This window comes from Eleutherodactylus coqui, chromosome 2 (assembly GCF_035609145.1).
Source record: "Eleutherodactylus coqui strain aEleCoq1 chromosome 2, aEleCoq1.hap1, whole genome shotgun sequence".
Classification (NCBI taxonomy): Eukaryota; Metazoa; Chordata; class Amphibia; order Anura; family Eleutherodactylidae; genus Eleutherodactylus; species Eleutherodactylus coqui.
Window position 1 is genome coordinate 136518811 of NC_089838.1, and position 215770 is coordinate 136734580.

General features: G+C 43.4%; 1 protein-coding gene across 2 annotated transcripts; it reads right to left on the reverse strand.

The window, feature by feature from the left end:
* Positions 1 to 54876: 54876 nt before the first annotated feature.
* Positions 54877 to 214445, reverse strand: PTPRB (protein tyrosine phosphatase receptor type B). 2 transcript variants are annotated; one of them, XM_066591635.1, is made up of 34 exons: positions 214391 to 214445; positions 206234 to 206629; positions 182491 to 182723; positions 156025 to 156295; positions 141721 to 141999; positions 130409 to 130666; positions 127698 to 127961; positions 126399 to 126665; positions 125920 to 126180; positions 118759 to 119025; positions 117057 to 117320; positions 115688 to 115951; positions 115343 to 115606; positions 114184 to 114456; positions 113825 to 114094; positions 112435 to 112698; positions 111579 to 111842; positions 110921 to 111202; positions 110398 to 110676; positions 107985 to 108134; positions 106295 to 106538; positions 96703 to 96809; positions 94852 to 94957; positions 92803 to 92880; positions 92705 to 92722; positions 92529 to 92610; positions 90768 to 90858; positions 89217 to 89293; positions 86104 to 86238; positions 78782 to 78904; positions 71250 to 71413; positions 70416 to 70551; positions 56673 to 56793; positions 54877 to 56587 (listed from the first exon to the last, which is right to left on the reverse strand). In XM_066591635.1, the coding sequence occupies exons 1-34, from the start codon at positions 214443 to 214445 to the stop codon at positions 56565 to 56567; spliced, it is 6630 nt and encodes a 2209-aa protein (XP_066447732.1). In that variant the 3' UTR covers positions 54877 to 56564. The 2 variants fall into 2 exon arrangements, with proteins under 2 accessions (XP_066447732.1, XP_066447733.1); XM_066591636.1 differs by lacking the exons at positions 182491 to 182723; positions 206234 to 206629; positions 214391 to 214445 and adding an exon at positions 156871 to 157413.
* Between the last annotated feature and the right edge of the window lie 1325 nt (positions 214446 to 215770).

The following is a 215770-nucleotide window of genomic DNA, read 5'->3' on the forward strand; positions in this document are numbered from 1 at the left end:
TATACCTGAGACATGCTGCGACGAAGACAAGAACATTAACATCATCACTTTTCTTCCCAGAGATGACCCTTTACTGACAGTAATTTCCTAAGTGGCACGTCAGACAAGCATTGAGTATCCATTTGTAGCTAACCATGGTAAACAAATAGCTGCTTTCAGAGTGCTTTCCCTCCTCGGATCATTCTGTGTCCTTACATATGTCAATTGACCCTGGAGCAACTGTTATGTGATCACAGCGTCATATTTCTTGAAGCCAATATTAGGACGTTGCTGCATCATAACCGCCTGTATCCTAGCAACTACATGAAAAAAGACACATTTGGCACGCTTACACCAGTGCTTAAGAAAATCACAGGAAACAATGGAAAAATTTTAAAGAACATTGTTTATTAATTTACTTACATGAATGGGGACCCAATTGTAGCAACGGTATATTTTGAATATAAAGTAGTTCAGTAAGAAAAGAAAAACCCAAAGGGGCTTTTATTCTTGTGTAACAAGTGAATGTGAGGGTGGATGCACAATAGGTCCATTATGCAGAATAATAGCAGAGAGAAGAGAGGCTGCAGGCAATATTCTCAACAACTACTTGCATCTGTTCTAGATAGAATCACATAAAGGAAAAGGGAAGGGGAGGATTCAGGAATCACATTTGTCTGTGCTGTAATTTAATACAAGGAGGTACAAAGGTATGGAGATATCTGAGTAAATGGAAAACAGTGGTTGGGAACGCCATCCCGTGTATGGCATGTTGCTATGGGGAAGGCGGCAAATCTAAGAGGGTCGGTGTCCAACATTGTGGTCATTTTGAAAGCCGCTATCTTGGAACCAAGTCGATATTTTCATATGGGAAGAGGTGCATGTGATATATGTATCTGATAGAGAATTTGACCAGAAATCTAAATATGAGCATGATTCTAATGTAGCTTTATTCCTAACAAATGTATTAACAATTTTCCTGTGAATGATTATCCACTGTAGGATATGCTCAATGCACTGGCGTAACTATAGGGGATGCGGTTGCACCTGGGCCCAGGAGCTTTAGGAAGCCCATAAGCCTTCTCTTCTCCATATAGGGAGCCTAGTACTATGAATAAAGCATCATAGTTGGGGGCTCTGTTACAGATTTTGCATTGGGGGCCACGAGCTTCAAGTTACGCCTCTGCTTTAAGGGATTAAGATAAGTTGGGGGGCTCCAAGATAAAGTTTTGCACCCAGGCCCATGAGCCTTTAGGTATGCTCCTGGCCTAGCTAGTATCTGCCCAATGGTAGTTTAACTTACCCTGCACTCCTGTGACAGATGCCGGGTGCTACAATGTGGGCTCTTGCAGGATGTCAGGACAGCCATTGTTCTTGCATCATCTTTGGCAGTTTTGTTACGTCCACTTTTGGCAAGCAATTTGCAAACTGCACTGTGGCGGATAGGTGGTCTGGAGTTGAGTGCGGACAGTTGAAATCTACTGCACGACTCAGAAACTGCGCTCCCCAGAGATCAGCGCAATCTCTGTCACCTCCTCTTGTGTTAATCTTGCAGCCAAATCTATGAGCTATCAAGAGAAAATTCATAATAAGGGTGCCCACCCACTAGCGTTTTTTTACTGCGAAATTCGCAGCGTTTTTTTTTTTCTGCAGGGGTCTTTGGGCTATGGGACATGCAAAGCTAAAATCGCGATCGCGCAAAATCGCGATATCGCGGTAAATCGCGATTTTTACATTACAAGTCCCATAGACCCCCTGCAGAAAAAAAAAACCTGCGAATTTCGCAGTGAAAAAAAACGCCAGTGGGTGGGCACCCTAACTTTGGCACGAGTTCAAGCATTTAGATTCCTTATCAAATTCTCTATCACATATATATGTCACATACACCTCTTCCCATTTGAAAATATAGACATGGTTCCAAGATGGCAGCTTTCAATATGTCCACTGTATTGAACACTGCGGCTCACATATTTGCCCCCTTCCCCTTTGCGACATGCCACACACAGGATAGTGTTCCAAGCCACCGTTTTCTATTTATTGAGGTGTCTCCATACCTTAGGACCACCTGTATATTAATACAGAGCCCCATAAGGGTATATTCACACAGTGTGGTTGCGTCATGGTTTTCGCCATGCAGCCAAAAATAGGTCCAAGCTGTGGAACTGTGGCAATTAGTGGTAAAACAGCACGTGTTTTTGCTGTGTGGTTGTTAGTCACAGGCATGGGCATACGTATAGGGGGTGCAGTCGCACCTGGGCCCAGGAGCCCTAGGGGCCCATAAAGTCTCTCTTCCCCATATTGCAAACCAATACTATCGATGAAGCTTTTGTAGTTGGGATATCTGTAACCTGTTCTAAGAAAGAAACCTTTGCTTAGAATAAGCAGCCATGTAAAAGACCGAACCTGTAAAGTTCTGTTTACATGGATTTAGCAAAAGGATCAGTGGCAATAAAACAAGGCTGACACTTGCTGTATCTGCAAGAAGAATAGCACTACTGTTATTCAATCTATCAATACAGTTCCACAATATCCACGCCGGATGCAGTTATTGGCTTCCTGTTGAGTTTCACTTCTATTTATTTTATCAGTTTGCTGGCCTACACAACCAACAACATTTTTTCAGGTTACGGAATCTTAACGATGTGAAAACTGGGGCTGAGGGTGGCCTTTCTTACACTTTGATGCAATTGTACCCTCATGTGATGGACACTGTGAAACATATACACTGAACAATCATTGCATTAGGAACAGCTGGCGTGACATCTTTTGATCAGTAATGTGCTACTATATAATGGCCATATCACATTTTGCTCTCAGATAATGCGCTGACCTCTCCTCTGCAGAGCAGAAGGCAACATTTGGCAGTCATGGGTAAACATAGTGACTTGAGTGACTTTGACTGCAGACAGAGTGTTGGTGCCCGGAGGTGTGGTGCCAGTGTTTCTGAAATAGTCGCATTTGTTGGCTGTTCCTGAACGACAGCATCAAGTGTGTACCAAGACTGGTGAAACCATGGACAGAAATCTGACAGAAGATCTCACAGTGGCATGCCACATGTGGTGGCTCCTAAAGTCACGGGTCGGTTGGCATGTATGGTGTCTGAGCAACAATGAGTCATAGCAGACCAACTGACCGAGCAGTACAACAGCAGGGAAGTTATACAAATTTCCACACTGACCATGTGGTGTACCTTATGTCAACTGGGGTCCAATAGCTGAAGACTGACAAGAGTGCCCTTAATGACCCTGCATCATAGTCAACAATGCCTTGCATAGGCCCAGGAAGAACATCACTGGACCTTGGACTAATGCATGAACAGCATAAAGCCATAATCCCATGGTTGCACTGTTGGGGTTCAACAGTCTGGTGGTGGTAGTGTCATGGTCTGGGCAGTATTCTCCTGGCATAGCCTAGGACTGTATGTCATCGTACCACAATCCTTGAATGGTGAACACTACAGGGATCTGTTAGCTGGACATCTGCACCCATATCTTTAGGGAGTGTTCCCCGACCACAGTGCCATCTCTCAACATGGCAATGCTCTGTATCATCAAGCTCGGGTCCCTTTGGAGTGGTTTCAGGAACACAACAGTTTAAGCCCCAAACTCACCGGACTGTAAGCTCATTGAACACGATGTTGAAAAGGCTGTGAAATCTCCACAAAATGTGCACCAACTGCAATAGCTGCTGTAGTGGGCATGGGTCAAGTTGAGTATGGAGGAGGTTTCCTACCCTGTGGAATCTGTTCCCTGTCATCTGAAAGCCATGATTGCCCAAAAAGGTGGACCAACCGTTTATTGAGCAGGTGTTCATAGTACAGTGATCGTTTAGTGTATACTATACTGTCTTATGTCATCATCTTAACTGCGTGAGGCATTCCTTTACCTTTGAAACAGCATTCTACTCACTGACTAAGGGCCCTATTGAGTGCCAGTCCATAAGATTGGCACTCATTTAAATAACCTTTACATAGGCTGATTGTTCATCTCCAGTATAGTATCATCATGGTCAGCAGCACATCTCCCATTCCCGAAGGGAGATGTGCTGCCAATAACAATTATTTTTTTCTGAGACAATCAGACGACAAAGGAATGTTTGCTCGCTCATTAGCTGATCATTGGTACAATTACATGTCCCGATGATTGGGCAAATGAACATTTGATCGAATATTTATGCCCAATCATTAGGATCGCAGATTCACCCTTTGCAATCCAATTTTGGATTCAGGGTTTCCTAGGGGGCTTTCTTTTTCTGCCATTATACAATAGCTTCATATTCTGGCTAGAGCCAGCACTGCGGTATGGGACATGCTGGAGAGGCGTCCGACAACAGAGCGGCCAGTAATATACAGTAAGAATACCCTGCCGGACGTCTTCCAACATCGGAGCTGTACAGCCTTCAATCAGAATGTCTTAAGATGTCAAACAGTGGATTGGAAAGGGTTAAAGTGTAGTTACAGTTAAGAGAGTGGCTGCGTCACTTTCTGGGTTTATAAGTTATGGGAGAGTGGATGATCCAGTCGCCAAGTCCAGTCATAAGGACTCAGAATCCTCTTTGCTTGCTTATGAAGCTTTCTTAGCAGCTTCACTTACAGCAGAGGCATAACTTGAAGCTGCTGGGCCCTAGTGCAAAATATGGAACTGGGGCCCCCAACTATAAAGTTTCATTGATGGTATTGGTTTGCAATATGGAAAAGAGAGACTTTATGGGCCCAGGTGCGAATGCAGCCCCTGCACCCCCTGTACTTAAGCCACTGAGTTACAGGGTACAAAGGTAACAGAGATTAAAAAGAAAACCTTTTTCCAGGGTAAACATTTCTTTTCTTTATCCTTTTTCAACTAGATACTGCTTGCAAGTACATTATATAATAGGCACCCACTGTACATAACCAGAGAAGAGCAAAGAATCACAGCCGTATAAGGTAGTATTATATATCTAAGAGAGTGTTCTCGGGGTATGGTGAGAGTTGAGCCACTTGCTTCACATTTAATAAGCTTACTCAGGCTTACTCATAGATGGCTCTCTTATATGATAGGGGAACATTAACTGTGTTATGATATCAGCGGGTCATGGCTGGAATTCAGTTTCCTAGAGAAGGTGAGCTGAGCACAGTTTAGATTATTGATAGGGATCTTCAGAGAGACAGCTTCAGAGGATCTCAAAGTGGTAGGTAATCCCTGAGAATATGAGAACAGTCTGGTGAAGAGAGTTCCCTGGAGCACGAGAAACGAGTTAAAGGAGATGTCCCGAGGCAGCAAGTGGGGTTATACACTTCTGTATGGCCATAATAATGCACTTTGTAATATACATTGTGCATTAATTATGAGCCATACAGAAGTTATAAAAAGTTTTTTACTTACCTGCTCCGTTGCTAGCGTCCTGGTCTCCATGGTGCCGACTAATTTTTGGCCTCCGATGGCCAAATTAGCCGCGCTTGCGCAGTCCGGGTCTTCTCCTCTTCTCTATGGGGCTCCGTGTAGCTCCGTGTAGCTCCGCCCCGTCACGTGCCGATTCCAGCCAATCAGGAGGCTGGAATCGGCAGTGGACCGCACAGAAGAGCTGCGGTCCACGAAGATAGAGGATCCCGGCGGCCATCTTCAGCGGTAAGTATTGAAGTCACCGGACCGCCGGGATTCAGGTAAGCGCTGTGCGGGTGGTTTTTTTAACCCCTGCATCGGGGTTGTCTCGCGCCGAACGGGGGGGGGGTTTAAAAAAAAAAAAACCCGTTTCGGCGCGGGACATCTCCTTTAAGCACAACAGCTTAGTCACACGATACTCAAGCAAGGTTTAGGCTTTCTATGAAAACTGAAGTAGGCCCAAATAAGAAGCAAGATGGCTTATCATTGTTTACATTGGCCGTCATGTTTAAAGGGGTTGTCTGACTTTTTTTTTTCTCGCATCTATAAGCCACTTCTGCTCCAACTTGTAATCTAGTAATACGCTCACTGTTTTGGCACTCTGGAGCCACAGCATTTTAGCCGCGGGTTTTGAAGCAGCCTGGCTGCTTGCTTTTCTGCTGCAGCCGGCACTCCCATAGAGGAGAGCACGGCCACAGCGGAATGAAACAAAAAATGGACATGCTGCGGCCGGCGAATCCGCACAGCAGCGCCCGCTTTGCCGCAACGGATTCGCCCGTCCCGTGTGGACGTGATTTCTGAGAAATCTCGTCCACATGGCTGGCTAATCCCGGGATTAGCGGCTGCAGGCGGATTTGCCGCAGCGAAATTCCGGACGGAATTTCCGCAGGAAATCCGCCCTATGTAAACCCAGCCTTACCGTGATTAAAGCAGCGTTTTGAACGCTGCATTAATTGCGGTATAACACTCCCATTGAAATCAATGGGGCCCCGCAGACATGTGTTCGATCGCGGTGCTGGACGGAGCTTTCCAACGCTGCAATTTTTAAGCGCTGTTTGCTTTATCTTTGTCCAGTTAACGCACCTCATCACCCATCACAAAGCGAAAGTACATTGCAGCAAATCACTGCATTTGAAATCATGACGCTTTGCCGCGTTTATATGTGATAGTGGCCTTAGACTACTGATATATACTATGCACACTGTGTATCATGTAGTCAGAGGAGCAGTTCAGCCATCTTTGTTTGTCCAGACCCAGAAGGATGCTTTAAGGGCAAGTTTAGGGAAAAACAGCAGCCTCCAGTGGCAAGGAGTAAAAGTGCAGTATTACACTTAAAACTGTGAAACAGTGGCCACTAGTGGTAAATTCTTGGAAAGACAACAAACCCTTGACGAACTGCGATTTTCCAATCCTGGAAATTAACTGCTCACACCTCCATTCAGAATTTGTCAACATATTTCCTGGCTTTAAACCAAGTTTCCAGAAGGAAGCTTCTGTTTTAGGTAGTGAAGTAGACTTTAGGGTCTGGAAAAAGGAGGCAGTTTTTGGAGTCTTCATGCAAAATTTAGAACAGAGGTCCAGAGTATATGGCTAAAACTTGTGCAATCTGGCTGTAGTGTAATAGACTTGGAGCAGTTTATAGAGTTACAACCTGTGCTGAGAGGGAACATAAATCGCAAGGGTTTAAGAGACGTTGGGGGCCCCCAAGATAAACTTTTGCACCTGGCCCATGAGCCTTCAGCTACGGCCCCTGCATAGAGCCATAATTCTTATTGCCTGACCGGCTATCCTTGCATAGTGGTAGTAGAAATGCCTTATAAGAACCGGCCACAGCAGACATACTGGCTGCATAATAATTTTAGATGGGAAGTTACCTTGTCCATATTCATATACTGCTCTGTTCTTCTTTAGCAGGAAAGTGCAAGGAGGTTGTCTAGCAGCAGTCATTTACATTGACACCCTCCTTATGTGCCAACATATAAAAAATGGAAACGAACTCAAAGGTGAAACGATCTCTAATAGATTGAACAGTATCGCCCAGGTCGCACCGTAAGCACATTAGCTGCTGCTTGGGCTCGATTGGTTTTATGGTAATACATAGCTTAATATAATGATAACACCAATAGCAAAACAGTCTACGTAACCCTATGTGTCTCTAAGTTACAACTTGTTAAATGTGACCTTGGTGACTAATGCTTCTTCCCACTTGCATGGATACTTGCAATGATCAGGCCATTTTCAGGAGATTCTTAATAATTCTGTTTTGCGTTACACTATGTACCAAGCAGTCTTCTAAAAATAAGATCTTTAAATTATCATAACTACTGAGTCAGTGCCAAAAATGATCGTTTGAACTTGAGAACAAATTGTATCAATGCCAGTATTACATATTTGCATGATAATTATCCCAGCCATATCAGTGAGCAATAATGGCCACAATTAACAAATTAACCCTGTGTCAGGGGCCTAATCTAAAAACGCATTCCAATTTCTGATCCCTGACTTTGCGTGAGAGTTTTGTTCTACATAAAGCCAGTATTTGAAATTTCAGATTTGGTATTAACCTTTCTAAAATTAAAGATTGCTAAATGTGACAGTGGGGCGAATACTATCCGTTATAAAGGTCAGTGTTCAACTATGTGACATAATCAGTGTCACAGTAACAAAAGGGTTGTCACATGCTGATGTAATAACATATATTAGTCATTTACATTGGAAATGCATAAAGCATACATACTAAAGAATGCATAATACCTTCAATACCTCGAATTCCGTCAAAGTGTGTTGATACAAATTTAGATTTTCCATTTGTACTGTAAACCAGGGGTACCCAACCGCCGGGCCGTTGGGTGTTTAGCGCCGGTCCGCGGCACCGCCGGGAACTTTTACTCTAAACACAAGGCCCGCGGGCCGAATCCGGCCCGCTGCCTTGTGCTATGTGGCCCGATTACCAGCGAGGGCGCCGCAGCTCCCCGCTGGTAATCGCGCTGATGCCGGCGCACACTGACGTCCGTGCAGCCAGGATACTCTTCCCCGAGTCCCCTGCTCATTAGTTCCGCAGGAGAGGACTCGGGGAGGAAGCGTTCCGGGCTGACGTCAGGGCAAGCAGACAGAGAGCGACAGCAGGGAGGAGGTAAGTATATGGGTTGGGGGGCTGCCTATTATGGGGGGGGTACTTATTACAGGGGAAGGGGCTGCCTATTACTGGGGGGCTGGTTATTACTGGGGGCTACTTATTACAGGGGAAGGGGCTGGTTATTACTGGGGGCTACTTATTACAGGGGAAGGGGCTGCCTATTACTGGGGGGCTGGTTATTACTGGGGGGTGGGGGCTACTTATTACAGGGGAAGGGGCTACCTATTACTGGGGGGGGCTACTTACTACTGGGGGACCTGCTTATTACAGGGGGGACCTGCTTATTACTGGGGGGTTGCTTACTGGGGGGGTGCTTATTACTGGGGGGGAGGGCTACTTATTACAGGGGAAGGGGCTGCTTATTACTGGGGGGGGGCTGGTTATTACTGGGGGGGTTACTTATTACAGGGGAAGGGGCTGCCTATTACTGGGGGGGGGGCTGCCTATTACGGGGGGGCTGCCTATTACTGGGGGGGAGACCTGCTTATTACTGGAGGGGTTGCTTACTGGGGGGGCTGCTTATTACTGGGGGGGGCTACTTATTACAGGGGAAGGGGCTGCCTATTACTGGGGGGGTGCCTATTACTGGCTGGGGGGACCTGCTTATTACTGGGGGGAACCTGCTTATTACTGGGGGGGGGGTCTGCTTATTACTGGGGGGAGGGGTGTTCTTATTACAGGGGAATGGGGTTGCTTATTACTGGGGGGGCTGGTTATTACTGGGGGGGACCTGGTTATTACTGGGGGGGGGGACCTGGTTATTACTGGGGGGGGGATTGCTTACTGGGGGGGATTGCTTACTGGGGGGGCTGCTTATTACTGGGGTGGGCTGGGAGCTACTTATTACAGGGGAAGGGGCTGCTTATTACTGGGGAGGCTGCCTATTACTGGGGAGGCTGCCTATTACTGGGGGGGGCTGCCGCCTAGTACTTGGGGGAGGGGCTGCCTATTACTTGGGGGGGGGGCGCTGCCTATTACTGGGGGGGGGCGCTGCCTATTACTGGGGGGGGACCTGCTTATTACTCGGGGGGACCTGCTTATTACTGGGGGGGGGGGGGACCTGCTTATTACTGGAGGGGGGACCTGCTTATTACTGGAGGGGGGACCTGCTTATTACAGGGGGAGGGGCTGCTAATTACTGAGAGGTGGGGGCTGTCTATTACTGAGGGATGGGGGCTGTCTATTACTGGGGGGGGGAGATAAATTATATGCTGCCCTATGTGTGTGCTGGGGGGGGGAAGATTATACACTGCCCTATGTGTGTACTGCCAGGACATTCTAATGTCATAACTAAATAAGAATGCACTAGACTCCAACCCCCTTCATAACCCCGCCCCCTATAACCAAAACCCCGCCCATGTCCCGCCCAACCATGCCGGGCCTTGTAAAAATGGTCTTGCTTGAAGCCGGTCCCTGGTGCCAAAAAGGTTGGGGACCACTGCTGTAAACTGTACAGTTATTTACTATATTTTTTAACTGTAAGGCACACTTTTAGGACTTTCAAAGGGATATTAGCATCAGAAAGGAACCACTTTTACATTTTGGTGTCATATAGGCTAGCCAGATAAAAATAAATGATGAAGAATTGCATTTTTCACCACCATTAAAACAGACTATTTAGTCAAAACTGATAGAGAAAAGCAGCTAGCTTTTCAGAATGATGAGTCTATTATGCTGTGCGAACCAAGATAAACATCTTTTACATAGACAACAGAAAAGGCAGGACTGTATATGTTTGGCAGGAGTGAGAGAGCAGTATTAGGCTGCCTGTCCACGGGCGGGTTTGAATTGCTTTCCCCACAGCGATAATCTGGCCGCAGGGAACGCAGTGAAAGCTCTCCATAGTGCTGCTATGGAGAGTGCTTCCCCCCTGTCCACTAGTGGAGAATCATCGCGATTCTCCGCTCGCGGACGGCAAATTGCAGCATGCTGCGATTTGCCGCGATTCTCCACAGTCAGCCTATCTGTCAGATAGGCTGACTGCAGAAATCCATCTGCTGGCTTCTGCTCCCGGTCGGCAGCTCCCGCGGCGGAGATCCACCGCAGGATACAGCAATGCCCGTGGACAGGCAGCCTTATTAGGAAACTTAACGATTAATACTGTTGCATTGCAAGGACAAAAGGACAAAATCGGGCAAACTGGGGAGACATATAATGCAAACAATATAAATATAAGTGCACACAGCAGGATAGGTAAATATAAGATCAGGATAGATAGGGATTGTGTACGCACTGACTGCAGATCTGAGAGCTGTGTGAGTGCAGGGAAGCTCATCCTGTGAAGACCGCCCTTCCACCACTGCTAAGAAAACATCCAAACTTCCTAGTTGCTAGTGAAGCTGAATATCTAACAACAAGCAGTGGATTGTAGAAGGGCTACACTACAGCCTTTATTTACAGTGGTACAACAAAAACATTTTCAATTAAAGTATAGTATAAAATAATGAGAAACACATAGACTATTAGATAAGCATAAGTTGTCAGAAAAGTTATGTATGCTTTAACCCTTTCCAATCCAACTTGTATCCTTGTTTTCCTAGGGGGGGAGGGGGTTACTCTTTTTCTGCCGTTATACAATGGCGCTATCTGCTGGCTGAAGCCAGTACTACATGAGATGACACGTTGGAGAGGCTGGCAATATATGGTAAGAGAACCCCGACGGACGTCTTCCAACATTGGAGATGTACAGCCTTAAATCATAATGTCTTTAGAGTTTAGGGTTAAAGGGGTTCTGTCATTAAAAACAAAAAATTTTATACTTACCTATTGCTCCCCAGGCAGCTTGCTTACCTCTTCTTCTTATCCCAAATCTTCTCCTGGAGCCGCTTGTCAATTCGGTCACGTGACCTCCAGCACCCGATTTTCTTCCATCCGGTCAAAAAGCGTACACTGCCTACCTTCCGCTTCCTTCAGGTCAATGTACGCATACGTCACTAGTGACGTGTGCATACATTGTCTTGTGAGGAAGCGCGGAATGAAGGTAGCCGCGCGAGACAACGGCACGACTGCGCACGCGCGAGACAGCGGCACACGACTGCGCATGCGCGAGTCTGCGGCGCGCTCGCGCTCGCCTGGGAGCACGTTACACGTGCACACTCTCTGCCAATAGAAATGTATCCCTGACACTGTTGTCAGGCAGAATACATTTCTATTAGCCAATGGAAATGCAAGCTTCTGCTGCCTCTCGGCCAATAGAAATGTATCCCTGACACTGTTGTCAGGCAGAATATATTTCTATTAGCCAATGGAAATGCAAGCTTCTGCATATAAGCATATATATATTTTATTTATATAAATATATATATATATAAATAAAAGTATATACATAAAAAAGCATATATGTGTGTGCATATATAAATATATGCATATATATGTGTGTGTGCATATATAAATATATGCATATATATGTGTGTGTGCGCATATATAAATATATGCATATATATATATATGCATAAATATATATATTTACGCATATACATATATATATATGCGCATATACATATATATATATATGCATATATACATATATATATATATATGCATATATACATATATATATATATGCATATATACACATATATATATATATGCATATATACATATATATATATGCATATATGCATATATACATATATATATATATATATATATGCATATATACATATATATATATGCATATATATATATATATATGCATATATACATATATATATACGCATATATACATATATATATATATACATATATATATATATATATATATGCATATATACATTATATATATTTATGCATATATATATATATATATATATGCATATATATATGCATATATACATGCATATATATATATATATACATATATATTTATGCATATATACATATATATATATATATATATTTATGCATATATATATATATATATATATATGCATATATATATGCATATATATATATATATGCACACACATATATGCTTTTATATATATATATATATATATATATATATATATATTTATATGCATATATATGCTATCTGTATCCGTCTATCCGTCTGTATTTATCCGTCTACATTTATCTCTCTATGCATCTGTATTTATCCATCTATCCGTCTGTAATTATCCGTCTGCGTCTGCCCGTCTATCCATCCGCGTCTATTCATCTATATGTTTATGTGTATATACACACATATATCTATCTAGCTTTATTTGTCTGTGTGTGTGTATATGGCGGTTTCAGGCAAATGTAATTTTCTTCCCTTATGCGGCCATGATTGTCACGGCCGTATATTGGGACAAAACTAAGCCTATGATTACTGTGGTTTCTCTCTCGTTAATACTTGACCGAGAAAATATAGGACCTCCCCTATGAATACTATGTGCGTGAAAGATCAGGCGGCCGCCGTATTCCCACCATTTATTTTGTTTCTTACAGTTGCTCCTACAGCGGTGTGTGTGTGTTTGTTTGTTTGTATGTATGTATGTATGTATGTATGTATGTATGTGTATATATATGATACACACATACGCACATCACAAGGCATTGTTCTTACAAGGCGCACTGCACTGGCAGACACACTCGCATATTTGCCATGCGAGATATTGGTCTGAGTTTCTCGGGCTGATATAGTGCTCACTTGTGTAAAATCAGCCACAGAGAATGAATGTTACATCACCAAAGACATAAAGCTATACATTGCCCTCTATTGTCAGCATGCTGTTATCCTGACCCCCAAGTGTCAATGCATAATGCATCCCAAGTGGCAGCGTGCCCACCCATATCACGTCTTGTATCCAAGCTGGAGGCGATACAACAGGGTCCTAGAATGTCCATGCCCGTCCGTTTCGCATTTTGAATCCAAGCTAGAGGTAGTACAACAGGGTACTAGAATCTCCATGTCCACCCGTATCACATCTTGTATCCAAGCTAGAGGTGGTACAACGGGATACTAGAGCCTTCATGCCTGCCTGTATCACATCTTGTATCCAAGCTAGAGGCGGTACAACAGGACATACATATATACATACAATAAGACCAGCTTTATACAGATGTAAGTGCAGTTGCGCACACTTTTGTGCACTTTTTTGTCTCTCTGAGGGCAGCCGCACATGGGTGTAAGCGTGGAACGTACATGTCCTATGCAGTGTGTAGATATATTACTATACATATTATATGTGTGTGTGTGTATGTATGTGTGTATATATATATATATATATATATATATATATATATATACACACACACACATACATACATATATCTATACACACACATCTTGATACATATACGCATAGATAAATGTATATATACATACACTCATACAATACATTGCATGGGGAATATTCCTGTTTTTACCATGTGGAGTGACTACTGTGAGTGATTTTTATGAGTGACTGCTATGAGTGACTGCTATGAGTGACTGCTTTGAGTGACTACAGTGAGTGGCTACTGTGAGATTGCAGGGAAGATCTGGAGGCCCTTGGGAAACTCTGGGTGTTCAGAGACCCAGGGAGAAACACTAGCAGATTTTGGTAGACTGCAGGCAGGACTATTCACTGCACTGGATGGGCGGAAGTAGCTTTGTGAGGGCGGAAGTGGTCAGCACAGCAAGGGGTGCTGGGAGATGACCTCCTAGCAGGAGGGGCTGAAGATGTAAACAGAGCATGGAGGTGAAAAATGGAGCCTAGGTAAGTACTACTTCTGAAAAAAACGTTTTATATGTGTTATTTACCACAGGTTGTGCCAGCGGGGCAGATTTACTGGAGAAAAAAAATACAGATTGTAATGACAGAACCCCTTTAAGGGTGTTTTCTGATATATTAACATTGGTGACAGTAGGGTGAACCATAAAAAAATAAACAGTGTATTCGCTGCTTTGCTGAGCTACTGCTTTTCTGTTGACACTCCTATCCGATTAGTCTCTGTTTACTTTGGCTGCAGCAGTCACATTTTTTGTTAACCCATGTGACTTCTGCACCCAATGACAGGCCCGGATCAGAAAGTCATCAGTGGCATTCTGTAAAAGTATATTAGAAGCCCATATGACCTGTTTACATGGCATCACGAGAGTCAGAAAACATATCTGACGTCACAGGTCATGTTACATGGTGCCGGAGAATAGAAAAGATTCTTCAATTATCTGTTGGAGATGGGGGGTTTAAATTGAAAAAATTATGCCTTAATGTGCTTTTGTCATGCCTCACCTGCTCCTGAAGCTGGGAGGGGTCGCTGCCGTGCTCCTGTTACTTCCTCTGCTTGTCCCTTGAGATCCGCCCATAGGGTTGTGCATGCTCCCACTTAGCCTCTTGAAGGGCCAGTGGGCAATCCCTTATTCCATCCCCCACCAATCACCAGCTGGCATCTGCTACATTAGGCATCCACACCCTGGAGTGGATGCCTAAGCAAATAGTCTCAAACCGTTGTGACAAAGACCCTTTTTGTGTATTGCTGGTACTGACCCATGCTATTCCTGATGTTCCTGACTTCTGAATTCCCTGACCTTGGCTCTGTTCCTGGACTCTGCCTTGCTTACTGCCTACCCTGACCTATTAGCCTGGATCTCATTTATGCACCTGCGCTTCCAGTCCTGACATGCCTGCTCAGACCTGCAGGTACTGCACATTGGTCCAGTGTAGCATCAGCTGCCACACAACCAAGACTACCTGTGTGTGTAACGGCTTTGTGGTGACCCCACAGCAAAGCCAGTATCCGCCATAGTGGGGTTTAGCGTGAAAACCAGGGTTTCTCAGGTTCTGCAACCTTAGTTAGCCCAAAGCCAATCCAGGGTGTGGCAAGATTCACAACCACCTGTCTGACAAATACATTGATTGGAAAACCCCTTTAAGATTTTAAAAGGAAGATCTAAAGATAGAATGTTGGCTACCTACTGTCATTAGAGGCCGCTTTGATGTACTAGGCGATAAGCCCATAGCATGTAAACAGGTAAAAGCATAATATATTCTATGAAGAAACTTGACTTGTTTTAGTTTGTCTCTAGTACTAATTAAGGGAGGTCCAGATCCGGCCAAGAGGCCACTCCAGTCTTCCGAATCCAGGTCTGGTATATCTGAGCCCCATTTCTCAAGAGTCCTGTCCTTTAGTGAAGCAAGGCTATGTATCAGCTGTCTATAGAAACGGGAGAGCGGCTTCAGAAGGTTAACCATCTGTACTTTCTCTTCCAACCAGGGCAAGGCGCAGGTAAGCATTCTTACTTGATTAAGGGCTGGGGAGAAAGAATCGCAGTTGCAACATGTGCATTCATGTTTGGGCCCCGGGGGTGAAGGGGCCCTGCACAGGATGAATCTGGAGGCAGTGAGGCCGCAGGCAGTGGGCTGCACTTGCAGATTAACTCAGTTACTCCGGGCAGCCTGCGGCAGCAATTCTCCGTCCTGTCCTCCTGAGTCCTGGCAGTGGCAGGTGATTATTTGGAGGATGATGGGGGTTATTTGGGGGCACAGCGGAGGATGGTGGGGGTTGTTTGGAGTACTTCTCAAATACAATGTCAAATACCCCACTATTTCTGTTGCCCTCTTTTCCTTTATAGTAAAAAACATTTTTTTAAAATCAATGAGGTAATAATTTAAATATGTACATTTTCTATATTAGTGATCACAAACTTGGGACCTTCTTGATGATTTAAAAAGACTCTCCGATTGGGCCGCTGCATAATTAGGATTATTATGTGAGAACTTTTCTTGCTTACCTCTGGTGGTGGAGTCACGAAAATCACGCACAGACCTTTTTTTTTTGCTTATCAGCTTCTGTGAGGGTTAAGCCTCATTTACACGCAAAGATGACTGCTCAAAATTCAATGCCTTATTAGCTTCATTTGCATGTAAATGAGCCTTCCTGAGCTGTATGCAGAGAACAGCATGTGGTCTGTTATCTGCATGCAGCCACTTTTTGTTCTGCCACAGGACTGCAGTTGAATGTAATGTTATCAGCGCTTCCCGGGAAGAATCACAGTGTGCTGTCCCCGCTATTAGCTCTCTGGCCAAACAATGGATTTAAAACTCAACTAAAAATCGTCATTCGGGCAAAAAGCAAACGATGGTAGCATTTACATGCAACGATTATTACTCAAAATACATCGTTTGAGTGAATTTTGAGCGATAATCATTGCGTATAAATAGGGCTTTAGTGTATTTAATGTGTGGCTCAAGACAACTGTTTTTCCAATGTGGCCCAGAGACACCAACAGGCTGGAAACCCCTGGTTTAAGCAATGTGTGTAAATACATCCTAATTTAGGAACTCAACTATGATTACATACACCATAGTATGGGGATTCTGAAATACAAGATACTATTCGATCACCCTTGCGTACACTATGTTATTTACTTCTGTGTAGCTAAAGGAAGCAGTGATGTGAATGAAGTAATGAATGCTTCTATTATTTTTAATAGATAACTAAAACTGTTGTTGGACCGAAACATAAAAAAATAATAATGTATTTCTAGCAATCGTAAAGGTCACACACCATAGAATTCCCATCATGGTAAACTATTCTACTTAGACATTTTCCTCCAGTACCCTGTACCTTCCTGATTAGACATGTGCACGCATGGCAACCAAGTCAAGTTCGTAATTCCATTTCTCTTGCAAACTGAGCTTTAAAATGACAAGTTTACATGATCAGAAGAAAAGCACAATATGCAATGCAATCATGTGAGGATAGCAGGACATGGATTTCATAAAGAGAAATTACTAATATATTGCCCAGCATTGAAAGGGAACACTTGTAGTGAAGGATCGCTCCCCAAAGACTTTCAGGGTAATGTAGTGAATTGCATTTCCTACAATTTCATACTTTAATTCATGGGAGTGGGCTCAGATGGCCACACGATTATACTCCTAATAGAATAATATTCTGCTACATTTATTTGTCAGAAGATTGCGATTCATCAAGCAGCAAATTATATTTACCTAGAAACACATGGTGCGGTTGGATTTTATTTTCTCAAATAGAAGAGGAAAGTAAAATTTCTCAATGCATGGAATATGATCTAAATATTCAGTATGAGGTCATGCACAGCTGAGGCAATTGCATGGAATAGCATTAATATTTGGATGCCTTTTACAGGCTCTGAGCTAAGATCAATGGGATTTTATCCGCATAATAAACTGATCAGAGCTGTGATTAAGAACTGCTGTAAGAAGGTTCAGAATGTGGAGGATCTTCCTGGGCCGTGTTTTTACATTTTCATCATGATGGTTGCTGGTTCTAATTTCATATTGCATGTACATGAACACCTTCACTCTGAACCAGAGGAGTAACTTGAAGCTTCTGGGCCCCAATGCAAACCTGTAACAGGGCCCCCAACTATAATGTTTTATTCATAGTACTGGGCTTCCTATATGAAGAGGGGAGGCCTTATGGGCCCGCTAAGGCTCCTTGGCCTGGGTGCAACCGCATTCCCTGCAATCACTATAGTTACACTAGTGCTCCGAACCTAAAAATGTTTAGGAATAATGTGAAATGCACCTACTATGGTATAGAAAATAAAGAGTGACTGGCTTTCAGGGCTTATTCAGACAGCCGTAGGCACAATTCTGCACTCTTCAGCACAACACATTTGCATCATGAATAAGGTAAAAAACACCCTGCCCTGATTTAAAAGGCTATTTAGCCTAATGAAGTGTAGATGACTTCTGTTTTGCACAGACTTGCGTAGCATATGTGGGCACCTCCCATAGACTTCTATGGGGGAGCCTTTGCTGCACAATACACAGAAAGATAGAGCAGGACCTACTTTTTTCAAGCGCATGCAAAAAACATTAATGAGAACGAATCCATTGATATCAGTGAGTTTGAATCTCTGCATTATGCTCACATAAAAACGTGCACATAAAAACGTACGTCTGTCTGAAGAAAGCCTAAGGCAAAAACACATGGGCGTATGCGCATCAACGCTCACCGCCATGGAGTGTAGTTGTACATGAACTTATTTTTTCTTCAGGCCATTAAAACTCCATGCTGTAGCACGTGAATTTAAAAAGAACAAAGGGAAGCTAAGTCCTACCCTATCTTTCCTGCACGTAGTATTAACTACATGCGAGAAAGATAGGGCAAGTCCTATCTTTTCTCGCCCGTACTATTAATGGGCGAGAATACCACTAATGAAAACGAAACCATTGAAATCAATGGTTTTGTTTTGTCCTGTTATGCGGATGTGATTATCATAGACATATAACAGGACTAAATCACACTCATCTGAAGAAGCCCTAATGTTAGGATATCCAGGGGGATACAGGAGGTGCAATGGTAGTAGCTGCATCCAGGCCCACTAGTATTATAAATAACACATGTTGCGTGCATTGGGTCCCAATTGCTTTAAGCCTAAAATATTATCAAGTTACAATATAAAATACATTCGATCACCTTAGGAATTTAGGAAGCAGTGAAAGGTTAGAAAGATGCAAGGCAAAAAGATTCACATAAGGATACTATTTTTTGCCACGCGTTGACCACTGAGATAATTTTTCTGTATTGGCCGATGTTCTAGTGAAAGGGATTTTTAAGTGTGATGCCATGAAGAGGCTTTAATAGAAGCAGTTCCAGGAAATAAATCATACAACTGTTGCTTTAAGTGGTTGTCCAGCCATTTCATTGTTTTTAAAAATGTTTCCGAACAGTATAAAAAATAAGTAGTAATTAGAGATGAGCGAATATACTCGTTTCGAGTAATTACTCGATTGAGCACCGCGATTTTCGAGTACTTCAGTACTCGGGTGAAAAGATTCGGGGGGCACCGGGGGGCGGCGTGCAGCGCGGGGGGTAGCAGCGCCTCTCTCTCTCCCTCTCCCCCCCAGTCCCCGCTGCAACCCCCCACTCACCCACGGCGCTCCCCGAATCTTTTCGCCCGAGTACAGAAGTACTCGAAAATCACGGTACTCGGGCGAAAAAGGGGCGTGGCCAAGTAGGTTCGCTCATCTCTAGTAGTAATACATCACTGATCCTCCATTTATCCTATTCTGAGGCTTCCCCCACGCATATTAACTTTTTCCACAACACTTCTGCCCTATTCAGCCATTCCAGCAACCTGATTGGTTGTTTGGTGAATCAGCCAACCCAAACAACCAATCAGGTTGCTGGAATTATGAATCAGCCAGCTCAAACAACCAATCAGGTTGCTGGAATTGCTGAATAGGGCAGAAGTGTTGTGGAAAAAGTTAATATGCTTCCCCCACAAGTCCCTGTATTTCTAGTTTCCTCAAAGATTGACATTTGACCTCTGCAGGCCATCAAAGGCCACAGAAGTTATGACTATCTTTGATGAAGCAATAGGGGACCCGGGAAGCCATGGCAAAAGACCCTCAGAGGATCGCTGATGTATTACTATTTTTATGTATAATACTATTCTGAACCGTTGTTGAAGAAAATTTAGTTGGTGGACAACCCCTTTAAGAAAGCTATGACCATGATCAAAGAAGCTGATTCTTTTCAAACATTCTATGCAAAATGTTTGCACTAAAAGGGCAAATAGGACAAATCATAGCAGTCATATTGATTCACAGCAAGATTGTCTAATTACTTATACAGCATGCAATGGATGAGCAATAATGAGATGAGAGAAAATGATTCATCCTATGTTGGCAAGACTCAGGTAGAGATTACTGGAGGGTAGCCATAAGAGATACACAGAAAGACAGTGCAATATTAAAATACAATAGAAATAATGATAGATACATTCATTGTATTTAAATATAATGACAATGCATAATATGGACAGTTCTGCTTTTGTTAAAGTGTTGCCTCAAATGCCTCTTGCCCTGAAAACCCAGCCATGGCTGGCTATTCATTTTGATGGACACTATGTTAACTCTCCAGTAGTGTTCTGGCTGACTACTCCAGTCAGATTACCCAGTCTGGCTATTAATCCAGAGCTTGCTCTCCTGTGTAGTTGATTCCTGTGAACTATAGGATTCTGTTATTAGCAAGAACTAATAGATCTTATAGATTTCTGTTTAAAAACAGCAACTCTTTTATTGTCCAGAAAACAAAGCAAATGGACATGTTGAATAAAAAAATTGAATCACAGAGAGTCAGAGATAACTCTGATCCTGTCTGTTTAACCTCTCAGATGCTGCAGTCAATAGTCACTACAGCATCTGAGTGGTTAGACAGAGAAAGGATGCTGTGTCGCCTGATTGCCCCACTCACAACGTGGGCACAATGAAGAAGTATAGTAGTTTACTTGTGATCAAGTGATCAAGCAATCACATATTCAGATCTCCTATTGGGACTAACAATAATCGTAAAAAACTGTTTCAAGTTTTTTTTATAGTAGTTATAAAAATCTTTTTAAACATTGAAAAAAGAAATCTCTTCCCATATATCATAAAAAAGAATATAATCAAAAAGCCATAATTGGTATTGCCACATCCCAAAAAGTCAGAATTATTAAAATATCATGTTATTTAACCCCCATCAAGAATTATGTAAAGAATTGCACAATGCACAATTGTTTTTTTAAGTAGTAAAACATAATAAAACCTATACAAATTTGATATTGCCACAATTTTACTGACCTATAATGAAGATAAAATATAATTTTTTTACCACACAATATGGCCATTTTCACACAGCCAAGAAAATCGTGCGAGACGCACAAATCTTGCGCAAATATGAAGCCCATTCTTTTGAATAGGGTCTTACACATGCGCGATGCGGAAAAAAAATTGCGGCATGTCCTATCTTCAGGCGTGCCCTCATATCATTGTTTTCAAAGAGGCCAGTGGCAGCATCGCACCACATGCTACCGCAGGTTTCCCCATTGAAAAATAAACAGTAAACCAGCACAGGAAACTTATTTTCACCTTTTTTGTAACTTTTCATATGCAATTGTTCAAACCATGCATTAGTGCAGATTTATTAATGTTGACTAAAGGCTCCTTTACACAGGCATTACGTTTTTTGGTCGCATGCATCGTGGCCGCAAATCACATGAACGCGAGACAGCAACGACCATGTCGCAGCTGCATCTCTCGTTTTTCGTCCATTCCGACACCCATAGCTGCGGTACATATACGCCTCAGCCCGGAATACCGTCAGGCGGGGGAGAGAGTTTAGCTCTGCTAAACTCCCTCCCCCTTCACTTCTGCTCTCTACCCCTTGCCAGTTGCCGGCAAAGGGAGGGGCGTGAGCTAGTGTGTTAAACTCCCACCATCTCTCCACCCCTTTCCGGCTGCCGACAAGGGGAGGGTCGGGACGGGGTAGGAGCTAGTGTGCTAATCTCCCGCCCCATCCTGCCCCCTCCCTTTGCTGACAGCCGACAAGGCGACGGAGGGGAGGAGTGAAGGGGGAGGGAGTTTAGCAGAGCCGCTGCTAAACTCCCTCCTACCTCGATTTTCCGGCATCTCCCATAGGAGTCTATGGGACCGGCCACCGTATTCCGGCCACCGTATTCCGGCCAAAGATAGGTCCAGAACTATATTTGCTGGTCAACGTAAAAGCGACCATCGGGAATGCACTATTTTTATGGCTAGACGATTTTACGCCCCCAAAAATGGCCCATCTAAATAAATGCATTGGAATCCAATGCTTCACATGGTTGCGATTTTCAGCCAGCAGAATCAACGCAATAAAACATTGTGTGAATTAAGCCTAATCGTGAAACAGTGCAAATATGCCCGATTTATTACAGCAGCTCTGCAGAATGATAAGTCTGCTAAATCTTTAGACTGCTAGTCTAATTTTATACCACCTGTTAGTTGGCTTAGTTTACATCAAAAATTGTGTCAACTTGAGCGACTTGTAAAAAGTCTCCAAAAGCACCTAAAAACACATGATAAATGTGTGGCAAACCATGTTTTCTGGCCCAATTTGCTGGCATATTTTCAATAGTAGATTTGGCCAAATGTGAGTAATCAATATGATCATAAAGTCATCAATCACAGCGGATTATATAGCTCATGCAAATGAAGTAGTAACAAGTCAATAAACAAATATATAAAGAGATGCTTCAGGATCACGGGGTTGCCTGGGGAAGGAGATGTTCCCTGAAACATTGCATTAATGCGCACCTCGTTGAGATGCTGACTGACATTGTGTTTTTCTCTTCTTACAGATATTCAGCAACTCTGGTATTGCAGGTATTAGGGTGGATTCACGTGCGGCATAAAAATGTTCCACAAATATCTGCTGCAAAATCAGCATGTCTTACATATTGATTTGTGTGCAGATTTTTAGTGGAATTGCTCCAGATTGTGCTCTTTGCATGTGTGGAATCCATTGCATTTTTGCAGCATTTCTTTGGCAAATCTGCATTAAAATCCACATGCTGCAGCCAATTCGTTGCGGCCAAACCGCAGAAATTAAAAAAAAGGCATGTCAATCCTTTTTTTTCCCTTAGCGGCCTCTCTCCTCTCTATGTGGAGAGATGACCAGAGTGGAAATGCAGGTGGTGAAGCCGCTCCAAGACCCCCAGCTACGTTTTTTTCAGGGGAATTCTCGCGGATTTTCAGTGCGGTCAATCTGAAAGAAATCCGTCCCATGTAAACCTGCCTTACAAATCACTCCTTATCGCCACAGGCTGCAGCATAATAGTCAGAATAAACGAGAAAAAAAGAGAACCAGTCCTCAGAGGATTTGCACAGATATAGGCATACATGAAATCGAACCAAAAGCGAACATTAAGTACTTGTAGGAGGAAGTGCAGCGTTCGAGGAGTGGGTCCTCAGCCTAGGAGACAGCGGGGTGGAGTTTGGGTCCTGTCACGGGGCTCTACCATCTCCCACCCTGAGGGTAGCAAGAGGACCTCACCAAGGAACCAAGAGCGAGGCTATTAAATGGGGTAACCCAAGTGAGGTTTACCTTAAGTACTTTGTTTCATGTGAGGCCACCGTTCCATCCGCTGCGGTGAATCCAAACGATGTTGTAAATAAAACAGTTTGCTCACAGGGATAACTTTTAAGGAGCAGAGCCTGGAACGTTTACTGAAGACAACTTGAAAGAAACAGTCCATAAACACTTTACAACCGGCAACAATGGGATAAGCAGTTCGTTGTGCTGTGTGGCAGGGAGGATTCTCGGGTAGGCAGAAGTCCCCCCTGTTATCTGTGGGTCCTGGTCCCCGAACAAATCTCCACTCTCTCTCCCTCTCTCTCTCTAGCTCTCTACAGGCACACCCTCACAGTTCCCAATGCTATGCAAGTTAACTGGCAACTCCTCTAGATCTCTCAAAGGTTGCAAACTCCTGTGGTAGTAGTCCCCAGGCAGCCGTCAGGCCATCCTCTCAGCCTCTTACATCCTGTGCCTCAGCAAGGCAAGACAGAGTTTCTCCTAGGACCGTGATGGCGAACCTATGACATGCGTGTCAGCACTGACACGTGTAGCCATAGTCGCTGACACGCGGTCGCTCCCCCGTTAATGAATACCATCAGGGGCCATGGCTCCCCTGCCGGTATTCATTAACCAGCACTACTAACAGCGCTGATCCCGGCGCACACTATGATGTCAGTGTGCACCAGGATCCTCCTCCCCCCGTCCCCCGACGTCTCCTACCTGTTGGTTCCGCGGGAGCGTCCGTGGGAGAAGGCGTCCTGCAACACACTGATGAGAAGGTGTCCTGCAACACAGTGTGTGCCGGAGGTCATCGCTACTGGAGGGCGCCGGGCAGAGGAGCAGAGCATCCACAAGGTATACATGGGTCTGGGGGGCGGCATCTGTGTGTGGGGCAAGTAATGCTGGGGGCTGCTGTGTGGGGGGCAGGTAATGCTGGGGGCCGCTGTGTAGGGGGCAGGTAATGCTGGGGGCCGCTGTGTGTGGGGGGCAGGTAATGCCTGGGGACCGCTGTGTGTGTGGGGCAGGTAATGCCTGGGGGCCGCTGTGTGTGGGGGGCAGGTAATGCCTGGGAGCCGCTGTGTGGAGGGCAGGTAATGCCTGGGGGCTGCTGTGTGTGTGGGGCAGGTAATGCCTGGGGGCCGCTGTGTGTGGGGGGCAGGTAATGCCTGGGGGCCGCTGTGTGTGGGGGGCAGGTAATGCCTGGGAGCCGCTGTGTGGAGGGCAGGTAATGCTGCTGGGGGCCGCTGTGTGTGGGGGGGCAGGTAATGCCTGGGGGCCGCTGTGTGTGGGGGGCAGGTAATGCCTGGGGGCCGCTGTGTGTGGGGGGCAGGTAATGCCTGGGGGCCGCTGTGTGTGGGGGGCAGGTAATGCCTGGGGGCCACTGTGTGAGGGGCAGGTAATGCTGCTGGGGACCGCTGTGTGGGGGGCAGGTAATGCTGCTGTGGGCCGCTGTGTGGGGGGCAGGTAATGCTGCTGGGGGCCGCTGTGGGGGGGGGGGAAGGTAATGCTACTGGGGGCCGCTGTGTGCGGGGCAGGTAATGCTGCTGGGGGCTGCTGTGTGCGGGGCAGGTAATGCTGCTGGGGGCCGCTGTGTGGGGGCAGGTAATGCTACTGGGGGCCGCTGTGTGCGGGGCAGGTAATGCTGCTGGGGGCTGCTGTGTGCGGGGCAGGTAATGCTGCTGGGGGCCGCTGTGTGGGGGGCAGGTAATGCTGCTGGGGGCCGCTGTGTGCGGGGCAGGTAATGCTACTGGGGGCCGCTGTGTGTGTGGGGGGCAGGTAATGCTGCTGGGGGCCGCTGTGTGCGGGGCAGGTAATGCTGCTGGGGACCGCTGTGTGGGGGGCAGGTAATGCTGCTGGGGGTCGCTGTATGTGGGGCAGGTAATGCTTGGGGACCGCTGTGTGTGGGGGGCAGGTAATGCTGCTGGGGGCCGCTGTGTGTGGGGGGCAGGTAATGCCTGGGGGCCACTGTGTGTGTGGGGCAGGTAAGGCCTGGGGGCCGCTGTGTGTGGGGGACAGGTAATGCCTGGGGGCCGCTGTGTGCGGGGCAGGTAATGCTGCTGGGGACCGCTGTGTGGGGGGCAGGTAATGCTGCTGGGGGCCACTGTGTGGGGGGGCAGGTAATGCTGCTGGGGGTCGCTGTGTGGGGGGCAGGTAATGCTGCTGGGGGCCGCTGTGTGTGGGGCAGGCAATGCTGCTGGGGGCCACTGTGTGGGAGCAGGTAATGCTGCTGGGGGCCGCTGTGTGGGGGGCAGGTAATGCTGCTGGGGGCCGCTGTCACTGCTGGGCGCTCATCATTACTAAGATAAGTGAGGGGGAGGCTGGGAGAGGCGAGGGCCTGTGCTATGGGTGTTTTGGTCCTTGGTCCCCTTCTTTTCTCTATCTATACTGCCCCAAATGGACAAACCATCCACAAATTTGGCCTCCAATACCATCTCTACGCTGATGACACCCAACTATACACCTCTTCTCGTGAGATCTCTGGACCATTCCTCCAAAATATCACCGACTGTCTGTCCGCTGTCTCTAACACTATGTCCTCCCTTTTTCTCAAACTAAACCTCTCTAAAACTGACCTCCTTGTCTTTCCACCTTCTAACCGACCTCACCTCAACATCTCCATTCCAGTGTCTGGCACCATCATAACCCCCAGACGGCATGCCCGATGCCTTGGGGTCACACTGGACTCTGACCTCTCCTTTGCCCCCCATATCCAATCTCTGGCCCAAACATGCCACATGCACCTCAGAAATATTGCTAAAATACGTCCGTTCCTAACCACGGACACGCTAAAGACGCTCGTGGCCGCCTTCATCCACTCCTGGCTTGACTACTGCAACTCGCTACTCATTGGCCTCCCCCGCACTAGAGTCTCTTCGCTCCAATCCATACTAAATGCAGCAGCTAGACTCATTTTTCTATCCAGTCGTTATTCAGACGCCTCTGCATTATGCCAGTCGCTGCATTGGCTGCCCATCCACTGCAGAACTAAATTTAAACTCCTCTACCTCACTCACAAAGCTCTGCATGGCGCGGCGCCACCATACATCACCTCCCTCCTGTCAGTACACCAGCCAGCCCGCTCACTCCGATCGGCTAACACACTCAGACTAAACACCCCTGTAATACGAACCTCACATGCTCACCTACAGGACTTCACCAGAGCAGCACCCATCCTCTGGAATGCACTACCCCAAGGCATCCGGACAATTCCCGATGCACAAAATTTCAGACGTGCCTTAAAAACGCACCTCTTCAGGGAAGCATACCAAATCTCCTGACCTAGTCCCTCGCCCCTCCCTATGGTGCCCCACCCTGTTTGCCTTCTGATAAATGATCTGTACATAAAATTTCCTATTGCCTGTGTTCCCCAACCCCTGCACCTCCTGTACCACCCCCAACCCGTTTGTGTCTAACCCAATGTATCTCACATTGTAATTGTTGCAATTGTTGTATTGCTTTGCATTTATCCATGCCTGAAAGCGCTGCAGAATAAGTTGGCGCTATACAAATAAAGATTATTATTATTATTAATAAATACAGTTATACATTACAATTATACATATTTGTTATTTAAACTATAAATATCATGAATTTATGGGGTTTTTTTCGAAGTGACACACCACCCGAGTCATGCTCGTTTTTTTGGCGAATTTTGACACACCGAGCTCAAAAGGTTACCAATCACTGTCTTAGGACATAGCAGATTCGCTCATGCTCTCCTCTGCAGATCTCCATACAGACTCTTGTGCTGGCTCAGAACAGACTAACTACTTGCACTCACATTCTGCAAACATTAATATAAAGCATGGTCAGGTGACCACAAACTCACAACATAAAACTATACATTTTCAGACAGACAGCTCATTTGCAGACATTAACCCATTCATTCCTGCAAACATCAATACACAGTTTGCTGAATCATACCACATTCGAAGACAATGTACAAGACAATACAGACTACATATAGCATGCATTTCTGAGAGGCCCTGTTGTTCTAGGCCACTACAGAAGCAGTGATGATTTTCCCCTAGCTCCTTCCAAACAGGCTCCAACCAATGCACTTTCACAGTTAACAGGTAGCCAGGTATCTCAGGATATCACAGCCCATTTATTCCAACAGGAACCATATGGACAAAGGACTGCTGCAATACATTTCAGAGATGTACAACTTGAACCTCCAAGCAGAAATATAAATGCAGGTTCCAAATATATACATACCTGCATCGGTGACAGTGAACATGTCTCACAGAATCACCAGTTCTGGGATGGCATGTGTTCCAGGGACTATAAATAAGGCTTGAAGTGTACTCTGTTCCATTCTCCAGATACGCTGTGTGTTCCAAAGGTACTTGGTATTTAGCTATAAAAAATGGCCATGTTTTCCACCACCTATAAAACCATTTCTAGGAAAGCTAAATGTATTCGAAATAGGAACTTTATATTTATACTAATTGTTGGCAATTCAAAGATTACTGGTATGTATTAATAAGGGACACAACTTCATATGTAAAATCAATACAGAATAAAATAAACGCAAATTAAAGTGTACTTACTAGCAAAATCATAAAATCAGTAAGAAAGCATACACAGTATGAAGAAATCTGAAAAATAGGAATATATATATATGTAAATATATAACTTTTAAACAGGAATATATATATATATATATATATATATATATATATAATATATATGACCTCGCCCGAGTTAATTTGATACAGGTGTCTATGTGTTGTTTGACGGAAAATTTTATGAACTCAAGGTTACTTTAGAGTAACCGAGGAATAAAATATGTATACACATAGAGGTGCGTTAGATTCTCCTCAGGCTGTATGTATGGATGTCCCTCTGCAGAATGTGCCACCCCTCCGACTCTCCTCATTTAGGACCTAAAGAATGCTCGCGCCAAATTTCCCGCTCATACGACACCAAGAAGTTACATTACATAGGGGTGCACTTACTTTTGCATTAAGCATTGGATAATCAAGTTGTGACCCCCTTTACTTTACTTATTTAGGACCTAAAGAATAGTAGTGCCAAATTTCATGTTTGCGCGACACCGAAAAGTTAGAGAATTAGATTAGGTACATTACACAGGCGTGCCAATACTTTTGCACTTAGCATTAAATTTTCAAGTTGCGACCCCCTTACTTTTCCTATTTAAAACCTAAAGAATGGTCATGCCAAATTTCATGTTTGTACAACACCGGGAAGTTACATTACAAAGGGGTACCAATACTTTTGCACTTAGCATTGAATAATCGAGTTCTGACCCCTTTACTTTTCCTGTGTGGGATCTAAAGAATGGTCATGCCAAATTTCATGTTTCTATGACATCGGGAATTTAGAGAAATAGTGTTGAGTGCATCAGTTAGTCAGTCAGTGAGGGCTTTCATCTTTATATATATAGATTAGTCTTTTTAAATTCACGTTGTATTCTTTTAATTGATCAGAAAACTATTATTATTTCAATTTTTAAATATTTGAAAGCATTCCTACTTTCAAGCATTTTTACTGTTTAAAAGTTTTAGGCAGTTGAGAGAAAAGAAAAGAGGCTCCAGCTGAACTTCATAATAGTCCTTCTAAGTGTGTGACTTTTATAGGGCTATAGAATTCTTCAGTGACTTAACTTTTCTGGCTTTTACAGTAGCTGGTATATCATATCTTAAGTAAATGATAGGAAATGATTTACCCTATTCAATAACTATGAGAACCATCTAGCCTGAATAGTCTGGTCATAGGTCTGCTTTGGAAAGATAAAACATTCCTTGAATTTTAATCTTAAATCAAGCAATATTATCCAACATGTTCTAAGAAAAGTTCAATTTACTTATAAGGACAACTTCTTATTAGAGCTATAATACTGTCAGCATTTACCCTGGCAATTATTGAATTCCATTTTATTCCTTATGAATTTTTAGTGTGCAATATGATTTATTTATCTGCAAGTTCTAGGCACTCACAGGCAATGATTCTGCTCCAGCCTGAGTCTCTAAGTAAAATGTAGATTTAAATGTTAATTCCAGTACCAACTGAAATTGTGTTCAGTGATGCATACTGAACTATAACCCAAAACCAAACAAGGTCAGAAGCCTTCCTCCAGGCATAAACTGCTAGGCTGAGGCATGCAGGATAACACAATGCAAGTGCTTTCCTGCACCCTTGTAGTATGAGATGAGGAAATTCTGCTGCAGTGGATGGGGAAAAAACGCCAAAGAAGCAATATACATTAGACTAAAAAACACCACCGAAAACACTAGTAAAAAAAAAATTGAAGACATCAGCCAAAAAAGCACTTGTAATTTCTATGGTGGTTTTTTTTCACTCAAAAACCACCCAAAAAGATTCTTTCTGAAGGTAGGCTAATAGAAATAAATATTGCTATGGCAATGACTTTATCTTCTGGGTATCTAAATCAGAAAGCAAAGGTTAATCTGAAAAGGATTGAATTAAGAAAAGTAGCAGGTGACATCATTCTATTATAATTTAATCTGGACTTGCTACTTCGCTATCAAACAATCTATCAAAGCCAGCCAGATATTTACCATATTTCAGTGGGCAAACTTGGTTAAAACTAAACATTTTCTTATATCATCATTGTTATAATAACAAAACAAAATGGATAAATGCATAAATCCATTGGCTGCATTTGAGATATATATATATCTTGCTATTTGGTATAGTCTTTGTATTGGCCCATGTGGTTTATAAAGATGTTAATGTAGATTACTGGTATGACATACAGAAGAGAGGACAGGATGTGATGAACATTTATAATACTATATATTATGGGCAGTAATTCCATGTCAAAGCTCTACACACATAGGAATCCACAGTTAGGATGTAGATCAGAAAGCAAAGTATTGATATACTTTGTATAATCAAACCAAACAGTTCTTGTAACCACTATCCCCAAAGTCAGAGCTTGGGAACCAAATTGGTGCATTAATAGTTTATTTTTTTTTAAAAAAGTGTATCTGTGGCAACCAAAAGTGGGACTGGTGTTAGGCAATCACTTGGCACAGTGCTGGCTGATGTTCCCCTCTACGGTGTATGACTAGTGTGTCATTCTCCAAACCAGGCAGTCATACAATATACAGGTGTGTGTGTGTGTGTGTGTGTGTGTGTGTGTGGGTTGGGGGGCGGGGAAGGATAGTGTTATGCACTGGGGCTAGTTTCTGTTCTCTGGTGTAGATGGGGCTGGTGCAGTACGTTACCCAAGGAGGATGAAGGTACATTCCTTGAAAATCAGCAAATTTATAGTTTTGGTACAGGTGGTGGCTATTCCCTATCAAGCTAAATGTGAACTCTGTACTGCATTACTGTTATGACCTCTTGGCCCTAGAGTCTCCTGGACCGCCTAAGTGTGAACTCTGTACTGCATTACTGTGATGACCTCTTGGCCCTGGAGTCTCCTGGACCTCCGTACTGCACCATTGGGAGGTGTTTACGGCCCTGGAGTCTATAGATTTCCCTAGGGAACATTTCCATCAGTTAAGCCAATCCTGTTGTACCCTTTATCCTATATACAGTGATCCAATTTTCAGATAGCAAGTTGGTTGTCTTTTCAGTAATAGACGCCCATGTCTTCTTTTCCTAGGATGACAAAGTGTTAATGGCCATTAACACTTCATGCAAATAGATCACTAAATCTTTCAATCTTTCAGTTGTTTGAAAGATTTTCTTTGCATGTAAAAGGACCTTAATGTAGGTAGTTTCTTTAGTTGTAAGCCACTAACTAGCAACTAGAACTCTATAAGCTAGGTGCGTCCCTGGTTTATATAAATGTAGCTCATCCCACTGCAAAACTGTAGTGTGGGACTACGAGAAAACTGGGCTGATTAACCCTTTTTGTGTTATATACTATTTAAACCCCGAGCTGTAAAATACAATATACAGTGAGCAAAATACATTCACGGTTCAATAAACATTATTAAGCCACAAGTACACATCATAAAACATCAAGACATATAAACAAACTCCTTTGTGCTACCAGAGTCTGACCCTGGGATACCACATATGCACATCATATAGTTTACTCAACATCCTTTATCTATATAATGGTAGAAGCCCTATTAAGTCAAAACGGATCAGCTGGCTTCTTGCAAAGGTTAAAGACCTAGTATGTACATTTGACTATAATGTAATGTAATACAACATATTTTAACTTGATTTCTGTATTGCTTAAAGTGGATATCTCCAGCATATACCATACTAGCTGGTATACCCGACTTCATCCAAGTTAATTTGGTACAGGTGTTTACCTGTTGTTCACATGGAATATTTTATGAAGTCATGGATACTTCAGTGGAACCGAGAAATAAAATATGTATACACACAGAGGAGCGTTAGATTCTCCTCAGACTGCATGTACCGATGTCCCTCTGCAGAATGTGGCACCCCTCCCACTCTCCTCACTTTTTATCCTTAAAGGTAGCACCCCTTTTTATTCAAATTTACCCACAGACTGGGGTAAATTGGATGCAGGGACTCCCATATTTGCATGATGCCCAGGAACCAAAAATCGTGTATCTCGGATGGCATACACCTGAAGCTGCTCATGTGTGGACTCGGCGCGTAAAGTCGTGCCTAAAAATATGCTGGGCCTATATTACCAATCAGTTAGCCGTGTGTGAAGATATGACTGGAAGTAGGGAATTATGATTTTCAGTGTTCCTACAAATCCAACCCTCCCTGCTCTGTGTAACCACAGAGGGGGCAGGGAGAAGGTATGTACTGAGGGGTCCTTTAAAAGTGCGAGCTCCAGGACCCCAAATTGTCAGCCACTTGGAGGTCACTTACTTAGAATTGAATAATCAAGTTGCGACCTCTTTACTTTTTCTACTTACGACCTAAATTGAATTAGCCAATTACTTTTTTTGATGATTGCACTTAATTTTTGAATGAATGGTCAACTAGTGAATATCACATCCAATATGAGTCCCACTGAAAACAGAGTATCTGATGTTGAGTGATATTTTCAAAAATCAATGGTAAATCATCAAAGCTGGTTTTAGTAAGATCCAGTGACAACTTAGCTAAAGGGATTAGAGTTCATGTTACAATCATAACAATGTTTAAATACCACTGAGCTTCACCTGTCATCTTTTCTAAGGCTTTGGTTTGGAGTTCTTAAGTAGAATTGAAGTTCACCTCATCTGACACTGCAACAATAAGAAAAAAAGGCATTATGTACATTCTCCATACTATTAGGCAGTTGCAAAGCTAAGTTATTAACGAAATGAAATTTACAACATTGAATAGAAAATATAATGGTTTATGTTTAGACTGAAAAATGTAGACTATTAAAAAATTCATAGAATGGTAGAGGTGGGAGGGACCTCTAGGGCAAACCTATGGCACGCATGCCAGAGCGGCACGCAGAGCCCTCCCTGCTGGCACGTGCCACCGATGGCTGCTCACCACATTAGTGAATACCGGCAGGGGTGCCGCGGCTCCCCTGCTGGTATTCGCTCAGCGATGCTGATCCTGGCGCACACTGTGACTTCAGTGGGCACCCAGGATCCTCCTTCCCTGACGTTCCCTACTTGTTCCTGTGAGAGCAGGGGCAGGAGACATCCGGCAGCACACTAACATCACAGTGTGCACCTGGGATCAACGGCAGCGCCGAGCAGAGGAGGAGGGGGTAAGTATATGGGTCTCCGGGGGGCACTATTACTACTAGATCTTCTGTGGGATGTCACTATTACTACTGGGGTCTCTGTAGAATGTCATTATTTTTACTGGGGCCATTGTGGGATGTCACTGTTTTTACTGGGGCTGCTGTAGGATGTCACTATTACTACTGTGGCCACTGAGGGGTGTCACTATTAATAATAATTATCTTTATTTGTATAGTGCCAACATATTCCGCAGCGCTTACAAGGAAAGGGGGAATACAGAAAGACAAAAGTACAAAAATTACAGAACCACAGTTACATCTAGTAATCAGTTGATGTAAACAATAGGGGTGAGGGTCCTGCTCCAATGAGCTTACATACTATAAGTAATGAAGTGATACAGAAGGTAAAGGGGCTGGAGATGTGCACGGTATTGCGAGGTGGAGAGTGAGGGATTACATACGCATAAACAATGGTCAGACATTTAGCCATGTGACGGCACAATCAGTATGACTGCAGAGGCAGTTGATGATGGCTAGCAGGGATTGCAGTCAATAGGTCAGGGAGCAATGTTATCAGGCTACATACTACTACTGGGGCCACTGTAAGATTTCACTATTACTACTGGGGCTGCTGTGGGATGTCACTATTACTACTGGGGCCCGTTGGATGTGACTATTTTTACTGGGGCCACTGTGGGATGTCACTATTACCGCTGGGGCCATTGTGGGATGTCACTATTACTGCTGGGGCCGCCATGAGGGGTCAATATTACCACTGGGGCCACTCTGAGGGTCACTTTTACTGGTGAAGCCACTCTGAGGGGTCACTATTACTGCTGGGGTATGTTTACATGTGGCAGAAATGCTGCAGAATGTCCTCAATGGAAATTTCTTTGGCAAATTCTGAAGCATTTTTGCATCCAAAAAGCAGTCAAAATCTGCACGCAGTCTATTTTGAAACAGCCCTGTCCTTATTAGAACGACGGGGGTAAAATCATATGTCGTCATAACCCCTGCTTCCCGATGTGTTGGCACTTTGCGATAAATAAGTGGGTTTTGGGTTGCAGTTTGGGCACTCGGTCTCTAAAAGGATCACCATCACTGCTCTAGGGTCATTGGGTCCAACCCCTTGCTCAGTGTAGGATTCACTAAATCATCCTAGACAGATATTTGTTGAGCCTTTGTTTGAACACCTCCATTGAAATAGAACTCACCACCTCCCATGGCAACCTGTTCCACTCATTGATCACCCTCACTGTCAGGAAGTTTTCTCTAATATCTAATCTGTGTCTCCTCCCTTTCAGTTAAATCCCATTGCTTCTAGTCTTTCCTTGTGCAAATGAGAATACGGCTGATCCCTCTGCAGTGTGACAGCCCTTCATATATTTGTAGACTGCTATTAAGTCTCCTCTCAGCCTTCTTTTTGCAAGATAAACATTCCCAGATCCTTTAACCGTTCTTCATAGGACATGATTTGCATACCGCTCACCATCTTGGTAACTCTTCTCTAAACTTGCTCCAGTTGTCAGGCTTTTTTAAAGTGGGGTGCCCAGAACTGGACACAGTATTTTAGATATAATATGTCCACCACCTTTCCCTGATGAACACAATCATCGATTTTGTCATATAAGGAAATTAGATTCATCTGGCGTTACTTGTTTGTTACAAGTCCATGTTGGCTCTGGTTAATTGCTCCATTTTTATCCAAGTACTTGCATACATGCTGTTTAATAATTTACTCAAAGATCTTTCCCAGTATAGAAGTCTCAGATTACAGGCCTGTAGTTTCCTGGATCCACTTTCTTCCCTTTTTAGAAAATAGGGACAACATTTGCCCTTTTCCAATATTCTGGGACTTCTCCTGTTCTCCAGGAATTTTCAAAGATTATGGCGAGTGATTCAGCAATTACCTCTGCTGCTTCCTTTAGTATCCAAGGATGTAATTCATCCTGACCTTGAGCCTTGAATTCATTTAAGTTAACTAGGTATTCCCTTACCATCTCTCTGCTTATAGATAGCCTGCATTCTTTCATTTCCCCCAATAGCACAGGGAAGATCAGTCGATATTACATTTACTTTCTGAGAGAAAACAGATACAAAATAGGAATTTAAAAGTTCTGTCTTCTCAACATCATTCTTAACCAAATCACCATTTTTATCCTGTAAGCATCCAATAGCATCTTTGACTTTTTTCTTTTGCTTTTGAAATGCCCCAAATTGAGTTGACTTTTTCACATTTCTCTGCCTATTTCGAATGAATCCTAAGAAAATTGTCCAGAAGGTGTACTCTCTTAGTAGTATGTGTCAAAAATTTCCCCCCCCCCCTTGCAATGTGATTCCTATTTCATTGCAACACACTGAATTGCGTCACATGCTACATACCCTCCCCCTCTACCCAACTATAGAAGATCTTTTTATCCTACAATGAGGAAGTCACTACATCCTACCCCTCTCACCACTCTAGGTTATAATGTCTCCTCAGTCCACTCTTTCTTCCTGCTGTTACTGAGATGGTTCTTCTTAGTCAATGATGTTTGCTGTGTGACATCAGAGAGAGAGAGTGCAGTTCCAGGACCAATGTCTAGAGAGAACAGCCTATGTGCCAGAAGCCTAAAATTCCGTTTACAGTGTCCCATGGACTGACGCCCGACCACAGTAGCAATAGCAGTTCCAGTGAATGGAGGCAGAGTGGGCTTGGATCACCCACCTCCATTCACAGTAAATAGGAGTGGCTCAAACATTCAGCGGCTCCTGTTTAAATGGGCCAATAATCGCTTAGTTTTTATTTGTGCTAGAAACCAAGTGACTCCAACAAGTGAGTGATTTATCACTCACTGCCCTGTTATCAGCCTCATCTATAAGGGACGATTATCGCCTGAATTCGCTATTTGCAATGAGAATTAGGGCAATAATTGCCCTGTATAAAGTACCCTTAACCCTTTCCAATCCACTGTTTGACGTCTAAAGACATTATGATTTAAGGCTGTACAGCTCCAATGTTGCAAGACGCCCGTTGAGGTTCTCTTACTGTATATTGCCAGCCTCTCTGCTGTTGGAGCCTATCCAACGTGTCACCTCATGCAGTACTGGCTTTAGCCAGCATATAGCACCGTTGTATAACAGCAGAAAAAGAGTAAGCCCCCTAGGAAAACCAGGATACAAATTGGATTGGAAAGGGTTAATAGTAGCTTCTACTGATAGAACCTGACTAGGAATAAGCCATTTGTAGTTAGAATCTACTAGTCAACAAAAAAAGGTGACAAATAGGTAATGCAGATTTGGTAACGCAGAAATATCCATGAGATAGCTATCAGCAATTGATGATAAGGCCAACAGCTATCATTTTTAACTGTATCGTTAATATGCATGCTCAACTCAGCCAAGCATGCTTTTTTTTGAGTGCTTAGAGGGGGAATAATCAACTGCCTGTCTCTTCTGGCAGTGACTTAACTACTATCAAAGGCTTTGGCTTCTTAAAAGGCCTGTGCTAGTATATGACGTTATTCCCTATCTTCGCTGGAATCCCCACTGATCCCAAGAACAGGAGTCTGGTCTGTCCCTGAGTTAATGAAGCGGAGGTGGCAAGGATGTGCCGCTGCCCCATTCATTTCAATGATAGCATCAGAAATTGCCGAAGCACTTGTACTCGGTAATCTGTAATGCTGTCATTGTGATTGAAGCAGCAGTGCACTTGTGCCATCTCTGCTCCATTCACAAGGATCGTTGGGTTCCCAGAGGTTGAACCTCCACCAACCATAAAGTTATCCCCTTCCTGTAGATAAGGAATAATTTTATAACTTGGTACAACCCCATAAAGCTTCAACATGCTCAATCGTTTTTTCCTCAAACATCTAAAAACAGTCAGGTGACATTTAAGGTATTTTTCGCTTTATAGGACACACCGGATGATAAAATGCACCCCTGTTTTAGGGCTCAGTCACACGGGCGCATTGGCATCTGTACACCGACAATGAAGCCGGTCACATGTTCTTTCCTCTGGCGCTGCAGAGAGACGGCCATCTTCAGGTACGTCCGTCTCCTTCCTGCAGTCACACGGGTGCAACGGCGCCGGTGTACGGATGCTGATGCGCCCGTGTGACTGAGCCCTTAGAGGGAAAAAATATTTTGAACTCACCCAAGGACAGTGCACACGATAGTGCTGGGTGATGGAGCAGAAGAGGTCTGAAACAGTGGAGCTCTGTGTCAAAGCGATGCTTGTTCGGCAGGAGGGAGTGAAAGTAGCAGCAGTTCCTGCCGGAACTCACTACCAATTAGCGGCACGTATGGGCGGCGGTGGGGAGGAGACAAAACTGGTAAGTTATTGCACATTTGTTTGCACAATCATGATTTAGTTAGCGTGATCGCGCATTTAAGCTCGCGATATCGCGAACAATGGCCAATGTAACGAATTTCAGCATGTTCGCTTTATAAGACGCACCCACTTTTTCCCCTCGCTTTGAGAGGAAGAAAAGTGCATCTTATAAGGCGAAAAATACAGTATCTAATGTGAATGCCTAACTTTATAAAATAAAATCCGAATAAGTTTTCCTGTAAGTAATTTCCAATAAACATTTTCATAGCAGTGGCAACCTTTGGTGTCAGACATTGTTGCAGTTATGTCATAATGTATTTTGTATATGTATAAATGGAATAACTAATCAAGGACTTCCGCCAAAGAAAAGCTAAATTAAGCCAGCCATAACCTTGGCAATATAGTTTAAATATATGTGCAAGTAAAAATAATTGCAAACGATAAAAATGTAATGCATTGAGTAATAAGTTACAAATCAAATATCTGACAAATTCTGTACACCTATATATCACTATCCAAAATGAATGAGGAAATGATCTTCAAAGTGGGAATGTCAACTATATAAAACTTTTGAGGTGAGACATTTACAATTAAATATATGCAGCGCTGGAAACTCATAAAAATTGGCACTGTTCTCAAAGACAAAGCACAAGAGAGGCAAGTATAAAGTATAACATGGTTTTTAAAAAATAATCTAAATACGTAGTATGAAGAATAAATACCTATATGGCTTCCTGCACACGGGCGGAAATTCCGCGGCGGGATTTCATGCAGAATTTCCGCCCGTGCCCGCTGCCATAGGATTGCATTAGATAATGCAATCCTATGCAGACAGCCGTGATTTGACCAAGTGAAAACTCACCCGGTAAACAAATCGCGGCACGTCCTATTTATGTGCAAGCCTCGCAGAGGCCCGCACAGAAACGTCATGGCTGACGAGCAGGCTCTGCTCTGTGCATGTGCCGTCTTGGCAGCAGCTGGCACATAGCAGAGCGGAGGAGACGCCAAGGCAGGTGAGCCGCGGTAGTCACTGTAGGGGCACTGCTCGCATCTCACAGCGGGACCCGACCCAGCCGTGTGCAGGAGGCCTAAGCAAAAGAAACTAACGTGGTATAAAAAAAGCTGAAATAACAAGAAAATGTGTCTTAAGCCTTAAATCTCTTTGGTTGTAGTCTGCTAACCCTATCTCCATTCTGAAATTGCATGCCTGCGTCAGTGTGTGCCTGGGCTCTCCACCCTCATCTACTTATGTTCCCCTGAGTCCTTATGAGTGCCCTGCTATTGTTAGGCTATTCCATTGTCTTTAGGGTGAAGCTAATCATGTACAGCAGAGTATGAAAAGTGCACAAATGGCTAATCAATCACAGTAAAGCCTGACTCACACAGCTGTAAGTAGCCATGTGGCGTGCACATATCTCTTGTGTGCGAGCATTCAGCAAGTACGTGATGACATGCATACGTGCCGTTTGCCGCTAATCCCCATACACTATGTTCGCATGTATGCACGCATAATACATGCCAAGATGGGACATGCCACATTTTTTTCCACACGAGTAATAGACGCACGAAAAAAAATAGCAGGTGTGAGTGGCCCAGTAGAAATCAATGGGCTAATGGCATCGCCTGTAGACCAGCCTAACAAATGCTGAGCGATGTAGCTATTTGATGATGTAATTGAGGAGGAAGATCCTTGAAGGGCGTAACTAGATATTTACTATTACAATGTCTGCAACAGTGAAACCCACAGCCTGGAAGAAAAATACTTAAGGCCTCATTTCCATGGAGCATGCCGTGGGTGTTTTCACGCACACGCAATCCGCGCCTCTGGGGAAAATGACATCCGCAGGTATTTAACTACCTGTGGGTGTACAATGCATCCCTATCGGGCGTGGATCACGCGTGTGGGAGAAACACTGCGGATTTTAAATGTTATTTTGCCGTGGACATGAGGCCTTAAAGGGGTTGTCCCGCGAAAGCAAGTGGGGTTATACACTTCTGTATGGCCATATTAATGCACTTTGTAATATACATCGTGCATTAATTATGAGCCATACAGAAGTTATTCACTTACCTGTTCCGTTGCTAGCGTCCTCGTCTCCATGGAGCCGTCTAATTTCAGCGTCTAATCGCCCGATTAGACGCGCTTGCGCAGTCTGGTCTTCTCCCTTCTGAATGGGGCCGCTCGTGCCGGAGAGCTGCTCCTCGTAGCTCCGCCCCGTCACGTGTGCCGATTCCAGCCAATCAGGAGGCTGGAATCGGCAATGGAACGCACAGAGCCCACGGTGCACCATGGGAGAAGACCTGCGGTCCACCGTGGGTGAAGATCCCGGCGGCCATCTTCGCAAGGTAAGTAAGAAGTCACCGGAGCGCGGGGATTCGGGTAAGTACTATCTGTTTTTTTTTTTAAACCCCTGCATCGGGTTTGTCTCGCGCCGAACGGGGGGGCTATTGAAAAAAAAAAACAAACCCGTTTCGGCCCGGGACAACCCCTTTAAGGTAGAGGTTAGACACGGGATCTTCCATGCACAAATATAGGTCTTTAATTAAATATCCTGTAACATATATAGTGCTATGCAAAAGATTTAGGCAGGTGTGGGAAAATGCTACAAAGTAATTATGATTTAAGAAAAATCTAAGTGTTAATAGTTTATTTTTGTCAATTAACAAAATACAAAGTGAATGAACAAAAGGCAAATCTAAATCAAATTAATAATTGGTGTCACCACTCTGTCTTTAAAACAGTATTAGTTTTTGTAGATACAATCGCACAAAGTCAGGGATTTTGTAGAATTATAGTCAGGTGTATGATTAAGCAATTATAGCAAAGTGATTTCCTGAAACAGAAACCGGTATGAAGGAGGATTAAAACTGGGTGAGGAACAGCCAAACTCTGCTACAAAGGTGAGGTTATGGAAGACAGTTTAATGTAACAGATTAAACACTATGGAAAAACTGAGCACTGCAACAAGATAACATGCTTAAAACTTTTGCACAGTACTGTATATATTTGGTTCCCCACATTCTTGATATATCTGTAGTATTATAACAATATCAGAGCACTGGCTTGACTATTTTCAAAAAAGCAGTCTTCTGTTAAGAAGCATTTTCCAAGAATGACACCTTTGCAGATGAACAAAAAGCTTACATTTAACAGCTACATGACTAGGGTAAGGGGTACTTAACTAGGATCATTGGGCTTCACGGTACTCCTAATATTCCACCAATATCCAAAAAACTCCAGTATCCTCCAATCTCAGCACATTTCATTTCTAAATTACTTTCACAATCCAAGCACATAGGTGATAAACGTTTTTGGTCCTAAGTAGAGATGAGCGAGCACCAAAATGCTCGGGTGCTCATTACTTGGGACGAAATTATCGCGATGCTCGAGGGTTCGTTTCGAGTAACGAACCCCATTGAAGTCAATGGGCGACCCGAGCATTTTTGTATATCGCCGATGCTCGCTAAGGTTTTCATGTGTGAAAATCTGGGCAATTCAAGAAAGTGATGGGAACGACACAGCAACGGATAGGGCAGGCGAGGGGCTACATGTTGGGCTGCATCTCAAGTTCACAGGTCCCACTATTAAGCCACAATACCGGCAAGAGTGGGCCCCCCCCTCCCAACAACTTTTACTTCTGAAAAGCCCTCATTAGCAATGCATACCTTAGCTAAGCACCACACTACCTCCAACAAAGCACAATCACTGCCTGCATGACACTCCGCTGCCACTTCTCCTGGGTTACATGCTGACCAACCCCCCCCCCCCACAGCGCACACCAGTGTCCCTGCGCAGCCTTCAGCTGCCCTCATGCCACACCACCCTCATGTCTATTTATAAGTGCGTCTGCCATGACGAGGAACCGCAGGCACACACTGCAGAGGGTTGGCACGGCTAGGCAGCGACCCTCTTTAAAAGGGGCGGGGCGATAGCCCACAATGCTGTACAGAAGCAATGAGAAATATAATCCTGTGCCACCGCCATCAGGAGCTGCACACGTGGGCATAGCAATGGGGAACCTATGTGCCACACACTATTCATTCTGTCAAGGTGTCTGCATGCCCCAGTCAGACCGCGGTTTTTAATTCATAGACACAGGCAGGTACAACTCCCTATTGTGAAGTCCCTGTGGACTGACAGCATGGGTGGCTCCCTGGAACCCACCGGCGGTACATAAAAATATCCCATTGCATTGCCCAACACAGCTGAGGTAGTAATGTCGTGCTTAAAGGGGTTGTCTCGCGAAATCAAGTGGGGTTATACACTTCTGTATGGCCATATTAATGCACTTTGTAATATACATCGTGCATTAAATATGAGCCATACAGAAGTTATTCACTTACCTGCTCCGTTGCTAGAGTCCCCGTCGCCATGGTTCCGTCTAATTTCGGTGTTTTCTTGCCTTTTTAGACGCGCTTGCGCAGATCCGTCTTCTCCCTTCTTCTCCCTTCGGCTCCGCTCGGCAGCATCGGCATTTTGGCTCCGCCCCCTTGTACGCATCATCGCGTAGCTCCGCCCCCGTCACGTGCCGATTCCAGCCAATCAGGAGGCTGGAACCGGCACACATCATGGGGCGGAGCTACGCGATGATGCGTACTAGGGGGCGGAGCCAAAATGCCGATGCTGCCGAGCGGAGCCGAAGGGAGAAGAAGGGAGAAGACGGATCTGCGCAAGCGCGTCTAAAAAGGCAAGAAGACACCGAAATTAGACGGCACCATGGCGACGGGGACGCTAGCAACGGAGCAGGTAAGTGAATAATTCTGTATGGCTCATATTTAATGCACGATGTATATTACAAAGTGCATTAATATGGCCATACAGAAGTGCTTAACCCCACTTGCTGCCGCGAGACAACCCCTTTAATGCAGGTGGGCTTCGGCCCACACTGCATGCCCCAGTCAGACTGGGGTTCTTTAGAAGTGGAAACAGATGCATTTATAATTCTCTGTGGACCCACAGCATGGGTGGGTGCCAGGAAGCCACCGGCGGTACATAAAAATATCCCATTGCATTGCCCAACACAGCGGATGTAACGTCAGCTGTAATGCAGGTGGGCTAAAAATTAATTTGATTATACTGTAGGCGAGGGCCCCCAAAAATTGCTGTATCAACAGTACTAATGTACATCAGAAAAATTGGCCATGGCCAACCAAGAGGGCAGGTGAAACCCATTAATCGCTTTGGTTAATGTGGCTTAAGTGGTAACTAGGCCTGGAGGCAGCCAAGTTTAACGAAAAATTGGTTCAAGTTAAAGTTTCAACGCTTTTAAGAGCATTGAAACGTATAAAAATTTTTAAGAAAAATTATATGAGTGAGCCTTGTGGCCCTAAGAAAAATTGCCCGTTCGGCGTCATTACGTGAGGTTTCAGGAGGAGGAGCAGGAGGAGGCGGAATCTTATACACAGATTGATGAAGCAGAAATGTCCCCGTTTTGGATGGTGAGAGAGAACGTAGCTTCCATCCGCGGGTGCAGCCTACGTATTGCTTAGGTATCGCTGCTGTCCGCTGGTGGAGAAGAGAAGTCTGGGGAAATCCAGGCTTTGTTCATCTTGATGAGTGTAAGCCTGTCGGCACTGTCGGTTGACAGGTGGGTACGCTTATCCGTGATGATTCCCCCAGCCACACTAAACACACTCTCTGACAAGATGCTAGCCGCAGGACAAGCAAGCACCTCCAGGGCATACAGCGCGAGTTCAGGCCACGTGTCCAGCTTCAACACCCAGTAGTTGTAGGGGGCAGAGGCGTCACCGAGGACGGTGCTGCAATCGGCTACGTACTCCCTCACCATCCTTTTACAGTGCTCCCGCCAACTCAGCCTTGACTGGGGACCGGTGACACAGTCTTGCTGGGGAGCCATAAAGCTGGCAAAGGCCTTGGAGAATGTTCCCCTGCCTGCGCTGTACATGCTGCCTGATCTCTGTGCCTCCCCTGCTACCTGGCCCTCGGAACTGCGCCTTCTGCCACTAGCGCTGTCGGATGGGAAGTTTACCATCAGTTTGTCCACCAGCACCCTGTGGTATAGCATCATTCTCGAACCCCTTTCCTCTTCGGGAATGAGAGTGCAAAGGCTCTCCTTATACCGTGGATCGAGCAGTGTGTACACCCAGTAATCCGTAGTGGCCAGAATGCGTGTAACGCGAGGGTCACGAGAAAGGCATCCTAACATGAAGTCAGCCATGTGTGCCAGGGTACCTGTACACAACACATGGCTGTCTTCACTAGGAAGATCACTTTCAGGATCCTCCTCCTCCTCCTCAGGCCATACACACTGAAAGGATGACAGGCAAGCAGCATGGGTACCGTCAGCAGTGGGCCAAGCTGTCTTTTCCCCCTCCTCCTCATCCTCCTCATGCTCCTCCTCCTCCTCCTGAACGCGCTGAGATATAGACAGGAGGGTGCTCTGACTATCCAGCGACATACTGTCTTCCCCCGACTCTGTTTCCGAGCACAAAGCGTCTGCCTTTTTGCTTTGCAGGGAACTTCTCAAGATGCATAGCAGAGGAATGGTGACGCTAATGATTGCAGCATCGCCGCTCACCATCTGGGTAGACTCCTCAAATTTTCCAAGGACCTGGCAGATGGCTGCCAACCAGGCCCACTCTTCTGTAAATAATTGAGGAGGCTGACTCCCACTGCGCCGCGCAAGTTGGAGTTGGTATTCCACTATAGCTCTACGCTGCTCATAGAGTCTGGCCAACATGTGGAGCGTAGAGTTCCACTGTGTGGGCACGTCGCACAGCAGTCGGTGCACTGGCAGATTAAACCGATGTTGCAGGGTCCGCAGGGTGGCAGCGTGCGTGTGTGATTTGCGAAAATGTGCGCAGAGCTGGCGCACCTTTCCGAGCAGGTATGACAAGTGGGGGTAGCTTTTCAGAAAGCGCTGAACCACCAAATTAAACACATGGGCCAGGCATGGCACGTGCGTGAGGCTGCCGAGCTGCAGAGCTGCCACCAGCTTACGGCCGTTGTCACACATGACCATGCCCGGTTGGAGGCTCAGCGGCGAAAGCCAGCGGTCGGTCTGCTCTGTCAGACCCTGCAGCAGTTCGTGGGCCGTGTGCCTCTTATCTCCTAAGCTGAGTAGTTTCAGCACGGCCTGCTGACGCTTGCCCACCGCTGTGCTGCCACGCCGCGTGACACCGACTGCTGGCGACGTGCTGCTGACACATCTTGATTGCGAGACAGAGGTTGCGTAGGAGGAGGAGGAGGGTGGTTTAGAGGAGGAAGCATACACCCCCGCAGATACCACCACCGAGCTGGGGCACGCAATTCGGGGGGTGGGTAGGACGTGAGCGGTCCCAGGCTCTGACTCTGTCCCAGCCTCCACTAAATTCACCCAATGTGCCGTCAGAGATATAGTGGCCCTGCCCGCCTGTGCTTGTCCACGTGTCTGTTGCTAAGTGGACCTTGGCAGTAACCGCGTTGGTGAGGGCACGTACAATGTTGCGGGAGACGTGGTCGTGCAGGCCTGGGACGGCACATCGGGAAAAGTAGTGGCAACTGGGAACCGAGTTGCACGGGGCCGCCGCCGCCATCATGCTTTTGAAAGCCTCCGTTTCCACAAGCCTATACGGCATCTCTAGGCTGATCAATTTTGCAATGTGCATGTTTAACGCTTGAGCGTGCGGGTGCGTGGCGTCGTACTTGCGCTTGCGCTCAAACTGTGGCGCTAGCGACGTCTGGACGCTACGCTGAGAGACATTGCTGGATGGGGCCGAGGACAGCGGAGGTGAGGGTGTGGGTGCAGGCCAGGAGACGGTAGTGCCTGTGTCCTCAGAGGGGGGTTGGATCTCAGTGGCAGGTTGGGGCACAGGGGGAGAGGCAGTGGTGCAAACCGGAGGCGGTGGACGGGCATCGTCCCACCTTGTGGGGTGCTTGGCCATCATATGCCTGCGCATGCTGTTGGTGGTGCCTCCCCAGCTGATCTTGGCGCGACAAAGGTTGCACACCACTGTTCGTCGGTCGTCAGGCGTCTCTGTGAAAAACTGCCACACCGTAGAGCACCTTGACCTCTGCAGGGTGGCATGGCGCGAGGGGGCGCTTTGGGAAACAGTTGGTGGATTATTCGGTCTGGCCCTGCCTCTACCTCTGGCCACCGCACTGGCTAGGCCTGTGCCCACACCCTGACTTGGGCCTCCGCGTCCTCGCCCGCGTCCACGTCCTATAGGCCTACCCCTACCCCTCAGCCTGGTGTATTACCAGTGATTTGATTTCCCAGGCAGGAAAGAAATTGGCGCAAGCCTGCTGCTAAACGTAGCTGGCTGCGTATGATTTCTGTTTACGTTCTGCACCCACCACACACGTACCCAGAACGCTGAGGACTGTCAGAGGCAGGCCAAATTGAATGTTTCCCTTTTTTTGGTAAAGAAAAGGCCCACTGCGTATATTCAATCAATAATATATGTCTTCTGGCCCTGCAAATGTGTCACAGAACTGCAGGGTTGCAGAGTTATTAACTACAGCAGAGCAAGGAATTTCACAGGCAGGAAAGAAAGTGGCGCAAGCCTGCTGTAAAACGTAGCTGGCTGCGTCTGATTTTATTAAGTTCTCCGCGCAGCACACACGTACCCAGAGCCCTGAGGAGTGTCAGAGGCAGGCCAAATATACTTTTTTCACTTTTTTTTAAAAGGAAAGGCCCACTGCGTCTATTCAATGAATAATAACTGTGTTGTGCCCCTGCAAATGTGTCACAGAACTTTAGTGTTGCAGAGTAATTAACTATGGCAGAGCAGGTATTTCCCAGGCAGGAAAGAAATTGGCGCAAGCCTGCAGTCAACCGTAGCTGGCTGCGTCTGATTATTTTTACGTTCTCCACGCAGCACACACGTACCCAGAGCCCTTAGGACTGACAGAGGCAGGCCAAATATAATTTTTTCATTTTTTTTAAAAGGAAAGGCCCACTGTGTCTATTCAATGAATAATAACGGTGTTGTGCCCCTGCAAATGTTTCACAGAACTTTAGTGTTGCAGAGTTATTAACTAGAGCAGAGCAAGGAATTTCACAGGCAGGAAAGAAAGTGGTGCAAGCCTGCTGTAAAACGTAGCTGGCTGCGTCTGATTTTTTTTACGTTCTCCACGCAGCACACACGTACCCAGAGCCCTGAGGACTGACAGAGGCAGGCCAAATATACTTTTTTCCCTTTTTTTTTTAAAGAAAAGGCCCACTGACTATATTCAATCAATAATATATGCCTTCTGGCCATGCCTACACAATTCTGTCCCTGTAGTATCAATGCAGGGTGCAATGCTCTGCACAGCCGATTTTGAGGAAAAAAAAAATGCAACACAGCTAACAGCAGCCTGCACAGTACTCCACACGGTTAAATGTGGCCCTAGAAAGGACCGTTGGGGTTCTTGAAGCCTACACTCACTACTAACACTCTCCCTGCCTAACCACCACTTCTGTCCCTAATGCAGGGTGCAATGCTCTGCGCAGCCGATTTTGAGAAAAAAATATATCCACTGCTAACAGCAGCCTGCACACAGGTAGATGTGGCCCTAAGAAGGACCGTTGGGGTTCTTGAAGCCTACACTCACTACTAACACTCTCCCTACAGCAGCTCCGGCACCAGCAGCACTGTCCCTCAGCTAACTCACAAGGCATCTGAGGCGAGCCGCGGGAGGGGCCGACTTTTATACTCGGGTGACATCTGATCTCCCCAGCCACTCACAGCAGGGGGGTGGTATAGGTCTTGAACGTCACAGGGGGAAGTTGTAATGCCTTCCCTGTCTTTCAATTGGCCAGAAAAGCGCGCTAACGTCTCAGAGATGAAAGTGAAAGTAACCCGAACATCGCGTGGTACTCGAGTAACGAGCATCCCGAACACCCTAATATTCGCACGAATATCAAGCTCGGACGAGTACGTTCGCTCATCTCTAGTCCTAAGATCTTCATTAGACCTTTAGACTATCCATACCATGCCAGTAGTAAATTACAGCTCTGAAAGTTATATGGCATAATCTTTGACTTCCTATTTTTGCCAATTGTATGCAAATAGGAAGCCAAGAAATGCTCAATATAACTTTCAGTGCAGTTATTCACTATTGACATGAAGTGACATTAGACCAGGCTGATGTTCTCACAAAGTCATTCAGTCCTCTAGTCTCCAGTCTACTGGACAATGATTGTACATGGTATATCATTCTGCGCACTTAAATAGCAGATCCCTCTAGCACCACGCACAGTTATGGCTGCACTTACTATGAAGGACCTTCTGCACGGGCTTGAACCGTTGCCGGACTCATCCTCCTGATGTTTCCTGGTGTGTAGCGATGCTGACGAGGACTGGCAACACCACCATGTACAGGAATCCTGCAATCTGTCATACTGACAGGAACTGGCAGACCAATTATATCCATATGAAGCAAACAGGTATTCAGTGTAACATGGGCAACATACAGGGGCAACAGTGAGCATACATTAATAGAGGCAAAATAAGCAACAGGGATGAATACAAAAATTCCACAATGGGAAAATGAGGGTTACCCCCTTACACTTCTGCCTTTTTACCAGTCAGGGTTTTCCTGTATGAATAAGAACACTAGGATTTGGTGGCGCAAGGTGCAGTGGGGGACAATTTCATGAATAATTGCCCATCTGACAGTTATCATGCTGAACACCAGAAAATACGCTCCTCTGGGCACTAATAGAGCTCACCCCATTTCATCATAATAAATAATGTATTCAATGGATTGTGTAGGTTGGTTTGGTTATAGGGATATCAAACATGTACTGTACATATTGGAAATTGTTATGCATTACATAGATGGTCATACTACAAAATGGACTGAAACTTGTGGTGAAATCTGCTGGTGTTGCAAGTGCTTTGAAGCAAATTTTGCAGCAGATTTTACCCACTAGGTAGCAATGGTTGAAATCTGCAAATTGGGGAAGAATTTGTAATATAACATGCTGTAGATGTGGAAATCAACTGCATGCCATCAGATCTGCACTGATTTTTTCTACTGTAAGGCTGGGTTCACACTAGGCGTATTCCCGTTGGAAATCCCGCGGTTTGACCGCAGCCGAAACCGCAAGATTTCCGACGGGAGAACCGCCGCGGAAAAACCCGCGGCGGCTTTGAAGCGGCCCGGCTACTCGCTTTTCCGCTGCGGACGGCGTTCCCATAGAGGAGAGCGCGGCCGCGTCGGAAGTAAACAATAAATAGACATGCTGCATGTTAAGAGACCGCGGCTGCGGCAGCCGCAGCCGCGGTTTCAGCCGGACTTACCGCAGCGGATTGGCCGTCCCGTGTGGACGAGATTTCTGAGAACTCTCGTCCACATGGCTGGCTGATCCCAAGATTAGAGACCGCGGACGGATTTGCCGCGGTGAAATTCCACGCGGAATTTTCGCGGCAAATCCGCCCTTTGTGAACCCAGCCTAAAAGTCCATTTACATGAGTTGCATGGTTTATTAGTTAAATAATTTGAGGACGGATTCTACCTTGATAATCAACAATTAGTCCAAAGTTTATTGTTTTGGGAGTACATGATATAATGGTGCATTAACATTTTCTAAAACATCTGATATTTTAGGTTTGCTCACTAGCAGCTAAACTACCATTTACTACAATCCAATACAACATGTCGGATCCTTTCTTAAAGGCATACTCCAACATTTTTTGCTTATACAGTGCAGCATAGACTATAATTAAAGAATAATGTTGAGGCTCCTGTATATGTCTTATGTGTTCCTGTTTTAGGACCTATTCAAAAAAGGGAGATGGAGCAATACCTCCGCAGTGCCACCTATTTGATGGCAGCATTCCTTCAAATCAATGCTTGACCCTTTATACAGATCTGTAGAGCAATGATTGGGAATTGAAAACCAAGCCAGAATCCATGCACAAATTGCTCATCGGTGTGCAGTAGGATTCTGGCTTGGCAAGTGAGGGACCAATAGACATGGGTCGGGATGGGTAACATCACTCCTTAGGGAGAGCACCAAGAAGGTGAGTGAGGAGACTTATAATGCCATCCATGCTCCTGTGGGTAATATGCAAATAAAGAGGATGGAATAATACCTCTGCAGTGCCACCTATTGAATGGTAGCATTCCTTCAAATCAGTGCTTGACCCTTTATATCTTTATATAGAGGTTTTTACCCCTCATCAGTGTGCAGTAGGATCCTGACTTGGCTTGTGAGAGGCCTGTGATGTGGGTCGGGAGATAAAACCTCTAGCCACACTGCTACTGGAGACTACGTCCTAGGACAGAGATAGCTCAGAAGGACCTGAGAGGGCTGCAAGCCTGGGGTCCAGTGTGGACCAAACTGTAATGCCACGAGTCTGACAGGGAAGGACGCTCCTAGACTGACACCCTAGTTGGGTATGGTATTATGGACAATTGCTGCATGTTTGATGTAGGTAAGAAACTACTGTCTAGTTAGCGCCTCAATGGGCAAGTATTTATTTTGTTTACTGCATTAAGTGTATGTGCTGCCAGTGTTTCCACTGGGGTTTTCTTGCTGAAAATCATGAAAAATAAACTGGTTGTATTTTTATATGGACTGAGTGAGCAATTCTGTCTACCACGCAGACATCGCACACATATTATGTAGATATTATACTATGGAAACATTGCTTCTATAGGAGATTGCGTATATAAAACAGCACCATATGAATGCATCATAGGAAGGCACATAGAATGTCTGCGGATCAAGCCCTTAAACTGATAACAAGGAGCATCTGTCAAAAACAGATACAAAAAAACGAATATAGACAAAGCCCCTATTTTTGTGTTTGAGTCCTGTAAAAAGACATGATCAACAAAGCTGGTTTACTAATTTGTGCTGATTGACTTAATTTTACAGCAGGCGCCAGTTTCCAATCAGTTTTTTTTGGATCAGGCATAAAATGATTATAAAAAGAAAAACTTGTGTAGCAAAATAAAATAGCTAGTGATAACCCAGCCTGTTTAATGTAAAAGTTTTTTTAAGTATAGTCATCACCTGTAGATGTGGGCGGCTCACGATCATCAGCCTGCTATACCCTATGGACAGCTATCACTTGCTGCTGTTACAAGAATTACACAGACAAGAAGAGGGAAGCTTTTTTGTTTTTATTTGCACTCAATGTGAAATGCGGACAGTCACAGATAGAACAAGCTTTATTACAGGGGGTAATACAAAATCATACTACACTTCTTATTACATTGTAACTGAAATAGCAAAACTGACCAATAACACAGTATTGAACTCCCATGTTATATACACACCAGTAATCCAAGAGTAAACACAACCACTGAAAAAGCTTATAAATGACATTTTAGAAATATTTATCACAGTGTTTCACTCCTTGCAAAATAAGGCTATTGCTACATGTGAATCTGAGGAAAAAAACAGGATTCTGGCAAAATGCCTTCTATAATCCCAAACAGAAAAGTGCGGGGCGAAACTCCTGAAAGCGCATTAGTTGCTACAGGCAACTGCACTACTTTTATTTGCAATAGTTTTTATTTATTACCCCAATGTATTAAGCAAATTCTTCACAAAAATAGAATCAGTAATGTCCTCTACCAGTATAAATATGGCGTATGTATATTCCGAGCCTTCACATGCAGCCAATTGCAGATGTAGCTGTAAACGTCTCATGTGGTTATTGCAGAGAAATCGTTTCACAGCAGCTTTACACTGGTCGGAATTTAATTTTGCAGATTGATTTAAGGTTCTGTTCACATTGAGTTGCTGTTACACGTCAGGTGTACAATATACACCATTAGTATTCCCTGATGTATACTTCTTACCTATTCCACTGTAAAGGCATAAAATGGTATACATCAACCATTGGCTATGGTATAGAGCCAAACATATACGCGGTATATCTTTAGCGCACTCTGGACACTCTTTGGCATCTGTCGGATGAATGGGGCCTATGTTTCTGTTTGGTGTTTGCGCTAGTAGCTTTATTGGCACCCTTGCTAAATACGTTCACTGAACAGAATGTGATCACAGCCTTATGCCAGCTTCACATAGGCCGTAAACAGTGTACATTGTAAATCCGCAGCATGTCTATATATGCTGCAGACGTCTATAGTGGAATTCAGCTCTTGAAATACAAGGGTTAAATTCCACACCATTTAGGTGCAGATTTTTCTTTTGTCGATTTCCAATATAATTCCTGGGAGTTTTCCATTGCAGAATGCCCGCAGCGATTAAGCCACGTGTTTAGGTGACCTCAGTGAGGAATGCTTTACATATACAGCTTTCTATCCAGCTTCTTAATGTACTTGAGGTAATAAATTAATTAATATTGGTGATTTTCATTCATTGCTGATCTTTGGTGCTGCAGCATGTGACTACAGAAATATTATGATGTATACTTGTTGAAGTAGCAGCATTAATATTCCTTCCTAAAATTACATTTTCATTAGTATCCCATACTGTCTAGAATAAACAGTCCTCCTATAAAATCAAGGAAAAGGAGTATGTATGAATAGAGTTATGAGGTCACTTCCTACAGACAATGGGGGTGTTATCTGGAACATGTGAAAGTTTGGAGGACTCTCAATTAAGGGAAAATTTGAGACTAGAGACTGGCAAAAAAGAAAATGTATTACTCTTTAAATGAACATAAATATAGTCATTAAAGACCAATTGCCAATAATGATGCCTTCCATATATTTAAAGGGGTTGTGTCATTAGAAACTTTTTTTATACTTACCTATTCCACCCCGTAAGTCTTCTTACTGCATCTTCCCCTCACCGATCTTCTCCTGGCTCCTCTAGTCCCCTGGGTCACCTCACCTCTAACCGGCCGATTCTTCTATTTCCTGTGATGTAGCATACATTCACAGCATTCTGCTACCCGCTACCTGTTCTTATACTATATGAACACTAGTGGCTAGACACTACGCATGCGCAATAGCCTGCGCCAGCGCGATAGAGCAGGCTGCTGAGGATTCGGCATTTCCTGTTAGGCAGTGAACGCTACGTGCCCTTAAAGAAGTAAACTGTAGTGAATGGACGCTACATAACAGGAAGAAGAGGATCCAGCCAGCTGGAGGTGACATGACACAGGGAAGTGGAGTAGCCAGGAGAAGATCAGGGAGGATGGGGTGGGTGAAGAAGTGGTAAGAAGGCTGCTTGGGGAGGAATAGGTAAGTATTGAATTTTTTTTTCTAATGACAGAACCCCTTTAAAGAGTAACTGCACTTTTTACAAACTTTTGACACATCAGAGCAACATGTAAAAAGTTTTAAAAAACAAGGGAGTGGGGGATAGTTCTCAACTGAGTTCTGTGCCCCTTCAGATGTCTTTGTTACTTGCTGGCTGTTCATGGCAGGCAAAAAAGGATGCATGGAGGTCTATAGACATCTACTAGAGACCTATATACACCTGTCTTCAGCTGCCGAGAGATGCTTACAAGCAGTGAAGATATCTGAAGGGGCACAGCACTCGAGTGAGAACTTCCACCCCCCATATTTCAGTGATAAGTAGGGGTTTCAGCAGCAGGACCCCCACTGATCAAAACTTTTGGCATGTTGCTCTGACATGTTAAAGTTCATAAAAATTGCAGTTACTCTTTAAGGGCTTATTCAGACGACTGTATATCGGCCGGGTATTCTATATATATGGCATCTCTTTCTGCAGGGGGAGGAGGCTGGAAGAGCCAGGAGCAGTGTTTTGAGCTCCCGCCCCCTCTCTGCCTCCTCTCCACCCCTCTGCACTATTTGCAACAAGAGGAGGTAGGACGGGGGCGGAGCTAAGTTGCGGGAATTAGCTCTGCCTCCCCTCATTGCAAATAGTGCAGAGGGGTGGAGAGGGGGTGGAGAGTTGGCAGAGAGGGGGCGGGAGCTTAGAGCATTAAGACGACCGAATACACGGCCGATATACGGTCGTCTGAATAATCCGTAAGGGGTATTAGTAAACATTTAGATTCAAATAAGGCTTCCACTCAATGGAGAGTTCTTTTTTTCATTACAAAAAATAAAACGATGCAAAAATACTTTCCCGCCCCAAAACAACTAATATTTACTGAATACTTAGTTTGTTGTGCTATGATGCTTGGCAGTAAAGTAAGATGTCTGTCCAGCACTGGCAATAAATGTATTTCTTAATACTTAACAACAATACAGGTAATATTTAAATAAATATGATTAAACATAATTTAAAAGCAAATAGTTGCTACAATATTATAGTACAAACTACATATCAAACTCTCTGGAATGAAAGTTTGAGATTCTTTTTAGATACTGAGTAAGGACAGATTTGTGCAGCCATAATACAGCCACAGTTTAGTATCCATATTACAGCCGCGGCACCTGGATACATTGCAATTCTTGCAACCATAAAACCCTATAGTTATGTAAGTTTGGATTAGTAGAGCTGCATGAAGCCACAATACAAAGAATGAAGTGTGGCTGTGTTATAGTCGCATGAAAGCAGCCCTTGGTATACGAATGTCATTCATCCTAGTATTATATAAATGGTCATGCAGACTGAAGCTAGTGAAAGCTGCCACATATCCTCATTAGCTTCCTACAGGCCTAAAGTAACGAACTTTAATGAGTTGTTTAGTGAGTACAATTACATCCACCAGTATAGATAGATTACAGCATTGCAGATGCTGATAGTGTCTGCTGACTGAACCTCTATCATTGACAAATATGCTGAAGTGAGCAAATAACACAATGTATGTGCATTACTTATACACCTGTCCTTCCAAAGAATTGCGTAAGCCATTTCTATATGTCTACCTGCTTCCAGTAAATCTGTCCAGTCTGCTTGAAGATGCATTGAGCTAGAATGCTCATTTACTAATGAATAATGTTCTGACCGTTTAGCGATGAACATTCTAATTACCATGGTAACCTGCATCACGGATAACAAACCTTTACAGATAGTGCTTGGAAATGTGACCCAGATGCAGCGTCTGCATGTCATTTTATGTTCCAGGATGAGTGAATATCAGGTCACAAGATTAAGCCTACGATTATGCATTACTTATCTTGTTTTTTCAGGCTATACTTTGATACAAAATATTTTTTGGTATTAATTTGTATAGCAAACATAAAGCTTATGATAAAACAGCAAACAAATGCATCCGGCCTCTGTGAGAATGAAATAACTAATGCTGAAATGTCCAAGTGCTAATGTTTATATTCTCCATTCAGTAACATTACATTTTCTCAGCATGCTTAGAATGTACATTACATCTGGATATTATATACAGTATTAAGGCCATGCCTTTAATATGTGCTGTCTTATAGAAACACAAGACTCTTCCATATCATAGCTTTACACATCAGTGCTGGAAACCACAGTGCAATGGTTTCACATGTAGCTCAGTTTCTGCTACATGGGGTGCATTCACACAGGCAAGTTTGATGGGCGAATTCCGTCCAATAGCGATATAGATAGAACTCACACATGTTAATAACTAGAGATGAGTGCGTATACTCGCTAAGGCACTACTCGCTCAAGTAATGTGCCTTAGCCGAGTATCTCCCTGCTCGTCCCTAAAGATTCGGGGGCCGCCGCAGCTGACAGGTGAGTTGCGGCGGGGAGCAGGGGAGAGCGGGCAGGAGAGAGGGAGAGAGAGATCTCCCCTCCATTCCTCCCTGCTCTCCCCCGCAGCTCCCCGCCCCGCGGCGGCACCCGAATCTTTCGGGACGAGCGGGGAGATACTCGGCTAAGGCACATTACTTGAGCGAGTAGTGCCTTAGCGAGTATACTCGCTCATCCCTATTAATAACACATTGATTTCAATGTGTATATTCACATGAGCAATTTTTCAATCACAGTGATGCTGGAATATTGAAAAATCCTCATTAAAATCATTGACAGCTGCAGTTACTAACGCCAGCCACTGCACAGGGGTCCAAGTGATCTGCTTCCGCTCCATACACTGTGTGTTGTGGCAATGACAGTAGGCCCCTGAACAGCTGATTAGCCGGGGTCGTGAATGGCAGACCTCAGCCAATCAACTATTAATGACCTTTCCTGAGTATAGTAGTATTTGCTGGGAAAGTTTCTTTAATTGTCACCAGCCTAAAATACAATAGGTGGCACTTAAAGAAGTTGTTCATTTGTAAACTATTGATGGCTTATCCTCAGAACAGGTCATCAATAGTAGATCAGCTGGGGTCCGTTGCCAATCAGCTGTTCACCAAGCCGTCACACTTGTGTACTCAGCTGATTTCTGCAGGAAGCAAATGGCTCCATTCTTAGTGCAGTTTGATATTGCAGGCTAAGTATTAATTCATTTCAATAAGAACCTAGCCTGCAATAACAAGCCTGACCGCTGTATAATAACGGAGCTGTCTGCTTCCTGCAGAAATCAGCTCAATGTATGAGCATGCCAGCCCTGAAAACAGCTGAATCCGAGTAAGGGGCTCTGCTGATCTACTATTGATGACTTGTCTTGAGCATAAGCCACCAATAGTTTACAACTGGACAACACATTTATTCAGTGATGCTCTATTAGCAGAAATCAAACTATATGTTAAAGCACTGCCACTGTGATTTCCAGCATTGATGTACAAAATAAAATAGCTTATATTACAACTAGATCAATCACCTTGATCAAGGCAAACATCATTTAGGCAAGTGCCTATATCAGGGATGTGTGCATTATCAGAATATGTTCAATCACAGTAAATGCACAGAAAAAATTGCAATGGAAGCACCACCAACCTATAAAAAGTAGAGACTGACCCGTGCAAGATATCATTATAAGGGACTAGAACTAGAAGGTCTCCAATATCTTATGAAGATCTGGCTACGATTTGGACCAGATGTCTATAGCTTGTCTACTTTACAGACACAAACCCCTAAACTTTTAGGTAACTTATAAGTGCATAAAAGTTATACTACCGCAATTATTGTAATTATCTAGTAAGAGGGAGTAATGAATAGATAAGCAGTGACACAAGCCACTATTACAAACTAGAAAGTGAGATTAATCTTGTGGTTTTATACACAACACATTTCCATTTCAAGTATAGAACACTGGCCCAATCTCATCATGGTTTATGAGGTAAGCTCCACATATTTCAATGACAGATTGTTCCTGCTTCTTTATTCTACATGAAAATAATGTTCTTAGCCAAATGCAGTTTGACAGAAGACGAAGAAGTCCCTGGCACAGATGTGATTGGATAATATGTCACTGAGATGTCAATGCACTAATGCAAATGCGCTGGATACATTGACACAATGTAAATCGTCAGCTATTGCAGAATTGTCATAGTTTGTCTTCAAACAGTAAACAGTCAGTAAACAAATATGTATTTACATGTATCATGAGACATGATGGGATGTACAAGTTATATTACACATACATTACAAGATGCAGAAGAAATACTGAGAACATACACTACATCTCGTGCGAAACATAGCTTGGTCTTGATTGAAGCAGATGGTATTAGGGGATTTATTGCCTGGGATACACATTTTCTGTAAAAAAAAGAGTGGATTAAGGCTTTAAATCAGGTTATAAGTGAAGGTTAAACGTATTTTCTTAGTTTCCTGATAATCTCACCTCTATGATATTCGGGATTCACATTCTCATAAATTGGAAATACTGGATTATCTTGTTCATTTCGCAGTTTTCTGGCTCTTAAGACATCTCTAACGCATTGATGCAAGTAAACATATTGACACTGGAAAAAAAATATTTGTATGAGTAATGGGGAATTCTCATAAAAATACCATTTGCCATTTATATGAAAAAAGATGCAAAAAAAAAAAGTTAAATGTTGAGTATCAAGAGACGTTCTTATGTTGTAGGCGTTTATAATAACCTGAAAGCAACATCTTATTCTGTGTTAATAGCCAGTAATATTGTATTGGAATTTAAGCTACACTTTTCTACCTACACTTGGAAACAATTTTGTTAAGCTGCTGGTTATTACTGAGATTTCATAAACATCCCAAGCATATTCCAAATTGTATAGACAAGAAGTCACACAGACGTTTGATCATGAGTTCAGGTTCAGAAAATAGGTTGAGAGAAAATACATACAATACATAAAAGATAAGAGTTTGTGGAAAAGGGTATACATGTAACTAAAAATTATCAGTATATTTACATATGTAATTTGAGAAACTGCTGCAAACAATTACACCAAGAGTACTTGAAAGACCCCCAAAAGATATGTGTCAGGTATTCAAATAAGAGAGCACTCTGATAGATCAATAGGGATCTGGGTATAGGGATCCCAGTTGAAATCATGAACAAGTAGGCCCTAGACCCATTTTTCAGGGAAGATATACTCTCAGGAACAAACGTAACTGAGATACAGTGGGATCTCAGTTTGGTGCACGGTTCAGCCCCAGTCAGAGTCCAGCAACTGGAGGGTCCTGTGATCAAAACTTTATGCTTTCAAGCCAAAAATTCCAACATCTGAACAAAAGAGGACAAGCAGGTAATCACCTAACTGTTTCAGACTGTAATAGTCCTTTGTATTCCATGAGTAAGGGCTGTATTATAGTCTGAAATGGAGGCGTAACTTGAGGCTTCTGGGCCCTCATGTAAAATCTGTAAGAGGGCCCCAAACTATAATGCTTTATACATAGTACTGGGCTCCCTATATGGAGAAGAAAGGTCTTATGGGTCCCTAAGACTCCTGGGCCTTCGTGCAACCGCATCCCCTGCATCCTCTATAGTTACTCCCCTGGTCCGAAACACATAGGAGATCATATGCTTGTGCCCCAGTTTGTTCGAATGCTGGATGATTTTACTTCAAAGACTAAGGTTTTGAACACAGGGCCCCCCAGGTACTGGACTCTTTTTCTATACTGTCACAAGCGATGCTCCCACCCATAGGCCTCCACAACTTTCATTGGTTTTAACTGGGAGGTGACTGTATATATGCATCTGTTTATTGTCATGAGGCAATGGGACCTGCTGTTCAAGATATCAATTTGATGTAATATCATAGTTTAAGTGACTTTCTTAGTGACTTTGTTGCATTGAGCAGGACAATTTGAAGATTTATTCTATACTAGTGCTCACATACCCATAAGTAAAATATACTTCAACACTTAATTAAAATATTGTGCTATTAATTGGGAAAATGAAATGTAGTTTTCTATGCAGAACATTTTTATGGTTTTCTGCTTTGAAATATGTGAATATTGTTTGCTAGAACAGTGTGAAATCTTTAGCATCTGGAAAGCTTTACACTTTTCTATTGGTTATATTAGTAATGTACAGACTTCACGGCTCCTCTGGAGATAAGACTTGAGCTGATTAATTATCACTTCGTGTTCAGGAAAGCAGTGATAGATTGAAAGTATGTTCACTACTTAGATGGAATGGTGGCATCCATCCTGGTAAATAAAAAGCTTCGGCTTTCTATCATCTAATTCTATCTCTGGTCGGCGACTGACACCAAGTATTAATAACCACAGACACAAGAACTATAGAGGAAGGTGAACCAGCTTTGAAAAAACTGCATTGTAGAATGTTTTGTACAGTTCCATTAAATAAAGTCAATATTTACTGCACATATATGTCAGGTCAAGGAACATTGTCAAAAATTAGGTCTTTCCAAATCTGTTCTTGTTGTTGGCAAATTATATATGTCGAGAACACAGGGCACAGGAATTTAAAAAGAGGCCAAACACAGATACATAAACAGAGACATGGCACAACTCCAGGACATACCGCAGTGCCCCCAGAGTAGCTCTTCGGTTCTTTACAGTTGGGTAAAACCATCAGCACACAACAGTGCTCATGCTTGACCATATCCTGGGTAGCTACACCATATGATTTTGCTGTTGCCTTGAAGACCCACTTTGGGGACATGAGGGCCACAAAATGTTGGTATTTTGAGGGATTACGATATACATTGAATATACTGTACATTAAATATTATAGATAATGTTAGTACAGGGCTTCCGTTGTAAATAAGAAAAGAAAGGATTCACACTATCGCTAGGAGAGCTTCCAAATAGTAGTGTTTATCTCCAATTTAGATTACAACTAGAGATGAGCGAGCACCAAAATGCTCGGGTGCTCGTTACTCGGGACGAAATTTTCGCGATGCTCGAGGGTTCGTTTCGAGTAACGAACCCCATTGAAGTCAATGGGCGACCCGAGCATTTTTGTATATCGCCGATGCTCGCTAAGGTTTTCGTTTGTGAAAATCGGGGCAATACAAGAAAGTGATGGGAACGACACAGCAACGGATAAGGCAGGCGAGGGGCTACATGTTGGGCTGCATCTCAAGTTCCCAGGTCCCACTATTAAGCCACAATAGCGGCAAGAGTGGCCCCCCCCCCGCACTGTCAGCGTAAAGATCGTTCTCCTCTGCCATAGCTGTAACAGCTGTGGCAGAGAAGAACGATGTTTGCCCATTGAATTCAATGGAGCCAGCAATACAGCAGGTTCCACTGAAAGCAATGGGCTGCCGGCGATCGCAGGATGAATTGTCGGGAAGGGGTTAAATATATAAGCCCTTCCCTGCAATTCATCCAGAAATGTGTTACAATAAAAATATATACCGGCGTATAAGGCGATGGGGCGTATAAGACGACCTCCCAACTGTCACCTTATACGCCGGCAATACAGTGGAGCAAAGAATAAAAATCATTACTCACTTCTTCTGACGTTCTGCGCCGCTCCTGCAGGCTGTCGCTCCCTCCTGGTCCCCGGCAGAGCATTGCTTTCTGGATGCAGGGCTTGAAATCCCCGCCTCCAGAAACACAGCCAATCACAGCCATTCAATGACATCATTGTCATTGGCTGTGATTGGCTGAAGGCACGTGTGTTTCTGGAGGCGGGGATTTAAAGCCCTTCGTAGAGAAATCAATGCTCTTCCGGGAACCAGGAGGGAGCGACAGCCTGCAGCAGTGCCGCAGAATGCCAGGAGAAGTGAGTAATGATTTTTATTCTTTGCTCCACTGTATTGCCGGCGTATAAGGTGACAGTTGGGGGGTCGTCTTATATGCCCCGTCACCTTATACGCCGGTATATATTTTTATTGTAACACATTTCTGGATGAATTGCAGGGAAGGGCTTATATATTTAAGCCCTTCCCGATAATTCATCCCCACGCTCACCGGCAGCCCATTGCTTTCAGTGGAACCTGCTGTATTGCTGGTTCCATTGAATTCAATGGGCAAACATCGTTCTTCTCTGCCACAGCTGTTACAGCTGTGGCAGAGAAGAAGGATTTGTCTTCTATATGTTCTCAATGGGGTCGGCGCTGCTGCCGCCGGCCCCATTGAGCGCATATAGAGAAGATTTATGGCCTTAAGAAGGACCGTTGGGGTTCTTGAAACCTAAAATACTCCTAACACTCTCCCTATAGCAGCTCCACCAAGATACCAGAATGCAGAATGCATCTGTGGCGAGCCGCAGGAGGGGCAGATTTTAATACTCGGGTGACACCTAATCTCGCCAGCCACTCACTGCAGGGGGGTGGTATAGGGCTTGAACGTTGCAGGGCACTGGCGTACATATAGGGGGTGCTGGGGGTGCGGTTGCGACCCGGCCCCAGAGCCCCAGGGGGCCCACGGGGCTTACTTTGCAGTCAGTCAGGCGGCACTGACTGACTGCACTTACTTTCACTATGGTCTCTGCGCAGGCAGGCAGGCTCTCCTGCACATCGGCGCTCCTCCCAGGACCTCCGCTCAGACCCCTCCCCCATCTGGTTCTCCAGCACAGAGATCATCAGAGGGGAGGAGTCTGAGCGGAGGTCCTGGGAGGAAGCACCGATGTGCCCGGATATGTGCACCGATGTGCCTGCCTGCGCAGAGACCATAGTGAAAGTAAGTGCAGTCAGTGAGAGGGAACCTCCTCGGTATGATTAAGAAGGGGGAGGGGGTGAGTGAGGGGTGTTCTGTGTGTGATGGTGAGTGGGGGAAACGAGGGGTGTTCTGTGTGATAGGGAGTGCGGGTGAGTGAGGGGGGTTCTGTGTGATGGGGAGTGGGGGTGAGTGAGGGGGGTTCTGTGTGATGGGGAGTGGGGGTGAGTGAGGGGGGTTCTGTGTGATGGGGAGTGGGGGTGAGTGAGGGGGGTTCTGTGTGATGGGGAGTCGGGGTGAGTGAGGGGGGTTCTGTGTGATGGGGAGTGGGGGTGAGTGAGGGGTGTTCTGTGTGATGGGGAGTGGGGGTGAGTGAGGGGGGTTCTGTGTGATGGGGAGTGGGGGTGAGTGAGGGGGGTTCTGTGTGATGGGGAGTGGGGGTGAGTGAGGGGGGTTCTGTGTGATGGGGAGTGGGGGTGAGTGAGGGGGGTTCTGTGTGATGGGGAGTGGGGGTGAGTGAGGGGGGTTCTGCGAGCCGGCACCTGACTTCACTATTAGAGGTATGCTAGAACCGAGCCGCTGTATTGGTGACTAAGGGCTCAATGCCAATGCCACAGCCGTAAGCCTACAAGACTGTGGGAGACCACCAGCATGTCACACATTTCCCAGCCATGCACGCTGCCGGCAGGGACCACATACGGTTTTGTGTGGCGCTGCACATGCACAGGGGGATTCTTTTTTTAATTCCCCACTCTGTTTAGAGTGACAATGCGTATGGAAACAATGTATTGCGTATGGGCAGCGTATCATACAAGAGTACAGGGCTCACGTTGCGTGGTACGCAGAGAAAGAGAGCATGCTGGGATTACCACGTGTGCATAATACGTGGTGAAAACCTGGTCGTGGACATGAGCCCTAACATGTTATAAAAGTTAGCTCATGCTGTCCCCAATGTATGTGTGCCTGTATTATGTATGTGTATATATAATTATTTTTTTCTGTCTTGGGGAAGCAAAGCGTGCCTTGAGGCTTGTGTTCTGGATGTTTTAAAAATCTAAAACCCCTGATTACTAATGATCCGTGAATGGGTCATTAAAAAAAACAGTAATGTAGCTAAAAGTGATATACAAGGAGTAGCTGTGAAAAGGAGTGGTGGGTGGACGGGTCTGGAAGGGGGCCCCAAGCTAAACTTTTGCACCCGGGCCCATGAGCCTCTAGCTACGCCCCTGTTGCAGGGGGAAGTTGTAATGCCTTCCCTGTCTTTCTATTGGCCAGAAAAGCGCGCAAATTTCTCAGGGAAGAAAATGAAAGTAACCCGAACACCGCGTGGTACTCGTTACGAGTAACGAGCATCTCGAACACCCTAATACTCGAACGAGTATCAAGCTCGGACGAGTACGTTCGCTCATCTCTAATTACAACTTATTGTTGCAATCATAAACTACAGTGTTTGCATTGTTGGATGTTCCCAAACGGTCTTTTATTTCACAGTTTATTGTTTTCTCTTTATTATAACTATGAAACAAATCTGAAAAAGATAACATTTAGATTAATATATTCCAAAGACTCCCAAAAACAAGCTGAATTCCCAGCACATATGTACTCTTTGTGAATAAAAAGGTTTCTACCACTGATCTATAAAAAAGGCTCTCAGAGGCTGCTTGTGTGTAGTGGACTGCTTTTTCCACTTGTGTAGAGCTTGTTCACCACTACAACATAAAGAGATTTTGCCCAGTTAACAGAGAACGCATTATTGGAATGTGAGAAGCTGGATGGTCATATCGTTGATTTGTCATCACCTGGGCCATTCTAACTAGACTGTTAGGAAGTGTTGGGACCCAAGAATGCATGTGGAAATGCACACAAGGTGACTGGGCTCAGGACGCCCTCCATAGACCACCAGTAGAGAGGATTGTCTGATTGTTTGACAAGTATGTGCAGCTCCAACTGTTTCATTGTCTGCCATCCAGAGACAGATGGCACCATTGTTACAGGCCCGTGTCTGTCTGAACCATTTTCAGGTTCTTGACCGAAGAACATTTGGTCTCATGGCGTCCATTAAGTGTACTGCCACCCACCATCACCTCCATTTTCAGTGGTGTTGTGAACAACAAAACTGGACTGCTACAGAGTAGAATCGGATTGTCTTTAGTGATGAATCCAGGTTTAGTTTGGAAACTCATGATAGTTGTATTTGTATCTGGAGACCTAGGGTTGAGTGCCCCACTCCTGCCTTTGCTGTGAAGTGGCACACTGCCACCACTGCTGGTGTGATGGTCTGGAGGGCCAAAACATATGACAGTTGGTCAACCTTAGTAGTGGTATGAGGGACAATGACAGCTCAGTGATATTTTCAGGACATCCTACAGCCACATGTGTTCTTCTCATGGCAGGGCTTCTAAGAAATGATGCATGGCAGCACACAACAAGGGAGTCACAGTAATGCCTTCACAACATTGCCAAACTTCAATGGCCTGCCTGGTCACCAAATTTATTGCCAGTAGTACATGTAGAGTATCTAGGACACCAACTTTGACAGCCTATGATTTTGCATGATCCAGAGGCTCTGTTACAGCAAATGTGGAGCAATACACTGCAGGATTCCATACTGAACCTGTATGCCTCTCTGCCTGCCCGTAACACATCTTGCAGCCAAGCTAGAGGTAGCCCAACATGGTACAAGAGCCTCTATGCCCGCCAATATCACATCTTGCATCCAAGCTAGAGGTGGCCCAACATGGTACAAGAGCCTCTATGCCCGCCAATATCACATCTTGTATCCAGGCAAGATGCAGCCCCAACATGGTACTAGAGCCTCCATGCCCGCCCGTATCACGTCTTGTATCCAAGCTAGAGGCAGTACAACAGGGTACCAGAGCCTCCATGCCCACCTGTATCACATCTTGTATCCAAGTTAGGGGTGGTACAACATGGTACTAGAGCCTCTATGCTTTCCTGTATCACATCTTGCATCCAAGCTAGAGGCGGTACAACAGGATACTACAGCCTCCATTCAAGTGTTGAGTTTTCCACAGTAAATGATCCTATTGCTCTGATATTGTAATCACCTACTTATATCAACATTACAATCACACATAGAAAGTTTCATTCCATTCTGACAACTCTTTCTAGGTGCTTGATATTTTGACAATGAGAGTACATTGCTGTTTGTTCTTGCACTGACATAGGAGCCTCTGATACATTTGCTTTCATGTATACTATGATTTGGATTTACATGCAGTGTTAGGCAAAGCTGTCATATACGGCGGAGCAAGTACCAACATTTCTTCAGGAGCCACTTGGCACAGTACATAGGATGTGATGTTGGCTTAAAAGTTTTAGGGACCTTTCCCATGGGACACAATTGTCCGCAGAACGCAGTGCAGATGCGGATTCTGTTGCATTTTTAACTGCAAAACGTCTTGCGGAATTTATTACATTCATTTCCGCAGACTTTAGGTGCAAAATTACATTTCCTGTATGTTAGATATCCGCAAGAACAATTGCGCAGTATGTCCTTAATTCCCCAGCAGAAAGCTTTTCCGCTGCAGAATTGAAGTCTTGCACTTTTGAAGTAAAGACGCGAGGATTTTAACACATGCGGAATTCGAGCCCCATAGGGAAAACATTATGACGCAGAAATGTCTGCACGGACAAATTCTGTTCGGTGTGAAAGGTCCCTAAAACAACCCGGGGGCAGATGTTCCACTCCTGAAATATATTGTGACACATGGGACTTGCTCTTACAGCATATTCTGGTAAACAGAATGCAAATAGGTGATCATTTTTTCTCTGTTGTTCTAAGCATCTTGGGCTATTTCTGCCAAATCAATATAATTTATTTTACATCATAGAAGATATTTTGTATTTGCTGGAAAATCATAATAATTTGTTCCCAACTTAACAGAGGAAGATTCATTTGGAATAAAATCCACATCAATCCTAATGTCTTAACTGAATGTTTATGTTTTATTCAAAAAACTGGAAAGCAATGTACTGTAAATCCTTCTAAAATGAATCCTCTTCTGTGAAAGTGGCTGCCCTTATTACCATTATATGATAATGCAACAAAGCAGATACAGGACGTAACTTATAGAAATACTTAGCATATATTTGATATATAGAGAGCGATTCCCTGCATGACTTAAGTAGAATGGCTTAGATAAGTAGTTTAGAGAAAAACATTTTTTTTAATGTGAGTTCAGTTCTTTTGGAAGAACAACACTCTGCATTTGCTTTTGTTTTTCATCTATACCTTTTCCTCCCCACTTTCAAAAAATCATACCTGTTTTATATTCCCGTTAACAGAGCTGGTATTTTGCAGGTAAAGTTATATTTTTTTAATGGTTTTATTTATTTCAACACAAAATGTACTGAAAAGCATTAAAACATTTCAAAGTGGAGTGATATTGAAAACAACGTAATTCTGCACAACTCTTGGGCACTACTTGCATCAGACAGCACATGGGCACCTCGTCCATATGCAGTCTGGTGTGCGGGAAACTGTACATTTGAATATCCTAATCTCATGTAAGAACTGGACCAGAATAGGACAAGCAGTGATTTTTCAAACTTGGTCTATGACTCTGAGTGAGAAATGGCAAGTGTTATTGGACTCAGTAGATTGAATTGGTTATTTTTCCGTGTCAGTTCTGTCAATCTTGGACTCGAACAAAACTCACATGAAAAACTCGGCTATGTGAATACAGCCTGAGAGGTAGATGGAGGAAGATGGACAGTGAAGAGGGAGAGAAAAAAGGAAGAAGTCGGGACATCGAGGGAGAGAGGAAGGCTTTGTGAAAAAAAATTCTGTATTACATCCGCAAAGAACGGATGTTTTTTCATCCTCCATGTGGCCTCCTTATTTGGGCCGTATTCGATCTGTGTTTGTCAGTGTTTTTCCCCCATGAGCCACCTGTTTTTCGCGTCCGCAAAAAAACCCTCAGAAACTGAAACAAACCCAATTCTTTTTTTTCTGTATCTTTAGACTGGTCTAGTATTGGGGGAAGACAGGGGCTCATTGATATTGGAAATGCTGCCAGGAACGTGAAAAGACTTGGAGGTGGTTAGACTGTATTGAGATTAGACTGATTGGGGACACCACCAATAAACGGAGTGCAGAACAAACAGAGTGGGAAGTGGATGACGATGGAAAATAGTATACAGGGTGTATCTGGGGTGACAGAAAAGAAAATGAGCAGGAAACCTGTGTAGAGAGGAGCAGTACTGGTCTTTTACCTGTGTAGCCGTGGAGGAGGGTAGTTGATAGAGCAGGGAAACCCACAGAAGGAGTTGGTATTGTGAAAGCTCTACTATGGCATGGTGTTGAATGGGTTAGTGGAGCTCAATGCTGGAGCTGTGAGCAGTGTAAGGGGGATCGTTTGTATTTGAACAATAACCGTTCAGTGTGAACACGGCCGACGACTGAACGATGAAGCACAATTTGTTTGCTTATCTTCACCGTTTATTTTATACAAGCATAAAAATCATAGTTGCCTCGTTCGCTAATTGTTCGCTTTAAACACTGATCATTCTGTCTGTACTTCTCAATCACTGGTACAGCAAACTGAATGACTTAACCCTTTCCAATCCCCTGTCTGATGTCTAAAGACATTCTGATTAAAGGCTGTACAGCTCCGATGTCGGAAAATGTCCGGCAGGGTATTCTTACTGAAGATTTATGGCCGCTCAATTGTCGGGGGCCTCTCCAGCATGTCTTATACCGCAGTACTGGCTCTAACCAGCAGATGGCACCATTGTATAGTAGCAGAAAGAGAAAGCCACCTAGGAAACCCTGAATCCAAAATTGGATTGCAAAGGGTTAATGATCCTGTTTAAAAGAAACAAAAGTTTTAACGGGTGAACGATTTCTTGCTACATGTAGAAGCAACTCACTTGTGAATTGCAAAAAAGGATTGTGTCATGGTGTCTTCTACCTTATGCAGGGAGTAACTGCAGATGAATTGCTTTCTGACATTTGTTTTATTTGATAAATCTGTAACATAATCACTTTAGCCAAACTATTGTGAATTAGGAGCCTAGACTTGCATACTAAAATGGATATATAGTGCTGGAGCTTGGACTCTTGCAATCCTGAACACCAGTTTAAACACTAATTATTCTTTAATATCCTCAGAGAACATTTCAGTTTTACAGATAATTCCTTCATATTAAATATTTTACTATACGACAGTAAAACTAACCTTGTGCACCCAGCATTGTGTAAGAACATTAGATGATTATTCATATTCAGCATATTATACAGCGATCCTCTTGTGATGAGCTATCATTACCTGTTGCCTAGGTTTTATTGACAATACTGATTAGAAGACCAGCCTTTCTACTTGTACCAAGACTAGGAATTATTCTTCATTTAAAGCATTTCCCTTCCGTTGTCATGGAAGCACTAATTCTGTCTATAATGACTCCTGCTTACTAAGACAGAATGCTTCCAATCCGCAGTTTAAAATCAAGCCATATTTAGCCACACCTCTAGACATGTTGGAAAATTTCTCAATGTGCACACCTAATGGATGCCACTGTAGTGGGTTATAGCACTGGATTGGAGCCTCAGGTAGCTGCAGGTCTGGAGAAAAGTCAGAAGGGAAGCCGGGGGTCAGTATCAGAATGTCTCGGTAAAATTATAGAGGAGCAGATAGAACTGTAGCTTGATTAAAGGGGTTGTCTCGTGGCAGCAAGTGGGGTCATACACTTCTGTATGGCCATATTAATGCACTTTGTAATATACATCGTGCATTAAATATGAGCCATACAGAAGTTATTCACTTACCTGCTCCGTTGCTAGCGTCCCCGTCGCCATGGATCCCTCTAAATTCACTGTCTTCTGGCGTTTTTAGACGCGCTTGCGCAGTCCGTACTTCTGCCTGGTGAATGGGGCCGCTCGTGCTGGAGAGCTGGTCCCCCGTCGTCATCGTAGCTCCGCCCTGTCACGTGTGCCGATTCCAGCCAATCAGGAGGCTGGAATCGGCAATGGACCGCACAGAGCCCACGGTGCACCATGGGAGAAGACCCGCGGTGCATCATGGGTGAAGATCCCGGCGACCATCTTAAAGAAGGAAGAAAGAAGTCGTCGCAGAGTGGGGATTCGGGTAAGTAATATATATATATTTTTTTAACCCATCCCTTGGGTTTGTCTCGCGCCGAACGGGGGGCCTATTGAAAAAAAAAAACCCGTTTCGGCGCGAGACAACCCCTTTAAGGCTAGGAGCACAATAATCATGCGCTGGCACAGTAGTAGGGTCAGGCTTTTATAATGAGTCTAATTAGGAACAGAGGCAGGATCAGGACCAGGAGGCAGGAACCAGATAACTGGGTTCAGTTAACAAGGCTGAGAGTCACACTGCTAAACTCCCTCCCATTTCCCTTCTCGGGCTGCTGTCATTGACTCCCATAGGAGCCAATGCAGCGTCCAACGTATTCCGGCCAAAAAGATAGTTCCAGGGTTATCTTTTCGGCCCGGCATGAAAGCGGGAATACGGCCATGTAATCTGATGCATTAGATCCCCCGCCCCTCGCCGCTCCCCCGCATGGTGCTCGGATGGGTAATCAGTTACTCGAAAAGACCGATGCTTGCACGAGCATCAGCCTTAAACGAGCGTGCTCGCTCATCTCTAATGATTAGCCCATTAGTAGCTAATGCAAAATGATCACTCAAAACTGTCAGTTTCTGACGAATTGTGAGCAATCATCTGTTTGTGTAAATGAACTTTAAGTGTATCAGATGTGATCAAGACCGCTTGTCAATAGAAACACATCTTCTGTGCTATGTGATGTCCTGTCTATAAAGGAAATAAAGCATATTTTGTACATAGAGCTGACACTTTATCGTGTTTGATGTTTACAATTGTCATTCAGGACTTACGGCTGTGTCTAATGCTCCGTACATTTATGCACACATGACCCTGGATTTTCCCGTTATAGAGGAGAAATTGATTTTCAGCTTCACTGGGAGATCAGATTACAGCTGCTATGCATAGAAGTCTATAGAGAGTAAAGGGGGAGGAAGAGGAAGCAGCTGCTTTATGGTGAGAGAAAGACACAGACTCACAAACAGTAAAACCACATGTTTATCAGCAGCACACTTCCAACAGGCATAAAATTAGTAGAACAGGTGTGTACTACCTGAATAACATATGAGCATGTCCAGGGGTATTTGGGAAACTGATGTCAACTATATATTAAGCTAAAACCATCCATGTTCTCCTATGTCTCCCTGGTTCAATAGCGTATGCTCCAGGTGTGACTGGAGTAGAAGACACGATGTGATTGCAGCTCTGAATGTAACTGCAGCAGAAAACGTGATGCGACAGGAATAGAAGACGCAATGTGACAGCAGCTCTAGATTAGACTAGAACAGGAGACGTGATGTGACTACAGCATCGGGTGTGACTGGAGTAGAAGACATGATCCTTCTGATCAGTATCTTCTTACACCAGTTTGCACCAGTTTCCCAGATACCCCTGGACATTCTCATATGTTATTGAGGTAGTATACACCTGATCTACTAATTGTATGCCTGTCACACCTGTAGGGGGAGGGCTCCAAAACGGTGTTGACAGAAGGGGATTGGGAAAGTGTTATATACCATTTACTTTTTTAGGGTATCACAGTGTCTGTATTTGTTAAGCTTGAAAAAGACCTACTGAGGTCGAAACATTGCTTTTTAATCTTTGTTATGGAAGAATAAAAAGTTTGGATTTTATTGCACCATGTATGCTGCCACTGGTGTTGGATATATTTTAGACTCACAAACAGTGTCACACAGGGGTTGTTAAGGCACAACAGGAAAATTTATTCTTGGATCCAATGAACAGCTACATGCAAATATTACTTGTCTGGGATTCTGTATGATGCCTATATAGTGCCATGTACCACTTGTGCAAGGGGTGAAGGCCCGCTCCTAGTTCAGGGCCCACTGGGGGGATTCACCTGATCTCCTGTTGGCCATTCTGCTGGCTGTAGTAAGTTTTTTTTAGCTCCCCTCTTTACTAGATTCACAGCTACACTGGTCAGTATTGTTGTATAATGTCCTTCATGCTGTTGCTGCTTCAGAGGATGTGCTACAGAAAGATATGGGAAGGTATGCACAGAAGGTATCATTGAAGCTATTCTCCACCAACCAGCTCAGAGATAAATGACAATTAGAGATGGATAGAAAAACTAATGATAAATGGAGGATGCAAGTCATATAGTGGCCAGATACCGTTTTATTGGTAATGCACACACTGATAGCGGCTGATTCTGCAAAGCCACCTAAAGCAACAGATATGCTTTAATTGCAACAACGAACTGTGACTCTTCAGTGACTCAGTGCCATTGGCTCACTGAGTTATGTTCTTCAGTGGATTTCTAAGGTCATAACTACTTAGGGTCAGTTACACAGCTTACCTCTTATAATGATAGCATTATTACAGAATCAACAGTCATGAAGCAGTGCATCATCTCAGATACAATCAAGAATAAGGATATAATCATTAGGTACAGCTCCCTTTCGGAGTAGCACTCTCACCTCAGTTTGAACCATGTGCACACGATGAAGTCGGAGATCGTATACAGCTCCATAAATATCAACGGAATCTTTTGTATCCACTTGTTGCAGGATTCGGTCCAGAGCAATGAATGTCCCTGTTCTGCCAACCCCAGCACTGAAAACACAGGAGAAGGCAAAGTTTAGTTATTTTGTATTTGGGATAGGAATTTATACATTAAAGATTTTCTATAGTCTGTATTATGTTAGCATGTCAGCAATAGGAGCAAGCAATACTAAAAATGATAATTTTACTGGGTTGGATACATTTCTTTAATAAATGCTGTCTGGATCATGAAGCATGAAGGGACCTCTATCAGAGCACTAAGCAAGGTTGATTCAAGGAAAGGCACTGGCATAGCATATGCCATGAATATCTGAATGGTGGGGGGCTCCAGCTATTGTGCGGAAGGTAGTCCTACAACCTGAACTAATGGCCATAAGGAAATTCAGAAGCGGGGAACAATTGGCTTTAAATGGGCATGACTGTCTCTATATAGTCTATAGGAGGTACATAAACAGCATTACAAGCTGCTTCCATAGAAAATAGTGGAGAGATCCAAACACACACACACAGCCATCTATTTCATCTTTCTCCACCTCTTTTTAGCTACTAGAAGGCTGTCACAAGATTTGACTTTTCCTGAGGATTATGTAAATAAAAGGTATCATATCTACAAGATTACTTGGTTTCTATTGCTGGAAACAAACACATAAATATATAAAATGGTTTTCACATAATTCATAAATGACTATAAAGTAGACAATATTAAGATCAGATGCAGAATCTATATCCAAAAGGCATTTTAGTAGTACCTGCAATGGACCACAGTAGGGCCAGCTCCTGGTGTCCTGTTAATATAATCCCTTACTGTCCGTACAAACTGAATTAGGGATTGAGTGGTCTCCGGGACTCCATGATCAGGCCACACGGTATAGTGGAAATGACGCACCAATCTAGCTGCATCTAGCTGATCTTCCTATAGAGAAAAGTAAACAATCTTCTAAGATACTTTCATTGATATAATGATTAATATGTAAATCTAATTAGGATTTTTCCAATTATCCTCATTCTTTCCATAGCATATAAGGGCCCACCAACACTGGCACGTTCATGTATGTTTTATGCATGTAAGAAATGTACATGAAAAACGTGTAAAACACATGCATTTTGAGCATACATTTAAGTTTTTAACATGTTTTGCATGATATACATTTTGATAGGCTTGGATCCATTTTGATCTGTTTTTGATCAAATGATTTTTTCTTAATAAAGTTTTGTATTTCAACCCTTTTTTTCCTTTAGGGCGTTTGATCAGAAAAATATATGCTTTAGGGTGCCCACCCACTAGCGTTTTTTTACTGCGAAATTCGCAGCGTTTTTTTTTTTTCTGCAGGGGTCTTTGGGCTATGGGACATGCAAAGCTAAAATCGCGATCGCGCAAAATCGCGATATTCCGGTAAATCGCAATTTTGCGCGATCGCGATTTTTACATTACAAGTCCCATAGACCCCCTGCAGAAAAAAAAACCTGCGAATTTCGCAGTGAAAAAAATCGCCAGTGGGTGGGAGCCCTTAGGGTGCATTCACACAAACGTATATCGGCTCGGTTTTCACGCCGAGCCGATATACGTTGTCCTCGTGTGCAGGGGGGGGATGGAAGAGCCAGGAGCAGGAACTGAGGCTCCCGCCCCCTCTCTGCCTCCTCTCCACCCCTCTGCACTATTTGCAATGAGAGGAGGCAAATAGTGCAGAGGGGCGGAGAGGAGGCAGAGAGGGGGCGGGAGCACAGTTCCTGGCCCTTGCTCTTCCATCCTCCCCCCTCTGCACACGAGGACAACGTATATCAGCTCGGCGTGAAAACCGAGCCAATATACGTTCGTGTTAATGCACCCTAAAGTGTATGGAAACGTACAGCTATATGTTACCATATGTTTTGCATTGCCTGCAATGTTAAAAGAAAATATACACTACCGTTCAAAAGTTTGGGGTCACATTGAAATGTCCTTATTTTTGAAGGAAAAGCACTGTACTTTTCAATGAAGATAACTTTAAACTAGTCCTAACTTTAAACAAATGCACTCTATACATTGCTAATGTGGTAAATGACTATTCTAGCTGCAAATGCCTGGTTTTTTGTGCAAAATCTACAAAGGTGAATAGAGGCCCATTTCCAGCAACTATCACTCCAGTGTTCTAATGGTACAATGTGTTTGCTCATTGGCTCAGAAGGCTAATTGATGATTAGAAAACCCTTGTGCAATCATGTTCACACATCTGAAAACAGTCTAGCTCGTTACAGAAGCTACAAAACTGACCTTCCTGTGAGCAGATTGAGTTTCTGGAGCATCACATTTGTGGGGTCAATTAAACGCTCAAAATGGCCAGAAAAAGAGAACTTTCATCTGAAACTCGACAGTCTATTCTTGTTCTTAGAAATGAAGGCTATTCCATGCGAGAAATTGCTAAGAAATTGAAGATTTCCTACAACGGTGTGTACTACTCCCTTCAGAGGACAGCACAAACAGGCTCTAACCAGAGTAGAAAAAGAAGTGGGAGGCCGCGTTGCACAACTAAGCAAGAAGATAAGCACATTAGAGTCTCTAGTATGAGAAACAGACGCCTCACAGGTACCCAACTGGCATCTTCATTAAATAGTACCCGCAAAACACCAGTGTCAACATCTACAGTGAAGAGGCGGCTGCGGGATTTTGGGCTTCAGGGCAGAGTGGCAAAGAAAAAGCCATATCTGAGACTGGCCAATAAAAGAAAAAGATTAAGATGGGCAAAAGAACACAGACATTGGACAGAGGAAGACTGGAAAAAAGTGTTGTGGACGGATGAATCCAAGTTTGAGGTGTTTGGATCACAAAGAAGAACGTTTGTGAGACGCAGAACAAATGAAAAGATGCTGGAAGAATGCCTGAGGCCATCTGTTAAGCATGGTGGAGGTAATGTGATGGTCTGGGGTTGCTTTGGTGCTGGTAAGGTGGGAGATTTGTACAGGGTAAAAGGGATTCTGAATAAGGAAGGCTATCACTCCATTTTGCAACGCCATGCCATACCCAGTGGACAGCGCTTGATTGGAACCAATTTCATCCTACAACAGGACAATGACCCTAAACACACCTCCAAATTGTGCAAGAACTGTTTACAGCAGAAGCAGGGAGCTGGTATTCTATCGGTAATGGAGTGGCCAGCGCAGTCACCAGATCTGAACCCCATTGAGCTGTTGTGGGAGCAGCTTGACCGTATGGTACGCCAGAAGTGCTCATCCAACCAATCCAACTTGTGGGAGATGCTTCTAGAAGCGTGGGGTGCAATTTCACAAGCTTACCTCAACAAATTAACAGCTAGAATGTCAAAGGTGTGCAATGCTGTAATTGCTGCAAAAGGAGGATTCTTTGACGAAAGCAAAGTTTGATGTAAAAACAATGTTATTTCAAATACAAATCATTATTTCTAACCTTGTCAATGTCTTGACTCTATTTTCTATTCATTTCACAACGCATGGTGGTGAATAAGTGTGACTTTTCATGGAAAACACAAAATTGTTTGGGTGACCCCAAACTTTTGAACGGTAGTGTACATTTTCATATTTTTCCTCTGTAGGACAGTAGAAGGCTAAGCCTTTCAATCCCACAAAAAAAAATAAAAAAATACAGGAATGTGTTTGCTATACATAGTCAGGCTTTAATTTAATGGTGTTAAACGCTACATTTTCAACTTTTTTTTGTGTAAAAATGTGTGCGTTTCACAGAAGACCATATAAAAGTGTGGGTGGGGCCTTAGATTGATATCCATGTACAAAAATAGACTAAATGGAACTTTAATATACAACCCCAATTTCAAAATAGTTGAAATGCTGTATAAGGCCTTAGTCAGACGGGCGTTTTTTCGCGCGATTTGCGGATCGCATGACGGATGCGCATCCGCAAATCGCGTGACCGGTGCGCGCAAGTCACCCGCAAATCGCCCGAAAATCTGCTCCTAGCCGCGTTTCATTAGAAACGGGCCGGAGCTGTCCAGCGCATTGCATTCAATGGAGACGGCAATAGAGCCGGCTCCATTTAAAGCAATGCGCTGCGGGCGAGCCCGGGATGAATTGTCGGGAAGGGCTTAAATATATAAGCCCTTCCCGGCAATTCATCCTAAAATGTGTTAAAATAAAAAAAAATTGTATACTCACCTTCTCCCGGCAGCCGGAGCTCCGCACGGCCGTCCTGCAGTGGGTGTGAAGGGGGTGTGAGTCAGACCTGCCCCCTGATTGGCTCAGCGCTGAGCCAATCAGAGGCATGCCTCACTCACACCCATTCATGAATTCATGAATGGATGTGAGTCAGACCTGCTCCTGATTGGCTCAGCGCTGAGAGGCAGCAGTCACTCACCCATTCATGAATTCATGAATGGCTGTGTGAGTGAAACCTGCCTCTGATTGGTCAGGGCTGTGACCAATCAGAGGCAGACCATTCAGCAGGTGGGGATTTTAAAGCCCCGCCGGCTGAATAGTGCCAAGAAGCAGTTCAGGAGAACTGACAGCGGCCGCGGCTGGACTGCGGCTGCAGCGGAAAGGTGAGTATACAATTTTTTTTTATTTTAACACATTTTAGGATGAATTGCAGGGAAGGGTTTATATATTTAACCCCTTCCCGACAATTCACCCCGCGCACGCCGGCAGCCCATTGCTTTCAATGGAGCGGCTGTATTGCCGCTCCATTGAATTCAATGAGCAAACATCGTTCTTCTCTGTCACAGCTGTTACAGCTGTGGCAGAGAAGAATGATTTGTATTCTATATGTTCTCAATGGGGTCGGCGCTGCTGCCGCCGGCCCCATTGAGCACATATACAGAAGAGAACAGGAATCACAGATCGCAGATAGGTGCGATCTGCAATTTTTTGTTCTATAATTTATCGGACGAGCGCATATAAAGCGCTCATGTGTCCGATACCATTGCAAAGCAATGGTTTTATAAAATCGCCGGACGCATGCGCATGCGCAAATCGCGGCTAAAAACGCCCGTCTGACTAAGGCCTTAAATGTAGATAAATGTAAAGAAAAAAAGAATACAATGATTTGGAAATCTGATCTAATCCTATTTTATTTGTAATAGAATATACAACACATATCCAAAGTTTAAAGCAAGAAATTTTTCCATTTCATTTAAAAAAAGTAACTCAACTGGAAATTGATGGCAGCAACACATCTCAAAAAAGTTGGGTAACAAAAGGCTTGAGAGGTAAGTGGGAAAAAACAGCTGGAGGGTCAATGTTCGACTAAATCCCATGACTGTTTATAAAAACAGCATGTTTGAGAGGCAAAGTCCGTCAGAAGCAAAGATGGTCAGACTTTTACCAATCTGTGAAAAGCTGTATCTAAAAATGGTGAAACAATTTCAGAAAAATGTTCTTTGATGTAAAATTGCGAAAACTTTGAACATCCCACTATCACTGCATGCACTCAGCAATACTTCCAAAAATCAATATCTGTACATATAGTATGCCATGCTATTCACAAATGTAAGTAAAAGCTGTATCATGTAAAGAAGAAGCCATATACCAACACAATCCAGAAATGCTGGCATCTTCTCTGGGCCAAACCCCATTTAAAATGGACTAAAACAAAATGGAAAACTATTCTGTGGCCAGATTAATCAAAATTTGAAATTCTTTTTGGAAACTACCTTCCAGATATCTCTTTCAGGCAAGGCCTTGCATATTTCAGCAAGGCAATGCTAAACCACATACTGCATCTATCACAACAGCATAGCTTTGCAGAATAGTCTGAATGCTGATCTGGCGGCCTGCAGTTCAGAAACATTTGGCACATTATGAAATGAAACATCCAGCAAAGAAGACCCGGGACTGCTGAGCAGCTAGAATTCTACATCAGACAAGAATGAGACAACATTCCTCTCCCATAACCAGCAATTGGTCTCCTCACTTCACAGACTTAACAGATTGTTGTGAAAAGAGGAGGGGATGCTACATAATGGCAGATATGGCCCTGTTTCAAGTTTTTTGAGATGTGTTGCTGCCATCAATGTCTAAATTAGTAAATTTTTTAAAAAATGAAATAGAAAAATGTCTCATTTTAACCTTCTTATCTGTGTTCTATGTTCTATAATGAATACAATATGGTTATATGAGATTTCCAAACCATTGCATTCTTTTTTTTATTTACATTTATGGACATTTTACACAGTGTCTCTGTTTTTTTTCGAATTGGGGTTGTAGAAGCAATACTCTTTTACTTTTTATACTGGTAAACCGGAGTACAATATGAGCTGCAGGCTCAACTCAGAACATCTCTCAAGAAAAATGGAATCTTTTACAAATGTTATATTAATGCCTTATGTTATATTAATGCCTCTTACCAAATATGCACTCTGCCCTTCTACCATATAGTTCAATATGCTTCTTAACTTTTAAAGAATTTTTTTGCCATTTTTTTCATTAACCCAATAAAAATCAATGTCAGTATTTGTATCATTGTAAGGTTGTTTGCATTATGATTTATTCTATATCAGACATTCAAGGGGTCAAAAATGCAGCTTAGAAGCATCACGTGACTACACTGACGTCACTAGGAGCAACCCCCACTAATGGCGCCGCGTTACCACGTGACTACACTGACATCACTAGGAGCAACCCCCACTAATGCCGCCGCGTTACCACGCGGACGCCACACGGAGCGATTCCATTTACCATCATAACATCCCCGGAGGCTTGTCGGTGCATTACCCTGTGACGCATGGCCAGCGCCGGCCCCACACGAAAGGATGCTAATACTCTAGGGGTAAGATACTATGAGAGCTGCACATGTGCCTTATTATATGAATGACTGGAAGTTAACGCCCACTAGGAGTGGGACTGAAAGAGATTGCTTGCTCTCATTCATATGCCTACTATAAATAGAGGTAGGTTGTGGTATGTGGTATATGCTTGAGGAAGGCTTAGCACAAGCCGAAACACGTCGCATTGTAAACTTGTTTTAAATATTAAATTTTGATCCATAAAAGAACACGCTTTTCTCCTCTGGGTTTTCTGCCTTCCTGGATGTGAGGGGTGCCAGGAGACCGGGCACCCCAAACAAGTAAGATCCTGATATTTATTGATACAGCTTAACGGAGCGCTGAAGTATTTTTCTTCTGTCCTGATTGCATACATTTTACAAATGTTATATTAATGCCTTATGTTATATTAATGCCTCTTACCAAATATGCACTCTGCCCTTCTACCATATGCCCTTCAGTTCAATATGCTTCTTAACTTTCAAAGAATTTTTTTTCCATTTTTTTCATTAACCCAATAAAAATCAATTGTCAGTATTTGTATCATTGTAAGGTTGTTTGCATTATGATTCATTCTATATCAGACATTCAAGGGGTCAGAAATGCAGCTTAGAAGCAAAATGTCTCTACTGCCTCCCATGGTAGTAAATAGAGATGAGTGAGCACCCAAATGCTTGGGTCTGCGTTATTCGAGTCAAGCTTTTCGTAAAATTCAAGATCTCTACTTGAGTAACAAACCCCATTGACTATAATGGGAGACTCGAGCATTTTTGTATGTGGGACGCCAGGTCCCGAGCTTTTTTTTTTCTTGGTTCTCTCTCTCTCTCTCTGCCCTGCCTGCCAGCCAAAAAATTTGCCATTGACGGGCGCACTGCGTCGGGGAGGGGCTAAAACAGGCACGTCACAGTGGGGAGGAGCCAAAAACTGGGGCGGAGTCGAACACGGCGTGATGCTCGTTTGAGTAATGAGTACCATCGAGTACGCTAATACTCGAACTAGCATCAGGCTCGACAGAGTACGTTCGCTCAACTCTAGTAGTAAACTGTATAGTCTAAAGATTCCAGCAGCAAACAATCCTAAATGAAATGTTTTCCTAACCTTCACCTCTTTTTGGTTGGAAAGAAGTGAGAATGGATGCCTCTGACACAGACATGAATCTCCATAATCCGCATAAAGTCTTCAGCTGCCCTCATTTGTGGAATGCTCACTTAACTTGGTGTGCCAGCTATGATTTTCCTCTAATCACGAATGCGGTGTCAAGGCTAAATGTCACAATGCAAATCGGACTGCCATACCATCAATCAATCTATTTTAACATGTTCTAGAGCTTTTCTGGTTTTGCAAAAGAAGTAGTTTTGACCTTTTAATAAATATAAGGTTTATGTTAGTTACCACAAAGGGCACAAATTGCAGTGATGAATTGCTAAAAAAAGTTTAGCAAAATAAGAATTACATATTGTGTACTCTGCCATCGATTTCATGTACTTGATAAATGAGACTGGGCAGAAGTGGAAACTTTCACACTGTTTAATCTCAATATGAGAAAAAGATCTTACGCTGCAGATTTTGAACTCCCTTATTGTCCATTCGGGAAGCACAGACTCTGATAGCATCTGAACTATGAGGTCCCCATAATACAATGAGTCTTGATCAAAAGGCCAGTAATGATCACATTTTACCTGTAAGGAGAAAATATAATAAGATATTGAGTGACGGGTAATAGCTGTCTCTTATGAGAAATGCTGAGGTGCAGTCAATGGCTGTAAAAGTGCTTTATAACCAGAGCTAGAAATCCTATACTACTGAAATTCACAGTTGACTTGAATTGTAAATCTATAACAATAGTAATTGCAGAGTAATGTATATAACGAGATAAATGTGAGACATTTCCTATAGTAGAATATATGAATGTAGCTCATGACTAGATGCTATAGAAAAAGCTCATCACAAAAATATGCCAGATAGGAAATAAATAATAGATCAAACAAATACATATCTCCAGAGTACAATGAGGACATTAGAAACCCATCAAAATGCTGCAATTCTGTTTAAATAGTTTCCTTTGTTCCTTTATAGCCTATGAAGTGTTCATTTCTATAGACTCTGCATCTAAAAAGTCTACAATTTGCATTTAGGTCATGAAACTTGTATATCTATTCCCACTTCCTGTACATTATATGCCCTATTCATTGCAAGGGTCTAGTTTGTCTCCCCTAAAATACACAACACCTTTGGATCTGAGTCATGATGAAGAGAACTGTTACTTATAGTATTTTCACATTGGGCCAGAAGCATTGTCATTGAGAGACTGTGACATAAAGAGCCCAATCTTTGGCAATTTTTTTAGTTTCCCCAGGTTGTGTATTTTTTGGAGGGGACACTTAGTTCAATATTTAGTTAGGAAATGGTGGGGAATTGAAAGCAAAACCAGAATCCATGCACAGACGGCTGTTTCAGGATGTTTGCCCCTCATCAATGTAGGTTTCTGGCTTTGCTAGAGAGAAGCCCAGAAACAGCTGTCTGTGCATGGTTTCTGGCTTTGCTTTCAATTCCTGTCTATTATTACAAGGCTTGTATAGAGTCTAACATTGACTTGAAGGAATGCTGCTTTCCAATAGTTGGAACTGTGGAAGTATTGCTCCATCTCCCTTATTTGCAGCTGCCTCGAGACGCATCTGTCAATGCTGGTACTATTCAGAAACAAAGAAGTCAAATAATAATTTTGTGGATAAGTGCTTTTTTAATATTAGATCAGGTTGCGCCTTATTCCCAGAATTATTTCTTCAGTTTGCTAACACAACCACCCCTATGAGTGTAGTGTTCATCTGGGTTGGCTACACCTGTAGTACCATAACAAGAACTAGCTATACTATTAGGGAGACCTCTCTTCTTTCTCTCACCTTAAAGGGGTTGTCCCGCGCCGAAACGGGAGCGCTTACCTGAATCCCGGCGGTCCGGCGTCTTCATACTCACCTGCTGAAGATGGCCGCCGGGATCCTCTGTCTCCGTGGACCGCAGGGCTTCTGTGCGGTCCATTGCCGATTCCAGCCTCCTGATTGGCTGGAATCGGCACGTGACGGGGCGGAGCTACACGTAGCCGGCATTCTGCACGAGCGGCCCCATAGAAGACAGCAGAAGACCCGGACTGCGCAAGCGCGGCTAATTTGGCCATCGGAGGCCGAAAATTAGTCCGCACCATGGGAACGAGGACGCTAGCAACGGAGCAGGTAAGTATAAAACTTTTTATAACTTCTGTATGGCTCATAATTAATGCACAATGTACATTACAAAGTGCATTAATATGGCCATACAGAAGTGTATAGACCCACTTGCTGCCGCGGGACAACCCCTTTAAGGAGTCCAAAATTTCATAGTACTCAAAAGTCATCCCCTACCAGAGATTTTCCACTCCTTTTTTTCTATCCGCTACTACCTACCTGAGTTGTAATATGGCCTTCATAGATGTATATGAGCCCTACTTCTAGAGCAGAATATCTCTGTATACACTGAGGCTAATGGAGCCTATATGGCAACATACAGAGGCTGTATGACTGCTGTACTGCTGTGTGTATAAGTCCTTAGATGAAGTTGATATTATATGTGATGTAATTTATAGGCTATAACTTTTATCCGATTTTTGCCATTTGGCTGTAGGAGAGAACATATGAGTCAGATGAGTGAGAAAATGCCTGTCTCTGTCTCCTTGGGACAGACATATGCTTGACCAGGGGAGTCTGATGATTCAAAATAGCTTGAATAACTGGTCCAATATATATTGTGACTTGGTAGTTAGTATTGATTCTACTTAGTCTTGGGATTCTAGGGTGGAGTCTGACCAGGAGTAACATGTGCACACAGTTTGTATATTTTCCCAGGGTTGGCTTCACATATAGGCCAGTTTCAGATGATTGTATTGTGACATGTCTGTAATACGGATCCATAATATGGCTGAGTTATAGATGACATTGCACTACATGTCATCAGTATTTCATTATTGTATGATCTATATTTTCTGTCTTTTTATTTTCTACAGTGCAAATACTGTTCCATATTAGCCAACTAGAAAATAATACCAATAAATGCAAATATGGAGGCAAAAATTGACAAAAGTAGTCTGTTTCTTAAAAACACAGCCCCAAATTGAATAGATACAGTACATAGATTTACATCAGCTTCGTATGATGTTCCACCAAACCGGACCAAATACGGAGTTAAAATACACTTGTCTGAAAGTGGCCATACCATTTTCCTCTTACACTATGAAAACATTCAAGTGGGTTATTTGGTTTCCCATCAAAATGGGAGTTAGTGTATATGTGAGAGATAGGGAAACACTGTGAGCCACATTCGGGGTAGGGACATATCTGAGTGATTATGATCTGTGGACAGAGCTGCAGGATACGTTGGAACTACTCAATGGAAAATACCCAAGTAGGTTTTCGTGCACTTTATTGACTTCATGAAGAGTATGGTATGATTGATTCTAGCAAAATCTAGACAATTGCAAGTGACAGTGAACAGGCAAAGAGGACAAGTACACAAGCCACAAACTTTGTTTTATCATGTTCTATACAGTATATGTGAACATTACACCTATAGTTTATATGTAGGGATGAGCGAGTATACTCGCTAAGGCACTACTCGCTCGAGTAATGTGCCTTAGCCGAGTATCTCCCTGCTCGTCCCTAAAGATTCGGGGGCCGCCGCAGCTGACAGGTGAGTTGTGGCGGGAAGCAGGGGAGAGCGGGCGGGAGAGAGGGAGAGAGAGATCTCCCCTCCGTTCCTCCCCGCTCTCCCCCGCCGCTCCCCACCCCACGCCGGCCCCCGAATCTTCAGGGATGAGCGGGGAGATACTCGTCTAAGGCACATTACTCGAGCGAGTAGTGCCTTAGCGAGTATACTCGCTCATCCCTATTTATATGCAGTATGTAGACTAAGGCTGCCTGTGCATGGGCGTTCTTGCATTGCGTTCCCCGCGGTGATAATCCGGCCACGGGGAACGCAGTGCATGCTTTCCATAGCATTGCTATGGAAAGCGCAGGCTCCCTGTCCACAAGCGGAGAATCATAGCGATTCTCCGCTCACGGCCAGCAAATCGCAGCATGCTGTGAATTGCCGTGATTCTCCATGGTGAGCCTATCTGTCAAATAGGCTCACCGCGGAGCTCCGTTAGCTGGCTCCTGCTCCCCGGCAGCGGCTCCCACGGCAGAGACCCGCTGCGGCATACCGCAATGCCCGTGGACAGGCAGCCCAAATGTGAGACATAAAAAATAAGTCTCGATGCTTCAGAATATTTACGTCCTCTGAGAATAGGAAAACAAAATCATTACTTTTAGATTTTGTGTGTCCCTCCAGATAGAAAAGCTATCTTCAACTTCAAGTAAAAACAGCAGTCTTAAAAAGTACGCGGATATGTAAAGTTCATCCTGTTTTCTTGCATAATCCGCTGTCGATGATTTTGTAAAGGTTACCTTGACCTTTCAAATACGTTTTTTTTATTATGTATTTCCATCTTCCACTTGATGATAAATTATTCCAGACTGAAACATGTTTCTGGCCATTAAAATAAGATGTCATTCTGCCATCCTATAGCGCTATTTTTATCTAGCGAGTTTATATCTCATTAAAATCCAAATTACGTGGAGCGCAGCTTCTCACAATTGCTGATATAATACAGAAATGACAGAAGTATTAGAAGTCGCAGGGGGATATTTTTCTTTCTTTTCTTTTAATGAAAGCATCTTGTTTGTGGAAATTGAATTACTCTTATATCTACTTAGTGGGAATCATTTTCTCCTGCTAAGTTTATTTATTATTTTTCCTCCTAATTCTTATCATACCGACAATACTAATATTTATGTTACTAATTCTTTTCTTTCACTTTTCTTTTATGTTTATGGTTCCTTTCGACAGCACTTAATAAAAGCTTTTCCAGCCTCCAGACCCAAATGGTGAATTATGTTTACAAATGACTGCATTATCAACACATTAAATCTACCTCCGTTTAGTAGCAGTACGACTAATGTGCACCACATATAGACCTACATGGTCAATGTGAACATTATGCTTTGCTTCATATTGGGTATAATTAAATCTAATAATTCAAGCAGATTTTATCTAAATAGGAGACGCTGCTTTTTGTTTTAATCTACAGCAGATATTTAAAACCCCCATACACATTTTACTAAGGCTGAATACACACGGGCAGATTTGAATTGCGGAGTGGACGCCCTCCGGATTCTGCATCAAATACCGCTCATAGCATGCTATGCAAACATGATTCTTCAGCACACGAGTGGAAACTAATTGCGGTTTCCGCACATGAATGAAAAATTGCAGCATGCTCCATTTTCTTGTAGTGTCCGCATAGACGCCTTCCATTGAAGTCAATGGAAGTTGTTCCCCCTGTGGCCCGTCTGCAATTGACATTGCAGATGGGCAGCGGATTCCACAGGAAAAGCATGAGTTTAAAAAAACATCAGTACTGTGCATGTCCGACGGCCAGCCACGCGGTCCATCTGCAGTAGAGATGAAGATGAAAAAATGCAGGTACTTGTGGACCCCGCTGCTGCCAGGGCTGGATTCCACTGCAGGATTCCACATGCGGAATCCGGCTCTGCTGTGTGCATGTGGCTTTAAGCTGTTCGAACCCACCAATTTCGGACAACTGCTGAAGGTGTATAGGGGCCTTTCAACTTTCTCCTATTAGATGATGTTAACCAAAAGAAGGATTGGGCACAGTGAATTTCAGCCCCCACTCCTTTTGTTCTCCCTGGAGATCAGAGGTGTTTGTCTGCGCCATTGTCCACAAAATACTGTACATTAGCACTTATCCAAACCAAAGCACTTGTGTTTGTGGGAGTCAGAAAACAAAGCTGCTGGGCAAATGAACATTCGTTCGGCTGACAGCTACTGAAGGTGTTATGGGGGTCATTACTAGTAAGGGGTTTAGAACACTACTACCTATTGTATCACATTTCTTCAAGTGTCTACGATGATTTAAAGAAGAATTCACCTTTAATTTAATGGACGTTTTATTTGTTATTCGTCTACTCTATGGACTGAATGTATTATCTCTATTTCAGTAAACCAGTTCTATGCCAGTAGTTGAGGCACTCTGTGTACAGATGTAGCAATCATAAACTTGACTCGCGCATTGTGATGGCTCCATTTACAACTTTTTAGTATACTGTATGTAAGCTGTCATAATGTATAAAATGTCAATTTCATGTTTGCTATACCTATACATAGGGAACTAATATAATAATAATGAAGAAAAAATATATACATATGTGTGTCTATACAAGTGTGACTGATCCGAATAGAACATTAGGGACTGTAGCGGTGTGGTGAGTGCTGGTAACCGGCAGAGTGAAATTATACTTTTTGAAAAGTTATATATGATAAATGAACTCTCCTATGAATAACTTTAAGTGATTTAACTGCCATTGGTATAGGCAGTTAAAAATTATTTATGGCCCACAATTGTAATGTGAATCCCCCTATATGGAGATCATAAAATGCAATATTTCTAGTATGTTTACAGGTGTTTCTTGTTATACATTTATCTTATGAAGGACTTTGTTGTGCTCTTTTGTTACTAGGAGCTTTTTACATATATGCATTTATGATCGTGTGCTAGGTACGCTGCAAAGGCTTGTGACAAATTTGGTACATTTATCTGTATATTATTTTTATTTTTTTATTATATTTAATAGTTTTTTTTTTCTTTAATACAATTAATTATATAAGATGGCTTGAGAGCCAATTATATTTATTTTATATTATTTTTCTGAGTGCGAGGATGCCGTATTTAACTGTGCACTCGACGTCTTTATTTCATCTGGAGCATTGGTGAGCTACCAAAAATAGCTTATTTTCTTAATACATCATCTATTTTCTCTCATGTCTTCTCCTATGTAAAGGTGCAGCAAAAACATTACGATAAACAGAATAATTCATCAATCCACAGGGAAGAAATACATCAGAAAAAATAATTTGGCTGAGGTACTGTTAACTGAAAGTCTTAAATGTTCCGAGCTCATAATAATCAATGAGAATATATTGATTATTATGAATTTAAGACATTTAAGACTTTCGGTTAACCGTACCGCAACCAAATAATTTTTTTCTGATGTATTTCTTCCCTGTGGATTGATAAATTATTCTGTTTATCGTAATGTTTTTGCTGCACCTTTACACAGGGGAAGACATGAGAGAAAATAGATGATGGACACAAGCAAAAGTGAAGCTCAAATAATACTGTGTATAGTGAAATATATATTTAATGTATATTAAGTGACTAAGGACAATACATTGCTGCAATAGTTTTATACTAGTAACTTACTATCATCGTCCTTCATACTGCTAGAGCATGAATGCAGTATTGCTGCTACCATTTTCACACTTTTTCTACGACCATTCCATCAGTATCAAATTGGCCACTTCAACTGTATCTACATTATCTTCATGCAATATTAGAGACAAACGTCTTGCAGTACCACACATATATGTAATAAAATACCAGCACCCTCCTTTATGAATATATTTTGCTTTGTGTAAACTAGGATATGCTATGGATCATTAGTTTCAAACAAAGTATATGAAGTATAGATTGCATCTGCCTAATTGCATTTAAAATTAAACTTAATGGATAAATAGCAAAATAGTCATGGGCATATTCAAATTACTAATTTAACTTTACCACACAATGACTTTCCCATAATTCAAGGGACTTTGCAGCATAATAACTTTTGAGAATTAATGTTTCCAATGAATACATTAAATACTACCTTATAATAAATTGGACTTTTTGGTCACATGGTGGGTCATATGACTTCATGTGTTGCCTTAGATTGGCATGCTATCTTTCACTTACCCGTCCTTTTTCCACACACTGAGTCACCATTACAATGTTGTGTACGTTTTGCTCCCACACCATTTTCCAGAAGTCATCTTTGGTACCAGGAAGAGGGCCTTGAGTTGCAATGTATTCTCTTCGGAAGTTGTTTCCCTACAATGTTAAATGATGGGATAGAAGCATAGCATAAGAAAGGAGAGCAAGGGTTCACTGACACAAACCTTTCAGCCAAATGAAAACTTCTCATGGCACAAAATTATACATGGATAATTCTTTGAAATGGTATCAAAGATATGTTTGAAAGGCTATGTCGACTCTTCAGTTCTACAGACTACTACAAATTCCTACTAATACATGTAGGGACAATGATACAACAAAAAAGGACATTGCATTTATCTGTAGAGACTTTGAAGACCTAGGCAGAAAAGTGAAAGAACTGGGGGCACAGTTAGTTTTCCCATCCATCCTCCCAGTGGAATAAGAAGATAGAATAGGATTCTAGAGGTGAACAACTGGCTACGTCAATGGTGCTATCAGCAAGGATTTGGGCTTCTAAACCATGGAGTGAATTACCTATATGATGGACTCCTTGCTAGAGACAGGTTGCACCTTACAGAGACAGGAAAGCATATATTTGGCATGTGCCTTGCTACACTCATCAGGAGAGCTTTAAACTAGAACAATATGGGAAGGGAAGTGAAAGGCCAGGCAAAAATATACAAATAATGAACACAATGGAGAACCTCACTATAAAGGCCCATTTACATGGGACGAATGTCGTGCAAACAATGCCCGACACTCGCCCCTGTGTGTACTCACTGCTATGTGTGTAAATGGGCCTTTAGAAGTGGAAAGAAAGAACAAAGACAAAAGATTATGTAGAAGTGCAAGAGACAAAGATCATAAACTAACGTTTCTACACAAATCCACAGAACATGGGAAACAAAAAAGGAGAACTGGAGCTGCTAACATAGACATCACGGAAACTTGGCAGGATGATACATATGATTGGAATACAAGACTTGAAGGATACAACTTATTTATAAGAAACAGACTTAATATAAGGGGAGGAAGTGTTACATTGTATGTTAGGAAAGCATTCATCTCCACAGAGATTTAGGCTTCAGGGAATGGTAGTTCTGTAGAAACTATTTGGGTAAGAATACAAGGAGAGAACAACAGAAAGGACAACATTGCAGTCTGCCTGCCTCAGCTACAGTGGAAAAAATGTAAAACAAAACAAAAGCATATGAATGTCCCCCAGAGATCTTCTATGACATCATGGGTGACATATATAGTAAAAAGAATAATTACATACATAAGTAAAAAAAATACAGAATAAAACAACAATATATACATAAAAAAGAAAATAACCCAAAGCCCAATAAAACTAAAAAGCGGGAAAAAAATCTGTGAAAAAGATATTTAAGAAATAGCTCTATATGTCACAGAAAACGAAAAAGCTGCAAAAATAATTTTGGTAGCTAAAGGAAAAAAAAATAGGGCAGTAAAACTACCACATGGCTAAAATCCCCCAAAATAACAGCCTGGTCCTTAAGGGGTTAAAGAGACTCTATCACTATCGTTTTGCACCACTATATGAGGGCAGCACAAGGTAGTGACAGGCACACTGCTTACAGTGATATGTCTGCTGTGTGGGTCTGTTCAGTAGTTTTTTGAGAAACTTGCCTTTTATCAGTAGCAGCATATGCATAGAGGACTACTTACAGTATGCGTGGATATTTATGAGCTGCAGGCTAGCTAAACCCACCCTGCCCACCAGTCATTGACTGACTGCTGTCTTCTTTTAGGCTCCCTGTCCATGGCCGTTGCAGGATATCGCCAGCGATATTCCACCATGGGGGAGCAGGGGGGTCGCTGTCAGTTCTCTGCGGTGAGCCTATCTGACAGATAGGCTCACCACAGACAATCGTGGCAAATCGTGACATGCTGTGATTTAGATCCCACGAGCGGAGAATCACTAGGATTCTCCGCTTGTGGATGCCGCGCTATGGAAAATCTTCACTGTGTTACCCGTGGCCGGATTATCGCCACGGGTAATGCAATGAACAATAACCCATGGACAGGCAGTCTTACTGTACACAGTGAGGGTACTGCCAATTGTTGGCTGCAAGGTAGAATGTGTGCGGCTCATGAATATCCAGGACTACTTCTGTATCTGGGTACTACTAATAAAATGCAAGTTTCTCCCAAACTACTGCACAGATATGCACAGCAGACATATCACTGTAATCAGTGTGATAGGCACTGCCTTATAATGCTCTCAGTGAGGGCTGCAAAAATATTGTGACAGATTCCTTTTAATCAGAAATCTTTCATTATATATTCCTAAAAGGATAATCTACTTAACTGTATGCCATTAACACAACTCAACATACATTTTTATTGACAGCTAATATTATGCTAATGTGAATGGAATACGTTAGTTCGGTGATTGGTGTCTTAGCATTTGGTTTTATGTGACTTATCTAAAGCATAACAAACATATTAGTACAATTAATATGTCCATGAAGCATGATAAAGATGATGGGTAATATGTGTGCAGAATGTTTTATCAATGTACATTAACCGCATGTTCTGTTGTAATGCACTCAATTACTGGATGTTAACAGATAGTACAAGTGGGTTAATTATACTACAAAATATGATGGTTCCCAGCAAGAGAAACCAAGTAATGTATATGTGATACCTTTTAATGGCTAACAAAAATACATGATGTATTCAGCAAATTATGGTAATTCCTATTTATTCAGTAAGCTCTATTCTAGGACTGCATATTACATTATAATATTATAACATTAGTGTTAGTAGTAATAGTAACAGCTTGACACAATAAGATGGACACAATGTACTCAATGTACAGGATATTGCTATTCCCGAAAAAAAGAACCGCTTATATTTACTCCTATGGCAGTATGTACATTATGACCATGGACATGGAGTACGTCTTGTAAAGTAACAGAATACAGTACTTTGTAGATATGGGAATAGGAGCCTCATCTGCAATTCTGTAATAAAATCTGGGTCTTATTTCAGGCAAGAGCATATAGTGCAAAGTGACTGTTATGGTTGCAACTTCAACAATGTGCAATGCTGAAAGTGATACCTACCGGGGTATAACTGGCATTGATGTAGTCTGAGCATGGATCATCATCCACATTAGAGAGCTTTACCCGTGTGACATCATCTATAGAAAGACAGCAACTTTGTGACCATTGCAATAATGTAACAGAACACAACACTATAGCATAACTGACTGATAGTGGTAAAACAGTTAGAAAGACCATGGCTCAGGTTTATATAATTGCCCATAAGTCACATGCGTGGGAAGAAATCGCAGCATGTTCCATTTTCCTGCGGATCCCGCAGGGACGGCTTCCATTGAAGTCATTGGAAGCCATCCGATGCACGGCACACCCGCAGCTGTCACTATGGCTGTACTGCGGATCCGCGGGAAAGAAGGAGATTCAAAAATAAAAAAGAAAGCAGTGCGTATGTGCATCAGCCCGGCGCTGCCGGACGCATCCGCCGTGCTAAAGAAAGAAGATCCGGCCGGCTCAGAGGAGGACTGCGCCGGATCCGGAGAGGTAAGAAAATGTATTTTCCTCTCCATGTCCGAGGGCCTGCACGGATACCACGGTGGGATTCAGCAGTAGAATCCGTGCGTGCAAGTGGACATTGGGCCTTAGGCTGATTTCAGACAAGCGTATTGTTACAAATCCATAATAGGGTCTGTATTATGAACATGTTACAGATGACATTACAGATGTCATCATCTTTTCATCATTATTTGATTAATCTTTGCCTCTGTGTTCATCTTCTACTGGACAAGTACTGATCCATATTTACCCAACAGAACACAATACGGAAACAAATACGCAAAAAATTGGTCATCCTGTGTTTCTAAAAATGGCCATGGAAAATATGTCCATGTGAATAGATACATACAATAGATTTACATTAACTCCGTATTATGGTTTGCGAAACATGGACCAAATACAGAGTTAAAATACACTCATCTGAAAGCATCCTTGGCTTGGTTCCATGCGAGAGTATTCCAGCCACATTTGCGCCTCATGAGTGCTCCGATCAAACCGCCCATACTATGCTCACGTGAAACTGGCCTTAGGGTGGTCACCACTGATGTGATAACAATATTTAGCTTAGCTCATCAGGTCTAAGAATCAATGGACTTAAAAAGAACAAACATTTTCCTGAGAAGAAGTATTCTTCGAACATATTAGTCAAGTTATTCAGGATGAGTTCAAATGCCGCAGATTTGGAGCAGAAGATTCCCCTGAATAAGGCTTGGAGAAGCTTCCCCATTTAGATGTGTTGAGTCTTCCCAACTCTTGCTCGAACATATACAGGAGGAAGCAACCAGGCTCAGATTGGTTTAGTGGGCAGCTGGTGAATCCCCCGGTGGGCCCATTAGACAGAAGTTAGCCATGCTGAATTAGATTTTTGTACCTACTATATGTATTTAATTAATATGTAGGCTTTTAGAATTAATTGCTATGGTGGACCCTATGTACCCGAGTCTGACAATGCAAGCAACTCCCAAGGTCAAGAGCATATTAAATCTCTTCTGTTATGATGGGAGTGATGATGTATATATGCTACTGTACTGAAGTGCATTACAGTGACAAAAAAGTACTTACATGGCAATATATTGTTGTATCGATTTTTGCCTCTGTTCTCTGGTAAAAGTGCTATATCAAAAGATTGGTTTCGCCCAACATCTTTAAGATCCTGAAAAACAAGAGTAATGAAAAGGCTTTAACTTCTTTGTGAGACACTGCTACATTGCATTGTGCCGTACGGTCATCGATTCAACAGAACACATCCTTAAAGACAGCGATCATCAATTGATTGTAACTGGAACTTCTTGAAGCCGTAAGTTGGCACATTGCTTTATAAATACTTAACTGTGAAGAATAGGGTTAGAGAAACTACTCCTTTGTCTCTACTAAGAATGGATGATCCTATTTGTAAACATTTGCTGCTGGAAAACAGACCCGTACTTATATGCAGTAAAGTGCCGAATCTTCTTTTTAGCATTATGTACCTATTTTTTTGAAAAATACAATATTATAATCCATATGTTATTGATTACATTATCTATAAGATTGCTTGACATTAGAGATGAGCGAACGTACTCGTTACGAGTACTTACGCACCCGAGCACCGCCATTTTCGAGTACAGCAGTACTCGCGCGTAAAGATTCGGGGGGCGCCGTGGCGGCACGGGGGGTAGCAGTGGGGAGTGGGGGGGAGAGGGAGAGAGAGAGGGCTCCCCCCTGTTCCCCGCTGCTCCCCCCCGCACCGCCGCACCTCTCCCCGCCCCCCGGCGCCCCCCGAATCTTTACGCCCGAGTACTGAAGTATTCGAAAATGGCGGTACTCGGGTGCGTAAGTACTCGTTACGAGTACGTTCGCTCATCTCTACTTGACATTCATCATTGGGTCAGATATTTATTCTCGCTGTCATACAGGAATTGGAGTCAGGAAGGATTTTTTCTGGGGTTTTCTGTAGCTTCCATAAACTTTATTATGCAGCAGCTGCAGAGATGCATGGACATCTCTATTCAATGTCCCTGTTGTGACTTTCCCAGCTGACAGGGTCAGTGTACCCAGTTCCCCTTCGTAGGTGGGGGTCCCTGTGCCGCACCCGTCAGGCATTTTTGGCATTTCCATACGACATGTCTTTGGTGGGAAAACTATACACTTTCACAATTTCTGACATTTCTTACCTTCCGTTTTACGTTTTTGTGTTTATATTTGTAGGCCGATGAAGGAGACTTATTGCCTGAAAGCTTGCTAAAAACAATACACTCTACTATTTTGGAACCTATGCACAAAGTTATTAAAGACTGTACATTAATTGCAGATATCAAAAGAAATGTCTGTGGTGCCATTTATTTTGTGATTTCTTGAACTTTGGTGGGAAAATTGACATCAACTCACGAACATATTAGCAATTCATCAATGGGGGAAATCTATCAACTGAAAAGTAGCACAGAAAAAGGGACAGATTTTGGTTCGGGGCTATGTTGTGACTTTAACTTTTGTGCTGCTTATGACAGTATGCAACAATATGAATGTGCTTTGAGAAGAGACATGGTTGCCATGGCCTTACAGATTTAAGTATAATTTACACCAGAAACTAGTGTAACTTGTACCAGAAATCTACTCTAGTTCATAGCTGGATTAGATTCCTTTTTAGGCATACTGACAGCTGAAGATGCACCTTGTATTAAGAAACGTGAGCCTCTTAATATATTGGGTGCATCTTACTCTGACAAGGATTGTATTATGACCTAGCATATGGTCTTAATAAATTCCCCCATAACATTGATGATTATGTTATAGTAGAATTCATAATATTAAATAACAGCAAATATACATTTTCTGGCTTCTCACCTCATATTCATGGGATAGCAAGTAATTTGAGTCTGCTTGAAGTTTGCTGAAATGAACCTCAAACTGGTTGGATTGGATTGGACTAAAATGTAAGAAAATGAGTAAAATAAAGATATAAAGTGCCAATAATAAAGTCTAATGAATTGGTGACACTGTACTGGAGAATGTTCTCTTACCTGGAGGATCGTTTGTTCCTATAAAGAAATAGAACATAATTAAATATCTGTTAAACCACATATTGTGCAAAGTGAATGGTGCATAAGGTTCTTCTTACCCTTTATGAGCCATGTTTAGATGTATAGATGAGGGCATTTCTCTATGTGATTGTGCTCTGATATGACCCTGATCATAGCTGAAATACACAGAACACATTATGCTTGACTCATTCATGACACTCAGTGAATTGAACACATCTTAACATCAAGATTCTATGAATCGCTTTTCATGATTTAGATAAAATGTAAAGCATAAACCACAGTTAGACAATATACATGTTCCAGGCATGTACAGTGGTTCACTATTCAGTAAACTGTACCAGCAGTCTATACTAGCTATTTTAATGAAGAAAGAGTATTCTAAATGTGTCTGTTATACAATATACTGATCAGCGATAGCATTAAAACCACTGGCCTAATATTGTGCAGGTCCCCATCTTGATGCCATGAAAGCGCTGACCCGTTAAAGCATGAATTCCACAAACTTCAAAAGAATCCATGTGATCTGGCTTACAGGTAAGAGGTAAAGTTTTGAAGAACTTTAATTGAAAATATTGAATCTTGAAAAGCTTTATTTGTATATCTAGAAATCTACAAAAATTCAGTTTGTTAGATTTTATATCTTAATATGTTTAAGTAAAGTTTTTAAAGATTTTACATCTTATCTATATGCTGAATCATTTGGATTCTTTTGAAGTTAGGACATGCAGTTGGAGTGGGATTTATGAATCTCTGGAGGTATACTTCATCTGTAAACTGGTTCTCTTTTTGCACTATATGAACTTCACAAAAATTCTGAAAGTGTCCTGTGATATCTGGCACCAGGATATTGAAAGCCCATAATCTAAGTCCTATAAATTTCAAGATTGGGCCTCCATGTATCAGACTTGTTTTTCTAGCACACTCCACAATGCTCAATTGGATTGAGATTTCGAGAACTTAGAGATCAAGTCAACACCTAGACCTCTTTGCTATGTTCCTTAAAAAATTTCCTGAACAACTATTATAGTGTGTCAGGGTGCATTACGGAGCATTGCCATTATGGAATGCCGTTGTCATATGGGGTTTATCTAGTCTGCAAAAATGTTTAGGTAGGTGGTGCAGTACATGTCAAACAACATCCACATGACTGCCAAGACCCAAGGTTTTTCCAGTTGAGCATTGTCCAGTGCATTACTTTAATTTCACAGTGTCTTCTGCAAGAGCACACCACACATTAATTTTAGGGCTATTACACTCATGTTCAGCAAATTAATGAGGACGTTCATAACACCATATTCTTAGGTTGTGGTGATGTATATCTCCCATAACATGAAAAGTGGCCTCATCACTGAACAAGACACAATGTAAAAACTGCTTGTTGTCAATTTCCTAACGAATATCCACAGCAAAAATTGATTGTATGTTTTTTGAATGGTTATCTAGGTGGATTGCATGTGACAACTAAAACTGATGTAAAATCTATATTTTTTTTTAAGTGTCAACAGTTGTTTTTGGAAGGCCTTATTGTTAAGAACATTTATGCACAGGTTTCTTTGGACAGCAGATGTAACTTCTTTGAATGTTTTCGACTAACTCGTCACCAACAGATGGTCTTTCTGAATGCTATGTCCAGTAGGCTTTCCATATTTTTTAAGTATCTATCCCAACAATTGATATGATTTTCATGGGCTGGTTCTTCATTAAACACATGACAATATCTACGTTACACACAAGTCCCAGGTTCATAGTTTACTGGACACAAAATACACTGTACTTTCCTTTGATCTGTCTTTATCTTGTATATTCTCTTCACCATGGATACATACTTCTACTAATCTCAAGATGAAAAACTCAGGGACTCTTTTATTTGACACCTGTTTCCTGTGTTAGTCGTGTTTCATTCCAACAATATAATCATTTGAAACCCCGCCATGTCTTTTGTTACACACTGTATTATAGCTCATAGGTGTATATCACAGACCATGCATACTGTATTTTGCTTTTATGATGAAAATGCACTAAATTCAAAGATTCACCAGTTTACTAATCTACAAAACGTAAAATGCTTGACTGTCATATTAAAGTTCTAGAAGCAGAGATTGATGATGTGACGCATGGATACTTACACTCTCCTGCATTTCTGGCGGCAAATCAGTAAAGCTGTGACTCCAATCAGGACAACAATGAGGAATAAGACCGCACTGACACCTTCAATCACTCCTACTAGAGGCTCTGTCAAGTCATAAAAGAGCAGGGTGATAATTATTAAACACAGTCTTTCTATATATCATTCTATATACTGTATTAAGTATGCTGATTTATCCCAATTCCCAAAAGTTTTATAATTTGACTCTGTATTGTTAGTGGTCACATACCATATGTGTCTCGAAATATATTTTATATCTGTTACCTATCTTTTTCTAATTTATAGAACTTACATTGGCCAAATTTTTGCATCACCCCTTATTTAAATAATATACTTATTAGTTATAGTATTATATATGTTCAGTGTCTATCACAAATACACAAAGAGTTCTAGGCTTTTTGTTAACACTTTACAGGCTTTACAAAAACATTACCTGTCCTTACCAGCTTCTACCTCAGTGCACTCCCAGTCAGTACAGACAGGGGAACAACTAAATATTTTTTTAAGACTAATCTGTGGAAAAGTTTATGGAAAGAGAAGGGCTTCCAAGCCATGTACTTTAAGAAAAAGTCTAAAGGTTTATTATCAGCATTTCTAAATACTATATGTTGCACAGTCATATAAAAAAGTTCTTACAATGGTAATAAAAAAGCATTTTAATGAAAATTAGGTATAAGAGGTTTATTTTCTGCTTTACAACATGCATAAAATGGATGGAGTAGAGGTTGTGAGCTCAAATTCAACATGTAGAAAGAGGATTTTGCACTGATAAGATAACCATTTGTATATATTTTATTCAATAAATACTTTATGGGCCCTTCTGGCACAACCTTTCCCAGCTCCAGGTCTAAAAATGATGATTTTCCCTGAAGCTTATGGGGTTACAGGGCAGCAGAACAACAACTTTTCAGATTTATTATTGAATTGTTCTGGCTTAATACGATATGAGGAAACTATTAGTACTGTAATGCCATATTATAATCTTTACAGGGATTCCAAAGGGGAGCTTTAATTTATGGAAGATGCCAGGTGCTGCAAAGCAGGTATTTATCTGAGCAGGGTTGCCTGATCACACCATACAGAACAATGTTTCAATCTTAATAACTTAAAAAGATGCTCTTGTGTGTAGATATTGCTGATTTACACTTGTTGTGGCGCCCCCTGGTGTTCTATACATTCTCTCTCAGAATGTCCAATTAGTGTACTCAGTGCTGGTGGTCACACACACACTCAGCAGCTCAATCTTGTCACTGGGATCTTCTTGTATATGGGTGGTGGAATGATTTCTGCTATTGTACAGGGCAGCCATTAAAAGCAATAAATTAACAATAGCTTCATCAGGCCAGTATTGAACACATTAGGTGGATGTTCTGAGGGGGAATCAAAAGATCACCAGGGAGCGCCATAAAAAATATGTAACAGTGATATCTAGACGAAAATTGTTACATTTTGCTTGACATAACAATGTAAATTAATATTTAATCATGGGTCAACCACTTTAAAGGAATGTTCACATGCCACAGATTTCTTGCAGTGATTTCTGCAACTGTCCAATTCATCTGAATGGGGTCTACAGGAATCTATGTACATGCTCTAGAAACACCCCTATTAAAGTATATGAAATTCTTGCAACAAATTTGCAATGTGAGAATATACCATAAACCTGTTTTGAACAATGTTCCAATACTTACATTTGTATCAATATTAAAATGATCTCGAATTATTATATTGCCTGATATTAAGCGCTTACCATCTTCTGTATTCTTAGTAACTGCAACAATAAGCGTGCGCTGAAAAGGTCACTGCACACAGCATACACACAGTTCCTCACCTGCTTCTGTTGTGATTGGCAAAGAGAAAAAAGTGTCAACAAATAACGGATCTGAGTTTTCTTTTAGATCTTCAGAGAACAATTGTGTAAAGGCTCTAATGCTGATCCTATAACAAAAGATAAAAGGGCCAAGTTAAGTATGTTGCAACATCAAAATAAACATGGAAACACTATAATACGAAAGTGTTGATGTGAAAATAATAATAAAATTGGAGATTTCCATGATAGGACCAACTGAAATATCAGACAAGTAAGAATACTGCAATGGATGGGTCCTGGGAGCTGGGATTCACATGAATGTCTGAAACAAGCAGGTCATGTTCCTTGTTTTCGATGACAAGCGATCAATAAATGATCAGGGCAGGTTTCAGCATCTATAAACAATGTTCCATCAATTTACAGCAAGCATGGGTTACAATAAATTTGAAAATACATAACACAACGCTATATTCATCTGGTTAGTAGGTGATATTTACCTCGGTTTAGCTTGAAGGTTTTCAGGCGTTCAGGCTGACCATGAGTCAAACGGCTTAAATAGCAACAACAAAGGAGAAAAGCCGGCTCCTTAAAACACTTTCAATTCTTCCTTTATTCCAAAAAATCCATAATAGTGTGACACCATGTCTATGTCAAACGCATTTTGAAAGACACTTTTTTCTTGATCACAGCTAACAAACTGACATGGTACTCCCCCTTAAAATCAATTACGGACCAGTTATTATACCTTGCTTGATTGTGACACCCAAAACAAACAAAAATAATGTTTTTCTTTCTTTCTGGTGTAGATGTGGTGGTACACAGTACCTACCATTTGTAATTTTGTGGATTGTTTGGAATAAAAGAACTGTTTTTAAGGATCCGGCTTTTCTCCTTTACAGATTAAAATAGGATGCATAATATCAAAAACATCTCTTGGCTGCAGTCTTTCCTCAACTCTGAACCAATAAAAACGCTGGATGTATGCCCTAATCATTTCCCATCTAGACTACTGCAACTTCCTTCTTTGTGGCCTCACATCCAATACTAATAGAATATACTGCTATCTGAACACTATGAAGATACATTCTCAAAATTGCAGTGTAAGGGCTCGGTCAGTCAAGCGTTTTTTTTGGGCACCTATGTGATGTCCTGCAAACAGGCATCATGGTGGAGACATGGAATGGTGCTGCGGGACACGAGTAGAGGGGTGAGTATATGTTTATTTTTTATGTTACTGCATGGTGAATGCATTTTACACAGGATCTATAACTCAGACGACTCCTTTAAATAAAATATTTGAAACTAAATGGGGTTGTTTCTGCAGGAAACACATGGATTTCTGCAAGCCACATTCTAATGAATAGGCTAGTCATAAAAACTTCAGCAAGAAGTCTGCCTACTGTTTAAGTGCCTTTCGTTTTAGGGTTACTGCAATTTTTTTTTGGAAGACTTTCGACCTTGAACCAGTTTTTTAGCTATTACAATTTATAGCATCATATATATCAAAGTATAAAGCAGAATGCCTCATAATACAGCAGCGTCCAGGACACATTATTAATAGAGATGAGCGAACGTGTTCTTCCGAGCTTGATATTCGTGCGAATATTAGGGTGTTCGGGATGTTCGTTATTCGTAACGAACACCATGCGGTGTTCTGGTTACTTTCACTTCCTTCCCTGAGACGTTAGCGCGCTTTTTTTGGCCAATTGAAAGACAGGGAAGGCATTACAACTTCCCCCTGTGACGTTCAAGCCCTATACCACCCCCCTGCTGTGAGTGGCTGGGAAGATCAGGTGTCACCCGAACATAAAAGTCGGCCCCTCCCGCGGTTCGGCTCAGATGCCTGGTGAGTTAGCTGAGGGACAGTGCTGTTTGTACCGGAGCTGCTGTAGGGAAAGAATTGGTAGTTAGTGTAGGCTTCAAGACCCCCCAAAGGTCCTTATTAGGGCCACTGATAGCTGTGTGTTGGCTGCTGTTAGCAGTGGCAATTTTTTTTTCCTCAAAATCGGCTCTGCAGAGCGTTGCACCCGGCATTAGGGACAGAAGTGCTGCATAGGCAGGGAGAGTGTTAGGAGTGAGTGTAGCCTTCAAGAACCTCAACGGTCCTTTCTAGGGCCATATTTATCTGTGTGCAGTACTGTCCAGGCTGCTGTTAGCTGTGCTGCATTTTTTTTTGCTTCTCAAAATCGCCTCTGCAGAGCATTCCATCCTCCATTGATACTGCAGGGAAAGAATTGTATAGGCAGGGCCACAACACAGTTATTATTCATTGAATATACGCAGTGCTGCCTTTTGCTTGTAAAACAAGTGAAAATAATTCTATTTGTCCTGCCTCTGTCCGTCCTAACGCCGGTGGACACGTGTCGGCTGCGTGTGCAACCTGTAAAAATCATACGCACCCAGCTACGTTTTACTCCTGGCTTCGCCATTTGCTTTCCTTAATTGGGAAAAAAAATACCTGCTCTGCCACAGTTAATAACTCTGCTACCCTCACGTTCTGTGACACATTAGCAGGAAAACAGCACAGTTATTAAACTTCTCATGTTCATAGAATATACGCAGTGCTGCCTTTTGGTGCAAAAAAACGGAAAATAATTCTATTTGTCCTGCCTCTGTCCGTCCTAACGCCGGTGGACACGTGTCGGCTGCGTCTGCAACCTATAAAAATCATACGCACCCAGCTACGTTTTACTCCTGGCTTCGCCATTTGTTTTCCTTAATTGGGAAAAAAAATACCTGCTCTGCCACAGTTAATAACTCTGCTACCCTCACGTTCTGTGACACATTAGCAGGAAAACAGCACAGTTATTAAACTTAGATTATTCATTCACTAGAGGCAGTGGGGCCTTTCGTTTTCAAAAAAGGGAAAAAATTATATTTGGCCTGCAGTCTTGCGCCAATTTATTTCCTGCCTGTGAAATCAAATCACTGGTATTACAGCATGCTGAGGGGTAGGGGTAGGCCTAGAGGACGTGGACGCGGCCGAGGACGCGGAGGGCCAAGTCAGGGTGTGGGCACAGGCCAAGCTCCTGATCCAGGTGTGTCGCAGCCGACTGCTGCGCGATTAGGAGAGAGGCACGTTTCTGGTGTCCCCACATTCATCGCCCAATTAATGGGTCCACGCGGGAGACGGTTATTAGAAAATGAGCAGTGTGAGCAGGTCCTGTCCTGGATGGCAGAAAGTGCTTCGAGCAACCTATCGTCTACCCGCAGTTCTGCGCCGTCCACTGCTGCCAATCCGAATCCTCCGTCTGCTGCTCCTCCTTCCTCCCAGCCTCCTCACTCCACTACAATAACACCTGCTCAGGAGCGGGAACACTCCCAGGAACTGTTCTCGGTCCCCTGCTTAGATTGGGCAGCAGCGGTTCCTCTCCCACCAGAGGAGTTTATCGTCACTGATGCCCAACCATTCGAAAGTTCCCGGGGTCCGGGGGAAGAGGCTGGGGACTTCCGCCAACTGTCTCAACAACTTTCTGTGGGTGAGGAGGACGATGACGATCAGACACAGTTGTCTTGCAGTGAGGTAGTAGTAAGGGCAGTAAGTCCGAGGGAGCAGCGCACAGAGGATTCGGAGGAAGAGCAGCAGGACGATGAGGTGACTGACCCCACCTGGTGTGCAACGCTTACTCAGGAGGACAGGTCTTCAGAGGGGGAGTCAAGGGCATCAGCAGGGCAGGTTGCAAGAGGCAGTGCGGTGGCCAGGGGTAGAGGCAGGGCCAGACCGAATAATCCACCAACTGTTTCCCAAAGCGCCCCCTCGCGCCATGCCACCCTGCAGAGGCCGAGGTGCTCTAAGGTCTGGCAGTTTTTCACAGAGACGCCTGACGACCGACGAACAGTGGTGTGCAACCTTTGTCGCGCAAAGCTCAGCCGGGGAGCCAACACCAACAGCCTCACCACCACCACCATGCGCAGACATATGATGGCCAAGCACCCCGCAAGGTGGGACGAAGGCCGTTCAGCGCCTCCGGTTTGCACCCCTGCCTCTCCCCCTGTGCCCCAACCTGCCACTGAGATGCAACCCCCCTCTCAGGACACAGGCACTACCGTCTCCTGGCCTGCACCCACACCCTCACCTCCGCTGTCCTCGGCCCCATCCAGCAGTGTAGTTCAGCGCACCGTCCAGCCGTCGCTTGCGCAACTGTTGGAGCGCAAGCGCAAGTACGCCGCCACGCACCCGGACGCTCAAACGTTAACCGTCCGCATAGCAAAATTCATCAGCCTTGAGATGCTGCCGTATAGGGTTGTGGAAACTGAGTCCTTCAAAAGTATCATGGAGGCGGCGGCCCCGCGCTACTCAGTTCCCAGTCGCCACTACTTTTCCCGATGTGCCGTCCCAGCCCTGCACGACCACATCTCCCGCAACATTGTACGCGCCCTCACCAACGCGGTTACTGCCACGGTCCACTTAACTACGGACACGTGGACAAGCACAGGCGGGCAGGGCCACTACATCTCCCTGACGGCACATTGGGTGAATTTAGTGGAGGCTGGGACAGAGTCAGAGCCTGGGACCGCTCACGTCCTACCCACCCCCAGAATTGCGGGCCCCAGCTCGGTGGTGGTATCTGCGGAGGTGTATGCTTCCTCCACTAAAGCACCCTCCTCCTCCTCCTCCTCCTCCTCTGTCTCGCAATCAAGATGTGTTAGCAGCAGCATGTCGCCAGCAGTCGGTGTCGCGCGGTGTGGCAGCACAGCGGTGGGCAAGCGTCAGCAGGCCGTGCTGAAACTACTCAGCTTAGGCGATAAGAGGCACACGGCCCACGAACTGCTGCAGGGTCTGACACAGCAGACCGACCGCTGGGTTGCGCCGCTGAGCCTCCAACCGGGCATGGTCGTGTGTGACAACGGCCGTAACCTGGTGGCGGCTCTGCAGCTCGGCAGCCTCACGCACGTGCCATGCCTGGCCCACGTCTTTAATTTGGTGGTTCAGCGCTTTCTGAAAAGCTACCCACGCTTGTCAGACCTGCTCGTAAAGGCGCGCCGGCTCTGCGCACATTTTCGCAAGTCCCACACGGACGCTGCCACCCTGCGCACCCTGCAACATCACTTTAAGCTGCCAGTGCACCGACTGCTGTGCGACGTGCCCACACGGTGGAACTCTACGCTCCACATGTTGGCCAGGCTCTATGAACAACGTAGAGCTATAGTCGAATACCAACTCCAACATGGGCGGCGCAGTGGGAGTCAGCCTCCTCAATTCCTTTCAGAAGAGTGGGCCTGGTTGGCAGACATCTGCCATGTCCTTGGTAATTTTGAGGAGTCTACCCAGGTGGTGAGCGGCGATGCTACAATCATTAGCGTCACCATTCCTCTGCTATGCATCTTGAGAAATTCCCTGCAAACCATAAAGGCAGCTGCTTTGCGCTCGGAAACGGGGGCGGGGGAAGACAGTATGCCGCTGGATAGTCAGGGCACCCTCCTGTCTATTTCTCAGCGCGTACAGGAGGAGGAGGAGGAGCATGAGGAGGAGGAGGAGGAGGGGGAAGAGACAGCTTGGGCCGCTGCTGACGGTACACCGGCTGATTGCCTGTCATCCTTTCAGCGTGTATGGCCTGAGGAGGAGGAGGAGGAGGAGGAGGAGGAGGAGGATCCTGAAAGTGATCTTCCTAGTGAAGACAGCCATGTGTTGCGTACAGGTACCCTGGCACACATGGCTGACTTCATGTTAGGATGCCTTTCTCGTGACCCTCGCGTTGCACGCATTCTGGCCACGACGGATTACTGGGTGTACACACTGCTCGATCCACGGTATAAGGAGAACCTGCCCACTCTGATTCCCGAAGAGGAAAGGGGTTCGAGAGTGTTGCTATACCACAGGACCCTTGTGGACAAGCTGATGGTAAAATTCCCAGCCGACAGCGCTAGTGGCAGAAGGCGCAGTACCGAGGGCAAGGTAGCAGGGGATGTGCGTAGATCGAGCAGCATGTACATCCCAGGCAGTGCAACAGTCTTTAAGGGCCTGGCCAGCTTTATGGCTCCCCACCAAGACTGTGTCACCGCTCCCCAGTCACGGCTGAGTCGGCGGGAGCACTGTAAAAGGATGGTGAGGGAGTACGTAGCGGATCGCACGACCATCCTTGGTGACGCCTCTGCCCCCTACAACTACTGGGTGTCGAAGCTGGACACGTGGCCTGAACTAGCGCTGTATGCCCTGGAGGTGCTTGCTTGTCCTGCGGCTAGCGTCTTGTCGGAGAGGGTGTTTAGTGCGGCTGGGGGAATCATCACAGATAAGCGTAGCCACTTGTCAACCGAGAGTGCCGACAGGCTAACACTCATCAAGATGAACAAAGGCTGGATTTCCCCAGACTTCTGTTCTCCACCAGCGGACAGCAGCGATACGTAAGCAATACGTAGGCTGCACCCGCGGATGGAAGCTACGTTCTCTCTCACCATCCAAAACGGGGACATTTCTGCTTCATCAATCTGTGTCTAATATTCCTCCTCCTCCTCCTGCTCCTCCTCCTGAAACCTCACGTAATCACGCTGAACGGGCAATTTTTCTTAGGGCCACAAGGCTCACTCAAATAATTTTTCTGAACAATTTTTATAAGTTTCAATGCGCTTAAAAGCATTGGAACTTTAACTTGAACCAATTTTTCGTTACACTGGGCTGCCTCCAGGCCTAGTTACCACTTAAGCCACATTAACCAAAGCGATTAATGGGTTTCACCTGCCCTCTTGGCTGGCCATGGCCAATTTTTGGGATGTACATTAGTACTGTTGATACAGCAATTTTTGTGGGCCCTCGTCTACAGTGTAATCAAATTAATTTTTAGCCCACCTGCATTACAGCTGACGTTACCTCAGCTGTGTTGGGCAATGCAATGGGATATTTTTGTGTACCGCTGGTGGGTTCCAGGGAGCCACCCATGCTGTAGGTGCACACGGAGTTTTTAACACATCTGTACACTTGTAAAGAACCCCAGTCTGACTGGGGCATGCAGTGTGGGCCGAAGCCCACCTGTATTACACACAACATTACTACCTCAGCTGTGTTGGGCAATGCAATGGGATATTTCTATGTACCGCCGGTGGCTTCCTGGCACCCACCCAGGCAGTGGGTCCACAGGGAGTTTAACCTACATGTGTCCACTTCTAAAGAACCCCAGTCTGACTGGGGCATGCAGTGTGGGCCGAAGCCCACCTGTATTACACACGACATTACTACCTCAGCTGTGTTGGGCAATGCAATGGGATATTTTTGTGTACCGCCGGTGGGTTCCAGGGAGCCACCCATGCTGTAAGTGCACACGGAGTTTTTAACACATCTGTACACTTGTAAAGAACCCCAGTCTGACTGGGGCATGCAGTGTGGGCCGAAGCCCACCTGTATTACACACAACATTACTACCTCAGCTGTGTTGGGCAATGCAATGGGATATTTCTATGTACCGCCGGTGGCTTCCTGGCACCCACCCAGGCAGTGGGTCCACAGGGAGTTTAACCTACATGTGTCCACTTCTAAAGAACCCCAGTCTGACTGGGGCATGCAGTGTGGGCCGAAGCCCACCTGCATTATGCACGACATTACTACCTCAGCTGTGTTGGGCAATGCAATGGGATATTTCTATGTACCGCCGGTGGCTTCCTGGCACCCACCCAGACAGTGGGTCCACAGGGAGTTTAACCTACATGTGTCCACTTCTAAAGAACCCCAGTCTGACTGGGGCATGCAGTGTGGGCCGAAGCCCACCTGCATTATGCACGACATTACTACCTCAGCTGTGTTGGGCAATGCAATGGGATATTTCTATGTACCGCCGGTGGCTTCCTGGCACCCACCCAGGCAGTGGGTCCACAGGGAGTTTAACCTACATGTGTCCACTTCTAAAGAACCCCAGTCTGACTGGGGCATGCAGTGTGGGCCGAAGCCCACCTGTATTACACACGACATTACTACCTCAGCTGTGTTGGGCAATGCAATGGGATATTTTTGTGTACCGCCGGTGGGTTCCAGGGAGCCACCCATGCTGTAGGTGCACACGGAGTTTTTAACACATCTGTACACTTGTAAAGAACCCCAGTCTGACTGGGGCATGCAGTGTGGGCCGAAGCCCACCTGCATTATGCACGACATTACTACCTCAGCTGTGTTGGGCAATGCAATGGGATATTTCTATGTACCGCCGGTGGCTTCCTGGCACCCACCCAGGCAGTGGGTCCACAGGGAGTTTCACCTACATGTGTCCACTTCTAAAGAACCCCAGTCTGACTGGGGCATGCAGTGTGGGCCGAAGCCCACCTGCATTATGCACGACATTACTACCTCAGCTGTGTTGGGCAATGCAATGGGATATTTCTATGTACCGCCGGTGGCTTCCTGGCACCCACCCATGCTGTCGGTCCACAGGGACTTCACAATAGGGAGTTGTACCTGCCTGTGTCTATGAATTAAAAAGCCCGGTCTAACTGGGGCATGCAGACACCTTGACAGAATGAATAGTGTGTGGCACATAGGTTCCCCATTGCTATGCCTACGTGTGCAGCTCCTTATGGCGGTGGCACAGGATTCTATTTCTCATTGCTTCTGTACAGCATTGTGGGCTATCGACCCGCCCCTTTTAAAGAGGGTCGCTGCCTAGCCGTGCCAACCCTCTGCAGTGTGTGCCTGCGGTTCCTCCTCATGGCAGACGCACTTCTAAATAGACATGAGGCTGGTGTGGCATGAGGGCAGCTGAAGGCTGCGCAGGGACAGTTTGGTGTGTGCTGTGGGGGGGAGGGGGGGCGGTTGGTCAGCATGTAACCCAGGAGAAGTGGCAGCGGAGTGTCATCCAGGCAGTGATTGTGCTTTGTTGTAGCTAGTGTGGTGCTTAGCAAAGGTATGCCATGCTAATGAGGGCTTTTCAGAAGTAAAAGTTGTTGGGAGGGGGGGGGGGCCCACTCTTGCCGGTATTGTGGCTTAATAGTGGGACCTGTGAACTTGAGATGCAGCCCAACATGTAGCCCCTCGCCTACCCTATCCGTTTCTGTGTCATTCCCATCACTTTGTTGAATTGCCCAGATTTTCACACATGAAAACCTCAGCGAGCATCGGCGAAATACAAAAATGCTCTGGTCGCCCATTGACTTCAATGGGGTTCGTTGTTCGAAACGAACCCTCGAGCATCGCGGGAAGTTCGTTCCGAATAACGAGCACCCGAACATTTTGGTGTTCGCTCATCTCTAATTATTAATTCAAAACTGCCAGGAGCCAACTTGGCAATCAAGCCTCACATCATAGGAATACTAAAGATGCAAAAATCATTGGACCTTTTTTGATGAAAACAGTTTTTATTAAAAAGACTAGCCATGTTCCCCAACCAATCACAGTGCAAATTTTACTTCCCCAGAGGAGTTTAAGGAATGAAAGCTGAACTCTCATTGGTTGACATGAGTATTTTTATGTCAGACAGTTTTGATAAATGAGATCTATATTAAATATGTGCTAAGGAGTCATGTGTTCCTGTTTGACTTTGAAGAGGTGAGAACATGTACAAAATATTCTTGAGGTTTTAAGCACAATTTTAAGTTGTGTACAGCAAGGCACTATAATTTAGAAGAACAGATTTTCTCTCACCAGCTACAACATAATATTTTAATTCTAGACTCACTTAAATCCATTATGTCTAACCTGTATGATGTCTTCGGTTTCAAGGGACCGTCACAGAATCTATTTTGATTAGGATCACATTTTCCTCCCAGGTTTTCCATTTCTCCGCCCAGTTTAATTTTGAAATTTTGAATATTGTAGTCCGGAGCTTCAGCACATCTGCTTGGAAAATAGTCTGTCTGATAAATTTTAATGGAACTGTTCTGCTTATAATCGGTATATGTTGGCAGGGGATGCATTGACTCAGGTTTCAGGTTGTCATTGCCTAAGACAGGTGGAACAATTGTGAAAGAAAGCAATTAAAACATATTACTAGCCAATATAATTACAAAGTTTATCATTATGCAGCAACACCATACTTTTAACGATTTTTTAAAATTAATTGTTTTAACATTTTTACATTATTCCAGTTTACTGAATCTACATTCATCCTGAATGGATGCGTCTGTAAGGAAGGAGTGGTTTATCTGTGCAACTTGAATATCCCATTCTTTGATGTTATATGTTTATCCCTTTAAGGGCAGCAGGGGGAATTTGGGAAGACTACAGTCTTGGGCGTCTTCGCACTTTAGGTATCCGAATGTGGCAGAATGTTGTAGCAAGTTGAGTGGTAATCATCAGCTTGCAAGCTGGCCAGAGTTCAGTCCTACGGACATCCTATGAATACAGAAAATACTGAGTGGCCTATCTTAGCTCAGTTCCCTGAAGAATTTGTGACCGTGAGTCTTCTGTGAAGACTACTTATTCCTCAAGACATTTTTTGCTACTGCCAGATCATCGTTCTTGTTGAGAGACTCAACTAATATCACTGAACCGGTTCTTGTTGCGGGTGTCCGGGCCTGTTGTTTCCGCTTAATCTTAAAGTTGTTTGGAGCTTCGCATCATTTCTGGAGAAACAGTCTTCACTCTGTACCCCAGAAGCTCTAGGTACACCGTCACGCCTTGGAGACATTTTAAAGTGTTCCAACATTGTCCAAAACCAAGTGTAGAGTGGCCAGAGCCTGGGCATAAAGCTCTCCTTGCCCCTTTGCCCCAGTTTGCTGATAAGGCCACTATGACCCCAGTGATGATGTATTTATATGATGCAGACTGATTGGACTTCATCAAACATGATGGCACAACAGCCTGAAGTCCCAGACCAGTCCTCTCTGGTGGATGGGGTACTGCACCAACCTTTTGTTCCACAGTCCACACCTTTGCATCCAATATCTATGGATCATGTAGACCGGGATAGGATAAATCTTTGTACTTTGTAAGGAATCAAATAAGATGAACAAGGTGTTCCTTGCAAAGTATGAACTTGGTGCACTTATACAGACTACGATAGAGTACAATCTATGCTTTTATACTGTCTACTGTAATATTAACTGCTAGATTGATTAGAGATTATATTAAAGGGATCTGTCACCAGGACAAGATATTCCTTCTTTTCCACAAGCATAAAACAATTTATTGGAACTAAAAGTATCAAGCATATAACTGTTTCTTGTCATTAATGGGAAACATAATTTTATTAACAAAGGACTAAGGACAGCAGGCACTTAATACATAACTATGATTGGTTTGTTCAGCTGTCCCTGATCAGGGATTTCCATCAAGATGTGCTGGATTGAAAGTCATACATTGTTATCTCATAGTGATAGATCAGGCCTTCCCATGAATAGTTTTGTGAAGACGGATTAGAAAAACATTTGGATTTGATATAGCTTACCATCTGCTTCTGACACAATCACAGTGAAGTATTTGACAGCTCCATTGGTGTCACTGAACCAGCTGCAATTAAAACTAAAGTGGATTGATGACTTGCTAATGAAAGTATCTTTTATATTCACTCTGATATGAAGAGGTGGTTGTGGAGGGCCTAGAAAACACAATGTTTTATTTAATAGTTAATTAAAAAAGTTAACTGGGATGCATATGTAGAAAGTTCACCATATACTTATTACAATCATATGCTGCGCAGCGTTCTGGAGGTCTTTGGTCAGATGCTACTCTTATGATACCACGTATAGCTATTTCAGACTAGTACAAAATATAGCAAAGAGCCATGAAGGAATGATATAAAAAGAAAATAAGTGCATTTCCCTTATTTTACATGCTATAATATGGTTAAGAAGTAGAGATGAGCGAGCATACTCGCTAAGGGCAATTGCTCAAGCGAGCATTGCCCTTAGCGAGTACCTGCCCGCTCGAGAGACAAGGTTCGGGTGCCGGCGCGGGGGAGCGGTGAGTAGCGACAGTCAGCAGGGGGGAGCGGGGGGGGGGGGGAGAGAGGAAGAGAAAGAGCTCCTCTCCATTCCTCCCCGCTCTCCCCCGCAGCTCCTTGCATGCCGCCGGCACCCGAACCTTGTCTCTCGAGCGGGCAGGTACTCGCTAAGGGCAATGCTCGCTCGAGCAACTGCCCTTAGCGAGTATGCTCGCTCATCACTATTAAGAAGCCGTTTTTTATACAAAAAAATGTATTTAAGAATTATGGAGGCCACTGTGCTCCTGAGAACTTTCAGGGCAGCAGAATTTTTGTAACTTTCTTCAGATCTGTGCCTCCACAAAATCCTGTCTCTGAGCTCTACAGGCAGCTCTTGACTCCTCATAGCATCGTTTTGGCTTTGATATGTATTGTAAGCCTTCAGACCTTATATAGACAGAGGTGTGTCTTTTAACCTTTTAGCGCTCCCTGAAATACACTTACGTCATGGAGATTTGTATGGAGGTGGATCGGGGGTCGAACCCACTCCATACAATGTGGGTGCAGCTGTTCCTTACAGCTGACACCCACCTACAATAGCTTCGGCCAGCACTCCTACTGATGAGATTGTTGAGTGTTCTTCTGTTGCCATGACAGTGAGGGGCCTTCTGAAAGCCAGTGCCATGGCTTGATAGATTGCCTGTCAGATCACAGTATGATGTAATACTATGGTATTACGTTATACTGCAGGAGCGATCAAAGCTTCGCAAGTTCATGTTCCCTATGGAAACTAAAAAAAATGTCAAAAAGTTTGTTTAAAGAGTTTTGCAAAGTACTTAGAAACATAAAAGCTTCTAAAAGTTTTTAAAAATCCCTTTTGTCATATTTATATTTTTAAAAAATCTACATGAAAAACCCAAAATATATCACTGCATTGATAAAAAGTCTGATCTGACAAAGTGATTGCATTATTAATCCCATATGGTGAGCAGTGTCAGAAAAAAAACACAATATCAGAATTGCACTATTTTGGTCTCCCTGACTCCAAGAAAAAATGTAAGAAAAAGCGATCACATTTTTTTTATTTTTCAATCATATATTTTTTGTAAGTAGTACAGAAAAAAAACTATATATATTTGGTGTCATAGTAATCCTACTGACCCATAGAATAAAGTTATCATGTCATTTTTGCTGCAGTGTGTACAGCGTAGAAACAAGAACGCACCAAAAATGGTGGAATTGCGATTTTTTTTTTTCATTTCACTTCACTTAGACTTTTTAAAACATCTTTCAGTACATTATATGGTACATTACATGGTACCATTGAAAAATGCAACTTGTCCCTCAAAAAAACAAGCCCTCAGACAGGTATGTTGATAGATAAATAAAGGTTACGATTTTTTTTATAAACTGGGGTGGAAAAAAACAACAAAAAACAACAAAAAAAGGTCTGTGTCTTTAGGGGGTTAAAATTATGTCCAATCAACTGAATTTATCACAGGTGGCCTGCAAATAAAATGTAGAAACATCTCAAATATGATCCAGAGAGATGGGAGGCTTCAGAACAAAATTTCAAGTGTCTGAATACTTATGTCAATGCAAAATATTAGTTTTTCATTAAAAAAAAATTCCAAAGATTCTTATCTTTCTGCTTTCACTTTGTCATTATGGGGTATTGAGTGCAAAGCGATGCGGGAAAAAAAGTAATAAAAAAAAAACTGGACGAGGCCACAACATAACATAATGTAAGAAAGAGAAAGGTTCTGAAGACTCTCCAAATGCACTGTATAGACATGTCAGACGGAAGGTAGTCTACATATAACATTACTGTTAATACTATGTTCTGAGGTTATTTTTGTGGCATGTAAATGAATATTAAGCTGTTGGGAAATCCATTGTATCATTTCCTGTTTCTTGTGCTATTCTTATCAGTACTTACTATCTATCATGGTTATGGTGCTCTCTTCCACCACCTGGCTTATCATATCAGCAGAATGCACTTTGATGGATACAACATATCTCTTATGTGGTTCAAGGTGCATGATTGTAAGTGCTGATTTCTGTTTCCCAATTCTTTTGGAGTACTCCACAACATCAGAGCCGTTCTTTCTATATTCAATGGTATACCCATCAAAGTCAGAATCTGAAGGTGTCCACAAGCAAGAGATGGCAGTAGAATTCTGAGGCCGACAATGAAGATGTTGTATCTTATCGGGTTCTGTAAAGAAAAAAATGAGAGAATCTTGATTGATGTCTTTCTTATTATCTAAATATCTTTCACATTTTCTCATTCATCTCATGTACTTTATATAGACAAATAAAGAAGTACTGACATAAAATGAAGCAGTCTCAATTTTGCACTGTAGATCCTAATATGTTACCCCTCAAAATTGAAAGAATACAAAACGGGAATTGCCAAAAACACAGTCCAAGAAATATCTCAATCCAATGAAACATCTTACTTGTTCTCACTGTTCCTGTAATAGACAAGCTCAGAGTCTTCTTTACATTGCCACTGACGCTCTTTACACTGAATTTATAGAGACGCCCAGGTCGGAGACCAGTGATAATTCTTCCATTAGACTTGCCGATGCTGTAAGGATTAAACACCACCAGTGGATCTGTAGGTGTCCACTGCAGCTCAAAATCATCATAGTCTGTCCAGTCTGGAGGTCCAAGCCAAGTTATAGACACAGAGGTATTCTTCACATCAGTAAATGACACTGAATTTGGTGGCTGTGGAGCTATAAAAGCCAACAACATACTGTAGTATTAGAAGCAGTTCCTTGCAATACTGAGAACTTGATTTTAAGTCTAATGACTATGATTTTAACCACAGTTGTGTAATACAAGGGATTTGCAATTTTGGTTGTGTCATTTTCACTTGTAGGACTGTAATACAAGTGATAGTGTTTGCGTGTCATTGACCTGATTCTATTGTCCCCTATGGTACTATAGCTGTTCCCAGTTGCATGAACGTTGGGTGTACACTAAGTTGTGTCGCAATGTTTTCTTATGGATATGACTATCATACAAACGTTAAGTGAGCCCTAAGCCAATATCTGTCCCTGACCTAAACAAAGAACAAACATTACTGATAAGAAGAGCATGTAATAATACCTGTTCTGGCCTCTACTGTCACTTTATTGCTCAGGTCACCACTATGTGTGACTATCACCAGCTTGTACAGACGTCCAGGAACCAACTTTGGGAAATGATGTTCTTTAAGGTTATTGGCTTTTAGCCGTTCTTTCTGTGTCCCATTGGGGTTGTAGAGTGTCAGCTCATACACATTCACATCTCCCAGTGCTGGGGTCCATGTAAACCACAAACTATCAGATGTATTTCTGTTTGATGCTTGCAGGTTGGTCACTGGGGCTGGAACTGTTAATGAAAATACAAATGGCAATAGTTAAAATTCGCATTTAACAGAACTGTTCATGTTTTGCTCCCATTCCACAAAGGCAGTGATGGACGATTAGGCTTGTATCGTTCTGAAGGCCTTGCTAAAAAAGTGTTTCATAGAATTCGCTAAAGCATTGTTTTTATTATTAGTATATAAGCAGCTTGTAGTAGATAATAATGGAAAGAAGCACAAAGCTCAATTTAGATACCAGCATGAAACTAAGAGGTTCGTAAAGTTGACTTCTCATAGTACAACATTTCTTTGTGTTCATGCCAAATAAGTTACAAATTCCCATTGACTTGTTGCTAGAAGATGCACAACTTTCTCATTGCATCCTCTTGCCTAGTGTAATTTGCATAGATTATTTGGGTTATGCTGCCAGCAATGAATGTATTCAACCATAAAAATGAGTCTTTAAGTCAATTGACAGAACCTTCAATCTAGTAGACAAGACGTGAAATACTGATCTTATATGTGATGTATTTCCTGCAATAGGTTTCCTATAATTACTATAATACAAGGCCCAGTAATATGCTGTTTCATCAGCACTATGATATATTTCATCATTACCTGTTCTCCCATGGATCGAGGACTCATTTGTCAGCAATCCGCTGTGAGTTACGATAACTATTTTGTAAAGGCGACCTGGCAGCAATCCCTGAAATGTGCTCTGGGTGAGACTTTGTACACCTTGTTTCCGGTCATGCAGAGTGTTGTCTGGATTGTATAGGAAGATGTGATAGGATTCCAACTCTCCCTCTGCACTTGTCCATGTGAATGACAGGCTGTCTGTGCTGTTTCCTGTGATTTTTAGACCAGTCACTGCTGCTGGGACTAAAATGGAAAAATGTAAAAAAACGTTAAATAGTAATTTTTTTGTCACTTTTAGTTTAGCAGTATATGGGCTCTTATGACTCCACGGTTTCCATAAATGAGTCTTTGCTTACTCTGACAAGAAAGGGGTTCTTCCATCATGCACTGTTAGGGCAGATCTCCGACATCCCCTACCATTGTAAATGGGGCTGTGCCACAGTACCCTGCACAGCTGTGCGACCCTTTTAGCTAAATTAGTATGGTGACTACTTCATTTTGAGTGTCTGTGGGGGACCCAGAAGTCAGATCCCTTAATCAAGTGAAGGTATATTTTTGTAATATGACATCACTTATGGGAAGATTTAAGATGTTCTAATTAGTATTAAAAACTACATGGCATGTTGGGTTTAGATAGTATGAATGATGTCACAGCATATTAATTCTAGGACAATCACCTTGTTTTAGTATAATCATGAGACTCCAACATGTTACCTTATCTAGTCTAATCACAAAACCCCAAGATATTTTATTTTAACTATAAGGCTAGCCATACACATTGAATATACAGTAATTCAGTTGAATCCGCTGATATCGGCAGGACTGGCTGATCATTTAGTGTAAATGGCGGCCTTTGGAATCTCCCCTGACAACATTAAGATTTCAGCCCCCTGACCCTTTTGTTCTTGGGAGATAAGCTACTGCCAGACATCTCTGGCAGCAGTATTCTCCCCTCTTTGCATTCAGAGTGCATGCACACTCAGTCGAGCATGCATGTGTATACAGTGTCGGTAAACATTGCTGGTGGCTAAATGAGTGTTCAACCAACAGTTATCTAATCTGTTTAGGTGACTTAAAACCTCAAGAGTGTCGGATTGGACCACCAAAGTACTAAAGTACCTGACAAAGTAATGGGCCCCAAAGGTCCAGGAGAAGACAATCTTCTTGGAGTTGACTTTAGAGTTCAGTAATTGATTCCAAAGTTTATTTATTATAACCCCAAGAAAATTCTTAATTTTTAATCTAATCAAAAGACCCCAAATCTAAACACAAGAGCCCAAGATATTTTATATTTTTAGTGCGTTTACTGTTGTGATTATTACTATTATTATTCAATGTCTGGATTTTGCTCTATTCCCATTTCTGTTACCTGTTTGTCCTTCAGTTTGTGCAGCTTTGCTGAAAAGACCGCTGCTGACTGTAAACACCTGAATCTTGTATTTTTTTCCTGGGACTAGGTCTTCAAACTTGTGTGATTTTGTGGTTGCTGACACAGACTTATTATTTATTAGAGCATTCTCATTAGTAAGAAGTAGAAGGTCATATCTGTCTGCGATGCCGGGTGCACTTTGCCAGTTGACCACCAGTAGATGACTGTTGTATTCATTATCTGCCCGCAGCTTTTGAACTATTGAAGGCACTGCAAGACAATCAAGCATCTCAGTTTAAGTATATTCATACATTCCATACTATTATAACATTTAAAACTCTCAAGAAGTAAAAACATACTTGTTCGTCCAAAGGATGTCATGTTTTTACTTAAGCTTCCACTGTTTGTCTGCACTACAACTTTGTACTGTTCCCCCGGAATCAGATTGTTGAAGGTATGTTCATAATGGTCAATGATGTTCTTGGATATAGTTTGAGATTCTATCTGGAAGTTCTGACGGAATATTGCTACCATATATGAATCTACATCTCCTCCTCCAGATGTCCACTTCACAATGAGACTGTTTGTTAATCCATTGGGTGAAATATAGATGTTCTTAGCAGCACTGGGAACTAATAATGAAAAGACAGAACACCACAGTTTAACATCAATGTCAATATACAGGATAGAGGACCTGCATTTTCTGTTATCTGTTTAATTATTAATTGTTGCAATGTTTATCGTTGTTCTCTCTTATCTTTTTCTCGTATACCTACTGCCTCTGAGTAGGCTGGAATGTTTAATAGTTGCTTTATTCTTTATATGGCAAACTTAAATTTTTGTAAATTGAATTATCCAATAAAGCATAACTGCACTGTCAGATGAGTTTTCAGAATATTTTGATTTATGTACATGCAGAATAACACTATTATATGACTTATTTCCTGCATTTTCAACAGTTTTCACCTCTGCAGGTTGCATCTCTAATTTTCAGTTCTCTCTGAGCTGGTGGGTGGAGACTAGCTGTTGTGATGTCTTCTATAAATTGCACATGAAGTAAATGGCTGATTCTGTTTCCTTACTCTCTGTAGTATACACACATGAAAGTTGATTCAAATAAATCACTGGCATTTATATACAGGTAGATGATCAGGTATATCTACATTTGTTCCCAATCATTTGCCTGTGCAGAAATCCCTACAGAGGGGTCTCCTGCTTTTCCTTTCCCCTCAATTAGCCTGAGAGCTGCAGGAAAGAGTAACTATTCTGGAGGACTCAATGCCACCATGCATTATATGGTCACTTATTCATTTCAATGGACGGCTGTTTAACAACATTTCTTCTGCAACTTCAATCAATATGCATGTGCACCAACAGCTTTTCCCAGAAATATTAACTGGTTACTGATTTCTTATTAATAACTCTTTAACCTTTTGGTTTCATCTTTGACTTACTATATATCATATACGTAAATTGTGCTATGCAATAAATTTTAATATGTGCATAGAAGTTTCTTACCTGTTAATCCCTCTACAAATGTTGATCTCTGCGCATCACCGCTAAATGTTAACACAACTATCTTGTAAAGGCGACCGGGAGTGAGAGACGTGAAGTGATATTCAGAAGCTGTGTTACTCAATGTAATCAGTGGGAGAACACTCATGTCATTGTATAGTAGCTGAATCTCATAGCGATCAACATCCCCATCCGCTTTTGACCATGTAACGTGGAGCTCCTCACTACCTCTTCTTGCAAGCGTTAACTTCTTTACCGCCTCTGGGACTAATAAAAAGGTTGACATGTTTTAGTCATGGAATATTAATATAGAAGGAGAATATTACAAAATCCTTTTTTTGTACTTACAAGTTCTCCCGCTGGTCATAGCACTGGTCTCATATTTTCCACTTTCAGTGCTGACAGTTATACTGTACAGTCGGCCTGGCACTAGGTTGGAGAATACACATTCATTTTGCAACTTGTTGACTGCTGTGGTGTTTATGAAGTTATTGTTATTTTTAATGGTCACTTTATACTGGTCAAAGTCTCCAACAGCGTGTAGCCAGGACACTTTAAGATAGTCACTTCTTCCTGCATTGCTCACTGTTAGTCCTTGGACGGCAGAGGGAACTGAGAAATAAAGGGTTAATGGTCAACTTACACAATATTTCAGTAATAGAAAATGAACAGTTATTTCAGGACCTAAAAATATATATGCGGATGATATGTATGTTATATAAGATAGATAGATATGAGATAGATAGATATAAGACAGATAGATAGATATGAGATAGATAAATAGATACATATAAGATAGATAGATATAAAATAGATACATATGAGATAGATAGATATTAGATAGATAGATAGATATTAGGTAGATAGATATTAGATAGATAGATATGAGATAGATAAATAGATACATATAAGATAGATAGATATAAAATAGATACATATGAGATAGATAGATATTAGATAGATAGATAGATAGATAGATAGATAGATAGATAGATAGATAGATAGATATTAGATAGATAGATATGAGATAGATAGATAGATATGAGATAGATAGATAGATAGATGGATAGATATTAGATAGATAGATATGAGATAGATAGATAGATAGATATGAGATAGATAGATAGATAGAGAGATAGATAGATATGAGATGGATAGATAGATAGATAGATAGATAGATATGAGATAGATAGATAGAGAGATAGATAGATAGATAAATTGATAGATATGAGATAGATATGAGATAGATAGATAGATAGATAGATATGAGATAGATAGCTATATAGATAGATATGAGATAGATAGATAGATAGATAGATATGAGATAGATAGATAGAGAGATAGATAGATAGATAAATTGATAGATATGAGATAGATATGAGATAGATAGATAGATATGAGATAGATAGCTAGATAGATAGATATGAGATAGATAGATATGAGATAGATATGAGAAATATAGATAGATATGAGATAGATAGATATGAGATAGATAGATAGATAGATAGATATGAGATAGATAGATAGATAGATAGATAGATAGATAGATAGATAGGTAGATATGCGATAGATAGACATGAGATAGATAGATATGAGATAGATATGAGAAATATAGATAGATATGAGATAGATAGATATGAGATAGATATGAGATAGATATGAGAAATATAGATAGATATGAGATAAATAGATATGAGATAGATAGATAGTTTTATACCTGTCCACTCTTGGCTGAAGGAATAACTCTCAAACTTTCCACTCCGTGTTGTTACAGTCACATTGTATAGTCGTCCAGGCGTTAAAGCACTGAAGGAGCATTCATGGATAGATCTGGAAAGTGTGAGTGGGGGAAGGATGTTACCATTATGGGATAAGGTTACTACATATGTATCTACATCTCCGATAGCCTGTAGCCAAGATATGCGCAGGTAGTCACTCTGACCATTGTTACTGACTGTAATTCCACTTACACTGGACGGCACTGAAATAGAAATTGACAAAACACATTTACACTTTCAGGTTTGGCTAAACAATAACAAATAGCACTTATGTTGGAGGGCCGAAATAGAAATGTAGTCTTTAATAAACTGCACTTCTATAATGCTTTACACAAATTACTGCAACACCCGGGGCCGATCACCTTTATTACCAATCGCTACATCTACCACCAAATTTACCCAATCTGTAAAGGATCTGGATGCATTACAAAATATAAATGCACATTTAGCGCTACAGCACTTATTTATATAATGCTCGGTCATTTCTTTGTTTTGTACTGTTATTAATTTACTGCCTATCTTGGTTCAGACTAAGAAATACATAATTGCATGATGCAAAAGCTTTTCTACTTATTTTGTGTTATGTGGACCTAGAATAGGGGTCAGCATTTTTTTTTAGATTTGCTCTATTTTCTATATTTGTCCATAGTGATACCGCATGGAAGTCTTTTGTGTTATATTTACGGTACTTAAATATTTGAACCTCTAGGAAAAGTTTTATATCACTGAACGGAAGGTACATATTTGTGAATGCTATGACTATAACTGATTATAAAGGTTATTTTTTTTTTCAGTTAAACCAAGGCAAATACAGAGATACAGCAGTTTAACGTATGGCGAAAAGCAAATCTCTTGTGCCCTCTGCTGGCTGTATGTGGTACATTATATATAACCGCTTGTGGGTCACTCCGCACGTTATCACTTCTCTTCTGAGTATGATGCATTCAGATGTACAGACTATTGTTTAAAAGTATTTCTCCATGTTCCTTAAGTACAAGACATAATCACTTAAGGAAGGAAGTTGCTTGATTAAGTTCACATAAGTATCAGGCTTCCAAATATGCTGATCTTGTGCAATTAAACATTCTTTCTTGGCTTAACTCTAATTTCCTGTTCGTAGACTTTTCACTTAATCCGTATCCCTTCTCCTCCCCAAAGATCATCCGTACAATTTATAATTTTTTTTGGATGTTTTCTTTGTCTGTTTTTCCTCATTGGTATTTCCAGCTTCATGTAATTCCACTGCCTTTTACCCCCTTGCCATGCTGTAATGTCCTAAACTGCTTAAATTGTGCCCCTAGTTTGGAGGGGCAATCAATTAGAAGATTGCTTACATAGCAACACCACAGTATATTGTTATGAACAGTAGGGAAATCCTGTGGATATGCCATAAATGTCTGGTAGATGTGGGTCCCACCTTTTTTAAAAAGTTGCATAGTACTTTTCGTGCCAACAAGCCTAATATATGAGTTCATAATATTACGAGTATAGACATACTAGGAAACATTAATGTGGGAAGAAATGATTCTTTTGGTGATACTGTAACAATAACACGCAGAAATGTTTTAATTTATTTAATTTTTGGACTATGAGAAAAGTTATACATGTACAGAGTATGTGTGTGTGCAGGTTTCATCTTACCTGTTCTGCCTTCAGCCAGAGATTGGCGCGATGCAATACCTCCGCTGAGAGCTGTCACCACCACTGAGTAGAGTCCTCCTGGCTTTAAAGAGTGGAATTGATAATTTTTGATGTCACTAGATACACTTTCATTCTTTATCACAATGTTTTCATGTATTAGGAGAACTTGGAAAGAGTCCACATCTCCCCGGCTTTTCGTCCATTCTGCATATAGACTACTTGTTTTTCCTTGATTGACTAAATTTAAATGAGTAACCTGGAAGGGAACTGTGATGGAGACATAAGATGTATTAGAGAATAAAAGCAGAAACTAATTCTTTCTCATTATAGGGAATGAATATTGAGGAACATTTTATTAGTACAGACAAGTGGTGTAGCAATAGGGGTTGCAGGGGTCACAGTTGCAACCTGGCCCCTGAGCTAAGTGCCACTAACATTATTGGCGCATTCCCCCCAAAACCCATGGACCCTGTCCGGCTAAGTGCTATGAATACCGACTGCCTGTTATGCGGCCACAACAGGGAACGACTCCTCCCCCTCCTCCTATCGTCCAGTGCTTAGGAGCACCTAATGTTTAGAAGAAGCGAGAGGTGCCATTCCCTCTCTGCTCCGCCCACATAATGGGCAGCATAGCTGCAGCGCTGCACTATTATGGAGCAAGAAGTATTCACAGCAATCAGCAGGATGGGGGCACTGGGGCACAAGGGTGTTCTATTAGTTTTAGGGGATGTATTACTATATAGGGGCACGAGACCTTATTGCTATTTAGGGATACAGAGGGGGCTCTATTACTAAGAAGGGGTACAGTGTGGCTCTATATATAGGTGCACAGGGGCTCCATAACTATAGAGAAACATGTGGGTGGGTGTTCAATTCCTATAAAAGGGTTATCTGAGTTAAATTTGAAGAGAATTTATCACTAGTATTTAGCAATGCAAATGAATAGCTGTACCGTAAGACCAGCTACTGGCACATGCACAAATAAGCTGCCCACTTTGTGGGCAGGATCAAGGTCCTTATCTGTGTATGTGGTGGTAGCCAGCATCACGGCACAGGACTTTGCAGCGGTGTGTAGATGACGCCTTCTGCGTCATCACGTCAGAGGATGCGAAAGGGCTAGCTTTGGGGAAACCAGGCAGCTAGCAGAGATGGTCCAGTACGCCCACTGGACCGCATTGCCTCATTTACATATGGCGCGGGACATTTTCAAAGTGCTTTTATTCAGCTATGCTTTGATCCACAGTTCTAGAAAAAGCAGTGTAGGAAAGATAGATCATTCATGATTTTTGTGCTACTATTCCTTTGTATTGCTAAATACCCGTTATCTTTAAACTCTTTAATATTGGTTCTGTTTAAAAGAAAATGATGTTCTTCATGTACAAAAATGATAATCATATACTCACCTCCCCTGGCCACACTGCAACTCCAGTGCTACATCCTCAGGTTTCTGCTACGATACTTTTATTGACAGATTGCAGCAGCCTGTGTGTGGAATGCCACAGGCTGCTGCAGCAGATCATGGATCCCAGCTTTTGACATCTGTTATTGGCTCTTGCAGCTTATGGCGTCCCATAAATAGACTGACTGCAAACTGTCAACATAGACCCAGTGAAGAAAACGGAGCTACAATAGGGGACTGGAGAGGTGTGAGTATATGATTATCATTTTTATACATGGGAAGTGGGATTTGAAAAAACAAAAACTACGATAAACCTTTTAAGGGACACGAAGGAACCATTGTTAGCATTGAGGAGTATTATTAGTTTTATAGGGCACAAAGTGGGCATTATTACTTTGTGGGAGGGTACAGATGGGAACTATTACCACATGGAGGCACAAAGCAGACACTATTTCTTGAGTGGGTCACTACCAGGTAATTATTACTGTGTGTGAGCAATATTACTTTATTGGGCACCAGAGGGAGCACTGTTACTGTGAGAGACACTGTGAGAGGCATTGGGGGCAACAGCAGGACAGAAAAAGTGTACAGAGATGAGTTTCGGATTTCACCAATTGTTTTCAGACAGATTATAGACGAAAACCGAGGTATCACTACTAATTTTTAGAAAAATGTAGTTACTAGACAAAAAAAAAATCAACAAAGCAAGCACAGAACGCCCCATACCGCTCCTTTATGTTCTAACCCCCTGCCACCCCTTTTCGTTCCACCGCACCTTTGAGAAGTAAAAATGCCCCCCCCCCAGGGGCAATAATGCCCACGTTGAAAACCACAGATTTAAACCTCCCTTCCTCCCCAGCTAGCGCAAGAAGTTCTGGTACATTTTCCTGCATGGCTTCCTTCATGATATTTTAGCTTTCGACATGTCCTCTGTTCTCCTTTGATTTTGACTTATCTATTAATGATCTCTTTTCTCCTCTGATCTTATCTCTTTATCTTCCTCCTTTGTTCTCTTTGAGTGGACAGATTCCCGCTCACAAGGAAGGTGACACCACTGACCTCATATTCCTCTAACAGTCCTTTACAAACAACATTACTGATCTACTATCTGGCCACCATTTATGATCTCCCTATTTCATCTTTTTCTCCTTCTTCCTTAAAGAACATCTGTTACCAGACATTTAAGGTCTGTAGATCTGAAGCAACTCACGACAACCTTACAAACAACACGTTGTAACACCACTGGAACTGCGCTCGACCAGGTTGTACATATCAATCTCTGCCATACATTGCAGAATGCTGTTCAGGGGTATCCAGCTCACCAGATAATCTCTAATCCAGCTGTGTGGAAAAAGTAAGTCCAACCTGAGTTTTGGCAAAAATTGCAGTAAAAATGAATTTCCATAAGACAAGGAAAGTATCGTCCCTACGCAAACTAATTATATCCTCGTCCCCCGGGACAAAACCGATGTTTTTATGTTCGTGGGAGAAGGAATTGGGTATTTCCCTCTCAAAAAGCGATACAAATTTAATCCTAAGCACCTCCTTCGGTCTATCTCCTTGTACACTCTCACAAGAATCGCATTATAAACATCTAGTCAGGTGGTACAAAACCCCCCATTGGCTGCACGCTTATAAACTAACACCACATGGGAGCTGTTGGAGATGCGACCACTTACCAGGGACCTACCTCCACATATGGTGGGAGTGTGCAGGAATCAGACCCTTTTGGAAGGGGGTGGAAAGGGTTCTGCGGAAGTTGTCTCCTAAAATCTCGCTATCCCCAGAGATGATTTTTCTGTGGAGACCATCCTCAGTATTTCATCCCATAAAGAATAAGCTGATCGCCCTTCTAATTGATTCAGCCAAAGCATTGATACCTTTCTTGTGGAGGCAAACAACCCCACCAACGCTCAATCAGTGGAGAGAGAAAGTGGATCTGCTCTTCAATTTGGAAGAGCTGACAAGCTGGAACAACCATACACATGAACAATTTATGCAGTTGTGGGGGCCTTGGGCGGAGGCGAGAGCCCTTGACGTGTTCGAGAGTTGAGCTACACCCCCGAGCTGGGAACCCAAGTGGAATCAAAACCCTATCAGTGTTCCCTAGTTGGGGAGCTTGTTACTACTATTCCCCACCCCCTGATCCCTATCCCTCTTTCCTTACCCCCTCCCCCCCCCATCTTATATCTTTCTTCTTCATTATATCTCTCTCTCTTCATTTTTTTTATTTCTCTCTTTACTTTTCAAGGTTAATTATGTTCTCCGTTGCGCATTTGCAATACCCTGAGTCCGGAGACTCAAGTTCTGGAGAGTCTTTCAGAGGGTTAGAGATTTAGATCTCTTAGGATAATAAGGCAAAATGTATGTAGCTCACTTGCAAGCGATTATATGTGCACATTTGCTATTATTTCTGTACCTGGGACAAAACTGATCTTCGCACATCTTTGTCTGTAAATGCAAAAATTTAATAAAAAAAAAAAGAAAAAAAAAAAAAGAAAAATGAATTTCCCAAAATGCCTGCTACAGAGGTCAGAGAGCAGCCAACCAACAGCCATCAAATATGGCCTCCATCTTGCATAGGAGCAGCAATTTCATGGGACAGCTGCATTACATGACCTAGCCTTATATAACATATGCACATGTAACCAGTGGCTATTTTGCAGATGCGCACAAAACAAAGAAGCTATATCACATTTACATGCCTATATAAATTGTGGATGACCCATCATGCCTCAAGTACCACCAGGCATGGATTTCACCTGGCCTCTGCTCCCCCATGACAGACTCGATTGATTAGTTGGCTCGCTGTCAATTTTTATTCAAAATAACTGCGTATAAATTTATATCAAAGACCACACAGTGCCCTCAAGGTGCTTCTACCATATTTCCTCCTCCAACCTCCCCCCAAATGAAAAAATATGTCAGTATGTAAATAAGGAGCAACAGGTCTCATGTTTCCATGTGGAGCACATTATGCCCTCTATGTGCTGTTGCCTTGGCGCAATTTTTACTAATTTTAGGGAGAAGCACAGTGTTTCCCAGATGTATGTCTGTATTCCCATGCACTTTGGGGGCTTTGGCTGCACTGGGGACCTTCTGGAGGGCACATTAGTGAACCTGATTTTTACTCCAATTGACCTTAATAGAAGTTGGAATCGGCTGTTCTGGTTCATGGTGATTTTGGTGAACACCTTGTCAACACTAAATATTCCCATGGCTCAGCTTTGTACAACAAACCTTTTCAGCCCAAGTTCTTATTTCTTGTTGTAAGTATACTATTCAGTACATTGACTCCCTTTATCTACTTCAACACCAATCATTCCTTCAAAATCCTAACCACAGTGATAAAAGAACATGTTTCTAATCACCCAGCCCCTTAAGGTTGACACTTGCCTGCCTGAACCTTTCCCCTTACATCTAACTTGGGCTTTTTTCTAATGGTTATCCCACCAAAACTAAAAATTTACACCAAGAATCCATTCCTACATGCTTCTTCCTCATAAAAGGGACAATCAAATGCCCAAGCTCCAAAGTTAGTCTGTAACCTTCTAATTTGCTATCTCTATAACAGAAACCCCTCAGCTTGGATTCTGCGCACTGTGTCACCAGAAACTGTTCTTTTTAAGGTTGAAGCCTAAAGGTGGCTGCTCATGGCTCATCATCCTTGACCTTTGTGCTGCCTTTAAAACTATGGACCATCAACGGCCTTTACAGACAGTGACCTCCTTTAGACTCAGGTGCATTGTGCTGTCTTTAAACCTGTCTATTGAAGGTCTGCCAAAATGACAAATTGTCTCTCTTTCTGTATTTGGAATAGAGTTTTTCACCCTACAAAATACTAAGTGCAGAATTCCTCAGTGTTCTATTTGGTCTTACAATAATGAGGGAGTGTAGAAGCATGTATTAATGTTATCAGGCTTTTCCTTCCTGATACTCTCGAGCCAAGTCCCCAGAGTTTTCCTTTCCACCCTTCCTTTTTGATACATTACATGTAGATATGTTGAAAGTGGAGATACAGTGTGTGGAGATATAGGCATTATCCCTTCATTACTTGTGTCAATCAATGATTTTAACAGTATTGGCTACTAGTAGGTTAACTACATGACTTACTATAAATGATACTATAATCCTAGGGCATTCATTTGTGATACTAGGATTATGTTAGCATATTTTGCAGGTAAACACTACGGACACTTTTGATGGCATTTTCGTTTTTGCTTAATGCATGTACTTTTGGCTGAAAAGCATTTTTGCAATAGGATTTCATTAAAAATGTTGCATCATTTGGTTTCTGCAGCTTTTGTATATCACTATATATAATAAGCTGCAGAATACTTTTCACTAGCGCATCCATTAGTGAACTTTTCTGATATCTCAGTATGCAGCCCTTCTCTCTCCTCTCTTGAAACCATCTTATCAGCTGACTTATAATAGCAACAACGATAAACTCCCTTTCCACTGAAGTCTACAGGAGGTACGGAAAAAGCAGAGCTCAACAGGAGGTGCGAAAAAAACAAGTAAGCAGAGCTCAGCATAGGAAACCCCCATTCTCGTCATAAGTGAGGGTCCCGGATGTGATACCCACATCTAACAGGCACTTCTGGCCTATTCTGTGGCTATAAGCATTATAAACAGCTTTCTGTAATGCGTGGATGCTAGAGTAAGGTCCCTATTAGAGATGAGCGAACGTACTCGGTTCGGGTGTTTTTGCACTCGAGCACCGCTTTTTCCGAGTAACTGACTACTCGGACGAAAAGATTCGGGGGGCGCCGGGGGGCGGGGAGCGGCGTGGTGGAGCGGGGAGTAGCAGTGGGGAACAGGGGGGAGCTCTCTCTCCCCCCACTACCCTCTGCAACCCCCTGCTCACCCCCGGCGCCCCCCAAATCTTTTTGCTTATCTCTAGTCCCTATCCAATATATACTTAGCCAACCAAAACACTTTATGTTGTCACATTTTATGTTTGGTTAACGCTGTAGTAGAAAATCATGTTTTCCATAGTTGAAGTTTATATATTCTATAGATATTTAATGAAAATTTAGGATGGGGACACCCCTTTAACCTGACAGGTCAATCTGTATAGTTTTATTGAAAATGTTAAGAATAGGCCACCATTATTCAGATGTAGCGGGCTGTGATCATCATAAAAAAAACCAGAAATGTATGGAAAAAGACTTTTTCTACTGTCTATGTTGTTTCATCTTCTTAAAGGTACAGTCCATGCTATAATCTTCTGGGCACTTCCTCCTAGTATTTAAGGTAATAACCCGGTCTGTACTTAGTCTTGGGCTACATGGAGAACCATGTAGCCCAAGACTAGGTACAGACAATTAAGTGATATCTGCAGTGCACTAGATTGCGCTAGATTATAACTCTATGTATTCTTCTGCACTGCACTTGTAGTTCATTGAAGAACAATCAGTTGCACTACAAAAAGTCTACATCAAGCCTAGTACTTAGTATATTCTGTATAGGTAGCTCAATACTTGTATAACAATGTAACACTAATGAAATGTGTTTGCATTCCATGAATATATAGCAGGACGCCATCCAAGGAAGACCAGTGTATTTTCAATGGCTGCAGGGAAAATGGTACCCAGAAGTACAGCGCCGCCTATAGGAAATCTAGTTCTGACATGAACATATTTCAACAATGGGAATAATTTACAAATTAAAAGACGTAACCATAATGATCAATGCATATCCTAATAAGGACCATTCAATGGTGTCAGTAAAATGGTGCATTATACAGATAGTCTTACCTGTTCTTCCTTCTACAGAAGCCCAGTTGTTAAGATCCCCACTGATACTTGTAACTTTGGCTGAATATTTTCTTCCAGGCACTAAGTCAGTGAAAGTAAACTCTTTGGCTTCTTTACTAAGAACTTTGTTTATAAGTATAAGATCCCTGTCGGCAAGTGAAACCACATAACTGTCCCATTCGGTAAGAGGAGTCACCCATGTGATGCGGAATGAAGATTCATTAGTATGTTTAATGCGGAGCTGCTGGACAGCTTGAGGGGCTATGTCAAGAGGAAAAGATTTTATTATTAGCACCTAGCAACTAGTTTATTACCAACTAATAACATTCATTTGTCTATTTATATAATGGTATGCTTATTGGTATAATAAAGGAAAAAAATATGAAAACACAAATCAATCTGTAGACTACAGCGGGCACCCTCCAGCAGATACAAGCAATTACTTTTAGTCAACTATTAGAACACATGTAAGGACTGACCTGTTCTGCCTTTGCAATACGCAGCATTTTGCAAGCCCCCACTCTCCACAACTACAGCTACATCATACTGCCTTCCAGGGATGAGTCCCACATCTTGAATGATGAATGCTCTGTAGTGCGGTTCCATAGTGGTGTTCAGTAAAATAGTAGACTGATTGTAGAGCAGAAGATGATATAGATCCCAGTCACCAGCAGGTGGCACCCAGTTTACTCGAAGAGACTTTACTCCATTGCTAGTCACTTTCAAGTTTGTAACTTTCTGTGGAACTGGAAAGCAAACAGTAAAAATAATTCATTCCTGAAAAGGTGGCAACATACTATACTTTGAGTACTTAGTAATGTTGGCTTGCAACTCTGGAGTCCTGGGTTCAAATCCCACCAAGGACAACATTTGCATGAAGTTTGGATGTTCTCCCTGTGTTTGAGTGGGTTTCCTCCGGATACTCCGGTTCCCTCCCACAGCAGTGTAGTCAGAAACTCTAAAGGCATCTGGATGACTATCGATTGAATTCAAATCATAGTCTTTCAGCATCAATATAACTGTTGGCAGAGTGACGAGTGAGAAGTCGCTAGTCGTTTCGTTTCAGCTTACCAAAAAAAAAAGTCGTTGGTTGATCAAAAGTCGACTGGTGTAAAGCCACAGTTGTCTGTATTTGAATGACTTGTGAGTGAATTTGTATTTAGATCCCCACTAATGAAGAGTCATCGCTGTGTTTAAGAGCAAGCGAACGACTGTCGCTCATGCGCTTCAGCAACTTTTCAGAACGACTATCTGAACGATAGTTGCTCCATGTAAAGGTATCTTAACATACACATACCTCCGTAGCGCATATCTGTTTTTATATTCTTAGCTATAGATATGTCCTTCTTTACCTTTCCTCTCGGTTCTGAGATATCCTTAGACGAATGGCATGAGATGACCAGCTTTGACAAAATGAAAAGAATCGTGTTGCCTTGACAGAGTAATGCAAGCGTTTTGTCAAGCCAAGAGGAAGGCTAATTTACTTCAGCTAAGTGCATTGCAATGGATTGAGCAGTTGTACTTCCAGTTTGCTTTATCTGGCCAGTCCCTACCCTCAAATCCACATTAATGCAGTCAGAGTTTTGCAACAAAAAGCATCAAAAGATGAGAAGTCACTGGGGAACTTTTGCTATGTAATGAGTTTAATTTCCATCTCTTAGCTATGGCACTTTATGCCCCACCACAGCTGCCTCCACAACATAACTTGGAGACTGGCTAGAAAAGGTATCAAATGCAAACATTTGTCAGTAAAGTTCATATTTTCTATGAATGCTTACCGGTTCTGCCAATTGCCATCTTGTCAGCAGTGAAGTCCCCAGCAATACAAGTGACATTAACCTGATACAGGCGCCCTGGTGTTAGATCATTGAAGGTGATTTCTGTGGATGCAAAATCCAGAGTTCTGCTGTACTTGATCGATCCTTTCTCAGATAAAGTGATGTTGTAGAAATCCAATTTGCCGCGAGGTGCTTTCCAGCGAACCTTTAATTTTGTGGAACTTCCCTCATTCAGCACAGATAAATTGGACACCTCAGCAGGAGCTAGTAAATGAAAGACAACAAATGTATCCGATAAATGTACCAAGATGAGCAATTGTCTCAGTATATGAATGAATGATGCATAAATACAACAGTCCACGGTAGGTTGGGATATTAAGGAAAATGTAAAGGATAAGTCTCTGTTCTATATCCATAATTGATTACATTTCCCTTGAAGATATACTACTGCTGGTGTGAAAGCTTGTGTACCGGGGTTCTATTGGTGGGAGGAGAGAAGCTGCATCATGTTTATATGCCTATGTAATACGTGGTCTATTGGTAATAGGGACAGATATTCTACAGAGAATATATTGCTGCTCGGTGTGAAAGCTTGTATACCAGCAGAGAATGTAAATGGGGTTGGAGGGAGCAGGGAAAGCAGGTGCATCACATTTATATGCCTATACTAAATGTCGTCTGTACATTGGGAGAGGGTATATTTCTGTTGCTATCAATGTATATAGCAGCAAAGCAGACAAACAAACTACGCTTTGGCATGGGGAGTATTGCATTTCAGTGTTTATAGCCTCAGATGTCGTTCAAAGTCACCAGTCCGGCCACTACAAATTATCTGCAGACTTTAATAGCAGTGGGGTTTGGGGAATTCTATTATGGTGCGCCCATCAGGACCAGTGTATAAATATGCAAACTGTACAGTGTGGCCTTCTGTTCTCACATATTGAGCCTCCCAGGGATTAAGTGGCAGTGTTTTTTTTTTGTTAATATACAACAAAAAGAAAACCCAGAAGGGAAACAGAAAATACACACAGTGGATGTCAGCAGCTTCAGACGTTGTGCAGTCACGAGTCAGGCCACTGCAAATTATTTGCAGGCCTTAAGCAGCTAGCCATGGGGTTTGGGGAATTTAATTATGCTGTACCAAACAGGGATAGCTCACAAAAATACAAGATTTCACATATTGTGCCTCCCAGGAATTGCGGCTTATTTAGTTGGAGGTGATTTTTTTTGTTAATATAAAACAGAAAGAAAACCAAAGAGGGAAACAGCAAATATACACAGTGTGTGTCAGCAATCTCAGATGTTGTTTAAAGTTGACAGTCCAGCCACTATGAATTATATGCAGGCCTTTAGCATCTAGCAGTGGGGTTTGGGGAATTCAATTACACTGTGCCAAACAGGGAAGGCTCGCAAAGATTCAAGCTGTTCTCTGTGACTGTCCCTGGCATTGAAGAACGGTGTCAGTGGCAGGGGGCACCTGATCACAAACACGTGGTCCAGCAAGCATGACCAGGGGCATTACATATCCTTAATAGCACATTGGGTCAATGTACTGCAGATGGGGCATGAAGCCGAAAGTGCTGGTCCACGTTTCATAATACTCCCAAGAGTTGCAGCACATTCATCCTTGTCTGTCCCTTCCTCACTGACCTTTTCCTTCTCCCAAAATAAAAATTTTCTAAAACACAAGAAACAGCTGTAGCTCGATAGCTTTTCCAAGGAGAAGGCTTATGCTTGGCTGTACTGTTTAGCTGGTAGAATTTGTCCTTTGCAAACTTATGACATTCCTTTTAAAATAATTCAGCACACCTGCTTTTTTCCTTGGCGTAATTTTTGGTAACTCTGCTGCTTTACCTTGGAGTAGAAGGAAGGTAATAGGCCTCTGCTTAAGTGTTGCGTTCACCTGGTAGAATTTACCTTTCTAGAATTTATGATATGGCTTTTAAAAGAAGCAGTACACCTGCTGTCTTGCATAGCAAAACTTTTGGCAGCTCTACAGCTGTTCCTTGGAATAGGCCCATGCTGGAGTGTTCTGTTCATCTTGCAGAGTTTCTGCTTGTAAAATTTATGACATTGCTTTTAAAACAAGCAGCAGACTTGCTCTCTTGCATAGTGTGATGTTTGGTAGCTCTACAGCTGTTCTATGGAGCAGGTCCATGTTTGAGTGTTCTGTTTAACTGGCAAAATTTGTCCTTGTAAAAGTTATGACATTGCTTTTGTAACAAGCTGCACATCTGCTGTCTTCATTGGCACAATTTTTGATGTAGGAGACAATATGTGGGTCTTCCTTTGTTTTCAATGACACCTCTGTGCTACAAGTAACCTTTACACCACTGTACACTATTTTTACCAATTTTTAGGAGGAGCACAGTGTTCCTCAGATGTGTGGCTGTATTCCCATGCAATTTGTGAGGCTTTGGCTGCATTAGCGACCCTTTGGAGGGCAAATTAATGAACCCAATTTTTACTCCCATTGACTTTAATGGACGTCAGAATCGATTGTTCTGGCTCACGATGATTTTTGTGAAATCGGCCTGATACTCGTACTGATATGAACCGATTATTCTATTAATTGCACATTACTGTTTACTACTTCTACTGCAGTCTGAAGGCCAGATATTGGTGACAATGCCCAATGACCCACTTCTCCAACAGATTAATAAAATTATGTTAAGTGACTGGTTCAGTATATGACACTTCTCAATCCTTACCTGTTCTTGCTAAATTAGAATTCCAGTTTTGCAAGCCTGCAGCATTAGTGATCACAGTGATATTATAGATATATCCAGGCAGGAGTCCATTAAAAGTGTGTGTAGTCATTTGATTATCAAGATTAACTTCACTAATTAGCTTCTGCTGATGTAATAAGAAAACCTTGTAATATTCTATATTGCCAGAACCAGGCATCCATGATACATGAATACTGTCTGATTTACAATGAACATTAATACTCTTCACAGGCATTGGAACTAAAAATAAAACAGAAATGGATGTTATAAAATGCATAATGAGTCTAACATGTAGAAAACAGAACATTAATGTTATTAATAACAGGATTATAACTTTTAGGTAATATCATTAGGCAGTATTTATACTTAATATATATTTGTACTACTTTTAGCAACTTTCTATCGAACTGCAGTTTAGTGTTTTGGATGCAACATTCTTAAAACACTATGTGTTAAGCTACCCCAACAAAATCTTACTGTAATGTATAATTAATAGGAAACGTCTGGCACATCCCAGAAAAAGATTATAAATTACTATTTTATTGAAACGTTAAAATAACTCAGACGACAGTTCTAATTTATAGTATGTCACGCTCAGGCTGCATTCACACGGGTGAGCAGGATATCGGGCCAAGAAACCCGGCCCACTGTCGTGTTTGCCAGCGTGTGTTTTACCCGTGGATGCGAGGCGTTTGTCATGCAAAAATGCCTTACATCACTTCAGTGAAATTGCAATCCCCTGTTTCATGTGCATGGGAGGATCGGCAAGTGTTTCACTTTGATTTCAATGGGAAACATCACATCGCACTTGCGTGCACATAGTGAGGCATGCGATGTGTTTGACTTTCCCATTGAACAAGAGGTGATGCGTTCCGAAGGACGCAAAAAAATAGAACATGCAGTGATCTTTTACCTCGCAGCATCGCAGTGAGAGAAAAAAAATGGCTTTGTGTATGACTCCATTCAAAAGAATAAAATTCCTATTCATGCAAGCTTGTCCTTAAACACTGGATACAATATGCCTCCTGGTGTAGAACACATTCTCTCAAGTCATCTCCCCTATAAATCAAATAAATCAATATATGTACAATAAGTCACTCTTAGGCCCCCTGCGCGGGATTTCCCGCAGAATTTCCGCCCATGCCCGACTGCATAGGATTGAATTGCAAAACGCAATCCTATGCACACAGCCGCGATTTGTCCGCATGAAAACACACGCAGAAAACAAATCGCGCCATGTCCTATTTCTGTGCGGGTCTCGCAGAGGCCCGCACAGAAACGTCACTAGTGCCAGGCCAGCTCCACTCTACGCATGCGTCGTCTGGCTGGCAGCTGACGCATAGCAGAGACGGAAGACACCGGGAGCAGGTGAACCACGGGCCTCTGCAGAGGCATGGGACCGCATCCCGCTGTGAGAATTCTCGCAGTGGGATTCGACCCGGCCGTCTGCAGGCGTCTTTGGACTTTATTCCCCCAGGAAATCTTGTCCCTAAATGCAAGAGTCAATATGCCTCCCGTTTCAGAACACACGTCCTCCAACTACCTACCATAGAGGCAAACTTCAGGCGTGCTCTAAAAACGCACCTCTTCAGGGAGGCATACCGCATACCCTAAACAAACTCCTTTGTACGCCGCCTGCTAACGCGCTCCCTGACCTATTGACTGCAATCCCTGCTAGCCATCATAAACCGCTCCTGCAGTCATACTGTTTCTGTCATCACACGGCCAAATCTGACCATTGTCTGTGCATACCATCCCTCACTCTCCATACTGTGCATATCTCCAGCCCTTTACCTTCTGTATGACCCCATTACTTGTAGTATGTAAGCTCGTTGGAGCAGGACCCTCACCCCCATTGTTTTCATCAACTGATTACTATATGTAACCGTGGTTCTGAAATTTTTGTATTTTGTCTTTCTGTATTCCCCCTGTCTATGTAAGCGCTGCGGAATATGTTGGCGCTATACAAATAAAGTTTATTATTAAAGTTTATTATTATTTGCTGATCTATCTGGATCCTTGCCAAGAATTCTGCAATCCCTGTCTTCAATTTACACATTATGCAACCCGGATACACCAAATTGCAAATTTTACATTCAATTGTATAGATGAGGTGATGGGAATCATAATTAATAAATAGAGATGAGCGAACGTGTTCTTAACGAACACTTACGCACCCAGACACCGGCTTATCCGAGGACTTCAGTGTCCGCGCGTAAGTATTCGGCCGGCGCCGGGCGGCGGGGGGAGGTGCGGCGGCGCGGGCGGCAGCAGCGGGGAACAGGGGGGAGCCCTCTCTCTCTCCCTCTCCCCCCCACTCCCCGCCGCACCCCCCGCGCTGCCACGGCGACCCCCGAACTTTTTTCGCCCGAGCACGGAATTGCTCGCAAAGTTCGGTGCTCGGGTGAAAAGGGGCGGAGCCGAACACGTTCGCTCATCTCTATTAATAAAGTTTTAATCCTGAAAGTTTTGGAAGCATCCATTGAATGAAAAATCTGTATGTTTTGTCAGCATATTTATAAACATTGACCAAGTACCTCCACAAGTAAAACAAACAAACAAATCACCATGGTAAGCATAACCAACATTTTCTGTCCTGTAGAGAAGATCTCACTTGAAGATAACAAATTCCCTGATGTCCTACCACATTTTGCTACACATTTGACACCATTATCTACAATTTGTTTAAACATGTTGCCCTGAGACACAATAGGAAGATATTTAAAAATATATTCTTTATATCCATGAAATTGCTACTATATGATGCAGAAAAGATTACTCCATCGTCCTTATTCTCTATCCTCTTCTCCCTATCCTCTGATAAAAGACTTTATTCTGTAATATGCTGCATCCATTCCAAGGTTCTATCTATCATCCATTGCTTATAGCCCTTTTAATTAAATACTCTTGCCTGACTCCATAGAGCAAGCTCCTTTTGCTCTTATGAGCTCGCTAATGGGATGGCCTCTATAGCGTGATGTGGATGACAGCTATCCGCACTTAGAAAGGCTTTTCCTGCCAAGAATTTACCAAAGCCCGAGGTGGGAACCTCACCTTTATCTACATCCCCTTTTAATTGTATATCTAGAAACACAATAGACAAATGATCTATCCTGCCAGTAAATTGAATATTAGAGGGAATGTCAAAAAACACTGTAGATATGAAAGGACGTTCTAAACATTATGATGGCTGGCCGTTGCATCAAGACTCTACACTAGTAAGCCATTGTTGATGTAACTCCCATACAACAGCAAACAATCAGCAAATGGATTTGAGGCGAAAAAGATGTAATTCTCCTCCCACCATTCCATAAATAGATTTACAGTGGAAAGGGAGAATTTGGACCCCATTGGGGCTCCCTTAATTTATAAGAAAAATGTCCAGCTGAGACACAAGTTATATTTCAGAAGTTGCTCAACACATAGAAAAATGCATTCCTGCAATGCATCTGTATGTGGGCTATATTTCTTTCAATTATGGGTATTGGCGACATATTATAAATCATGGGATATACAAGACTGTAACCCCACAACATCACACGTCATCCAAAAATACTTTTCATGCCATTGAAACCCCTTAAACATATTCAAAACTGTATTACTCTCATGTAAGTAACAGCAGCTTGGTGGACCAATGGCTGATGTCACCCTCAACCCAAACACTGAGCCCATCGCAATGAGGGGTCTAAGGGGAAGAGGAAAATACCTTAATGTATTTTTGGTAGCCCATAGAACACAGGCATGACAGGATGTTCAGGTAGTAAAAGATTAGATTCCCTATCAGAGAGAACACCAAGGTTCATCCCTTCCTCTGCTAAATGTTTTAGTTTCATAGCACATATACTCGTTGGATCACTTATCAGTTTCCTGTGTGCTGTTACATCATCCAAAACTAAATAAGGCTGTTTGAGATACACTGCAGTGTAAAGAATGACCACAGATCCACCTTTATTTACACTTAGAATTAAATTATGGTTATTTCTCAAAGTTTTATTAGCCACAAAATGTTTGCTTCTGAGATTGCTTTTAGTTAGCAATTGGTATCAAAAGAGAATAGATGGACATGAACAGATTTTAAATTTCACTCTATCAACAACTGGGAGTCTATAATATCGCTCAGACAGACAAGAGTGTTTAATTAAAGTAGGGTATAAGAAATGGATGATAGATAGAGCTTTGAAAGCAAACAGAAAACTTTCTGTTTGCTTTCCATTTATTAAAAAAACCCATTGAAATCAATGGTGGTAAAAATTGAACTATTTAATTCCGTCTCTCTGCTCCAAAAATGGAACAGAGAGATGAAAAGCCTAAATGGAGGAAGAACACTAGTGTAAATGAGCCCTAAATCTAGATCTTCTGTACCGGACAGCTAAACCTGGTTCGTGTTACTTTTTTTTGCTTGTGACATTATTTGCTACAATGTTTGTAAATATGTTAACAAAATACAGATTCTTTTAATGGATGCTTCTGAAACATTCAGCATAAAAACTTTACTAATTGTGATTCCCATTGCCCGGCATATACAATTGAATGTAAAACATGCCAGCTGATGTGTATGGGTTACACAATCCATACATTGAAGACTAGGATTGCAGAACACTTGGCAGGCATCGACAGATGTCAGTCACACGTATCAGGTGCTGTCAAGCATTTCACAAAGAAGAACAACAGCTCAATGACACATCTGTGTTTTAAAGGAATAGAAAGGTTAAGAAATCCTTTGGGGAGAAAAGTGTATTCTAATCCGGGACGCACATTGGATCCTGCATTTAGTGAAAAGATTTCCTGGAGGAATGAGCTCTAAGGGCTCAGTCACTTGGGCGTTTTTAACATGCATTTTTCCGCACGTCAAAAAATTTGCGCTAGATAAAACCAATGCTTTTCAATGTGAGCGGTCACATGTGCGAATTTTACATGCAGAAAAATGCCTGTGGCGAAAATTATAGGACACCGGTTAGCAGAACGCATGTAACTGTGGCAAACCGGTGTTCTATGTATGTGAAACCCCTTTATGTTTTCGCATCAAGGGATTTCACCTTGCGCTCAATGGGGCCGGCGGCAGCTGCGCCGACCCCATTGAGAACATATACTGAAGATCGCTCTCCTCCACTACAGCTGTCACAGCTGTGGCAGAGGGGCGCAATGTTCTCACATTGAATTCAATGGAGCCGGCAATACAGCTGACTCCATTGAAAGCAATGGGCTGCCGGCAAGCACTGCAGGGATTTTCGGGGAAGGGCTGCAAATATAAGCCCTTCCCTGAAAATCAATCCAAAAATGTGTAAAAAAAAAAGAAAATCTATACTCACCTCTCTGCAGCTGCTGGGGCTCAGACGCGTCCAGCCGGCCCTTCTCCTGCACTGCTCTGAGTAGTATTCAGCATGATTTAAAATCCCCGCATGCTGAATGGGCTGCCTCTGATTGGCTGAGCACTGTGACCAATCAGAGGCAGCTCTCAGCTATTAAAGGACAGCTGAGAGTTGCCTCTGATTGTTCCCTGTGCTCAGCCAATCAGAGGCAGCACTCAGCCATTCATGAATTCATTCAGCAGGGATTTAAAATCCCTGCCTGCTGAATACTACTCAGAGCAGTGCAGGAGAGAAGCTGGCTGGACTCGGCTGAGCCCCGGCAGCTGCACAGAGGTGAGTATAGTTTTGGGTTTTTTTTAACACATTTTTGGATTGATTTCCAGGGAAGGGCTTATATTTAAAGCCCTTTCCCGAAAATTACTGCAGCGCTTGCCGGCATCCCATTGCTTTCAATTAAGTTGGCTGTATCGCCGGCTCCATTGAATTCAATGGTAGAACATCGCAATGCTGTCACAGTGTCTTGTGACAATGGGACTCCCCGCAGAGATGAAGAAATCCTCTTCCACAGAGGTCACAGCCGCAGCAGGGGATAACGGGAAACGCCCATGTGACCAAGCCCTTTTGAGCGAATAAACGGTGCTAGCAGCATTTTTTCCGCTGTGACGGCCACTTAGATCACGCATCAGTTATGCGTTCAAAAATTCGTGCATCAAAACACCTGTGTGACTGAGCTCTAAGAGTGACTTGCAGTACATATATTGATTTCTTTGATTTATTTAATTATATTCTAACTATGATTACCAACCCAGGTAACAATGTCGTATGTTAGATATGTACAACCATTTTTAAATGCAAGCACTGCTTCTTTATGGCTTTAATTTATTGCATCCAAGTAATTTGTCAAATATATATCTTCTGGCTCGATATTGGCAACTGCCCAAACACACTGGATATCCAGGCATGGTCTGTAATTTTGGACATTACATCTGTAAGTCATCCCACTCTTTGCTTGCTTGTATGATTGGCTATACTCATGTACTCAATGTCTATGACTATAAGGAATACTGTGGGAGCATGAAACTAGAATATATAAGATGTGCGTGTAGGGCGCAGTGCTACATTTAGCCATTTTTGCCTTGGTCGACATTAGAACATGTCCTTCTACTGCTTGTATGAGAAGTTGATGTAAACTGCTAATATAACCCTGTTAGTGTTTACAAATTTACAAATGTAATTTTTTGGCTTCAAACACTGTGATTTATGACAAGACCACTCTACCACTCCTCACAGATCGAAGTGCTTCTTTAAGTGCTAAATGTGTTCCATGTAACTATTGTGATATGGCCTGGAATGGTGGGAGAAAATGGATATCTGCATACAGGTTCAGACCCCTTAAGTCACAGAAACAGTCCTACAAGTAAGTCTGGAAAAATTGTTTTAGAGATTTATACAAGACCTTACTCGCAGAAAGTGACTTTATGGGTTGTTCTAATAACCCTTTCCAATCCAATTTGTATGCTGGTTTTCCTAGGGGGGTTACTCTTTTTGTGCCGTTATACGATAGCGCTATATGCTGGCTAAAGCCAGTACTGCATGAGATGACATGTTGGATAGGCTCCGACAGCAGCGAGGCTGGCAATATACAGTAAGAGAACCCCGACGGACGTCTTCCAACATCAGAGCTGTACAGCCTTAACCCCTTGAGTGGCACGCCCGGAAAATTTCCGGGGACGAGCTCCACTGCTCATAGCAACATAGCCCGGAAGATTTCCGGGCTATGTATCACTATGGGAGCTGCAGAGCACAATGCCACAAGCTGTGACAGTGTGCTCTGCCTGCACAGACCCACACAGAGCAGTGCAAGGGCTTTGAAAAACCAGCAGAAGATATTGCCGACATGTCGGCAATGTCCTGCTTTGTTTACAAGTTGCCATAGAGACCATCGGCTTGTCAGAAGCAAGCCGATGGTCTCTGTGACAGGGAGAGCTTGGTGCTTGGCTGTCAGAGGACAGCTAGGTACTAGCTCTTACAGCAGAGATTAGAGAAAACCTCCGATCTCTGCTGTGTTAACCCTTTACATGCTGCAGTCTATGTGACTGCAGCATGTAAAGGGTTGTCACTGCAGTATGTAAAAGGCTGTCACCATCGGACCCCCGGAATGTGATCAGGGGGTCCTGATGGGTCCCTGTGGAAGTCCCCTAAAGGGACAAAAAAAAAAAATTAAAAAAAAAAAAGTAAAAAAATTATTTAAAAAAATTAAAAAAACACTTGTCTCCCTTTACTTTGTAAAACATCAAAAATACAATCACACATGTGGTATCCGTGTGCGTCGTAATGACCCAGAGAAGGAAGTTAATACATTATTTAACCCCTTAATGACATGGCCCCTTTTTTTCTTTTTTCCCCATTTCTTTTTTTCCTCCCCCCTGTTTAAAAAATCACAACTTGTCCCGCAAGAAACAAGCCCTCATATGACCATGTCAATGGAAAAATGAAAAAGTTATGGCTCTTGAGACGCAACTGCAAAACTAGTTGAAATTCAATGATTAGACCATTTTAAAAAACCTGCCCTGGTGGGCACGACAGGGTGGTAGGAAACCCGCCACTCAAGGGGTTAAATCATAATGTCTTCAGACATCAGACAGTGGATTGGAAAGGGTTAATGTACATTGCTTTCAGGGATTGAAGTGACAAATCCTAGAAGTCTCAAAGAATTTTAATATAGCAAACAATAATAATAATAATATAATAATAATTTTTATTTGTATAGCGCCAACTTATTCCGCAGCGCTTTCAGGCATGGATAAATGCAAAACAATACAACAATTACAATATAAGGTACATTGGGTTAGACACAAATGGGTTGAGAGTGGTACAGGAGGTGCAGGGGTGGGGAACACAGGCAATAGGAAATTTCATGTACAGATCATTTATCAGAAGGCAAACAGGGTGGAGCACCATAGGGAGGGGCGAGGGACTAGGTCAGGAGATTTGGTATGCTTCCCTGAAGAGGTGCGTTTTTAAGGCACGTCTGAAATTTCGTGCATCGGGAATTGTCCGGATGCCTTGGGGTAGAGCGTTCCAGAGGATGGGTGCTGCTCTGGTGAAGTCCTGTAGGCGAGCATGAGAGGTTCGTATTACAGGGGTGTTTAGTCTGAGTGTGTTAGCCGATCGGAGTGAGCGGGCTGGGTGGTGTACTGACAGTAGGGAGGCGATGTATGCTGGCGCAGCACCATGCAGAGCTTTGTGAGTGAGGTAGAGGAGTTTAAATTTAGTTCTGCAGTGGATGGGCAGCCAATGCAGCGACTGGCATAATGCAGAGGCGTCTGAATAACGACTGGATAGAAAAATGAGTCTAGCTGCTGCATTTAGTATGGATTGGAGCGGAGCGAGTCTAGTGCGGGGGAGGCCAATGAGTAGCGAGTTGCAGTAGTCAAGCCGGGAGTGGATGAGCGCAACCACGAGCGTCTTTATCGTGTCCGTGGTTAGGAACGGACGTATTTTAGCAATATTTCTGAGGTGCATGTGGCATGTTTGGGCCAGAGATTGGATATGGGGGGTAAAGGAGAGGTCAGAGTCCAGTGTGACCCCAAGGCATCAGGCATGCCGTCGGGGGGTTATGATGGTGCCAGACACTGGAATGGAGATGTTGAGGGGAGGTCGGTTAGAAGGTGGAAAGACAAGGAGGTCAGTTTTAGAGAGGTTTAGTTTGAGAAAAAGGGAGGACACAGTGTTAGAGACAGCGGACAGACAGTCGGTGATATTTTGGAGGAATGGTCCAGAGATCTCACGAGAGGAGGTGTATAGTTGGGTGTCGTCAGCATAGAGATGGTATTGGAGGCCGAATCTGTGGATTGTTTGTCCAATTGGGGCAGTATAGATAGAGAAAAGAAGGGGACCAAGGACCGAGCCCTGGGGTACCCCGACAGCGAGAGGAAGTGGAGCAGAGATAGAACCAGCAAAGGAAACACTGAAAGAGCGGTCAGAGAGGTAGGAGGAGAACCAGGAGAGAGCAGTATCCTTTAGACCAATAGAGTGGAGCATAGTGAGAAGGAGATTATGGTCGACAGTGTCAAATGCAGCAGACAGGTCAAGGAGGATTAGTAGAGAGTAATCACCTCTCGACTTTGCAGTCATCAGGTCATTTGTTACTTTTGTAAGGGCAGTTTCGGTCGAGTGTAGAGAGCGGAAACCAGACTGGAGGGGGTCGAGGAGCAAGTTGTCAGAGAGAAAGCGAGTAAGCTGGGAGTAGACCAGGCGTTCCAGTAATTTGGAGATAAAGGGGAGGTTTGAGACGGGTCGGTAGTTGGCAGCATTAGTCGGGTCCAGGGTTGGTTTTTTAAGCAGAGGGGATATAATGGAGTGTTTGAATGAGGAGGGAAAAGTGCCAGAGGTTAGGGAGAGGTTGCAGATTGTGGTAAGGTGAGTAATGAGAGCTGGGGAAAGGGAGCGGAGGAGGTGAGAGGGGAGAGGGTCGCTGCCGCAGGTGGTAGGGCGGGCAGTGGAAAGGAGCCTGGAGACTTCTTCCTCTGTCGTTGGTTCTAGCGTAGATAGTGAGTAGGTGCTGGGTGCAGTGCTGATGAAGCTGGGATCAGGGCTAAGCATGCAGCTTTCAGAGAATTCTTTTCGAATGTGGTCGATTTTTTCTTTGAAATAGGCAGCTAGTTTTCCAGCAGTCAGGTCTGTCGCAGGGGCCTGTTCCTTGGGGCTGAGGAGGGAGTGAAAGGTCTCAAAGAGTTGTTTGGGGTTGTGGGATAGTGAGGAGACAAGGGAGGTGAAACAAACTTGTTTGGCATGGTGAAGGGCTAGGTTATACATTTTAAGCATAAATTTGAAGTTGAGGAAGTCTGCTGGCAGCTTTGACTTTCTCCACAGCCACTCGGCACACCTAGAGCACCGCCGGATGAAGCGCGTTTGGGACGTGAGCCAGGGTTGCCGTGGTCTGCGTTTGACAGCTCGCGTCACGGGCGGTGCCACTTCATCCAGGGCACGGCTGAGGGTGGTGTGGTAGTATTCGGCTGCCAGGTTAGGGCAGGGGAGGCGAGAGATGGGCGATAGGGAGGACTGAATAGTTTCAGCAAACTGTTTAGTGCGGACAGACTGGAGGTTCCTAGAGGTGCGATAGATAGGAGGGTCAGGAGAGATGCTAGGGTGCCTGATGGAGAAAGAGAGAAGGTTGTGATCCGAGAGTGGAAGTGGGGAGTTAGTAAAGTGAGAAGCAGAGCAGAGACGGAGGAAAACTAAATCGAGAGTGTTACCATCTCTATGAGTGGGGGAGTCAGAGATTAGCGATAGGCCAAGGGAGGAGGTAAGTGTTAAGAGCCGGGAGGCAGATGAGGAGCTAGAGTCGTTAGTAGGAATGTTGAAATCACAAAGGATGAGGGTTGGGATTTCACAGGATAGGAAGTGGGGGAGCCAGGCAGCAAAGTGGTCTAGGAACAGGCGGGTAGGACCTGGGGGGCGGTAAATAACTGCGACACGCAGAGGCAGTGGGCGGAAGAGTCGCAGGGTGTGGGCTTCGAAGGAGTGAAAGGTAAGCGAGGGAGCTGAGGGAATGACCTGGAAGGTACAGATTGGGGAGAGGATGATGCCTACTCCTCCACCGCGTCTGTCATCCGATCTGGGGGTGTGGGAGAAGTGCAAGCCATCATAGGACAATGCAGCGGGGGAGGTAGAATCGGACTACTGTATCCAGGTTTCCGTGAGGGCGAGCAAGTTCAAGTGTTTAGTGGTGAAAAGGTCATGGATAGTTGGGAGTTTGTTACACGCAGAAGATACATCAGTGGAATCTAATGGTGACGTGATTATCATGTGGAAGCCCAAGTTTGCTATGAAACACACTAATAAATGATGCAAAAGGTACATATCACTCTAATGTGTTACTAAATGATGATGAAGAAATATTGTTTTAGTTAAAAAATACATGTGCATGTTAACCATAAGGTCAGTTAGACTTGATGCCCAATGATGTAGTTGCCATTTTACCTGTGGAGCCATTGATGGAGATTGTGGAGCTGCTCTTGTTACCAGAAATAGCTGTTATGGTGACCACATATTGTGTGCCTGGATTCAGTTTAGTAAACATAGCTTCCTTTTGGGGGACATTCCCATGGATTTTAATCTTTTGTATGCTTTCCCCTTTGTTACTAAGTAACTGGAGTTCATAATGATCTACCCATCCGGGAGAAGTTGTCCAGGAAACTTGCAAACTTGATGATGTCATTGTATTTCTTTTCACTTCTAACCGGGAAGGTGGAAGAGGGTCTGGAAGAAATAAATATACAAATATAAGTAGTCGATATGTTTGTGTGGGATTTTCTTTGTGATTCTTCCACTCTACTTTTTAGGCTGTGTTCACATTGGTGACTTTTTCTATTCGATATGGGTTCTAAAAGAACACCATTTGAAGAGTTATTCTTGCTTTCAGAAATACCAGAAACTTGATGACAAATTAATGGAATTTGCTGGAATTATTTGGAAGACATTTAAAACGGATCCATCATGTTGGTCATGATTCACTATTAAGAACTTTATTTGGATTAACCAACTCACAGTGTCTACAGTTCACCACTTAGTATGCACCATATACCAATGCACAATTAAAACCAATTACTAATTCATACCTCCAGTAAATAGCTAGTAAGAACTAATGCAGACATTTCATAAAGAAGACCATGGTATTTAGATCAATCACAATTAGAGATGCGCGAACGTGCTCGGCCACGCCCCTTTTTCGTCCGAATACCGCGATTTCCGAGTACTTCCGTACTCGGGCGAAAAAATTCGGGGGGTGCCGTGGCGGCACGGGGGGTAGCAGTGGGGAGTGGGGGGGAGAGGGAGAGAGAGAGGGCTCCCCCCTGTTCCCCGCTGCTACCCCCCGCACCGCCACGCCTCTCCCTGCCCCCCGGCGCCCCCCGAATCTTTTCACCCGAGTACTGAAGTACTCGAAAATGGCGGTACTCGGGTGCGTAAGTACTCGAAACGAGTACGTTCGCTCATCTCTAATCACAATATATTTATAGAAAATCAAACTACCTTAATTTATACTCCTGACCATAAAAATACTATTTTTTTAACTTGTTATATAGAAGAATAAAAACAAATCTATTCAAACAATTGCAGTATTAATATTTTGCTTCATACAATAAAGGGGTTCTGACACGAATAATGTTTTTTGCTTTAACAGCCATTGTTCCCTGGTCTGCCTAATGGACACAGGGAACCCACGATTTTTGGCTGTTATAGGATAAAAACATAATACTTCCCTTGTGTTCTGTTGTTGTTGTCATCAGGGGGTCATCTCTCAGCAGGCAGTCTTCTTCCTCCATCCAGCCAAGGACGAGCCGCGCCGCTCCGGGATTGCGTGCATGCGCAGTGGAGAGGTGCCCTCTGACAGGACTCAGGACGGGCTGCGTCTCCACTGCGCATGCGCAGAATCTCGGAGTTCAGCCAGCATGGAAGGGCCACCCACAGCAAGCACTGCTTGTGACGTGCTTGCTGTGGGCGGCCCGTCCATTCACCTCGGAAGTGGCTGACGGACGGAGCAGAGCAGGAAGCGGTCATTTTGACTGCTCCAGCTCTGCTTCTAGAAGCCACAGAAGATGATGCCGGATGGAGGGGACATGCCTGGCGATCAGTCCTGGCCAGGCAAGGTGGGTAAAAAAAATTTTTTCTTGTCAGAACCCCTTTAAATTGAATAAATATCTATAGAGCTTGAACGTTTGTGTTGTAATTAATTACTGTTTAACAAACATGCTGATGAATTATAGGGAGGTAAGAATGTACAAGAGGGTGATACGAAAGCACAAAAAGCTGTATCACTATAATAATCGCTGTTTCAGGGTGCATTCACACGAACGTATATCGGCTCGGTTTTCACGCCGAGCCGATATACGTTGTCCTCATGTGCAGGGAGGGGAGGCTGGCAGAGCCCAGGAGCAGGAACTGAGCTCCCGCCCCCTCTCTGCCTCCTCTCCGCCCCTCTGCACTATTTGCAATGAGAGGAGGCGGAACGGGGGCAGGGCTAAGTTACGGGAATTAGCCCCGCCCCTGTTCCGCCTCTCCCCATTGCAAATAGTGCAGAGGGGTGGAGAGGAGGCAGAGAGGGGGCGGGAGCTCAGTTTCTGCTCCTGGGCTCTTCCAGCCTCCCCCCCCTGCACATGAGGACAACGTATATCGGATCGGCGTGAAAACCGAGCCGATATACGTTCGTGGGAACGCACCCTCAATCTGGCAAAGCTGTGTAGTTGGTCTGTTAGGAATTAAAAAGCTTTTTGTGTAAAAATTGTACAAGAAGAATTGCACCATATATCCCAAATCTTATGAAATTTTTCAGGACACTATGTTTTTAAAGATAATTTTTTCATAGGGAACGTTATTATTAACCATATCTCTCTGTTGGGCCATAGTTGGAGGTCGTCTGTCCATCCATCTCATCCCCACCATGCCAAAACAGGCTTTGCACAGAATAAAATCCGTACATGGTATTGCCACTGTTCAGTGTCCAGAAGTCCCAGTAAACAAATTTATGGGACTCTTGGTACCAGAAACTCCACAACCTTACTAAACAAATCAGTCACTTCGCATCAAAAGGTTTGAATCACAGTGCATCTCCACATTAAATGCATAAAATCAGCATCTGGTGCAAAGCATCTATGATATTGGGAATTGGTTTGACAGCCGTCGAAGAGGAGTAGTACATCAGGTAGTGTTCAGCGTTTGGTAAGGGCCTGTCCGATACCCAATGTTTTAAATATCGCAATTGACCTGCTATATAATATAATTTAAAATCAGGCAGTAGCATACTCGCCATCTCTTTAGGGAATTGTAAGGCTTCTATTTCTAATTTTATTCTCTAATTTCCCCAAATAAAAGATCACAATATTAAATTTACTATGCTAAAGAATTGCTGTGGTATTATAACGTTAATATGCTCTAAATTATCGAGAAGCTTAGGGAGGGCTATCATTTTAAGAAAGGTTTACTCTTCCAGCTATGAATAAAGGTAGGGAGCTCCATATTTTAACTTTATCTTTAAGAAGGGGGATTAAAGGAGCAATATTAAGTCTATATAAATATTGGTTATCTCTGGATATATAAACTCCAAGATATCTAAATTGTGACACTACATTAAGTCAACATAGGTCCTCCCCTATGACCCATGTCCACTGATTCAGTGGCATAAACATGGATTTCTGCCAATTTATGAGTAAACCAGAGAGGAATCCAAATTTGTCAGTTATTAAAATGTCATGCTGAAGAATGTGGTACAGGCAATGCAGTCCTTTGTAGGTCCAATTGTTACCCCCTGATAGTCCAAATCTTATTTGATAAGAAGAGCCAAGGGCTCAAAACCTACTGCAAACAGAAGGGGTGGCAATGGGCACCTTTGCCTTGTACCCCTCCTCAAATATAAAGGAGAAGAGAGAGCAAGGATTAAATTATGGCTATCCATTCAATGAAGATTTGACTACATCCAAAACCTAATACCTCTACTAAATAAGATCATTTAACTTGGCAGCGTCTAAAGATGCCAAAATCCAATCTGGTTGTTGTTTCTGGTCTAGCTGCGATACCGCTTGAACCCTTCTGATGTTGTCGGATGTTGATCTCCCAGGTATAAATCCAGGTTGGTCTGGATGAATGATATCATGAATAGCCAAATTTAATCTGTCGGCTAGTAATTTTTGTAATTATTTCATAATCTGTATTAGGGAGAAATATTGGACGATAAAACCCACATTCTTCTGGAGTTTTATTCTGTTTCGATATAAACACTATAGTTGCCTTGTAAAAAAAACCCTCTGGAAATCTACTATCTGCCAATGCTTTCTTAACAAGAGAAAGCAGTTGTGGAAGTGAAATCTCACTATGGCCTCCTGCACAAGGGAGGAAATTCCACAGCGGGATTTACCGCAGAATTTCTGCCCATGCCTGCTGCGATAGGATTGCATTAGATAATGCAATCCTATGCAGATGGCTGTGATTTGACCACGTGAAAACACGCGTGGTAAACAAATCGTGGCATGTCACCAGTGAAGTGCCAGCTGGGTGGCAGCCGACACACAGCAGAGCGGGGTGACGCCGACAGCAGGTGAGCCACAACGGTCACTGCAGGGGCACATCGTGCATCCCACAGCGAGAATTCTTGCAGCGGGATCCGACCTGGTCGTCTGCAAGAGGCCTATATCGTGAATAAATATCTATTGGCAGGCCATCCTGACCAGAGGATTTACCCTTTGCCATAGGGGATAAAGCTTAAGATATATACTCTTCTAGGGTGGATAATTTAGGAAAAGTTATGGTTCTCAAATAGGTCCGGAGATCCTCCATTGTATAGGTTACCTGAGACTGATATAAATCTCTATAAAACTAAGTAAATCTATCTAGTATAGCTGTGAGGTCATTAGGTATGTGGTTCTCATTGGATTCTATCTTCACTATATAGGGAGAAGAAGAGCATTGGTGATCCATATGTGCCAAGAGCTTACTAGATTGGTTGCAAGTTCAAAAAATGATTGTTTGGTAAAAAAAAATGTTTTCACTGCAACTTCTCCTTCCAGTTGTAGATGTTCTCTACCTGTCACCAACCATTTTGTTATATTGGCTCCTATAGGTTCTCTTATGTATAGTCTCTTAAGTTCATCACACTTAGCCTGCAGTTCCTTCTCATGCCGAGCTGCGGCTCTTTTAATTGATGAAATAGATTTCAAACAACACCTTAAATGTGTTAAAAAGTGTCCTACACCAACATAATGCTATGACTAGAAGAATTAACCACAAAGAAGAGTTGTTTATGGTCAGGAATCCAGTCTGAGAGTCCCAGGAGGAATAACTACAAAGGATGTACTCTGACAGACTGGGGGGTATGGGATTTCAATATCATCCTGATAGGGGAGTGATCAGAAGCCCCACAAGGTACTCCACCATCTCTATCATGGCATATAATGAAGGCAATCCTAAAATATGATCAATGCGGCTAAGAGTATGTCAATGAGCAGTATGACAGGAGAATACTCTAGCAGAAGAATGACATTCTCTCCATAAATCCAATTATCCCTTCTCAGCTACCAAAGCAGCCAATTTAGTGGTATTACTAGGGCCTGCATTTTGAGGAGTACCTCCAAAACAATCTAGTAATGGGTCCATTAGCAGGTCCAAATCTCCCTGTGGCAGCATTAGAAAAAAGGGTAGATTCTCTACAATATAATGGCAAGGGATGCAGGTGGCGGCTTATAGAAACACAAAATTACATGGGGGACAACATTGATCTTAGCTGTAACAAAAACATATCCACCTTCTGGATCTATTCTGATTAGATCAGGCTCCCATCATAGAGAGTTATGAATGAGGAGGGATGCACCTCTAGAATATGAGGTGTGGCATGCATGATGGGAACACTAGACCTATGGTTTACTTAGGTGAGCGATGGTAGCCTGGCTGAGATGTGCCTACAGCAAGCATAGTATGTGAGGTCTACATGACTTAATTTGTGAGCATATCATTGCTTTGCTACCAGGCCCCTAATATTCCAGTTAAAACACAATTTTAAGGCAAGTGATTTAGGACCAGAAATAAGGTTTCCCCATTCCATCATTCACTAGCTTTTCTAATAGCAACTCACTATTTCAATGCTTGTGCTCTACAAAAAAAGAATGAGTGAAAAGAAGTGAAGCAACTTTTCTAATAAAGTGACAACCTTTGATTTGGATCTTGAAGTTGCACAGATAATTCATTATTTTATTTCTCTTAAGGATCATAATTTTGAAATCATAATTTGAGTTTATAGCCATGTGATAATGCATACCAGGTCCATAAATATGCATTAAAAGTGTATTCTGGGCTTTTACTATTGATAACTTATCCACAGGATAGGTCATCAATAGTTGATTGGTGGGGATCTGCTGCTCGGGATTCCCACTGATCAGTAGATCTTCCAGCTGGATGTTCACATCGGTGGTCAGAGCCAGAAGTGTAATGGATAGCTTCAGTTCCATTGAAATCAACTAGATCAATGCCTCACATTACACTTCCGGCAAGGAGGAGTTGAAAGTGTAGTAGAAGACATCAATCCCATTGATTTCAGTGGGAATGAAGCCATCCATTACACTTCTGGCCCTGACCACTGATGATGATGTCCAGCCCCACTGCACCGGAATTGGGCTGAAGGATCAGGTGATTGGCGATAATCCCAAGCGGCGGATCCCCCCCACTCAACTATTGATGACCTACTTTGAGGATAGGTCATCAATAGTAAAAGCCCAGAATATCTCTTTAAATTGGCTTCTACTTCATTGGGGTTTTTTCGCCTTCCTCTGGATCAACATTGGGGGTTAATAGACTGAACTAGATGGACACATGTCTTTTTTCGGTCTTACATAGTATGATACTATGAAAGGACTTCTTTAAAAATAAATTATCCCATCATTTACGTTTACACACACATGTTGATTGTATTCTTGTGCTTTTTTTCCAAAACATTTGTAAAGTTTCACAGCTCTCCATTATGGAAATGGTTTATCGCACTGTTTTAGTATCTTCCATTCACTTCAATGAGAGCTACGAAAACAGTGCTGCACTAACTACTTGGCTCTTTCCGACAGCTGAGAATACCCCTTTAAAGTGTTGCATATAGGAACTCTTCTTGCAGGGTCAAAATATCATATAAGAACAAGATGTTCATGCATGAACTTGTATGAACTTATGAGCAACTAACATTGAATGACTTGTGTGTACTGACTAGGCACCTCTACCTAATTAAAAGGGTTGTATGTATTTGCATAAGATTAAAAATGACTGTTTCTTTCTAGAAACAGTATCTTTATTATCCGTGGGTTGTACATGCTATTGCAATACTGCATATAGCTAATGAAGATGTGCTACCTCTAGAAGAAAGTAGTCATGTTTTTGTAATTTTACTGTATACAACCCCTTTAAACCTTTCCAATCCAATCTGTGTCCTGGGTTTCCTAGGGGGCTTACTCTTTTTCTGCTGTTATACAACTATATGCTGGCTAAAGCCAGTACTACATGAGGTGACACGTTGGATAGGCTCCGACAGCAGAGTGGCTGGCAATATACAGTAAGAGAACCCCGACGGACGTCTCCCAACATCAGAGCTGTACAGCCTTAAATCATAATGTCTTCAGAGGTCAGACAGTGGATTGGAAAGGGTTAATTGACAGACTACATAGGTGGCTGTTATGTGTTGAGGTGACAGGTGCGCTTCATTGGCATTGCTGTATTAGTTAGTACATTTGAAGTCATGTCTCCTTCAAGATGCCTTATTTGAACTAAATTCTGGGGAAAAAAATGCTCTCTGATGAACAGCTTGCATCAAGAGAAATGTTTTGTTTCCTAAAACAAATTCCAAAGTCTTAGTACTTTGAACATCATGCCTCTGGAATTGAACCACACAGTGAGTAGAACATGGTTTGCGTGCTTAGAAGGTGAAGTTTAAAAATTCAGACTTTATCTAATCTATCTGGCCAAGAAAACAAAACACTTAGTCCCTTTAACATCCGTTAGAACAAAGGAACAATGAGGTTGGGAAGTGCTTGGGCTGAGAGAGTCCTGTCTGGAAACAAACACTCAAGCCACTTACATTGTTACAAGAATTCCTTCTTGGCAAACTGCCATCAATGCAATATTATGCAAGCTATGTGGCACTATATAGAAATTTTACAGCCACACCGTATATGTAACCAGCCTATATATATATATATATATATATATATATATATATATATATATACCTTCCCTTTTATTAGTTAAGAAATTACATGTAAATATTTAAAGGGGAAGTCCAACAAGATAAAATCAGCACCCGAACCTGCAGTGTCAAAACCTACATTTCTGGAACAGTTCGACATCAGGTCACTTGGTATGCCAATTAATCCACCCCCTTCTCTTTTATGGCCTCTGCAGAGGCATTAAAGGGGCTGGCTTACTTATTAAGATGAGTTAAACAGCCAGCCTATTCCGATGATGTGACAGGTGATTTCATATAATGTGACCAAGTGTCTAAGCAGGTTGAAAATGGAGGTACTGACACTGCAGTTCTGGACAAGGATTCTGCTTCCCTAAACAACTCCTTTAAGTTGTATTCTGTCCATTTGCATGCTACATTTTACTATATTCATACTGGTGTAACATCTTATACCTCTGATTGTAAGCACACACATCAGTTACCTTTTCTCACCCTATCATACTCACACTAGGACCTAATGTCTTGCTCAGTGTTCACTTGGGGGATCACTGAGGTCAAGCACTTAGTTGTCAGCACATACTGATAATGACTTCCTCTTTGCCACTCTTTAAGTGAATGTCCACCAGTGAACATCATTTTGTTTGTGTTGATTTAAATATGTCCAAGATTCTGTGCTGATAATTTTCTTATATTTATAGCAGTCGGAGCTCAGTTCTGCTGATACAGAGCTCCAAATCCCATGTTTAGATATTTAAAATTCTTACTGCCTACAGCCACCACTAGTGGGAGCTTAGGAGCATACTGCATCTTTTTTAAAATTGATCTTAATAATATAACCTAAACTCTTTCTAGTGATCGCTGAGTATGAAAATTGATCTAGGAATGACATTCCTGATTGTAAAGGATATTGTACCAAGAGACTTACAGGGTTGAATTGGCAAAACATATTCATACATTAATTTTGAAAAGTATACTATAGAAACATTACCTAGAGTGTTTACTACACTTCCACAACAAATTATTTTACCTATGTCTATAAGGTGTGGGGGGATTCACTCCTAAAAATATTAAGACTATTGTTAGTTGTTATCTGCCTGTCTATCCATCTATACCAGCTTAGTGGCTTATAAAAGTCACACACCATATTTGTGTCAAAATTTGCGACTTTTGTGCCTTTCCTTTTTTTACACATGACATCGGAAGTCAAACCCATTGATCACATGATCAAACGCTGACACAGAAGAAAAAATTGTATTTTCTATCAATACTATGTGTGCGCTATTTTATGGTGTGGTCTCTTTTATTTCATATTTTCTGTATGTATATTTATTTTTATTTTTTGTACCATAATATTAGGTGTTTGATGCCCTTTTGATATGTGTTTCCATTTGGATCTCCCTTGCAGCTGATTGACACATGACAAGCAAGCACCCTTAATTCCCCCTTATATATTTTGTTCTGGCTTGTCATGCTTTGTTTATTGCTCTCTATGTTTTTTTTATGTATTATTGAGTCTTTGCTATTATTGTTGTGTTTCTCTTTTTTAATATACTATATGTTAACATTTTTTGATGTATGATATGTCATTATTTCTTAGTTTTTTTCTGTCTACATTTATACATTGCATGTGGTACTCATTATGGGGACTGTTTTCTTTATCATTGAGTCAGAAACGCTCTTTTCTCCTTAGGGAGAGCAACTATATACTATAAATAAGTGAGGAGACTCAAATGGCCACGCACGCTCCTCTGGGTAATATGCAAATAAGGGAGATGGAATAAATCCTCCACAGTGCCACCTACTGAAAGGCAGCATTCCTTCGAGTCAAAGTGGGACTTTTTATACAAGTCTTGCTACAATGACTGGGAATCAAAAGCAAAGCCAGACCCCATGTACATACAGCTGTTTCCGGGTTATTGCCCATCATCAGTGTACAGTAGAAGTCTGGCTTTTGCTAGTGAGAGGCCAGGGACAGGGGTCAGAAACGCTCTTTTCTCCTTAGGGAGAGCAACTATATACTATAAATAAGTGAGGAGACTCAAATGGCCACGCACGCTCCTCTGGGTAATATGCAAATAAGGGAGATGGAATAAATCCTCCACAGTGCCACCTACTGAAAGGCAGCATTCCTTCGAGTCAAAGTGGGACTTTTTATACAAGTCTTGCTACAATGACTGGGAATCAAAAGCAAAGCCAGACCCCATGTACATACAGCTGTTTCCGGGTTATTGCCCATCATCAGTGTACAGTAGGAGTCTGGCTTTTGCTAGTGAGAGGCCAGGGACAGGGGTCAGAAACGCTCTTTTCTCCTTAGGGAGAGCAACTATATACTATAAATAAGTGAGGAGACTCAAATGGCCACGCACGCTCCTCTGCACCCTCCTACTGTACACTGATGATGGGCAATAACCCGGAAACAGCTGTATGTACATGGGGTCTGGCTTTGCTTTTGATTCCCAGTCATTGTAGCAAGACTTGTATAAAAAGTCCCACTTTGACTTGAAGGAATGCTGCCTTTCAGTAGGTGGCACTGTGGAGGATTTATTCCATCTCCCTTATTTGCATATTACCCAGAGGAGCGTGCGTGGCCATTTGAGTCTCCTCACTTATTTATAGTATATAGTTGCTCTCCCTAAGGAGAAAAGAGCGTTTCTGACCCCTGTCCCTGGCCTCTCACTAGCAAAAGCCAGACTCCTACTGTACACTGATGATGGGCAATAACCCGGAAACAGCTGTATGTACATGGGGTCTGGCTTTGCTTTTGATTCCCAGTCATTGTAGCAAGACTTGTATAAAAAGTCCCACTTTGACTTGAAGGAATGCTGCCTTTCAGTAGGTGGCACTGTGGAGGATTTATTCCATCTCCCTTATTTGCATATTACCCAGAGGAGCGTGCGTGGCCATTTGAGTCTCCTCACTTATTTATAGTATATAGTTGCTCTCCCTAAGGAGAAAAGAGCGTTTCTGACCCCTGTCCCTGGCCTCTCACTAGCAAAAGCCAGACTCCTACTGTACACTGATGATGGGCAATAACCCGGAAACAGCTGTATGTACATGGGGTCTGGCTTTGCTTTTGATTCCCAGTCATTGTAGCAAGACTTGTATAAAAAGTCCCACTTTGACTCGAAGGAATGCTGCCTTTCAGTAGGTGGCACTGTGGAGGATTTATTCCATCTCCCTTATTTGCTTTATCATTGAATCACTATTTGCTGGGGTGAATTGTGCTTCTTTGAGTATAGATTGTTTACTGACTGATGCGTCCTTCGAGCACAGGTTTTATGGGTACCTTCGGTGACTCGTACACGATGCGCCTGTTTCTGTTATCAGGTTTCCATGGCTTCCATATGTCTTTAAGTCATCTTTAGGAGTCATTTTTTCAAAGGCTGGTGCCCTTTTTCCCCCCCTCAGCATTAGCATTCGATCATGTGATCGGTGGGTAGGGCTCCCAATGCCGTGTGCCCTTCTCGTGTGGCGCCTCAAGAATTGCAGTAGAAATGCATTTGCTATATGTCACACATCAGTTGAGTTTTATTAGGGGTTTTAATGTAGTATAACAAGCCCACATTTTTAGGTTTATTCAGCCTTCTAATGAAGCTGCTGACATAGTGAAACATGTGTCAAGGCGTTTTGTTGTGACCAATCTCTTTGCTATGCCTCAGGGCATGCTTTAACCCTTTGCAATCCAATTTTGAGTTCAGGGTTTCCTAGGGGGCTTTCTCTTTCTGCCATTATACAATGGCGCCATCTGCTGGTTAGTACTGCGGTATGGGACATGCTGGAGAGGCCCCCCGACAACAGAGCGGCCAGTAATATACAGTAAGTATACCTTGCCGGACGTCTTCCGACATCGGAGCTGTGTACAGCCTTCAATCAGAATGTCTTCAGACGTCAGACAGTGGATTGCAAAGGGTTAATATGCTGCCAATGGTGCCTTTCTGGTGATTTAATCATTTCATGACCTAATATACTATTACCTACACACATCCCATGTGTAGTATCGCATGGTACAGTGAGCATTTTGTGATTCAAGCATACTGGAGATAGTCTATCTTCTCCATTTTCATTGGATGGCCATTGTCTTTGTATCTCTTGTTGATAGGTTATCTTTTTAGCTCCACTATCTCTTATATTTATGATATTAATATATCTGTATATTTCATTGATTGTTAATAAAGATAGATACATATTTTTTATATACATTTTGTGAATGAGAATTAATTACAGGTTTTGTGAGTGGTGATAACAAGCTGCTCAGCATCCTGGTCAGCACCTCCGGGCAGACGTAGCGAGTGACATTCACTGAGTCATTTACAGTAGCACATGACTCATGTTAGATATGCGAAACTCATAAAATTGTTAGTCCTTATAGGTAACATTATAGCCTCATGTGCTCTCCAATGTATTCAAATATGACTATGTAGCTTTAAAATACCTGATGGCATCTATACAAAGAAAAGAACATTAGCCATTAGGCAGCTCCACAGTTATTTTCCCCCATGTGATTGTACTTTCTGACCTGATAGCATTTAGCCCATGGCTTTCATTTTGTTAAAATCCATAATGGCTTATTGGCTACCAGAGCTCCTTACATACTTTTTCTAAGCATAATTGGGAGTGGTTGGTCATGCTTCTCTGTAATGGCTTGCCACAAAAGGGAAAGTATCACAACTTGACAATCAGAAAATGTTAAGCATAGCCTGTGTACTGTATATCAGCCAAATTTAAAGGCAAAAACTGGCCTGATTCAGTCATGCAGATCTTGTAGCGCAGTGACTACTTATCTGTAGTGTGATTTGTTACAAATACATTCAGTATATGTTTTAGATGTTGGATTTTTAAATGCATCTACACAATTTTCCTCCAGTGCACAGTGTGATACATGAACCCCAATATTAGCAAATGTGCCTATCCATGCCATTAGGTTTCCCTGCAAGCATCACCCTCATTAAGAGTTAAAATTATCAAGAATCTATATCTATTGTGACCTGCTAATCACATTCTAGTGTTACATTTGTTTGACTGTTAAAGTGTCATCTACTCCTTAGATGACAATTACTTGTTCAGTTACTTACTATGGGTGAATAAAGGTTTTCAGTGAGAAGAATATAATGCAACTAATTCAATGGCAGCTATTGTTTTTATTATGCGTTTTTATATAATAACTGACTTTATATAATGACTGTGAATGAAATGTGCAATTATCCAGCACATGACAAGGTAAAATATTACCGTTTTCATCATTATCATCATTTCTTTTGATCTTTTTTCTGAAACGTGACCAAATCCAGCAATTGAAGGTGGAAAGCTTTAGTGATCTTGTTATCTGTTTACCTTCAAGATTTCTGCATCGGCCACAGATCATGGTAACATAGTATATAAGGCATGCAGATGTCGCATGCACCAAACTAATGTTTGGCATGCTACATGTGTTTATTCAATGTGCCAAATCACCCTTTGGCTGGTTACGCAATTTGCATAGCCGTTGACATATAATTACTGTCAGACTACGCAAATAATTGCATAGCACGCAGTGAAATTCTGTTTTAAAAGTGATGGATCTGTATGCCCATCCAGTTCAGCCAATTATCCTGCAATATTGATCCAGTGAGAGGTCAAAAACCCAATGGGGTAGAAGCCAATTTTCCTCATTTTAGGGAAAACATTCCTTCCTGACTCCAATCTGGCAATCCGAATAATCCCTGGAATCAACAACCTTTCTGAAGTAATTAGTGAGTATAACCTATTAATATAACATATATTAAACTGAAGAAAGGCATCCATCTCGCTTAAACTCTTTTAGTGAGTTCCCCTTCACCACATTCTCAGGCAGAGAGTTGCATAGTATCACTGCTCTCACAGTAAAGAACCCCCTTCTATATTGGTGTAGAAACCTTCTTTCCTCCAGAAGTTGAGGATGCCCCCTTGTTACAGTCACAGTCCTGGGTATAAACAGATCATGGGAGAGATCCCTGTATTGTCCTCTGATATATTTATACATAGTTATTAGGTTTTCCCTTAGCTGTCTTTTTTCTAAGCTAAATAGTCCCAATTTTGATAACCTCTCTGGATATTGTAGTCCGCCCATTCCATTTATGACTTCAGTTGCCCATTTGTGATCCCGCTGATATCTCTCTTATGCCCTTATTGAGTATCGATGCCCCAAACTGTAGCCAATATTCCATGTGTGATCTAACCAGTGACGTGTAAAGAGGAAGAACAATGTTCTCATCATGTGCCCCTAGACCTCTTTTAATGCACCTCATGATCCTATTAGCCTTAATACTTAAGTATGTATCAAGCATTTATTATGTATCCATAAAAGTTTTTCAGCGTTCCACCTCAGCCCTTACTCAGGCACATTTTGTTTCGTAGTATATCTTCTTGCTCTTAGGCATTATTTGCTTTAGTAGTCTTATTCTTTTAAACCCTGATGGAAAATTGAACACATATAAATTTTTATGCAGTGGTAAGCTACTCTTTTTTTAAGGATTTTGAAGGTGACTCCAGAATTAAAGTGCATAATAAATTCATTGAAATTGCAGACTGACATCTAGTCATATATATATATATATCACTCATACCTGTCTGTATGGTAAGGTTCTTTGCTTCTCCATCCTGCAAAGCCACAATGCTTATATCGTACAGCATTCCTGCTTCAAGACCATTCTGTGTGCATTCATAAGAGTCATTTGTCTTTTGGATGGGGTTACATGTCTTCTCCCCAAAATTGCTTGAACTACATATCATGCTAAAGTTACATGGACTGCCCGGGCTGCTCCACTTCATGTATATAGACTGTGAGAAAACTTTGCTCTCTGTGATGTTGATGGTGCATTTTACTGGCTCCACATCCTAAAAATGACACAGAACCTATTAGAACGTAATTTATCAATAGCAATCTAATTGATACTCAGTGCAGAAATTGGGGGTAGGTAAAAGCTAATAGTATATACAACAGATGATTTTAATATTCGCCAGATTCTCAATCTACAGAATAAGTAGTCTAATGGCAAAAACTAATTCAAAAATCTGAAATCTTTTTCAATATTTGACTTAAAGAAATAAACATTGCATATATTTCATAATAAAACACATAAAACAAATAAATATATTGTAAACATTTAACTTTATAAGCTGTGATATAAATGCATTCAGTAGTGTGAATGGATACAAACAGACCTGGCATACTTCACCTTAGAGAAACAATATTATATATAAAAGATTGAAGCAAGTTTGTCAAATGTGTAAAATATATCAAAGTCTGGTTTATCATTTCTCCCAATTCTTCACAATATCTCACTGCATTATTTGTGCTTTTCCATCTTAATTCAGGAAGTTTTCTCCATGCTTGCACTGTTCATTAATGCAAACTAAAGGATAGTATCAACTCTGCTGTGTCTGTAGCATGACAAACTAAGTGTGCTTACCTGAATGCAGCTTAGCACAATCCACAATGACAGTCCAAACACATAACTCAGCATTGCGAGAAGCCTGATGTAATCCTTAAGTGATAATAATTACATTGCCAAACCCCCAATGTGCAACGTCTGTTGTATCCAGATTCATAAAAAGTTGTTTCAAGCAATTCCAGAAAAAAAGGACTCTAGATGGCTTTCCAAGTCAAAGATTCTAATATGGTTCTCCAGAAGATGGGAAAGTTAACAAGTAAATCCAAGTAATTTTTTTCTGAAGGGTGGTGCAGTAAGACATAGAGGTACCAAGACGCTTTGATTTTGGGTAAAATTTAAGAAAAGGGTGTAGAAGGCAACGTCTTCCAATTTCCACATTGCCATTCTGACCCAGCCTAAACCTGTTCAGTCCTTTCCATCCACTTCCTTAATCAAGAGTCAATTTCCTCGGCTAATTCTAAAGCAACAATAAAGAGCTGAAACCAGAATCCAACCCAAGCAGAGCACTCAAGAGCGCCTCCCCTCCTTGTGAGTGTGCAAAAGGATCTAGACTGTCTTCTTGGCAGTACCTCTAAGATACCAGCCCAGCCAATTTCCTCTGACTGCTGACCCTTCATTAACCTTCTCTCCTGGTGCCTGGACACATCTGAAGAAAAGTTCCTTCTCTCCTTGCCCTATGTTGTGCCTGTCCTTTGGATACCGCTATCCCATGCCAGCACTTTCACTTTTCTGCTGTGATCATTTTTTTTGCCTGAAATCTTGTTTCTTTTCCCTCTAACTTTCCTCTCCCCCACCCCTGCCTTCCTTCCTCCTATCTCCTCGTTCTCTCTCAGGCTGGTTTCCCGAGGCTATTTTTGGACCTTTTTGTTTTCTTTTAATAAAACGTTTGGCCATTATAATTTCACACAACCAGCCTCACCCAAAAGGTCTTGTTACTCTTTTATCAGATCATTTAGATATGTGGACAGTAACAGATCAGACTTAGAATATAACTTTTTTTACTCTTGAATGTGCAATGCTCAATGCTCATAGATTAGTAGAACTGTTGCATGTATGTGTGTAACAAGTTCTTTTTGAACTACACTCTCACTAATAGCAGTCACATAATAGCAGGACCTCAGCATAATATTAGGCTAAATTCATTTCTCAAATAACATATGACACTATAGAGATCTACAACTCTGTCATGCCAGAGGAATTTCACGTTTTATTTTAAGTATTTGTTAGTCTTTCCCCTCTGTTTATTTTACTTTACAAATGGGAACTTCTTGGAACAGACTGTTATAGAATGACTGCATATCAGGGTCCAATTAGGGTTGCAACACCTGGACCTGTTCTACTGGATGGTACTAGGATCACTAAAGGCATCTGACCATTTGAAATTTGCTTAAAATGTCACTTTCAACAAACCTTGCATAAATTAATAGTTCAGGCAGCTATAAGAAATTTGGTAATATCAGAGAAAATGCTTTTTTCTCTACTTATCAGGCTCCTTTCCTCTTCCCTATGTCCAAAACTGTTCACTCTCTCTGAAAAACTGCTAAAATCAGTCTTGGTAGGCAAGATAGAATAACACCTCACTGATAGATCAAATTACATGTTGCTCATAGAAGCCTATGCAGAGGGGGGAGAGATGAACAAAGAGGAGCTGAGGGAGAATGAAGTGGAGAGACAAACAGAGACACTACTGCAGCTCATAGTAAATGTTTTACTGTCTTAGGGCTCTTTAACATGAACATCGTTTTAACGCTCAGATAGCCGCACTAAAACAGTAAGGCTATCTGAGCATTAAATCAAGTGAGCGAATAGCAGTCGCAGCTGCTATTAGTGAGTATGCCGCTCCCCATCCCTTTGCTGGTCGGCTCCCATAGGAGTCTATCGGCATCCAAAAATGTGCCTATTTTGATGCACGTTTTTTTCAGTGCGTCAAAAAAAATCGTTCATCTAAAAGAACCCATAGGAAATGCGATTTTTTGATGCACCTACTCAGCATCAAAACGATGCTCATGTGTAAGAGCCCTTAAGGTGTGTTTAGACAGAATGATTATTGTTCCAAAATGTGAGCCAATGACTGAATGACGAAGGAGAATTATGTGCTTCTCATTTGTTGGTCTCATCCGGCATAAAAATCATTGTTGACTCGTTCACTTCTCATTGCGTTTAAAAACTCCTAGTTCAGTGTTTCACATAGGAATCATGATGATGATCTTGACAGTGATCTGTCTGTCTAAACAGGCTGCATGAGTGCAAACGAGCTGGTGATGATGTCACCAGCAAGCGAGAATCATGCAGTTCTCATGGTGTGTAAAAGGGCCATTAGAGTTATTGGAATCACATCTACTCTGTTCAATACTCATCTATAACATCTTCCATGCCCAGGGAAAAAAAAAGGAAAAACTGGTGAAAATACAGGATGCAAATCATATAATAGTCAGAAATAGTGCTGCTCCTCATACACACACAGCAGCTTAGTCTGAAAAGTCACCTGAACATTTTGACACACTTTGAATGATACAACTGGTGCAAATTGGAACAAAGCTATTTCACCTTTGATTTACTTTGACTATATTGTCAGCAAATGAAAAAATAGCATTTTTATAACATGTATTCATATTCTTTCTTTCAGCTTATTTTTCAGTTCATTCTTGGAAAGCTACCTAGAAAGCAAACATATAAAGGCCAGTGCCTTTATTTCAATAACCATGTGACTATACAATCCCCAAGAAGCAAAATGAGAATGTGAGGGCACAATCAGAAATGAACATGAATCATCACTATGTCATTGTTACTTAAACAGAACTTGACTTGTAAAATGCTATAGACTATACTGGAGCTGTATAAATAAAGAATATTATGAACATTCTTGGTCTTGTGGTGGAATTTCCCAGAATGCAACATGACAAGAGGATACAATAGGCTGTGAAAAAAGCATAGCCTTGTTGAAGTATGTATAAAACGAAGCATTTACCTGGAAATAGAATTTTTATTTTTATTACATACCTATAATAGAAATAACCCTTTAATGCAAACATTGACTGTTTACTGTAAAGCATTATTTTGCTTGATTTGCTATTGTACTACATGTGTACACAGACCATTTCTAAATTCTGCCCTACTCTGTCGACGGATGTTTTGTATACTAAACCCTTTGGGAATTATAGGGGTTTTCTCTCAACCTAAAAAGGCCACTGGCCAGAGCAGTGACTTTCTATTGTCAGTGATTGGCTGCAGCCGTCCCATGTCTTAGCCAGCAGCAACCAGGAAGGACACAGAGGTTGTGGAGCAACTTTCAATCACGGAAAGCCCCTGTAAGGAACTCAGAATTATTTAAATCTTATAGCTAGTAAATTAGATAAAAAATGCCTTGTTTTTATATTGTGCTAAGGAAGATAGTATAGGCAGAGATCTGAGAGCTGGAACAACCTAAGCATCTGAAAACAGGTGAAATTGGGGGAAAATCAGCGCTATTCAAATTGTAAACTGCAAGATTTCAGAATCAAACATTCTCATTTTTATACAATGTATCTGTTTGATACTCTTGACCATAAGTATTTAAAACACAAACTGTACATACTGTCCAGCAGCATGTTAAGGTATGTTCACACATGGCAGATTTACTGCAGACGTTTCTGAGGTTGACTATTCAATCCATACATCTGCACAGGGTTTTATAAGCATGTGTATGAGATTATTACAATCCTCATTCTATTGTACTGGACTGGTGCAGAAATTTCTGCTGCTTGTGCATATGCTGTTAAAGGGGTTGTCCTACTTGGAAATTGCTTTTGTTACAAGGGACCCCAATGATAAATTGATTACAGAGCAGCAATAAACTGTAATCTGTTCTCCAGACAGGCAACAGCACTGATACATAAATGTTATCTTCATGAAATGAGCTATCTTGAATACATCAGCTTTTGGATAAATAATAACATTATTAAGGTTAAAAAGATCACCAGTCCATGGGTATACAAAATTCTATTTCATTCAGTCATCCCCTTGATGCACCTCTTCCTGGGAAAGCTGGGCATCAACAAATATGAAAGTCATTCCAGCTTTTCCTGACAAATCTGCAGCAGTATGCAGGGATGTATCACTGCCTGTAGATTTGTAATTTAAGAATGCTGGGTGCGGGGTGCACCAGACCACCAAGACTATCAGAGCCCCCCTATAGGAGTAACCTGAAGCTCTTGGGCTCTGATGCAAAATCTGTAACAGAGCCCCGCACCTACTCTGTGCTGTTTATATTACTAAAGTTTTCTCCAAGGTCTTTAGGGCCCCTTAAGGCATAAGGGTCCTGATGTGACTGGTACCTCTGCAACCCTGATAGCTACTGCTCTGTAAGATACTCCGATAGGTCTAGCCTCTGATACAGCAAAAGGCTCTTTTAGAAATGAGCATAGGGATTATCACTTATCACTATGGTCTATTTAATATATAATTGCTTCATAAATAACTTGTTAGACTTACTGATAATCTGTCCTGTGTGCCCTATTGTAGCAAATTTTATGATGCTATTAAAAGTGCAGATTAACTTGTTTAGTTCATCCAGCACACTTTGGAGGGAATTATTTCCTCTGGAAGACCCAAGGAACCCCAGATCTATGTTGGCTAGGCAATAACCCCAGTAGGAGATGGCAGACATACTGGTTGTCAGCTAGCTCTCTGGGATAGTTATACAGCCTAATAAATGTTCTACAATTCAACAGAAATGGACAGTTTAAGCACATTCAAAATAGAAGATTACTTAGGACCACCTGTATTCATCTAATATACATTGAGATCTAAATATATTATATTATATATATATATATATATATATATATATATATATATATACATATATACACACCTTACCACGTCCTGTGTAGGTTTGTGACTGAAATACTGCCACCATGTGGTTGAGTGGCCACATGACATGCTGAGGCATGTATATATGTGAGCCAATAGAGGGGGACTTGACACCTAATTGTTTATACTATAGAGGACACTGTGGTCTGCATTCACCAGCCAAGGGGCTGCAACACCCACTCACAGGAGTAGCAGAGAGTGGCTCCTATTACACTTACAGTTAGTGCCCACATCAAAATGCTGTACAAGAATGTACAGCGTAATGGGGCTGGTACCAAGAAGAAAGGGGGGGGGGGGGGGGTATAAAGCCGTCTCATCCAAACTTACTTCAGTGTGGCCTCTACCCTGGCCTGCACCCAGCAGTGTAGCAAAGAGCAGCTCCCGCTACATCAAACTGTGCATTTGGCTCAGCTGCTTCTGCGTTGCCAACCTGTACCCGGCTGTATTCAGTGCCCACATCGAAGCACTGCCCAGGGATGTACAGGTATGCCAGTACAGCAATACACAAACAGACCTCCACGTTGGTTTGCCCTGGGTATTTTGTGTATATGAAATGGCTGATATCTTGACATTACTACTCTTATTCCTCATCCCACAAAGTAATTTCCATGAGCATGGATATTTATATAGAGATTGCAGTCATTGTCCTGGGACAAGAACTCTGCCCTTAAGTGGATGCATTTTCTATTACAGTCACTCTCCTGGAACGGGCTATCTACTAGTATTTAAATAGAATGGAAGATGTGGCCAAATAGGTGCCAGTATTAGAGGTGGTTGAGCAGGTGGTTCTTGGATTGCCATGTAGTTTGCATTGTTTATCTCAAACTGGTGTAACTCAGTGACCTTGGGAAATAATTAAATCTCTAGCTTCCTGTGAAACTAAAAATAAGAACATACAGATGCTTTGGAGAAGGTATTCATTGTTGCTTGCATTGTTCTTAAATGATTGAAGATTCTCACTTTTGTATAAAGGACGTGTTAAATATGGCCCTCAGTAAACTCCATACAGCAGGTAATCCATTAGTTAACATGGCTTCCTGAGCTCAATTATTTTACTGTACAGGCTGCGGAAGTTTAGGGAGTGCCCGGATATGTGGCTAATAGCAGGCTCCAGGGTCTTTTGCTGCAGACACTTTCCCAAGGTTTCCTGACATTTTTTTAAAAATACCAACTTCACTCCATTATAATCAGGAGGAAATGGGCTTTAAACAACCTTTGTCTGCGTGGCTTTTAAAGCACAAACTATAGGTTTACATACAGCTGAAGATTGCTGGACATTTTATTCAGTTGTGAAGATGAAGAACTTTACTTGCACTTCAACACATAACAAATAAGTTATTTGCTTTTATCAGAGGCTGAACACACTCCAGATTCAGTCAGCATTAAAAGGGTATTCCCAAGATCACATCGGTGGCTCAGTGAATTCTATGGCTGAAATCATAAAACTTTGCAAATACACCCATTTATACACCCAGTCCTGATTTTTCACTCCTTAAGGCAGGGGTCACACAGGGCGGATTTGCCGCGGTTCTGCCGCAGCAGATCCGCCGGCGGCAAAACCGCCCGCGGCCGCTAATCTCGGGATTAGCCAGCCATGTGGACGAGGTTTCCCCGAAACCTCGTCCACACGGGACGGCTAATCCGCTGCGGTAAATCCGGTTGAAACCGTGGCTGCGGCCGCTGCAGCCGCGGTTTCAAAAGAAGCAGCATGTCTGTTTACAGACGTTTTTTTGTTTATTTATGTTACGGCCGCGCTCTCCTCTATGGGAGAGCCGGCCGCAACGGAAAAGCAAGCGGCCGGGCCACTTCAAAGCCGCCGCGGCTTAAACCGCGGCGGTTCTCCCGGCGGAAATCTCGCGGTTTTTGCTGCGGCCAAACCGCGAGATTTCCGACGGGAATACACCCTGTGTGAAGTTCCATCCCCAGTGTCTATTTATCTTTGGTCCCTCCTGGACCCAACCTCTAGTAGTTCTCCACTATGGTGAGGCATGCTCAGTTCAGCCTGCCTTTACTCCCCTATAAATGCTCTGTCTTGGTCTTCATCACACAGGGCAAGCATGCGCTGAGCAGGCTGTGTCTCTGCTCTCTCTCCCCCTTGTATTCAGTAAGCTTAGCTCTGCTCCCAATCTCCTCCCCAGATAAAAGGTTAACCCTTCCATTTTCACAGGTATAGTTTTATGGGTCTTATCAGGGCTATAGGAGATAAGTTTTGCAGAGCTCCCTCCCTCTCCATACCTCAGGCTCTGCTGGCTAGCTCCTGCTCCCCTCCTTGAACTGTGTAAATACTTAGTTATGCTCTTGTGCTTAAAGGGAGGATAAAGAGTTAGCTTTTTGGCTTATTTTTTTAACATTTTAGGCCCTCCACCCCAAACTGTATTTCAGTAATATGCTTATCGTGGTGCCAGAGCACCGTTTCAGTGCCCCAGTGCCACGGTATCTGCCCCAGGACATCACTGAGTCTGCTAGTGAAGTCCCATAAACAGATCATGTAGGCCTCTAATCTAGAAGGCCCGGTCTGTTTATGGAATGTCACTAATGAGGTCCTGTGTTGGGGCCTGTTATGGGGTAAACAACCATGTGACTGCTGCAGACATGGTAAACAGACCCTCTAGAAGACCAGAGTGCCTGTAGGGGTGTAGGTGAATATTTTTTATTATATACTTCTTCCTTCCTACTGCCACAAACGTATTTTTATATCAGAGAACCTCTTTAATCTACTAAAACGAAGGTGTCCACTCCAAATTACTGCTGTTAACCATTTAGATGGCATTATCAATTCTGACAGAGGGATTTAGATGGCCCGACAGAGGGAAGAAGCTCTCTCTGTCTTCTGAACAGCCCCCCTGCAATGAGCTTTTGGGGTGCCATTCAGGTGTGAAGGCCCTCAGGGCTGCCATATATTTCTGCCTATTAAGCTACTTCAGGTCCCTTGTAGGTAGTGAAAGAAATGAGTAAAAATAAGTTAAATAAAGTTTATTTGTAATTATTGCAAGAATAAAAATATTAAAAGTTAAGGAAAAACGTATTATTTATGCCACACAGAAAACGTTGGCAGATAAAAAAAACACAACACCAGAATTTTGATTTGTTGGTCACCTAGTTTCCAAAAAAACATTTTATAAAGAGCGATCAAAAAGTGATATGTACCCCAAGATGGTACCAATAGAAAGAACAAGTTTTTCCCCAAAAGCAAGCCTCTATCCAACTGCATTGATGGAAAAATAAAAAAAATTACAAGTGTCAGAATATGGCAGCAGAACGGATTTTTAAGACATTTTATTTTTAAAAGTAGTATAAGAAAAACTATATAAATTGGGTATCTCTGTAATCGCACCGACCCACACAATAACGTTAACATGTCATTTTTGCTACAGTGTGTATGTCACAAGACAATATCCTAATGGAGTAATTGAAGATGTATTTTAAAACGCAGCTAAGCCGTTTAAAGCTCCATTTAGACGGGGCGAATTTTGGGCAAACGGTGCCCGACACTCGCCCCCGCTAGAGTTGAGTGAACATACTCTTCCGAGCTTGATGCTCGTTCGAGTATTAGCGTACTCGATGGTGCTCGCTACTCGCCAATTTGGCCCCCTCCCCGCCACTGACATGTCAGATTTGACCCCTCCCAGCTGCGACGTTGCGCACGTCAATGGTAGTTTGTGGCTGGCTTGGCAGAGGAGAGAGAGAGAGAGAGAGAAAAGATAAAAGCTTGGCAATCGACAGGTCACATAAAAAAATGCTCGAGTCTCCCATTAAAGTCAATGGGGTTCGTTACTCGAATAGAGCTCTGGAATTTTACGAAAAGCTCGACTCGAATAACGAGGACCCGAGCATTTTGGTGCTCGCTCATCTCTAGTCGCGCACATACTCGTCCCCGCTGCTGCACTGGAGCTAGTATCGCTGGCTCGCTCACAGCAGGGAGGATGCAGCATAAACGATGAACGATGAGCTGATTTGCTGATCGCTTAGTGTAAATAGCAGCCGCTCAGTACTGAACGAGCGCTATGTTAAATTAATTGACAGGGGCGGAGGAGAGCGAGGAGTGAAATCTCCTGCAGCCTCCCCGCTCCCTGCTGGCTGCTATGTGAGCGAGCTAGCGCTTCTAGCTCCCGTGCAGTAGCACGGGAGTGATTATACAGAGGGACGAGTGGTGGGATTCATTTGCCGGACACTCGTCCCTTCTAAATAGAGCTTAAGTCACTGTAGCCTTTACATGACCCTACAGAACAGTAATCTGCAAACTGGCTCTCGAGTTGTGGCGCAACTCCATCTACCAACTTGGAGTTGTAAAAGCATGCTGTGAGCTATAGTTGTGCAGCAGCCGGAGATCCACACGCTGCAGACCACTAGCATGGAATGCTCTATTCTGGTTTTTTAAATAAAGGTTAAGTTGTGCATGTCGGTGGTCCAGTGGCTGTAAAACATCTGTAGCTTATTCCTGAGGCTTTTTTTCTAATGGGAGAATAAAATATCTAAAGAAATGTGATTGCAGGCTGCAGACCTGCTGTGGAAATTCTTTCATCTTTCCTTATGTATTCTGCTTGAAAGCATTGTAGTTGGCGTCCCCTACTGTTACATATTGGTATAAAACATGTCAGATCACTGTTTCTGCTCCATCCCAGCAATTGTGACCACAAGTAGGGCTGGGATCAAACTATTGTTTTTAAGCTATACATTATTTCTTTTTTAATTTTTGTGCAATGCATCTAAACTAAATGAAACTAATGTATAAGATTATATCTAGAGATGAGCGAACGTGTTCGTCCGAGCTTGATATTCGTGCGAATATTAGGGTGTTCGGGATGTTCGTTATTCGTAACGAACACCATGCGGTGTTCGGGTTACTTTCACTTCCTTCCCTGAGACGTTAGCGCGCTTTTCTGGCCAATTGAAAGACAGGGAAGGCATTACAACTTCCCCCTGTGACGTTTAAGCCCTATACCACCCCCCTGCTGTGAGTGGCTGGGGTGATCAGGTGTCCGCCGAATATAAAAGTCGGCCCCTCCCGCGGCTCGCCTCAGATGCCGTGTGAGTTAGATGAGGGACAGTGCTGTTTGTACCGGAGCTGCTGTAGGGAAAGAATTGGTAGTTAGTGTAGGCTTCAAGACCCCCAAAGGTCCTTATTAGGGCCACTGATAGCTGTGTGTTGGCTGCTGTTAGCAGTGGCAATTATTTTTTTTCTCAAAATCGCCTCTGCAGAGCGTTGCACCCGGCATTAGGGACAGAAGTGCTGCATAGGCAGGGAGAGTGTTAGGAGTGAGTGTAGCCTTCAAGAACCTCAACGGTCCTTTCTAGGGCCATATTTAACCGTGTGCAGTACTGTGCTGGCTGCTGTTAGCTGTGCTGCATTTTTTTTTTCTTCTCAAAATCGCCTCTGCAGAGCATTGCACCCTCCATTGATACTGCAGGGAAAGAATTGTGTAGGCAGGGCCACAACACAGTTATTATTCATTGAATATACGCAGTGCTGCCTTTTGGTGGAAAAAAACTGAAAATAATTGTATTTGTCCTGCCTCTGTCCGTCCTAAGGGCGGTGGACACGTGTCGGCTGCATGTGCAACGTTTAAAAATCAGACGCACCCAGCTACGTTTTACTCCTGGCTTCGCCATTTGCTTTCCTTAATTGGGAAAAAAAATACCTGCTCTGCCAGAGTTAATAACTCTGCTACCCTCACGTTCTGTGCCACATTAGCAGGGACACAGCACAGTTATTAAACTTCTCATGTTCATTGAATATACGCAGTGCTGCCTTTTGGTGGAAAAAAACTGAAAATAATTCTATTTGTCCTGCCTCTGTCCGTCCTAAGGGCGGTGGACACGTGTCGGCTGCGTGTGCAACGTTTAAAAATCAGACGCACCCAGCTACGTTTTACTCCTGGCTTCGCCATTTGCTTTCCTTAATTGGGAAAAAAAATACCTGCTCTGCCAGAGTTAATAACTCTGCTACCCTCACGTTCTGTGACACATTAGCAGGGACACAGCACAGTTATTAAACTTCTCATGTTCATTGAATATACGCAGTGCTGCCTTTTGGTGGAAAAAAACTGAAAATAATTGTATTTGTCCTGCCTCTGTTCGTCCTAAGGGCGGTGGACACGTGTCGGCTGCGTGTGCAACGTTTAAAAATCAGACGCACCCAGCTACGTTTTACTCCTGGCTTCGCCATTTGCTTTCCTTAATTGGGAAAAAAAATACCTGCTCTGCCAGAGTTAATAACTCTGCTACCCTCACGTTCTGTGACACATTAGCAGGGACACAGCACAGTTATTAAACTTCTCATGTTCATTGAATATACGCAGTGCTGCCTTTTGGTGGAAAAAAACTGAAAATAATTGTATTTGTCCTGCCTCTGTTCGTCCTAAGGGCGGTGGACACGTGTCGGCTGCGTGTGCAACGTTTAAAAATCAGACGCACCCAGCTACGTTTTACTCCTGGCTTCGCCATTTGCTTTCCTTAATTGGGAAAAAAAATACCTGCTCTGCCAGAGTTAATAACTCTGCTACCCTCACGTTCTGTGACACATTAGCAGGGACACAGCACAGTTATTAAACTTAGATTATTCATTCACTAGAGGCAGTGGGGCCTTTCGTTTTCAAAAAACGGAAAAAATTATATTTGGCTGCAGTCTTGCGCCAATTTATTTCCTGCCTGTGAAATCAAATCACTGGTAATACAGCATGCTGAGGGGTAGGGGTAGGCCTAGAGGACGTGGACGCGGCCGAGGACGCGGAGGGCCAAGTCAGGGTGTGGGCACAGGCCGAGCTCCTGATCCAGGTGTGTCGCAGCCGACTGCTGCGCGATTAGGAGAGAGGCACGTTTCTGGCGTCCCCACATTCATCGCCCAATTAATGGGTCCACGCGGGAGACGGTTATTAGAAAATGAGCAGTGTGAGCAGGTCCTGTCCTGGATGGCAGAAAGTGCTTCGAGCAACCTATCGTCAACACGCAGTTCTGCGCCGTCCACTGCTGCAAATCCGAATCCTCTGTCTGCTGCTCCTCCTTCCTCCCAGCCTCCTCACTCCACTACAATGACACCTGCTCAGGAGCGGGAACACTCCCAGAAACAGTTCTCGGGCCCCTGCTTAGATTGGGCAGCAGCGGTTCCTCTCCCACCAGAGGAGTTTATCGTCACTGATGCCCAACCATTCGAAAGTTCCCGGGGTCCGAGGGAAGAGGCTGGGGACTTCCGCCAACTGTCTCAACAACTTTCTGTGGGTGAGGAGGACGATGACGATCAGACACAGTTGTCTTGCAGTGAGGTAGTAGTAAGGGCAGTAAGTCCGAGGGAGCAGCGCACAGAGGATTCGGAGGAAGAGCAGCAGGACGATGAGGTGACTGACCCCACCTGGTGTGCAATGCTTACTCAGGAGGACAGGTCTTCAGAGGGGGAGTCAAGGGCATCAGCAGGGCAGGTTGCAAGAGGCAGTGCGGTGGCCAGGGGTAGAGGCAGGGCCAGACCGAATAATCCACCAACTGTTTCCCAAAGCGCCCCCTCGCGCCATGCCACCCTGCAGAGGCCGAGGTGCTCTAAGGTCTGGCAGTTTTTCACAGAGACGCCTGACGACCGACGAACAGTGGTGTGCAACCTTTGTCGCGCAAAGCTCAGCCGGGGAGCCAACACCAACAGCCTCACCACCACCACCATGCGCAGACATATGATGGCCAAGCACCCCACAAGGTGGGACGAAGGCCGTTCAGCGCCTCCGGTTTGCACCCCTGCCTCTCCCCCTGTGCCCCAACCTGCCACTGAGATGCAACCCCCCTCTCAGGACACAGGCACTACCGCCTCATGGCCTGCACCCACACCCTCATCTCCGCTGTCCTCGGCCCCATCCAGCAGTGTAGTTCAGCGCACCGTCCAGCCGTCGCTTGCGCAACTGTTGGAGCGCAAGCGCAAGTACGCCGCCACGCACCCGCACGCTCAAACGTTAACCGTCCGCATAGCAAAATTCATCAGCCTTGAGATGCTGCCGTATAGGGTTGTGGAAACTGAGTCCTTCAAAAGTATCATGGAGGCGGCGGCCCTACGCTACTCAGTTCCCAGTCGCCACTACTTTTCCCGATGTGCCGTCCCAGCCCTGCACGACCACGTCTCCCGCAACATTGTACGCGCCCTCACCAACGCGGTTACTGCCACGGTCCACTTAACAACGGACACGTGGACAAGCACAGGCGGGCAGGGCCACTACATCTCCCTGACGGCACATTGGGTGAATTTAGTGGAGGCTGGGACAGAGTCAGAGCCTGGGACCGCTCACGTCCTACCCACCCCCAGAATTGCGGGCCCCAGCTCGGTGGTGGTATCTGCGGAGGTGTATGCTTCCTCCACTAAAGCACCCTCCTCCTCCTCCTCTGTCTCGCAATCAAGATGTGTTAGCAGCAGCATGTCGCCAGGAGTCGGTGTCGCGCGGTGTGGCAGCACAGCGGTGGGCAAGCGTCAGCAGGCCGTGCTGAAACTACTCAGCTTAGGCGATAAGAGGCACACGGCCCACGAACTGCTGCAGGGTCTGACACAGCAGACCGACCGCTGGCTTGCGCCGCTGAGCCTCCAACCGGGCATGGTCGTGTGTGACAACGGCCGTAACCTGGTGGCGGCTCTGCAGCTCGGCAGCCTCACGCACGTGCCATGCCTGGCCCACGTCTTTAATTTGGTGGTTCAGCGCTTTCTGAAAAGCTACCCACGCTTGTCAGACCTGCTCGTAAAGGCGCGCCGGCTCTGCGCACATTTCCGCAAGTCCCACACGGATGCTGCCACCCTGCGCACCCTGCAACATCACTTTAAGCTGCCAGTGCACCGACTGCTGTGCGACGTGCCCACACGGTGGAACTCTACGCTCCACATGTTGGCCAGGCTCTATGAACAATGTAGAGCTATAGTCGAATACCAACTCCAACATGGGCGGCGCAGTGGGAGTCAGCCTCCTCAATTCCTTTCAGAAGAGTGGGCCTGGTTGGCAGACATCTGCCATGTCCTTGGTAATTTTGAGGAGTCTACCCAGGTGGTGAGCGGCGATGCTACAATCATTAGCGTCACCATTCCTCTGCTATGCATCTTGAGAAATTCCCTGCAAACCATAAAGGCAGCTGCTTTGTGCTCGGAAACGGGGGCGGGGGAAGACAGTATGCCGCTGGATAGTCAGGGCACCCTCCTGTCTATTTCTCAACGCGTACAGGAGGAGGAGGAGGAGCATGAGGAGGATGAGGAGGAGGGGGAAGAGACAGCTTGGCCCGCTGCTGACGGTACACCGGCTGATTGCCTGTCATTCTTTCAGCGTGTATGGCCTGAGGAGGAGGAGGAGGAGGAGGAGGAGGATCCTGAAAGTGATCTTCCTAGTGAAGACAGCCATGTGTTGCGTACTGGTACCCTGGCACACATGGCTGACTTCATGTTAGGATGCCTTTCTCGTGACCCTCGCGTTGCACGCATTCTGGCCACAACGGATTACTGGGTGTACACACTGCTCGACCCACGCTATAAGGAGAACCTGCCCACTCTCATTCCCGAAGAGGAAAGGGGTTCGAGAGTGTTGCTATACCACAGGACCCTTGCGGACAAGCTTATGGTAAAATTCCCAGCCGACAGCGCTAGTGGCAGAAGGCGCAGTACCGAGGGCAAGGTAGCAGGGGAGGTGCGGAGATCGAGCAGCATGTACATCCCAGGCAGTGCAACAGTCTTTAAGGGCCTGGCCAGCTTTATGGCTCCCCACCAAGACTGTGTCACCGCTCCCCAGTCAAGGCTGAGTCGGCGGGAGCACTGTAAAAGGATGGTGAGGGAGTACGTAGCCGATCGCACGACCATCCTCGGTGACGCCTCTGCCCCCTACAACTACTGGGTGTCGAAGCTGGACACGTGGCCTGAACTAGCGCTGTATGCCCTGGAGGTGCTTGCTTGTCCTGCGGCTAGCGTCTTGTCGGAGAGGGTGTTTAGTGCGGCTGGAGGAATCATCACAGATAAGCGTAGCCGCTTGTCAACCGACAGTGCCGACAGGCTAACACTCATCAAGATGAACAAAGGCTGGATTTCCCCAGACTTCTCTTCTCCACCAGCGGACAGCAGCGATACGTAAGCAATACGTAGGCTGCACCCGCGGATGGAAGCTACGTTCTCTCTCACCATCCAAAACGGGGACATTTCTGCTTCATCAATCTGTGTCTAATATTCCTCCTCCTCCTCCTGCTCCTCCTCCTGAAACCTCACGTAATCACGCTGAACGGGCAATTTTTCTTAGGGCCACAAGGCTCGCTCAAATAATTTTTCTGAACAATTTTTAAGTTTCAATGCGCTTAAAAGCGTTGGAACTGTAACTTGAACCAATTTTTCGTTACACTGGGCTGCCTCCAGGCCTAGTTACCACTTAAGCCACATTAACCAAAGCGATTAATGGGTTTCACCTGCCCTCTTGGCTGGCCATGGCCAATTTTTGGGATGTACATTAGTACTGTTGATACAGCAATTTTTGTGGGCCCTCGCCTACAGTGTAATCAAATTAATTTTTAGCCCACCTGCATTCCAGCTGACGTTACCTCAGCTGTATTGGGCAATGCAATGGGATATTTCTATGTACCGCCGGTGGCTTCCTGGCACCCACCCAGGCAGTGGGTCCACAGGGAATTATAAATGCATCTGTTTCCACTTGTAAAGAACCCCAGTCTGACTGGGGCATGCAGTGTGGGAGCCCACCTGTATTACGCACGACATTACTACCTCAGCTGTGTTGGGCAATGCAATGGGATATTTCTATGTACCGCCGGTGGCTTCCTGGCACCCACCCAGGCAGTGGGTCCACAGGGAGTTTAACCTAGATGTGTCCACTTGTAAAGAACCCCAGTCTGACTGTGGCATGCAGTGTGGGCCGAAGCCCACCTGTATTACGCACGACATTACTACCTCAGCTGTGTTGGGCAATGCAATGGGATATTTTTGTGTACCGCCGGTGGGTTCCAGGGAGCCACCCATGCTGTAGGTGCACACGGAGTGTAACCTAGATGTGTCCACTTGTAAAGAACCCCAGTCTGACTGGGGCATGCAGTGTGGGCCGAAGCCCACCTGTATTACGCACGACATTACTACCTCAGCTGTGTTGGGCAATGCAATGGGATATTTTTGTGTACCGCCGGTGGGTTCCAGGGAGCCACCCATGCTGTCGGTCGACAGGGACTTCACAATAGGGAGTTGTACCTGCCTGTGTCTATGAATTAAAAAGCCCGGTCTAACTGGGGCATGCAGACACCTTGACAGAATGAATAGTGTGTGGCACATAGGTTCCCCATTGCTATGCCCACGTGTGCAGCTCCTGATGGCGGTGGCACAGGATTCTATTTCTCATTGCTTCTGTACAGCATTGTGGGCTATCGCCCCGCCCCTTTTAAAGAGGGTCGCTGCCTAGCCGTGCCAACCCTGTGCAGTGTGTGCCTGCGGTCCCTCGTCATGGCAGACGCACTTCTAAATAGACATGAGGGTGGTGTGGCATGAGGGCAGCTGAAGGCTGCGCAGGGACACTTTGGTGTGCGCTGTGGGGGGGAGGGGGGGCGGTTGGGCAGCATGTAACCCAGGAGAAGTGGCAGTGGAGTGTCATGCAGGCGGTGATTGTGCTTTGTTGGAGGTAGTGTGGTGCTTAGCAAAGGTATGCCATGCTAATGAGGGCTTTTCAGAAGTAAAAGTTGTTGGGAGGGGGGGGGGCCCACTCTTGCCGGTATTCTGGGACCTGTGAACTTGAGATGCAGCCCAACATGTAGCCCCTCGCCTGCCCTATCCGTTGCTATGTCGTTCCCATCACTTTCTTGAATTGCCCAGATTTTCACACATGAAAACCTTAGCGAGCATCGGCGAAATACAAAAATGTTCTGGTCGCCCATTGACTTCAATGGGGTTCGTTATTCGAAACGAACCCTCGAACATCGCGGGAAGTTCGTTTCGAATAACGAACACCCGAACATTTTGGTGTTCGCTCATCTCTAATTATATCCCACTACATCAGTTTTTCAGTTAGCTGTTTTTCATCTGAGTGTGGGTTATGCCTCAAAATAAATGTTCCAGAAAGTATTACAGAATTTTCAGCAACTGAAATACCATACATCCAAAGATTTATTCACATGGGCATAATTTTCTGCTGTGTGCTGTCCATATGTGCAATCGACTGCACATGAACAGCACACAGATCTATTATAGTCAATAGGGCTAATTCAGAAATACATTGTTTTACATGGACCGATGGTCTGTGTGAAAGAAACTGCAGCATGTCCCATTCTTGGCCGATTAATCAAATGTCAGTCACCCATTCAATGAAGAAAGTAGAAAAGAACCCTGTGCTTCTATGCGCTTAGGATGATGTAAACGATACGAGCCTAGTGAAGAATATGACTTACTTAGTTGAGGAGCCTTATGTGAAAATCCAGCACCGTGCTTAATAAGCCGGAGAGAGTCCTGGGAGATTTCAACTTTTATTGGTGGAGAGACAAACGTGTAGACACAGGCAAGAAAAAAGGGAAAACCAATGGACTGTAACACTTTTTTAAAGCACAGATTTGGGGGTTTTAATTGCAGGCTGCTAGCAGACCCCCTGATCTGTTCTTTTGCCCCAAAACGCTCTGCACTCCATTGGTTTTCCCTCTTTTGTTGCCTGTGTCTACACATGGTTGTCTCTCCACCAATAAAAAGTTGAAATCTCCTAGGACTCTGTCCGGTTCATTATGGATGATCTTGGATTTAGAGGAGTCCTGTATGCACATAGGGCTCCTCAATGAAGTAAGTCATATTCTTCACTAGACTTGTATTGTTTACACCATCCTAAGTGCATAGTAGCGCGGGGTTCTTTTCTACTTTCTCCACTTTGTTCTTGACCGAGGTTTTCCCACTTGCGAGTTCAACCCCAGATGCTCTCCCTTTGGACTAAGGATCTTGCCCTTCTGGATATTTTATCAAGCCTCTCCGGACTGACAGTGTGGATGCCTGACCTCTGATAGGTGTTCCACAACAGGTGAGTCCCCTCTTTTTCACTCATGCATTTATGATCCTTTAGCCTCCTTCCATCCTATTTAGTTACGTTATTATTAGCTATGCTCATAATAGACCAGCAGTACCTAATAATCAGGTGATTAGTCACACATGTGGGAGAAAAATGGCCAACGTGCGGCGGAGAAATTTTCATTTTGGCTAATGTAATTAAACATGGATCAGTGTGCCATGTGGAGGAATATTTTGGTGAAAGGGGTCTTAATTCAACATCACAATTGCTTTACAAACTCAAACTCAACACAAAGTGAATGAAAACAACAAACATATAGAATTCATTTATTCCAGGTATAATTCTAGAGTTGCTTCAGGTTCTTCATCATTGCCCAGATAACTGATCTCATAATAATTAATGGTGGCACTTCATCTGTGGAAGAAGGGTTAATAGGTCTTGTGACCTTTGGAAGTATCTATGGATCTAACTAATGGCACTTTATGACCTGTTATTAGTGATTGTAGTCTGGGTACGATGGTTTGGATCACCAAACTGGGTGTATTAGGCTCCTACTCTAGATCCCAGATCCAATGCTATCTATTCTTTCTTTACTTTCTGGTGCACATAGGGGAAACCTATCTTTTAAAAGGGTAATTATACTCTTTTAACAACTTCTGACATGTCTTCGTAACATGCCAGAAGTCTTGATCAGTGGCGGTCTGGGTGCCAAGACCACCATCACCAATGGTGAAAAGATACAGGCAGAAGTGTTCTGAATACTTTGTCTGTTCAGCTGCTTATGTCACTGCTTGGAGCGATGTACAGGCTTCATAGAAAGTCTGTGGAACCCATAAATCACTTGTAATAACAGAGAATGGGCACAACACTCAGATGAGAGCTTCTGCTCATTCCTTTTAGCAATCAGTGGGGGTCTCGAGACCCAGGCCCTCACTGATCAAAACATCTGGCATGTCATTGTGACATGTCTAAAGTTTTGGAAAAGTTTAAGAAGACTTTAATAATACAAGACAGATCAGATCTTCTTTTACCAAACAAAGTAATCATTTATTGTCAAATTCAATAATGATGTCATGCGCATTAGGGATCTGATACTGCTTGATAGGATTTATAAAAAAAAAAAAAAAGATCCATATACAAACAAAATGTCAGTAAGCAATACTTGGATTTAGGAAAAAAAACCTCTGTTGATCCAGTATGCTATTCCTGCTAATCTGGCATCATTCCTTTATGCCCTCTTTTTCAACCCCTTTTAGCAGTAACCATTGTGCGATTCCTGATGCTGTGAGTCATCATGGGTCAGAAGTCCTCAATACTCCAGCCCCTATGAGGAAATGGTGGACTAACGTGCCTTGAGGTAGGGAGGGAGGAGACCTTAGTACTCAGATTTAATGGTACATAATGACAGATTGACACTACTACACTGTACAGTATTTTAGGGTTGACATAATATTTTGTAATGGGTGATAAACCATGAATAGCTCCACATCCTCCTACATGATCCTCAGTTCAAACATTAAGCTGATTTTTACTTTTTTTTAACCCAATAGGTCAGAAAATTGGATAATTTCGCATTATGATGGCCCAGACTAGCTTAGATCACAAAACTGGCTACAGCCACAAAGGCATATAGAAATCAATGTGTCCAAGGGAAATCTTGATAGTAACATGGTGGGGCAGATTTACTATTAAATGTTCACCCATTTTCTGGCATACGTTGTTCCAGAAAACTGTCTTACATCATTTGCACCACATTTGTCAAGTGTTTTTAGACACATTTATTGTTTTTGACTCATTTTCAAAAGGGGTGTGCTTTTGTGAAAGGATGTAGCCTAAATGTAACATTGCGTGCTGAAAATTGCTCCAAAAATTGCCCCAAATTTTGGCTCAATTTTTATCTAAGACAACTAATAGGTGATGCAAAGTTAGACTAGACAGTTTAAAGATACTACCGATTAATAATTCAACAGAACGACTGTGACAAATCTGGCATATTTAAAGACTGGTCTACATCTGCTCTGTCTATCTATTAGACAGTATTAGTAAATCTGCCCCAGTGTGTCCAATGCATTCTAAGGCTGGGTTTACACGGGGTGGATTTGCTGCGGAAATTCTGTCCGGAATTTTGCTGCGGCAAATCCGCCTGTGGCCGCTAATCCAGGGATTAGTCAGCCATGTAGATGAGATTTCTCTCGCAGTATGCTCATTTTTTTACTTCTTCTGCTGCGACCACGCTCTCCTCTATGGGAGTGCCGGCCGCAGCGGAAGAGCAAGCGGCCAGGCCGCTTCAAAACCCACGGCTAAGTGCCGTGGGTTTTAAAGCAGCGCTTCTCCCGTCGGAAATCTTGCGGTTTTTCGCTGCGACCAAACTGCGAGATTTCCGCTGGGAATTTGGCATGTGAGAGCCCAGGCTAACAGTTCTCTCCTTATAAATGTCTTTAAAGAGTATGGTCTGACCAAAGCGGAAGGTAGGTAAGAATGATGAGTGGTAAAATCCTCCTGCTGTCTCAGAGACATCTAGTGATGACGATGCATAGGAATGATGATATTAGGGCAGACTGAACTTCTCAAGAATAAATTACTGTGCTCTAAAGCAGAAGATCATCTATCAAAAGTCAAATGTGTCAAACTAAAAACTCACTGACGGTTTTACTGTCAGAGTAAGAATAATCAAGGGAATGGATGCTGAAACTGATTAGATTTATTGCTAATGTGCACCACCAAGCTGCAGCTGTAGTCAATGCCTTATATAACTGAATTACTTAAACTGTTGCATTTCTAAACAAAATGTTGTTTAGAAAAATATTGTTCAACCTGATGCACAGGGGTGTAACTATACAGGATGCAGAGGATCCGATTGCACCCGGCCCAGGAGCCTTCTCCATGTAGCGAGCCTGGTACATTAATAAAGCATTATAGTTGGTGGCCTGTTACAGATTTTGCAATGGGGCCCAGGAGCTTCAAGTTACCCCTTTCCTGATGGTGCAAATAAAAATCCTTAACATTCTGATATAAGTTGCCATTTTAGCTTTTTTAAGGGTGGTTTCACACAAAGAAATACTTATAAAAACAGGTACCCTTCTGAATAGTTAAAACATAACCTTTAATTAATATTTTAATAAATACAATCATGCCGGACCTTATTAAATCTCTAATACCACACTACCTAGGCCGGGCCTCTGCCCTGATAAAGGGGATGCTACTATCCAACCTTGCCCTAGTTTGCTCTCCTCTAGATTCAAAAAAGACCTAGGGCAAAGGTAAATAATGTATCTACTGTGTATCCTTGTTATCTTGCTCTATTCCTGGGACAGTAAAGAAAGTAAGGTTTTTACCACTCGCCAATACATGTATTGTTTGAGCCCTGTATGATTCTGCATGTTGGCTCTACATTGAGGTAGTTTTGGTTATTATGAATACTTTTAGCAAATGCTATTTGCCATATATGTATGACGGGGCTTTATATATACTGGATGGAGGTCCCTAATGTTACACCATTGGGGGTGGTGCTCTCTGAGTATGGCAGGGCATATATCTAGATTGCAGCATCCCTGTCATTATGGAGATAAGGACCAGAAAAACCCAATGTAAGCAGAAGTATATCAGTGTGCAGGATTGGGCCATGTTGTTTATGTGCTGAATGGCCTGCACTGTCTAAGCAAGAGCACATCACCATTACAGTGGGACATATATCGGATGATATCCTCCAGTAAAGGTCCCATTACATGGGATGACTTTTGGGTGCATGAGCACCCCCCTTCAGCCATCCCAGTGACTATTGATCCTGTGCTTTTACATAGAAGCAGTAGTGAATGGAGGTTGAGGGTGCTGAAATCTTTTCTGGCCACCCACTCCCATTCACAGTAAACAGGTAGTTGCTCAAAGAAACGCCTGTTTACACAGGCTGACAAATGAACATTTTGTCTCTCGGTGCCCTGTCGGCGGCTGCTTATACACGGGAAGTCTATTGCCCAAAAAAACACCGTTTCCAGCAATTATTTAGGTGATAGTTGCCCCATGTAAAGGTACCTTTACACTCATATTTCTTAGGGCGGCTGTGAGTAGAACTATGCTCATTTGTTTGCCCATAGGTCCTTGGAGTGGCTGACTTGATGCATCTATATTTGTGTGGTTGTTTATATCTGCACCATTGTTAATGGCTTTGTGTGACATAGTAAAATGGACATTTATATGATACTTCTGTGGAGCTGCAACATACACATATTAGTACCAGTAGGAATGAACTGTTTTTATTTGTATATAGCAAGTATTCTATAATTGGTTGGATGTAGAGATGAGCGAGCGTACTCGGAAAAGCACTACTCGCTCGAGTAATTTGCTTTATCCGAGTATCGCTGTGCTCGTCCCTGAAGATTCGGGTGCCGGCACGGAGCGGGGAGCTGCAGGGGAGAGCGGGGAGGAACGGAGGGGAGATCTTTCTCTCCTTCTCTCCCGCCCGCTCTCCCCTGCTCCCCGCTGCGACTCACCTGTCAGCCGCAGCGGCACCCGAATCTTCAGGGACGAGCACAGCGATACTCGGATAAAGCAAATTACTCGAGCGAGTAGTGCTTTTCCGAGTACGCTCGCTCATCTCTAGTTGGATGCTGATGATTGAGAAACCTAGTTCATTAGGGCAATCTTGAGAGATGATTTAATATATAAGTGCAACATCAGTATCACTCTTATTATAGGTTGCCTGCTGACCCCAGCATTTGTGGAGCAAATGCGTCAGAAGCTCTTTTTTGCATGGTTGTGATGTAGCTCACAGAGCCACTGGATTTAGTATCTTGCTTAAGTTAATTTAACATTGCATACAGAGCCAGTTTATGTAACTTCTCGTACTATTTAGCCTCTCCTTGATGTTGGTTGCTCATTTTTCTATTTGCAACTTTTTGGAATATACACACAATAAATATTGTACATTGTCTTCCTTTACCCTAACTGTTTTTTCCAGTTATACAAGGATGGCAAACTAGGGCCAGGTTGGAGAGTGGGGTCACCCATATCAGTGCAGGGGCTCCACTTAGGTAATGTTGTATTAGGGATCTAATAGGGTCCAGTATAATTGTACTTTTAAAACATTAATTACAGGTTATGCTTCCATCTTTTCTAACCAGAAGGGTGCTTATTAGGCCTCATGTTCACAGGCGGATCGGATTCCTCATGCGGGAGCCTTCTGCAGGTCTTCTACTTACCCATCCAGGCCTTCATTTTCTTCCCTGCGGATGTCTGTGAAAGCAGCTTGTTTTTTTTTAAACTCCTGCTTTCTCGTGGAATCTGCGGCCAGTCTGCAATTGAATTGCGGATGGGCCGCGGATCGGACGGCTTCCATTGACTTCAATTGAAGCTGTCTGTTCGGGATCCACACTGAAATGGATTATGATGCAATTTTTTTCAGGACCAAAACGTCCGCAAATCAAATCTGCATGCTTTATTTTATTTGCAGATGCCCATGTATCCCTATGGACGGCTTGATTCCACAATTCAGATCCGCCCGTGGGCATTGGGCCCAATTTGTGAGTACTTCTGTAGCTGATTGGGACTCCCAAATTGTGTTGAAGGATACAAACCCCTGTACTTGTTTGCAGGGATATATGTAATATGGTTTCACACAGTTTTTTTTTAACATCACTGCAGTTTGTGATGCAGTTTTTTGAGCCAATGCCAGAAATGGATTCAGCGAGGAGGGGTAAAAATCCTTCCTTTATCGTTCTCATTCCATTTCAATACACTTCTGAATTTTGATTGAAAAAGTGCATGAAAAACTGCTACATAAAATGCTACGTTTTTCCTAAAAGCCTGTGTGGGAAAGCACCCTAAAGGAACAGTTGGCCTTAGACAATTTCTGGTTCATGTGCTTTGTCAGGTCATATAAATGTAATAGAAGGGACAGATGAGAGCGCTGCTAAGATGAGTGTATTTTTCCATCTGGAGGATCTATCTTGTCTGTGTATTACATGGATGTCTCATAGATTTCAGTGAATAGTGACTGGTCACTTCCACAATGATAACCATGCATCATCTACTGCAGATGTGGCAGAAAGCAGCTCTGGAAGAAGACCATTAGATGTAGGGGACAAAATCAATAATACTATTTATTATACTAAATTTAATAATACCCTTTGAAGCTAGTCTCTTCACCAAGGAAGAAAACATGTTAAAGCAACAAAGATAAGTATGGTAATAAAAAATTGTAACATACAGAAAAATATGTTGTTCTTTATAGAAGCAACTATGCCACATCACTACACAGATGTATACACTTCATGATATATCAGGAGTATCAGCAGAGAAGATCAACCTTGAAACAAGATTTGAAAATATAATAAGCAAGATGCTCTATATCAGTGATGGCGAACCTTTTAGGGACCGAGTGCCCAAACTGCAACACCCCCCAGCGGCCCGCAGCAGAACAGCGACACCCCCCAGCGTCACACTGACACCCCCCAGCGTCCCCCAGTGTCACACTGACACCCCCCAGCGGCTCCCAGCGTCACACTGACACCCCCCAGCGGCTTCCAGCGTCACACTGACACCCCCCAGCGTCACACTGACACCCCCCAGCAGCTCCCAGCGTCACACTGACACCCCCCAGCGGCTTCTAGCATCACACTGATACCCCCTAGTGTCACACTGACACCCCCCAGAATCACGCTGACACCCCCTATCGGCCCCCAGCGTCACACTGACACCCACTATCGGCCCCCAGCGTCACACTGACACCCCTTAGTGGCCCCCAGCGTCACACTGACACCTGCCAGTGGCTCCCAGCATCACACTGACACCCCCCAGCATCACACTCACACCCCCCTGCGGCCCCCAGCATTACACTGACACCCCCCCCCCCCCAGCATCACACTGACACCCCCCAGCAGCCCGGCGTCACACTGGCTGCCTCCAGCGTCACATTGACACCCCCCAGCAGCCCCCCCTCCACTAACTTACTCTGCAGCTCCCAGGGTCGGCGCTGTCCTCTGTCCCGGCGCTCCCTGTCTCACCGCTGTCCTCTATGCCTGGGCAGCTGGCCAGGCCCTGCACTGCCTGTGCTGGCGCTCCCGGCCTTGGGCCCGCCGCCTCCAGCCAATCAGAAGCTGGGGGCATTAGTCAGTTGGGTGACAGGCGTATTACATCACCACCCCTTACTGCCGGTGGTAACGTAATACACCAGCATGGGGAAAAAATGTTTAAATGCTTACTGAGAAGACGTCGGGGGGAGAAGAATTCCGTCTGCACACTGACATTACAGTCATTAGTCATTTTTTCAGACCCTACCATACTTTAGTTCTTTAGGGGACGACACAGACACTCCTATCACAGTTACTGCTGATAATCACAAAGCTCCTGTCACACAGTTATAATGAAGGGGATCACAGCTCATCTTTCTGCCTGTATAATTATTGTCTGTAGTTTATTTAGATGAATATGGAATACAGATGGCAGTGTCCCTGTGCAGGCAGAGTTAGTATAGGCTGTAGCTGCTCAAGTGATGTTGTGCTGATGCATGATGAGATTGATAGTATAGAATAGTGGAAGAGAAAGTGGGAGGAAATCTCAGCATCCAGATGGTGGCAGATATGCATCAGACAGGAGTCTGCACTGCATGGAAGTGACTGCAATATGCATAGGAGATAAGCAATCAGGTGAGAGCTGTAGGGATGGAAAACTGTGTTTTAACTGGAGTAGCCCTTTAAAATGGTTCTGTTCTGAATTAATACATAAATATGTATATACATTTTTTTTACAAGAATTGTGTCATTTGATTCATTTCATTTTGTCATACAATGTACTTGCTCTGTTTACTGTAAAATGTAATGGTGCTTACCTCTTGAACTGTTGAACTGGGGGAGGTCAGTGTTGTCACAATCCATTCTTGTGTGGTGGCAGTAGACAGTAGGCCATCATTATGGGACTGACTCACAGTGTCAGTGTTTCTGTCTACATGTGTAACATTCACTTGGTTTAGCTCAGTGCTGCTGGCGGTTACTGTCCATTGTGCAATGGCGGTGGTTGATACTAAGGTCATTGTTGTCGGGCTCATTGTAGTGTGATCATTATCTGGGGGGGAAAAAGGACATTGTCAGATTGTGTGCCTTCACTGCTCTATTTAATGACATGAAGTTAGACAATGAAGTTGAAAAATGGACAGCAGATACCAGACTAAAGTTGCCAAAAGCCATGAGATATTTATTAGAGCACTTACAAATGTACACAGTTCAGTGTTTCAGGCGTGAGCCCTTTATCAAGCAATCATAATCTCAAAAACCTTCAGTAGTAGGAAGAATCAAACATGGCACAAACACTTGATAAAGGCGAGCTATATGCATCTTGAAGTGCTCTAATAAATCTATCACAGATTTTTGCAACTTTACACTGTGTGTACTATCCATTTCTCTATTTGGTCTATATTAACGTCATTAACGTTGTGATGTTTGAACATTGCACCACGCTTACAACTAAGGGATCGTTCACATCGGCTCTTTGGAGTTCCGTTTTCGTACTACATTATAGAGCAGGAAAATGGCACTAAGGTCACAAACTGAATGTCATATGACAGAACTGAATGGTGCCGAACTGACCCCATTGACTATAAGCCGTCAGGCTTCTGGCATTCTAGAGGACAAAATTGCACAGCATTACATGCTTACTAAATCTCTTTCAGTATTTTTAATTTAGAATCCAATCTGCATAGTCTACATGTGAAGACTAGAGATGAGCGAACACCAAAATGTTCGGGTGTTCGTTATTCGGAACGAACTTCCCGCGATGTTCGAGGGTTCGTTTCGAACAACGAACCCCATTGAAGTCAATGGGCGACCAGAGCATTTTTGTATTTCGCCGATGCTTGCTAAGGTTTTCATGTGTGAAAATCTGGGCAATTCAAGAAAGTGATGGGAATGACACAGAAACGGATAGGGCAGGTGAGGGGCTACATGTTGGGCTGCATCTCAAGTTCACAGGTCCCACTATTAAGCCACAATACCGGCAAGAGTGGGCCCCCCCCCCTCCCAACAACTTTTACTTCTGAAAAGCCCTCATTAGCATGGCATACCTTTGCTAAGCACCACACTAGCTACAACAAAGCACAATCACTGCCTGGATGACACTCCGCTGCCACTTCTCCTGGGTTACATGCTGACCAACCGCCCCCCCTCCCCCCCACAGCGCACACCAAAGTGTCCCTGCGCAGCCTTCAGCTGCCCTCATGCCACGCCACACTCATGTCTATTTAGAAGTGCGTCTGCCATGAGGAGGAACCGCAGGCACACACTGCAGAGGGTTGGCATGGCTAGGCAGCGGCCCTCTTTAAAAGGGGCGGGGCGATAGCCCACAATGCTGTACAGAAGCAATGAGAAATAGAATCCTGTGCCACCGCCATCAGGAGCTGCACACGTAGGCATAGCAATGGGGAACCTATGTGCCACACACTATTCATTCTGTCAAGGTGTCTGCATGCCCCAGTTAGACCGGGCTTTTTAATTCATAGACACAGGCAGGTACAACTCCCTATTGTGAAGTCCCTGTCGACCCACAGCATGGGTGAGTGCCAGGAAGCCACCGGCGGTACATAGAAATATCCCATTGCATTGCCCAACACAGCTGAGGTAGTAATGTCGTGCGTAATACAGGTGGGCTTCGGCCCACACTGCATGCCCCAGTCTGACCGGGGTTCTTTACAAGTGGACACATGTAGGTTACACTCCGTGTGCACCTACAGCATGGGTGGCTCCCTGGAACCCACCGGCGGTACATAAAAATATCCCATTGCATTGCCCAACACAGCTGAGGTAGTAATGTCGTGCTTAATGCAGGTGGGCTTCGGCCCACACTGCATGCCCCAGTCAGACTGGGGTTCTTTAGAAGTGGACACATGTAGGTTAAACTCCCTGTGGACCCACTGCCTGGGTGGGTGCCAGGAAGCCACCGGCGGTACATAGAAATATCCCATTGCATTGCCCAACACAGCTGAGGTAGTAATGTCGTGCGTAATACAGGTGGGCTTCGGCCCACACTGCATGCCCCAGTCAGACTGGGGTTCTTTAGAAGTGTACAGATGTATTAAAAACTCCGTGTGCACCTACAGCATGGGTGGCTCCCTGGAACCCACCGGCGGTACATAAAAATATCCCATTGCATTGCCCAACACAGCTGAGGTAGTAATGTCGTGCTTAATGCAGGTGGGCTTCGGCCTACACTGCATGCCCCAGTCAGACTGGGGTTCTTTAGAAGTGGACACATGTAGGTTAAACTCCCTGTGGACCCACTGCCTGGGTGGGTGCCAGGAAGCCACCGGCGGTACATAGAAATATCCCATTGCATTGCCCAACACAGCTGAGGTAGTAATGTCGTGCGTAATACAGGTGGGCTTCGGCCCACACTGCATGCCCCAGTCAGACTGGGGTTCTTTAGAAGTGTACAGATGTATTAAAAACTCCGTGTGCACCTACAGCATGGGTGGCTCCCTGGAACCCACCGGCGGTACATAAAAATATCCCATTGCATTGCCCAACACAGCTGAGGTAGTAATGTCGTGCTTAATGCAGGTGGGCTTCGGCCCACACTGCATGCCCCAGTCAGACTGGGGTTCTTTAGAAGTGGACACATGTAGGTTAAACTCCCTGTGGACCCACTGCCTGGGTGGGTGCCAGGAAGCCACCGGCGGTACATAGAAATATCCCATTGCATTGCCCAACACAGCTGAGGTAGTAATGTCGTGCGTAATACAGGTGGGCTTCGGCCCACACTGCATGCCCCAGTCAGACTGGGGTTCTTTAGAAGTGTACAGATGTATTAAAAACTCCGTGTGCACCTACAGCATGGGTGGCTCCCTGGAACCCACCGGCGGTACATAAAAATATCCCATTGCATTGCCCAACACAGCTGAGGTAGTAATGTCGTGCTTAATGCAGGTGGGCTTCGGCCTACACTGCATGCCCCAGTCAGACTGGGGTTCTTTAGAAGTGGACACATGTAGGTTAAACTCCCTGTGGACCCACTGCCTGGGTGGGTGCCAGGAAGCCACCGGCGGTACATAGAAATATCCCATTGCATTGCCCAACACAGCTGAGGTAGTAATGTCGTGCGTAATACAGGTGGGCTTCGGCCCACACTGCATGCCCCAGTCAGACTGGGGTTCTTTAGAAGTGTACAGATGTATTAAAAACTCCGTGTGCACCTACAGCATGGGTGGCTCCCTGGAACCCACCGGCGGTACATAAAAATATCCCATTGCATTGCCCAACACAGCTGAGGTAACGTCAGCTGTAATGCAGGTGGGCTAAAAATTAATTTGATTACACTGTAGGCGAGGGCCCACAAAAATTGCTGTATCAACAGTACTAATGTACATCCCAAAAATTGGCCATGGCCAGCCAAGAGGGCAGGTGAAACCCATTAATCGCTTTGGTTAATGTGGCTTAAGTGGTAACTAGGCCTGGAGGCAGCCCAGTGTAACGAAAAATTGGTTCAAGTTAAAGTTCCAACGCTTTTAAGCGCATTGAAACTTATAAAAATTGTTCAGAAAAATTATTTGAGTGAGCCTTGTGGCCCTAAGAAAAATTGCCCGTTCAGCGTGATTACGTGAGGTTTCAGGAGGAGGAGCAGGAGGAGGAGGAGGAGGAGGAATATTAGACACAGATTGATGAAGCAGAAATGTCCCCGTTTTGGATGGTGAGAGAGAACGTAGCTTCCATCCGCGGGTGCAGCCTACGTATTGCTTACGTATCGCTGCTGTCCGCTGGTGGAGAACAGAAGTCTGGCGAAATCCAGCCTTTGTTCATCTTGATGAGTGTTAGCCTGTCGGCACTGTCGGTTGACAAGCGGCTACGCTTATCTGTGATGATTCCCCCAGCCGCACTAAACACCCTCTCCGACAAGACGCTAGCCGCAGGACAAGCAAGCACCTCCAGGGCATACAGCGCTAGTTCAGGCCACGTGTCCAGCTTCGACACCCAGTAGTTGTAGGGGGCAGAGGCGTCACCAAGGATGGTCGTGCGATCCGCTACGTACTCCCTCACCATCCTTTTACAGTGCTCCCGCCGACTCAGCCGTGACTGGGGAGCGGTGACACAGTCTTGGTGGGGAGCCATAAAGCTGGCCAGGCCCTTAAAGACTGTTGCACTGCCTGGGATGTACATGCTGCTCGATCTACGCACATCCCCTGCTACCTTGCCCTCGGTACTGCGCCTTCTGCCACTAGCGCTGTCGGCTGGGAATTTTACCATCAGCTTGTCCGCAAGGGTCCTGTGGTATAGCAACACTCTCGAACCCCTTTCCTCTTCGGGAATCAGAGTGGGCAGGTTATCCTTATACCGTGGATCGAGCAGTGTGTACACCCAGTAATCCGTCGTGGCCAGAATGCGTGCAACGCGAGGGTCACGAGAAAGGCATCCTAACATGAAGTCAGCCATGTGTGCCAGGGTACCTGTACGCAACACATGGCTGTCTTCACTAGGAAGATCACTTTCAGGATCCTCCTCCTCCTCCTCCTCAGGCCATACACGCTGAAAGGATGACAGGCAATCAGCCGGTGTACCGTCAGCAGCGGCCCAAGCTGTCTCTTCCCCCTCCTCCTCATCCTCCTCATGCTCCTCCTCCTCCTCCTGTACGCGCTGAGAAATAGACAGGAGGGTGCCCTGACTATCCAGCGGCATACTGTCTTCCCCCGCCCCCGTTTCCGAGCGCAAAGCAGCTGCCTTTATGGTTTGCAGGGAATTTCTCAAGATGCATAGCAGAGGAATGGTGACGCTAATGATTGTAGCATCGCCGCTCACCACCTGGGTAGACTCCTCAAAATTACCAAGGACATGGCAGATGTCTGCCAACCAGGCCCACTCTTCTGAAAGGAATTGAGGAGGCTGACTCCCACTGCGCCGCCCATGTTGGAGTTGGTATTCGACTATAGCTCTACGTTGTTCATAGAGCCTGGCCAACATGTGGAGCGTAGAGTTCCACCGTGTGGGCACGTCGCACAGCAGTCGGTGCACTGGCAGCTTAAAGTGATGTTGCAGGGTGCGCAGGGTGGCAGCGTCCGTGTGGGACTTGCGAAAATGTGCGCAGAGCCGGCGCGCCTTTACGAGCAGGTCTGACAAGCGTGGGTAGCTTTTCAGAAAGCGCTGAACCACCAAATTAAAGACGTGGGCCAGGCATGGCACGTGCGTGAGGCTGCCGAGCTGCAGAGCCGCCACCAGGTTACGGCCGTTGTCACACACGACCATGCCCGGTTGGAGGCTCAGCGGCGCAAGCCAGCGGTCGGTCTGCTGTGTCAGACCCTGCAGCAGTTCGTGGGCCGTGTGCCTCTTATCGCCTAAGCTGAGTAGTTTCAGCACGGCCTGCTGACGCTTGCCCACCGCTGTGCTGCCACACCGCGCGACACCGACTGCTGGCGACATGCTGCTGCTAACACATCTTGATTGCGAGACAGAGGAGGAGGAGGGTGCTTTAGTGGAGGAAGCATACACCTCCGCAGATACCACCACCGAGCTGGGGCCCGCAATTCTGGGGGTGGGTAGGACATGAGCGGTCCCAGGCTCTGACTCTGTCCCAGCCTCCACTAAATTCACCCAATGTGCCGTCAGGGAGATGTAGTGGCCCTGCCCGCCTGTGCTTGTCCACGTGTCCGTAGTTAAGTGGACCGTGGCAGTAACCGCGTTAGTGAGGGCGCGTACAATGTTGCGGGAGACGTGGTCGTGCAGGGCTGGGACGGCACATCGGGAAAAGTAGTGGCGACTGGGAACTGAGTAGCGCGGGGCCGCCGCCTCCATGATACTTTTGAAGGACTCCGTTTCCACAACCCTATACGGCAGCATCTCAAGGCTGATGAATTTTGCTATGCGGACGGTTAACGTTTGAGCGTGCGGGTGCGTGGCGGCGTACTTGCGCTTGCGCTCCAACAGTTGCGCAAGCGACGGCTGGACGGTGCGCTGAACTACACTGCTGGATGGGGCCGAGGACAGCGGAGGTGAGGGTGTGGGTGCAGGCCAGGAGACGGTAGTGCCTGTGTTCTGAGAGGGGGGTTGCATCTCAGTGGCAGGTTGGGGCACAGGGGGAGAGGCAGGGGTGCAAACCGGAGGCGCTGAACGGCCTTCGTCCCACCTTGCGGGGTGCTTGGCCATCATATGTCTGCGCATGGTGGTGGTGGTGAGGCTGTTGGTGTTGGCTCCCCGGCTGAGCTTTGCGCGACAAAGGTTGCACACCACTGTTCGTCGGTCGTCAGGCGTCTCTGTGAAAAACTCCCAGACCTTAGAGCACCTCGGCCTCTGCAGGGTGGCATGGCGCGAGGGGGCGCTTTGGGAAACACTTGGTGGATTATTCGGTCTGGCCCTGCCTCTACCCCTGGCCACCGCACTGCCTCTTGCAACCTGCCCTGCTGATGCCCTTGACTCCCCCTCTGAAGACCTGTCCTCCTGAGTAAGCGTTGCACACCAGGTGGGGTCAGTCACCTCATCGTCCTGCTGCTCTTCCTCCGAATCCTCTGTGCGCTGCTCCCTCGGACTTACTGCCCTTACTACTACCTCACTGCAAGACAACTGTGTCTGATCGTCATCGTCCTCCTCACCCACAGAAAGTTGTTGAGACAGTTGGCGGAAGTCCCCAGCCTCTTCCCCCGGACCCCGGGAACTTTTGAATGGTTGGGCATCAGTGACGATAAACTCCTCTGGTGGGAGAGGAACCGCTGCTGCCCAATCTAAGCAGGGGCCCGAGAACAGTTCCTGGGAGTGTTCCCGCTCCTGAGCAGGTGTCATTGTAGTGGAGTGAGGAGGCTGGGAGGAAGGAGGAGCAGCAGACAGAGGATTCGGATTTGCAGCAGTGGATGGCGCAGTACTGCGGGTAGACGATAGGTTGCTCGAAGCACTTTCTGCCATCCAGGACAGGACCTGCTCACACTGCTCATTTTCTAATAACCGTCTCCCGCGTGGACCCATTAATTGGGCGATGAATGTGGGGACACCAGAAACGTGCCTCTCTCCTAATCGCGCAGCAGTCGGCTGCGACACACCTGGATCAGGAGCTCGGCCTGTGCCCACACCCTGACTTGGCCATCCGCGTCCTCGGCCGCGTCCACGTCCTCTAGGCCTACCCCTACCCCTCAGCATGCTGTATTACCAGTGATTTGATTTCACAGGCAGCTAATAAATTGGCGCAAGACTGCAGGCCAAATATAATTTTTTCCCTTTTTTGAAAACGAAAGGCCCCACTGCCTCTAGTGAATGTATAATCTAAGTTTAATAACTGTGCTGTTTTCCTGCTAATGTGTCACAGAACGTGAGGGTAGCAGAGTTATTAACTGTGGCAGAGCAGGTATTTTTTTTCCCAATTAAGGAAAGCAAATGGCGAAGCCAGGAGTAAAACGTAGCTGGGTGCGTCTGATTTTTACAGGTTGCACACGCAGCCGACACGTGTCCACCGCCCTTAGGACGGACAGAGGCAGGACAAATAGAATTATTTTCCGTTTTTTTGCACCAAAAGGCAGCACTGCGTATATTCTATGAACATGAGAAGTTTAATAACTGTGCTGTTTTCCTGCTAATGTGTCACAGAACGTGAGGGTAGCAGAGTTATTAACTGTGGCAGAGCAGGTATTTTTTTTCCCAATTAAGGAAAGCAAATGGCGAAGCCAGGAGTAAAACGTAGCTGGGTGCGTCTGATTTTTACAGGTTGCACACGCAGCCGACACGTGTCCACCGCCCTTAGGACGGACAGAGGCAGGACAAATAGAATTATTTTCCGTTTTTTTGCACCAAAAGGCAGCACTGCGTATATTCTATGAACATGAGAAGTTTAATAACTGTGCTGTTTTCCTGCTAATGTGTCACAGAACGTGAGGGTAGCAGAGTTATTAACTGTGGCAGAGCAGGTATTTTTTTTCCCAATTAAGGGCGAGCACCCACTGGCGTTTGCGTTTTCCGCGGGAAAAAACGCAGCGTTTTCGCCGCGTTTCCCGCGGTTTTTCCGCCCGCTTTCCGCTGCGTTTTTCGCGGCGTTTTCGCGGCGTTTTCGCGGCTTTTCCATTAATTTCCATGGAGAAAAATAAGGACACATATGCAACTGACAGCTCCTATGTTAAAAACGCAAACGCAACGCAAAAAAAACGCCAGTGGACAGGAACACATGTTATCTCTATGCCTGTGCAGGAAAAACGCAAAACGCAAAACGCAGGTAAAAAAACGCCAGTGGGTGCTCGCCCTAAGGAAAGCAAATGGCGAAGCCAGGAGTAAAACGTAGCTGGGTGCGTCTGATTTTTACAGGTTGCACACGCAGCCGACACGTGTCCACCGCCCTTAGGACGGACAGAGGCAGGACAAATAGAATTATTTTCTGTTTTTTTGCACCAAAAGGCAGCACTGCGTATATTCTATGAACATGAGAAGTTTAATAACTGTGCTGTTTTCCTGCTAATGTGTCACAGAACGTGAGGGTAGCAGAGTTATTAACTGTGGCAGAGCAGGTATTTTTTTTCCCAATTAAGGAAAGCAAATGGCGAAGCCAGGAGTAAAACGTAGCTGGGTGCGTCTGATTTTTACAGGTTGCACACGCAGCCGACACGTGTCCACCGCCCTTAGGACGGACAGAGGCAGGACAAATAGAATTATTTTCACTTGTTTTACAAGCAAAAGGCAGCACTGCGTATATTCAATGAATAATAACTGTGTTGTGGCCCTGCCTATACAATTCTTTCCCTGCAGTATCAATGGAGGGTGCAATGCTCTGCAGAGGCGATTTTGAGAAGCAAAAAAAAATGCAGCACAGCTAACAGCAGCCTGGACAGTACTGCACACGGATAAATATGGCCCTAGAAAGGACCGTTGAGGTTCTTGAAGGCTACACTCACTCCTAACACTCTCCCTGCCTATGCAGCACTTCTGTCCCTAATGCCAGGTGCAACGCTCTGCAGAGCCGATTTTGAGAAGAAAAAAAATTGCCACTGCTAACAGCAGCCAACACACAGCTATCAGTGGCCCTAATAAGGACCTTTGGGGGGTCTTGAAGCCTACACTAACTACCAATTCTTTCCCTACAGCAGCTCCGGTACAAACAGCACTGTCCCTCATCTAACTCACACGGCATCTGAGGCGAACCGCGGGAGGGGCCGACTTTTATGTTCGGGTGACACCTGATCTTCCCAGCCACTCACAGCAGGGGGGTGGTATAGGGCTTGAATGTCACAGGGGGAAGTTGTAATGCCTTCCCTGTCTTTCAATTGGCCAGAAAAGCGCGCTAACGTCTCAGGGAAGGAAGTGAAAGTAACCAGAACACCGCATGGTGTTCGTTACGAATAACGAACATCCCGAACACCCTAATATTCGCACGAATATCAAGCTCGGAAGAACACGTTCGCTCATCTCTAGTGAAGACATATTTCTACCCATGTCAGAGGCTTGTGTGGTGCAGAATGTTAAGGCAGCAGAAATGCAGTACTAAGCTCTTGCTCACGACCTAAGGCCTCATGTCCACGGGGAAAATCAGATCCGCTGCAGATTCTACATGTAGAATCTGCAGCGGGTCCCTCCTGCCCCGCGGACATGAGCGCTGAAAATAAGAATTTAAAAGTATTTACCTATCCGGCGCGGGCGGAGAAGATCAGCTGTTCCTCACGGCCGGATCTTCATTTTCGGCCGGCGGATGAATTCCTGACGCCGGCGGCACGTCGCCGGCACGTCGCCGACGTGCCGCGCGCATGCGCCGGGCACATCCGCCGAGCCGAAGCAAGGAAGATGCGGCCGTGAGGAACAGCTGACCTTCCCCGCCCGCGCCGGATGGTAAATACTTTAAATTCCTATTTTAGGTCTCCCGCGGATCCGGACGGCTTCCATAGGCTTCAATAGAAGCCCGCGGGAGCCGTCCCCGCGGGAGACCCGCACGAAAATGGAGCATGGTCCGGATTTTTCCATGCTCCATTTTTTTTTAAATCCCTTTTATTGACGATCCGCGGGTATTTATCTACCCGCGGGTGGTCAATGCATCCCTATGGGATGCGGATCCGCATGCGGGAGATCCGCTGCGGATCTTAAATCATATTTTGCCCGTGGACATGAGCCCTAAAGGTTGCGAGTTCAATCCCTATATGGCTCTGGGTTGACTCAGCCTTTCATCTTTCTGAGGTTGGTAAAATGAATACCCAGCATTGTGGGGGGTGGGGGAAATAAATAAATTACCTGAAAGAGCTGTGGAATAAATTGGTGCTAAACAAATAACAAGATTTTTTAATTTATTATCTGTTTTTGAGAAGTTGGGTAATATATATAGATGCCCTTACAATTCTAACGGCAGTTGTCATCAAGCTTTCCAAGATTCCTGAACGGCAAATCTTTCAACCCTATACTATTCCATAATTTTCTTGTTTTCTTTTTTGGGGGACAAAACATGTAAAAAAACAAAATCACTAGCACCAGTTTAAATGTGACCCAAGGGCATGTTCACACTGCTGGGTACTATGCTGTTCTGGAACTACAGCCAATGGGAACAGAGATTTGTTCATACCTGCACACCATATTATCAGTCCCAGCCTAGTGCATCATGTAGCAGAGTCATCAACAGGCTGCACACATTGCTGATAGAGTTCTAGTCATCAATCTTTTATCTTAATCAGTTATGCTCTCCCACTTTTCCTCAGGACTCAAAAAAAGAGTCAGATTTTTGTCCAGCTTGCAGACTTCAGCAACGGGCACCCTGGGGACCAGGAAGCTGGTGAGTATGAATATACAGCACCCGGCTCCCTGTCATCTCACCTAACAGCATGACAAGGTAGTTTATAGTGCTTTAGGCATGTGACGGGTTACTTTTAATGTATATTACAATGTATAAGTACACTTGACTGACAAAGTAATTTGAGTAATTCAATAGCATTTACTTACATATGCTAATACCTAATGGGGCCCCCTTTGGTCCTAATGACATATAGTACTCTCCATGATATACTTTCCGCTAACGTCTGATTCACTTAAGCTGGTATGTCCCTCCATTCATCCTGCAAAAGTCTGGTGAGTTCTCTCAAAGTAGATGGACGCTGATTATATTTCCTGACATGACGTTCCAGTTTGTCCCAAATATGTTCAGTAGGGTTCAGGTCAGGCACCGAGACAGAGGCACGAGCGGGGGGCTGAAGGGGACATCGGAGCAGTGCAGCAGCGCAGGAGCCGATACCGGCGCCGAAGCAGGTGCGGGGGCAGTAAGGTGAGACCGGAGCGGAGCAGAGCAGTAGCCGGCGACAAGAGGCCACCAGGAGTCCAGCGCCAGCAGCAGCGGAGGGGACCAGAACGGAGCAGCAGAGCAGCTGAGACAGGAGGGCAGAGTGAGCGGCCGCCGGGAGAGCGGGTGACGTCACCAGGAGGAGTGGAGGAGTGCAGGAGCCGATAAGTATCTTCTGTGTGTGTTTGTGAGCTAAGTGTGTGTCTTCTGTGTATCTAGTGTGCCCTAGTTGTGTCTTCTGTGTGTGTGTGTGTCTGGGGTTCTAAGTGTCTGTAAGGGGGAAAAAAAATAATAAAATTTTTGACCGGTTGCGCATAAGTGTCAGCGGGTAAGTGGTTGTGTGAGAGCGGCAGCGTGTGAGTGGTTGTACAGAGGCAGCAGCGTGTGAGCGGTTGCAGCAGCATGGGAGTGGTTGAGCGGAGGCAGCAGCGTGTGAGCGGAGGCAACAGCGTGTGAGCGGTTGAGCGGTTGCAGCAGCGGGTGAGCGGTTGTAGCAGCGGGTGAGCGGTTGCAGCAGCGGGTGAGCGGTTGAGCGGTTGCAGCAGCAGGTGAGCGGGTGAGCGGTTGCAGCAGCAGGTGAGCGGTAGCAGCAGCGGGTGAGCGGTTGCAGCAGCGGGTGAGTGGTTGAGCGGTTACAGCAGCGTGTGAGCGGTTGCAGCAGCGTGTGAGCGTGTGAGCGGAGTGTGAACAAGTCTATCTTCACTACTTCCACAAGTAAATTGTAGATCTCCATTAGGATGAGCTCCATGTCTGGCAATGTCATCCAGTGTGCTACTTATGCAATGTATGCGGTCCTTGATCAGCCGATCGAGGGTGCATACTGTTGCGCAAGATGCGTGCACGTCACACATTTAGAAGCCCAAATTCTGGATCTAAATGAGCAACTGGCAACACTGAGATCCATTGACAAAATGGAAAGGAGTTTGCTGCTCACTGAGCAGACACTCGCTGGGGTAGAGGCGGGGGCGGATGGTGCTACGGAAGAGCAGGGGGGAGCAGGCAGTAAGCTGGGTGACAGATAGAAGGAGGCGTAGAGGGAATAGATCCAGGGAGGCTTGTCCTGAACTGGCACAACCCAACATGTCTGCAACATTGGCAGATGAGGGCGATGCCATTACAGAGCCAGCACCGCTGCAGCACGACATGCCCTCTGAACGCCAGGGGGATGACTGCTCCGGTGAGACGGGGACGGGGAGTGCAGGGCAGGCTAGACAGGTTCTAGTGGTGGGGGACTCAATTATTAGGGGGACAGAGAGGGCAATCTTCCCTAAAGACCGGGATCGTCGAACGGTGTGTTGTCTTCCTGGCGCTCGAGTTCGACACATCGCAGATCGGATTGACAGATTACTGGGAGGGGCTGGTGAGGATCCAGCGGTCATGGTGCACGTTGGCACCAATGAACAAGTTAGAGGTCAATGGAGGGCCCTCAAAAATGATTTCAGGGACCTAGGGTCCAAGCTCAGGGCGAGGACCTCCAGGGTAGTTTTCTCGGAAATACTACCTGTACCTAAAGCCACACTAGAAAGGCAGCAGGATCTTAGGGAGGTAAACAAGTGGCTCCAGAGTTGGTGTAAGAAGGAGGGATTTGGGTTCCTGGAGAACTGGGCTGACTTTGCTGTCGGCTACAGGCTCTACCGTAGGGATGGGCTGCATCTTAATGGGGAGGGTGCAGCTGTGCTGGGGGATAAGATGGCTAGAAGGCTGGAGGAGTGTTTAAACTAGGGACTGGGGGGGAGGGTAAAATGAGAAATAGTGGGGTAGCCAGTGTAACTAGTGATCCGGGTCCAAGCAAAGGGAATGGGGGTAGAGCTGGGGGTGGGGTTAGTACAGTTAGAAATGTGAGGTCAGTTATTAGTACGAATAGCAACAAAACAAATTTAAAAAACAAAAAAATGATATAAATTGTATGACCACGAATGCACGAAGTCTGATTGGTAAAGTGGGTGAGCTTGAAGCGAGAATCACTGATGAAAATTATGATATAGTCAGAATTACGGAAACATGGCTTGATGATAAGTGCGATTGGGCGGTGAATTTGCAGGGGTACAATCTCTTCAGAAGAGACCGAAGGAACCAGAAAGGGGGAGGGGTATGTCTGTACGTCAAATCGAACTTGAAGCCGAGGCTACGGGAGGATATAGGGGTAGGAGACGAACAGGTGGAATCTCTGTGGGTAGAAATACAGGGAGGAAAAAAATAACAAAATCCTGATAGGGGTCTTCTATAGACCACCAAAAGCATCAGAAGAAACTGAAAACTTACTATTAAGGCAGATAGAAGAGGTGTCAAAGCGCAACGAAGTAATTATCATGGGGGACTTTAATTATCCAGATATAACATGGGAGAAGGAAACCTGCAAATCTCACAGGGGTGATAAGTTCTTGAGAGTAATTAAAGACAATTACCTGAACTAACTTGTGCAGGAACCAACAAGAGGGAGAGCCATTCTGGACCTAGTACTAACTAACAAACCGGAACGTATAAGGGGGGTGCAGGTTGAGGGGCACTTGGGGAACAGTGACCACAATATAATCAACTTCCAGCTGTCAATCAATAGGAAGCCTTATCAGGGAGCAACAAAGAAACTAAACTTTAGTAAAGCAAAATTTGATGAGCTTAGAACTACTATCGGTAACATTAATTGGGACAACATCCTCAAAAATATCAGTACAGAGGACAAATGGGAAAAGTTTAAAAGGATCCTAATCACCTCATGTGAGCAGTTCATTCCCTTTAAAAATAAAAGAAACTCAACTAAAAGGAAACCAATGTGGCTCGATAAGACGGTAAGAGGGGCAATAAACGAAAAAAAGAAAGCGTTCAAACTACTAAAGCAACAAGGCAGCGAAGAAGCGCTAAAATCATACAGGGAAAAAAACAAAATATGCAAAGATAAGATCAAAACTGGCAAGGAGGAAGCAGAAAGACGGATCGCCAAAGAGAGCAAAAACAACCCGAAGCTATTTTTCAACTATATTAACAGCAAAAGGATTTGCAGGGAGAGCACTGGCCCTTCAAAAAATAATGCAGGAGAAATCATTGATGATAACGAAGGGAAAGCAAATCTACTAAACAGTTTCTTCTCAGGTGTATTCACAAACGAAAAGGAAATGCCACACGAGATGCAGGGGAATAAAATGAACCCCTCACAAAATATCTCATACCTAACGCAGGAGGAGGTGTGGAAGTGACTAAAGAAGACTAAAATTGATAAATCGCCGGGCCCAGATGGATTACACCCAAGGATACTAAGGGAACTAAGGGATGAGATAGCTAGGCCACTATACCTAATATTTCTAGACACTATCAAGACCAGTGTAGTACCATTGGATTGACGCATTGCCAACGTGGTTCCAATTTACAAAAAAGGGAGCAAAAGTGAGCCTGGTAACTATAGGCCAGTAAGTCTCACTTCAGTAACGGGAAAAATTTTCGAGGGGATTCTGAGAGACGCCATCGATGAGTACCTCAAGGAGAATAAGGGAATAACTCCTCACCAGCATTGATTCATGAAGGGTCGCTCATGTCAGACAAATCTGATCAGTTTCTACGGTGAAGTAAGCTCTAAGCTGGACCAGGGAGAATCTATTGATCTCGTATATCTGGACTTCTCTAAAGCCTTTGACACCGTGCCACATAATAGGCTAATATACAAAATGAGGCAGCTCGGACTGGGCGAAAACGTGTGTAAGTGGGTAAAAAATTGGCTCAATGATAGAAAGCAGAGGGTGGTAATAAATGGTTCATACTCTGATTGGACCACAGTCGCTAGCGGGGTGCCACAGGGTTCAGTATTAGGCCCCACTCTGTTCAACATATTTATCAATGACCTGATAGAGGGGCTGCACAGCAAAATATCAATATTTGCAGATGACACAAAATTATACAATATAATGAATGCAACGGAGGACAATGTGCGGCTACAAACGGACCTGGATAAGCTGGGGGCTTGGGGAGAAAAATGGCGAATGAAGTTCAATGTTGAAAAATGTAAGACTATGCACATGGGCAGGAGAAACGGATGTCACCAATATTCACTTAATGGGGTACCACTTGGGAAAAGTGATATGGAAAAGGATCTGGGGGGATTAGTGGATAGTAGACTAAACTGGAGTAACCAATGCCAGTCAGCTGCTGCAAAGGCAAATAAAGTCTTGGGGTGCATTAAAAGAGGTATAGGGGCGAAGGATGAGAACATTATCCTTCCATTGTATAAGGCACTTGTCAGGCCTCACATGGAATACTGCGTACAATTCTGGTCACTGGTGCTCAGGAAAGATGTCACAGTGCTTGAGGGGATTCAAAGAAGGGCAACTAAACTAATACATGGAATGACGGGACTGGAGGCTATCCAAATTGAGATTATTTACTCTAGAAAAAAGACGGCTAAGGGGTGATCAAATAACGATGTATAAATACATGAGGGGACAAAACAAGGATCTCTCCCAAGATCTGTTTACACCCAGGACCACGACGGTAACAAGAGGACATCCGCTACGATTACAGGAAAGTAGGTTTCATCACCAACATAGAAGGGGATTCTTTACTGTAAGAGCAGTTAGACTGTGGAACTCTCTACCGGAGGAAGTGGTGATGGCAAAATCCATAGAGGAGTTTAAAAGGGGAGTTGATGTCTTTCTGGAGAAGAAGGATATTACAGGATATAAATATTAGGTTAAGTGTCAATCCGGGTATATAAGCAGGTAGGAACTATTAGGGGTTGATCCAGGGAACAGTCTGATTGCCATTAGGGAGTCGGGAAGGAATTTTTTCCCAAAAAGGGCTAATTGGCTTCTGCCCTTGGTTTTTTTTTGCCTTCCTCTGGATCAACACAGGAGGATAGACAGGCTGGACTACATGGACATTGTCTTCATTCAGCCTTACATACTATGTTACTATGTATGTCATGGAACATCTATATGCTCAAACTAATGTAAAAGTGTTGGATGTGTGACAAGGTGTGTTGTCTTGTTGGAAGTATGCCGCATAAGACATTCCCAGACCATAATGGAACCTAAGCCGTACTTAACTGTTGGCACAACACACTCAGGCAAAAACATTCCCCAGATTGCCTCTACACCTAGGTACATCAATCTGTTTAGAAGATAGAGTAGTCTGCTTCATCGTAGGACATTCCTCCATTGCCCAACTGTCCAATGACGATGCTCCTTGTATCATTGTAGACTAACTGATGTATCTTTTTTGAGAGAAGTTTCCAGATGTTTGCAGGTTGAATGGAGGGAAATATCAGCTGAAGTGTATCAGACATTAGTAGAAAATATGACACATAGAGTAACTTATGTCATTAGGGCCAAAGGAGGCTCAACTAAGTATTAACATATGTAAATACACACTACTACTGACTTTTACTTAGGTTTCCTGTTACTTTTGGTTGATAATGTACTTGAAGTACTCACACCTAGTAATACATATTATAAACTATTATCCAACACCTTTGTATAGATTTGCAGACACTGCCATACAAGACAAGAGAGAAGATACATACATGCAGTACAGTTTTAATACTCCTATAAAGCTTCCTCCTGCAGTATACAACACACTTTGTCTCTTTTTGGCTGTGCATTTTTAAATGTAATGAAGATGATAATCTTCAAAAGACCGAATACTGAAATCATTTGTTTTGATTTATGGCTTTTCTATGCTTGACAGCTATTTATTTCGGCTTTAGATTGAAGTTATTGGTACTGTAATGATTAATTCATTTTAGCACTTGCTCAGTGTGAGCAAAGATCTGTCCTTGGCAAGTAGAAATCCCAGTATAGCACTGTATCTCTAAGCAAGTGTGCTGAAAAGGACCTGCCTTTCCTTCCACAGGAAATGATACGTGCTAAATGTTGGAAGGCCTTTTGGCAAACTTTCAAACTAATTTTTAGAGTCTTGTTGGAAGGAAAGGCCTGAATATATTTACCATAAAAGAGAATTGTCCTGTACGGATCTGAATATAAATTAGACATACAATACGTACGTAGTGGCACAATTAGAAAAGCTGACAATACAATAAAAAATGCATCAATTTTAAATTATTTTACCCTCCAGCTGTGTTGAGACAAAAGCCCTTTATCAACATGATTGATTGAAAGGGTTTTACAAAAAAGAAAAGCATGATTGCTTTCATCTAAAACAGTAACACACCTGTCCACTGGTTGTGTGTGGTATTGCAGCGCTGCCTCATTTATTTCTATGGAGTTCAACTGCACTAGAAATATAAAGACTCTTCGTAAGACCGTTTTCACATCTGCTTTCGAACCTCCGGTCAGAGGTTCGCAGAACCGGCACAAAATACTTGAAGAAAAAGCTCTGCATGCAGCACTTTTTCTTCTGGCTAAAGGCCAGGCAGATGAGCAGAAAGCAAATGGACCCCATTATACTCAAAGGGATTCACTCAATGCTGTTGGTTTCATCCTGAGATGTAGATATTCATCCATGGATTCCCCTTTTCTGCTCCCCAAACGGAGGAAAGTGGAACCCCTGATGCAGGTGTGAAACCAGCCTAAGCCAGTCAGACAAATATAATAGTCAGCCTAAAGAATGTGTCATTCTGGTTTTGACTCTGTTTCTCTATTAGGGCATTGTATGTTATAAAGTAGAGGCCTGCATTTGTGGTGCCCTCTATATGTCAGAACTGAGATCCACGTCAAAAGTGGCACTTTGCCATGGAGGACAAGAAATGGGACAAAGCTGCCATGCACTACACACTAGAGTATAGAGCACTGAAAAGAATGAAGAGGCTGAAGCACTTGTCTGAGGGTCAAGGCCTCTTCAAACAACTGATCAGTAAGGGTGCTGAGAATCTGATATCGATGATCTGTCCTAAGGATAAGTCATCAATATTGTAACTGCAGTATACTTCTTTAAATTGTCCATTTCTATTTCTTTTTACAAGAAATGGCTGTTATGTTAGAAATCAAAGATCCTCTAAGACAGAAATTAAAAATAATATTTCTATACATCTGAAATTAATTAATAAACAAAACCCAGAACTTTATACGGCAGTAGAAATATAAACAAACATAAATGTAAAAAAAAGTAGAAACAATGACTGAAAATAAAATACAAAAACCCCCTAATATTTAACTTAATATATCAAGGAGTTAAAATAATATGAAAGTCCTGTAATCCAAGCTGATAAATTAAATGGATAGAAAAGTTACTCAGCTCATCTGACCTCTGTAGCAAAAAGTAGCAAGATCAAGTAACAAAATGATATGGCAACTGTGCTGCTTCCTGAGCTGCTGCTCCACAAGCTACAGTACTGGAGGTTCCTGTCTGTTGGTGGTCATACTCCTGTGTATTCACCAGCTTATTGTTATCTCTGACCAAACATCCATGGCATAATTACACTTCACCATGTATATACTATATGGCCAAAGTATGTGGGCACCCCTCAGGTGCATAAATTCAAACACACAGCCATGCAATCTCAATAGACAAACATTCCGTGACTTTAAAAATGATACATAGCAAGCCACCTTTGCCACATGTCAGTTTGTGAAGTTTCTAAGCTGGTAAATCTGCTATGGTCACAGTGAGTGGTATTACAGTGAAAAGGAAGAATCTAGGAGTAACAACAACTCAACATGTGAAGCCACTATGGCCAGCTTCACATAGACCCTAAAATCATGCACGATTTGTGTGCTTTGAGACTCTCACAAAAATATGAACCCCATTCTTTTGAATGGGGTCATACACATGAGCTGTGTTTTCCCGCATGGCACCACGATGCGATGCTATGTGGGAAACATATTGCGGCATGTTCTATCTGGCTCCGTGATCTTGCATCGCAGCGCCCATTGTTTTCAATGGGGCCGGCGCTGCTGCCACTGAAAGCAATGGGACAAAGTCCTTGATCCTCCAGTGTGCCTGTGACAGCCATGCCAGAAGATCCCTGAAGTGATGCGAGGGTGTTTTAGCATGAAAACGCCTCACATCCTCAGGGATTTCACATGGTGGGGAGTGTGATATGGGGGCGGGATTCATTGCCCCATATCGCGGTTGCCCATGTGAAGTTAGCCTAAGTGCCAAGGAACATTAAAATCACCTTCTATTTCTTTATTGACTTACTACAGCTGTAAACTGCCCCTATAAGTGTCAGCACAATCACTGTGTGTCAAGATCTTCATGAAATGCATTCCAAGCCTAAGATCACCATGCACAATGCCAAGTGTTGGCTGAAGTGGTCTGAAGCTCACCACCACTGCAACCTGGAGCAGTGGAAACGTATACTCTGGAGTGATCATGTTCCACTTTCTGGCACTCTGATACACGAATGTGAGTTTTGCAGATGCCTGAAGAATGCTACACATAGAATACATAGGGCCTTCTGTAGAATTTGGTGGAGAAGGGATTATGGTATGTGGCTGTTTTTCAGGGTTTTTTTTATCTATGTTCCAGTGAAGCTTAATGTTAACGCTACAGCATGCAAAGGCATTTTAAACAATTGAACGCTTCCAGCTCTGTAACAAAAGTTTGGGGAAGGCCCTTTCCTGTTCCAGTATGACTGTCCCTTTGTATACAAAATAAGGTCTATAAGGACATGGTTTGATGAATTTGGTGTGAGGGATCACCAAGCATTGACCTCAAAGCAATGGAACACCCTTGGGATGAATTGGAATGCTGATTACCTTCTCATCCAACCTCAGTGCCTGACCTCATAGATGCTCTTTTGGCTAAATGGGCATACATTTCCACAGCTACGCTCCAAAATCATGTGTTAAGCCTTCCCTTAAGAGTCTAGACTGTTATGGCTGCAAAAAGGGGTCCAACTCTATATAAACATTAATGGTATTCTAATGAGATATCCATCCAGCTTGATGATGGAGGTGTCCACATATATTTGTCCATATAGTGCATGTTTTTAGACTACATTGATAGACATAACAAGCTCCTCTCATAATGATGATTATTTTTAAAAAATTAAAACTTAAGGGGGTTTGCTGGTCAAAAACTATTGATTACCTATCCTCAGAATAGGCCATCAATAGTTATTCTCTGGGGACTTACTGCACGGGATCCCTGGGTATCAGTTGATCGTCCGGCCAACTGTCAGTATAGTGAGGCCAGACATTATTATCGAGGTCGAGAGCAGAATTGCCATACCTGGCTTTGCTTCCATTGAAATCAATGGGAGCTAAAGCCTTCTATTAGATTTCCGTGTCTATCCCCATGGTTGGAGGCAGAAGTGTCAATCCCCATGGTTGGAGGCACAACGGTAGTGAAGCCAGCTATGGTACTTCTGCTCCCGACCCTGATAATGACATCCAGCCCGCTGCACAGACAGTGACAGAGCTACCAGCTAATCGCTGGGGATCCCAAGTAATGGGTAACCGGGGATTAACTATTGATGACCTATCCTAAGGTTAGGTCATGAATAGCTTTTATCTGGAAAACCTCTAATTGAATGCACTTACTGTACAAGCAAAATCTAAATTCAAGTATTTCACTTAGTCTGCCATAGATCAATCACCTGGAGTCAGCGCATTTTGTCACATTTTGCCATCATAACTTCATTACCCATGCAGAATTTTGAATAAATAATCTGCTATGTGACATAGATGCGCTGAGTACTTTATTGATTGGTTTTACATACATAGTTATTTGATTTAATGCTTTATTAAATCCATATTTGAACGTGGACAGTTGAATTTTTCCCATGCAATACAGTGCTTTTTGAAGGGTGATATATAATTTGTTGTTGTTTCTTGTATTTTTTTTACCTTTTTGTTTATACCTTTATTGTGGATCACAGCATAGGGTTTGATCTCACATAGAAGTTGCACTCACTGAAAGGCTGAATGACGCTCACAAATTTAAATGTTAATGTTTTTGGCAGCTTCCATTATATTATCACTACATAGAAAACAGGTAGACAGATTTGTAAGAAAAAGTAAGTGAAGCCTTTGGAATGACCTGAATTTCTACATTGATTACTAATAAAATATGATTATTATCTAAGTCACAATTATAGATAAACACAAAGTAACTAAACTAATGATGCACAAAGAATTGTACGGTTCATGTCTTTTATTAAATATAGTTATTCAAATTGTTTTTATTGAATGAAATTTTTTTCTTACCAATTACACAAAACTTTCCCTGGCATACAAGTTACATAACAATAACCCTGCGATCATATCCACTGTGGTAGGGGTTATATTCCCGGGGGATTCATGTCATGTGTCCTTCCATCGATTCTCTGGAATCCCAGAACCTTGTCATATTTCTTAGTTTGCCTTGCATGGAAGGGAATTATTGAATATATTTAGCAAATATCCATGGTGCAGTGAGGAAAAGTAAGTGAACCCTTGAATTCAATAACCTGTGGATTCCCCTTAAGCAGCTCCACAAAACATTTCTTGCAGCTGCCAATGCAATTTACATAATGTGGAGGAGAAATTTGGGGTCATTTCTCTCTGCAAATATGATTCAGTTCATGTGTATTTCTGGGATGCCTTGAGTGCCCAGCCATTTTCAGGTCATGTGACAGCATCTTGATAATGTTAAGTCCAGGACTTTGACTTGTCAGTTTAAAACATAAATCTTCTTCTTTATCAAATATTCTTTAGTTGATTTACTCATGTGCTTTGGTGCATTGTCTTATTGCATCACGCAATGGCTCTTTAGCTTGAGGTAATAAACTGCTGGCTTTAGGTTGTCTAAACTGTTTTGATACTATTAGGCGTATGTGGGTCCACTTTGCCACACACTGGTTTGGCTTTGAGCTATCTGAGGGGGCAAATCTGGGGAAACTCGGTTTTCACCCTTGACCCTCTCCAACCAGAATACATATTTCGCTGCTGGCTACACAAGCCATTATACACGCAGATGTTCTCATTTGTGTGGCTGCTGACATTGCACATGCACTGGGGTGTGGTACCTGGGGTGTGAACTGGAGAGTAGGTAATTAGGGCTGAGAGTACAGTAGCAGTATTGAGGTTCAATCAAAAGGTCAGGGCAGGCAGCAAACAAGATGAAGTCCAATAAACTGAGCAAATGTCAGGGAGCACAGAAGTCAGAATAGTCATGAGTCAGAGCGGGAATCAGAATCAGAATATACACAAATGGGGACTTTGTCACAATGGCTGAACTAGACATTGCTTAGACATCTTCCATATGGGGAGAATGCCTAAAATAGCAGAAAAAGGATGGGGATTGGTGGGGGACAAGTTTAAAATGCATGGACTTGCCCTATAAGAAGAGTTGTGGAAGCACATGCACCCTATGGGCAAACATCCAGGAACAAGCAGAGGAAGTTCAGCATGTAGTGAACAAAACACTGCATGCAGGACCTGGTGGACAGCAGCGCCAGACCGTGGCTTCAATGACAGGCAGTCATGGCATATCGTGACAGATACATGCTAGAATTCATTGCTCCTTCAATGATTGCAGGGCTTCCAGTCAGCAAAGCATCTCCAAACAGTGATATTGCCTCCGCTATGCTCCATAGTTGAGATGAGGTTTTGGTGTTGCGTAGAGTGGTTTATTTACTCCAAGCATAGCACTGTGCTAAATAGTTCAACTTTTGTTTTATTTGTCCATGGAACATTTTTTCAGAAGCATTCTGGAACATCCAGATCTTATTGGGAAACTTGATATGGGCTGCAATATTGTTATTGGACAACAGGGGCTTCCTTCTGGGTGTCCATCCATGAACATTATTCTTGTTCAGTGTTTTTCTATGAGTGACATATTACTAGAGGCTTTTGCAACTTATAGAGTCTTCTGTAGGTCCTTCGCTGTTACCCTTGGGTTCATTTTAACCTTTTTTAGGATTGTCAACTCCTATAGTAGAAACAGGCTTGAATTTTCTCCATTTGGAGATAATGTATCTAACTGTGGACTGATACACATCAAGGTTTTAGCAATGCTTTTTTCCCCTTTTCCAGCTTAATTTACCTCTATAATATCCTCTGAGGTATTCTGAAAGTTGCTTGTATAAAGGTATAGTTCACTCTAACCACTATTTCTTGAGAAAAACAGATTTGTCAGTAATCTTACTTTATTTAATGGGCAAATGACCTGTGAAACCCGCACTTCTAATCTCATCGCCTTAACAATAAAACGAGGATTCATTTACTTTTTCCCCCTGTATCATGGATGCTTTCTCAGTGTGCTCAATAAAAACAATGAATGGTACAATACTTTGTGTGTTGTTCGTTCAGTTACATTGGCTTTGTTTATAATTGTGACGTTCAAATCAATCAGACCACATTTAATAATTAACGCAGAAATTCAGGTAACTAAAAAGGGTTTAGATAGATAGATGTGAGAAAGAGGAATACATAATATTGTGATAGTATGTGGAAATTACTTTAAAGCCTATCTTGGGGCTATGTGTGTGGTTTTCTTTTAAAATTACTTACCATTATCTAGACATATGTTTTCAAATAAACCTTTTCCCATTTTGTCCACTTCCAATCTTTTCCAGGTATTGGGGTATTTTGTTCCCTTTTTAACAACGACCCGGGATCCCTGTTTTCTTAAGAACAAAGAAGTATTTGCAACTTCAAGAAGTCGTTCACTTTTATGGCATGTCCACGTGGGAGCCTTAACACAGTCAATAAGTATAGCCGGGCGGAAGTGTGATGCAGAAGTGGAAGAGATGCCAAGACACATGGAAGATTTGACATTATGAAGCTTCCCATCCTCAGTCCATTTCCATTGCTGGCTGGAATATGTCACGTTACATTTGGTTAGGCTCACAAACTTGCCAATGCTAATACAAACATTCTTCTGGTCATGATAGATTAGAAAGCTCTCTGTAACAGTAAGAGGAAAAACTCATTATAATTTATCATATACAACAACATAAATGCATGACTTCCTCAGTTATTGAGTAATATTCATGTAGTCTCTAGTCTCCTCAGTGTTAATTGAAAGAGGACTGGTAATTCCTCCTGACATATCAGTAAATACTTGTGTTACTCATAATATACCAGATCATACCACTTTTTTATAATTCTGTCTTGTGCATCTGTTGTTCCTCCTAGAAATCTATGAATAAATTGACAACCCTCTAGGAACATGTCGGGGAGGGGGGGGGGGTTGTCTAATCTCCAGTGAAGGAGCCAATGTCCATAAGTCAGAGTGGGATGGTGCAGGCACAGAGGCGTCTGATCTGTTTTGGGCAGGCTCATCAGGGTTCTCTGTACTGGTCTTTCTCTGACATCTGGGACATAGTTGTCTTCACTGGCCAGTAGATGACATAGGGGATATCATCCACATCACTCAGACGCAGAGGAGTTGGAAAACAGAAGATTCTGAGAGGCTGGAACTCTCCAAGTATGCCCTGTGGACCATTCGAATCTAATCTGAATATGGTACAGAATTTTTAAAGACATCTTTTCTACAGGTATGAAGGCATCATTTTCTGTAAAAGATACATTGTTAGATCGATTTGCATATCCACTTCTCAAAAGCCGTAACTTTTTATATTTTTCAATTGGCATAGCTGTATGAGGGCTTATTGACTGTATGACAAGTTATAGTTTTTCTTGGTATTATTTTGGGGTACAAATAATATATGAAATAACTTTTGTTATTTCATTATTTTGGAGGGCAGGGTGAAAAAACACATCAATTTTATTTCTTCTTACAGCATTCACTATGCAATATAAATGACATGATAACTTTTTTTCTGTGAGTAGGTACAATTACAGCAACTTGAAAATGATGTATTTTTTCTTTAGGTTTTTTTAATTGTTTACAATACAAACCCTTATTTTTGATAAAAACATATTTATATCTAAAAATATATATTTGTTTTTTCATGCTTACAGACAGGTTTCCTGGGGTTAGTTGTCTCATTAGAGTAGGGACCCGCGAGACAATGAGGACCCATGAGGTGGGCTTGTGGGATTCAGTGACTTGGCCAATCCATGAACCAATACCTCGTACACAATCTATTCCATCTGTTTATGCGTGCGGGTATGCTTGGTGAGTGTTTTGGGTTATTTGTCAGTCACTGCTTTATATCTGTATTCCGTGCTACATCTGTTCCACCCGTCTACTGGTTATTGGATGCCCAGTTCATGGTTTTTTGTCCTACCCGTCTGTTGGTGGGCAGATGCCCTAGAATTATCCTGCCCAATTCGTCCATTGGTAGGCGGACTTTAGAGTCTTGTTTGTCTGTCTGTTCCTGTGTCTAGCCACCCATAAAGCAAGTTGACACGTCCGTTCTGACTGCCCCTATACCATGTGATTCCAGAGACAATTACATCAACAAGTGAGCTCCTTCCCTCTGTTAACTTCATACATATCGAGTGAAAGGGATTAACCTCAGGGATCGGCATTCTTGTCAATCCCCGTTAATGCAGTGGGGGTCAGTTGTCAGTCATAGGCAGTTCACTGTGGATTTAAATATACATTATTTCACAGAAATCACTTGCTACCAAGGATAGATATATACATCCTGGGACGGGAAGCGGTAAAAATGTATACCACTATTTCTTATTCATATCTGTTTTTAGGAAAGAAGGGTGACAACCCACTGTTATGCTTACTGGAGTTTCCAATCAGTTTCCCAGATACCAGAACAGCGTATCTGTCTAGTTATGTAATGAGGTTAAGGGAAAAGTTGTATATTGGTATAACATATATCACAAGTTTCAGAAAGCAATTGTTAGGTGTGTGCTTCTGGGACCTGTGGTTCTGCACACACACACACACACACACACACACATATATATATATATATATATATATATATATATATAATCAGTCCCTCTGGTATCTCTTCACTCTAGGGTTTGGTTTTCCTGCATGCCTTGGTATGTATTATGTGTGTTAACAATGTTTTGCCCACTCTCTGTGCAGGTGGCCAGACATTAGGTGTGGATAGTCTTCTTCTGTATTGCATGCTAGCCCTATTATGTTGGTGTGAACTGTGTCCTGTTCACTGTGTCCTGATGGATCTTTTGTCACCTCTGGGCTAGTTAAACCCTTAGGTTCCAATATGGGGCCGCCCTTATTGGAGCGATCACCCTGCTTGCAGGCAGGGTTCTGGTAGATGTTGTCTCATTAGAGTAGGGACCTCCGAGACAATGAGGAGCCTTGAAGTGGCTTGCGGGCTTAAGTGACTAGGCCTATCCACGAACTAATACCTCATACTTTTATAGGAATTCCATCTGTTTTGTGCAGGTATGCAAAATGAGTGTTTTGGTCATTTGTCAGTCCTTATCTTATGTCTGTCCGTGAGTCCACTTCCCAGTATGCAGTTCACTGTCCCTTTGGTGTTCCAGCCAGTGTGTCCTGTTTGAATGTAATAACACTCCTGCTTCCGTTAAGCGGAGAGGTGCACCCGGCGGACGTAACAGTAATATCCTTGGAAGACGTAGTGACAGACATATTGGTGTCACACGGTTTTCTCAAAAAGATAAACATGTAATGTTCTGTTTCTACCAGCGTCATGGCTTTTATTAACAGAGCCAACACAGCTATAGTGGTTTCATACTGGAACAGCTACAGGTGATTGCTGATGGTCCTATTGTTTTATAATTGAGACCCTCAGGGTTTATTTAAAGGTTCCATTCTATTAAATTACTTTTCAATGATCTTCAAAGGTCATTGTCACAATGAGACTGATAAAATATATGACAACTGAGTCTTGAAGTCCCAAGGAATCTGCCTATAAAGAATCAGCAAAAGCTAGACTGGCTTGGGCTGATTATTATATGTTAACACTTTGCAATTCACAATCTGAATGCTCTACTTATAGTCATTTCCCTGAAGCTTCCTGTTGTACCCAAGATCCCTGGTACAACAATGTGAATAACAGCTAAAACTAAGTTCTCATTCAGTCTTTTTTTCTTTCACGTTTGTAGGTAGACAACTATAGCAAGTTAGCCATGGTGAGATGTTTCTAACTACCTTAAAACAAGAGCATTTTATCTTTCATTGATTTTTTTCATTTAAAGTGTTGTTCCAGGACTACACTTTCGATGCCCTATCCTCAGAAGAGGCCATCAATAGATCAGTGGCGATCGGAAAATCCCTCGATCAGCTGATGAAACATGACAGCAGTGCTCAGGTGAGCACCACTGTCACTTCAGTCTATACCAGGCACAGCACTATACATTTTATAGAGGCTGTCCTTGGTATTGCAGCTAAGCGCCATTCACTTCAACTGAGCTGGACTAAGCTGCTCTCAGGCTATGTGACCAATGAACGTACCATCACAGACCTTAGAAAAGGCTGAGCCCTGTAGCTCCTTAACTCAGCTGATCAGTGGGGATTCTGACGGGTGGACCCCCCACTAATCAACTATTGATAACCTAACCTGAGGATAGGTCATCAATGCTGTAGTTCTTGAAAACCCCTTCAACATTTTTATTTTCAAGGGGAACATGTGCTACATTATTCCAAAAATACCTTTGGTTGGAAAAGGACATAACAAACATATATTAGAACACTTGCTTTTCTGAAAATTGTATATCAACAGTGAAAACTTATCTGTGAAAGGAATGTGAATCTGTAAATCGGGAATACTATATTGTCAGGTTGTGCTGCTTGCATCTGTTGTTCTATATGGGTTTCCAGCAGCACAGTTTCACCGGTGTGGGATAATTGAGCTGGCTGGGTGTGGAGTTTCTCCAGCCAGCCAATCCCCACTAGTCTGCTGCACATAAATATGAGCTCCTCTGGCTAGAGGTAGCTTGGTGTTGTTGCATGTTTAGTCTGTAGTGTCTCTATCTCCTTCCCTATGGACGGTCTGGACACCTGTATTCCCAGTCTGCATCTTATGCAGATGCCCTCTCCCCTTCCCTTTGACAGGTATGACCTCCAAATGTCTGATGCCTTGTGTGTGTTTAGGTGGGTGATGCCTGACATTGTTCCCTGTATGTCAGTTTGGTGTTTGACTCTTTCCCCTTGGTGTGAGGACACTTGCGCTAGCTATTGTTTGTTATCTGTATGCATGAGAGTTCTGAGTGGGGTCCCTGTTCTGTGTTATTGGTGTGAACTGTGACGTGTTCTGTGTGTCTGTGCAGGTGGCCGGATATGTGCTGTGTAAACAGTCCTGTTCTGTGTGTTATGCATTACCTGGTGTTTTGGTGTGAATAGTGAAGTGTTCTGTGTCTGTGCAGGTGGCTGGACATGAGGTGTGAAGAGTCCTGTTCTGTGTGTAGGTGTGAACAGTGGCATGTCCGGTGTTTTTATACTTCTCTTCAGGTACCTAATCAGGGATAGTCAGGTCTTAGGTGAAGACTTTGGAACCGTCCTTATTAGGATGCCTAACCCACTTTCAGGCAGGGGTTTCCCACTTTCCCTGATTAGTGAGGGACAGGTTTCTCCTTCTTTCTTAGCCTGGGGTGGTGTAACCTGTCCTAGCATATACTTTGAGTGTTGCTGCGGTTCTATGAGGACGTTTCCCTGCCTCTGTGCTGTGGCGTGGTGTGCCCAGCGGACATGACATATATATTTGTATGGGACAACTTTTCATTATGTCATTATTTAGAAATCCCCTTATCATGATACAGAAAGACACCAGTAATTGTTACAGTCCACATTTGACAATTTTTTTTGTCTGACTGAACTTTTCATTGATCTATTTTTAAGGTTTAGCTAAACCAATACTAAAATTGACAGTAATTGGTAATAGACTCAATGTTTTCATATATCTTTATGATAGAACCAAAATCTTGCAATTATGTAAGCATGAATATAATTTCTTGTAATTCTTGGATGAAAAGAAATATGATATGCATAGTTTGGTACATTGCTATGTATCTGAGCAGACTTAGGTAACCTCCAACATTTTTCCAAGAGAAGACTATGTTATTGCTTAAACAGATGAACGTCTGCAGATGTGACAAATAGAACCTATGGATTTCAATGGGCTCCTTCTCATAAGCGAGATTCCTGCATGTGAGAAAAGATAGGACCTGCCCTATCCTTCTGCGTTTTATGCAGCAAGCTGCCATAGAAGTCTGAGCCGGTTAATAACAGCAAGGGGAAGGGTGTGACACTGCGCAAAATACAGGAAAAAGAAGACAGTTGGCCCACATTAGGCTTTAAATAGCCATTCTTTTCCATGGAAAGGGAGTAACATACTGGTGTCTGAACTGGCAGACTTGTATAACAGCCTGATTATTGCCAAACCTTGTTCATACACAAATAAGCGTATTTGTGTAAATGTTCGTCTCTCGAGGCCCTAAGGCTTCTTTTACATGCCGCGATCCAGACCATGTAATGAGCACAGTTCAATCAGATCGTTAAGCTCTTTTACCTAACCCGATTCAGAACAATTGTGGGAGGAACAATTGTTCATATGATAGCCCTTCCTCCAAACTGCTTAGCGGCTGTTGGCAGCATATCGCACATTCATATGGAGAGATGTGCTGTCGGCAACAATGAGTTTTATACCACATGAAAGATGAGCTCACCCAATGGAAGAATGTGGGCTATTTCATTGGGTAATCGGCGGCACCTTCACCTTCTTGCCCGATCACCAAGCCATGTAAAGGGCCTTTGGGACTAGAGACACACATGAAGCTTTTAATGCAGTTTGAGATGCAGTTTCTGATGCATTTTTTGAGGCAAAGCCAGAAATGGATCCAGTAAGAAGGAGAAGTATAAGTGCTTTATATTTCGCAACCCTTCTAAATCCACTTCTGACTTCGGCTCAAAAAACAGCATCACAAAGTGGCACAAAAACAGCACCTGTGATTCAGATCATTTAGCGCATGCACGAATGGGCAGATGTCCATGTTTGCGTACCTCCTATTGCCCTACATGCAGGTCTTTGGTGCACAAAATGCAGAAACATAGGTCAGGTCCTATTTTTTTGCACCCATGAAAACAACGGGCACAAAAAAAAGGAATGAGAATAAATTCATTGAAATCAATATTCTGCGCGTTATACATAATCATGGTGTTTCCCGTTCGTCTTTTTAAGCCCTTAGATATATATGCTGAGTAAGATGCTGGTCTATATGTCAAATGTATCCATAAGGCCTCATTCACCCGACGGAGGCCAAAACAGTGATCTTGGTTTCTGCTGGGTCTGTATTAGAGATGAGTGAGCACGCTCGGATAAGTCAGTTACTCGAGCGAGCCTCACTCTTCTCAAGTAATTCCTCTTTTTCCGAGCGTGCTCGGGGGGTGGCGGGGGTTGGCGGGGGGGGGGGGGGGGTGAGATCTGTCTCACTCTCTCCCCCGCTACCCCCCACCACCCCCCGAGCACGCTCGGACAAGAATGCAGCTACTCGAGAAGAGCAAGGCTCGCTCGAGTAACTGACTTATCCGAGCGTGCTCGCTCATCTCTAGTCTGTATATTTTGGTATTCCTTTTTCATGCTTTGAGGTATGCTTTATTTAATATGAGAGTCTATAGATGATATATACCACTATATTACTATACAGTGGCATATGCTGGAGGTATACATTGGGAAAACCCGTACATGTAATATGTGGTAAAAAACGCTTGCGTGAGAGAGCCCTTACTAGGTCCATTTATGGTTACCTTTATTTCAGCCCTACTAAACAAATCTCCATAGACATAAAGGCAAGGAGCTCATCTACCCATATCTCCAATTGTTAAATGTCCTATAGAGAGCAGATAAGGACACGTATTTCAGTTTTTCGTTTCATACATGTTCTAATTTCCTGTTTACATCTGTAAGGATTGTAAAGGAATTTCAACTTATTTAACATGTTAGGCTTTTAGTGTAGCAGTTTTTCTGTTTATCTTAATGAGCTTGAACATTTTTGCCAAACTTTAATATTTATTAGCTAAACTTAGACTTGACTATAATGAGTGCTAAAAGGTAAAAACTGAATGTACTAAGGCAAAATAGTGAAGTACTTGAACATATCCTATGTAAAGATGCGGATATCTGCCTAGCTAGATCTGCAGGAACCTTTATTTGTAGTATATACTGCAGTCTTGTGAATTATACTAGTTGCAGCTTGAGTTTACTATAATAATAATAAGATATGTGGGTGATAATATCTGTATGTACAGCACTGTTGGATATGTTGGCACTATTTAGCAACAGAGGTAAAATACTTGGCGAATTACAAATCAGGAGCCATGCACTATGAAGGATAGTCTCCAACAGCTGATATGAATGAACATACAGGGTTTACTTATCAGTGTCCTGGGATTTTAGAGTGACTACATCCCAACCATAGGCCAAGTGAATCTGAAATACATTATTTCAAAGTGTAGACTTTGCTTCATTTTTAATCCAGTCTTAAACTGCAGTACTTTCTAAAATCATGCAATGATAGTTCCAAAGTGTGAAAACCCCTATTTAGTGGTTCTGGCACTGAATGCCGGTATTACATTTTAGTTGCTGAGGCCTTCCCAACAGAACTGCCTGTCTGAATGAAGATGTACAATTCTAGGATACAACAGAATCTACCACCACAGATTACGTCTGCTGGGATTCCTGCTTCACACATAGACTGCAGTGTCAGCTTATGAGACGTGCTGAGTTTGATGACAGTAGATCATTTCTACACACTTCTTCCCTGGTTAAACTTCTGGATCAATACTCCCCACCTGGATCCCTCACTTACCTGTTATCCTGTAGGACAAGCAGATTATCAGCAGAACATGTAAAAATGCATCCATTTTCCACCTAGTAGTCACTCCATACTTCAGTCCAACAACTTAGATAAGTGAAGCTAACTTTAGGAAGGAAATGAGCCTTCACAGAGGGAAAAAGTCAGTGACGAGAACTTCCTTCTATTCAATTGTTTTGGGGACTCTACACCAGCTTGCATGAGTCTTCAGCATTGATTTAATATCTATGTATATGTTTGTGTCTGGACCTTGTACAGAGGTCTCGGAGTTGAGCAGCCAAGAGTGCAAAGCAAGCACATTCGTATGACCCAGCAACCTGCGTCAGAATGTGTTCTTCTATAACTACATATGTAATGCAAATCTGGAACTTCGCTGAAAATAAAAACAGTTAAATTGTAAATTGCCTTAGATTTCTGCTGAGTGCTTCATCTGTGTGAGATCCATTGCTGCGGATGGTATTACTATATTATTTAGTGAAATGACCTGTAAAAACAATGATAGTAAAAATGACGTACATTGACTATACAGTACGGATTCATTCACATTATAGGATATTCTTTCAGGCTCTCCAGTTTCTTCAATGTATTTTTTGCTATTACAATTGTTAATACATAAATGTATTTCATGGAATATTATGCCGCTAATTATATAAATGGCATCAGATTTCTTCACTGTGTTCCACACAAACTAAACACTTCAATGGCTCATTGAAATGGCTATAGAGTATTCTTGTGCTTCTTGCTAGATCTTCACTTGTATACTATGACAGTGTTGCTAGTGAATGCTAAACATTATTTTGAATGTTACATTTTTGGCCATCGATTGTTGTTTCATCATAATTGTAAAGATTAAACTTGATTCATAAAAAAATCAATGCAATGAAAAACATTTAAGGCTCCATAGATTTCTGGCAGGTTAAAAGACAGATGATGTAACAACCTAACTGGTTCCTATGGGCATTTCTCCACTTTCCTTGTTCTCTAGTTTTAGACACTTTCCCATACTTTTTCACCGTCAGTAAATCTGTCTAATTTTGGCACACTGGATGTTACAGCTGAGTTTTCCTATGAAAGATAAATTATCTTAGTTATAGGTACATGCTTACTTACACTGAGCACTTGTCAAACTTCTATCTATATACTATGCAACGTCAAGACTACAAGATGCGCCAAATCAGAGTGAGCCATTGTGATGAATTTGGCGCATCTTGCACCAGCCTGGTTCAGTTTTATGCTGTCTAAACTTAATTAGTAATAATAAATCGCCCTTACTATATACAAATGACATTGACATTCTGATAGCTAGCGTCTAATATGAACTAGGTTTTAGGCTACACAGAGACTCTTACCGCCATTCTGCGTCTGGTAAGAATC

Excerpts from the sequence above, each read along its gene's own strand:
- PTPRB (XM_066591635.1), bottom strand. The coding sequence starts at position 214,445 with ATGGATGCATTTTTACATGTTCTGCTGATAATCTGCTTGTCCTACAGG. Across the intron at positions 114,095-114,183 it reads GACATCCTTTGGACGAACAA|TGCCTTCAATAGTTCAAAAG; the intron begins GTATGTTTTTAC and ends ATTGTCTTGCAG. Across the intron at positions 111,203-111,578 it reads GACAGTAGAGGCCAGAACAG|CTCCACAGCCACCAAATTCA; the intron begins GTATTATTACAT and ends TGGCTTTTATAG.